Source organism: Festucalex cinctus, chromosome 1, assembly GCF_051991245.1.
Source record: "Festucalex cinctus isolate MCC-2025b chromosome 1, RoL_Fcin_1.0, whole genome shotgun sequence".
NCBI lineage: Eukaryota > Metazoa > Chordata > Actinopteri > Syngnathiformes > Syngnathidae > Festucalex > Festucalex cinctus.
Genome location: NC_135411.1, coordinates 24,935,056 through 25,147,537, shown reverse-complemented (window position 1 = coordinate 25,147,537; position 212,482 = coordinate 24,935,056). Strand labels below are relative to the sequence as shown.

At 40.1% G+C, this 212,482-nt stretch overlaps 10 protein-coding genes and 3 long non-coding RNA genes across 23 annotated transcripts in view; 7 read left to right on the top strand and 6 right to left on the bottom strand.

Annotated features, from left to right (window-relative positions):
- The first annotated feature begins 1,013 nt into the window (after positions 1-1,013).
- Positions 1,014-7,194, top strand: LOC144021238 (protein lifeguard 1). The gene is made up of 6 exons (XM_077525363.1): positions 1,014-1,033; positions 2,226-2,508; positions 2,651-2,851; positions 3,129-3,257; positions 3,321-3,464; positions 5,944-7,194. Exons 2-6 carry the CDS (start codon positions 2,227-2,229, stop codon positions 6,076-6,078), a joined length of 891 nt encoding a protein of 296 aa, XP_077381489.1. The 5' UTR covers positions 1,014-1,033; position 2,226; the 3' UTR covers positions 6,079-7,194.
- Positions 7,180-28,122, bottom strand: parp2 (poly (ADP-ribose) polymerase 2). Of its 3 annotated transcripts, none has more exons than XM_077525314.1 (17): positions 27,969-28,122; positions 26,902-27,114; positions 26,167-26,343; positions 16,670-16,740; positions 16,508-16,558; positions 16,329-16,425; positions 16,188-16,263; positions 16,011-16,113; positions 14,201-14,354; positions 13,480-13,618; positions 13,119-13,182; positions 10,903-11,040; positions 10,649-10,776; positions 10,466-10,565; positions 9,071-9,169; positions 8,874-8,998; positions 7,180-7,555 (listed from the first exon to the last, which is right to left on the bottom strand). In XM_077525314.1, the coding sequence occupies exons 1-17, from the start codon at positions 28,036-28,038 to the stop codon at positions 7,381-7,383; spliced, it is 1,980 nt and encodes a 659-aa protein (XP_077381440.1). In that variant the 5' UTR covers positions 28,039-28,122; the 3' UTR covers positions 7,180-7,380. The 3 variants fall into 3 exon arrangements, with proteins under 3 accessions (XP_077381440.1, XP_077381446.1, XP_077381452.1); XM_077525320.1 differs by having other exon boundaries at positions 26,902-27,111; positions 27,969-28,120; XM_077525326.1 differs by having other exon boundaries at positions 26,902-27,103; positions 27,969-28,117.
- LOC144021230 (uncharacterized) lies at positions 19,343-24,807 on the bottom strand. The gene is made up of 5 exons (XM_077525352.1): positions 23,803-24,807; positions 22,203-22,451; positions 21,215-21,349; positions 19,952-20,023; positions 19,343-19,780 (listed from the first exon to the last, which is right to left on the bottom strand). Exons 1-5 carry the CDS (start codon positions 24,092-24,094, stop codon positions 19,524-19,526), a joined length of 1,005 nt encoding a protein of 334 aa, XP_077381478.1. The 5' UTR covers positions 24,095-24,807; the 3' UTR covers positions 19,343-19,523.
- Positions 28,123-28,416: 294 nt separating the features above from the next.
- mettl17 (methyltransferase like 17) lies at positions 28,417-34,157 on the top strand. The gene is made up of 13 exons (XM_077525339.1): positions 28,417-28,610; positions 28,994-29,135; positions 30,303-30,452; positions 30,531-30,618; positions 30,720-30,801; positions 30,880-30,953; positions 32,057-32,151; positions 32,250-32,320; positions 32,932-33,039; positions 33,106-33,225; positions 33,303-33,389; positions 33,490-33,686; positions 34,011-34,157. Exons 1-13 carry the CDS (start codon positions 28,536-28,538, stop codon positions 34,123-34,125), a joined length of 1,404 nt encoding a protein of 467 aa, XP_077381465.1. The 5' UTR covers positions 28,417-28,535; the 3' UTR covers positions 34,126-34,157.
- A 484-nt stretch (positions 34,158-34,641) lies between these two features.
- Positions 34,642-38,701, bottom strand: sdr39u1 (short chain dehydrogenase/reductase family 39U, member 1). Its single transcript, XM_077525303.1, has 6 exons — positions 38,225-38,701; positions 37,171-37,277; positions 37,010-37,092; positions 36,372-36,493; positions 36,138-36,290; positions 34,642-35,319 (listed from the first exon to the last, which is right to left on the bottom strand). Exons 1-6 carry the CDS (start codon positions 38,238-38,240, stop codon positions 34,856-34,858), a joined length of 945 nt encoding a protein of 314 aa, XP_077381429.1. The 5' UTR covers positions 38,241-38,701; the 3' UTR covers positions 34,642-34,855.
- Positions 38,488-42,637, top strand: LOC144021186 (acyl-coenzyme A thioesterase 3-like). Of its 2 annotated transcripts, XM_077525286.1 has the most exons (6): positions 38,488-39,074; positions 39,237-39,296; positions 39,947-40,424; positions 40,870-41,057; positions 41,455-41,825; positions 41,912-42,637. In XM_077525286.1, the coding sequence occupies exons 3-6, from the start codon at positions 39,953-39,955 to the stop codon at positions 42,147-42,149; spliced, it is 1,269 nt and encodes a 422-aa protein (XP_077381412.1). In that variant the 5' UTR covers positions 38,488-39,074; positions 39,237-39,296; positions 39,947-39,952; the 3' UTR covers positions 42,150-42,637. The 2 variants fall into 2 exon arrangements, with proteins under 2 accessions (XP_077381412.1, XP_077381418.1); XM_077525292.1 differs by lacking the exons at positions 38,488-39,074; positions 39,237-39,296 and having other exon boundaries at positions 39,507-40,424.
- Positions 42,638-43,109: 472 nt separating this feature from the next.
- Positions 43,110-56,165, top strand: LOC144021169 (acyl-coenzyme A thioesterase 2, mitochondrial-like). Of its 5 annotated transcripts, none has more exons than XR_013284067.1 (7): positions 43,110-43,352; positions 43,777-44,213; positions 44,452-44,639; positions 44,884-45,254; positions 46,449-46,605; positions 53,660-53,971; positions 54,058-56,165. XR_013284067.1 is itself a non-coding variant. In XM_077525270.1 (7 exons), the coding sequence occupies exons 1-6, from the start codon at positions 43,282-43,284 to the stop codon at positions 53,669-53,671; spliced, it is 1,236 nt and encodes a 411-aa protein (XP_077381396.1). In that variant the 5' UTR covers positions 43,110-43,281; the 3' UTR covers positions 53,672-53,701; positions 53,900-56,163. The 5 variants fall into 5 exon arrangements, 4 of the variants coding, with proteins under 4 accessions (XP_077381396.1, XP_077381386.1, XP_077381367.1 ...); XM_077525270.1 differs by having other exon boundaries at positions 53,660-53,701; positions 53,900-56,163; XM_077525260.1 differs by having other exon boundaries at positions 53,660-56,164.
- Positions 56,166-57,013: 848 nt separating this feature from the next.
- On the top strand, positions 57,014-83,636 carry LOC144021156 (zinc finger E-box-binding homeobox 1-like). Of its 2 annotated transcripts, none has more exons than XM_077525221.1 (8): positions 57,014-57,110; positions 69,859-70,050; positions 72,368-72,562; positions 72,895-73,094; positions 74,819-74,942; positions 77,536-79,199; positions 80,533-80,701; positions 80,931-83,636. In XM_077525221.1, exons 1-8 carry the CDS (start codon positions 57,053-57,055, stop codon positions 81,629-81,631), a joined length of 3,303 nt encoding a protein of 1,100 aa, XP_077381347.1. In that variant the 5' UTR covers positions 57,014-57,052; the 3' UTR covers positions 81,632-83,636. The 2 variants fall into 2 exon arrangements, with proteins under 2 accessions (XP_077381347.1, XP_077381355.1); XM_077525229.1 differs by lacking the exon at positions 57,014-57,110 and adding an exon at positions 57,775-58,288.
- Positions 83,637-84,653: 1,017 nt separating this feature from the next.
- On the bottom strand, positions 84,654-86,008 carry LOC144019434 (uncharacterized). Its single transcript, XR_013283676.1, has 3 exons — positions 85,878-86,008; positions 85,575-85,622; positions 84,654-85,303 (listed from the first exon to the last, which is right to left on the bottom strand). It is a non-coding gene; the product is annotated as an uncharacterized LOC144019434 (long non-coding RNA).
- A 14,166-nt stretch (positions 86,009-100,174) lies between these two features.
- On the bottom strand, positions 100,175-196,463 carry LOC144021123 (contactin-associated protein-like 4). 3 transcript variants are annotated; one of them, XM_077525167.1, is made up of 25 exons: positions 196,344-196,463; positions 192,142-192,303; positions 175,553-175,663; positions 161,324-161,517; positions 155,596-155,743; positions 154,466-154,678; positions 140,955-141,130; positions 140,745-140,870; positions 137,872-138,139; positions 136,642-136,785; positions 136,406-136,580; positions 134,306-134,412; positions 132,927-133,046; positions 132,654-132,854; positions 130,283-130,445; positions 127,819-127,946; positions 124,680-124,850; positions 119,537-119,755; positions 117,355-117,594; positions 116,877-117,116; positions 112,256-112,389; positions 108,084-108,171; positions 105,481-105,699; positions 104,968-105,030; positions 100,175-103,151 (listed from the first exon to the last, which is right to left on the bottom strand). In XM_077525167.1, the coding sequence occupies exons 2-25, from the start codon at positions 192,221-192,223 to the stop codon at positions 102,955-102,957; spliced, it is 3,927 nt and encodes a 1,308-aa protein (XP_077381293.1). In that variant the 5' UTR covers positions 192,224-192,303; positions 196,344-196,463; the 3' UTR covers positions 100,175-102,954. The 3 variants fall into 3 exon arrangements, with proteins under 3 accessions (XP_077381293.1, XP_077381294.1, XP_077381300.1); XM_077525168.1 differs by lacking the exons at positions 175,553-175,663; positions 192,142-192,303; positions 196,344-196,463 and adding an exon at positions 162,688-162,836; XM_077525174.1 differs by lacking the exons at positions 161,324-161,517; positions 175,553-175,663; positions 192,142-192,303; positions 196,344-196,463 and adding an exon at positions 155,943-156,018.
- On the bottom strand, positions 141,138-144,493 carry LOC144021148 (uncharacterized). The gene is made up of 3 exons (XR_013284058.1): positions 144,191-144,493; positions 143,547-143,777; positions 141,138-143,273 (listed from the first exon to the last, which is right to left on the bottom strand). It is a non-coding gene; the product is annotated as an uncharacterized LOC144021148 (long non-coding RNA).
- On the top strand, positions 156,410-157,875 carry LOC144021151 (uncharacterized). The gene is made up of 3 exons (XR_013284061.1): positions 156,410-156,823; positions 157,191-157,277; positions 157,359-157,875. It is a non-coding gene; the product is annotated as an uncharacterized LOC144021151 (long non-coding RNA).
- Positions 196,464-212,062: 15,599 nt separating the features above from the next.
- Positions 212,063-212,482, top strand: part of pold3 (polymerase (DNA-directed), delta 3, accessory subunit) — a 6,086-nt gene continuing 5,666 nt past the window's right edge. Inside the window, exon 1 of the mRNA XM_077522416.1 lies at positions 212,063-212,253. Coding sequence (XP_077378542.1) covers positions 212,179-212,253 — 75 coding nt within the window. The 5' untranslated portion in view covers positions 212,063-212,178. The remainder of the gene's footprint in view (positions 212,254-212,482) is intronic.

Genomic DNA, 212,482 nt, shown 5'->3' with positions numbered 1-212,482 from the left:
GTTCGGTCCTCGAGAGCCCATATCCAGCCTGTTTCCCATGTTTCGCTCCACTAACACACCTGATTCATGATCGGGATCGTTATCAGGCTTCTGCAAAGCTTGCTGATGAGCTGATGATTGGATTCAGCTGCGCTTAAGGAGGGACATGGAAAACAGGCTGGATAGAGGATCTCGAGGACTGAACTTGGCCACCCCTGCTGTAACGTCACAGCGTCAGTGGCAAAGCAATTACAGTACTGTGATATTACAGTACATTGCTGGGGAAGTACAATATTTTGCGGGACACCATTACAACAAGGCCTTGTACTTTTAGTGTCTCTCCCCCTTTAAAAATTGTATTTTAGAAGCTTTTCTCTCTCAAATAATTTACTGTTGACACTGTTGAAACACATTCTCTTAATATGACCAGTATCACTAAAATTAATTATTTTCTCATTTCCAACTTTCTAATTTATCACCCCATCCCATACTCAGTACTTTTGCCAATAACCACCACCACCACCATCAATCACCATAATGTTCTGAAATGGAATTTTAGTTGTTTCCGATTGTGGCACAAGCTTGTTCTTTTCCGTTTACGCAGTGCACACAATTTGTACGGTACTTTTGGTTCTTTTAAATATTGTATTTCACATTCAAAAGCAATTGTTTCATCAAGTCTTGATGAAAGTAAGCGACACCACAGGATATGTCCCCATATTGCAACACTTCCATAACGTCACATTTCAATTTTGATTTTCTTGTGTACGTGACAGCGACGTTTACATAAACTTTGCAAAACTGTTTTTTTTTTTTATCTCAATAAACAATGTTTACATATCAGTGTCAAAGTTTCACTGTTTGTGCTCTTTAATTTGGCTTACATTTAAAATAAATGTAAAATAATAGTGATTACCATGTGAAACAGCAGTAGTGGAGTTTCCAATTGACCTTTTTTCTTTTTTTTTTGGTTTGGTTGAACTTCCCCTACAAAAGTATCAGGAAGTGGTCTCACACCTTAGAGTTGTCGGTCATACACAAGCAGCAAAAACAGGTAAGAGCCTGACACTTTCTCACCATTAATTATTTCATCAAATAATGTTCGTGTCTTTTTTTTTTTTTAATTAGGGGATGAAAGTACACTAAAGATTATTTTGAAAGTGTTTCGGGTCCAACATGTCTGAACTGTTTTCTTTGTCATATAAATGTAATTTATTTCAGACATTTTTTTTTACATGTGAATAAAGTATATATAAATATATAAAATAATAATAAATGTATTTATTAATATTTGAAAATATATTAAATATAGTACAACAACATAATAGTAAAAACACAATATTAAGTTAGTGATTTTGTTCTAGCTCTAAAGCCTAAAAAGAGAGATATAATATTGGTACATATAAATGTTGGAATACATGTGCAGCAAAATTACTTATTTAGCAAAATTACATTGTGTTTAACTTTGTAAGAATAAAAGCCATTCCAATTTACAACTTGTATTTTTTTTAATTATTTCTCCATGATTTAATATGCTTGTTCTAAATAAAACACTACAAAACAAAAAAACAAAAAAAAACTATAAATGCACCTTTCCTACCAAACTTGGCTACCAGAGACTTTCCATTCAGCAGTTTTTTTTTTGTTTTTTGTTTTTTAAATGTACAGGACATATATATTCTCGACTTTTTAAAATGAAGGATATTTATAAATACAGAATAAATATTGTCAAATTAGAGTATATAGTGACTTAACTGAAGAATAAAGTGCAAGATTTCAGGGGACTTTTGCAACTTTTGTAACCTGGCGACGTGATGCAACGCAGGCTTGACCAACCATGTTTCACATCCTCACTGCCTTTAAGTGTACAAGAAAATCAGCCCGTTATTAACCAAAATTATTATTTTTTATTCTACTCAAATCACTTCAACTTCAAAATAGTCAGTCCATTTCGCCTAATGCTGACATGCAATGGGAAACCTGATTGACATACTAACAATTAGCGCTGTTTCGTGCTTTTGCAACCGTTTAAGCAACCGACATTGCGCACAACCATACCAACTTCGACATTTCAACAGTTCAATTAATTCCACATTTCAGTTCATCGCCAGCTCTTCAACATTCATACGCAAATTCCGCAAACATTTCATTCTATACTTTCGATTTCAAATCTTCACAGTTGTTACAATAATAGCATTAAAAAGGTGCCAATCAACGTTTTTTTTGGGTGCGTTTTTCATAACTAGAATGTCAGACAAAGGGGAAACTATGTTCGAGCCCTCAGCTTCCGATTTGTCCGTTCAACCGCCGCCGCCGCCGTACGAAGAACCTGTCCAGCAAGAGCCGCCGCCCTACTCCCAAGACGTATTGGAGGACGGCGAGCCCAAAGGTGAAGCGGCGGGATGCGACGTGACCGAGGGCGAGCAGTCCTGCCCCGATACCAAAGCGGAGGGTCAGTCGGAGGAGGTCCCGCTGGCCGAGACGTCGGCTTTCGAAGACAAGACGGTCAGGAGGGCGTTTGTTCGCAAGGTTGGTGACGCGCCAGATGTTTAGCCTGGAAAGATTTCGCTCTAAAAAACATGACCATTATGATAGCACGATTTTTTTTTTACTATTGAAAAAAACATTTTGAACTACAACAAAACTGATTGAAATGGCGTCTCCGATGTAGGTGTTCTGCATCCTGACGGTGCAGCTGGTGATCACGTTCAGCGTGGTGTCCGTGTTCACCTTCTCCCCGGTGGTAAAGAGGGTGGTGCAGAAGAACATTTGGGTCTACGTCAGCTCCTTCCTCATCTTCCTCGTGGTCTGCATCGCCCTCAACTGTGCCAAGTCCCTCCGCCGCAAATACCCCTGGAACATCATCGGTCTGGTGTGTGCCAAATGAATGCCTAATTTAAAGTACCCCGGAGATTGGTTGTGGTGTTCCTCAGGGATCAACCCGAGAGCCCCTGTCATTGTCATGGTTCTGTCAAATGAATAGCAACGTCAATATCGACATTTAGCGCTGGTATCCTCCCTAGGTTAATGTTTTTAAAAAGTGTTTCAAATTAGGGTTTGAAGCCTACATTAAGGTTCTTAACGAGAGTTCAGGTGTCAAGCCAGATTCAGGGTTCACGCCAATGTGTTTTTTTTTGTCCTGTCGTCAGACCATCGTGACGCTGAGCCTGTCGTACGTGGTGGGCACCATGGCTTCCTACCACGACACCCGCGCCGTCATCATCACCATGGCGACCACCTTGGCGATCTCCCTCACCATCATCGCCTTCTCGGCGCAGGTCGGGTTTGACCCGCGACATTTGTAAGAAAACCTCATTGTGACGGGACCGGTTTCTCCGCAGACGCGCTACGACTTCTCCTGCTGCTACGGCCTGCTGCTCATCCTAGTGGTGGACTTGGTGATGTTCGGCGTGTTCTGCGGCTTCTATTACACGTACATACCGCAGGTTTGCTACGGCTGCTTGGGAGCCCTGGTGTACTCTCTGGTAAGAACCACGACGACTCCACGCAACATGTATCGAAGTAGGGTTGTAACTTGCAAACCTGGGTTAGCATTTCAAATTAGGATGCATCATGATGCAACATGTTCAGGCAACCGTCAGTGTCTTTGGGTTCCTCGCTCAGTTCCTTCAAATGTCAAATTGGGTTAGGGTTTCAAATTGGCATTAAGGTAGGGTTTCCGACCGGGGCCTCTCCCCACCGGGCTCGGTGTTCTGGTGTTCCGCCTTCTCCCCTGGTGCTTCCTCCTCTGCTTCCCCCCTCCCGCCGCTGTGCAAATCTCGCGCGGCTGGAGGTGAGGTGGGGTGGGGTGGGCACATCTTCCCTCTCTGCGCTGCTGCCCGGTGCCGGTTTCCGGGGGGGGGGGTTCTCGCGGGGGGCCGGGTTCGCGGGGGGGGGGTGGCGGCCGTCGGGGGGGGGCGGCTTGTTTGGGGGGGGGTGGAGGTATGGGTGGGTGGGGGGTTGGGTGCTGGGGGTCGGGGTGTGTTCGGGGGTTTGGGGGTCGGGGGTGGTGGGGCCTGGGTCGTGGTGGATGGCGGGTTTGGGTGGGGTGCGGGGGGTTCGTGGGGGGATGGTGGCTGGGGACCGGTGGGGCGCTGTGGGGGCCCTTGGGCCTCGTTCTGCGGCCTTGGGCTCGGGGGTGTGGGCCGGGGCTGGGGCGGGGGTGTTCCGGGTGTCTGGGTCGGCTCGCCGACCGGTGTCCGCTCGGGTGGCTTGGGGGTGGCCTTGGTGCTGCCGCGGCCTGGGGATTCCGGGGGGGCGGGGGGGGGGGGGGGGGGGGGTGCTCGCTTTGCTGGACCGCGGTTGACGGCTTCTTTCTTTGGTGGTGGTCCTTATGCATGCCAGATCCGTCGCACCAGCATCTACTGAAACTCAACAGAAGTACCCTCTCCCTCCCACAGCCCCTTGAATCAGTTGGTGCTGGTGTCTGTGGTTCTCACTTTGCTTTATCTATCCTTCCCTCCTTCCTCTCTTTAGTTTTTCCTCTGGTCACTTGAGATCTTAATTTATTAGAAGTATGAGGTTTCTGGGGTTGGCATAAGACTCTGGTTTTGTAACCACGCAGGAGGGGTCTTGTTGGTGCTGGACTTCACTTTGATGGATTGGATGTCCTGGCTTCTATTGATCTCACTCTGCCTTATCGATCCTTCCCTCCTTCCTCTCTTTAGTTTTTCCTCTGGGCTCTTGAGATCTCGCTAAATTTGCTGGAATTTAGAGGCTTCCGGGGTTGGCGTAAGACTTTGATTTTGTAATCATGGGGAAGGCAGGAAGTGTTTGGTCGGTGCTGGATGTCACTTTGATTTACCTTTCTTTTCTCTTTATTTCTTTTTTTTTTTCTGACCTTTTCTCTGGTCTCCTGACCATTTAAATCTCACGACTCTGGCAAGATTCTGAAGTACCTGGTTAAGGCGAAGGGTAATGGGATATTTATAAGGTTTTAGGTGAATGAATGAGTATAAATTTATACGTATTTGCACGCACATGCACGCACGCAAACGCACGCAAACGCACACACGCAAACGCACGCACGCACGCACACATACACACAAAAAAAAAAAAAAAAAAAAAAAAAAGAGCAATGATGACAAGACGTTGAATCGGTAAGACTACCGAATGAACAATTCTGAGCTCTTTAGAGAAAAAAAAAAAAAAAAAAAAAAAAAAAAAATAATAATAATAATTTAAAAAAAAAAAAAAAAAAAAAAAGGTAGGGTTTCATGACTGAGTTAAGATTTCAGTTTTTTTCCCCCTTGTAATTAGGATGAGAGTTTCAAATATCAAGGCTGACTTGGGCTTTAAAATGAGGTTTAAAACAAGAGTTGGGGTTTCAAATTATGGTTTTAAGGCTAGGTTTTCTATTAGGCTTCCAAATCAGAATTAGGGTTTCAAAGTCAGCTGTCAAGCCTGGATGGGGGTTTCAAAACCAATTTTCAAGACTAGTTTAGGATTTAAAACTAGGATTAGGGTTTCAAAGACGTTTCAAAGGGGTGTAAAAGAAAGTTAATTTAAGTTTTAAAGTCAGATTTCAAATGAGGCTTTGAAGACAGGGTTCGGTTTTGAATTAAGATCGCTAGGTTTTGGGTCCAAGTAGCATTTGGCTTTCAAAGTAGGGTTTCAAGACAGGGGTGGGATTTAAAGTTAGGGTAAAGACAGTTTTATGGTTTCAGACTTGGTGTAGTATCTCAGATTATGTTTTTAAAACAGAGTTTAGGTTTCAAAGTAGGATTTCAAACCTGGTTTAGGGTTTTAACCTCGGGTTAAGGTTTTAAATTAGTATATGAAATCAAAAGTCTGGGTTTCAAAACAGGGTTTATGATTAGAGTTAGGGTTTCAAGTTAGGTACTCAAGCCTAGATCAGATCTTCAAACTCGGTTTAAATTTTAAAATTATGGTTTGCAACCCTGGATTAGGGTTTGTAGTGCGACCTGACAACTGTTCCGACTTGCCGTTGTCTTCCTGGCTCAGTTTCTGATGTGCGACTGCCAGCTGATGATGGGCGTGCTGAGTTATCGCCTGGACCCCGAGGAGTACGTCAGCGCGGCCCTCATGATCTACCTGGACGTCATGCTTATCTTCATCTACCTGATGGGGAAGCACTGAAACCCTCCCGCATGACTCCGCCTCCTGCCGGTCTTCTGTTCTGCTTCTGTTCCTGTTTCTCAACAGTCATTATTGCATTTGTCAACGCATCACAGGCAGACATTTTGTGGCTCTCAATGAAAAGGGTCCAATTGGTCATCAACAGAAAATGTGCCATTCAAATCTCATTTGTAAACATATCTTTTTTTTTTGTCAATTAATAATCTATTAAAAAAATACATCAAGGTTTAGTGGTTTCAAAGTAGTGTTTCAAGCCTGATTAGGTCTCAAACTATGGTCAGGGTTTAAAAGGAATGTTTCCAGACACGCTTATTATTTCAAAGATATGTAGGTCTCAAGACTAGGATAGGGTTTCAAACTAGAGCTCAGGTTTCCAATTTGGATTTCAAGTCTGGTTAGGGTTTCAAGGTAGGGTTTTAAACCTGGATTAGGGTTTTAGAATAGGTTTAAGAGTTCTTAAATCGGGTTTCCAGTCTGGCTAGGGGTTTCCAATTATCATTAGGGTTCCAAGTGAAGGTTTGAAGCCAGGAATAGGAATTCAAATTTAGGTTTCAAGCCAGAATTCTGGCCGTCATTTCAAATTAGGGTTTCATTGTGAGGTTTCAAGACAAGTATGGTTCCAAGCCTCAGCTAAGATTTCTCGTTAGGGTTTCAAGCCTGGGTAAAATGCCTCCAATTTAGGTTTCAAGACTGGATTAGGATTTCAAGATAGGATTACACTTTCAAGCCTCTGGGTTATGGTTTTAAACTATGGTTTCAAAACAAGTTTAGAATGTCAAAGTCAGGTTTCAAGACTGTAGTGGGATTTAAATACAGGGTTATAGTTTCAAGACAAACTTTTAAGATTTCAAGGAACGGATGTTGGGGTTTGAAATTAAGGTTTCAAGCTACTGTTAGGGTTTCAAATTAGTTATAAGACAAGTTTAGGGCTTCAAAATGAGGTTTCAAGACGGGGTTAGGATTTCAATCAATGCTTGGGGATTCATATGTCCAACTCCATAAATCACAATATACAGAAGATACAAAAAGTCTAAACACCCTTGTTCAAATGTAATGTCATTGTCATATGTATGTATATATAAAAAAAACAGCACAAATAAATAATTTAAAAATGTTTTCCACCTTTAATGTGTACCTACAGTAATAAGACTTCATATGCAGATTTTCACACTGGAGTATTTTGGATGCTAACAGCTAATTTTATTGCGACATTCATTGATGTGAGGCACGTTAGTATGCAGTAAAATGTTCTAAAACGAGATAACACTGTCCCATGAAGACTCGTTTACGTAAGCGTTGAGGTTACCACAGGGAGCTGTAGTTGAAGTTGACCCTCAGCAGGTAGCGCATGCGCGTCTGAGCCGGGTTGTACACGATGAATTCGTTGTACAGGAGCGAGTAAGCTCCGCCCTTAGACAAGCTGGCTGCCTTCTGTGTCGTCTTGACGCCAGGACCCATCGGAACCGTCACACCGTTCCTGAGAAATGCCCAACAATTAATACATGAATGAGACACAAGGACAAACATAACATTATTGCTGTTGGGAACGTTATAGCTGTTACTGCGAAATAAAACGGTTTGATTTAACCAGCAACATCATTGCTGTTGCCCCGGGTCAAACTGACCTATCACTATTGTTCTTGAGGACCAAACTTAAAGGGGCTGTCAGCCGGATTCACTCAAGGAAAATGCACTTTTTAAATACAGGATGTACACACTTTAACTTTCTCTCAGTCTACACATCTGTGTTTATGTTAATCTTTGGTGGTGATTTCGTCTTAAACCCCCACGCCCCCAGCCTGTATTTTGCCATTTTGTGTTTGTTTTGTAAACAGCGGGACGTTTCTATGGAAAGACAGTGTTTACAACCCTTCAGCCAATCGCAGAGCGGGTTGTGGCGTGTCGTGGCAATTTGAAAGCACGCACAGATTATTATTATTTTTTTCACTCACTCACTCACTCACGTGTGTGAATAAGTGAGTGAAGGAAAAAAATAATAATTGCCGCGGGAGTGACGTCACGCAGCTGACACGTTCGCCCGGCCCCATTTGAGACACGCCCCCACTCTGCGATTGGCTGGAGGGGTGTAAACACTGTCTTTCCACAGAAATGTCCCGCTGTTTACAAAACAAACACAAAATGGCAAAATACAGGCTGGGGGGTGGGGGTTTAAGACGAAATCACCACCAAAGATTAACATAAACACAGATGTGTAGACTGAGAGAAAGTTAAAGTGTGTACATCCTGTATTTAAAAAGTGCATTTTCCTGAGTCAATCCGGCAGACTGCGCCTTTAACAGGACTGTTAAATGCGCCCCAGGTTAAAATTTACCTGGAAACATTATTGCGGTTCCTGAGAAACTGAACAGTGCCCTTGGTAAAAAAATGATCAGGGATTATCATTATTATTATTATTATTATTATTATCGCGTTTCCTGAATAAGGTCCCAAAAATAGGGTGAAACACATCCTGGGTCAAATTTACTTGTGTAATATGCTTGCTTTTCATTGGTTAAAGATAGTCTGGGTCAAATTGACCCGAGCAGTATTGCTTATCCTGAATTAAAAACTGTCTTTGTCAATTTGACCCTGGAATAACATTGCTACTCCTGAGAAACAAACCTCAGATGGGTTACACATGCCCTGGGTCAAGAGTATCACTTTCACTGAGTTAAAACACAGTAGTGTGTCAAATTGACCCAAGAGCATTTTATCTGTTCATGAGAAACAAATATAGTAGGGTTTTCCATGTTCCTGGGTCAAATTGACCCAGAGCATTGAGAACAAGCACTTACAAAGTGACAGAATTCTGAGGGTCGGGTCCGGTCCGTCCGATGCCCTTGGTGCTGTGTTTGCCCACCGGCAGGTTATTAGCGTTGTAGTCTGCGTCCAGCAGCTCGTTACTATCTCCCAGAGCGACCTACACATACACGCATCAGCGACCATTCGTACAAATGCAGAAAGCAAACAGTTGCCAATGCGAGTCGGATACCTCACACAGCAGCAGCAGTCCGACTTGGTTGTGGTTCCTGGCAAAACAGTAGTTGGCGCTCTTGGACGACATGTCGGCAAAGTAGATGCCTTTGCCAAACTGAAACAACAACAACAGTTAACACAAAATTGTACACGTTCATAGATACACAAAGTTTATGAATACTAACGATATTGTTTACAAACGACCTCCTCCGTGGCGGTATAACTACGTATTTATCATATACGTTATTATTGTACATGATTAACTTTTTTTTTTTTTTGTAGATTTCAGTGAAACGTCAAGTCAACAGTTTAAAATGTAACATAATATGATATACCGCAAATGGATGTAAATAGACAAAAACAAACTACCAACATAAAATAAACAAACAAGTATATCCAAATATTCATTAAATTAATTAAAATAATAAAAAGGGACATTTCTGAAACAAAAAAAATACATAAAAATAAAATGAATAAAATAAAAACCTATAAGAAGTTAATGAAATAAAAATATGCCATGAAATACAAAAATAAATACATAAAAATCATGCATAACACAAAATCAAAATGTATCCATAAACACCATATGTGTAAAATCTATATATAGCTAAATAACAAAAAAATATATAAATAAAAGTAAAATTATAAGTCATTGAAAATACGTTCAAAAAAATAATAATTTCCCGGAAACCAAACAAATAAAAATAAAAAATAAAAATTTAAGCCAATGTGTAGTACTTAAGTTAAATACAACGTAGCTGTATTTAAGTCATTTGCTCCCAAAAAAGTATTAATACGTTCTATTTTAAATATTACCATGCTCCCAAAGACGTATTTATACGTTTTCTTGTTTTTTTTTATGCTAGAACATACTTCTAGAAGGCCTTGATGCTGCCTCTGAACTGAAGACAATGGTAATGGTAATGGTAGTTATTAAAAAGGCCAGCATGTGGCAGCAGAGTATAAAAGATCAACCAGTGCCATGCTGCAACAAAGCTGTTTTCACGACAGTTTTAACGAGATTTGGCAATAATGATGAAACTTAGCTACATTTTATTGCTAACTGCTGCAAAATGAAAACCGATAGAATTTTTTTTCTGATGAAAGAAGAGACTCTAATATTTCTTTTGGTAGGTTCCATGTTTTTATAGCAACAGAACACAATATTCTGTGGACCTTGCAAAATCAGTCAAAATCCAGTAAAACTGCCGGGAGCGAAGGGGGTTGCTTCAGTGAAAATGAATGGAAGTGAATGTGTTTACAAATGTACTGATTCAGTGATTCATTTGCATGCCACCAGAAGGAGTCCATCTATCACACTGAGAATCACTATCCGAGATGGTGATTGTTCACTCATTAATTTCACAAAAGCCCCATCAGATGTCTGTGCTCACAAGATTATTTTTCCTACCATGTAACCTGTGACGGGAGCTTCAGGGGGCGCCACTCTGAGTCCCTGGCTGAGGATGCCCACCCAGTTAGAGAGACGGGAACCGTGCCACAGCAGCATCCTGGCATTAAAAAACAAACAAACAAAAAATTATCGATGGTGGTGGATGGCCATCTGTTACCCCTCCCGCTCTTCCAGCCAGACCTGTTGTGAATGTGTGACAGGAAGTAGCTGCTCTCGCCATCGCGGTCCACGGCGAAAATGTCCATCACGCTCATTGTGTAGTCGCAATGTGTGGAGGCATGCGTGGATTGCAGGTACTTTTCGATCACCTTTGTGTGAAAAAATGCAAAAGAGAGGGGGGGGAAAAAAAAAAAAAAAAAAAAAAAAAAAAAAAAAAAGAGTCAAGCGCAATGACACACTAGTGGATGAAAGACATCTCAACTCAAAAAGCGAACCTTGTATTCTTCGCCGACAGGGTCCAGGGGCTCAAGCAGGCAGTTGAGGGAGTGGTAGTGGCGGTCCAGAGGATGCTCGTCGCGGCCGTCGCCGGCGCTCTCAACCATTTTAACCGCAATCTGGATGTCGCTAAGGGCCTGAGCAGGCACATTAACTCATTCACTGCCATTGACGGAAAAAGACGTCAAATGATGCATTTTTTGCTGGTCTGGCAATGAATGTGTTAAGAAATAACTTTAAAAAAAAAATCAAAGTGGCCCTTGCAGCTTTCTATTTTTCTGTATGTGGCCCTCAGAGGAAAAAGTTTGGACACCCCTGCTGTACATTATATCAACAATTATATAATTGCTTCATTGATTTTTACCATGTTTAACTCATTCACTGCCATTGACGGAAAAAGACGTCAAATCATGCATTTTTTGCTGGTCTGGCAATGAATGTGTTAAAAGGGGGTTTTAAAACCTTTGTGCTAATTTAAAACCTCACCTTCATTAAATGTGGCCGCGGGAGAGGGCGGGTCACACACTATTTTCAAAAAAAAATTAATATTACAACAGTAAACAATTTGGGACGTCTCTTTCAAAAATGAGCCGACAAGGAATTCAATATGAGATTAACCTTTGCATCACAGTGAGGTAAATTTAAGACTTTTTAGGCCACTTTTAACAAAATTAAAGACCTCTTGTTAACTACATTTCACGACAAAGAGTGAGCGACGTGGGTGAAACATTGTAATCACAATACTTCCAAAAATGTTTACACATTTTTATATACAGTACAATAGTTTCTGCAGATTTCCATCCATCCATCCATCCATCCATCCATCTTCTTGACCGCTTATTCCTCACAAGGGTTTTCTGCAGATTTAATACTACAAAATTAAGAACCTCTGCTTCATTAAATGTGACAAACAGGAGATGGGGACAGATTTATTTCACAGTATTATATATTTTACATATAGATATTTATTCAGAAAAAAAGGTTTAAGAAAGCCACAAGCAAGAGTTTTTAAAACCTCCCTCCCTCCATCCATCCATTTTCTTGACCGCTTATTCCTCACAAGGGTCGTGGGGGGTGCTGGCGCCTATCTCAGCTGGCTCTGGGCAGTAGGCGGGGAACACCCTGGACTGGTTGCCAACCAATCGCAGGTCACACAGAGACGAACAACCATACACACTCACACGCACACCTAGGGACGATTCGGAGCACCCAATCAACCTCCCATGCATGTCTTTGGAATGTGGGAGGAGACCGGAGTACCCGGAGAAGACCCACGCGGGCACGGGGTGAACATGCAAACTCCACCCAGGAAGGCCGGAGGGTCCAAATATTTACATTAGTGATGTCAAATTTAAAGTGTTAACTAATTAATCATAACAAAATGACTGAATTAATCATGAATTAACGGAGATTAATCACACTATTAACTCATTCACTGCGGTGCTAAATGGGGGCTAATTTGACTATGCTCCACTGTAAATGTCAAACTTGGAAACAACTTTACTGATTCCCAACCACCGGTAGATGACATCATTGCTCCATTTTATACCAAATAAACACAGTTTCAGAATCCATGGGAGAAATGGCTGTATTTTGGCAAACCTACATTTTTCTACTGTCGATTATAAAAGAACGGGACGGGACAAAATGTAGGGAGTCTATTCTGTTATTTGGTAGATTTGGTTTATATATAATTATTGAACGTAATATCACATGGGTATTAAAAATTTTGAAATTTTCTCAAATGGCTGGCAGCGAATGATTTGTCCACAGATGATCTTGACGGCAGACGTTAAAGGTAGCACAGATTGTGTTTGAGCAGTAAACCTAACTACATGCATTGAAGTAAAACATTTCATAAATGTTTGTGTATGATATTCAGAATATTTGTTCTAGTAAAAATATTTGGGTAATTTTTTTCCCATTTTAAATTATGCAAGTAATTAACTGATTAGAAAAAGAGGATAAGCGTGTGGAGTGGATCAAAAAATGTTGAAGTGGTGCTCATAACATTAATTGTCAAAAGAATTAACACATAACAGGTGCTCTTTAAATTTGGTGGGCAAAAAATGTTGATTAAAAAGCCTTTTTAATAATTAATCAAAATTCTAAGATGTGATTAATGTGATTAAAAAATGTAATCGTTTGACACCTCTAGTTAACATTCAAGCTACTTTAAGACGTGATTAATTGCACACAAAACTCAAAATGTTACCTCTAACAACGCAATCTTTTTCTTCAGCTCGTCTTCCGTCCGAATGAGAGGCGGCGTTTTTAGCCTTGGGGGAAACAAAGGATAAAAGTTCACAAGTAAATACCGGTAAATGAAGAGCTATTGTCACCTTGTTAAATTAATGACCTAAGTCTTATTTTGATAAAAAGAAAAAAAATTGCATGATGCTTGCCTCCTCTGCTAAAATCGGCTACATCTTTTAATTATTACTATTAATTAAACAGATAATTCAATTCTACCCAGAATGAAATCCTTACTAAATATAAGAAAAAAAATACTGACGTGGGCCATTATTTTAGGAAGGTGACAATTTGTTATTATAATAAAGTAGCATTCTCCACACCCAAAATCATGCGGGATGCGAGTGTAAAACTGATTGCAAGCTTCCACCAGCTCGCGGCCACCATCTTTCTTCTTCAGACACTCCTCGATCCTCTTGAGAGCCGTGTAGCCGGCGCTGATCTGCTCCGTGGTCAGCTTACCTACAGTAGAACACAATAGAATAGAAAAAAGCTTTGATTTTTTTTTTTTTTAATATGTTGAGACTGGGCGGCACGGTAGTCGAGTGGTTAGCACGTCCGCTTCCCAGTTCTGAGGTCTCCGGTTCGAGTCCCGGCTCGGACCTTCCTGGGTGGAGTTTGCATGTTCTCCCCGTGCCCGCGTGGGTCTTCTCCGGGTACTCCGGTCTCCTCCCACATTCCAAAGACATGCATGGCAGGTTAATTGGGTGCTCCGAATTGTCCCTAGGTGTGCGTGTGAGTGTGGATGGTTGTTCGTCTCTGTGTGCCCTGCGATTGGTTGGCAACCAGTCCAGGGTGTCCCCCGCCTACTGCCCAGAGCCAGCTGAGATAGGCGCCAGCAGCCCCCGCGACCCTTGTGAGGAATAAGCGGTCAAGAAAATGGATGGATGGATGTTGAGACTGAGTATAAGTGTAACAGTGTACGTAGACGTGAATAATGAATGCAATATACTGGATGTAGATGTAGGCATGAGCGGCAGCTTCTTGCTCGAGTTAACCATGTAGTGTAACTCAAGAGCGTGCATGCGATTGTTTTAGACTGACCAAGGGGAGCCTTGCGAGTGTCAAACTTCATCTCCAGCACCACCTCCTCCATGGCTTTGACGTCACAGATGAGTTCCAGCAGAGACTGGACCTTCGCGTTCAATTTGGAGGCCTTCTTCGGCGCTTCACTAACCGTGGGGGTCTGCTTCTCCTCCTGCACACAGGAAAACAAATGAACGGAAACAGCACTAATGGGCATGACAAGACAACACTTAGTTATGTTATGTTAAGTTTGTTAAAGCAACACTAAGGAACTTTTTAACCTTCATCAAATATTTTCACAACTCTTCTGATGAGGGGGTCTGTATCACTTTTATTGACATTAAGCAACGTTGAGGACGGTGGCAGCAACCCTGCCACACCATGAAAAAAAAATACGAATGTGCTAACTGCTTTATGGCATACATTACTTCCCCCTTTCATTACAAAGATGGAAATCGATTCGAACGTCTACACATGACTGCGGCTGAATGGCAGAAGCTGAAAAACAACCGAAAAGGTTCGTCTGTGTAGACAAAATAAAAGATAAAGGGAAGCTACCCTGATAAAAGGACAGTCAAAGATTAACATTGACCCAGCTTTTACCCACTGGAGTGAGCTCACAGACGCGTTGATCGTCATGGGAAATGTGGACCACGTTTGTCCATATGGACGAAAACTCAAAAGTTCCTTAGTGTTGCGTTCAATATTTGAAGGAAAAGAGAGGTAGAAAAAGATAATTAAAGAGAGGGAAAAAAATAAAATGGTGTTAAAATGATTTTAAAGATGGAAAACTATCAGATCCATCACAGATCCAGATTCATCACACCAGCATCTACTGAAATTCAAACAGAATTCGCCTCTCCCTCCCACTGCTTGTTGAATCAGTGGGTGCTGCTGTCTGTGGATCTCACTCTGCTTTATCTATCCTTCCCTCCTTCCTCTCTTTAGTTTTTCCTCTGGTCTCTTGAGAGCTTAATTTGTTGGAATTTAGAGGTTTCTGGGGTTGGCGTAGGACTCTGATTTTGTAACCATGTGGATGGCAGGAAGTGTTTAGTTGGTGCTGGATTTTACTTTGATTTATCTTTCTTTGACCTTTCATCTGGTCTCCTGACCTTCTGAACTTCACCACTCTGGCGAGACTCTTAAGTATCCAGTTAAGGTGAAGGGTAATGGAATTTTTATTAGATTTTAGGTGAATTAATGAGTATAAATATACACGTATTTACACGCACGCACACATACGCGCACACACATACGCGCGGACGCACGCACGCACACATACACACACAAAAAAAAAAAAGAGAGCGAGAGCAATGATGATAAGATGTTGAATCGGTAAGACTACCTTGAGAAAAAAATAATGGAAAACTATTTTTTAAGGCAAAAAAGGACAAAATGAAAGCTAAAAAAAAAAAAAAAAAAAAGCGCAAAAGTTGATATTTAAAACGAACAAAAAAGGGAGGAAAGGTGAACAACAAAAAAATGGTTAAGGGCAAACAGAGTGAGAGAAAAAAAATAATTATGAAAAGGAGAAAAAAATGATAAATAAAAGAGAAAAGAGTGAGAACAACTTGAAAAAGACATTTGAATAAATAACGCAAAAAGGGGAAAAATTGATGCAAAGGATAACAGAAAAAGTCAAATAGAAAATGGGAGAAACAAAAGAGTAAAATAAAACTGAAAATGAGAAAAGGCAATAGTTTTAAGTGAAAAAAGGTCGGAACTTAGTGGAGAATGTATAATGGAGGAAACAAATTAAGAACAGTGAAGAAGGAGGAAAAATAGAAAAAATGTTATCTTCACATCTAAATAAAGAGAAAAAAACTACCTTTGAACTTGTGCTGTAGTCCACATAGACCATGTCGTACTTTCCAGCCACCTTCTCAAAGCTTGCCCTGTGCTCCCACTCATTTTTGGTCTTATCCAAGAATCTGAAGCCAAAAAACAACCATAATTAAACATTTTTTTTTAAATCCACCTAGTGACCAGTCAACTGTCATCTCACTTTTTCTTGAAGATATCTTTGGCCTTCAGCAGATCTCCACCGCAGGACGTCAGGCTGGACTGACCCACTTTGCCCACTGGGGGACACCAAAGAGTCCGTTTAAAAAATGTGAAAACATTCCAGGCACCACAAGGCACTCACCTCTGCCCCACCTCATCCACACACTGAAAACCTTGGCCGCGTCATCCTCAAGCAGCTGGATCAGGTAATATTTGTTGTTGTTGAACTGAAGGTTGGTCTGCAGAAAACAAAATCAAACAAAAAGAAAATCAAAGCCTGCTTCGTTGCGCAACTTCAAATAAAGCCACAAAGCAATTTACCTGGTTCATCATCACGTCGTAAACGTCCGCTCCTTCGCTGTAAACGTGGGCCTGCCCGAAAGACACAAACAGTGAAACCAAGCAACTCGCTCACATTAACCCCAACAGAAAACCCTTCTGAGTGTAAAGTGTAGCCACGTTTGTTCAATTTGGGAGCAGTACCTTCCCGAGTTTAGCTTTGCATTCCATGTCCACCGGAGCTTTTCCCTTCATGACAACGGTCTTCACAACTTCTGGAATGAGAAACAAACACACCAGGTATGAGTAGCATCGTGACAGGATTTCTCAAACTGTGTCTCAACTCACCTCAACTTGAGAACAGTGCACCAAGAATTTTCCAAATCAGAAAAAGGGTTACACAATTGTTTTTTTGGAAAAATGTTGTTTCATATTTTTTATAGAAAATCAAAACGGTACAACTTCATTACTCCGGCAACCCCCTTATATATCTGGCTGACGAGTTTAAATTAAAAAAATATCCACATATCAGGCCAAAATTCCAAGATGCCAATGGGTCAAAATGACCATGTTTCCAATGATTGCCCTAAAAACTCAACTTCACTTGCGCAAAAGTAAGATTATTGGTGCCAAGAGCAGTATGCACATTGGGCAGTACAATAGATCATGTACTCCAGCAATCCATTGCTTTTTTTCTCTCCCTCTTGAATTTACTTTTTTATTTACTTGATAGATACATTGAGTGGGTAAGCGTTCATCCATGTTTTTTTTTTTTTTAAGAAATTCCACAAATATGGTCACATTGCTAGTGTGTGTGAGGATCAAACACATCTTTGAAATCACGTGCATATCAGCGGTGAAGAATCAAATGAATCTTTAATTATTATTTTTTTTTTTATGTACACACGAAATGTCAGAATCAAACTCACTGTTGCCTTTTACGTCATGAATAAAGGACCAATTGTACCTTTTTGAGTAGTATTTCCCAACTTTTAATGAGCCAAGGCACATAATGTGCCATGAGCAAAATCATCATGGCATACCAACAAACAAAAACAGAAGCAGCAGTCAAACAGGCCAAAATCCAGATGTAAGGCAGCGCAAGATTAGTTGCATATACACGGAAAAAAATAGGGATTGATATTTACTTGAAAAAAAAAAACTAAACAAAACATAAAATCTAGTCTTTTCACATCAGAAATTCTAGTTAAACATACTTGTAATTTCTGAGTGCATCAACGTTTACTAGTCTTTCTCAAGTAAATATCACTCCCCGTTTTTACAGTGTAGGTATGGGCCGTTATTGAATTCTGACGGCATGGCAACCGTGAGCACAAATATTGTCACCGTATTAAAACAGCTCCAAAATGACTTTTTGGAAATATTTGGGTAAATAAACATTTTTTTCCCCCCCATTGACCACAATCCGTTATATTCACTTATTTTCCGAACTGCTATTTAAACCGAAATACAGAATAGTCGGTACAGAAGAAATGTTAACTTTAACTAAATGAATAATGCTAACCTTCTTCTGTCACTTTGAATCTATCAACCTATCTGTGATCTCCACAACTTCTTGGGGAAAACAGGCCAGGCATCTCAGCATCTAAGTTGAAGAGGTGGAACCAGTCCCAAGTCTGGGAAAACTTGCTGCCAGCAATTCAAGGTTGTGGATGCTTTCACATCCTTCCTTCTTGGCTGAGCGAAATGTCCCATGTAATGAACAAGCACACCCAAACGGCTCTTTTAAAGGTAAATGACTCATTGAGCCATTATCAGCAGTAAAAAGGTCAGATTTTGTCTCTAATTAATTTGATAACTTTATTTTTCATGGAAAATTAATACCTTTTAAAACTATTTTTTCCACTTGCTGTTGACTTAAGATGACATCACCGGTGATGAGGAAGCAGGGAACGACCAATCATGGCACAGTTTTCTGACCAAACCCAGAAAACAGGTGAGCCATGATTGGTCATTAACTACTTCCTCAGCACTGGCGATGTCATCTTCAGTCGACAGCAAGTGGAAAAAATAGCTACAAGAAAAACAATGAAGTTATCAAATTCATTCTGGACAAAATATTAACTTCTTACTGCTGAAAATGGCTGAATGAGTCAAGTATCCCTTTCAGAGCCACCTGCTCATCCTTTCTAGTGAACTTCCTGAACTATTACTTAATGAGCACTAAAATTATTACATCTGTTTGTGCATGAACATTGATTGTTTTTATTTATTTTTTCCATAATATATATTTTTTCTTATGTGTACTTTCTTGGAAGACTACAAAATTGGATATTTACTTGTGAGATGCTGAAACTGAGCATTTGGACAACTGTAAATTAAAAAAAAAAAAAAAAAAAAAGATCAAATGATGAATTTATTATCAAAAAAATAAGTACAGGTTAATTTGTTAGTCAATCATTGCACCTCTAAAATTGATTATGTTACTGTCTTGGTCCACAGAATGTAAGAAAATCAACGATGATGTTGATTATTGTTTTCCAAAATAAACGCAGATGGTCTTAATTTGACTCAACACAAAGATATGATAATCAAGTCTGCTTTCATGGAGGACTTCAGAAATCAGAGAATATTTACTGTTGAGTGGCTGGAATTTGGAGGCTCCGCCACAGCTGCAAATAAATGTGTCTAAAAGGATACCAATAATCAAAATAGCTGGCGATTAATTTATTTGATTAATGGTTGCACCTCCATTATGACGCAATAAAGCTTCACTTTCAGAATAGGTAGCTTGTAAAAACCTATGGACAGCATTTAGCACATAACTTAACACAATGCTGACAAATACTAATATAAACCTGACAGACCTTAACTTTTGATATGACTCAAATATCATGAAATAATTAAGGCACAGGGTTGTTTACACAGGGATTAACTTTATTTTTGTTAACAATTTGTAAAAAGGTCTACAAAGTAAAACAGTGGGTTTGTTGTACTGTAATTTCACATTTTTAACAAAAGAATAGGGAGAAAAAAAGAGAAGAAGATAAAAACACATTCATTACTAACAAAGCCTGTTTACTTTCCAGTATCATTGTCACCCAGACATTCCATTTGTTACCGTTGGTAGTGTCGCTTCGTAAATCAATTTATGAATTTCAAATTTGACCCGTTCCTTGTGCTGGGGTGGCACTTGTTGCAGTGAAGGAACCAGGCTTTTCAGGAACAGTTCATCCTCGGAGGGACGGGGGCGTGGAGCAGAGTTGGTATGCTGTTTCAACAAACTTAAAAGTTGTTCCAGAATTTCACTTTCCTTATCAGACGCGGTCACGCTCCTTTTACCGTTCATCATTTCTGTAGGAAATATTTGGGTACGTTTTTATTCATTATTGAAATTAGTGCACAGCCCAACAAAAATGGAAACAACGATAAATAGTACATAACTTTAAGTGAGTAAGTATGTATCTGCTATAGATTATTTGGACCATAAAAATCCTATCTATATATACACACTACTGTACATACCCACAGACAGTCTTTTGGGAGTAGCTGCACTTTGGGGCTTTTCTTCACCCTCACCTAACAGATCCGATTCATCTGTAAATAAAAATAAATAAATGGAGAATTTGTGTGAGTGTGAGAGAGAGATGGCCAGACAGATGGCCTCATTAAATGTGCAGAAAACACATAAATTTGTACATGAGTTCAAAATCACCGTCAAGTCCATGTTGCGATTTTACGTGAATTAAGGAAAATAGCTTGGTGAGCACCGGCCTATTTTCTTTTCACCTATGTGTGTAGAATTGGGTTTCTATCCCGAGTGTTTCGAAATTTTTATGCAAATTTAGTGAAAATGCGCAAAACGAAATGTGCCCATTACCATTTGTTGTTATTTAGCGAATATTGAGGCGACTACACTATGAGATGACATCATGAGAGCACGTTTAAATCCCCCCCTTTTTTCTAGCATTTTCCTTTTGGGTTTATTTTTGCAATTCTTGACCCCCCCCCCCCCCAAAAGGGGAGAAAAAAAAAAAAAAAAAAAAAGGTGGATGGAAACACACCCTATTATAATTCTACATAAGTTTTACAGAACGCAGAACGATTTAAAATGACAGATCATACCAAAACATTTATCCATCCATTTTCCGAACCGCTTATTCCAAAGCATTCATAATGTTCACAAATTTTAAAATTGGGAATAACTTTCTGAACACAGAACCTGACAACATATGATGATGATGTCAATCATCTTTTATTAGTTTTGAATTTAAATTGGAGAATGCTGGAATACAAAAACAAAAAAATTGTCACAAGTGAGTCAGTGGGAACGTGTGTGTTTTTAATGGTTTTTTTAAATTTGTAGCTCAAATCCATCAATGCGAAGGAATGGATTAATGCGAGAGGTAGATGGGTGTGCGATCAAAACGTGCCCAGGCAGACTATGAGTGTCAGACAGAGTGTGGCGGGTACACTCATCCATTACATATATGCACATACAAGCACTTTACACGTTTCTTTAGGACATTACTCAACTCATGAGCAAAATTCTCAGTTAAGGGTATTAGCCTCAAAACTATTACCAGTATTATCATTATGTTGTGCATCTTAGGTAAAGGATGTGTGACATATTTTCAAAACCTGATTCTTATTTTTGCGTACGCATGGTCTAAAGAAGTTTAAATTTGTTTGCAGAATATGCACAATTTCAAGTACGAAATATATTACTGAATCACAGGTATGTATTTGTGTGTACAAAAGGTTATAGGCTCAGAGCGCGTGACCAACCTTCTGTGTCAATCTCGGATTGCGCTGAAGCCTCTGGAACGTCTTCCTGTGCCATTCCTGTCGTCGTCTCTTTTGCCTTTTGTTCCTTCCTTAAATGCAGGTCACTGAGGCCATCATGCTTTCTGATGCGACTCTCTAATGGAAATAAAAAAAACAAAAACAAAAACAAAAAACATCAACATCGCTAGTCAAAAACATCAATATCGCTAGTCAGAAAATTAAGTCCAAAAAATAATAAATTTGATTTGCTCGGCTGTCTCAAACCGGGTCACGTCGCGGCCAATTAGGGATGTAACGATATGCAAACATCACGATACGATATCGCGATATGAAGGTCACGATACGATATTTGGCGATACGATGGCGATATTTTAAAAAAGATCACAATATTTAAAAAAAAAAAAAAAAAAAAAAGAGCTCGTACTAAAAAAAAAAAAAAAAGCACATTATTATGCTTTTGTACATAACAGCAATGCATATAAACCACCTACAATCTCTAATAACAATATTGAGGCTCTTACTTGCTAATGCAAGCACACATTGATCGCTTCACAAGCAGATTCGGTTCCCCTTCATCTGACAATCAGCATAGATTTTAAACATAGAAGGCCAAAACATCCCTCATGAAAATTAAATTGCACTAATAAAATAGCCACTAGAGGGTGGTAGAACCACACAAATGGAAACCAATCTGACTTTTTTAACAGATGTGTTCCTTTTAAATATTGTGAACGTGACGACGACGATATTGTGGCAGTTTTAATATCGCGATATCACGATATTGCCATTATCGTGACATCCCTACGGCCAATGGGACTTTCCAGATCCACTTTGTCTTTCAAGAAAGTGGGTGCGGCTTGACATGCTAGCATCTTGTTGCGTTTTGAAGGAATTTTAAATCAGCTTTCCATGCGTGTGCAAGATGAATCACATTTGTATTTGTGTGTACACAAGGTTAGTGAAACGAGGCTCAGAGCGAGTGACCAACCTGTGTCAATCTCAGATTGCCCTGAAGCCTCTGGAACGTCTTCCTGGGCCATTCCTGCCCCTCTGGATTCTGAAGTTCCGTCTTCTTTGACCCTCCATTCTATGTCAGAAGTCGTCTCTGTCTGGGTTGACCCCATAGAAAAGTACTTCTTCAGTCTCCGTGTAGCCGAAGTCGTCGTCTCTTGCGCCTTTTGTTCCTCCCTTAAATGCAGGTTGCCGAGGCGCTTGCGCTTTCTAAAGGATTTCTCCTCTAACAGAAATAAAAACAAAAAAACATCAATATCGCTATAGTTTAAAAAAAAAAAATTAAAAAAATCAAATTAGTTGTGCTAAAACTTTGGCTAACATGATTGCTAGCTTAAGGACTGCCAAGATAAATATCAAACTAATTACTATTAAACTCTTCAACCATTACTTTGATAATCAAAAGAAATTTGTAGTGAATTCATCTTTTTGAATAACAGGGACATCACACTTTACGATTTTTTTTTTAACAGAACAACTAGTTTCCTTGCATCGGAATAACAAAAAACAAAACAAAAAAAAAACATCAGAATCGCCCCATATTATACAGAACTCATTTTCAAAGGAGGAGCTGTAATCCTCATTTCCCTCAGTTGAAGATAAATAACAAAACATAGGTACCGTTTTTTCCCCAAAGAGTTTTACTTATTTATAATGGTGTATTTTCACTTATTTCTCTAATGCATCATACATACATGCTCATCGATTTAAAAAAAGACAAGTATAACTTTTTGGGACTGGAACAGATTAATAGCATTTCTGTTCATTTCAATGCGAAACAAGCCGATTAATGATTATGTTCGGTTTGGTTACAATTCTGCCCTAACTTCAGGATCTTTAACTATCAAATATTTTTTCGATCGATTCTGATTATTTCATTTGATAATCAGATAAAAATTTATTTTTCATTTAGTATTGAATTTTTTTCCAAATTCTTGTTTTTTTGTAAGTTTCAGTATAAAAATAATAAAAACAAATCATTTTAGCATTGTCACACGAGGGTACATGTGCAATAATACATATGGGATTGATCTTCTATTTACCAAGCGTTTAGAAACTAATTCAGTCACTGGTTCTGTTTTCCAAAGCAATAGCAAATGTTTGTAAATAATCAGTCTGCTTTCATGAAGGACTACATAAATCAAAAATAATTCATGTCGAGAGGCTGAAATTGGATGATTTGGCAATTTTAAATTAAACAACCGGGGATTGAATCAGAGCAAAAAATAAGAGCAAGAGAGTTGTCGGTCACGGCAAAAATAACTACTGCTTATTGGATTATTGCGAGTTACGTTATAAATCAAAATGGCGGTCAACTCGGTGAAATAACGCTCTCCAGTCATTGAAGAGCATTGGGAGTAATTTGATTTGTGAGGATTATTTGGATTTCAAAATGTTGTGAAAATAATCTGCCTGGTCTGTATATGCTAGTCACACGCAAAAGCAACACAATATGCAGTTTGTTTTACCGTATAAAAGAAGCCTTTGCATTGCGTTCATATCAGAAATGCCCGGATGTTCTGAACTATCCCTATACAAAAGAATTCTTTTCCCCTTCAAAAATCAAAAAGACTCACCAGGCAACTTGTCGAGTAGTTCTCTCTGCCTTTTCCTCTTTACATGTTTGCTTCCACTGCAGTGCTGTTTCAGCGAACACCAACCTCCCCTACTGTAGCTGATCACTTTCCCATCGCAAAGACGGCAAATCGCTTTCCCCGGATCTCGATGTTTAAACATGAACTCCGAGAGAGGGCATCCATCAACCTGCTTGTCCAGCCAGGACCAATTCCATGGTTTCTTGATCCCTGCATCTAAGCCCGACACTGTTCCGCTATCTTTTTTATGGAGGATGTTTTTTTCCCACGACATGTTGAATTAAGTCTAACGTACAAAACAAAAACACGAACGGCAGTCAAACACGTTTTAAAACAAAAACACACGCTTTAGAGCAAGGATGCGGCCATGTTGTAGGAGCGAGACAATGAGCCGACTCCGCCCATATTCGTGACGCCTTTTTAGCGTGACCACGTCACGCCAAGTTACCTTGAGCTTCATCGTGTAATGATAGAGCCAAGAGATATATATGATTTTGAAAATTTAAATTTTGTGCTTACCCATGTGGTAAATCTTAGATTGCTTTTGGGTAAATTCCATATACATTAGGCTAAATTTGGTAATTATTTTCCACGTCTCCTTGTTTTTGTGTTTTTTTTTGATTGATTGCTTATATTAAAGTACCGTCCATTGTTTTGTTTTTTATTTTATTTTTATTTTTTAAATCTGAGCCTTGAGTGAAGCTTTTCATGTGACCCCAGACAGACTTGAAAGTTTGTTTGAATGTTGAGTTGACTGCATGGTTTTGTTTTTTCTTTGTTTAATGATTGTACTTGTTTGTAATTGTTATAAACTTTGTAATTTGATTGCTTGTACAAATTGTGTAACCTTCAACTACAAAAACAAACAAACAAATAAATAAAGAAATAATTTGAGCACATCTCAGAGAACGCTCTGGGTGCTTAATAAACGAAATAAAAACTATAATGAACATTACCAAACTATAATAACTCTGGCTCCAACACACCTGTTCCAATGAACAGGATCATTATCAAGCTTATGCATAGTTCGCTGATGAGTTTCAGGTGTGTAGGAGAAAAAAAACATCCAAAACCTGCAAGACTACGGACCTTGAGGACCACCTATGCCTTAAGCCCTTCGGAGCCATAATTGCAGTGGACATGACATATTTGTGAGTCTAAAGCAATAAAACGCATAATTTGGATGATGTCAACACTTTTGGTTCATGATTGGATCCTAGCTAACCAATCACAAGTTGAATTACTTGATGTTCAGGTTATATATGCTACGTAAAAGCTAGTTTACAAAACCTTACGGCCATATTATGTTATACTATAACAAATAAAAAGATTAGATAACCGCAATTTGTTTTCATGTTATTCAAATGTGGGAAAAAGAGTCAAACTCAGCAACAAGAACAAGAACAACAAAAAATTGCCCAGCAGAAAAAATGCAGGTCTGAAGGGGTTAAACCAGTGGTGTCCAAACTTGGTCCTCCAGGGTCGGATGGTTTTGAATGTTTCTCTTTTCCAACACACCTGAAAATCATCAGCAAGCTCTGCATAAGCCTGATAACGATCCTGTTCATTGGAGCAGGGAAACATCTAAAACCAGCAGGACTCCCGCAGTAATGATAATTTTATATGAGCATGCTGCTTGCAATGAGCTTCCTTTTACACATGATCCGATTAATTGACTAAGCGTAATCGCAAAAATAGGCAGTGATTAGTCGATTATCAAAATAATCATTTGTGGCAGCCCTAGCTAGCTTGGTTCACTGTCAACTATTACCAACAGTTATAAACAAAGAATATAAATATACTTACCAGATACGGTAACTTCTTTGTCCCCCATTTTCCAAGCCAACTCTTTTTTTGTGTTTTCGTACAGTCCTGGTACTGGTAGCAGGAGTTAACAAAAAGCTCCAGGTGTCCACAAACAGCCCAACAACTCCAGGACATTGCATGCGACGCAGTACATTCTTGACATGGAATGACTGTTGTGACGTAGTGGCACCCCAATTTGTGGCTCGCGTTGAAATTTTCCAACTCCAGTGAATTGCCGACGAATTTCGCCTCAATCAAGCACATCTTTCACTATACCTAGCATAAATTGGAGCCAATATGCACCAATACATTACCTTGATTTGTAATCATGTCGCACGGATATATCACTTTGCATCCGGTGTGAACCAGTTTGCGTGTTGAGTGGTAATGTGTATAATAATTAGCTGTGGCCATGCAGGTAGTGTATAAATGCACTTGTTGAGTATTTTATCTTGTTACAGTTAGTAATAAAGTGTTTGAAAGTGCCCCAGTGGCTTTTTCTATCTGTGGAAGCACACCAGGTGCTCAAATCCAACGCACCTTCACTCGGCGTCTCTTCCTTGAGTCTCTTCTCTGTGGCGCTGGCCTGGCTTGTGCTCTTGCCTCGTTTCCTCTTGCCTTTGGTCGGCTGCTCCTCGCTCTCCGACACTTCCTGTTTCACCTCCACCAGACCCCCGTTGGGAGCACTGGGGTCTGCCACTGTGTCATCAGAACTTGCTGGAAATATCATACAAGAAGCAGAGTGAGTATTTTAATTAGCGACAGATATATTACTTTTTTTCAGGGCTAATACAGACATTGATTATAGTCAAGGAGACCGATAATCAATATTTGGAGCCGATATTAATTTGCAGTTTAGTGGACACCTGCATACTCATAGATCTGCACATTGTAAAAAAAAATTCTCAATATTTTTTAATATTTTTTTTTTAATTGAATGTTTATCAAGGTTTGTTTGTTTTTTTGTTTTGTTTTTTAACAGTAATTTGGGGGTTTAACCTTTTTGTCTCCCCCAAATGCATTTCACTGAGTATCAATAATGCACAAACTTTCATTATTTGTGAAAATTTTGAACCCTAACCTTGGTTTCAAATCCTGTTTTCTAAGTACACTAATAAGAAAGCTAAAAGCCTGTTTGAACTCTCACTTGAAACCCTACTTTGAAAAAGTAACCTTGGTTCAAAACACTTAGGGAAAAGTCTTTACATTTCAGGTAGATTTTTATTTTTCATTTTTTATTGTTGTCTAATAAAAATGAATCTTAAACAGCCTCACCTGCTTTTAGAGTCTGCATGCGGATCTTCCTCTTGTACTTGGTGACGGGGTTGACTTGGACCATCTTCTTCAGGTCCACCTGGTAGACTGACCCTAAACCCAAAGTCAGGGACATGGAGGTTTTCCCCGAAGTCATGGCGGAGTCCAGCAGGGCACAGTCGGATGGAGAGTATGCCTCCCACTGGCCATCATCTCCCTGCCACTGCCACACTACTGACATGTCACATGAACTTGAATGAACAAAGACTATTTCATTTTAATAAAATATAATCATAATAATATATTACCTGGTTAACACAACTTTTGCTCATGAACCTCAGCTTTCAGTTCAACACATCAGCAGGGCTGTACATCATGTACCTTCATTTTCACATCCGATTTTAAGTTACCAAATATATGGCATGTTTGTTTTGACTATAGTTCATGTAGGCATAACATTAAAATTCAGTTTTATTTGGGAAATTGTCTATTCTTTGATTGATGCATGGTTTACCAACCGGGAGTAAAGTAACTCAATAAATTGTCGCACATTGGCGTGTGACGCTGCGCTGGCGCATATTTTGATTTGTTTTATTTTAATATGACAAAAGCACCATAATATTCCAATTTAGTTACATTTGCAAAATGAACAAAGTAATTTAAAATTAAACACAGTACTTGTTTGTATTCACGTTCTAAAGTCACAGCGCTGGCATTTAAGACGCAGGGTGAAGACCCTTGAACTAGCCTGACGCATCATATTCTGAATAATACCTACACACGAACGTCATGAATGATTAAAATAAACGCCATTATTATGTCCATGTTGTCCACTCAACCTGGCATTTCGAGATAACTGTGTGAGACATTTTGTGGAGTCTGTGGACAATAAACACGTTTAACACAACACTCAGAGCTCCGCCGACATAATCAGCGATGAAATAAGTTACACAACAGTAGATATTGATCGAAAATATCTCTATGCCACTATAACATAACACAATAAAAATGAAGAGCGATCAAGCGTAGAAGTGTACCACGGCGTTTATGTTCTTCCAGTCTCCTAATGCCATCAAACGAACTCTCACCTGTCTCAGGTGGGCAGGCTTCATTTTCTGGCACAGTTCTGCTTCTGGAACTTCTTGTTGATCGCCTCATAATGCTTAATAAAATGAATTTTTAAGAACGGTAACTCCTCACCGCGCAACGTAAACAAAACTCGTTGAATAAAAAGTGGGCGGGAAACTTTCCACTTCCTGCTAAGTCACCGGCAAAGCCCGAGATCGTAAATTAAAAAGTAGCGATGCTTCGGTTGAACGTTTTGGAAAATGAGGAGGAAAGAAACAGCTGTTTTCAATGCATGAAAGCTAGTCGTGTTACTTTACATCTTCGAATTAATAGCAAAAAATAAAAATATAAACAATTGATTCCGTTTTTATTTTAGTAAAGTATAACAACACAAATGATGTCTCAGAGTGAGACCATAATTTATAAAACATCAGGAACACAAGTGTGATGAACAAATGTTCCGCCTCACTCGCCACACGGAGTTATTTTGCCAACGCATCCAGGAAACGTGCCCTGACAAAGTGTGGCTGAAATTTTCACCCTAATTTAATTTGAAGTAATAAATTAAGTTGGAGAAATAGTAACATATGGCGACACAGAGCTACGTTTCTTGCGTCTTATGCCAGCGGGCGAGTGTTGTGAGGAGGATTGTGGCGAGCAGGGTGAGCTCATTTGGGAGCAGATGTCATTGAATGCCACATTGGACGCAGCATCTTTTTATTTACCAATGGGAACAAACGAGACGCTGCATCGTTACAAGCTAGTTTGCCTACTGTCAAATTTAGTCGTATGATGTATTTTATTCTTAATTATTTGTAGTTACGTGTTAGTTTACGTTTCTTGACGCGTTTGCCTCAAGTAAGTACATTTGACGGCAAAGTTCTACTGAATCGCTGAATTTACTGCAAAGCATTATGGGTAACACCGGGCAGAAGCATTGTTTTAAATCTTGACCTGGCGCACTATTACAGGAATACTAGTCCTAACTCACCACAGTGTTGTAATTTAACTGTTGACTCCTTTGGTTTTTAAATGCTATTCCCAGAGTTTGAGTGCAGCTGCAAACCCTCAGCCCAAAGCGGATTTCCTCAAAGGAGAGCCACACAAGCGACACCCGGGGGTGACCCACCTCAAAACCCTACGCCTGCCGGATGAACTTCTGGTGGCCGCCCGCTCTATTATCCAGAGTAAGTTCCAGAATCATTTTTGCTACTATCACTTATTTGGACAAGGAAATTAGGGCTGGGTATCGATTCTAATTTCCTCAATCGATTCGATTTTTATTCACAAGGGTTCAGATTGATTCGATTTTTATTTTTCCTGATTCGATTCGATACGGTTCAATTCAATCGATATTAATTATCATCAATTATCATCAATTATCATCAATTCTTCTTAAAGATCAAGGTCATGTTTAAAAACTCCAGAAACAAATTCCAAATTAAATTTTGCGGAGTCAGTAATGGCTAAATAATTAAATAATTGTTATTTAATAAAGATTCTGAATGATCTTAAAGTGCAAAAAGTCAGGTCTTTTATTAATGTAAGAACAATAAATTTCAAGAAAACTGTAAGATACAAAAATAGCCTTTAAAATTCTATTTTCTTATGAATTTATGGGGAAAAAGAGATTTTAAAATAATCGATTTATGGTTTTATGAATCGATATCATGCTCAAAAAGGAAAATCAATTATTCATTTTTTTTTTTTTTTAAACCCAGCCCTAGTTGGTGTTCTTACAACTTAGCCAAACGTGGAATAATTGTTCTTGTACTTTAATGATTTTGCTGGATAAGGAATTGTTTTGGGTAACCTCGGTGATTTAGCTGCAGATGGAACCATTTTAGGTACCTTAATGTTAGGTCTGTTAGTTCATTGAGATAGGACTTGGCTAAGAAAGAGAGAACCCCCCCGCCCCTTTTTTTTTTTTAAACCTGAATCACTCGGTTGGATTAGGACACATTTTGGTTTCTTTTGGTTTAGTGGGCAATGATCCTTTTTTTGCTATCTTAATGACTTTGCTGGAGAAGGAACTATTTTACGTTGCTTTGTTACTTATTAGCCAGGCTAGAAAGTTGCAACCATCTTAGGTAGCCTACTTGAATGTCTTAACTGGACAAAAACAAAAAAAACAAAAAACATTTCTGGTACTGAATAGTTTAACTGGACAAGTAACCATCTTAGGTAACTTACTTAGACAAGGAACCAATTTTGTTAACTTAATGACTTAGCTAGATTATCGTAATGATTTTGCTAATTACTTTGATAGGCAAGGAACCATTTTAGGCACTTTATCAGGCTGACACCAGTGTCTTTCATTATTTAGGAAATTATTATACGATATAATTTCTTAGGGTCTCAAGTGACGCATCTTCCCGACCGCATTCGCAAGCTGACCAACTTCCTGTGGAGCAGGAAGCGATCTGTGGAGGATTCGGCAGTGAGGAAGAAGGCTGTGAGTCTGGAGAAGGAACTGTGGAAGAAGGCCATGGAGGAAGCAGGAGGTGGGTAACCATCTATGATATTAATATTTGCAAATATAAGAATATTCTTCATGTTTGTGTCTTGTTTTCGCATTGTAGATTTAGATGAGCAAACAGTGGCTGACCGTATCAAAAAGAAGGTGATGTCGGAGCTCCGGCGGACATTCTATCACTGGACCCCTTTGAAGTACTAAACGCTTCACCATTATATTCCTTTGCAGATACAAACCATGGATTTTTGTAATTTATCATTATTTACACAATTCAGCACGTGTAACATTTTTTAAGGTACGACGAAGAGCTCGGCGTGGTCTATATGGCGGCTAAGATGGCTGGAGGTTACGCCGCCGTGAGGAGGGCTCTCAATGAGGTCCATTAAAAATAGCTGTTGTAAGAAGTCAAAATTAATATTTAATGTTGTTTTTTTTGTTTTTTTTTTCACTTTCAGATAAAGAAACGTGATCCCAGCTTTGCTCCTCAGTCCCTCCTGGATTTTGGGTCAGGGCTGGGAACGGTTGCCTGGTAAGTGGGCTGAAGGGTGTTTTGACATGTCCAAACTGGATTCAGTTCTGTAGCGGATAGAACAATTAAATCAAAAACCCAACTAAGTCGTCTTTAAGTCATTCTTTTTTGGTGAAATTGTGCAGCGTGAACACAAAGTGATCCAAGTTTACTTTTTCAATAGCTCAAATCAAGGCCCCCCCTGATTAGACCTAAAGTGGACCAGAATGAGAAGCGGATCTTCTTTTTATTTAACTTAACTTAATTTCTTTTCAATTTCAGTTTGCTGTATTTTTTTTTTAGTGTTTTTTTTTTTTCAGTTAAAAACTGAATTCTGTTGTTTTAAAGTGAATTAAAAGCAAGCCAACAGAAAACAAGGACTCAATTAATTTAGCTTCCACATTGTGAGGTAACTCTGATCCAGTTCTCTTTCCGGTGTACTTGTAGTCAATGTAATGCAAATACAAGGCCAAGTGAACAGACACCACTTTAATGTAAAAGTTGCAATTAGGTTGGCAAAAACAAAATGTCAAACAGGTTAAATTAAAAAGAAAAAAATGACTCTAATCTTTTTAATTTAATCTTGCCAGTTAATTTGAATGTGGATCCACTTCAGTTCTGATTCAGGGTTTCAGCCAATACTGCAAAGTGAAATTGGACTACTTGATGTTCACATTGCACAAGGGCGCCTAACCACTCCCAAGATGTGTTGTGAACCAAATTGAGACTAACTCCTCGGACACTGCTTAGAAGCGTCGTCGTTAAGTGGGCTTAGTCCTGTGAAAGTGAATTTAAAAGCTAATCAAAACAAACGGGACTAAGTTCTTTTTGTATTCGCATTGCAAGTTCATTTGAAACTGGATCCTGTTCTCTTCTATTTTTCCTTCAGTTCAGTACAATGGCAAAGTAAAAATGTGACCATGTTGTGTCCACATTGCACAAGTTTGCTGAAATGCTCTAGGCTAGCTCTGACTTATTTTCAGGTGCCCCTAGTTCTCTTAAAAGTGGGGTTGAAAGTGAACCAAGAGAAAAGGGACTCAATTCTGGATGTGTTCACATTGTGCGTTCATTTGAAAATGGAACCTAATCATTTTCTGATCCAAATCTGTCATTGAATTCCGCAGGGCGTCCCATGCTTACTGGGCTGACACTCTGAATGAGCTGGTGTGCGTGGACATCTCTGGGCCCATGAACATTTTGGCAGAACGACTTCTTAAAGGTACAAGCTTGCTCACCCCACAAATTAAAATAATTATAATCAAAACTGCCATAAGATTTGGGTTTAGCTAATTGTAATTTTTTCCTGTGGTTGGGAAGCTGACGACGAACACGGTGAAGCGCACATCAAACATGTTTACTTCAGGCAGTTCCTCCCCGTATCCCCCAAGGTGAGTTCCAGTCCAGTTGGACATGGAACCATTTTAGGTACCTTTATGATTTAGCTGGACAAAGAACCATTTGTTGTACTTTCGTTATGTAGCTTAGTTGGGAAGCTTATTGGTAACTTTCATGAAATAGGGGAGAGACTTGTTTTAATACCTTAATTTCTTAAAATAGTAAGAAAACCATTTTGCTAACTTTCACAATGTTGCCAAGCTAGCGTATCATTTTGGTAGCTTCATGACATAGCCAAGTAATGGGAGATTTTAGGGAGATTTAGGTGCATTAGCCAGACAAGGAAGTAAGGAACCAGTTTCGGTACCATTGACTTAGCTGGACAAAGAACCCATTTTAGCCACTTTCATGACTTAGCTGGATGATTTTGGTTTCTAAATGACATAGCCAGTGAAGGAATTATTTTGGTACCTTTGTAACGTATTCATAACGTAGCCAAATGGAAAAATTTTGCACTTTTGTAACTTACATTAGCTAGCTAGCTACCTTTCATGACATAGCCAAGCAGTTAACAACTTTTGGTACCATAAGGGCTAGGCTTGGAAAAGAAAGCATTTTTGGCACCTTTATAACATAGCTGAATGAACTACTTTTGTTCTCTCAGGTGCAATTTGACTTGGTGGCATCTGCCTTCACGTTGTCGGAAATTCCCAGCGCAAAGGAGAGGGAAGAGGCGGTGATCACGCTGTGGAGAAAGACTGCCTCCTACCTGGTGTGTAGCGCTTAATATAGTAGACTAAATTAAAATGAGATACTAATGCCTGTTTTTTTGTTGAAGTTATTGGTGGAACACGGCACCAAAGAAGGCCATCAGATGTTAATGGAGGCCCGAGACACACTACTACAGAACAAAGACAAAATCGTATACGACACCAGGCCTGCTTCGGTGTTTGCGCCGGTATTTATTTTGATATTTTAGATTTATTGCTTAATTATAGATTATGATACATCTTACTTTTTTTAAATTTTTTTTAGTGTCCTCATGAAGCTACGTGTCCCAAACTTGCGCTAGCGTCCATCATCCCTTGTAACTTCCAGCAGATGTACATGCCGTTATATGGGGTATGGTACTTAAATGTTTATGTATAACCCATGCTAAGGTAGTAAGCATTCAACTGCTAACTTACAGCACAGTAGTTTTTACATTTTATACTGATTTCAGCATAACTGTCAGACGGAAAAGTTCAGCTACCTGATTATGACCCGAGAGCGGCGCCGGCCCTCAGAGGCAGACGCAGTGGTGGACTGGTCCAGGCTGATAGCGCCCCTACAGGCCAGGACGAGGCATGTGCACTGCCGTTTGTGTCGCCCTGACGGACACCTGGAACACGTGGTGGTGACCGCCAGCAAACATGGAAGGTGAGCTAGCCCCAGCTAAGGAGGTTGATGGCGAACAAAGTTTGTAGTTGAATTCTAATTTCCTTATCATGAGTCATAACAGCAGCAGCATTTTACCGATCAAGTCAGAGTGTTCCGCTGTTGTAAGAATTGATGTCATGCTAATGCCCTTAGCATAAGTTGTAAGTTAGCACTTGAATGCTAACTTCCTTAGTATGAGTACTATGGCAGTATATTACTGTTAATAAGTTAGCAGTTTTTATGCTAACCTCTGTAGCATTAATAGTGCTGAAATAAACATTCAGAGTCTTTCCTGAATATGCGATTTCATTTTTTCCCATTTAGAGACTTGTACCGCTGCGCCCGGAGCAGCGAATGGGGCGACCGAATTCCTATAGCCCGACACGACGACGACAACCAAAATGAAGAAGACAACAATGGAGAACCTACAACACACTAATATATTAATAAAATGTTGCTACGAGCTTCTAATTCCGTTAGTATTGCCTTATTTCTTCATCATATAACTCATAACTCAGCGAAGGAAGTTAGCCGCCCCCTTCAGCCCATGCTAAGCTAGCACTGAACCGCTAAATTAAAGCCCATATTAAAGACGTTTCCATTGCATATGTCTTTTTCATGATGATGATATGATGCCTCTCACAACTCATGCCAAGGAAGACACTGTGAAATCTGATAACTTACAACTCGTGCTAAGTTAACATTACCTTATATGCCTTCTGGTAGAGGAACAACCCCAACATTTTTTGGTAATATACTGCATATGAAGAAAGATATACGTAATTAAATTGGTAACTTAGCACTTAGGCCTGATTTTTGGTAATTTTCTACACCCCAAAATTCTTCTAATTTCTAACTCATGCTAAGAAAGTTAGCTTTAACTGTCCACTCACCACCATGCTAAATAAATTAGCATCCTATGTTGCTTATGACACAGTGATGAGATGACAAATGATAGAGGTCTTAAGATTTATTTAAAGTTTCCTTTTATACAGTATGAACACATGCAGATGTAAAATGCTGTTGTTGCATCAGTGAAGCTAATCATGCTAAGGAAGTTAGCATCACCATAGTTCTCACAGTAGAGGAGCAATCCCAGTTGTTTTTATGGTATTACGTTGCCACCTAGTGGAAGACTGAGGTTTTTCATGTACAGTAGTGTAGTCTTTTTAACTGGCAACGATTTCTTTGAGGGCCGACGTCAAGTCTGGGTACTTGTATTGGAACCCAGTCTCCAAAGTCCTTTTGGGTACCACCTTCTGGCCCTGAGCCAGTATCACGGCTCTCTCCGAGCCCAACAGGGCATTGAGCACAAAGGAGGGCACAGGGAAGATGGTGGGGCGAATCAGCTGCCGACCCAGCTCCTTGGTGAACTCGTAGTTGGTGTTCAGGGCTGGCGCCACCCCATTGAGGACCTGGCGGGAGCAGGGCAACGCACCAGAGGAGGGCTCGTCGGAGGGTGGGGCGTTTGAGGGGGAGGGCGGCTCCAGGGATTGGGCGATGATGCCAGCCAGGTCCGACACATGGATCCACGGGAATGGCTGCCGGCCAGAACCCAGGGTGCCGCCCAGGCCCAGCCAGAAAGGCAGGAGCATCTGCTTCATTGCTCCACCATCACGACCCAACACTGCCCCTAGTGGATGGAAGACCAAACAACAGGGTATGTCAAAAAGTGGCTATAGAAAATTGATGTTTATCAGGATTTATGATTAGAAACCCCCTCATGATTATTGTTGTAAATATTTGTTACCGGTACATTATAATAATCTTTGAAAACGGATTTATTAGTAGCACCCCTCCGCGACCCTTGTGAGGAATACGCAGTCAAGAAAATGGGTGGGATTTATCAGTGAAAGCAAAATATTACAATAATTGTAATGTATTAAATGTTGCCCCACTAAATGTGCAAATGCCAAATGTATTATTTTTCAGGATGTATTATCAGTAAAACATCACAGTGATTACAGTGCATTCAATTTTACGTTAATTTTTCTACAATAATTTAAAAAATGTATTTCATGGTCAATGCTTTTTACAGCAAAAAAATATATATTTTAATATAATTTTAGAATGTGTTAGTATTATCAGGAAATAAATACTTTTCTAAAATGTAAATTGTTAATGTATTACAATTTATGATCGGACATACAAAAAAACACAATATTCTGGCAAAATGCAATATGATGGCAAAATGCAGTATATATATAAAAGATATAAAATACTATTTATGAATCTGTAAAATGGCAAATAATTACCATGACTATTGTACGCTAAAAACTTTTTCCACAATAAATAAATGATCTATCTTACATAATAATAACCTCTTAACAGAACAATTACTTTAGCGTTTGTAAGCATTTCACAACCGATGTAATTTTTCGCCTTCTGGGTGTATGTGTGAAACTACATCTATAAATAAACATGTATAATGATATATCATTTCCTACATACCAGGTCTGACTACCACTTGCTTGGTGGTCTTTGTCATACTTTCTGGCAGCAGTGCAGCAGCTTCCCACTCTTTCACCAGCCTGGAGAGGAGATCAAAGGGCATCCACTCGCTGTCTTCCGTGTACTCGGCTGTTAGGCTGGGTTTGTAGCATGCTGCAGTCACAAAACAACAGCTGATTGCTCGTATTTCTAAAGAAAACAGGATAAACAATACGTTTACGACTAGTAACAAACCTACGCCCGACACCAGGACCCACGAGTGGGGAGGACTCGGGGAGGCCGCGATAGCATCAGCCAGAGCTTTTGTGCTGTCGATGCGACTGGAAAACAAATCCTTTTTGTAGCTTTCGTTCCACCTAAGAAAACAAAAAAAAAGAGAGAATTGTCACTTGAATAACTGTCAAAAGGAGTAAGATCAAAAATTCTGATGTAGATGTTTTTGAATGTGTGATTTTTCTTTTTACTTTTGTTGATTATTGCTGATTGTGTTTACTTCTGCAAGGAAGCCGTCGTAACATACTGGAGAGGAGCCACCGCACTAACCATATTACATGTACATTGATTAAATGTACATGTGCCGTGGATTTTTTTTTTTTTTTTTTTTTTTTTACTTTGCGGATTAATTCTAGTTGTTGTCTTTATTTCTACTGTGTAAGGTGACAGCTATCATGACGAATTAACAAGCTGGGAAATCGTTTTAATTGACACGCATGTGGCATGTGCCTGTGCATGCAGTGGACATCTTTTTGACTCAGTGGATTTCTAGTCGTTCTGTTCATTTCTATTGTTTAAGGCGACCCCCCCCCCCCCCCCCCCCCCCCCACCCTTCCAGGAAGATAGTTGCATTTTACAACTGTAACAATCATACACACCATCGCAGCGGGTTCAAGACATTCTCTCCTGCCAAGTTGACAGCACCCTCACAAGGTGGGAGGCCGGACGACTCCAACTCACCCTGGCGGAAGCAAAAAGGAAGAGCCAAGTCATGATGCATTATATACAGATAAAATGTGATCTATCTAAATGATTGTACCCATGTTATCCTCCCAGGGCCAGGATGGCGGGAGATCACAGTGACTTCGTGGCCTTTGTCTCGGAGAAGGCGAGTCAACTCACGACCCACAAAGCCAGATCCACCCCCTGCGCCGAAATCAAGACAGTAGGTGGGTTATAATGGGTTGATAATTTAACTAAACATTAGGATGTGAGGAAGCTAGGATGTTAGATTGTCCCTGAATGCAGCAGCTGACTGACATTTGCTAAAAACATGGCTAATTTAACCAAACTTTGTTTATGAAGAAAGCTGTAATTTCAGACTGTTCCTGACCACAAAGGAAGTGAGGTAGCCTAACTACTTTCCAGGATGGTGGGAAGTCGGAGTTTTCCGACTTGCAACCTGGAACATTGCACTGGTATGCAACTCAACCTGGGAAATCATAATTTACAAACTTATGAACATATTTCAATTCAACTTTATTCCGGACTCTTAGTCCAATATAGACATACATAAAACGGATGACACACACAATAAAATAATAAAAACAGGGAAAGATTGTACAGTCATCAGACACACACAATAAAATAAATAAATAAATAAATAAAAACAAGGAAAAAAACAAGGAACGCAGTTATAGTCACACCAGTGTCTCCACATCTTGGACTGATACCATACACAGCACTACACTTAATCTCAGCCAAAGACAAGACAACACAACTTCATTCACAGACCTGCTCAAACGACAAATAAAACTGAACATAAACTTCCGAAGAGTGGCTTGTAATTTAGATTATCCAACACACGATTTAAATGATGAATGCGCATGCGTATAACACATGCTAGTGGTTTACAAAACGCGTACAATTTAACTTTGACGAAACACAGACACTTTTCTTCTTTTCTATAATACAACGTTAGTGGTGTTGATTAGTTCTGCATTTGCATGTTTTGATGACCAGGCATTACAAAAAAACATAAAAATGCTGAAATTCTATATCAGAATGCTACCAACTAGCAAGGTAGTTGTCCTAGTCACATTGACCTATTCTTCATCGAATAAATATTTGACAGTTTCGTGAAGGTTACATACCTATGACGACTCTCATAGTAAGTCAAATACAGTGTTCCAGTGTTACAACCGTCGCGTCAGTTCCCAGCACTCCGAGGACGACCCATCAGATACAATTGGGCTGGTTTGGACTTTTGGCTCTTCCGCAGCCCGTAGTCAAGGTAGTGACGTAAATTTGTAGTCCAAGAAGCGCGAAAGTTGTTTAATTGTTATTGACTGCATTTTCCACACTTATGTATTTGTTTTTAACTAATCAATAAATTACACGGTGTTGAAATGTTAATGCACGCAATACATTGTTTTCGTTTTCTCCCGTCTCCTTATTCGTTTGGTTGTTCTTCTCTTGTTTTTAAATCTACTAGTTCAACAGCGCCAACTATTGGATGGCACGTGCAACTAATCCATAGTCAAGTAGATAAAAAAGAAGTGGATGTTATGCCCTGACCAGCAACTCGCCACTGAGCGCTATTTTGGCGTGAATCATGCGAGAACAAGAAGTACAAATTCTGCGCCAATGAACGTGTACTAGCTCATGGTTACCCAAGCGCGTCGTCATATATATATATATATGTGTTAAATATTACAAGGTTGGAGAGAAATTTAACCACGCCCAATGCATGCCTGGCGATTGACCTATCACAGCCGCTCACGGCAAAATAACGCTGCAAGTTGAGTTGCCGGCCTACGCTGGTGAAACCAAACTTTCCCGTTAAATCGCGTCCAATTGTAATATTACACCGAAAATACACGCAAATACAGCTTGTCAGCTTGACACGTGAGCTTTTAACGTCGTCTTTTCGATAGAAGACAAGACGCCAGGGACACTTAAAACCGAACCGAAGTGACCCAACTTTTCAGTTTGTCCTTCAAGGTAAGTTTGATATCGTCTCGTAAAAACATGTGTTGTTGTACGTTAGTGCAAACATTTTTGTGTGTAAAAAAAAAAAAAAAAAGATGACGATGCATGAGTAAAATTGCCAGAAACGCTGCACAGATTGTCATCTTTGCTCCTGTAACCTTTGCTCCCCAACAGCAACTTCATGTTTACTCAGCGTCTGCTTAACTGCTTAAGCGAAGACTGACAGACTCAAAGGTAGCTTTTCCTCACGTAAAAGTAACATGTTGTTTCAGACCTATTCGACAAAACGCTGATGACTCATTGAATTTACCAAAATAACGATTGTGACAATCAAACCGCCTTAAAGTAAAACTTGAAACAGTACATCTTCTAAATGGGTACGTGTTAGGCTGTCTGTTTTATTATTTTTAAACGCCCCCCCCCCTTTTTTTTTTATTTTTTTTTATTTTTTTTTATTTTTTATTTTTTTTATTTTAACCACGGTAGTGGGGAGCAATGTACAAAAGGTGGTGGGCCGAGGGGTGTGCGGCCCTTGGGTTTGTAATGTATAGAAATTCTTGCAGTCTCGGCTCTATGGCGGTTTAAGGTAGCAATGTTGCCAACTTGGCGACTTTCATGCTAAATCTGGCGACTTTTTTCCAAAGCATTTTGGATGTATGCACATGCATGTACAGTACATAAATGATATAAAGTACCAGTCCCTGTTGGACTCTGCATGTAACACAACAAAACTCAGAAGTTGCATTGCCACATATTACATGTGTCCACTCTGAGAAGTAAGAACGAAACCACAAAAGTGCTGAGCCTGAAATATACTGTAAGGACAACTGGTTATTTTTCTATAGCTGTCCACTGCTGATGCTTTCTCTCTTGCGCCCCTTAAGTTGAGCATGTCATCTCAAGTGCGCCTCCGTCTTCTCCCGAGCGCCCGCTGCCTTTTCGACGAGCCCATCCACGTGAAGGTGGCCGGTCTGGGGTCCGGGCAGGTGGTCACCATGAGGGCCAGGGCCACCGACCAGCATGGGGTGGTATTCCGCTCGGCGGCCATCTACCGGGCGGACGACAGCGGGGAGCTGGACCTCCGCCGGGACGCCGCCCTATGTGGCACCTACGAGGGTGTGGAGCCCATGGGCCTGCTGTGGTCCATGCGAGCCACTGTCCCCTTTAAATATTTCCATTGGAGTAAGGCGCTGAATCCCCATGTTGTCAGGTTCTCAGTACATGACGGCGTAGATGTGGAAGAGGAGGAGCGGGGAGGTGCCCTGGCGGAGGCCACCAATGAGAGGGTCCTGATGGGGGAGGGCCTCGCACGGGAGGTCGTCAACCTCGGGAAGTTTACTGCAGTGTTGTTCACACCGCCAGGTTAGAACAAGGCTTCATTTCAAACCCTACCCATTGTTTGAAACCCTGCTTGGTAACCCGAACCCAGGCTTCCAATTCTTATTTGAAGCACTAACTTGAAACCCTAACCATGTCTTGGATCTGTAATTTCAAGCTTTTGCTCAAAACTATGGACGTGTGAAAAAGGGGCAAGCTTCGAGACAAAATGTCTTGCAGGAACATGACAAGATTGAATTTTTACATGTACATGCTGAAAAGAAGGTCTCATTTTGCTCATATGTGACCGTTTTGGTCGCAGTCATAACCGTGAGATTTGAAAACCTTACCTTGGCTTTATGCCCTAATTTGAAACTCTAACCCATAATTGAAATCCTTCTTTGAGGGCTGAACTTGAAACAATATTTGAAACCCTTAACCTTGACTTGACACCCTGACCAATGCTGACAGTTTGATGCGACTACTCTAGGTGAAGGTCCGTTCCCGGGTGTGCTGGATTTGTCCCCTTTTGCTTCGGAGAAGCGAGCCAGCCTGTTGGCCAACAAAGGTTTCGTGGTCCTGAGCATGCCCGTCTTCTCCGACAAGCCCACAAACGTCAAGTATCTTGAGCTGGACAACTTCCAGGACGCGCTGCGTTTCTTACAGCAGCATCCGAAGGTGACCACACTGTAAACGCTGACATCACCAGGGATCAGGAGACCTACACCTTGTCAGAATTCTAATTTTGAAACCCTAACTCTGTCTTGGGACCCTAATATTGAACCCTAACTTGAAACACTAACCCAGGCTGAAGCCATGTCTACCCAAATTCCAAATCCTAACCTTGGCTTAAAGGTATTATAAAGCAGTCAAATGTTCTTCCTGTAATAAATATGTTAAGGGGACCAAACTTCAATTTATTTTAATCAATATCTGGATATATTTTTTTTAAGTAATTGGCAGATTAATCGGTTATCAGAATTTCATTCTACCAAATATCCGTCGGTCTAAAAACAAAAAAACATCTTCGGGCCATAGCATTAGGTGTCAACTTAATTGTTGTTTGTGCTTCCAGGTGGGCAGCGACGGAGTGGGTGTGATCGGGCGTTGCAAAGGGGGCGACATCGCCCTGTCCTTGGCTTCCTTCGTACCGGGCGTGCGCGCTGTGGTCTGGATCAACGGCTGCAGTGCCAACATCGGACCGCCTCTGCACTACCGGGGTCGAGAGATCCTCTCCGCCTTGACCACGGACCCGACCAAGGTCATACCCACCCTCGACGGCGCCAACATCATCAAGTACTGCGTCGGTGACCCTGACAGCGAAGAGAACTGGGCCAGCCGGGTCCCTGTGGAGAAAGCCACTGCTGACTTCCTGTTTCTGGCTTCTGAGGACGGCCTCAACTTCGATTGCCCGGCTTACATGGAGAGCATGGCAGTGCGACTCAGGCAATTGCTATTTATTATTATATTTAAAAAAATGACTTCGTCCTTGACAAAAAAAACAACTTAGATTTTTCTTTTCGTGGACTCAGGCGGGCCGGGAAGGACAACGTGGAGACGGTGTGCTACGCGCGGGCCGGGCACCAACTGGAGCCACCCTACGGGCCCCACTGCTACTCGGGTGTGCACTCGTTTCTGCGCAGACCTGTCTTGTGGGGTGGCGATCCCCGAGCACACACCGGCGCCGAGGTGCTCGCCTGGAAGAAGGTGGAGGACTTTTTCAGAAGTCGGCTGAGCTGCGCACACACAAGAAGCAAAGCCAAGTTGTAAATTGCAGGACCCTAAATCGTCATCACACATGGTCACAATACATAATGTGTAATCCCAATTTCGATATTCTTGCAATTGTTAAACTTTGCAGTACTTGACGTACCCACAACGTCAATTTAATTCTGGTAAATTGTGATAGTTCTAATGTTGAACAGTTTTAATCCAGATAAGTTTTAATGCCTCTTTATGCCTGTAATAAAGTTTTTAATACTAGTTTTTAAAATCTATTTTCATTGATAAAAATACATTCATAAAGAACTTTACTGGTCTCAATCCAGATCATATTGTTGTGCCACTGCGGTTAAAAAATAATAAACAGAATGAATCAATTATCAAATTCATGAATTGTCAACTGCCAATTAACATTTTTTATGATTATCTTTAAATCATTGCATTGATGTCATTGGATGATTGAAATGCTCAGTTCGTTGTTTGGAGTTGTTCAGAGATTTGTTACCAACTCAATTTCCAAGAATTAAAGAGGGTTTTTTTCCCCCATACTACTTCATTTTAAGTTTTTTGTTTTGTTTTGTTTTTTTGAAAGAACAAGGAAGAAAATGAGGCAAGTGAGACGGATTTAACGTTGATAAAAAATCTTTTTTTCTTTATTTAAACAGTTCATTGTGTTTTCTGTTTTATCAGTTTTATTCTTTTTTTAAATAAAGGGGCAGACATCACAAGTTTTACGTCGTTCTATCCCCTTTCGTTTCTTTTTTCTTTTAAAGAATGATTTTTTTTGTTTGTTTTGTTTTTAATTGAAAGGGGGGGAAAATACCCTCGGGTAATGCTGCCACACTAAGAAAAAAAAACTTCAGTTCCATGTTTAAACGTTAAAACATTTCACATTTTGAAAAATGAAACGTTTGGTGATAAGTTGTTCAAAAGATGAAATCATTCCCAGCCACCGACCGGCAGCTGTCAAGTATGCGTGACGTTAGTAGCGTGAGTGCTGGCAGTGAAGACAGTTTCGGGCTGGCTGAAACTTGTTCGTGTTCATTTGTTGTGCGCATGCGCGTTCGGTGAGCGACAGTTCAGTTCCAGTTCCTTTCTGGCGGTGGAGCAAAATTCAACTTTACCTCTCCGTGAATCTCGCACATAAAATACGCACAAATGAAATCTTCCAGCGACACTAATGAGGTTTAACGACGCCTCGAGAGCACAACACCCCGGGAAACATTCAACGCTGAACATTCGTCCTTCGTGGTAAGTTTACAATACGTGACAGGAAAATCCAATAACTACTTTGCTTTTGGCTCGTAAAATCAGTGTTGTTGCACTTTGTGATAACAGCTGGTGCAGAAACAGAAACGACACGAGCTTCTTGCTTTGTCTATCTTTTTACCTACCTACCTGCCAACTTTTTTTTTCTCCCAACTGGGCCAACCCAATATCAAAAATAAGTAGTCCTTCACATTAATCAGGACCCAAGAAGTAACTCTAAGTAACAAAAAGGTTGGTCAATCAGTCAGTCAATCTGATTCTTCGATTCATTGATAGCATAATCAATAGAATAATATCAAGTCTAAAAATACAGTATTTGAAAGTCCACTGTCGTGACTGATGCTTCCGCTCTTACTCCCCTAAAGTTGAGCATGTCATCTCAAGTGCTCCTCCATCTTCTCCCAAGCGCCCGCTGCCTTTTCGATGACCCCATCCACGTCAAGGTGACCGGTCTGGGGTCCGAGCAGGTGGTCACCCTGAGGGCCCGAGCCACTGATGAGCGGGGGATGGTCTTCCATTCGGCGGCTGTCTACCGAGCGGACAACGGCGGGGAGTTGGACCTCCACCGGGATGCCGCCCTGTGCGGCACCTACGAGGGTGTGGAGCCCATGGGCCTACTGTGGTCCATGCGGGCCACCGCCCCCCACAAATATTTCCACTGGAATAAGGCGATGAATCCCCACATAGTCAGGTTCTCAGTGCACGACGGCGTCGACATGGAGGAGGAGGAGCGAGGAGGCGCCCTGGCAGAGGCCACCAATGAGAGGGTGCTGATGGCGGAGGGCCTCACACGGGAGGTCATCAACCTCGGGAAGTGTACCGGAGTGTTATTCACACCGCCAGGTTAGAGCCAGGCTTCATTCCAACTAGGGTACAATGATTAATCGGAAAAAAATGTGGATGCTTTGTACAAAACAACCCAGAAATTCTGGTCAAATTGACCCAAGTTGTGGATCAGTCCATTTTTTTTTTTTAAATTCAAATGGCCCAACTGTTTTTAATCAATTTGAACTTTAACCCTAACTTCAGACTTGATTTGAAACCCTAACCAAAGTGCTTTGATTTGTTGCAACTACGGCAGGTGGCGGTCCGTACCCGGGCGTGTTGGATTTGTCCACCTTTGCGTCGGAGAAGCGAGCCAGCCTGTTGGCCAACAAAGGCTTTGTGGTCTTGACCGTGCCCGTCTTGTATGACAAGCCCAGCAACATCAAGTTTCTGGAGCTGGACTACTACCAGGAGGCTCTGCGATTCTTGCAACGGCACCCCAAGGTGACTGGGCCAGGAATCAAGTGACCTACACCTTGTCCGAATCTGAATTTGAAACCCTAACCCAGTCTTTAATCCCTAACCTTCGTTTGAAACAATAACCGTGGCTCAAAAGCTTTATTTCAAACTTTGAAAGTGGATGCACCAATACCAGTACCAGGTGGTAGGGCTTGGCAGTTAATCGGTTTATGTATTTACTGTTTGTACTATAAGATGTCACATGCTTAGTTGTTGTTTGCACTTTTAGGTGGGCAGCGACGGGGTGGGCGTGATCGGGCGTTCCAAAGCAGGCGACATCGCCCTGTCCTTGGCGTCCTTCGTGCCGGGCGTGCGTGCGTTGGTCTGGATCAACGCCTGCAGCGCCAACATTGGAACGCCCCTGCACTACCGCGGCCGACGGATCCTCTCTCCCTTGACCAGAGACCTGACCAAGGTCATACCCACCGCCGACAGCGCCAGCATCATAAAGTTCATCTACGGGGATCCGGACAGTGAGGACAACCGGGCCAGTCGGATCCCTGTGGAGCAAGCCGACGCCCACTTCCTCTTCCTGGCTTCCGAGAATGACCTCAACTACAACAGCCGGGCGTACATGGAGAGCATTGCGGCGCGACTCAGGTGGGTAGATCTTGGAACCATAAAAAAATGAAAATGGGAATGTTTCGTGTGGATGTCCCACCACTGGCAAAAAATCATAGTGTTATCTTAAAAAAGGAAAAAAAAAATCTATGCTGATACCCCAAATGATTCAAGAACAGCTTCAAATTTACTTTGGGTTCACCTTTTTGAGGTGTTTTCGGCCAAATTGCCCTAATAATAAGTGATATTCTTTGTGAATAAAATATTTAATGCTAATTATTTACTTCGACCATGATTAGTCAGCCTTCCTATTTAATAAATGTATTAAATTTAATTAAAATTGTTTATATTAATAAAATTACATTTCATGCTAATTTTTAAAATGGTATTGTTCATTTTTTTATCATAATAATCACACCACTATTTAATAAAATACAGTACATCATAGTTGACTAATTTTATTGTTAATGTAAAATATTTTTTCTTGCAAGATACCCACATTAAAAAAAAAAAAAAAAAGATTGTATTAACTAGTTAAGAGTTTAAATTTTTATCTCAGAAGAAAATCCGATTTTATTCTTGAATGAATTTGCTCTAAAATGATTGTGACCTTTTAATTTATAAAAAAATATATAACATTCTTGCAAATAAGACCTTTATTCTAAAAAAAGATGTCTTTATTCATGCAAGATTGTGACTTTTTTTTCTTGTAATAGTATTATTTTATTCTCATAGCATTGTGACAGTATCTTGGTGGAGTAATGCTATTTTCCTTGGGAAAATAATTTTCATGTGTAATATTACAACATTTTATCCCCATAAAAATACTCAATTCGGATTTTGGATTTAATGTGATTTTATTCTTGTAAGAATTCAACATTTTTCAAATAAAATAACTTAATTATCATATTTATTTAAATGTATTTACCTCACAAAAATTCAAAATTTCCTTCTAAATAAATGCAGCAAATTCATAGAAATTCTTTTTTACTAAAATAATTGTAAAATTCCAACCAATATTTCTCTCAATATCATAACTTTATTCTAATGAAATGTTACTTTCCTCTTTTAAGATTTTGACATTTAAAAAAAAAATAAACAACTTGATTTTATTCTCACAAGATTCAAACTTCTCTCCTCAGCAAAAAAAAAAAAAATACAACTTCATTCTTTTAATATTCCGACTTCTTGTCTCGTCAAAAACCGTCTCATTTTTCTTCTGGATGGACTCAGGCGGGCTGGGAAGGAGAATGTGGAGACGGTGTGCTACCGGCGGGCCGGGCACCTGCTCGAGCCGCCCTATGGGCCCCACTGCCGTTCGGGTCTGCATGGGATGCTGCGTGAAGTCGTCCTGTGGGGCGGCGAGCCCCGAGCCCACGCCCGCGCCGAGGTACTCGCCTGGACCAAGGTGGTGGAGTTCTTCAGGACGCAGCTAAGCTGTGGACACGCCAACACTAAAGCCAAATTGTAAACTGAAACTGCTCAATCGTCCAAAAATCGTAATATATTTGAGATTTTATAAGAGAAAAATTATATACTGGAAATTTTCAAAATTGTGAAGTGCAATAGATTCAACTTTCTAAATTCAACTTGTATTTATTGTATATTGTAAATAGGAAATTTTCAAATTATTTTACAGTTTAACATTAATATAGTAATCACAGATGACAAAATAAATCGTATGATGGATTACGACTGTTCTCGAAAAATGACGTTATTCTGACGATTCAGATTTTTTTCCTACATTTCTTTTTTACCTTCTTCTAATAAGACTTTTTTTCTCAAGTAGATACAATTATCATTGTAATATTATAACTTTATTTAAAAAACTTAAAATCTGCTTTTATTTTCATAATATAACTTTATTCTAAGAAGAAATGTGAAATTATTCTTGCTAAATTATGACTTCATTCGGGGAAAAAAATGACTATTCTCGCTAAATTATGACTTTACTATAAAATAAAGCTGCGATTGGCTGGCAACCATTTCAGGGTGTACCCCGCCTCCTACCCAAAGCCGGCTGGGATAGGCTCCAGCAATCCCCGTGACCCTTGTGAGGAATAAGCGGTCAAGAAAATGGATGGATGGATGGATGGATAAAATAAAGGACTCAGGCCATTTACCTAGAGTTCTCATAAAAATAAGATTTTATTCTCATAAAATTCTTGACGAAATGTGATTTTATACTGGCAAAATGAACTATTTTTAAAAGTGAACAAAATTCTAACTTCTCAAAAAAATTATTATATGCAACTTTATTCTTCTGAAATAACCCTGATTATTAGATTTCACACTGATTTGATCAGCTGGATCGGGATTGGACGAAATTTTGCGTTTTATACAAAATCGGTGATCGGCTGTAATGTCTTAACAATAACGTCATTGATCAGCTCTGTGAAATAAGACTTTTTAGATAAGATTTTTTTTTCTCTCATGCATTTCAGTTGTCAGTTTTACATGGATTTTCACTATTCATGAGTCTGGCCGGTCCCGATCCCCCTCGAATAGTGACGGTCGACTGTAGAGTAAATCCAAAAGTTTTTTTAAATACAAATCTTGAATTGGTGATCAATTATTATTTTTTCAAAGTCGCTGATTGGTGATTGGCCGAAAAAACTTGATTGTGTAAAGTCACTTTATTACTATTATTATTATTATTATTATTATTATTATTATTATTATTATTATTATTATTATTTTGATTTTTTTTTTTTTTTTTTTAAGACTACATTCGTAAGATTCCATTTTTTTCTTTCTGTCAAAAGTAATCTGATGTTATTCTGGTAAGGGTCCAGCCCCCAAAAATATTATTTTATATTATTAAGGTTACAACTTATTTTTCTAGATAACAACTTTAGTCCAATAAGATGGTGCCATTTTCCCCCAAAAAATGTAGTTGTTTTTTGATGCTTGAAATACTTCTCACATTGATTTGAATTAAAATTATAAAATAATTTAATTTTTTTTAAAAAACTTGTTGAAAAGTAGAAAGTAGGGGTGTTAAAAAAAAAAATCTATTCTGCGATATATCGCGATACTACATCGCGCGATTCTCGAATCGATTCAATAAAAAAAAATCGATTTTTCGAGAGCTCAGAATTGTTCATTCGGTAGTCTTACCGATTCAGCGTCTTATCATCATTGCCTTTTTTTCTTTTTCTTTTTTTGTGTGTGTGTGAATCGATTTTTAAACTTCCATTTTTAATGGAAAAATATTCAACAAAACGTCTGACTTCGGGTTAGGATTCACACCTTGAGCATGGAAGAATGTTATATGAACGGAACATTAAGCCTTAATATTTTATTTTAATGCTGTTCAAACATGAAACAGATTACAACCTCTATAAGACTGAAATTTCAGATAAATAAATACATTTTCATATAAATCTTACACTCTACAAGCTTACTGATTAGTATTTTCTAAATTTGAATGAAAAAAAATCGCAACAATCGACTTATAAATTCGTATCGGGATTAATCGGTATCGAATCGAATCGTGACCTGTGAATCGTGATACGAATCGAATCGTCAGGTACTAGGCAATTCACACCCCTAGTAGAAAGCATGTAAGCCTATAGAGCAAATCATTTGTAATGTAATGTAACCTAATGTTTTGCAATCGCTGCCTTCTTCAATTGCATCCACGTAATCATGTTAATGTCATTGTGGTATTTTCATTAGCTCATTCAGTGTGCGTGTTGTTTGTGTTGAGTGCGAGTTGAAGTCTGGCAATAATTAAGATAAGAGCACACTGGCATCTCTTGACTATATTTAGCTGGCTGACCAAGTGAGTGAGTGAGTGATGTTCATGTTGCTCACCTGAGAGACGCTCACTTGTTGACATGCAAAACAAGACCAGTTCTTGTACACAAACGGGCTGAAAATAAACCCACACTTGGTGTGCATGCATGTGGCCCTCTTGCTTGCCTTTTCAGAAGTAGCGCATGGTTGTTCTAAAGCAGGGTTGTCAAACTCATAATAGCTCAGGAGCCAGATGGAGGAAAATACAGGTACAAGGGAGTTACGGCGCACTCGACCTAAGGTGTTTTGACTTTACAACGGTTACACCCGGTCCGCCATTTTGGCTCCTCATCCGCCATATAGCCCGCAGTGTTTTCCCCTCGTCCGCTATTTAGCCCTTAGCTAGTGCTAGCGCTTGTGCACTTGTCGGAGTATCTTTGGCTTTTTCGCCTTCTTTTTTCCACATTAAACCACATTATTTGCAGGCCAGCCTTAAATAGCAGGGCTCAACTCTAAATATATTGTTCCAAGAAATAGCACGAATGTAAATGGACTGCTTCACCTCGAATCGATCGGCTAGCAACTTGTTAGTAGCTGGTAGCTGCTAGCGGGCTCACAGACCGTTTGATGTGTCCGATACGCCACAGCCTCAATCCACTTTCCGCGCATAGACCCACACAACAGTGACACTTGGGAAAGTAGATAAATATAACTATGTCAGCACCTTTGTTTAGTGTTGTTGAGTGTTGGTTCCACTCCCTACATAATGAGGACACTTAAGGGAAAGTTAATTGTTTATTTCGTTCACTAGCCCTTGACCGAACGAGTGAGCGAGCTAACAGCGTGGTCATGAGTCAGTGCCTTGCTTGATCTTGTGTCAGTCCTCAGATAACAGTGACACTCTTTAAGGCAAGGTTAACACTTTTTTTTTTATTTTTATTTTTTAAGTTCACTAGCCCACAAGCTAACGAGCTAATAGCCTAACAAGGCTAGCAGTGGGGTCGTTTATGACATCAGCGCCTCGTTCTCTTGTTATCTGTGTGTGTCTCCAAATAGCTAACAGAAAAACTTCAGTGAACGTTAATTTTAATATGTTCGTGTGCTAACGAGCTAGCAACGGATTTATATCAGGGGATGTCACTATTTGTTAACTAAATGGCTTGTGAGGCCCTTTGAGACTCTTGTGTGATTAAGGGCTATTGACAAATCTGAACATTTGGGCTTTTTTTTTCTCTCCATACTTCTTACACACGGTGATAACAAACGACGGATAGTATTGCGTTTGCCTGTGACTAGCATACAAATCTCGCAGATTGTTCTAGTAGTCAACAATTCATCACATTTTGAAATCAAAATAATCCTCACCAATCAAATTACAACGATCCATAGGCCAAGGCTTTTCACTGAGTGGAGAGCTTCCTTTCATCGAGCCGACCGCCATTTTGACTAGCGACAAGCACGGAATTGTCAATACACGTAAATTTGATTAGTGAGCTAACAGCGTGGTCGTTCAATACGTCAGCACCTCACTTGGTGTTGTCGTGTGTGGGTCCCCACATAACAGAGACACTGAAAGGAATATTTAATGTTTATTAAACCCAGCGGCACACATTTTTCAGCCAGTAGCTGACACTCGACACTTGAACACATGGTGTAAGATGGGCTCTGTTTTTCATGATTTTGGTGCCTTGCTTTATTTAATATGTTTGGTGATTATTTTTAATTCCATCAAATTATCTATTTGTTTTTACCGTTATATGTACTGAGGCAATGTAATCCCCCCCAAACCCCTTTGTCAACCAAATAAACGATAGCCATGGGAAAAGAATGGGGAGCCATGGAAAACGTGATTACAGGTCCCCACCGCCAATCATGATCATGCGTGAGGTCAGGGTAGGGCACCAGGTATGCTTGGAAAGAAAAACAAACACCATATGGTTTTAATGCAGAGCAGGCCTCAAATCTCAAGTCACCCGAGGACCTTGAACGCACCTCAGGAGGGGAAACAACTCGCGCATTCCTCACGCCAGCTATGTCAAGTATGCACTGAGCTGAGCTTCCACAGCGGTGCTTACCTGAATGATGTGTGCTCATTCATTTTTCTTTTGTAATTACATAAGTAAATACAGTAATGTATAAAATATACAATAATGACATAAGTAATTTAAATGTAAAGAATTAAGTCGTTTTTGCCACATTTTAAAAGCTTCAATGTGTATTGCGCTGTTGCTTCTGGGGTGTGTGAATTGGCCACATGGGGGCAGTCTAATACAGATACAGTATTGATATATATGGAGATGGTCGCAGCTCACTGAGATGCAGCAATATTTGGTGTTCTTCACAGAGGATAAAGAATATTTGTGGGCATTATGTCTTTATGTGTAGCTCCATTGTTTGAGTTCAAATAACCAAAGGATTGTAAAAGCATGATGCTGATGCTTTGTTAGCCCATCTGTAGCGTTTTACATTGCTTGTTAGAATAAATGTAACAGATTATTATTATTAATGTTATATTATATTATATTATATTATATTATATTATATTATATTATATTATATTATATTATATTATATTATATTATATTATATTATATTATATTATATTATATTATATAGCGTGCTTATGTTATGAGCGTGACTGAGCATGTTTTGGACTTTTTTAATTTTATTTTGTGGATTATTTATATTCAATTAATATCTATTTTTCAAGGATGCAGTTATTAACTGGTGAGAGGAGACATTGCTTTACACATACAGCATGGACATGTCTGTGTGATTGAGTGTGTCGTGGACTTTTTTGACTTTGTGGATTATTTTTTGCCGTGCTGCTACTGTGCAAGTTGGCGGTTATCATAAAATAACTAGTGAGATGAGGCGGTGCATTAATTATGACATGTACACGTGTCCGTGCGACCAAGCTTGTCGTGGCCTTTTTTTGTCCTTGTGGATTATTTCTAGTTCTGTTTATTTCCATTGTGTAGTTGGCTGCCAGCTCGCTAAATTACGTCAGAAGGTGCACTCTGTGTATTTCTGTAATATGAATATGACAGTGTTCTGGACAGCATCTGCTTCACAGCTGGGTGACGTTGCTCTTACGGTAAAACAGGAGGATTTGCTTATAATAATAATAAAAAATAAAATAAAAAGTCCCGGGTTTCCACCTGTTCTCCCTCTGAGAGGACGTCATAAAGACCAGGTCAAGGCGACATAGGTAGCAGGACAAAATGACCTTTTTTTCTGGTGTAGAGGAAGTGGAAAATGGTCCACATTCATCCATCATTTGTTATTTTTATTCAGCAAATGGATTTAAAATGGAGGAACTCCATGACATGTATGATAATGCATCAGACAGAATAATTTCTAGTGCTTAGAGAAGTTCCAAATATTAGTAACAACCCTGCCCTGAAAACTACAACCGTAACTAATGTTAAACAATAAGATTTATTCCCAGAAATGCTTGGGAATAACTATAATCTTTTTAATCCAATCACAGTTAAGTTTCTAGTTGTTAAAAAAATATACATATAAAACAAAATGAAACGAGATAAAAATAAAATATTCAATTAAAAATTTTAAAGCAAAAAAAAACTATTCAAAACAAATTAAGACATTTAAATTAAAATAATTGTTAATTATTAAATTATTTTAAAAATAAAAGTAAAAGGACGTTCAGTTAAAAAAAATTACAAATTTAACATAATTAGAATATATTTCAATAAAACAGCAGCCAATTGATAGGAAATTAAATTGAAAAAAAATTCAATTAACTAGCAAAATTGAGAAGAAGCATAGATCAATAAAAAGCAATTAAATAATAAATAAAAGACAATTTAGTGAAAATATATATGTTTTAAAAAAGCAGATGACAGATAATGATTTTTTAATTAATTGTTAACAATTAATATAATAAGCTTAAGATACAAAAAAAACTATTTTGAAAATGAAAACATGCTAAATATCGACAAAAGATGTCGAAGATGTGTATATTATATATTAAATACGAAATTTTATTTTTGTTTAACTTATTTAAAGGGTCAATTTTTGTTTTCTTTCCAATAATATGTTCTATTTATGTAGCCCTACTAGTCTAAACACAGTACAGTATTCTGATTTATATTACATTTGTGTAATGTGAATTACGCAGAAAAATCAGTTTTTATGCACCTAAGGGGGTAGCCATTTTGCCACTTGCTGTCAAATGAAAATTACATCACAACTGCTCAGTGCTCAGGTAATGACCAATCACGGCTCTCTTGTGTTCTGGGTTTGGTCATGTGACATTTGCAAGCAAATTTAATCGAATACCATGTTCAGACTAGTGAGGATGCATATAACTCATTGTAGAGATTTTTTTTTTTTTTGACTTAACTTCCCTTTTTTAAAAATATACAAAACAAGAAGAAGATGGCAACAGAGCTTACAGTGATGCGAATAAAATCTGTTACATTCCCATTGCAGTCACCATGCACACATGTTCAAGTCAGCGACGCACACACTTGTCGTGCACACAAACACCGCATCCATCTGGAGCCTATTACAGTGGTTCCCACCCACAGGAAGGGGGCCATCATTTGCGAGTGACAGGTACATGCAAGGATCTCAGCTATGCTGTTGTGTGATTCTTTGGATAGTCTGCAAGGGCCTTCACATTTTGTTGAAAATGTTGTCTTTTCATCCCTTCCTTTTCCTTTCGTCTTCTTCAGCATGCCGGGTAATCCACGTTCATGTTGAATAATGTCACGCAGGTGAGTCATCACGATTTCACGTCAATGCTGACTCACCCACTGTCCCCTCACCCCTTGCCCCCATCCTCACCGTTTGTCCCATAATGCACTGGGACTGGTGGATATGGGAGTCATGCATATAACGTATTATTTTATGCTCAATGTGTTTGTGTAACATTCATTCATGTTTGTGTGTTCTTTTTCATATATGGGCGTGAGGGTCATGTGACATGTCTGGAGCGGTGGTCCTTGGACGAAAAAAAAAATAAAAATGAGGTCAGCAGCCTCCAGGTAGATGTGTGAACAGCAGGCAGCACTCAAATGCACATATGCGGTATATGAGGCGATGATGTAGCGATATCAACTATGTGACTCAGCGCACCAGAAAAGAAGACCCAGCCGTTGCTGCTTATCGCTGCCGACCTTTATCAATAAGGTGGTCAAGATGGCAACAGGAAGTGGCCGCTCACCGCCAACAGGAAATGAATGTGGCGTCACGAACCTCATTGTCTCCCTTGTAGAAGCCTCGGTTACAAAAACACAAATAAAAAATGTGGGTTATCGTTCAATAGGAATATCCAATATGATCTAAGTACAAAATCATATTTGGCAAAATGCTAAAATCTCAGGACAACCACAAGTTCTGTGAAAAAGATAAAATAGAAATTTGATTGCAGCCACAAAATTTGAAATCACTCTCCTGCAAAATGAAAAAAATAATAATAATTGAAAAAATTGATTTAGCCCACTCTTGCTCTCAGCAACTAAACCTTGAGTCTTCAATGGAGCCAACAATTGCGTTTTTTGAATGTGGGAGGAAGCTCGAGTACCTGATATTATGGCTTCTGAGTGTACACTATGAGCTCATATTTTCTTCACGGGTTCTTAATTGTGCTTGTCTTAATGCTAATGCAAATAACACATCAAAGACTTCCAAAAACCACAAGAAGCCTGACACATTTAAATCAAGTCATGTTTATTTATATAGCCCTTAATCAGACAAGAGTCCCAAAGGGCTTGCCTACAGTTGACAAATATCAACAACATCCCCTGATTGAACCACAAACGGGCAAGGAAAAACTTAAAAAAACATAATGGGAAAAATGAGAAAACTTGAGATGGCGCCACAGATGTGGTAGTCCCCCTTCCAGGATGATTTACATGCTGTATTAGCATTTTGCATTGACATTAACAATTTAGCAAAAATGATATCCAAGAAATACATGAACATGTTATTTTTCTATGCTGATTCTGATGCTTACCTAATGTGAAGCTAGGTGCTAACACCTCTTAAACCAAGGTACCCTGATAAAAATACCTCAAAACCCACAAGAAATTTACCACACCTTTTCACGCTGTATTAGCATTTAGCATTCACATTAGCAATTCATCAAAAATAATGTCCAAATGTAAACAACAAGCTTGTGGTTATTTATCTATTTATTTAGTTAGTTATTTTAAACACTGGTTCTCATACTTATCTTAATGCTAATCTAAGTGCTAACTCCTCTCAGAGCAGGATCATTTGCTACTATCCTCAAAGGCCATCAAAAACTACAAGAGGCTTGTTTACTTTTTACAGTGCATTAGCATTCACCTTAGCAATTCAGCAAGGTGTTAACACATAAGGTTCAATCACAAACGTCCCCCCACCATCCCCACCTCTGTTGTGTGTGACCTCAGGTAGGAGCCTGAGGGTCTTTAGCAATTAGCATTATTCCCCAATGAACCCAGTGAAGATGAGAAGGCATTTAATTTGCATTTCCTGCTCAGAAGTGTTTAATAAAATCTCAATTTCCTCACGAGATGCATGTGAAGCAGCATGGGGCTCACCTGTGGAGGTGTTGTCATAGACCATTAAAAAAAAAAAAAAAAAAAAAAAAAAATAGCACAAGGAGAACACTCATACTCATTCATATGTGCTTGTTGTATCTTAACATCTATGTGTGGATTAAAATTATTTTACATTAGGACTCTTATTTTGGTTTATATATACCTCCTGAATTGGACTGTGAGTTTACTGTTTTCAATTTTTGTTATTTTTAGTTTTACTGATTTTTGTTTTCTTCAAATGGTATTTTGTGCCAGCGTGAAATAAGATTAAATAAACAATTCAAATATGAATGACTTGATTTATGAAATGATTTATAGATTTTTAAAAAATCTTTCTCTCCTCATTTATTAAATTGTGTGGTGCTAAAAAAAATTAATTCTTTTTTTTATTATTATTATTTCTGTTAATCATTTACACATTCAGTGACTTCATTTCTTTTGACTGGCTTTTAATGCATGATGGAGTTGCCTTCAAGGCCAGTCTGAAATCATAGATTCACAATTGTGGCCAGAAGAAGAATAAGGTTTCATTTCTCAATAAAAGGTCAATTATATATTTTTTTACCCACTTAATCCAAGAAGATGTGTCAGAATAAGAAACATTAAAGTAAATGCTAAGTTTTTATAGCTGAAGTTTATATATGGTTGGAGCATTCATCTTTAACTGTACACCTCTGCAATGATTTGTCTATGCAGTCTTTACATATGTTTAATAATTAAAGTACATAATGACACAAGTTTTGTACCGTATGCGTGCTGTTTCTTTACAGTTATGTAAACAGTACTGTGTAAAGAGCGAGTAGGTGTTTGCCGTACAGCAAGAGATAGCGTCGCAAACCAGGTGTTCTCGTTGGGGAAATACAGCACCTGGAAATTAAAGGTTAAAAACATGGCATTCTATGATACGATAATGTCATATTTGAAGCGCTTATGGTTTCAGGTGCGGTTTTTACATCATAACAGTTTAGGAAATTAGGTGTAGGCGGGGTAAGAGGTGGAAGGTGACGTCGTAAAATGGGAAGCAACGTCGCAAACGAGGTGGGTGAGGGATCCATGGCAACGGATGAGAAGGTGTTTGCCGAAAAGTTGTAGTCAGAGTCGCAAACCAGGTGTTCATCACGAGAAAATCAGAGAGGGGGTGTCAAGGGGAGCACGCTGGGTTCTATGATAACTAACGCGAAGGTGTTACCAAAAAGTAGTAGAACACGTCGCCAACCAGGTGGCGAAAGGTGAAAGGGTTGTGGGAGGGGGGCTATGGTAACGACAAAGGTGTTAGCCGTAAAGCGGGAAGCAGCGTCGCAAACCAGGTGTTCGTCCCCCGGAGGGAGAGGGAGGGGTAAAGTGACGTCGTAAAGCAGGAGGCAACGTCGCAAACCAGGTGTTCGGGAAGGAGGAGGGGGAAGGTGACGTCGTAAAGCAGACATGGGTGGGTGAGGAAGGGGGGGAGGAAGGGAAGAGGTGGGGGTGTGGATGGGGGGGGGGGGGGGGGGGGGGGGTGACTCGCGAGTGGCTGTGTGCTTCACTCGCAGCGAGGCGATCATGGCGGATGGCCCCAGGTGTAAGCGCAGAAAACAGGCCAACCCGAAACGGAGCAGCGGTGAGTGTTAAACTCCGCCCGGGCCGGGCCACCGCCGCCGTGCGGACCGGGACCTGCACCGGACCCCCACCCCACTCCCTCCCGGACTTGTTGCGGTCGACTTTGGTTGACTTTAATGGGGGGCAGTGTGCTTTTTTTTTTTTTTTTTTTTTTTGGTGTACCGTTATACCTGGATGGCGTCTCTCCCTCCGCCTAGCGGTACTCTCGCTGAACCGTTATCCGTTACAATAAGTGAAGGAAGCGCTTGTTTTACGACTTCTCTGATTTATTTGAACAACTTTCTGCACTTTTACAAGTGACTTTTTCCCCTCCACAACAACGTGGCCCCCACTCGCAGGGCGCACTTTGTGAACGACAGGCGGATGAAAGCTCGGGCCGGGGCCGGGGCGAGGCTCGGGAGGACCGCCGAACCGGGCCGTGGGAGTACGACAACTCGGCGGGTGTCGCTTTGATGGTGGATGCTTGGCTCCGGGGGTCGTGGCTAAGTGCGCTGTTTCGCACGAGGTTTAGTGATGGCAGAAAGATGGGATGTTTGTTATTTCGTGGCCACTTCCCCCCCTCCTCCTCCCCCTCTTCTTCCTCTTGCTCCTCCTCCCTGTTGCTGCTCAAATGTTGCCTCGTTTAAGGTAAGCGTGGAAGTGATTATGCAAAAAAGGAAAAAAAAACTACTTTCGTCTTCGCTGTCATCGCTCACACCGGACTCGCTTAACTAATCCGCTAATTCTATGCAACACCGCGTGGAAATGCGTGTCCACGCCACAGAACGTGAACCACATACTTCCTTTTAGTCAGTATTTTACGCACTTGTTAATTCGGCGCGGGTTTTGAGTAGAACAACACACACGGTGTCCTACTTTGCATAATGTGTTTACATTAGCCTGCTAATAATGGGGACCGTTATCCGCGCGTGGATGGGAGGGGGTGGAGAACACCTTTCCTCCCCCCTCTCCTGTCGTGATGACATCACGACGGTGCGTCCGTCCAGGAGCCATCATCATCACCATCCTCCTCCTCATCTTCATCATGTTTACCTGAAGGCGGCTCGCGATGGCTTAGAAATCACAAGAATTAAAAGAATACCTGCAGAAGATCGACCGGAAGCGGATCTCGTGGCGTGTGTGTGGCGAGGACCTCGACACGCACGCACACAGCTGCAAAGCAAATGACAACCTGCGCAGGTATAGCGTTGCTTTTTCTTCTCCCTTCTTATTCTTCTTTTTTTGCTTTTATAGTCTCGCGGGATTTATGTTGTCGTGACCCATTTTTGCGTGATTTTATTTCCTCGTCTCCTTTTATTTTTATTGCGCGTTCCATTGGTGCAAAAATAAATAAATATTAATCCACGCGTGGTGCTTCGGCGTCCATTGTGTTGTGCGGTTCATTCGCACTTTTATCGGTTCAATGGCGGCCGTCACTGCAGTGGAGGAAGGCGGGAGACGGGTTGGGGTGGGGTCGAGTGGTCCTCCACCCTCCCCGGCGCTTGGTTCCGTCGCGCCGCACAGGTGATGCTAAACCTCCGCCAAGGTGCCTTTTTGGATGGTGTTTCCGATGCGTGTGGTGCGTTCATGGTCTTTGGAGGACGTGGTGGATGTTCGGGAGGGGGACTGGGGGCTCAAAGTGCTGTCATGGCCGCAGGTGTTGTCCTTCCCCCGCCCCCTTTTTATCTTTCTGCACGAGGCGAGGTTATTTGATGGGATGATGTGGGTGATGATGATGATGATGACCTGGTTTGTAGACCATAGTGGAAACCACGTAAATCACATGACGTCATAGACGAGAGTGACGCTTGCATGGCATGATTGACAGTTGGTTATTATATGCTTATTAAATATGCCAACTATTCAAATAGAGGTGGGCTGTATAATATTAATGCAAAATAGCAGTAAAAGGGACAAAACAGTAATGCAAGAGAATGAATAATAATTTAAAAAAAAATCACCATAAAAATTATTTTTTTTAAATTAACGTGTTAGGTTGATATAGGATTCAAATGCTACTAGGAAACACTATTGGCGTAAAACAGTAAAATTACTAAAACCGTAATTACAGTATGACATTATCTAAAAAAAAAGAGAGACAAAAAATTATTATTATTATTATTATTATTATTATTATTATTATTATTATTATTATTATTATTATTATTATTATTTCTTTCTTTTTACTACCGGTAATTGTATTTTCATGAGTACAATTTAAAATAAGGTTGAAATGTCATGGTAAAAATATAAAAGTATTATTATTTTTTCAATAAGGTGGAATGACAAGAATAAAGTGGTAAACAGAGAATAAAGTGTGATCTTAAGGAGAAAAAAAAAATCTTAAAATGAACTAATATTTATAATAATACATTTTATAAATAATTATGTATGGATATAAGAGCTCAGACTCGTATCCAAAATCGCCATTCATTCGCCATTGTTGATTTGCATCCTACCTAAGCTTAAAAAAACAAACAAAACAAAAAAAACGTCATAGTCAAACAAATGAAAAACAAATCTTAGTAAAATGTTAAACGGTAAATGGAGTGCACTTATATAGCGCTTTATCTTTATTATATATTTACAAAACCAACCTTGTTGTGTTGTACTAGCTTCGTCCTAGCTAGCGCTAGCTAATATAGTTTTTCACAAGTCTGATGTCTTAAGTTTGCAAACTCTGTTTTATTTTGTTGTAGGACAGCATAAGAGTCTAACAGCAGTTCAATTTAATGCTAATTAACCGGCCAAATATTTGCATCACACACATGCTTCTGCTCGAACGCAGCACATACACGCGTTTTGTGCTCCCATCGTAGATACGTCACACATGCGGAGACAAGTGACATTCAAACATTAATCTGATGACATCATGACAGTATGCTGTGATGACCCATTCTGACTCAAATGTGCTGTTTCCATCGGCCAATTCGCAACTCAATTCGAGTAATCACCGATTCGTGCACAGCCCTAATAAATATTTAGAATATGAAGTATATAATGATGAAAAAAGTCCTAATTTCATTCACTCCCAGCCATTTTCACAGAAGCAATCCCGTTCGCTCCCGGCTGTTTTACTGGATTTTGACTGATTTTGCAAGGCCCACAGAATATTGTGTTCTATTGCTATAAAAACATGGAACCTACCAAAAGAAAGATTAAACTCTCTTCTTTCATCCGGGAAAAAAAAGTATATTTCTACGTGTTTCTGTTTTGCAGCAATAGCATTAGCATATAGCCAAGTTTCATCATTATTCACAAATCTATTTAGAACCATGAGTAATAGACCTTTTTTTCAACAGCGCCCTGGTTGATCTCCTTTGCTCTGCTGCCACCCGCTGGCCGTTTGTGTAATTACAACTATTTCTTCAACTGTCCTTTGCAGTTCAGAGGCTGCATCAAAGCCGTCTGTATATTCCAGCATAAAAAAAAAAAGATTAGAAAAAAAACAATAAAAAAACGTGTAAATACGTCTTTGGGACACTTGAGCTATTTAAAATAGAACGTATTTATATGTTTTTGGGAGCAAATGAGTTATGTAACAAGAATACTTATTTTTATTATTGAAACGTGGTGAAATGTCAAAAACAGTCATAATTGTAAGATTAAAATCATGAGATTACAAGATAAAGATGAAAACAGTCACAAAGTATAGTAACATATTAACTTGTAACTGTAACACATTGTAGCTGCATTTTCATCAAATTGGGTTACTTTTACCCAAGGTTGGGTTAATTATTTAGAAACCAGCAGATTGGGTTGAAGATGCTAAAGAAAGTGTAACGTAACATTCTTAGAAAATGTTGGTGGCGGCTGGATGGCTCACCAACAGCACTCACTTCAGAACACAAGATTGGGGTTTAAATCCCGGTCGGTGTAAGAGAGCAAAAATAAATATCAATCAACAACTGCCAAACATATGCGAGTGACTTGCTCAGTCTTGTTTATCTTTATATGCCTGTCCTTGACATTGACTGGAGACTCTTTTATTTGTCGAAATGGGCTCTGATGTTGACTAGTGAGTGGCGACCAGTCCATTGTTTGTATATTTGTTCCCTAAATTTGGCTTGCGACCAGTCCAGGGTGTACACTCCCTCTAGCCCAGTCAGCTTAGATAGGCTACAGCTGGCCTGTGCCCTAGAGTAATAGCAACGATGTCCTGTCCTCGTGTTGTGCAGTACTTCCTTCTTTGGTGTCATGTGACTTATTTTTTGGCCAATCAGCAGCGTCTTCCTGCTCCTTAGATCAGCTTGATTGGGGTTCAGGTTTTACTGTGTTGTGTATCTTCATGTATTTTCATTTCATGTATGACACTAGTATGTTTATACATGTGTGGGGTTCAAAGGTCACCAGGCTGTTATTGGCTGTTGATTGCTCCCATGCGATGCTGACATGTTACTTTCTCTTTGCCCGTGTTTGTGCGCGTGTGCATGCGTGTGTAACAAATAGAATGACAAAGCACAACAGGACGTCTTTAGCAACTAGTTAGCATCAAGTCCTCCGCCCCTTTTTTTTGCCTTTTATGGCTTGTAGGGGGGGCTTACTGGACCACTGATGCTACTGCTACTGCTGCTGCCTCTAGTGTTGGCTCTGTGACTAATTGAGCCATGAGCGTGTGTGTGTGTCTTTTTTTGTTTTTGATACATGGTCGGGCCCATATTCCAGGATTTTACAGACTTGGTGGCCCACTTGTCCTTGTGGGGCCATTTTGGAGGGCCCCACAACTTTAGACCTCTTTTTGAGGGTCAAGACTTGGTTTTCGAGTTTAGGTTTGAATTGGGTTATGGTTGAGGTTAGGGTAAGGGGCTAGGAAATGGATGTCCTCACAAAGATACAAGTAGTACCACACACAAACTTGCGTGTGTGTTCGTATTTTTATTTGTTTGTTGAAAGTAAAGAATAACTGGAATGTGAAAACTATAATCTTTTCTATTCTTTTCTAAGACAGACTTAATTAAGCGTGGGTGTCACATGACTGCACACGCTCCTTATGAGTCATATTTTGATCGAAAGAGGAAGTTACGAGACTAAAGCTAAAACCACCAGTGTGAGCATTAAGCTAGCGTGTTAGCATGTTGCCGTAGCGTTGCTGTGGTCTCCCAGGAGCGGGGCGTGGCCCTAGCATCTGGACAATGAAGTGTTTGCTTGGGAGCCGTAAGGCCCCCAGAACCCCCTTTAAGAGGTCAGAGTTCACTCCCGTTGCCCCCCCCCCCCGCCCCCAAAATCCCAACGCTTTGTGTTAGCCATTCAGAGCATATGTGCAAGTCGGCACAATGTGGATGCTTGAGTAATCTCATTACATCATCACACGCTAAAATGCTGTGATGTCATCAGTATGCTTCATGATGCTTTTAACAAAAATACACAAATACTGGTTAACATGACAGTTTTTACCTTTGTTGAAGGGGAAGTGAAAGTCTTAGCTACAGGATGACAACAGAAACAAGAGAGTGAAGAGGACAACAAAAGCAACAAATTGTGGTGTTCGGTTTGAGCGTGGTCAGGCAGCGAGAAGCGACCACAAAATCAAAAACACCTTCTGGTACCTGGTTTGAGACGAGGCAAGCAGAGAGATGACAGAACAAACAGCAAAAGCAAAAGACAATAGTAACATATGTTCAGAGGGGACTATACAAAAGGCAAAAGGGGGAACAAAACACCATTAACCAGACAATAACAACACCTGCTAATATGTAGCTTGAGAAGGTACAGATAGGGAAAAAAAAACATAACAACACTTTCTGGTTCTTTCTTTGTGAGAGGAGAGAGGATTAAAAAAAAATAAGAAGAAAAGACAATACCTGCAAGTAATTAGCTAATGCGGAGACAGACAGAAGAAAAAACAAACAGCAAAAAACTAATATTTTTTGTTTTGTTTTGTCGTACCTGAAATACACGCTCACTTGGATTTAGGTCAGGTGATTGACCTGACTACAGCCTAACAGCTCCTCGCAGTATGCTTTTTTTTTTTTTTTTTTTTTTTGGGTCATTGTCTATCTGCGCTGTGACTCGCGACCAAAAGCTTCAGAACTCATGCTGCTGCTTTTGACAGTGAAGTTCCTTTGGCAATCGTACCAAAACAACTCCCACTGATTCCCTTGTAGTCAATTTCAGGGGCAGACAGAGAAGGCAGCAAAACAAGCCAACACATTTGGAAACACCTGCTTGCTGTCTTTCAGTTTCTTTCTTTTTGCGCCTTTTTTTGTCACCGCTGTTCATCTTCGCCATTTTTTTTTTAAATTTTGCTGTTTGTCTCCTTTCTTTCTCCCAGACATATACAAGATATACAGTGCCATATATCCTATATAAGCCATGCGAGTTTTAATCCTTTCCTCACTTTTAATGACAATTTTTTTTAAGCGACCAGATTACAGTTGAGCCAAATCCTTCTGTTTAAGTCGTACAGTGCTATAATTTTGCAACGGATGAATGATACGTCATCACTTCTTCTTCATGTGATCCTATTCATCACAACACTTTTTTAAGATGAAGGAATTCCATGAGTACTTGTGTGTTGCCAAAAAGAGACAGCAATTCAAGCTGCGTGTGTGCGTGTGCGTGTGTTTGTGCGTGCTCGTGTATGTGTATAAGACAAATCCTCCTCCCCCCTCCAGTGTGGGCGGTGGGAAAGTCCTGTGTCTCTCTTGTGGCAGTGTTGAATTTGCATATCTCTCCGTCCTACTTTCTCTTTCTTTCTTTGGTTGGGGCCTGAGAGGCTCAAAAGAAGCAGCTGGTTGCACTAAAGGAGGGGAAAAAATAGTGTGAAGCACACCGCAGCGAGCACTTAATGTAGGTAGACTCACTTATATAACGGGAGTACTGCAGCTCTTCTTAAAATACGGAGAATAAATAACTATTATTTCAGTTATTAATGTGGGGTTTGCAAGGACCACTTGTTGCTAGGCAGAGTTCGTCAGGCCTCAATCCCACACAAGAAAATCAACAGAAAGGATATATTTAAAAAAAATGAAATGTACCACAATAAATGTACTGTATTATCATATATGTTTTTAAAAAATATACAATTTTAGTAACTGAAATCAACAACAGGACCATGTTCTCCCTGGTCACATATTTGTAAGGACCACTTGTAACTAGGCAGACTTTGTCAGGCTTAAGCTATACAAAAAACAAGCAAAAGTAAAGTCGGCAGAATTTGTCTTTTTTTTTTTTTTTTTTTTTTTTTAATAAACTAAAGGTACAAATTTGTATGAATGATAGTTATTTTTAAATTATTTTCATTTATTTTATTTATTTATTATTTATTTCTTATTATTTTTATTTTGTAATATATCAACGGAATATATATATATATATATATATATATATATATATATATATATATATATATTTTAGCGGAATTCCACACAAGAGCACAGGTTTTCAAGGTTGCAAACTTGTTACTTGGCAGAGTTTGTGATGTTTGGGTTTATTTTATTTTATCACCAAAAAGTCTTCCAAAGTCATCAAAATGAATGTTATTTTCTAGATTTATTTACATATAATATACATAATTATAATAATATTTTTTTCTCTTTTTTTTTTTCAAACCTACCAAAAGAAAAAAAAAGACAGAATGAAGGATATTTTTTATTTGAATTAAATGTTATCATTATATTTGTACAGTTTTAATACTATAAATTTCAGGGGTGGGCAAACTCAGTCCTCAAGGGTCGGAGTTCTGCAGGTTTTGGATGTTTCCCTTCTCCAATACACCTGATTCATGTGATCAGATCATCAGCAAGCTCTGCATAAGCCTGTGATCCTGTTCATTGGAATCAGATGTGTTGGAGGAGGGAAAGCACTAAAACCTGCAGGACTCCGACCCTCAAGGACCAGACTTGCCCACCCCTTAAACTGAATGTACTCTTCCTGAGGTTTCAAGTTATCAAATATTTATTAATAATATTCTTACTTGATTACGGTATATTAATTTGTTATGTAAAATTGAAAAAATAAAGTGCCACAATGTATTGATTTAGATATATTGTTTTTTTCATATATGTTTTATTTATTTTGTAATTTAGCAATTTTGTACATTGATCACATGTCTGCGAGGACCATGACTCACAAAGCATTGGCCAGATTCATCCATCTGTTACGGTGGGCGTGAGACGTTTAGGGATGGTGGACCCAAATGCAGAGAAGAAAGGCAGAGAGACAGGAATGAAGGGCAAAGTAAAAAACTTTGAGACATAGAGAGAAAGGTGAGTAGACAATGACTGGATGGGACGTGACTGGACTGGTCGCCATTACTGGACGAGATGAGAGTAGATTGGTCGCCATGACTGGACAAGACGAGAGTAGGCTGGTCGCCACGACTTGACTGTGACGTGGACGACTTGACTGTGATGTGGACAACTTAACCGAGACGTGGACAACTTGACCGAGACGTGGATGACTTCAAGACGTGGACGACTTGACTGTGACGAGGGCTTAGCTTGGACGAGACGCAAAGCACGAACTCCCACGCAAAACGTGGACACACCGGCTGGACAAACCCAACAGACTATGGCCCTGTTTACACGGAAGCAAAGCCAGCTTCGTTCCTCAAACAAATCTTGTACAGACAGAACCGTCTCAAGACATGATGTGAGTGTCCAAAAGATAGGACGTTTAACGGCTGTAATATATATGCCAAGTCTGGAGTGGCGCTGTCGCGCTGCCATAGGGAGTTAACGGAAAGCGTAGAAGAATCAGCGAACAAGATGAACCACTGATCTGAATAGCGGATAGGCCAAGACTTTTGAAGCCGCAAGGCTGCCATATTACTCCTCCCAAGAAATGTTTCTTGGCATACAATCCTGTCATCCTATACGTTTACACTACAGTATCGAAATTAGAGAACATTTGAGACAATACTTAGTAGAAACAGCCTGATTTATGATGTTTTAAATGTGTTCAACATAAACAAGAGGACTTTTAGAGGATATTTTACAACTTGCCTTAAATACATGTATGAACTACATGCTTAATTATGTTTACAGGAAGAAACTTATATATTTTTTTTATTAAAGAATTATAACTATAATTCAGCAAAAGATGCCTCTGCCAAATCTAATACTGGGGTCTAGGAACCGAGTGATGAAAGAAAAGGGGGTCTTCAAAGTACTTTAAACAGTAATCTGCTCGTTAGATGGGAGGAGTAAGATGGCTGCCCTGTGGCTTCAACGGCTTGCACAGTATGGGCTATTGGCTAGCCAGTAATTAGTAATATATACAGATCAGTGAGGCGAACACAACACACAAAACGTTTTGCTGTAAAAGAATAAACAAGCTAAGGAGGTTGCACAAAATGATGACGACGCAGCTCTCTGCCATTGTTGTTGACAGACTGGCAGTTCGTGCGCAGTCACAGGAGAATTACGTTATTACCGAAGGAGTAGCTTTCCTGCATATGGTGTCCAGTGGATGTAAATAAAGAAAATGATTGCTACCACAGTAGTTGCGTGGAAGGTACTTAATTGAAATACAGGTGTGTGTGTGCGTCCCAGGGGTCTATGTTGATGAATCTGTTAGCGTAAAGTTGCGGTGCCTCGGAGGCCGACAAGTCCCCACGGAGGAGTGCTAATGGAGGCCACCTGGGGGCCTGGTTGATGGTGTTGTAATGGAAGCGGCTAATGCACTATATGCTAACTGCGCTACCTGCTTTCTAGCCTGAGACATGAGTGTGCTTCTTGTTCGGTAGCGCCTTGTCAAATTAAAAGCAATGTTTGAAAAAAGTACAAGTTAGAATATTCACGGTGACTTTTAGCTTAGCTGCCCTATATTGTGTGTGAACACACTGTACACACACCTCTGCACCTACAGTAGATACAAAAACTCTACACAGTACACCACGATTCAAAATGCCCGCTTAATTCGTTATAACCAAAAGTAAGATAAGAGATTTCAAATTTAAGCTACCTACCTACCTACAGCATTATATTACTATTTCTAAAAAATTCCTGACTCATTTCAGCTCATCTCTCACCCATTTCTCCTCACCCTTCACCCTCTCTCTCTCCCAACACTTTCCATACCCCGCAAATAGTGGACACATACGTTCCATATTATGTATTATGCTAAATGCCATGTTGTATAAACACAATAATTAGGGGGTATTTTTAGAATAAGAACACATCCTGCTGGGCCTTGGAGAGGCGGTACCACTCTAGTGTAGAAACGCAAGCGTGTGCATACACACGCGCGCACTCTCCCTGTGTTCAAGTGTTGGCCTCTACAGTATAATGAGCAGGTGACTGGAATCATTGGTTACAACACACTTGACCTCCAGTACACCGAAAGTTGTCAAAAAGTCTAGCTAAAGCTAAAGTGATGATGTCAAACCTGACTAGGGACATCCTGTTTCCCCCCCAACATGGATGTTGTGTCACAAAACACTTACTGTGTGTGTGTGTGTGTGTGTTTGTTTTAAATTGGTCCACCTCAATTGCAACAATTTGAGATTTATCAACGTGAGCGCGTCACCTGAGCGGGAAGCAGGAAGTGACCGACTTGAACCCCGCTTCCTCACGTCACTTCCTGCGTGGGCACCTGACTTCCACATGTCACGTCCTGTCGCGCCTTATGATGATGCATGTGTTGATGTAGGCCAAAGGTGTGACTACATTGCTTACCACTGTTCCTATGAGTAGTATGTATCCTTAGTAGCTGTACACATTAAGTGTTACATAGGATAAAGCACTACAGGAGTAAAGTACTATTTACTATTTAAAACAGAGGATTGTAGGTCTATGAGTACTTAGGATACTAAATAGGACACACAGTACTGTATTACTTATCAAAATTTATAATATTACTTCACTACACATAGGGTACATTGCTACATAGGATACAGTACTACAGAGGGTATTAGACTACACATTAGGAACCACAACTATGTAGGACTAAATGACTAAATAGGATTAAGTACCACCTATACAACATGTGTCTTTTGTAGTAATGTGTATCATATGTAGCATTGTATCCTACCCAGTTGTGTTACTCCATTACTACATACAGTATAGCAGGGGTAGAGAACACTGGTCCTCGAGAGCCGCTGTCCTGCCTGTCTTCCATGTTTCCCTCCACCAATACAGCTGATTTGATGAACAGGATCGTTATCTGGCTTCTACATAGCTTGCTGATGATGATAATGATGATAACGAGTCAGCTGTGTTGGAGGGAGACATGAAAAACAGGCAGGAAAGCGGCTCTCGAGGACCAGGGTTCCCTATCCCTGCAGTATAGCTACAGAACTACAAAGGATACACTTCCATCTGGTACGGTAGCTCTAAAGGGACAAAAGACATTTTGGCTTTGATCAGGTAGTTGCATTTGTCATGAAAAAAGACTTTTTCCATCCATCCATCAATTGATTACATTTGGCCTTTTAAATACTAATTATTTCACATTGTATGAGTGGTCTAAAATGATGTGTCCTTGTCAAGAGCTGAAAAGTGAAATAAAGGAAAAATAATGACTGTCCCTTTAAGGGTGCCTGCAGCTGCTCTCTGTGTTGAAGTCTGGTCACATCTAGCTGCAGACAGAAAGACACACACATGAACACGCACACACGCACACACACTGGGGTAATTGTCTGTTGGGGGTTTGGCGGGCTTCCCATGCCGCACAGCTGCACTGGGTCAACACGCACACACATTAGTTGTGGTCTGGTGATGCGCTTGACATCAATGTTGCTCACCTGTGGCAACTTGCAACCACTCATAGACTTCCTCCTTCCTCATTGCGTTTGTGTGATACTTATTTGTACCAACCCTGCAGTCGAGTAGTCGACCTCAGTGTTTTGCTTGTTATTTCTTGTTTGGGGTCACCAGCGTTGGCGTAGGGCCCGCTCATTCGTGAGGGTGACATCTGTTCTGAACAGGAAGTGCTGGCAGGCCCTTCACAATAAGCTGCTGATGCTACATTAAGTTATGGCTAATTATTAAATATACATTTATCTAAATACGTACTTAATTACAGACACATTTACATCATTACTTACTTAGTCATGTCTATATGCTATTTTTGCATAATTCTATACTTTAATAGACACATACTTAAATACTTAATTGCATACTTCATTTCATTACATATTTAACTGTATACTTTTTTTACACATGTTATGACATAGCTAAATAGACACTTTTTTATAATTACATAAAGTATTTCATATTTATGTAGACACATTTACATTATTGCCTGTGAGATACACACATTTTCATACTTCAACACAATTACAGACACATGCGTACAAACCTAATTACAGACTTACATTATCATACAGTACATCATCTATACAGTACTTAATTGCATGTTCATGGAGACAGCTATATAATTACATATTGACATACTTAGGCGTGCTTACTTACTTACTTAATTAAATAGGAATTTACTAATATACATATTTACATACATAGATGTATACCAGCGATTGGCTGGCAACCAGTCCAGGGTGTACCTCGCCTACTGCCCAAAGCCATCTGAGATAGGCTCCAGCAACCCCGCGACCCTTGTGACGAATAAGCGGTCAAGAAAATGGATGGATGGATGGATGGATGGATGGATGGATGGATGGATACTTACATAAATAATGACTCAATATACATGCAGTACACAATACACATACATAAATTATGAGATGCTTAATCACATAGGCGCATACTGAAAAAGATGATTACAAGTATGTATGTAATTACATGCATAGTCATATGTCATCATAATCACAATGTGGTTTTTGTCATGACTTTGCAACTTTGTCTTTTCCTATTCCTGTTGTCTCGCAGTGACAAACTTGAACGGCGGCTTGGAGGCCAGCAGCTCCGACTCGGACGATGACGACAAGCTACACATCGTGGAGGACGAAATCCCGCTGGAGGCCGACGGGACCGCTGTGGCAAGGAGGGCCCGCCGCAATGCCAAAGATGCAACAGACACCAACAACGCAGTATTAGCACACAACGGAGCCTGGAATGGAGGTAAGAACATGTTGGACTCAAGTATTTGAACACCCACAAGATGAGTCAAAACATGAAGAAAATGTAAACAAATGTTTTGTGATAAGTACAAAACGTGAAAATTATTTGCACAAAAGTGTTGGGACACATACAGGAAGTTTAAATAGGCAGAAAATGAAGAATAGAAGGAAGGATTGGTGACGATAGAAGGAAAGAAACAAAGTTATATGAAAGGAAGGTAGGAAGGAAATTGGAATGTATGGAAACAAGTAAATGAGAGAGGAAGGAAGGAAGTATGGAAGGAAGGAATTTATGGCAGTGAGGAAGGGAAGTAATAAGGAAAGGAAGGTAGGAATGAAATGAGGGAGAAAGGAAGAAAGATAGGAAAGAACATTGGAAGGAAAGAAGTGAGGGTGGAAGAAAGGAAGAATAGAAAAAGACAGGAGAGAGGAAAGAGGGATGTTAGAAGGATGACGGAAGGTGGGCTAGAAGAAAAGTAGAGTGGAAGGAAGGAAGAAAAGAAGGAGGGTGAAGGAATAAGGAAGGAGAAGAAGGAAAGGAGGGATGGAGGAAGGATGGGAAGAATATGTGAAAGATGGATGGGAAGTTGGGAGGGAGTAAGAGAGAAGGAAGGAAGGATGCTAGGAAGAAGGAGGAATGAAGAAACTAGAAGGAAAGAAGGATAATGTGAGGGTTTGGAAGGAAGGTGTGAAGGAAGGAAGGCAGCAAAGATGAATGAATAGGGATGTCAGGATTAAAGATACCAAGGAACGGTGGACGTAATAAAAGAATCAAGAATGTATTAATGGAAGGAAGGAAGGAAGGAAGGGAAAATGGTGGTCAAAAGTTTTAGATAAATAGGTAGCCATTTATTGTCATACAAACAGATGCCCAACAAAATAACACATACAGGAAGTAAAAAGCGGGGTGGGGGGGTGGGGTCTGTTGTCATTTGGACCAAACTATCAGAACAGAAAGAAAAAAAGATAAGAAAGTACTTGAAAGAAAGAATAAAGAACAAATGAAGCATGGGTAATCGGCAGGTGGAGGTGAAGACAAAGGGAGGGAAGCAGATGTGGAAAAATAGGAATGATGAGGTCATGGGAAGCCCAGATCATGTGGCTAAAAGCAGACACACACACACCCAGCTGGCTTCACCTGTCTCTGACCGAGCTTTGCAGGAAGTGGCACAGCTTTTGGTGCTCGTCTAGTCTCCATTATAATCCTCTGTCTCCATGGTGATGTGGGGAAACCTCCTGACAGGGAAAAAAGTTCAACAACACACATACACACGCAGACACACTTGATGTTCCTAAAACACGACACCAGTGACGCAACGCACGTCTGGACCAACAGGTGGCGGTATTATGTCAGACGTCATACACGACGAGTGGGGGGGGAATCCAGATTAAAATAACAATTCCTTGACTCAGGATGCGGTGATGCTTGTAAATAAGGCCAGGAGCGCCATACTTTTTAAGATTAGCTTAGCCTAGCCTAGCCTGCTAACCCGGCTGAAAGATGGAGTTCATGCAATGGAGGCTAAAATGCTGAGCATTGCTCATATGGGACTACGCTTTTCAAATTATACTCGTTAAGAAAGGAAGGAAGGGAGGGTGACAGGATGAAAAACAAGGTTGTCTGAAAGGAAAGATAGGAGGAAGGGAGGAATGAAGGAAGCATTAAGAAAGAAAAGATGGAAGAGAGTTAAAACGCAAAGAAGGAAGGAAGGGAGGCTGTTTATGAAAGGAAGGTCGTAAAGAAGGATGAAGGTGGAAGCTAACGATGTATGGAAGGAATTGGTGGAAGAAAGGAACAGAGGAAGGAAATGTAAATGAAGGAAAATAAACAAGGAGGAAGGGGCCATGAAACTATAGTTTAAAATCTTAACCCTGGCTTGTGGTGCCCTCTAGCGGTGTCTTTGTGAAACAACAGCGCAAGCTCCTGTCAGATGCATCATTCAAAGCATCCATCCATCCATTTTCTTGACCGCTTATTCCTCACAAGGGTCGCGGTGGGTGCTGGCGCCTATCTCAGCTGGCTCTGGGCAGTTGGCAGGGGACACCCTGGACTGGTCGCCAGCCAATCGCAGGGCACACGGAGACAAACAACCATCCACACTCACAAGCACACCTAGGGATGATTCGGAGCACCCAATTAACCTGCCGTGCATGTCTTTGGAATGTGGGAGGAGACCGGAGTACCCGGAGAAGACCCACGCGGGCACGGGGAGAACATGCAAACTCCACCCAGGAAGGCCGGAGCCTGGACTCGAACCAGAGTCCTCAGAACTGGGAGGCGGACGTGCTTCATTCAAAGCATGTTTGTGTGTTTTCAGTGAAAGAGGAGTGTGTGTCCGGAGAAGAAGATGAAGATGGAGGAGGAGGAAAGAAGGAGGCGCAGGTTGTAGTGAAGAAAGAAGTGGAGGAGGAGGAGGAGGAGAACCTTCAGAATGGAGACACGGCCGTCCTCTACCCGGAAGCACCCGACGATGAGCAGAGTCCTACGGAGGCGGGGGGTGCGGACGAAAACGGTAATACAAGCAAATATTGTGAATTAATTGTGACATATACTGCATGCACTTCAATTAACTGATTTCAATTCACCTAACGTGTGTTTTTGTATAACTATTTTTCAATGAAGTTGATGTACCTAGCATGTTATCGCTTTGACCTTCTATTTGCTGTCTCTCTATCTTACTATTCTAATGAACCAAATATTGTAAACATTGAGGACAAATGAGTTTTAGACATGCATTATTTCTAAATACTTTTCACTATTTTTGAGTCACTCTTGTCATAAACGCCAGTCCTCCACGAACACGCCATAAGTTTTCATTTCTCCCACTGTTTGCTTTGCCACCAGGCACACCGGACACGCTTCAACTGCACACGTGTCCGTACTGCTCGCGGGGCTACAAGCGCAACGCTTCGCTGAAGGAGCACATCAAGTACCGGCACGAGACCAGCGAAGACAACTACAGATGCTCGCACTGCAGCTACACCTTCACGTATCGCTCGCAACTCGAGAGGCACATGAGCCACCACCGGGGCAACAAGGAGCAGGTACAGACATAAATGGATTTTTATTTTTTTTTTACAAATTAGGGACCTGGTGTGCAACCAAAACCTACACCGATTCCATCTTTCTTTTACAGAACCATGAAATTTGTGTCGTTTGTGGTTGCGAATACAGAGACCACACCTTGCAACTTTTTTTTTTTGTGGGTCTACTCATGATAGAGATGCCAACCAAATTTCATGCCGCTCAGAGAAGCTTTCTTCAGGGGACGTATTTAAAGGGATAGTATGTAGAATTTTTTGCCATCTAGTGGTAAACTAATAATTCATTCGGAAAGAAAAACACTAAATTTCAATAATATGAAAAAAAATACATGTTTGTAGTTCTAGTAGTCACTTATATCACATAGGTTGCACCACGCCTTACAGAAGGCTGACATGTTTAACCGCCATTTTCTGCTACGGATACCCGAAGGAAAAGAACTTTGCAAATGTAGTTAGCCTCCTCTGGTGGTGCTTGCATCTCGTGTTGGACCCAATGGGTCGACTTGTCCACCGCTTACCTTCTACAGCTGGGGCCTACAGGTGGTCGCCGCTGAGTCCCGTGATTCGGGCTCCCACTAGCCACTCCAGCGAGTTATTGCTAGCTACTCTTCTTGCTCGCCGGGCTGCTTGCTCGCCCACTCACTCCAAATAATAATTGGTAGGCTTTCCAAGTGCAGTCTCTTTGAGGCACTGTAGTGCTCGTGCTTCAAAAATCATTGCATTCTAATAGTTCAGCACTAGATGTCACTAAATGCTACACACTGTCTCTTTAAAAATATTTTTTTTAGTTGAATTTCATGTTTTATGGTTGCTACTCTCTTCTGCTCACAAGCAATGATTAAAAACTCAAATCTTTAACAGTTTTGCATCATTCACCTGTCTAGTGTACTCGCTTTTATTTTTGGTTCGGCCAAAAAAAAATTTTGTTTGTTTATTTATTTATTTAATTTTTATGAACCCTTAGAAATAGCCAAGATTACCACCAAAATTTCTATTTTTAAACACTTGGACTTTGACACTTGGGAATGGCCAAAATGAATCCTAAAATGGCCGTTTTCAAAGCATAATGGCAGACTTCCTGTGTGTTTTGGGAGCATGGCTTCTTCTGGCTTTTTCAAAGGTGATCACGATCAACTTTCACTGAACTGGCTTCAGAGCTGGATTACAAAAACTAGTTGAAAGAGAGCTTTTTTATTTTTAAACTTGATTTTGTGTTTGTCAGGGTGTAACTAATACCGTAGCCAATTTGACCAGGTCAGGTAGACTTATGTAGCTCAGGTTATCCCCACTATTGACAGTTACAAAGTCAAACAGAGCAGAGGAAGCACAAAGGACCGAAAGATAATAAATGATTAACTGGAGTAAGCTGCAGGTGCAACCCAAAACACCTCTCTCCACCTTATTATGCAAATATTTTTTTCTTAAACAGAACCTTTATGTCCCAGTAGAATCATTGACATTTATTTTTTAAATAATTAACATTTTGTAACGGATTACTTAAACCTAGTAGTCCAGCCACACCTGCTCTTTTCTGGAAACCACCCCATCTATTCGTCCCAGTGGAGCAGTCCACCTCAGGCCCCTCCTCCTTACTGACACGTGCTGGAACCTGCCTTTCTTCCCTTTAGCGTTCGCGAGGCTGTTAGTTCTGTTTGTTTTAGCTAAATCCTTTTTATTTTGGTTGCATTGGTGTCTGACGGCATCTGTTTTATTTCCCACCTCAGCGTCACGTGCAGACGTCCAGTAGCGGTGGAAGTGGAGGAGGCGCTCGTAAATTCAAGTGCACAGAGTGCTTCAAGGCCTTTAAGTACAAACACCACCTGAAGGAGCACCTGCGCATACACAGCGGTGAGTGGCAAAATCAATAGGCTGCTTACTTAGGAGTGGAAAAATCTGGTAGACTGGTGGTAGGACCTGTAGTAAATGCTTGACAATTGCGTCAAATTCTGACTTGTAAAATAAACAAATTTCTGTAATTATTCTATACGGACTTAATTGAGATGGAAGATTTTTCTGGTTGATGTGGGTCTTGAGGTTTGTCTTGGCTAAAAACATTTGGCTACCCATTGAATTTTTTTTTTTTTTTTTTTTTTTGCTGCTATATTGTTTTTGTACCTGTATATCTGTATGCTTCTTTTATACTGCCCCAGGTGGCCAATGCAAGTACACCAGAAGGTGCAGCACATTATCAAATGAAATGATGCAAACGTGTCAATAACTGGCAAAAACTGTTTTGTTTTGAAACTCTTTATTTGACCATCTTTAATGTAGAAACTTGGAACGCTCACATGTAACAAACAAGCCCTTAAGAGAAAATACCAAATAAAAAATAACAATGAAGTGGACCAAAACAAGTTTAATTATTTACATTCTGTTTCTGTCATTCTTGTATGTTTTTATAACATAGAATATTACAGAGTGCTTTTTTTTATATATTGGGGAAAACAAAGCCTATCAATAGCATTTCCATTCATTTAAATGGGAAACCATAATTTGAAGTATGAGAGCGTGATCAAAAAACTCATATATAAAATGGCAGGACGTGACTGTGAAGGCTTGATGATTATAAATTTTGACTGGTAGAAACGTGAAAAGGAACCGATTTGACTCCAGCTAGCAAGTGATTTTCGACTTTCTCAAGGTAAAGAAGTCAGGCTTTGGTGTGGAACAATTTGGTCGACTGGTAGACAACTTGAAAAGAAACTGATTTGACTCTCTAGTATCTACATCAAGTATTTGGGACCGAATGCCTCCCAAAATTAATACTGTCCTTCTTTTGCCAACTTAATAAAAGATATTCAAGTTCAGTCATTGATTTAATGTTTGACGAGCAGAAGAATGACACACAACAATGAATTTAGTAGGGGTGTTAAAAAAAAAAATCGATTCGGCGATATATCGCGATACTACATCGCGCGATTCTCGAATCGATTCAATAATCGGCAGAATCGATTTTTTTTTTTTTTTTTTTTTTTTTTTTTTTAGGATTCACACCTTGAGCATGGAAGAATGTTATATGAACGGCACATTAAGCCTTAATATTATATATATATATATATATATATTTTAATGCTGTTCAAACATGAAACAGATTACAACCTCTATAAGACTGAAATTTCAGATAAATAAATAATACATTTTCATATAAATCTTACACTCTACAAGCTTACTGATTAGTATTTTCTAAATATGAATGAAAAAAAATCGCAACAATCGACTTATAAATTCGTATCGGGATTAATCGGTATCGAATCGTGACCATTCGTATCGGGATTAATCGGTATCGAATCGAATCGTGACCTGTGAATCGTGAATCGAATCGAATCGTCAGGTACTAGGCAATTCACACCCCTAGAATTTAGCTTGTATTTTGAGACTGAAGACCAACTGCTTTGAGAGGTCAGGACTCAACTCAAGTTTTCCATATCTCAGATTGGTTAAAAATTTTGTTATGTGAGACATCACAAGCACCACAGATTTTTACCATTGTCCCCAATTTTTGGACTGCCGTTTTTACATAGGCAAATCTTCTCAGGGTCAGAAAGATATTACGTTGGATCCCACCTATGTCAAGTAGTGATTAGTGATTAGTAGTGATTATCGGATCGGTATTGGCCTTTTTAAGAAAATTGGACGACCGATAAAAGGTCTTTTTAAAACTGTGTTAACCTCAAGGGAGCTACATTTTCAATTACTTTATAAGAGATGCTGTTGACCAAGGGAACCCTGTGTACCTTTTTGTGATTGTTTGTTTGAAATTATAACGAAGATAAGTAAAAAACAATAAATAAATAACATTTATGATATTTTAAAATTTTGAAAAATAATCCTGAGCTATTTACTTAAATTTGTAAGTATTTAAAGATGCTGATGACCCTAGAAACTCCCTCAACTTTTTGCTTGAATTTTATAACAAATATGTCTATTGTCTAATTAAAGAAAAAAAAACTTGAACATTTTGCAAATCTGACAAGTTATTCAATAAGTTCAAGTTAAGAACTGGCATTTGCCTTTAAAAAAAAAAAAATTCACACCAATATTTGTTTCCCTTTTACTGAAAATGAATATCGGCTCCAAATATCGGCTATCAGGCTCCTTTGCTACTACAAATCTGTATTGGCCTTGAAAAAAATACATTGGTCTATTTTTAATGTCAAGTACGTTTCTTGTGAAGATCTCTCAAAATCAATAGGATTCTTATTCTGGCATCATCTGTAAAGGTTTGATGATGGGTTGAAAATGTTGTCACGGGAGAGAGAGAGCAACACTTTTTTGACTTTAAAATACTAACCTCTGAATAGGTTGGTAGAAACAGTAGGGTTCTTGCTCTGATGGACAGATTCCCAACTTCAATTAGATCATCACATGACATGAACTTCTGTGTCGTCCTGCCACTTTACATGGAGTTCTTTTGTAACAGTATTTGTTTGTTGTTTTCCAGGCGAGAAGCCATACGAGTGCTCCAACTGCAAGAAGCGATTCTCCCACTCAGGCTCGTACAGCTCGCACATCAGCAGCAAGAAGTGCGTGAGCGCGGCCAGCGCCCCCAACGGCCTGGCCCGCAAGCCTGTCAAGTTGCCGCCGGCTGCCGCTGACGTGCCGCGGGTCGCCATCACCGCAGCCCGCGTGGAAAGCAAACCCCTCCAAGAGCAGCTCCCCGTCACGCAAATCAAATCGGAGGCGACCGAGCACTCCGGCAAGCCGGCCGTGGTGGCGGCGCCGCCGCCCAATGGGGCGGCGCCCCAGGCCCAACCCCTGTCTCAGGGCGTAGCTATGGTGCTCCCTACTGTGGGTCTGGTGCCGCCCATCAACTTCAACCTGGGCGAGTTGCAGAATGTCTTAAAGGTGGCTCTGGATGGGAACATTTTGAGGCAGGTTCTGGGGACGACCAATGGGGCCACGGTGCAGGGCAAGCCAGGGATTGTGGTGCAGCAACCTCAACAGCAGATTATCAGCTTGCCCGCTTTCGTGGACCACGACGGGACCACCAAGATCATCATCAACTACAGCATCGGGCCCGCGCCTGCCACTACCGCCACTACCGCCACCTCTGCCCAACCCATGCCACTTATTGTCAAAAACAACGTCGTACCGGCTGCACCCATCCCGACCAAAACAGACAAGCCGCCGATTCCCAAGGTGGACCTCAGCCTGGTTAAGGATGAGCCCGAAGAGTCTGTGCTCATCACGGAAACAAAATCTGACCAAGCGATGCCCATCAAGACGGAAGAAGCTGAGGGGCTTCCACCCGACGCCGGATCCAGCACTTGTTCACTCTGCGATGAGTGCCCCGAGCACCTGGAGGCGCTGCACTTGCTCCAGCACCACAAGGCAGCCAACGGGGAGGCGGTAGACTCAGCCGCCTTGGACCCGTCCTTCGCTGCCTTGCTGAATGACGCCGGGGTGACGCTGCAGCAGGAGCCGGCCGTGGATGATCTCCTGAACCTCCTCAAAACCTACTTCGCCTCCAATGCCAACCCCAACCAAGCGGAGCTGGAAAAGATCTCGGACTCGGTTCGTATTCCCGTGAGCGTGGTGCAGAAGTGGTTTGCCAAGATGAACTCTGGGAGAAACAGCTGCCAAGACAAGACGGAGTCCAAACAGACTGAATCCCAAAACTGTGAGTCGGAGGACACCAAGCAAGTCGCATGTCGACCCCAGTCTGAGTCCCCCTCGTTAAACGCCAGCGACTTGGTCATCGTCAAAAGGGAGCCAGAGGACCCAAAAGTGCCAGAGTCCCAGGCAGAACCTTTGGACCTGTCCCTTCCAAAGCAACTCCCTGCTCCCACTTCTGCTGCACCCTCAGAGGATGCGCCGCCTGCCATAAAACCACCGCAACCAATGAACCTGACTTGCCTGAGGAAGGAGCAAGTGGGCGGTCGGACTGTCTACATGGTCACACCTCAGAAACGCAGAACTGCCGTCAGCATTGTGCCCAACACGCAGCTGCCCACACTGGTGGCCTTCACGGGTCAGGGCACGGTGGGCTGCCTTGGTGCCCTGGGGGGCTCGGGCAAGCGGACCATCCTCATCCCACAGCTCACCTATACCTACGCCAACACAACTGGAGACGCCACCAAAACGGTCGTGCTCAATGGACACAAGGTATGAATGCCTTTATGTACAGCAGTGATTCTAGTTCAGAACCTTGTGGCACTCCGCATGCCGATTGCTTTGACGGTGGTTCCTTGAAGCTCGTAAATCAATTTACTTGTCAATGATCTGATCAATGTTGCCCCCTTGAAATGAATAGAAATTTCATTCATCTATTCTAGCCCGAGCCAAAAAAATCACGTTACATGTTTTAGTAACGAACAATAGCAAACAGCAAAAACATAAATGTAAAGAATTAATGGATTCATGTGTTGGATGTGTGCCATTAAAGTGACAGTGTGTAATAGTTGACAACTAGATGTTGCTATAGCAAAGAATGCAGCCAACGCTCATGCGTTTCGAAGCATGCACACTATGGTGGCTAATAGAAACCACACTTTGCAAGCCAACCACCAATTCTTATTTTGCATGAGCGAACGAGCACCTCGGTGAGTGACGGCGACTTGGCAGCTGGTGTGAAGCCCGGCAAGCGACGCCGAAGGTCCGAGCGAGCCGGGTTTAGCCGGAGCGGCTAGCAGGAGTTAATCAGAGCCGTAGGCAGGAGTGGCTAAGAGGAGCAGCTAGCGTGAGAAGGTAGTTTAAAAAAACAAAACAAAACAGAAAAACTCGTGAGAGCAAAGCAGAAGGTGACAAGTGACGGGAGCCAAATCATGGGACTCAGCGATGCCCACCTGCAGGCCCCAGTTGTGGAAGGTAAGCGGCGGTTGACTCATTGGGTCCAACACTCAATGCAAACACCACCAGGGCTAACTATGTTCACAAAGTTATCCTTTGGGCATCTGTAGCAGGAAGATGGCGGTGGGGAGGCGGTCGGTCGTGGCGACGGAGCGGCGGCACGGCAAGCGGGGTGCCGCTGGTTCCCGGCGGCGGCGACTCGACCGTAGCGCCCCACGGGGCCTCCGCCTCGCCTCGCTCTCTCCCCATGCAATGCAACACCAGGATCTGGATTGCTTTGTCCATAGCAAAACTTATGTGCCGGCGCAGTCTTGCGTCTTGATTGGTTTACTAGGTCATGCGGGCGTGGTTTATGGTAAGGTCAATTGCTGCACACCTAGTCAGGAATACGTTAAGAACTAAAGATCCAGTCAACAAATACGCAAGAACCAATCTAATTGTGTGTGTTGTCAAGAACCAACTTAACAAGAACCGTGTCAAGAACCAGTTCCCAAATAAAGAACCACATCGAACCAAATCAAGAACCAGCTAAGGAACCAAGTCGAAAAGCATGGCACAAACCAAGTCAAGTGACCTGTTTACAAAGCTCCATGTCGGGTATTTAAAGCCAATGCAACTTGAACTTTTCTTTCTTGGTTTTTCCGCTCAGACGCCGGACCCGAGCGCCGACGCTGTGGCTGACGCGGTGGCAGACGAGCAGAAGGAGATGTCACCCATGAAGAAGCAACGTCTGGAAAACGGCGCCTATGCCTGCGACCTGTGCAACAAGGTCTTCCAGAAGGGGAGCTCTTTGCTCAGGCACAAATACGAACACACGGGTATGTTGACCCAAAAGTGCGCAAGTTGAGTCAGATTAAGTCTGTATTATTTTCTCTAGTAGTCTTGGGGCTTGCTTGGCTGAGAAAAGACTCAAAATTTGTATTTTGCCATTTGTTTAGTTTAAAACCTAAAAGGTAAGACTTGAGACTTAGTTCCAATTCTGGTCTGAGCCCCTGCGCCCCAAATAGGCATTACGGCCCTTGTGTGACACTTTGTTTGTGTTTGCAGGAAAGCGGCCTCACGAGTGCCCGGTGTGCAAGAAGGCCTTCAAGCACAAGCACCATCTGATCGAGCACTCGCGCCTCCACTCGGGCGAGAAGCCCTACCAGTGCAACAAGTGCGGAAAGCGCTTCTCGCACTCTGGCTCCTACTCGCAGCACATGAATCACCGCTACTCCTACTGCAAGCGAGACGGCTCCGATTGCGGCCTCAGCCCGGACGGCGATGTCGCCGCCGTCGTCATGGGCAGCCCGGATGCGACGCTGGACTCGGAAGTCGGCGAGAGCGAGGACGACGACGACGACGACGACGACGACGAAGCCATGTGCGTTGACGACATCCGGGTCGTCCAGATAGACGACGGCGAGTGTGAAATTTATGAGGGCAACTTCGATGACGAAGAAGAAGATGAAGACAATGAGGAAGATGAAGAAAAAGAACATGATGAAGAAGAGGAGAAGAAAAACCTGGATGTAGATGAGTTTGCATGCCAGGTGGTGGAGGTGGAGCTGAAGCACGACCAGACGCAGGAGCCCGCCGTGGAGGACAAAGTGGACAAGGCGGAGGCTGCCGGCGTCCGCCTGGAGCAGATGGCGGACTGCGCGTACAAACGCATCAGGGACTGGTCGGACAGCGAGGAATCCTCCGATGACCAAGCTGTGACGGACGCCAATAAGCCAAGCCTACCAGTTCCAGATCAAGTTCAGTAGGGAGTATAGACCCTTTTGAAAATGGACCCCTTTCTAGAATATGGACCCACCCCTTCTCTAAAATGATACAGAAACCTTGACAGCCTTGAAATCTGTCAATTTATTGTAAGCCAGTACTTTTAGTCACACAAGTAATGACATTACGGTGTTCAGCAGCGTCCCTCAAAATGTTTACAATTGCCTTCAGATGCCAAGATGTTGAAACAAAACTCAACTCCGTTACAGCTCCTTGGCACCAAAATGCCACAAGATGGCAGCAAAACACTACTATTGTTTATATGAAGCAAAATTTTGAGTTTGTGAATACTGAACCACAAATATGCGGAGGCTCACGGCACATACAAATGTGTATGGCGGTCCATATTTTAGTTGGGGTGGATGTGTGGGTTCTTGAAGTCAGGTTCTGTGGGGTCCATTTGCAATCTTAGACCATTTCTGACTCCGACTCTGGTTGCGCTTCTGGCTCCAACTACAGATCCGGCTCCGATTCTGGCTCTGACTCTGACTCCGGTTGGCTGCTTTTAACGGTCCACTACTGTGTCCAAACACCCAGGTGTGCCTGATTTTTTTTTTTTCTTTTCAGTGCAAATATCAGTGTTACAAGTGTTTATAGATGCTTTGCTTCGTGTTACTAACTCAATTATTATGATTATTTTTTTGTTGCCAACGTTTCCGACGTCATCAGTATTTTCCTCGAGTTCTACGAACAAAAGTCGCTGCACTACGGTTTCGTCATCCGTCACCCTTTCAGTGTTATTAGCTGACGTTTGTTTTCATTCATGACTGTTAGCCTTAAGGAAAACAAAAAAGTATTCCCCCCACCCACCCACGAGCAAAATGGGCGGCGCCCCCCCCCCCCCCCCCCCCCCGCCTTATGCAAGACCTGTGTGCTGTTAAAGTGCCATTGAACAGTGTTGTCGTCGTCTCCTCACTCGCGTGGAGGGTGTTAACAAACATCTGTTAGTTTGTGTTACTTTGCTTAATTTCACGCGATGGTTTCTTTACGTTTGTTACAAGCGCCCGACGCCACGTTCGCATCTGTTTGGCCGCCTGTTAATCGCAGCCGCCACACGTCACTGCCATCAATCATTTACACAATTTTAAAGTCCCTTTAGTGATTTTCCCATTTTAACATTTTTTTTTTTTTTAATAGCGATGTGTAAAATCAGTAAATTGTCAGCCCAATTAAAACAAAACCAACACTTGCATTGACTTTCACAATTAAAAAGAAAATTGTTTTACTTTAAAAAATTAATAAAATGTTAAAATATATACCAATTTGTAAACAGTGAAGTGTACAATTTTAGTAATGATAGTGATTTTTATAATAATGGGAAGAAAAAAAACCTTAACTGCAATTCGTGAAGCCTTGATTGCTTGCATCTTATTTTCCCTTTAACGAAAAAAATTATTTTGAAATTATCCTGTACAAATTTTTAGTTTAAAATAGTTTAAAACTTACAAAGATACTGTTTTTTACATTCAAAAATCTGATGTTTTAGCACTCGTTTTTCTAAATTGTGTTCTAATTCTTAGAACAGAATCAGCTCATTAATTTTTAAATATCAGCTACACGATCTGCACATTCTACATTCATTCATTCATCCATACATTCAGAGTAATTTACAAATCACTACACGTCAACGATTTCCGTAGTTCAAAATTTTGTGGGTGGCATGGCTCAGTGGTAGAGTGGTCATCTCACAACCTAGAGGTTGTTGCTTCAATCCCAGGCCATTGTGACCATGTCCAAGTAAGCTTGAGCAAGATAGTGAACCCCCACAGTTGCTCCTGATGCTGCGACATCAGTAAGTAAATGTAAAGCGCTTTGAGGGCCTTGTCAGGTGGAAAAGCGAGTATATACTAAAAGTAGATATATGAAGTACAATCTACCAAAAAAATATATATATTCATTGTATTTTGTAAAGCAGTTCAAGTAAATCAGAAAAGTGATTTTTTTTAAAATCATTTTCACCATTTTGTTTAGACACAATATTTAATTAGCTCCACAATGTCTTTTTTTTTTTTTTTTTTTTTAATTTATTTTTTTTTTTTGTGTTTTTTTTTTTTTTTAAGAAAGTTGTTTATTCCAAAGAAGTAAAAGCTCAAGTTTACAAGATTACTCCCTTCCAAAAAGAAGTCACTGACAGTTTTTGGGATCTTATTTATTTTTCCTAATTACGTTGTGTAATTCTGCTCCAGTTTAACCTTTGAAAACAGCAGCATAAAAAATTTATTTTTGTGACTGTTTAAAAAGCCTTTTTCCTTTTCTTTTTTTTAAACAGATTTATTTAACACAACTTTATTCTTCCATGTAAAATGACTTGACAATAATGACTTAACACTTATGTCCCTCCCACTTGCCTACTTCAATGATTTTAGAAATGTTTAAACAATTGGAAACAGTTTAGATATTTTTCTAATCTTATATCCATAGCAAAACCGTAAAAGGTCAAGTTTACATTTAAAAAATAATAAAAAAATACCAACATAATTTGACAATTTTCTTTTGTGAGAACTTTTTTTTTTTTTTAAACGAAACGTTTACACACCTAAAATGCTAACACTTAATTTTGTCGCACTTGTTCAGGTTGAAAATGGCGGCGTGCTGTCCCGCACTTTGGGCGACAAACGTTAGCCAACGTGGCACTCGCGCAATATTTCTTAGTTTGTTTTACCAGAAAAGTATTTGTTTTTGTTTTTGTTGTTGTTGGATTTGAGTGTCCGTTTTTAACAAAGCCAGTATTACAAAGTCTTTACACAATTTTTTTTTTAAATATTTGTCTTATTTTTTTGGTATTTCCCTTATGTCAGTTATTTATTACACATTATTATTGGTAGTGTACATGACTGTAGGATGAATTGATAATATATTTTAGTATGAAAAACAACAAATCAAACAAGGTAAGCCCAGCATGTGGTTCTGGGACTTTTGGGGTTTTGTTTTACAGAAAAAAAAAATATAGAAAAAAACCAAAACAAAATAAAAAGCAAAAACATTCATCTTGTATTCTATTAAAGTGTTAAAAAATGAAGAAAAGCCGAATGAAAGTGTTACATGTCGTTTATGAAGCTACTGATTGAAAACGCATGAGATGAAGCTCCACGCCCTGTTTTGTTGTTGTTTATTTTTATCTTTTTTCTTTTCTTCTTTGGTCTGGTTTGGTCATGCCATTGTAGCATCACGTTTGTCTTTTTTTTTTTTTTTGGGTAATGTTTGTCCCCTTCACAATAAACATGTGACTGCATCCCTGACATCTGATTGTCTCCGCCTTGATGTGTTCTAAATCATGCCATCTTTGACTTTTGAAGATGTGCACCCCCTTTAAAAAAAAAAAAGAAGAAAAAAAAGTGCACCTCCGTATCCCCCCACACACTGCCTTAACAAACATCAAAGCTTACAAGTTAAATGCAAAAAGCAAAAATTAAAAGCATTACATTAAGCATTACATTAAAAGCGAAAAGCATTACTGACTTTCCCTTAGCCATCCATCCTCTTCACCATTCCCACAGAGTTGGCGCACCCCTTCACGTCCGCACTCGCCCTTGAAAGCTTCAACGAAAACTGATTTCTGAAAGTTGCAGACAAGCGCAAGTGGAAATTTATGACCATTTTGTCATGGATGGGTCTTTCCGAAACAAGTTGGCGCTCCCCCTCTTCTTAGAAAACACCTGAAATATAGGCAAAAAAAAAAAAAAAGCCTATTTATGGCAAATTAAATGGATTGAAAGAAATTAGTAGAGTTGACTATATCATAGAATGTGTTTCACTGTCACACATTTTCAGCCATGCACCCCCTTCAGTAATCTGACAGTGTTTTACGCACCTCCTCACTCCCACACTCACTTTTGGGAAAAAGCATCAATGAAAGCTGATTTCTAAACATCCATTGCATAAGTGGTAAGTTTTGGCATGTTTGTTATTGTTGAGTCTTTCCCAAACCTTTTTGGCTTTTATCAGGTTGGTGCACCCACGTTCCCTTGGACACAACTGGAAAAAAGGGAAAACTAATTCAGTTTATAGCCAACAAAGGCATGTTACAAGTTAAATGGTATAAACTAAATGCATTTCCCAGCTTTATAAGCCATCCACCGTTAAATATTCTGACAAGAGTTGGTGCATCCCTCCTCCCATGTACACACTCGTACCCCCTTCAGACCCACATTTTTTTCTGCTGGGCAAAATGTATTTTTTTTGCAGATTTTGCGTTCTCGCAATCTTTGCGAGAGAACGCAAAATTGTCACCTTCGCTGCGCCGTAAACACTTCCGGGTCATCTTCCATGTGAACAAAAGCAGTGGAAAAATACATGCTCCATCCTCGTCGCTTTGGGAAAGCTTTCCCACTGTTTTGTTTCATGTTTACAAACGTTCCATCCTCGTCGCTTTTGTTCACATGGAAGATGACCCGGAAGTGTTTACGGCGCAGCTAAGGTACGGAGCCCCTAAGGCAGGGATGGGCAATCTCGGTCCTCGAGGGCCGGTGTCCCTGCAGGTTTTTGAGGCTTCCGTTTTCCAACACAGCTGATATATGATCAGCTCATCAGCAAGCTCTGCATAAGAGGGATAACGATCTCGTTGATTGGAATCAGCTTGTGTTGGAAAACGGAAACCTCAAAAACCTGCAGGGACACCGGCCCTCGAGGACCGAGATTGCCCATCCCTGCCCTAAGGTGACGCGGTGGTAGGGAAAAAAAAAAAAAAACTTTGCGAGGGAACTCAAAGTTGTTTTTTTCGCCTACCATGTCACCTTCGCTGCGCCGTAAACACTTCCGGGTCATCTTCCATGTGAACAAAAGCGACGTGTAAACAAAGCAGTGGAAAAATACATGCTCCATCCTAGTCGCTTTGGGAAAGCTTTCCCACTGTTTTGTTTCATGCTTACAAACGTTCCATCCTCGTCGCTTTTGTTCACATGGAAGATGACCCGGAAGTGTTTACGGCGCAGCTAAGGTGACATGGTAGGCGAAAAAAAACAACTTTGCGTTCGCAATCTTTGCGAGAGAACGCAAAGTTTTTTGCGAGGGCACACAATCTTTGGGTAAGGGGGTAGCGGTGGCATTGGTCTCAAGACATGTGAGTGTCCAAAAGAAGACGCCTAGGACGTTTAACGGCTGTAATATATAGGCCAAGTCTGGAGTGGCGCTGTAGCACTGACACAGTGAGTTAACGGAAAGCGTAGAAGAAGAATCAGCGAGGCCGCCCTATTACTCCTCCCAAGAAACGTTTCTCGGCATACGATTCTATTAGGGGTGTGAATTGCCTAGTACCTGACGATTCGATTCGTATCACGATTCACAGGTCACGATTCGATTCGATACCGATTAATCCCGATACGAATGGTCACGATTCGATACCGATTAATCCCGATACGAATTTTTTTTTTAAGTCGATTGTTGCGATTTTTTTCCATTCAAATTTAGAAAATACTATCAGTAAATTTGTACATGTACACTGTAAGATTTGTATGAATATATTTATCTAAAACTTGAGGCTTATAACCGTGAGCCACTGTACACAAACAGTTTGCAATCTGTTTCACATTTGAACAGCATTAAAATAAAAATATTAAGGCTTAATGTGCCGTTCATATAACATTCTTCCATGCTCAAGGTGTGAATCCTAAAAAAAAAAAAAAAAAAAAAAAAAAAAAATCGATTCTGCCGATTATTGAATCGATTCGAGAATCGCGCGATGTAGTATCGCGATATATCGCCGAATCGATTTTTTTTAACACCCCTAGATTCTATACATTAACAGTAACAAAATGAGAGAACATTTGAGACAGTCGAAACAGGGGTCTAGCAACTGAGCAATAAACGAAAAGGGGTCTTCAAAATAGATTAAACATCAGTCTGTTCGGGAGAGGGAGGACTAAGATGGCTGCCCAGTCGCGGTGGAGAAGCATCATTGACTTAAGATATTAAGATAAAATGTAAAAAAAACAAAAATAAAAAAAATAAAAACTTCAGATAAAATATAGAAACATTATTCAAACGGGCCTGCGGTTGGCTGGCAACCAGTCCAGGGTGTCCCTTGGCAACTGCCCAGAGTCAGCTGAGATAGGCACCAGCACCCCCCGCGACCCTTGTGAGGAATAAGAGAAGAAAATGGATGGATGGATGGATTCAAACGGGTATATGAAAAAATGGAGCGCAACACAACATGCTGGGTTGACTACGGCCGGTAATGTTGCAAATGTAAGGACGGCTTAAGTTGTTTATGGAGATTGATGTGAAACGGCACCGTTCAAAAAGATAACTGTCTGGAAATGCTAGAACATGTATGTCCGGCCCAATTTAAGATTACAAATTGAATTGTTGACCAACTTAACAAAGTTACTTCAACTGGTGGTAACACACATCAAACTATGTTACGTCAAAACTTGCCAGTTGACTGAGTGAATGAGGAAATGAAATGTCGTGTGTGCCTGAAAGGAGGCGGAGACAGAGAGAACCTCAAGGTTCATTATGATAAAGCTGATTTGTGAAATGGACCTCCTGAAGAAAGGGCAAAGCAAGCCTGTTTATATCCCAAAAGGCGACATATAGACATTCACATTTAGTAGTTCATTATACCCAAAAGTTGGTGCACCGTGTCTCTTCCGCTTGATGCCCCAACAGGAGAAACACCCCCCCTACCCTAAAAAAAAAAAAAAAAAAAAAAGATTAAAGCAACATCACGAAAGATCTGGAGCACGCCCTCAAACCAAAGCCAGTTTATAGACAATAAAGGCTCAATGTAGAAAAATAAAGTGATTAAATTGCAGACGGCGATGCTGAGATGATGTCACAGATCAGTCTTTCCCAACTTTTGAAGATGCGACCCGCAAGCCCCCTTTCAACCATCAAAGAAAAGCTGCAAATGGCTAATAAAGGCTTCATGTTTCTTCATGGAACGGAATGGAAAAAAAAGAAAGAAAAAAAGGCTGTAATTAACAGGTGTCCACTAGATGGCGGAAGAAGACAAGCCAATGTACTCACTGTTATGGAGCCCTTAGTTTCACTTATTTAATTTTTTGGGGGAAAAGCAGGTTTAATCTATCTGAAAAATGAGAACAAAGTGCAGCAGACACAAAAATAGTAAGTAAATATAATGAAAAGAATAAAAAGCGTGCGTGTGTGTGTGTGTGATAAAGTAATTGAGTGCAACTTTTAAGTGTGCTGAATGTAAATGTGCGGCGGCAGCAGCAGCGGTGGCATAAAAAAAGGGCACCTGAGTGCTTTGCTAAAAGGCTGTGATGAATATTCACGCGGCGCACCTGATGATGTGTTTTTCCCTCCAACAATTGCCGCTGAAAGGCGTAAAATGTCTTTTTCAAAAGTACAAACGCACGCTCGGACGATAATGATGTTGTTATGACTGCCAGTCACACAAAGAGAAGACAGAAGTTTGGACTTTAAAAAAAAAAAGAAAAGAAAAAAAAAAGAGGAGGCAAGAACGAGCTTAGAGCAAAACTCAACAAGGGCACATGAAAGTAGTGTTTATGGCTTAAATAAATAAATACAGTAATAAGCAACAAATATAAACATAAAGTAAAACTAAAAATCCCAAGAAAACAAAAGTAAAAAATGTACATAAATAATGAAATGACAATTTTATGAATAAACCTAACATGTAAAAATGTAAATAAAGTAAATAAATAAATAAAAAACAATAAAAAAATTAATAAAATAAAAACAGTGTTACAAGTACAAATAAAAGTAAAAAACCAAAGATAAAAATAGAAATGAAATAAACAATAAACAGACAACTAAATGCTATAATAAATAAATAATAAAATAATAAATATGATTAAAACAGAAATAAAAGTAAACAGAAACATCAGAAATATAACACTTCAGTAAATAAAAAATATAAAAACATTAAAAAAAGCAAAAACAAACAATTGAGAGGACATTTTGTCTTTCCGACCTACCTGTCTCCTCATCCCCGTTGCCCGGCAACCACAGCAACTCCCTGATGTTACGTCAGCTCACCTCTATGAGGATTTGCGCTCGATTCAAGTTGTGAAAATCATCTAGTTTGCCCCAAATCTGGCTTGGCAGCTTCCCTGGCAGCGCAGATTTGATTGCCCGCGTTGGCACTTTTCACTTGAAAGGATGCCATTAAGAGCTTCTTTTATGAAGATATTTTGGAAAAAGGTGCACCCCCCAAAAGTGCTATCCCCCAAATCCTCTTTTCAGTCGCTTGAGTGAAAGTGTCGCTGTCAGCAGCACCTGAACACAGGCACACACACACACACACACACACACACCTGGCTTTAAATACATCCATTTGCAAATGCATTATTCATGTGGGCCCGGTAAGCACTAATGTATTTTTACCTGATGTTTAATGCATTGCAGCACAGCAACATGCTGAGACATGTTGTGTAATAATAGCTCGCCAACATGTCATCAAACCTCTTGGACGCTGCAAAAATTCACAGAAAACGCCAGCATCCAAAGCCCAATAACAATGTAAGAACAGTCGAGGCTAATAGTTCAAGTTGAAATGATAAAACGTCAATCAAACAAACATGTTCAAAGCTTGCTTACTTTATCCAGAAATCTACATTTAAAAAAAGCACCAGTAAAAATTAAAAATAATTTAAAACAAACACAAACAAAAACAAAAAAAACAAGAAAAATTAAACAAGAAAAAATCCTTAATCTCAAGCTTTCATATTGTAGTCTTTTGCAGTCCCGCACAACATTCTACATTCATTTTCAAGGCAGATTTCAGGAAAAATAATTAGACAAACATAAAATTCACTTGTTTTTATTTTTATTTATTTTTTATTGAAACTTCAATTACTCAGTGCCAGTTGCACTTAAACAGATTCTGACTCCTGGGGAGAAAAATTCAAAGTGTAATCTTTAAAAAGAGACCAAAATTATGCTGATAGTCCAAATGGTTGAAGAACAGCTTCAAGTTTGCTTTAGGTGCACCTTTTTTTTAGGCGTTTTTGGCAAAAATGGCAGGAGTGATAAAAGGCTTAACCGCTTACTCCTCACAAGGGTCACGGGGGTGCTGGAGCCTATCCCAGCTGGCTTCGGGCAGTAGGCGTGGTACACCCTGAATTGGTTGCTAGCGAATTACAGGGCACACAGTTACGAACAATCACACCTAATGACGATTCAGAGCGCCTAATTAACCTGCCATGCATGTCTTTGGAATGTGGGAGGAGACCGGAGTGCCCGGAGAACACCCACGCGGGCACGGGGAGAACATGCAAACTCCACCCAGGAAGGCTGGAGCCTGAACTCGATCCTCAGCACTGGGAGGCGAACGTGCTAACCAGTCAGCCACCGTGCCTGCTACTACTACTATCACTACTACTGCTACTGATAATAATGAATGATAATAACAAATGATAATTGATAAAAATACATAATAATAAATGATCATAAATAATATGTAGTAGTAGTGGAAGAAGGACAAAGAAGAATAGTATTACATTTATTATTTTTATTTGCCAAATTTGCATAATTTTTTTATGTTCAATTTTATTAGTTTAAGAAAATGGATGGATTATTATTATTGGTAGTAGTAGTTCCATGTACGGATCTTCTTGACCGCTTACCCCGGGTTTTCACTGGATGCGGTTGCGGTGCGGTTGCGGTGCGGTCCGGCGACGCAAGCAATTAGATTCCATTCATTCGAATGGTGCAGTTTACACCGCTTGCGGGTGCGTTGCGTGTCGACTGCGGAAGGCCTGCGGCGTGCCGCAAGCCTTCCGCAAGGATAGCCTATTTTCTATTTTTGCCGGACGCCGCAGCGGTAGGCCTCCGGCAAATGGCAAGCTAGCACAAAACACATCGAGCGGGACAGGAAGACCGAGGCAGTTTCAAAATAAATTTCCGGTTACCTTTCAGAATAAAATACTCGCCCGCTCCTATTTCGCAAGTTTTTCAGCAAAACGTGACGTGGGCGTCGCCGGGCCATGTGCTCATTCACGGTTTAGACACCAGCGAACATGGACGAGGAGAGGTTTATATTGGAGGTGGAAAACCACAAAATAATATATGACACGGCACATCCTTTTTATAAGGACTGTAATGTATTGTGAGTTTGATGTTCGCGATTGCTTGTTGTGCCCGTCTCGCTTGCCGTACTGAGCGGCAGCCGGACGCGGAAGACAGAAATAAAGAGTGGACCCGCACTGACCCGACTCTCGTTATTAATATACTTTACAAGGACAACCAAAAAAAGGATGCTGCATGGAATCTCATATCTTTCTGCTTCTCTGTTGAGCAGACTTTCTGTATGTTTGTCGTTGTGAAATGCCACATGATCGCGCGCGCGCGGTCCCGCGAGACACGTTGGGAAGTGGGCGGCGACGGAGCTGCCGGACCGCAGCTGTGCGGAGCCGGTGTGGATTGACAAAAAAATTGACCCGTCCGGAGCACGCAGTCAAGACGCACCGCACCGCAACCGCACCGCAACCGCATCCAGTGAAAACCCGGGGTTAGTCGTCACAGGGGTCACTGGGGTGCTGGAGCCTATCCCAGCTGGCTTTGGGCAGTAGGCAGGGGACACCCTGAACTGGTTGCCAGCCAATCACAGGGCACACAGAGACGAACAACCATCCACACTCACAAGCACACTTAGGGACAATTCGGAGCACCCAATTAACCTGCCACGCATGTTTTTGGAATGTGGGAGGAGACCGGAGTACCCGGAGAAGACCCACGCGGGCACAGGGAGAACCTGCAAACTCTACCCAGGAATGCCGGAGCCTGGACTTGATCTTGCGTCCTCAGTACTGGGAGGCGGATGTGCTAACCACTCAACCGCCTGTATGGATTTTGTGTGATGATTTTTTTAAAGAATGATTTCTTCTTTGTTTCTGCTTTAAAAAACAAAAAACAAAAAAAACATTTCTATATCTATCTATCTATCTATCTGTCCGTCCGTCCGTCCGTCCGTCCGTCCGTCCGTGTCTTTCTGTCTGTCTATCGATCTATGATTTGTCACCTGATTTTTACTTTTTTCACACTTTTATAGAGTTATGGAACGTAAACCATAACAGCATTGTTGTTTTCAACATATTTCAAAGTCTGCAGATGAAAAACAATAATATACACCAATTTTACCAAGCACAATTATATTTTTGAATTGGTTTTCTGAATTTAAGTTAAAAACAAACAAACAACTGTAATATAGGTAATTATGATATCAGGTTAACACATTGTACAGTTGTTGACTTGGATCACATCATACAAAAATGACCTCATTGGGCAATGAGCCATATGCTGCTTCACCAAAACATCTATATCTAATCACATTTCAGCTTATGTGGAAAAAGCACGAGTATGTTGGAAAGTGATTTTTGTCAGTGCAGCTTATTATCTTCACACCTCTGTGTGCACGTGGATGCCAAAATGAAGGATTTTAGAATCCTTTTTTTTTTTTTTTTTTTTTAAACAAAAGACAAAGGGTCCTTAGGGCTGTCGTGATGGAGTCGTCGAGGCGTGACGTTCGGAACGTTGGGATTAGAGCGGTGGCGTCTGGCACAGCGTGTGGCTCTGCTTGAGCTTCCATTGAATGTGAATGTGTTCCTGTTTTTGCCGCGATAAAACAATAGCGGCGCCGATGTTGATTGCTCGCGGGGAGCGGGTGAATGACAAAGCCAGGACGCACCTATTTCAAAACAAATATTTAATTTTGACCTTTATGTCTAGACTGGAAAATTGATTGCGATTATTCTTTTCGCTTGTTGACATGTGCGATGTTATTTCCTTACTGGAAGCCATTTTGTTCAAAAGAGTTCGGGTAAGGGTAGGGGATGCATAGAGAATAGGGATTGGTTTCGGGTTAGGTTTAGGAGGTTAGAAGGTCAGAGGTCGGGTTAATGTGAGACATAAGGGTTTAGGGTCGAGGTTTAGGGTTGATCTCTGACAACTAAAGTTAGTGTTTAGATTAATGTTTGGGTTCGGTAGAGCTCCAGACTGCCCCTTACTGCTGACATTTTATCCTAGAATGAAGGAAAATCTCTGCTTGCACGTGCGATCAATAAATGTGCTCGTTTTTAAATTTTTCTTACCAAATTTTTTTCTTGCTAACTTCTGCTCTACAACTTGGCCCAGTTTTTGTTGATATTGCGCAAATGAGTTTATTTGCCAACTCCAAAAGAAGAAGAAAGCATTTCACAGCAAGGACTCTGATTGGCCGTTAAAACTGTATAACTAATTGCGTTTCCAACTAGGATTAGGTTTTCAAAATTGGGTTCCTGGGTTTCAAACTACCATTATGTTTTCAAATTAGGTTTGCAAACTAGGTTTAGCTTTTTACATGAGGGTTTGAAGTTATGTTTTTAAAAAAGTGTTAGGGTTTTAAACTAGGATTAGGTTTCAAACTAGGTTAAGGCTTTCAAATTAGGGTTTCAAACTAGGGTGAGGGTTTCAAATCAGGTTTTTCAACTAGGGCTAGGGTTTCAAATTTTGGTTTTAAACTAGGTTTAGGTTTGTAAATTAAGGTTTCAAACTAGTTAATGTTTCAAATTTTGGTTTTACATTGAAGAGATAATTCACTCATTGAGCCACTTTCAGCAGTTAAAAGTTTATATTTTGTCCGGAATGAATATGATAACTTCATTATTTTTCATGAACAATTAATACCTTTAAAAACGAATTTTTCCACTTGCTGTTGTCTGAAGGTGACATCACCTGTGCCAAGGAAGTAGGTAACGACCAATCATGGCTCGATTTCCTGACCAAACCCCAAAAAACAGGTGAACCTTGATTGGCCGTTACGTACTTCCTCAGCACAGCTGATGTCATCTTCAGTCGACAGCAGGTGTGAAATTTGTTTTTTAAAGCTATAAATTGTTCATGAAAAATAATGAAGTTATCACATTAATTCTGGACAAAATATTAACTTGTAACTGCTGAAAGTGGCTCAATGAGTCAAGTATCTCTTTAAGGTTTTAAACTAGGGTTAGGCTTTCAAAGTAGAGTAATTTTCAAATTGGGGTTTTAATAGATGTCAAACAGGTAACCCTGACACTCAGTCTCAGTGACTTTTTCCGGTACGTTATTTTTAACCAGCCCTGTTAGTTACTACCGTATTGCTGCTGTGTTACTGCCGCATCACAGGCACTGTTAGGAAAGAAAAGCTAAGGTATATTATTAAACCTTTGAAAACTCTTTCTGTGTACCGTCTTTCTTTGTAAATATCTCATGTTTCAATGTGGGCACATGCGGCTTATGTATGTATAAAAGGCTTTTTCCTTTACAAATATACTGGGCGCGGTTTATAATCAGGTCCAGAGATTACGGGAAATCCAGCCTTCAAAATAAAAGCATGCCAGTTGGTACTGCAAACTGCTCGGCATCCTCCTCAAGCCAAAACTATTTCATGCCCAAATAGTTAACGTCACGCCCTAAAACAGTAACAAAGTAGCTCAGCTAGAGCGCTTAATGAAATGTTCAAACTATATTACTGTGGCTTAAACTTTTATTTTGTGATGCAGTACAGTGCATGTGTACAGTACAGTTCAGTTGTATTTACCTTTCAAGAAAAAAACAGATGCACTCCAATTGTTTGTTTTTCTGTATTTATTTTACAACTCTCAGTCCTTGCAGGTTTTCAGCAATTATCGTCAAACATGTATCATGGAAAATCTCAGAATTCACCTTACAGTTGCTTTAAAATCTCGTCATCATCAACAATGGCAATCCGCAGCTTCACTTCGTATACAAACGGTTGTTGCTCTCATTTGTTAGCATGCTATTTGATGAGCACCGTTGTCATCGAGCGACTCGCGTCGGCGCGCCCTGCAGGAGGTAAAGAAAATACATCTCCTCTCATAGAAGGCCTCCTCTAATGACAAAGCCCGCCGCCCACCGTTTGTAATCTGAGCGTCTGCTGAGACGATTGGAGTAATTACGACAATTTGTCCTGCGCACGACGGGCCGGCCCTGCAGGAGGCCATAGAGAAGTATCTCTGCTTCATTCACGACTGAACTTGAGCGTTTTGGCTATTTGGGGGATGGCACTAATGTTTTTATTTTTTTTACATCACCCTGCGTGAGCTTGTTTGCAGCTCGGGATGTCGTGAAACTCATATACAGATTTGTGCGTTTGTCTGCCACGTGAACAGTGTTTAGTGACGTTTTGAAATAGGCAACATTACAACAATAGAGTTTGTTGATTTTTTTTTCAAGATGGCGTCTGCTGAACAAGAAATATCCAAGCTCAGTAATGAGTGAAATAGGGGTGAGGGTCTGTAATGATGTTACAATGACAATATTGTGATATTGCAATACAGTGCAGTTCACTTTTCGCGGCCTCGCTGTTTCACTGATTTTTTTTGTGTGTGCAATTTTGCATGCATTTTTTTTTTTAAGTAATGTACCTATTTTATCAAATGTAATGAAGGTTTGAACATTGAGAATATTTAAATGAGAGAAATGTGAGAAAATGTAAAACCCTCAATGAGAAAAGTGTAACTGCGTGGTGAGGGGTTTTAGAGCCTTAAAACATTTATAGTAGCTAAATGTAAAACATAAAGCTAACTTCTTTGCGGATTTCACTTGTTGTAGGTATGTTTTGGAACCTAACCCCAGCGGAAAACGAGGGCACTGTACTGTATTGAAATTGCCACAATTTCGTCGTCGTCATGTCATGATTTTAGAAGCAGCACATTTGTTTAAAAGATGAGGTTGTCTTCCATTTGTGCAGTTCCAGCACCCTCTGGTGGTTAGTTTATTAGTGCAGTTTAATTTAAATTAGGCATGTTTTGGCGATCCACGTTTAATGTGCTGTTGAGCCAATAGGAGCACATGACAATAAAATGACAGGCCAAGTCTATTTGTCACTGCCATTATGTACAAAAACAGAATACTGTAGTGTGCTCTTTTTTTAAACAATATTGTGAGTTTTTATACAGTACTGATTTTTTTTTCTTAATATTTCCACCCTCCCCACAATATTGTGATAAATATCATATGATGAGTTTCATATTGTGATAATTTTCATATTGTAACATCCCTAGTTGGGTTTAAAACAAGAGTTGAGATGACTTCAATAATGCTTTTTTAAAGAATTCTAAGATGAGACCTAACCCTTACGTAATCCCTGACCCTAATTAAACCCTAAACTAGGGGTGGGCGATGTGATATGGTACAAATGTCATATTATCATTCTTTAAAAATAAATTCACAATCTCGATTTTATCACGATTCTTTTTTTCTTTTCTTTTTTTTTTTTTTTTTTTTTTTACATATTTTTAGATTAATCTTCACATTTCTGTACATTTTTGTAAAATTTAAAACATTTACAATGTATATAAAACTCTAAAAGAAAAAAAACAGACATATTAAGCCAACTAAGCTTTCTAAACAGGTTTCAATTGAAATAGTGCATTTTTTTTTATCAAACAGTGCAATGAATGTAAACATAAATGGTAATAAACAGCCTCAATTACTTCTTTCCACCGCTTGCTTGTTTTTTCATATGGAGTGTGCTTGGTAAATGACTGTGTTACCGTGGCTTGTGTTAGCTTGGATGTGCTAGCGGCTGGTCTCGGTTTCCGTTTGTTATGGCTGTCGGCGTACAGTTTCGGACGCTTCTCCGCATGTGATTAAACAGGTTCGTTGTGTCGCCATCTGACGTCCGAACGGAGTCTCCGCAAACTTTGCAAATTACTTCTCTCTGCGCTTTGTCCTCTGGGGAAAAGCCATGGAGGTGGACTTTCTTTTCGGGACCAAATCGGTATCACTTTGGCTTTCCGCCATGGCTTCCCGCTATACTTTTTTTTTTTTTTTTTTTTTTAATTATAATGCTTTATTAACAGTTCAACACAGCTTTGCACTTAATAATGCGACTTGCATACATAGATACAGAAATCGATATACAGTTTCAAGATAGTAAAATACACACACATAAAAAAAAAAAAATAATAATAATAATAATAAGCTTTGACATGAAAACAGGTCAACCATCCCTGGATATTACACAAATGAAGCATCATACGAGAAAAACGTCTAACAGATTCGACAATTTACTGCTTTTCTTATTGTTGACTAATTTCACAGTTTTGAAAACAGTTTGTTTGGCAAAAAATTACATTGAAGAAGAAAATGTAGTCCACCAATTTTGTTGAAAATCGAATTGGGAATAAAAAACCTAATTGAGTCTGGATTCAAGAGACATTTTTTTAACCAAGTAATCTTAAATGTATTAACAACGTCACAAAAATTCAAAATTTCAAAACCCCCCTCTGCTTTGCTATTGGATAGCACCCGCTTCTTGAGCTTGTGAGACTTATTCTTCAAAATGAAGTCAAAAAATATCTTACCTATTTCAGTGACTGTTGACTCCTTCACAAAAAGAGATAGCGATGGGTAAACAAAACGAGATAAAGCCGGCTTCCCGCTATACAAACAAGCAGGGAGGCCGGAGTGTGACGTACAGTGCACTGTCCGTGCTGTGATTGGTTGGTCGGGTACACATCAGCAGCTGTGGTCGATATTCTCCCAGACTACAGGAGGCAGTAAAGAGTGCCAACAGTGTATGAACAGCGCTAGTTAACACCACAATAGAAGTTGAACATGTTTTTTCCTCAATAAACTATTGACAAAAACAGTTTGAGATGAGTTAGCAAAGTAAATAAAACACAGAATGGTAAAGTAGAAAACACTGTTTACGACGGCGTTCGCTCGTCCGCGACTCCGCGTAGTTTACAAATTCTCGTAGGTGCGCGTGTGGGCAACGTGGACGTGTCGCGGCGCGGGGAGAGTTGCGTACCCGTCGGATAAGGTTCCGAGGCGGCTGGGCTGCGCTGGCACCGGCGGGGGGGCGTCTCCGCGCCGGCCGCGGCCCCAAGGTTGAGTGGACGTGGGGAAGGGGGGCAGCCTGGCCGCCTCCCCGCGACCCCACGGCTCCGGGCCACCATGGCCGGGCGGTCAGGGCGTCCGCGAGCGTCCGACTCAACCGCGGCCGCGGGCGTCTTCGGCCCCTCGTTCGAACGTCATTTCGCTTTGTGGAGTCGTGTGGACACCACGGATGCGTTGGGCTCCTTGTGGAGGAGTGGAACTGTCACTTGCCTTCGGTGCCGGGAGACCATGTAAGTTTGTGTGGGTGTTTGTGTGAGTGGAGGGAGGAAAGAAAAAAAAAAAGACCTCACGGATGCATCAAGCATAAACCAAGCTTGAGCCCGCATAAAGTTGAACTGTATAGAATGTGCCACGGACGATCTTGCCGATCTGTCAGCTTTATGAGATCGTCAACACATTAAAGTTCTTAACGATCTAATATCGTCATATCGCCCACCCCTACCTTAAACCTAACCCCATAACCATCATATTGTAGCATTCCAATCAAAACGAGCCGACGTTAGCTTTCTAGTAGTCACGACTCAGACCATTAGTCATGCATCATTTCAGGACAATCAATTAATATTTACCAAAATGTCTCTCCTGCGGAAATGGCAGATGCTATCTCTCTCTCTCACTCTCTGTACCGCCACCTCCTCATCCTACCCGACCCCCCTGTGCGAATGGCAGCGTGGGATTAAAGGCGACACGCTAGATGGGAGCGGCACTCAGCAGGCCTGCGGGGCCATCTCGCTCTGTTCATGGCAACGCTGCTTCTGTTCCATTGCATCCACGCACTAACTGTTTATGTTGCAGGGGGGAAAAAAACCAGGAGTTCATATGGGAATGCTGAGAGATGATCGCCCTGAGATACAATGCCAATTGTCCCCTGGTGGCTTTTTGCACTCTTAAGTGATGCTATCAGAGCAGATTGGATTTAGGACATCATCAGCTATTTTTTAAATTTGTATTCTTGATAACAAAAAAAAGTGCTCTTAAGTGTTGAAGTGAAATCATATAACATTTTCAATGTGTTGCAATCTTTTGACGGTAGCTTAGCCTACATTGGCATGAATGTAAATAGTAAACAATCTGGTTTCTTTGAACATATTTTTTAATCTTGGGTGGATGGGGGTGTTTAAAAAAGTTATTAATAGCACATCGCCAGTACAAGCCGACACATTTTGTTCTTTGATTGTTAATTGTGATAACTCGTGAAGGCTTTTATACATCAAGAATGTGCTGGTTGTTCTGTTTGATTTTTTTTCTTGGTGATGCCAGTTTCTAATAAAAAAAATAAAAATATATATAAAATTTGTTCAAGAGAAATAATAGCAGGCACGCTGAGATCCAGTCGGACATTTTGTATTCGATTGCATTTCAATAGTGCCGCTATTAATTTCTCGTTAACGAGTGCAGGTGTTCATATCAGCAGAACAACAAACATTTTGTTGAATTCATCGACACTGTGCTTTGTTATCAATCACAATAACAAGCAAAGGTGTTCTCAATTCTGTTTCATCATTTGATGCCAAAATAGTGTTTAATTTAATAACGTCCACACGTTTCATCAAATAGCACACACGGCCAGAATCAAATGCACATTTTATCTTTTGACTACATCCCTTGAGCAGTAACGTCACTATTAAAAGTGATAAGGTTTATATCAGCGCCAACACCAACGTTGTGGTAATAAAAGAAAAGAAGGGTTGTGGTCATTTTATTTATAAAACAAATTTTAATATTGTGTGTCAACAAACAAGAAAATGTGCATCAAATAATTATATCATAATTATAGCAGCTCACTCAAACTCAATGACATCATTAAAATAGCTTCACATATTATCATCACTAAGATGATGTAGATCACAAAAGTATTGAGACAGCGCCAGGATGTGAAAAGAAAATGTGGGCAAAAGTGTTCGGACACCGACAGGCATTTGACAAAATACAGGAAGTGAAAATAATATGTGGTCAAAAGTAATGGGACACCTAGAGAAAGAAAATGTGGACAAAAGTAGGCTGTTGAAAAAAGTGTAGTTCGGACAAAAGTATTGGGACAGCTTCGATCAGTTGGACAAACGGTCAAAAGTAATGGGACATCTTTGTAAAGTGAAAATGTGAAGGAAACATTGGTTGTATTGGGTCACTTATAGAAACTAAAAAGCAAAGTTGCTGCCTTTTGAGCAGCATGGTGAATGACTGGTTAGCACGTCCGCCTCCCAGTTCTGAGGACTCAGGTTCGAGTCCAGGCTCCATTTGCATGTTCTCCCCGTGCCCGTGTGGGTCTTCTCCGGGTACTCCGGTCTCCTCCCACATTCCAAAGACATGCATGGCAGGTTAATTGGGCGCTCCGGATTGTCCCGAGGTGTGCTTGTGAGTGTGAATGGTTGTTCGTCTCTGTGTGCCCTGCGATTGGCTGGCAACCAGTCCAGGGTGTCCCCCGCCTACTGCCCAGAGCCAGCTGAGATAGGCGCCAGCTTCCCCCGCGACCCTTGTGAGGAATAAGCGGTCAAGAAAATGGATGAAGTTGCTGCCTTTTAAAACAAATAGCCTACAGCATATTAGACAAGTAGATGGTATGTCCCCTCTTTTTCTTTCAATAAATTCTTGTTTTTCTTTCATATTTCAATTTCTTTCCATTTCAATCATACTTATAGGTGAAATGTAATGTGAAATGCAGTTTACACATACGGTATTTTGCAGCCAAACGCTGAGTTACATTTTTTGGGAGTACCAAGATGGCGGCGTCGCGGGAGCTCCCGGCCCAGTCGCGGCCTGGAGCCCCGGGGTCGGGGGGGTAGCCGGCGGTCGGTTGGTGGCGAGCCGCTGGTTCCCGGTGGCGACGACTCGGTCCGAGGCCCGGCCGTCGCGCCCCGCGGGGCCTCCGCCTCGCTCGCCACCGACGCCTCGGAACTCAGCCGTTGGGTACGTACGCAACTCTCCCCGCGTGTTCAAAGCTGAGGCCAGTGTTGTGTGCACGAAATGGACTGTGTGGAAACAGAAGAACTGTTGTAACCGGTGTTGTTGAACGGCTGCGGTTGGATAATCCTGACGTTTATAAACCACGGTTATTTATAAAACCGTTAATTGCCACACCCCTAATTGACGATTAATCAAATTAATACCATTTATTTATTTTACTTCATAGCTGACAAAATTGATTCACATCCTGACAAGAGCTATGCTCTCTTTTAGTTCATTTCCTTTGCCGGAACCGACCTCCTGCCAGCCAAGTGCTTTTAATGCTTTCCTACCTTTTTGCTTGAGGAGCATCAGGAAGAAAGAAAAATCACAACAGCAGAAAAGGGAAAAAGTTCCACAGATGAAATGTGGAGATGCACCTTGAAGTTGTTGAAAGTTTCCCTCATTAAAACGCCTGCCGAACAGCTGCCGCGCGCCATCTATCAGGTTGGCTTCGCTCCATCGCAACGCGTCTTCATTACGTCCATGAGCGCCCGGTACGTCGCTCTCGTCGCCGTCAAAAGGAGCTCTTCCGAAAACAAGCGACGCCGCTGCGGCGACAGACGCCGGCGGCCTCCTTTGGAGACGCTTCAAAGCTTCAAAAGCTCTCTGAGGACTTTTAGCGAGCTGCCGCAAGCTCGCAGCAGGCGGGAGATACATGAAATAAAAATGACAAAGAACCATAAAGTCAGCTTTTGAGGAAATAAAGACGTTTCACGGACGTGTTTTGGATTTCGTGTCTCACGTCGGCAACCTTGATAGGATTAATAATTCAGTAGAAGAGCAAGAACAAAGTCATCAACCGTTTTCCGTCCACAAATGGATGTCTTTCACAAGTATCACTAGACCTCCGCCAAGGCAACAAAAGAGGTGGGGGGGATGTCATATTTATGTTTTTTCATGGATGAGATCAGATAAGAATTATAATCGTTTTCTTGGAGTAAAGTAATAGCACACACACACAGAATGAAACACTTTTTTTTTTTTTCTTTGATTGCATTGGAATCCACTGAGCGCTATCGCTGCTATTCATCGCAATCAAATTCATTTGTCTTTGTGCACTTTTTATCGAGATTGTGTCTTTTCCACATGATATAACATTTAATCGCAATCAAAAAATGCTTGAAAAAAAATAATAGTACACATGCCCTTTTGTTCTTTGTGTTGAAATGTGTAGACCGGTATCACAATAATCCAAAAACATTTCCGTATGCACACCTTTTATGTCTTTTTCACACATGACTTTCTTCAGGTTTTGATTGGCTCAAATGCCCTTGTGGTTCTTGTTGCTTTGGCATGTACACTTCTACATCGTGGAATACCAGCGATGTACTTGAGGACATGCTGGAATCATCCGGAGTATGTGATGTTTCCTCACTGCTCCGCTTGAAAAATTGAAGAATCATTTCAAAATCGTCCCAAGATTCATACAAAGACACAAAGTCACCGTTGACACTGTTGAATATTTACACGTGTGTACAACTATTTACACGTGTGCCCCTGCATGTCCGATCGCGACGTCAAGTTCTGCCGTATGCACTCCTTCCCCGCTTTTTTAAATGAAGTATTCCTTTGGGTTCTGCCCCGAGGCATCCTGGGAGTCCGTCTGGTGTTCAAAGGGTAAATCCTGGCTTTCCTCCCGATGGCTGTTTTTCACTTCCTGGTTCCGGTATGTCTCCTTCCGCCGGTACAGGAACTTGGCGGCCACGGCTAGGCCGGCCACCATCACGAAGATGATCACCGCGATCATGCCTGTCAGGAAAAGTCACAAATAAGCTTCTTGACTAAGCGGAATCACCAGAAAACAATCTCGAAATCCGTTTAAAGATTTGTTAAATTCCAAGTTTTTGCATCAGCCTATGGGTCAGTTGAATTCTGCCTAGCAACAGGAAGGGGAAAAGAGAGGGGGGTGCAGCAAAGAAAAAAGTATTCAAGATGGAATGATAAAAGAATGTTAGGAAATTATGATAAAAGGTTGACAATGTGCATTATATAAGAACAAAGTATTCATTTGTGGAATTAAGTCATGTCATGACTTGTTGAGATATAATAGGACTAGACTTGGGGCAGATGAGGCAATGTCCCACCAGCTTCATCACATGGTGGTGGTTTACAAAATAATGTATTTTATATTTAATACGAAGAAGCAAAAAAAAAAAAAAAAAAGAACGCTATGGCTACATTTGGGGCAGACGAGAAAGTGCCCCACCAAACCCAGCTAGAATTTTTTTATTTTTTTTTAATACACCATACAGTGTGTGTGTGTGTGTATATATATATATATATATATATATATATATATATATATATATATAGTATATATATTAATTTATCACAAAAAAAGTTGCATTAATCATGTGTTAATGCAGATTAATAACACTATTCATTTTGACCACAGATTATCCTTTATTTCGACAGCGGAAGGTTACGTTAAAGGTTGTGTTTGAGCAGTAAACATGCATTAAAGGAAAGCATTTAATAAATGTTTGCGTATGACATTCAGAATATTTGTTCATGTCAAACTACTGGGGTCATTTTTTTATTTTTTATTATGAAAGTAATTAACTGATTAGAAAAAGAGGAGGATGAGCATGTGCACTGGATCAAAAAATTAAATGTCAAAAGACTTAAACTATAACAGGTGCTATTCAAATTTGGTGGGGGAAAAAAAAATGTTGATAAAAGACTTTTAATGAAGCTATTAATCATGATTAACCAAAATTCTGTGATTCGTCTGATTAAAAAATTTAATCGTTTGACAGCTCTAATTTTATTATTAAAACACAGTAATGAGTGAAAATTGCAACATTATCCGTTTTGATTGCGCCTAGCAAAAAGTGGCTATGCTACGAATGTGTATTAGGATGACACTGAAGTGGAAAAAGTATGAAAAGTTGTAGCGCACGAAATATGTTTAGAAAAAATAGTTGTATAATTACGAGACAAAGATTATAGGTGCAACTGTGCAAGGTGCTACTTATTTTATATTTCATATAGAGCAGCAATTGAACTATGAAATGCCAGCATTTTATAGGCTAAGGGGCAATTATGATCAAGCCCCATTAATTCTGCATAGCAACAAGTTGACATACTATGAAGGAGTATTAGGGGCACTAGGGGTGTGAATTGCCTAGTACCTGACGATTCGATCCGTATCACGATTCATAGGTCACGATTCGATTCGATACCGATTAATCCCGATATGAATTTACAAGTCGATTGTTACGATTTTTTTTTACTCAAAATCGATTCGGCTGCCTATTGAATTGATTCGAGAATTGTGTGCTGTAGTATCGCGATATATTGCCGAATCGATTTTTTTTAACACCCCTAAGGGGCACTATGAAAAAAAAAACATTTAAAAATTTGATGTCATTATATTACCAGAATAAAGTCATAATACTACAAGAAATACATGATTAAAAAAAAAAGTGGTTAAAAAAAGTGGTTTCCAGTTTTTGGGGCAAACAAGGTAGTGCCCCACCAGATGAGATTTTTTTTTTTCCCCCCCAATTATTTTTTTTTTTTGCAATCCAGTATAAGCAGCGCCGAAAATGTTATTAAGTACCTCCAATGAGCGCTGAGTCTGTCCGCATGGCATTGACTAAGGGCTGGCCAGAACCTGACGGGTCTACAGCAAGAGGAAGGACGACAGAAGAGGAGGAAGAGAAAGAAGAAAAGGAGAACAAGAGGAAAAGTTAGGGCAAAGCAGAATGTGACATAACGCAGATGTCTGATGCGGCACAAAGCGACCAGGCGGAAAATAAACAGATTAATTAGACAGATCACAGTGACGCAGGCGGAACACTCAGCGCAGCGGAAATACTTAAGTGATATCTTATCATCTGTCCATCCATTCAAACCTTCTTCTACTCTATTTGCATCCCTCTAAAGCCAAGCAAAATCTGTCAGATCCATGTCATGGACAGACAATACAAAAAATAAGAAAACAAACAAAACCAAATAATAACTAACTTACTAACTCACTCACAAATTGTGCTATGGTCTAAACATCTTGATGGAAAAACAATGAATCGAAAATGTTGTTAGCATTAGCATGATTAGCTGAAAAGTTGCTCACCTGACAGGTGCGGTGTGTTGTGCGCAGCGAACGGATTGGACGCGGCCGGCGAACCGCAGCTGGAGCGGCCCAGCGGCCCGCTGACGTCCACGTTTCCGCCATGTGGCCGCAGCAGCGCCTCCTTGAGGGGGCTGACGGAATTAAAGCGAACCACCGACAGACAGCCACTGAAGCCCAGCGAAGACAAGCGGACCAGATCCGGATCCACCTCGTTGGCCTCTGTGGGGAAGTTTTTCTTTATTTTTGACTTTTTTCTTGTATTCATATGACATACTTTTACTCCTATCCTTACAATTTCCCCCCCAAATTCTCATAACTTTTTCTCTTTTTTTTTTTCTTGTATTTTTCTTGAGCTTTTCGTATTTTATGGCAATTTCACTCCTGTATTATTAACACTTTCCACGTTTTCCAGAATTCTTGTGCCTTTTTTCCTCACATCTTCTGACTTATTCTCGTACTATTGCAACTTTTTTTTTCTCAACTATTACAATGTTTCTTATATTCTTGTGACTTTTTCCTCATGTTGTGAGTTCATATTCATATCGTATGACTTTTATGTCATAATATTGCAACTACTTCTTGCATTTTTGTGACTTTTCTCGCATTAATGAATTGGTTCTCATTCTTTTTAGTAATAAAAAAATATTGCAGTCTTACAATTTTTTTCTTCTACTCGTATGACTCTTCCCCTCATTCGTATTCTTGTGACTGTTCATATATTACTATGAAAATTATTGAGTTTTTTTTTTTTCACATTATGACTTTCCCCATAATATTTTTTTTGCATGATTGAAACTATTTCTTGCGTATTTATACTGTAAATATTTTCTTGAAAATTGACAACAGTTTCTTGTACTCATGAGTTTTTTCCTCCTATTCATATAACTTTTTAATGCTCTCATGATTTTTCTTCTGCTTGTTTAAAAGCTCTTATTGAGAGAAAAAGTGTATAGGCCCGTTTTACTCATTCTCGACAGAATATTTTGCGAGTGGTTGTCAGCGAGGGGTTCACTGTTCATCATCATGACTGTGCATGACTGACACATGTGGCCTAAAAGCTCCTCTCGGTCCAAACCCTCCATCATGTCGCCACCACCCACCGCGTTTGCGCCTCCATTTGTGGCGCTGACGGATGACGGGGTTGGCGGCAAGCGACAGAAAATCCACTTTCTCACGGCTTTTCCTCCAAGATGATTTGACGCCATCGCTGTTGGAAAGCACGCGTCGTGACGCCCTCTAACTTGTACGTGTTAGCATTCGACCTTAACAGGCCACTTTTTGACTGACGGGCTTTTTCTCCGGCTTGTTGCATATCCGAAGTGCACATCTGCACAGCCGCTGCATATTCTCACATTAAAATAATTGCATGCATTAGTGTTGCAATTTGGCAATTGAGTCTTTCCCATCTGTCTCGTGTACGTGATTCAGATTTGTAGCAATTGTACAAAATATTTAGGCTATGTCTTTCAAGGGCCCCTCAAAATGGCTGAAATTTGTCGAAATGAACAGGCACATTTTTTTGAGACTTTTTTTGTGGATCTGCTGCTATGGGAGTAGGACTGAATTAAAAAAAAAAATAGAATAGAAATTCAATAAAATAGAATTCCTTTTCAAGCCCCATATCGATTCATAAAACCATGAATCGATATAAATCCTTTTCCCGAAAATTTTTAAGAAATAGAATTTTAAAGGCAATTTTTTTTGCATCTTACTCCTTTCTTGAAATTTAATGTTCACATGAATTTAAAAGTATTTTCTTACATTTATGAAAGACCTGACTTATTGCACTTTAAGACAATTTAGAATATTTTATTTTTATTTATTTATTTTTTTATTTATTGTAATTATTTAATTTGAATTATGTAAATATTTTCATCTCATCCTTGCTGATGTCATGTTTGTAACACTTACTTAACTCATTCACTCCCAGCCATTTTCAGTGGAGCTCCAATCTGTTTTACTGGATTTTTGACTGATTTTGCAAGGCCCACAGAATATTGTGTTCTGTTGCTATAAAAACATGGATTGGAGAGATTGGAATCTCTTCTTTCATCAGGAAACAAAAGTAAATTTGTATCTGTTTCCCTTTTCAGATACAAGTCTGTTTCCGTTTTGCAGCATTTATCATTAGAATATAGCTAAAGTTTCATTATTCACAAACCTGTTTGAAAACGATGGGGAAAAGAGCTTGTTGCAACATAGCCTTGGTTGATCGCTTACGTGTACTCTGATGCCACCTGCTGGCCATTTTTTGTAATAACTACCATTGCTTTAAGCTACCTCTTCATGCCAGAAGCTGTATCAAAGCCTTCCGTTTGCTCTATCATAAAAACAAAAAACAAAAAAACAACACATGTTCAAATTTTAATTTGGATTTGAATATTTGTGGAGTCTTTATCTTGTCCTTGACATTTAACAAGAATTGATGTTCCATAATTAATCAATATCGGATTGAAGTGAAGTGAACAGAATCAAATCGTGAAAAATCGACATCAAATCAAACTGAACTCTTGTGAATCGAAATCAAATCGATTGAGGAAATTAGAGTCGATACCCAGCCCTATTTCGGGGCTGAATTTCCAACTCTGTTTTCTTGCGCTCACCTTGTACTTTGCCTAGCAACAGTGACCTGATGCCATTGAATTCGCCGTCAGACGTCAAGTTGAAGTCTTCTCTGGTACTTTGGTCAATCTGAATAAGAAAAACACAATGTGGCATGATGTTAACAGCATGGAGAGTGATTTTTTTTTTTTTTTAACAGTTAGCGACACAAGAACGACTTGTACCCTTCGCTATGTCCTTTAAGAGGTTGGTAATACCTCGCTCTCAGCAGTTGACCGTGGGAGTTGGAGAACGCGCCTCGGCAGGATTAGAAACATGAAAAGCATTCAATCAAGTGCGGCAAAGTTCTCCACTGGAGGTGATTTTAATGAGGGCCGAGGAAAAAAAAGGCAATTTTTCCCATCAAAACGTTAAACGTTTTAGCCATGTGACAGCAACGATTGTAAGAAACTTCACTGACGTTTGACGTTTTGCTCACATACAATTTCTGCCAGCAGGGGGGCGTTTACATTTCAATGAGTTCTGGCCATGTGGATTTGACTTCCTCTCTTATGGCTGGTAATCAAACTTAGCTGTCATTCTTCGCCAGCATGCTTAGTCAAATCCTTGACAATTTAACATTGGTCAGCTGTCTGTCATCTGTCATACGTGGCTCAAATTTGGCAGCAATCGGACACAATCCTTGACCGGTTTGCCTTTGAAAGACCGCTGTAAAAATGGCCACTCCAAACCTAAATGGCTTTGTTTTGTTTTTTAAGACATGCCTTTTGCTTAAATGATCCCTAAAATGGCCACTTGAAATAACAAAAATTGCTGACTTCCTGCTGTGACTTTCTTGTCATGGCTACTTTAGACGTTTATGTGGGTCTATCTTGACAAATATGCCTACCAAATATGTTACCTAATGTACACATCGCTCCGCAACTCTATTTAGCATTCTTCTTTAACATGATAGCGTTTGTCAAGTAAAAAAACGAACATCTCCAGCTCATCTTTTCTGGAATCCCAGGCTAAACCGTTGCCAAGTGAACCGTGTCTGCAGTATATCTCGTCAGACAGACGGTGAACCTTTAACTCGGGGCGACCCTGGGCAGCCCGGAACAGACTCCCCCTGCTCGGAAGACCGACGTCGTTTGTCGGGCTAAAGCCTTAAATCCTGTCAGAAATCTTTTAAGTTCTTTCTTCAAACAGATGAGCCAGCCAGACGGCTCGTCAGTTGGTCGGCCCCTGGAGCTCCTTTCATGTCAAGCAAGCGATTCAAGTGATTCCTAGAAAAAAGATGCACTGAACGGAAGAAATAACCGACATAAATTGCAAGCTTTAGCCAATCTTTTGCTCTTACTCATATCATCACGTCTTGTGATAAGCACTGTCTGATCGTTTTAAAGTTTGCATAAGCATTTGGAGCAATTATGTTCGGAACGATGCTAATGCTAACGCAAACTTCTGGGCTGGGGCTGGTACAACTACATACACACCACTATATAGAGATACAGGGTTGTCGTATAATAATAATAATAATAATAATAATAATAATAATAATAATAACTCCGGTCTCCTCCCACATTCCAAAGACATGCATGGCAGGTTAATTGGCCGCTCCGAATTGTCCCTTGGTGTGAGTGTGGATGGTTGTTCGTCTCTGTGTGCCCTGCGATTGGTTGGCAACCAGTCCAGGGTGTCCCCCGCCTACTGCCCAGAGCTAGCTGAGATAGGCGCCAGCAGCCCCCGCGACCCTTGTGAGGAATAAGCGGTCAAGAAAATGGATGGATGGATGGATGGATAATAATAATAATAATAATAATAAATTCAATTTGTAACGCACTTTTCATCAGCATAATCTCAAAGTGTTACAGAAAATAAAATAAAATAACATAAAAAGAAAATGTCGTATAAGCTTTGTCTTATCATTTTAAAGTTGGAACATTGATTTACAGTTTTAGCGACAAGGCTAACCCCGGGTTTTCACTGGATGCGGTTGCGGTGCGGTTGCGGTGCGGTGCGTCTTGACTGCGTGCTCCGGACGGGTCAATTTTTTTGTCAATCCACACCGGCTCCGCACAGCTGCGGTCCGGCAGCTCCGTCGCCGCCCACTTCCCAACGTGTCTCGCGGGACCGCGCGCGCGCGATCATGTGGCATTTCACAACGACAAACATACAGAAAGTCTGTGCTCAACAGAGAAGCAGAAAGAGAGGTGGACTTCTTTTGATTTAACCTTTTCTTCTTCTTCTGCTATGAGATTCCATGCAGCATCCTTTTTTTGGTTGTCCTTGTAAAGTATATTAATAACGAGAGTCGGGTCAGTGCGGGTCCACTCTTTATTTCTGTCTTCCGCGTCCGGCTGCCGCTCAGTACGGCAAGCGAGACGGGCACAACAAGCAATCGCGAACATCAAACTCACAATACATTACAGTCCTTATAAAAATGATGTGCCGTCTCATATATTATTTTGTGGTTTTCCACCTCCAATATAAACCTCTCCTCGTCCATGTTCGCTGGTGTCTAAACCGTGAATGAGCACATGGCCCGGCGACGCCCACGTCACGTTTTGCTGAAAAACTTGCGAAATAGGAGCTGGCGAGTGTTTTATTCTGAAAGGTAACCGGAAATTTATTTTGAAACTGCGTCGGTCTTCCTGTCCCGCTCGATGTGTTTTGTGCTAGCTTGCCATTTGCCGGAGGCCTACCGCTGCGGCGTCCGGCAAAAATAGAAAATAGGCTATCCTTGCGGAAGGCTTGCGGCACGCCGCAGGCCTTCCGCAGTCGACACGCAACGCACCCGCAAGCGGTGTAAACTGCACCATTCAAATGAATGGAATCTAATTGCTTGCGTCGCCGGACCGCACCGCAACCGCACCGCAACCGCATCCGGTGAAAACCCGGGGTAATGCTAACTCAACATGAGAGGTGTGCAGGCTGGCCCACTGGAATGTTCATATTATCAGGAGTCGTGAGATATTTGTTAAATTAATTTGGATCCCCCCCCCCCCCCACCCCCCCACCCCCCCCCACTATAATTGGTGTAAAATACAGTTATTGGATTAAAAATAATAATAATAATAATAATAATAATAATAATAAAAGACTCAAATTAACAATTTTACCTATACATTTAAAGTAATAAAAAAAAAATGTAAATACAAATTACAATAAATAGAAACATAACTATAATCACATAATTATAAGTAAGACTGTCAAAAATTAGATGAAATTATTTCATTAAAATGAAAAAATTACATACTGTAAATTTAAATATTATTTTTTTTACAACTAATAAAATACAAATCTTAATAAAAATAGTAAACTAAACGAGCTATACATTTCTTACTTTGGTAAATCAAATTTGAATAAAATTACATTATTAATTTTCATTATTAAAATAATAATTTAAATATTTTAAATTTACATTTTATTTTTTTCAAATCTAGCGTCGAAAAAAAACGGTTCATCTCTCTGTTTTAATTTTGCAACAACACTACTGCTAATACAACAAGAGAGGTGTCTAGGCTGGTGCACTAATGGCAACGACTCTTTTGTCCTGAAACAATCTAGCATAGCATCCGCCCAATAGTGGCAGCTGTTTTTTATTTATTGCTGCTTTAAATACATATGATTGATGTCGCAGGAGACATGATTGGAAAGACGTTAATGTAGCGAGAGAAGGTCACCTTGATTTTCATCTTCTGACAATTAGGCGGCGAGATGACTTTATACATCATCGAGTGCCAAGAAGATGATGAATATTTCATCAGATGCTCTTCACATGTTCCTGATGCAACTTTGTCATCTCCATGAGGGCTGGTCGTCATTTCTGTATGTCGTAACTCTACAAAAATGGTATCGACTAAGCGAATTACGATGAAATGAGACTTGGATGTTCATAAAGCTAAGTTTGCCAACTTGGCAGTAAAGCAGCGAGATGTTTGCATCTTCAAAGGATGTTCAGGTAAACTGTGTTTTTTGTGTTTTTTTATTTTTTATTTACACAGTTGCTTTGATGTGAGAGCAAAATGGCTGTTTCAAACTCAAATGGCTGGATTCCATTTTAGTTTCAGGCAAAGATTCTTGAGACTTTCTCTTTGATGATACCCCACCAGGTTTTATATCAATCAGTGAAACTGCTGTCCGTGGCTAATTGTTTTTAAACTAATGGACTACTGAGTGAATTTTGGGGAGTCGAATAATGTTTGTATGCTGTTTTGTTTTGCGTTACCTGCAGAGAGACGGCGTCCATCAATCTGCTGACGAGCACAGAATGCAGACGACCGTCGGCCAAACCCTTGAGTTGGCTCCTCAGCACTTCGGCTTCCTTGCTGCCGTGGAGCCTGTAGCGCACTTCCAGCTTATCTGCACGCACACACATAATTTCAACCTTTTCTCATTTCTTATCTTGCCCGAGAAATCCCTTATTATTATGACAAAAGTTGCATCTTTCGTCCGAGTGCGGAATCTCAATGAGGAGCTTTGCGTATTAAAGAGGATTAGAGCTCATTGCCTATCAATAACAGTAATTAATTTAGCTAATATTACACCGGCATTAAGAGGAGACGTTCGGAGGTCTTTGAGGCAGCGCAGGGATAAAACACATTGTCCTTCACATGGACTATTTAGAGCCGCTTTCAAATGTGCTAATTAATCCCGTAAAGAACAGCGCTGGGCTGGGAGGTTATTTTTATAACGGCAAATGGATGAAACAATACACCACCCAAAGAACCCCGCCAAGATTTTAATAGCCTATTTAGTATGCGACGTTAGCATTTAGAGCTATTTTAGTAGCACTTGATTGGACTCCGCTCTAAAAAAGACAGACTGGAATAGCACCCGGTTGAGTGAAGACCTCCGCCAAGGTTGAAACGTGAGCAATTTGTTTGGGATCATCAAACGAGTCGTTGCTTCAAAACAAAATTGCAGACCTGCTGTATGTTTTCAGGGAAGGATTCTTGAGACTTCTTTGTGGGTCTATTTATGATAGATACCGTATGTCTACCAAATTTCAAGTATAAGCAGAACTGGCTTCAGGCGCTGATTTCCTTATTTTGGGGAGCCTCTAAAATAAAACCGATCCTGTCCACCAATCTCATCTCCTGCCGCAGAGGTCTGAAGAAGTCCGCCATTGTCCTCTTCTGCTGTGAGATGACTAATACGATTTCCATTTTAATCTGCGAGAACTGCTTCATGCGCAGTTAAAACAACCCGTGCGCTTTGTTTCACTTGCATTGTTCAACGTTTTACAATAGAACAAGATAAGAACATTGAAGGTGTTGGTTAATGGAAAAAAAATCTGGAATTCAAAACTGGGATCACAGGTCAGGCGTTTTAAGAATGGAGATCAGTGACTGGCCAGAAAATTGTGATCAGTGCACGCTTATAAATGACTCATAATTTAACTCAACTTTCTAGGATATATGTGACAAAAAGCTAGGATTTAGACAAAATCCCGAACATTTTGCTGCTTCAAACAAACATGGCAGACTTCCGTTTCATTTTCTGGCTTGGCTTCTTCACACGTTTTTTTTTTTTTTTTTTTTTTTTTTTGGGGGGGGGGTCTACTCTCCAAAAACCTTTTTGTATGACTGAAAATTTGTTCTGAATCTCCCCAAAATTTTTGGATCTCTAAAAATATTTTTTAAATGACTGAAAAATCTCTGAAAAAGCTTTAAAATAAAAATAACTGATAAGAAAAGACACAAAAATTAAAAGTATAACTTTACAGTGTTTCACCCACAAATTTTCAGAGGTTCAAAACGGTCACAAGCCGAATTTCAAAAAAGGCATTTTGGCATTGTTCTCCCTGGGCATTGATTTGTTTCCCATTTTATGTAAATTTTTAAAACTTGTAACTTGAAGGTTGAAAGACCGAAAATGTTTTCCAATGTTATTTTGAAACTGCAATTCAAAGTCCCATTGAATTACACAACAGCGACACTCACAGGACCATGGAAGAACACGGCCAATACTCGTAACTTCGTACTTGAAACTTGAAGGCACGTGGTGGTGGTGGTGTGGTGGCAGGGGGTGGGGCCACAGGGCGGCCAGCTTGCTCCTCCCAACTCACGGGCAGACTACTTCATCAACTATACGATATACGTACAGATGAGACAATATACAGCTTGTCGGCAGGAAGTATAAAGCCGGGCTGGGCTGGAGTGGGGAGGTTTGTGCCGTCAGTCATTGGCCACAAAGTGCAGCTCAGCAAACAGAAAAGATGATTGGACTGAAGTACACTTACGAGGATTCGCGGAGTTTTGGCAGTGTTCTTCCGCCCCCCACACCATCAGGTAGTTCTTCCATGGTCCTGTGAGTGTCGCTGTTGTGTCATTGAATGGTAAAATCCATCAATCCATTTTCTTGACCGCTTATTCCTCACAAGGGTCGCGGGGGGTGCTGGCGCCTATCTCAGCTGGCTCTGGGCAGTAGGCGGGGGACACCCTGGACTGGTTGCCAACCAATCGCAGGGCACACAGAGACAAACAACCATCCACACTCACAAGCACACCTAGGGACGATTCGGAGCACCCAATTAACCTGCCATGCATGTCTTTGGCATGTGGGAGGAGACCGGAGTACCCGGAGAAGACCCACGCGGGCACGGGGTGAACATGCAAACTCCACCCAGGAAGGTCCGAGCCTGGACTCGAACCGGAGACCTCAGAACTGGGAAGCGGACGTGCTAACCACTCGACTACTGTGCCGCCCTGAATGGTGAAATTTGTGGGTGAAACACTGTAATATTAAATTAGAAACAAATTGTTGACTTTTTGAATGATTTAATATGCTTTTTGGAGATTAGAACCCATATTTTTCAAAATTTTGAGAATGGTCAGAGTTTACAGGTTTCAAAAATGGGAAACAAATCAATGCCCAGGGAGAACAATGCCAAAATGCATTTTTTGAAACTTGGCTTGTGACCGTTTTGAACCTCTGAAAATTTGTGGGTGAAACACTGTAAAGTCATACTTTTAAATATGTGTCTCTTTTCTTATCAGTTATTTTTATTTTAAAGCTTTTTTCAGTCATTCTTTTTGGGAATTCAAAACAAATTTTCAGTCATACAAAAATGTTTTCGTAGATTCAAACCCTTATTACGAGTTTTTTTCGCGTATTGGCAGGATTCTGATTCCATAATACTCCACCCACAGACAATGCCGAAAACTAATACTTATTTTTACAGTTCGGCAAAAGTCATCTCTCTAGTAAACCAGCTTATAATCATCAATAATGGAAGCCCCACGTTATCCTGTTAGCTTCTGTTGCTAATGGCGCTACTGTGCTCAGTACCACAGAATACAAAAGAGGAGGCGTTTAGCGTCAATCTTGATGTGGCCATACAACACAGATGACAAAAGTTACGTGAGAGTTTGATTGTGACCTTCCGTTGCAAAGCGCTGGTCATGTCTCACTAATGACACCAGTGGACTTTCCCTCCTCCCAGCCCGAGCTAAAAAGCTAATAACGGGCGCAGCTGGAGCGATTAAAAAGGCAACGGAGGCTGACAGGATGACTGCGGCCGGAGGAGGAAGCGACTGACAGAGCTTGATAGGATTGCCAAAGAGTGGAGGAAGAAACGGGAAGGGGGTCAACATCAGGTGAAGACGATGCGCTTGGTCAACAAGATAAGGCAGGATGCGGTGAAGATGAGCGGCTGAGAGGAAAATGGGGAAAGATGAGGATTTGAGGTGTATTTTTATTTCGTTTTTGAAAATCATCAAGCTTTGATGCCATGCTCAACCACATTACACAGCAAAGGCAAACAAAGCTTTGAAATTCAGCATCACCCATTTGTCTAGCTAACTTCCTAGTCGTTAGTCTGTTTAAATACAAGCACTGGAATGTGCCCAAAATGGCTGTTTCAAACAATATTGGCTTTCTTCCCATTCAATTTGAAGCATGAGACTTTTTTTTTTTTGCTTCCTGTTATGATAGACATATGCACCCAATTATGTGCTGATCGGAGAAACAGGTGTCAGGGGATGTTTTTTTTTTTTTCCCTAGCTTTCCAGGTGGTGCAGCTGAGTGTGAAATGGCTGCTTTAAACCAAAATGGATGTCATCTTCACTTTCATGCATGGGTTCTTAAGATTTTTCCATGCATGCTGTCATGAAAAATTCTACCAAGTTTTGTGTTTATCTGTGAAACTGTGACGGAGGCCCTTTTTTTTTTTTTTTTTTAAACTTTACACAGGGTGCTATATAATACAAAATGGTTTGAACAAAAATGGCAAAATTCCTGTTCAATTTCAGGCATGGCGTGCTTGAACCTTGAACAGTTTTTATGACCACCAAATTTTGTTATTATCGGTGACATTTCTAACTGGATCTGATTTTTTCTTATTACCTTCTAGGGCAGTGGTTTCTAACCTTTTTTTCAGTGATGTACCCCTTGTGAATTTTTTTTTTTCCACCCAAGTACCCCTAAATCAGCGCAAATCATTACTGATTGAAGGGGGGAAAAAACTAAAAAAAAATGTCTGATTTATTATTAAACTTTGGAACTCTATTTGTATTTATGTGATCCCTTTAACTATTTGTAAATAAAAAGATATTACAAAAAAAAAAAGAATAAATAAATGATTTAATTATAAATAAAGATTTGTGCACTTACAGATTATAACCATAAATTGACATCTTTGGGATCCTAGTAAAACTCTGTTCTCAAAAAGAAACAATTAACTGAATTTTAAATAAAGTTTTCATAGTGATTGACAGGTGATTGTAGTGTGGCATATGACAAGTTGGGTCAAACCATTCTGGTATCGGGGGAAATGCTGGGTTTATAGGGCACTGAAATTCAATTGCCTACTGAATATAAATAATAACTAAACAAATGTTCCTCACCATACTTGTTGATGAGCAGCGCCAGGTACTCGCGCTGGTACGACGACACGTAGAGCAGCAGCGCAGGACTCTGGTTGGTTCGGAAGCTCAGCGACACGTTCTCCGCTCTCAGGCTCACGTCAGACAAGATGGAGGATGGCGATGGTAGCTTTGCACTGATGTTGCCGCCGCTCCGCTCAGAGGCGTCCATGTAGAAAGCGTAGCGGACGGATGTTGTCGGCTTGAAGACTGCCGACATATCTGGAGAGAGCATGCAGGTTTGGTGTCGCCCGTCTGAGTAGTATCGATGGTTTCAAAACAAAATGGCTGACTAGCTGTACTATCTGACTAGCTTTTTTGTGGGTCTACTTATGATAGACGTTCCCACCGAATTTCAGCTTGCTAAGTGAAAGTAAATTCAGTGTCAGAATAAAAAAAAATTAAAAAAATAAAAATCCCAATCTGACATAATACAACCCACTACGACTCGGACGCTCACCAGCATGACAGAAGACGCCGTCATAAGCCGACTGGTTGCAGTCGCAGCGGAAGCCGTTGTTCCTCTCCACGCAGCGGCCGTGGTTGCGGCACAGCGCTCCGTAGCTGTCGCAATGTCCCGGACAGCCGGGCCGGACGCCGGGCGTGATGCGCGCCCTTTCCTCCAGGTCCAGGGTGGCGCCGTTGAGCTGCAAAGAGCGGATGCAACCACGGAAACCCTTCTGGCGGGATGCCGTCCCCCCTACATGTGCATATTATCATTATTATTAGATCATTTTGACAAATGTTTATAATTTCTCTCTTTTGGGATTTCTGTAGGATTTATGCTCGTATTTCATCCTACTTTATTGTCTTATTTTAACCTTTGCAATTTTGGGAGTATTTACGTCAGCCTTGCTATAATATCTGCAACTTTTGTGAGATTTACTGTATTGTATGTATATATTTTTAATGTACCCAGGTTTGGGTATTTCAAAATTTCGAATTTCAAAATTTGACTTTCAAAATTTTGAGGGAGATTTACAGCATGCTTATTTTATCCTGTGCAAATTCGTATATATATATATATATATATATATATATATATATATATATATATATATATATATATATACACACACAACGATTAATCCTGATATGAATTTATAAATCGATTTTTGTAATTTTTTTAACTTAAATTTAGAAAAGTAAACTTGTACACTATAAGATTTGTATGAAGATGTATTATTTATTTAAGTGAAACGTCAGTCTTATAACTTATTTAACAAACAGGTTGTAATTGGTTTCAAGTTTGAACAGCACTGAAATAAAAATATTAAGGCTTAATGTTCCATTAATATAACATTCTTCCATGCTTAAGGTATGAATCCCAACCCTAAGTAAGATGTTGTGTTTAAAAATCGATTTAATCGAATTTTAATCGATCTGTTGAATCGATTCGAGAATTGCGTGCTGTAATATCGCGATATATTGCCGAATCTATTTTTAAACATCCCTAATATATATATATATATATATATATATATATATATATATATATATATATATATTTTTTTTTTTTACGGTAGTTTTACTCCAACCTGCACAGCTGTACTGTTGGGAGATTTACGGTAGTCTTATGTCAACCTGTGCAAGTTTTAGAATATTTACAATCGTCTTATTCGAACCATTTACTTTTAACTCTTTAACTGGTGCAACTTGAGGATGAGTCATTTCATTTTATTCTAGCCTGCGTAACATTAGGGGAATATACGATAGGAAATACATCAATCCTATTGCACCAAAACGGTTCCCACTCTCTCATATAATCTTTGGGATCAAGGGTGACGGTGAATAACGATGCTTCATATCCTCTCCGGAAAACAAATCCACCGGAGTGCTCAGGTAAACACGTTTAGCACATTACTGGCTAAAATCAATATTTCCTGCCGCTTCCTGATGCAATCTGCTCACTTGTTGTTTGTTGGCTTGTTGACGGACATGAAGTGACGTCCGTGCTGAGATTTGCACAACAATAAAACCCTCACCGATGGATTTAGCTCTCTGAAGATGGACAAACAGCGTCAGCGTTGAAGCGGTGATAAACAGACCGGTCGGTGGCTGTATTGATGAAGTTTTGTCGTTGCTCGTTAATGGCTAATTACATGACGGACTGATTAATGACCTCCACCCCCTGTGGTTCAGGTGGTTCAATTAACGATTATTTTAAGAGCCTCACAAGAATAAATCACATTGGGAAGTTTATTAGCGAGTCGTGCTGACTGGAGCATTTTTCTTATTTGTTCTGTGGTTAGGGAGATAATGAAGCTAAGCTAACCAACTCAGGGGCTCAAATTTAATGCCCGGTTTCCACTTCGGAGTTCAGTTCTGTACAGCACAGTACACATATTCAGGCGTTTCCAGTGCAAAGGGTATATTAATATTTTACAGTCGCACAAAGACGTGGTCAGGAGCTAATAAAGCTAAGATAATGAACATACACATTAAACATTAACGACTCACTTCCACCTCGGGGTTCGGCTTTGGATGAGACATATCTTCATGGCAAAGGATTACACAAATACTTGAGTTACACGCAACTGAGTGTTTGATCGAGCCTACATTTGTTCAGACAGAAAGAAGCTAACAAACATTCGCACACAAAACTGTTTTCGCCTAAGTTTTCAGCAATTTGATAGGCTCACCGATGAAGAGCTGGCTGTTGAGCTGCAGGTGAACGTGTCCGTCGGCGGGCGCCTGGCGGGTGGCGGCGGGCATGGCGTCCAATCGCAGAGACGCCTCCTTCACGTTACGTTCCACGCGAATCCGATGCCAGCGCTCGTCATTCAGTGGGGTGTTCGAATCCACGCCAACTTCCAGAGGACCGTTGCCCACGTCGAAGGAGAACAGAACCCGGGTGGGAGCTGGCGGGGGGCACAACATAGAGATCATTATGTTTATTTTGGAAACAAATCACAATTTGGGTCTTCAATAAAAAAGTTTTTTTTTTTTTTTTTTTTTTTGTTAAACTTATTAAGAGTCACATAATTTGACTTGTCTTTGGTGAAAATAATGTGTTTTCGGAAACGTTGAAAACTTACTGCCTTCAATGTTTATCAAGAAGTCTGTTAGCTTAGTCATTAAGAAAAAAAAAATCAAAGTGCATCAGGTTAATCAAAGATGCTAAAATGTATTTCACGTTTATGAAAAAATATGTTCGTAAAAGAACCCAAAACTATTCGTGAAAATATGTACATTGAGTTCACCTAAGACTAAATGCTATGTCAAGTCTGACAAAGTGATAAAAAAAAAAAAACGGTTAATAGGAATAGAATACTTCAAACTGTCTTTTATAACCATAACATACTTGTTTTCATAAGTATCGAAGACAATTTCATGATTAACTCATTCACGACCAGCCATTTTAGAAATTTTCAAAATGTTCAGTACCCATGCAATATCACGTTCAATAATTATATATAAACCGAATCTACCAAATAACAGAATAGACTCCCTACTTTTTGCCTCGTCCCGTTCTTTTGTAATTGACAGTAGAAAAATGTAGGTTTGCCAAAATACAGCCATTTCTCCCATGGACTCTGAAACTGTTTATTTCATATAAAATGGGGCAATGATGTCATCTACTGGTGGTTGGGAATCAGTAAAGTTGTTTCCAAGTTTGACATTTACAGTGCAGTATAATCAAATTCTCCCCATCTATCCCCGCTCTAAAAAATACAATTGACAAGTGTACTTGTCAAAGGCAGTGAATGAGTTAACAACCTTAACATACTGTACGCATTGTAAACTCATTTCTGCTACTGTCATGTTTCGCTTTTGGGGGGTTGAGTTTTGGTTTAGTTTTGAGTGTTTATGTTGTCTGTTGTCCAGTTTTATCTCCCCTAGTCTCGTCATAGTGAACCTTGTCCACCCCTCCCCCGTATGTGTTGCTAATTAGTGCCCTCTGCCTGCTGTGTTTCCCAGGTGTGTCTTGTTAGTGTCTCGTTAGTGTTGTATTTAGTGAGTGGTGTTTGTTCACGCGTCGTGGTGGCATTGTCTTGTCTTGTTCTGTTGAGGTGTGCTGTGCTAGTAGTGTTTACGTGTAGTCAAGTTTCTCTGTTTAGTCAAGTTCCTCCACGTTCAACGCAAGTCTCCACGTTCAACTCAAGTCTGTCCACGTCAACTCGTCTGTCCACGTCAACTCGTCTGTCCACGTCAACCCAAGTCTGTCCACGTCAACCCAAGTCTTTCCACGTCAACCCAAGTCTGTCCACGTCAACTCAAGTCTGTCCACGTCAACTCAAGTCTGTCCTGCCAAGTCTCTCCATGTCACGCCAAGTCTGTCCACATTCAGTCCAGTCATGGCAACCAGTCCGCTCACATCCGATCCGGTCTTCTACTTGGTGTTAGTCAATAAAGTTATTCTCATTCCTGTTTGTCTCCCGGCCATGTTGCTCCGCCTTTGGGTCCATCTCCCCTCATCCACTCGCTCCACACACCTTCTTCATGACAGCTACATTAACGAAAACTGATTTTTTAAAAATAATTTCATCTTTACTGCGATTGGCTGGCAACCAGTTCAGAGTGTACCCCGCCTACTGCCCGAAGCCAGCTGGGATAGGCTCCAGCACCCCCGCGATCCTTGTGAGGAGTAAGCGGCCAAGAAAATGGATGGATGGAATTTCACCTTTATTCCACCTTATGTACATGGCTTTGCAAACTTTACCAGCACCTTGAGCAGTGGTGTCCAAACTACGGCCTGGGGGCCATTTGTGGCCCGCCATCCATTTTTTAGTGGCCCGCAACATGTGCTAAAAATGGCATTTGACCCAGTTCAAATAAAAAAAACAAAACTGTTTGGAGATGGTCAAAGTAATAAGGGAGGGTTTTGAAAAACAGGTGCTATTAAAGTGTATTTTAGTTAACTAAAACTAATGGAAAAACTAAAATTCAAAGCAACAATTTTGTTAACAAAATACAATAAAAACGAAGATGCTCTTTAAGAATGGAAAACTAACTGAAACTACATTTTAAGTTTACAAAACTAATTAAAATAAAACTAACTATAATTATAGGAAAAATGTCCTTCGTTTTAGTCTTTGGTAATTAATTTAATATATGAACCTTTGGGGATTATTTTAAATGTGATTTTTTTAGTACATTTATTTTGATATAAACCAAAATAATGATGTTGAGCCCATAGTGTTTTTTAAATATTGCACACAAGTAATACAGATTACAAAAAACCTAAAACTAATACTGAAACTAACTAAACTAAAACTAAGCATTTATTAAGTAACTAAAACTAATAAAAACTAACAACCACCCTAAAAACTAATTATAACAAACTAAATAAAATAAAAAAACAGAACTCAAAACAAAAAAAACAAAAATGAAAAAATCCAAAACTTTAATATCCCTACTGCCATATTACAAATAAATTGGTTTATATACTGTAGCATTTTTCTAAATATGCAAAAGCACAAACAAATTATTTGTACAATTTTTAGGACTAAACACAATTTCTCTTCATAACATTATGTGGCCCTTGCGTCCTCCTGATTTTCTGTATGTGGCCCTCAAATGAAAAAGTTTAGACAACCCTGACCTAGACTCGACTACGAACACAAAGCGTCTGAGCCAAAAAAAGCTAATCTCTCTCCGGTGTTTGTGTCTCCTATTACTACGGAGTCCCTCAGGGCTCACTCCTAGGGCTACTTCAATTTTGTTGCTGACACTCGACTCCATTTCTGCGAGCGTCGAGGCTGGTATCTGTGCAGCAGTCCGAGCCTCGGGGGCTTGAGAAGAAGAAGAAGAAGCTATTCCGTATTGTGTGACCACTTTCATTTACGCTGTTGATATAATTGCCTCAGGCCCGTTATGGATCGCCGCGTGCCGGAGTGCCGCCGGAGCGTGTCGGCCTCCTGAAAGATTTAGCAGAGTGCTGGCCAAGCAGAACGCCGGCGGCAGGCGGGAGGAGGAGATGAAACAATATTCCGACTCCCTCCGTTTCTCGGGAGCCTGGCGACAGAGTTACCCCGCGATGGGAGCAGAGCGGCAGTATTCCGAGCTGGAACCTGGTGATTTCCCCAGAGCGTCCCTGCATTAGCTGCTGTTTTTGTCCCCTTCGATTCCCACGCCGACCGTGGCGGAACCACAAACCAAAGTGGGCCGACTCGTCAAAGTTTCACGTCGTAAACAACCGGCTCATTCTCATGCAAACTAAATCACATCGGAATGACACCCAGAAGTCCCTTTCACAAGGCTCGTCACTGTCTTTTTCCCGTCTTGTCGTTCTGTACATGGTATGGTGGACTAAAGCAGATTTGGAGGTATAGTACACTGTAAAAATGAATGAGGAGAATAGTACTTCAGTTCCAAAAAATCGTCAATCGTCAATCGTGGTGTATTGAGGTACAAGCTTGAGTTGTTCCGTGACCACACATGTAACTCAAATCACTCTTAAATCATCCCTTTGACATGAATGGTAATGACAATACAGTCATTAGAATTATTATAACTGCATTGACAAAAAAAAAACATTTTTTTTTTTTTTTTTTACAAGGGCTGGGTCGATTCGATTTTGATTCACAAGAGTTCAGTTCGATTTCACAATGTTTTTCACCAATTCAATTCAATATTGATTAATTATGGAATCCAATCAATTCTTCTTAAATATCAAGGACATGATAAAAACTCCACAAACATTAAATTCCAAATTCAATTTTGCAGAGGCAGTAAATGATTTAATTTAGGTAACACGTGTTATAATTATTTAAGTGTTACAGTCACTGACATCAGCAAGGATGAGATGAAAATATTTTCATAATTCTAATTCCATAATACTTTTAAATTCACGTTAATAGTAAATTTCAACAAAAGAGTAAGATTAAAAAAAAAAAAAAAAAGGCTTTTAAAATGATATTTTCTTATGAATTTATGTGAAAAAGAGATAGTAAGGCTCGCAAAGAAAAATCGATTCAAAATCAATTATTTATTTTTTTTAAACCCAGTCCAAATTTCTTGAATAAGCAAGGGGATATACTGCCATTCGGCATTTTTCACCCAAAAAATATAAAAAAAAAAAAATATTTTTCTTTAAAAAAAAAAAAAAAAAAAAAAAAAAATCACAAATATGCAGGAGTCCGCTGTAATCAATTCCAAACCCCCCGCCCCCGCCCACACACGATAAATTCATGCAGTGAGGTTTGTATAATACAGTTTTGTAGACACAAATGAATAAAGCGTTTCACAGCTAAAAGAAGTGACTCAACAAATGCTGTATTATTAGTCATTTTTCGCAGGGGACATTATGTGTTATCATTACACTCGCAATTTGAAGCCAAAGTTGTGTTGTTATTCTAAAAAGACAACATGCATTTCACTTTGTTTGATGTTTAGCTGAACTGTAAACTTTGATTGGAAGTGGCATTAAACGGCTTGAAGAATCTTTTCTGAACAATCTGCCATACTGCTTGTTGGAAAGTGGTGGAAAATTTATATGAAGTATTTTTCCTGTCTCGATATTCTGCGTGAAAGGTACAGGTAAACAGGAGTAAAGCAGTTTTGGGTGCTATATCGAGGCGTAACCCAGGCGGGTCAGTGAATGTGAAAGGCAGGCGCAGAAGACAGAAAGTGGTTTTGAAGTGTAACACCTGACACTCAATTATCCCATAATGGGATTCTGTATCAGCTGTGTGAACGACACAGGTAAATCCTGCCACGGGCCTAATGAGGCACTTTTGCAGGATCACAGCCTGAAACAAGCTAAAAACAACAGTCGGCTAATTGAATAGTCTATTAATACATATCACGGCATACTAAGCAACCTCCGGGGCGCAAACTCACAGCTCAGCTCGATGCGAATGAAGTCCCTGATGCCCAGATTTTCCAGGAAGACGCCGGAGGGAGCGCCGGTCTTGAACAGGAAGGAGATGTCGGCGCTCAGCTCGCCGTGGAACGTCGGGAAGTGGAGGTAGGACGTCTCTGTGGCGAAGAAGGCAGCGTTCCAGAAATTCTCTGAGGACACAAAATGATTTCAATCATGAATTGATGCATTTTTAATGATTCGAGGCTGGATTTGTACACTGATTGAAGTGGCACAATTGGGAAAAAGAAAAAATATATATACATGGACTTATTTTCTGACGCTTTGATTGAGAGTACTTTCTTGATTCTACAATTCAGACTCTTTGATCCGGTCTCTTCAATATGGATTTTTGCATTCAGACGTTTGCATAAACGATCTTGTTTGTCTGACTTGTCTATGGCAATTCTCCAATTTTGACTCTTCTTTCCCCGACTATTCTTTTCCAGACTGTTCTTCTTTGACACTTCGGTTCAAACTTCTTGTTAGACTTTGACTCTGATGCTTTTTTTTAATTGTCTTCCCCCATCCGACTCTTTGAATCAGACTCTTTGATGCAAGTCTTCTTTGTTGACTCTTTGATTCAGACCTTTCTTTGCTCACTTATCTTCTACGACACTTTGATACTTATTTTTGCTTTCAGGACTCTTCTTGACTCTTTCTGTCTGACACTTGAATTAGGATTTTTTTTTTTCAGCCAACGAGTTTTCAGACTAATTTCTTATGTAACTCTTCTTCTCTGACTTTTTGATGAAGATGAATCTTTGCAGACTCTTTGACTCTGACCCTTCTTTTCAGATTCCTTATCAATTTGGACTCTTCAATTCTGACTCTTTGATTCTCTTGGTTCCATTATTATTATTATTTCAAATTTTCAGACTTTTCAACTCTTTCATTCAGAATCTTGAATCAGGACTCTTCTTTAGAGACTCCCTTCATAATTAATCTTTTCCTACTCCTCTTCTGACTCTCCTCATCCAGACACTTCATCTCTGACTAATTTTGGACACTTTTGAACCGGACTGTTCTTTCCAGACTATTTTTTCAGGCTCCTTTCCTGATTCAGCTTTTCCACATGTTCTTTTCCGACTCTTCTTATTCAGAATCTTTTCCCAGTTCATCTCTTCTGACTCATCTCTCTAAACTCCAAACATTAAATAAGATATATTAGTGATGTTTTAGACATCAACTGTGGTCTAACTGTGCACTTAAAGCTGCTCTATGTAGGAAATTGAATTTCGACTCGCTACTGCCATGTGTGGCCAAAAAAAGAAATCGCACACTCCCGCCTTCACACGCACACTCGTACAAGCACAGATTTATTTCTGAGGACTCAACACAGTGGCTGCAATGTCATAACCAATTAGCTATGTTTACAGAAGTCAGAAAAGTTTTATACAATTATTGTTTGAGAAACTGTAGGTCTGCAATATACTTGACATGGGACAATTCATTGTAGTGGTATGCCGTAGCTACAAGAGTCTGTCATCACCGAGCAAAAAAAGGCAACATTTAGCCTGAATGGAATGTCTTTTCTTCATAACATCATACTTTTCAATTTCATCCATTTTTGGCTTTTCTGTCACGCTAAATGTCGCCGTCCACTTCACTTTCATCCTCGGTTACGACTGAAAAGTGGGCAAGCTTGAGGCAACTGCTATTTGAAAACAACACAACACATTTCTTTCTAAATGCCACTATCATCACTTCTTACCTTTGGAGTAGAAAGAAAGACATTTGTGCATCACTTTTCAAGCCTAAGTTAGATCTCATCTCTCTCCACCGCTCAAATGTGAAATCAATCTTTACTCTAGTTCTTACCCGGTGTCGGTCACTTTCAAGTTTCAATATTTTTGTGGCACTTGTCATGGTTTTTCTTTTTCTTTTTTAAGCCTTCTGTGGAGTAACTGTGGATGTCTTGGACATGCTAGATGTCGATCTTTTCTGAGCAAATGTAGAATCCATTACAGCAAAATACTCACTCCTGATCGCGACTCTGTGAGATAATCAGCTAGCATGAGAACGTTAGCGTGACGTCACAACCGCAGAAAGAGGGCGGGAAAATTGAACCTAAATCTAGTCTGAAAACTATTGGCCGGAGCAGGCCCAAACTTTGCTTCCGAGATCCACATACAAAAAATTAGAAAGATGCAAGGGCCATTGTTGTTTTTACTGTAAATTATTTATTAAACACGGTAAAATCAATGAAACAATTATACATTGTTGATATAATGTAGTTAATTATTTATTATTTTTAACGGTCATACGTCAAGTTCAGGATTTATTTTGTTTAGGTTTTGGGGTGATCTCAGTTGCCACTATATTGCACAACAGCTGAATCCTAACTCAACATTCTAAACCACAACAAGGACAATCTGTAGTAAACTGACTATACACATTAATGTCAGAACCATTAATGTGATATTTTCACAAATCAGTCCTTGACACTAAGCAGCAAGTGGATGAAACCATTGCTTGTTTCTGAAACTGAATTATCTTGCTCTCCACCGTCGTACAAACAGAAATCCAGTTACGATTTTAGCTGCAAATTTATGTCTTGTCTTTGCATAGCTAGAAAAGTTAAATCCACCCTCTTAAAAAAAATAGCATTGTGGCCATGTCAAAAATTATTTTTAATATATATGCTGCCCAAAAATGTATGGTGGGCTGCAAATGGCCCCCGGGTCGTACTTTGGGAGACCACTGGGCCAGATGCTTGCAGATGCGAGCACCCGTTGTGAATAGTTGCGGTGTTAATCTGCTAATTAGAAGATGTATGAGTCATAATGGTCAAATTTAAAAAGGCTCTTGAGAATGTGTTCTTGGACAAAATCCTACATAGAGCAGCTTTAAAATGTAAAATAAATAAATCTAAATTGGGCATGAAATCAGAAATGGATTGATTATTGGACTTGCACTATAAATCCAGCCTAAAATATCAGATTCATATGCATAATGTATGTGGGATTCAAACCCGTGGCCTTTTTGTCACAGTCCAACTGCTCAACCACTTATGCGCAATCATCCCCATGTGACTCTATTTAACTAGTGTATGAATATTTCTGCACGGTTTTCCATTGTATGCATGACTTATTAATTTCCATAGGCAACTGGACTTACTGTCGCCATGGCAACGCAGTGGCCCCACCCTGTAAGCGGCCTCCGACGCAGGCCGCCACACATCGCCCAGTACCAGGGACCGCACAGGGAGGCTCTCCTTGTGGATCAGCAAACCCGAGTCCACAGCCCTGCAGGAAGGAAAATACAGTATGATTATTACATTTGCTGCTTTATTATTTATAGTTATCATGTCATGCATGTCTGTGCAAATTCAATCCAGGACCAAAAGGTAGCACCTTGTATAAAATATAGAAACATTGAGCCACTAGAAATCGACATTTGAGCTGAGAAATGACAGGAAAATATAAAGCGCAAGTACTAACAGTGTGAATAAAAAATAGGAGGTTGCAAAGAGCAAATGCATAAAACGCAACATGTACGGCCTCATCATAAAACATTTATGTTCGGTTAGCTGAAGACTGTAAAATGTCTTACATTGTCGAGGAAAACCCTGAAAACGGAATCTTGGGTTTGTGCAAAATATTTGCAAAAACAGTCTTCAATGTTTATGGAAAAGCTTTTGTTAGGATTTTGAAGGTTCTTCATGTGTTGTTATTTACAAAAACAAAAAAATCTGAATAGCTCAGTTAAAGATCCAAAAAGTGTTCAATGTGTTTACATTTATGGCTATGTTATATACATTTCTAATATAGCACATTTACACATGATCACACTAGTTACCATAATGTCTAATAGGGGTGTGAATTGCCTAGTACCTGATGATTCGATTCGTATCACGATTCACAGGTCACGATTCGATTCGATACCGATTAATCCCGATACGAATTTATAAGTCGATTGTTGCGATTTTTTTCATTCAAATTTAGAAAATACTAATCAGTAAGCTTGTAGAGTGTAAGATTTATATGAAAATGTATTATTTATTTATCTGAAATTTCAGTCTTATAGAGGTTGTAATCTGTTTCATGTTTGAACAGCATTAAAATAAAATATTAAGGCTTAATGTTCCGTTCATATAACATTCTTCCATGCCCAAGGTGTGAATCCTAACCCGAAGTCAGACGTTTTGTTGAATATTTTTCCATTAAAAATGGAAGTTTCACAACACACAAAAAATAAAAAATAAATAAATAAAAAAGGCAATGATGATAAGACGTTGAATCGGTAAGACTACCGAATGAACAATTCTGAGCTCTTTAAAAAAAAAAAAAAAAAAAAAAAAAAAAAAAAAAAAAAAAAAAAATCGATTTTTTTTATTGAATCGATTCGAGAATCGCGCGATGTAGTATCGCGATATATCGCCGAATCGATTTTTTTTTTTTACACCCCTAATGTCTAATAACTGATGTTATACAACTAACATTTTATTGACTATTCACCTCTCATGTAGCAATCGCCACTGTTATTAAGCAGAAACCTGTCCAAATATGGCCAATTTGATGTTTTTCACAAATCAATACCATCGGTCTGTCCCCATGTCATTTGTTATTTTCACAGATTATTAACCAATTTAAAGTGTTGAAATTGGCTTGAGAACAAATTGATTATCTATCTTGGACAATTGAGTAGTGTTGTAAAAACCCGCCTCTTCCCTCACTCTGCGGGAGCCATGCATCATTTTGTTGCCTCAAGATTGAAAGTCTTGTTTTTTGTTGTTGTTTTTAGACAAAACTGAGTTAATTTAGATGAGATAGACTAAGTCTGTTTTTGTTTTGTTTTTTAAATGTATTGTTGTACTGCTTCAATGCAGAAGGAACAAATCAGCCATGAAGGTGCAGTAAGTGAGAGCAGATTAATTTCCACCAAACATACTGCTTATAGTCAGCTCATCCATTTATCACTCAAGGTCCGAATTTGAATTTGATTTCAATACAACTCTAATTAATCACATTACATGTATATGCTCCTCTAATAAAAAATATATTTGCAGGTGGATTTTTTTTTATGCTGATCTCCAGTTTATCTGAATAAATTGAGATGTAATGTTTGACAAGTTAAAGAATTTTATTTTGAAATGTATCATAAGCACAGCTAAAAGAAAGCTCTGAACATATATTTCATTGAAAGAGCATTTTGGTGCTGAATTTTACAGTATGTCACATTGAGCCTGACCAGAACCAGAGATAGTCTCTGTTGAGGTCTGGTACTCTGCCTATGGAAACTGCACACATCCAATCTATCCCAGAAGAGGAGCAGACATGTTGTTTGTGTCACTTACTGAAAATGAATAGCATTTTTTTTTAATTGCCCTTGGCAACATGATTTGAAGAGGCAATTATTTTGTAAATAGTCTGATGTAGCTGTATATTTATTTGCAGAGAAGAAAAACTCAAGTATTGGTTCAAGTATCTGCTTACTGTTCGTTTTTGTGTTTGTGAGGCCCATGTGGGATGGACAGACACTTTTAATGATACACCAAATAAGTACTAATAATGCAGCATCTTTAACACTTTTTATCATTAACTACACATGTTTTTAGTGCTGACTATTTATGTGTATTTACCATTCTGCGCTGTCAGCGTCACAGTTGCAGTAACGTTTGGGGTCCAAGCAGTCTCCCTGCAGGCCACATGCGCACTGCTGGCTGCCCGGCTGAGCTCCGGCCCAATAATTCTGACGGCCACCTGGAGCGGCGCCGCCGAGCCACCAGCTCAAGGGCGAGCCATCTGGAATTCACCACAAACATGAACATGTCAAACAACGGCTACTTTTCTGACTCTTCTTTTACAACTCGATTCTTTTCTGACTCTTCATTTACAACTCGACTCTTTTCTGACTCTTGTTTTACAACTCGACTCTTTTCTGACTCTTCATTTACAACTCGACTCTTTTCTGACTCTTGTTTTACAACTCGACTCTTTTCTGACTCTTGTTTTACAACTCGACTCTTTTCTGACTCTTGTTTTACAACTCGACTCTTTTCTGACTCTTGTTTTACAACTCGACTCTTTTCTGACTCTTGTTTTACAACTCGACTTCTTTTTTTTTTTTTTACCCCGGCTCTCAAGACGCTTTAGTTCTTTCCTGATTTTTCTTTGTTGACTCTTCTTCTCAAACTTTTTGAGTCGGGCTCTTCTTTTTAGACTTTTTGAAGGTAGGGTGGTTGTTATGTTGCTTTTCTTTCTGATTCATTCTTGAGCCCTTTTCTTCTGACTCCTCTTTGATTTATCCTCTTCAGTTAAAGCTCTTCCTCTTAAGCGACTGTCTGTACATTTCGGGAAACTTTTTCGAGATCCATTTTTGTTTGGTCTTTTCTTTTTCCTTAGGTTTACTTTCAGACTCTACTCTCCTGACTCTACTTTTCTGACTATTCTGACTACTTGGCTCTTCTTTTCTGGACTCTTCTGACTCATCAATTCAGAATTTACTTTCCAGACTCCTGTTTTCTGACTCTTTTCTTTCTTAAGTTTACGTTTTTGACTCTTAGCAATCTAGAACATGCATGTGTACTCGACATTAAAAATTGGCACATCTTGATTTACGTGCCATGGCAAGTCTAGTTTTGTTTGGAAATTTGTCAGATCATATTGTGCCATGCTGGTTGTTCGGGTGGATTGAGGGCATTTTCTTTTACATGTCCCCTCCGGCGCACCTGACACTGTGGTGACTAAATGTAGACCAGACTTTAGACCAGCTCAGAGCAGGTCTAAGTTGTGGCACAGGTGGCATTAATATGATTTTAGTGAATTTGGTCAAGGTGCAGGCAGATCAATTCTGCACTCCATAGATATGTGTGGTGGATTCATCGTATTTCATTCATATATACAGTATGACGAGAGCGTGCATGGAAACCTCTGAATCATTGTAGAAATCAATTCATTGAATGCATTATTATTACTATCACCATCAGCTATGTGCATGGTGGTGGGAATGACTGTTCTTTTGGACTCTTCTTTCTAGTGTTAATTTCGTCAACAAAAACTAAACAAAAATAATTTCGACAACACACATTTTTCACCGGACAAAAACTAGACTAGACTAAAACCCTCATTAATAAACAATAACTGGGCCAAAATCAGTATACATTTTTGTCGACTAATGAAGACGAGATGAAAATGTACTTGACTGAAATCTGGACATTTTACTTCATGAACAAAAACGAGACAAAAATGTTGTGATTTTGTAAAATCATGTCTCTGCTAATCTGTCACTGACACTGTCATGTGATACATACTGACACACCCCCTTTCAAATCTGCAGCTAATGAGTGCAACATGTACAAACATGGGACAGACAGGAAGTGGATTCACTGATAAAGGTTAAAAAAAAAAAAAAGTAAATTATAGTTGTAACGTAACATTAATCCGGCGGCTATAACGTTCCAACAATAATATTAATCCAACGGCTAATTTGCTGGCTAATTTACTAGTTTGTAGCATGGAGCCATTGTTGATATACTGTAATTGTGTGTTGTTATTTTTATTTATTTATTTTTTTAATCAAAAAGATGAGAGAACATTTTCTGTGAAATAATGTTGAGCAGATCAACTATCTGCTGACAAAAAATACACAGGGCTTAAAATGATTGTCCTGACTAAAACGTTGACTAAAACCAGACTAACAAAATTATGCTTTCTTGGACTAAATAATGAATAAAGGCTAAAATGTTAGATTTATAGTCCACTAAAAATGGACTAAATAAAACCAGGATGAGGCTGACTCTGTTAAAAACTAACAAGCGTGACTGAAACTGGACTAAAACTGAGATTAAATTTAAAAATGGCTGACAAAATTGACACTACTTCTTTTCAGATTACTTTACTTTCTTTACTCATCTTTTCAGAATCATCTTTCAGGCCTCTTCCAACTTTTCTTTTCCAGACTGTTCTTTTACTTTGCTGACTCATCTTCATCAATGAAAAAAATATCTTTGCCTGGAGTGTTGAGAAGGCGGGACTTCCTGCAGTGGTAGGCCATTTCCTGTTGGCAGTGGTCTGACTGGCCGATTACAGCCACCAGCTGCTCCTCACTGGCAGAGTAGTGCAGTCGCACAATGTGTTGATGTTCACCACTAGAGGGCCTCACTGGGGTCAGTTCGGTGTAGTTGTGCCCGATCTCCATCCAAATGTTGTCCTCTGGTGGACAAAATGGAAGATAAAATAAAACAACCAGATGGATGTTAATCATACAAACAATGAGCGTGTCACCTGTAATGTTGCAGTAAACCAACTGCGGTTTGATGGGGCCGCTGCCGTCCACGTCAATGTAGAAATATCCCGACGTGTTGCCATTGTGTTTGTACGCCTCGCAGGATTGTTCGTACACCGCTAGCAGAGAAACAAGTAGAAAAGTTTCCAGAAGGCAGCTGAGCGGATTGAGTCAACAAAGTTCAGTTCAACAACCTCCGGAATTTCATTAGCCAGTTTTCTTCCTATTTTATAGCTACATAACAGGAACATTTACAGCATTTAGTGAAACACCCTTGAGGTTATACAAGGAATGTTTCCAGAATTGTCTAGAAAAATACTCTGCTAATTATAAATTAGATTAGATTTTTTTTCCCTGATACATGAAAGGGTGTCAAAATTAATGCGTTAATCTTGAGTTAATTTATAGTTTCTTTCACGCCACTAATATTTTTAAATATTTTTTTCCCGTGATAAATGACCGCCCCTTCCTTGGAAAGTCTGTACTGGGCGAATTCCGGTTGCAATGCAGCAGGCATGTACACATCAGAATTTTGCAGTAATGAATTTAATAATAATGCATACAATTGTGGAGACTAGAGTCAAGTTGTATTTTACAATTTAAAAAATGTGCAGAATTTCACAAGTTACTTCATGTTAAAGATTAGATGGCTTTTAATATGAAAAGAAAAATGCACTGAGCTGTCACCAACGTCTTACAAATGCAATTATGCCATCTGGTGGCAGAAAAATGACCTCAACACAAATCAATATCAAACTTTTTTTTTTTCACAGTACAGTACATCTTTTTAATTTTAACTCAATTTTAAGTGACTAAAAGATGCAGCCATATTTCTTGTGTTTTGTGTTAACAAGAGTATGAAAAGTTAGAAAAATTAAATATCATACATTTAGAACAGATCATGAGTTAACTATTGAAGTCATGAGATTAATTACGATTAAAATTTTAAACGCCTGACACCCCTACATGAAAGACATTTTAGAGTCCATAACGAAACTAACATATTTTCGTTTAAAAAAAAAAAAAAAAAAAATGTGGGGGCTGAGCGGTTTGTCTTCTGGAATATACACTTGATTTTTTTTTCGCAAACTTGAAAAACATTATACAATCTCTAGTGTAGCTAACAAGTATTTTTGTAAATGTTTTCCGTTTTGGGGTCACTTAACTTTTTGGGTCTTTTTTCCCCCCTCCAAAACCATTTAAGACATTTAATAGCTGGTGGTCAATCTATTTTTTTGGCTGTGCAAAGCGACTTCAAAAGAAATACAGCAGCTGATCCAAATGAAATGTTGCAGCGTGCTGACTCCGGCTGAGCTTCTCTTTTATTTATTTATTTTCCGATATTTTTATTTAGGAGACCGAGGCCGCAGTGGCTCACAGCTGTGGCAGGTGGCGCCGCCATAGCCGCTGTCGCTGCAGTTGCAGTGGAAGTGCGTCCAGGATTGAGTGCAGCGCCCGCCGTGCTCGCAGCGACTCGGAGAACACCTGAAAACGCAGAAAAGTAAATAACGCACATTTTGTGTGTGTTTATGGTCAAAGTAAAGTTGGAAAAGTTTCGAAGGCGAGGATGTACAAAAGAAAACATCCATTACTGTACAGCCTACTGAACTTTCCAAAATTCAGATATAATTTTAATCTAATCTATTAAGACCCCCCCCCACACACACACACACACACTTTTTAGTTGTTGTTTTTTTTATATTAATTTAGTCACTGATGAACGATAAAATACGCACAGTATTGAAGTCCCCACCCCCAATTGTAGTTTCTTGTTTTTAGCCCTTTTTTAGCCCATTGAAAAAAAAATGTATATATTTAACTCATTCACTGCCATTGACGGAAAAAGACGTCAAATGATGCATTTTTTTTGCTGGTATGGCAATGAATGTGTTAATAAATAACTTTAAAAAAAAATCAAAGTGGCCCTTGCAGCTTTCAATTTTTCTGTCTGTGGCCCTCAGAGGAGAAAGTTTGGACACCCCTGCTGTACATTATATCAACAATTTAGAATTGCTTCATTGATTTTTACCACGTTTAACTCATTCACTGCCATTGACGGAAAAAGATGTCAAATTATGCATTTTTTTTGCTGGTCTGGCAATGAATGTGTTAAAACAAAAAAACAAAAATGCATTTGTGAATATGTAGCCTTGCTGCTCACCCTTAAAATTAATTTGACTTTTTGATTCATTTGACCCGAATGGTGACGTTTAGTTCCTGATCTGCTACAGTTACTGGAGAGTTGTTGGGCGCAATAATAAGCTCCCGTGGAGTATGACTACCGCGCTGACCCTCTGTTGAAAAACGACATTTTCCACCTGACTTGCGTTCAATTCAATCAGCGCGATCACCAAGCGTATGGCTGCAATGCGCTAACCGCTAACAACACCGCGGATGCAAAATGAAGGAGTCGTGACCTAGGCAAGGACGCCAGCTCGCTTCGTTAAGCGTTGGCTCGTTTTATTCCCAACACGTTTATAGCCTCGTGTTTTTTTTTACGCCCTACAGGCTTGATAATTGTTGTGAACGTCACGTTAATTGAGCGACGATTCGGCAGCCAGACCAAACTAAACGATTAGTTCTGCTTCGGCAGCATCACTCCGTGTGACGTTAGCGCTCTGATTGAGAGGCTGAGGCTGGATTAAAGTCACGTGATTCAAGTGATACACGTGATTTTTTTTTTTTTTATTACTCCATGAGTCTATTGTGATGTTGCCAAATGACTTATACAAACCTATGAGGAAATGTAACTTTAAACATTACATATACATTAAGCATGTACTGTAAATATTAAGAGAGCTGCGTAGACATTCAAAACGTAAACATGCTACATTAGAGGTGGATAGAAAATGAAATAAAATGTAATCATGTAGAATGCAGTTTTATAGAGAGCATTAAATACATATTGGGTTTGTATGAACCTTCATTGTTATGTAAATTAATACACAAGAGCTGTAAAAGGGGACTGTCTATAATCTTAAAGGCTTATAGAATATTTGTTATGATTTAAATATACAGTAAATTGAGGTTGTGTATAACATTTAATATGCTGTACAGTACTGTACATCTGGTACATCAGAATTGTAAGAAACATTGCTACATTATTATGTTATTTGTTTAGATATTAAAAATGTGAATACAGTAAATGTGAGTTGTATCAGACATTACATATACAGTAATGTACAATAAAATATGCTACTTTAGAACTGTACAGAACATTAAATATGTCATTTGTATAGCTATTAAACATAATGCAAATACAGTAGATTAGAATTGTATTGAACATTAAATATTATCTAAATATGTTATGTCAGAGTTGTAAAGAACACTAAACATGATGTAAGGCTACATAAGGGGTGAAGAGAACATTGAAGGTTTAAAATCATTAAACTATTATAGAACATTAAATTTGATGTTGCTTAGCCAGCAATCTAATTCCTTAGCATAGCATGGACTGAATTCCATGTTCGAAACCGACCTGTCCGTGATGCCGCACATGTCGATCAGGAGGTCGCTGTAGTTTCCCAGCATCCTCTGCTGCACCAGGATTAGGTCCACATGTTGTTGGTCGAGGGTCAGCTGGCGAAGGCAACCTTGGAAGGAGGCAAAAGGGTTCGTGCAGTCCTCCCGCCTCTCGTCCTCCGCAGGACAACCTTAAACAACAATTTCAAGTGTAACTGCGTAGAAGTACGATAACGTCGTATATTTGCCTACCTCCGAAGAAGAGCTCCCTCTCGATGGCGACGGTAAAGGAAGGACTGGAGTGAGCCATGTCGTCTTTGTCCACGCTGATGCTCAGGTGCCCTCGTCTAGACTTCAGATCCACCGAATGCCACTGACCATCATCCAGACCGGATGCTAACGACCAGACCACACAGACTCACAATTAAGTAATGCATGGATTTTGATTTTGATTTTTTTTACATATCCGTTAAAAAGCTCCAAACCTAACAACCCTAACATAGACCTTATCCCCAATTGAACCTTAACCTAATCTGTTCCTAAACCTATGACAGGGGCTTCAATCTAGGTGTGAAAATGGGAAGACTTTTCAGGTGCCCGAAGCATGTTGGGGGCCACTGTGAAGACTCCTCCCCGATCAACACGTTAGTTACATTTTTTTCGATAGGATAAATATCCCGTCGACCAAGGTGTTATGGAGCCTTCCTGGACTAGTTTCTAAAATATTGTCATTCTCCAGAGCACATGTGTCGAGATCCGGTCCTCGAGGGCCGGAGCACTGCATGTTTTCTAGGCTTCTCTACTCCAACGCACCTGATTCAAGGATCAGAATAATTATCAGGCTCCTGCAGAGCTTGCTAATGAGCTTAAATATGAATCAGCTGTGTTGAAAAGGGGAGGCCTCGAAAACCTGTAGGGCTGCGGCCCTCGAGGGATTCAGTTTGACACCACTGCTTAGAGCATTGGTGTCAAACATACGGCCTGGGGGCGGGGCTGGACTGGCCATCCGGCATACAGGGCAGATGCCCAGTGGGCCGGTGTCTTTTGGGGCCGATGTGGTGCTATTCAATTATTATTTTCTTCCATTTTACTCCGAGAGATCTGCCCACAAAGGAGCAGACCATTAATCAATTTACAATATAGAGAGCAAACTGAACCAAAAAATATCAGTGGTAGAGCTATGTGGTTGCCAAGGGTGGTCAGGAATCAAAATGCCAGGGCCGATTATTTGTGCAATTCCAGACCTGCCTGTGCGCCAGAAATTAAAAATTTGTATGTTTTCATTTTTTTATTTTTTACTTTATAAAATTATCTCGCGGGACGGATTAAACCCCTTTGCGGGCCTGATCCGGCCTGCGGGCCGTATGTTTGACACCCCTGGCTTATATCATAGACATACTGGTCAGGCCCACTTAAGATCAAATTAGGTGAAAGTGGAAATGAGTTACATACTTTTCATTTTACTTCATGCTCTGTACTGACCTGCCTTGAGCTCCAGCAGCACCCTGTCAGCCTTCTGTACCCGCAGCCGGAGCCGGGCGTCGCTCAGGTACACCCAGACAACGCCGCCCTGCCGGGGGAGCTGAAAGGTGAACAGGAGACCCTCTTGGTTCCACGTCCTGAAATGGAGCCCCACGGACACTCCCCCTACGGGCACGGTAGTCGCTGGCAACTGGAGAAAGCCTCGGGGCCCGGGGAAGGTGGCGGCCACGACCAGTTTCTGGTGGGAGCACGCGAAGGTGACATTGCCCTGGCAGACATAAAAACATAAAAAAAAAAAAAAAAAAAGCAAAAACATGAATATTAATCAAGTGCACGGTGGGGGCGTGTCCGTGTGACTTCGGGTCACCGTGATCCTCATCAGCAAGTCTCCTTAAACGCGACATTAGCAAGATTAACATAACCATGAGCAGCCAATAGCATTAGAAAGCAAAGTCAAATGAAAGACAGATTGTTTATGGTGGGATTCAATGTGACCTCATGCCAATACTGACCAGATTTACATTTTTGTTGCTTTTTGTTGTCAATTTTCATGTTCAGTCCCTCAACCAAATGACTAACATTGTTGTCTTCTTGCTTTTTGTTGTCTCTCCTCTCTCTGTCCCCTCTCAGTCCAGGTGTTGTTATTGATTTATTTGTGTTCTTTCTCTCTGTATGTCCCCTCTCAAAACGAAGCACCAGCAAATGTTATTGCTATCGTTGTCTTTCGTTATTGTTTTTTGTTGACTCCCATTCCAGGAGTTAAGTTATTGCTGTTGTTTTCTTTTGACATTGTATTTTTATTTTTTATTTTTATTTTTTTATTTTATTTTTTTTATTGTCTCTTCAATCTGCCTACAGTCACACAGATGACATGGAAAGAATGTTTGTGGGGCAGTTCGAGTGCAATCAGGTTCATGAGGGGCATGGAAAGTCACCTTAGAGGGGAAAAAAGAAAAAAAATAACATGCCGCTGCAGTCACCACGCCACACGCACGCGCACATGCACGCACACACACACAAACAGATTGTCTCCGTCCTTTAGAGAAATCATCACTTGAAGAGCCTCCATTGGAGCGTTAACCAAGCAAGCGAATAGCTCCACTTTCTTCCTCCAGTATTCATCATTTTTGTGAGAACTTCTTTAATAGAAATGCTCCCCAGTGAGTATGAATTTTGAAAATCAAGGGAGGTCCACATGGCCAATATGGAGGCATTATGCTGAGAGACTACTTTGCCCTTACGCCTCATTTATCATAAAAAGCCAATAGGGGACAAACATAACCTATATATCAATGCAGTCAGACGGCAAGATGCCATTTATTGAACAGCACTGAGATGACAAAAAATATATATATATTTGAAATGCAAACATTTAATGACCCATTGAATGCTCTTACGTCTGTAAGACTTATGGATGATGTTTTCATTGCATTGTTAAGCAGATCAAATAAATTAGCATCATAGCTAACGAGCTACAAAGTCGAGATGTTTAATTTAATGCTTGGCATCTTGTGAACGATCTTAAAGTAATGGCTTTTAACCATTTTAAAAATGTATTTCATAGCTAGAAAAACACTGAAAACATCCATTCATCCATCCATTTTCTTAACCGTTGCGGGGGTGCTGGAGCCTATCCCAGCTAGCTTCAGGCAGTAGGTGGGGGACACCCTGGACTGGTTGCCAGCCAATCGCAGGGCACACAGAGACGAACAACCATCCACACGCACAAACACACCTAGGGACAATTCGGGGCGCCCAATTAACCTGCCATGCATGTCTTTGGAATGTGGGAGGAGACCGGAGTACCCGGAGAAGACCCACGCGGGCACAGGGAGAACATGCAAACTCTACCGAGGAAGGCTGGAGCCTGGACTCGAACCCGAGTCCTCAGTACTGGGAGGCAGAGGTGCTCACCACTCATTCACCATGCCGCCCACACTGAAAACATTCTTAATGTAAAAGTTTTGTATATATACTAGCTTACATTCATAGCTAAATATTCAAATTCTAGCGATGTACTTAGCCAAACTAGCCAAATTTTATTGCTCACTAGCTGTAGTATTTTAATTCATTTTATACTTGGCATCTGGTGAACTCTTAATTTTATTGTTTGTAATCAGTTTTAAAAATGCATTTTTCATACTCATATAGGCCTACTTAAACTTGCTTAGTATCATAGCTAAGTAGCTATACACTAATTTTATTGCTCACTGGTTGTAAAGTGTTTCATTTGATACTTGGGTACTAGTAGCTATAACTAGGGGTGTTCCATATCATATCGCCTACGATATTACCAGTGTATTTTTTTGGGTGATGAAAATTTGAAATATCGCGAAATTGACGTGATGCGTAACATTATACGTCTTCGTGTCAATTTGGATGTACACGCGTCGTTCACTGCTGCATAGTAAACAATGTCGGAGCGTGTGAGGCTGCAAGAGCTGCAGCCAGTTCTGTCGCGTCTACGGCAAAGTGGGAGTGAGCTTCGTCGTGTGGAGGCTGTTTTGCTACAAGAGCTCAGATATAATGCTTAAAAAAAATACAAAATCGTTTGCAAATTGTGCAGGAAACTGTTGCCGTAAAGTTACGAGTATGCGGAGGCTAAAGACGCGAGGAGGACATAGAAGCAGTTCGTGTTGTTGTGTTCTTGGGGGGTGAAAAGTGCCCCACTAAAACCCCCATCTACACAGCAAAGGCTAACAACAAAAGTAAAACAATGTAGCTTGGATTATTAGACTTTCTACATTTAAGGAAATCTGTCATTTATTCAAATGTTGCTGGCTAAATGTGAAGCCAATTAGCGCAAATGTGAAGGACATCACTAGCCGTCCGTCTGACGTTTGACCTTATTAAGAAAGCCGTCACTGACTGACCGTCACGGAAGCTCGCCGGTCGCCCCGTCTGGCCATTGCGATCAGGTTATGCTGGTTGTACATCAAGTTCTCGAGGCAGCCTTGGAATCTTTCGTCAGGAATGTCGGGAAATCCCCCCACGCTCAGCTGGAAGACACCAGGATGGAAAACGTGAAGCACAATGTAGACAGGACAAAAAATGCAGATGGTGGGGACGAGTTTTCGGAAGACCTGATGGACGCGCCAATGGTGGAAATGTGGCGGTAGGTCCACGGTCTCTGTGTGTTGATCCACGGTGAGGTTGCACCGGCCAGCGTGACATTCCATGGCCACCAAGTGCCACTGTTGATCATCCAACAGGCTGCCTAACGAGGCCAGATGACGACGACTGGGACTTGAAGTCCACCCTAGGGGGAAAAACAAAACAAAACAAAAAACATATGGTGTCAAGTAGGGATGTAATGATAATGGCGATAATATATCGTGATATTAAAATTACCACAATATTGTCGTCGTCATTTCACAATATCAAACGCAAGCACATTTGTTAAAAGGCAAGGTTGTATTCCACTTGTGCAATTCTAGCACCCTCTGGTGGTTAATTTAATAGTGCAGTTTAATTTTTGTTAGGAATGTTTTAGCCACTGTGGCAGTTATTTCTTTAAATCAGTCATACTAGTAAATATTAAGGGTGTCACGATTTCGATTTTTTATCGAAATCGATCGAAATTACGTCACGATTTCGAGCATCGAAATAGGTCGCTTGCACATCGTAATGCATCATGGGAGTTTTTCCTTCGGGCGCCATATTGGGTGTCCACCGGTTCACAAGGTACACTCGCGAGTTACACGGTAGAGCTTATCAACCTGATGTAATTTTCGCAGTATTTTCACGATTTACCGGAAGATCAAAAACAACGATACAGGCAGAAGGTGTCTCTGTGTGGCGGGATTGATCCTAATTACGTCCTGACCAAGGGTGATTTTTTTTTTTTGACGGAGAAAGCTTGCTGGCCAAATGTGACTTCTCTGGACATTTTTCACTACCTCGTGTTGACAACATGCTCCATAACACGCCAACAAATCCCTGGAGGCTTACAATTATTTTGTAAGCGGGTGGATACAGAGTGTAAACTTTAACATCGCATCAGAAGAAACTGTTGCTGTTGCACGTAAGTAAACCACATGGTGTTGGTAATTCTGCACACAAAAATGTTGATTTGTTCTCAGGCTTCCTGTTATCATTGTGTTTACATGCACAGCTGGCTTTACCTGATGTGGTTTTTCTAACAATTTTATAACAGGCAAATATGGCAGAGCGTATAAGAATAAAAAGTAACTATGCACAGCCTCCCCGTGGCTTAATTAAATTTAATGCTACCCTTTCACTAGTTACATGTTACTTAATCAACTTATTCTAAATGGTTAAGGTTAACCACTCTCAGAGGACGTATTTTTAGTTTCAGTTTCCAGTACAATAAAACGTGTTCATGGTAACTACTGAGCATACTGACAGCTTTTCTTATGATCTCACGGTTAAGGAGGCTGTCACAACACCCAATTTCTGTCTGGTGCCAGATGGCAACAATTCCCATCACTTGTCACGACAACACCAATATTATTACCAGGTATGTATGGCTTTACTTTTTGTAGTTTCTTATTTAATTCTATGTTTCATATTTTCATTACAATGTTTGTAATATTTTCAGATTCAGGCACAGATGAGTTTAACTGGACGGACTTCTGCGACTTTGTGGTGTGGACAAAGTGTGATTGAGCGAGTCCACCAAGATCGCTCGTTTTGGCCAGCTGGAAAAGCCAGAGTTTTTTTTTTCCCCCAAAGTCCCCTCCTTACCTGAACTGCTCGGGAGAGCATTTACTAGATCAGCAGTGGACTTCCAGTGTTCCTGCTCAGCCGCTGTCACCTACCACTTGCTCATGTACTTCAAAGATGCGGAATAAAGTAGTTTTTTGTGCTGCAGCAGATTGTAAAATCAAATGATATCACTTGAAGTGTGCCAATCTAGACTGCCAAAAGGACAGTGGTTTTGTGACAAGTGTGAAACAAGGATTATTGGGAAAACTGAAACACAGTACTGGTACTTGTCTTTCATTAAACAAATTTAAAAGAGAGCAACTTTTTCCTCTGTACATAGCATAATGAAAGTCATTGCGTACCCCATCAACATTACATCATACCGTCATCTCAGGATGGTAGGCACCTGTGCTAAAATAAACTACATTAATTAACAGTTCAATTTTTAACCCTGAAATTACTACATCTAATCATTATTCACTTCATTTTTTGTGCTTTTAGAAATAATAGAGATTTATGCCATTACTTTAAGAGGGACCATATTGCACATTGAGTCAAATCCTGTCATTTGTATTATGTATAGCTTTGTAAACAAACCCAACAATAGAATTTGTATAAACGCTGCCTTTATTAGCGCCAAACAAACAGTCGCATGTTGTCCTCCTCCAATGCTTTGATGCTCGCCTTCGTTTCCATCATGTCATTGGCAATCAAGTCGGTGTGGCATGAGATCCCTAAAGAAAAAAATAAAGAAAAAAATCACAAAAAAATACGGTACCAGTAATAGGTTTAATATAGTAAAGTAGTATAGTTTTTTTGTCAGTGTAAAAGAAATGTACACATTTTGTTGCATTTTTTTCATGTATGAACATTGCTACAGGCAAATACTTATTTCTATAAACACTTCCAAATGTCTCTAAAATATAAGGTGCGTGTACACACACAAACAAACACATACATTCACTCATGCATACAATATATCATGTAATGAATTCTGAGTGGCATACCAGAGTCAATGATGTCAGCAGTACTTGAGGGTACAGGTTACTGGAGCCATCTGGCTGCATAACTGCAACAATCTCTGCCACTTCGAGTCGTCTTTTCTTTGCTTGTCTCTCCTGTGCACGTTCATATCTTGGCACCGACTGGGCTGAGACATAGATGTTGTAACTTGGGACCCAACTTTAATGTTGGAGCCCAGTCGGGATGATTGGACAGAAAAACGGGCGCAGGGCGACCTGTTAAAATAAACAAATATATAAACAAATAAAATATGGAAAGACTGGTTATTTTACCGCAGTAGGGTGGCCGTGAATAAGTTCTTTAGCATGATGTGTAGGCTACCGGGGCTCTGTTTTCTTGCATCAGCCCCTTCTGTCTCTTTTTTTTCCAAGTTTACATTTTGCCACCAAAAAACATGTTATCGGCATTAAAAGCCCAAGACTAATCAATCCAATTTCAGCAGTAAACACTTTGCACTGGCACTACTTGGGTGAAAATGTTCGATGTTAGCTTTCGGCTAACGTCCGCTAGCCAGCTTGTACTACCGAACTTGCTTGCTCATGAATCCAAAACATAAGCAACTTGCCCATATATGGGCGGTCGAAACGTTATTAATCCTCATGCATTAAATAAAGGTAAACAAGCTTACCGCTCACAAAGTGATCGCTGCACACACGAGCCCAAAGTAACGACTTCCCTCCGGAGTCCGCACTCCTCTGTCTCCAGGCCCTGGTTCCTAATTATTTTCGGAATTCGGAAAAAAGACCGACCATTTTCCCCCTTGGCTTTGTTCGAACAGCCAACGATACAGCAACAATGTACCATTTTAAACGCAGAAAACAAACGTGATAGATACGTGTTAGACCGAATCGCTACGTAAATGGAGGCCACCCAGCATGGCGACTACGAGAAATCCGAGGCGGAAGTGACGACATGTGCAAGCGACCTATAGAAGAGAGGACACACGATTCGATGCCCCCCCCCCCGCGCCCGCCGCCACCGCCGCCACCGCCACCTCCCAGGAAAGCAAATGAGACGCAGCCATTCAGCTACTAGCTAACGGCACTTGTTAGCTGACTTCTCCTGCAGTCATGATGGCAAGCGCGGACAGACACAGCAATGGTGCTTCAAGCCGCTCCCGCTTCTCTCGTCACCAGTTTGGAAACATTTTGCGTTCCCGGTGAGTTATGTCGACAACGTTCACGTTGTCGATAAAAAGACCACAGTTGCAAGATATGCTATGTGCGCGTACTGTACTCGGCCACGGTGTTACGCCCGGCTCGTCAAGGGGAAGGGAAGTAACACAATAACAGAAAATATAGAGTAGATAAACACGGGTCGACTTTAACATCTGAGTAGTTTTAATTGAAATTTCAGGCAGGGGTTTGACAAGGGAGTGAAAGTGGAAGGTGAACAAATAATAACCGCATTTGACAGAACTGACAGAACGGAGGAGAAACAATAACTAATAGGGGTATAATACACGGATACACAATAGCGTCGCGCTGGCACAGTCGTCCAATCGGAGTGTCGCGCTGGCACAGTCGTCCAATCGGAGTGTCGCGCTGGCACAGTCCTCCAATCAGAGTGTCGCGCTGGCGCATTCAAACTGAATGGCCCGAGCCGCCAGCCGTAACAACGGGAAACACGACAAACATGACGGGACATTTACGCAGGCATCACAAAGATTTAGATTTATCAAATTCAACTAGAAGTGGGAAAACAACGGTCCAACCAACTATTTCATCCTCATTTACAGTGAAACTTCCACACACTTCAGCTCGCGCGAAACGCCAGATCCATAGGTCTATTTATAGCAGCAGACCTGCAGCCTTGGAAAACGCTGGATTCAAACATTTAATTAGTGTACTTGAACCACGCTACAGTATGCCCAGCAACTGTAAATGTTGGGATATAGTTTGTTCAGGCTGTATTTGTTCCATGACTTTGGATACAATATATTTTTTGTTGTTGTTGCACATTGCACATTATTTTAAGAGGAACGCACAGCACACTGTTGTAACCAAAAACAGTCAATAGATGGCAGGCACCCACTGTGACTTTTTGTTTTTGTTTTTTTATTTTTTATTTTACACTTCAGTAAGAACAAGACGGTTAACTTTATATTGTAAATAAATTCTTTGAATTTGATCATTCCTGCCTAATGTCAATTATCATATATTACATAAATTTACACAAAAATAATATGGAAATTGCATCACCTATGTGATGGTTCTGTTGTCTCTCTAGCAGTTCCAGAGTGTGGCAGGAGGCGGCGCCAACCTCGCAGGCAGAGGCCTGCTCCCACACCTGAGGCTCATCAGCCTGATGAGCCAACAACCTATTTAACCAGCCCCTCCTTTGGTTCTGTGCCGGAACATTCCCTTGCTATACCTGCTACGTTTGCTTGTCTCCTCCTGCCACACCCGTGTTGTGTTCTAGTCCCTGGTCTCCGGCTTGTAGTGGTTTTTGTTTCTCGTTCTACCGGTCTATTAAGACGGCTCTTTATGTTGCTACTTTGGTCCCTAGTGTTTTATGTTGCTACTTTGCGCTTTAGTGTTTCTTCATCCCTGAACAAGGTGATTTTTGGTTGCTACTTTGTTTTCTAGAACTTTTTCCCTGAGCAAGGTGATTTTCTGTTGATACTTTTGTGAACAATAAACTGTGGACTTTGTCTCTCACTCTGCATCCTGGGTCCTGGCCTTGCTTTGCCTCACGGCACATAACAGAATGTTCCGGCCATAATGGACCCAGCAGAGTCAGAGCGCTTAAGGAGTGCGCTTTCGGCACAAGGAGCACTTGTTGGACAACACCAATCAACCCTGCAACAAGTGATGGACCATCTACAGCAACTCACCACCAGTGTGGACCAGCTGAACAAGCAGATGGCAGCCATGAGTCACCAACTGCCGTCGTCCAGCTCCTCTGGTTGCTCGCCCTCTCAATCGGCGGCAACCCCTCCAGCCTCCCAGCCGTCTTCTTCCAGAGAGCCATTTATTCCGATTCCTGCTAGGTATTCTGGAGACTTAGGCACATGTGCTCAGTTTTTGCTACAATGTAGATTAGTGTTTAACCAGCAACCCAGTACTTATGCTACTGCCCAGTCAAAAATCGCTTTCATTATGAGTCTGTTATCAGGACAAGCGGCCGCTTGGGCCTTGGCAATCACAGAACAAGGATCGGCAGTGCTAAATGATTATGAACAGTTTACCGGAGAAATGAAACGCATTTTTGATCACCCGGTGCGAGGCAAGGAAGCAGTTGGCCAGTTGCTGGATCTGCGTCAAGGTAGCCACTCGGTCTCTCAATATGCATTAACTTTCCAGGTTCTGGCAGCCAGTAGCGGATGGGGGGACTCTGAGCTACAAACAATTTTTCAAAAGGGGCTCGCTGGGGAGATAAAGGATGAGTTGGCTTTAAGGGATGAATGTAACTCACTAAATGACCTTATTACATTAGCAACACGGATGGACAATCGGCTCAGGGAGAGACGGCGGGAGAGGAAGATGGACATGGCTCGTCGCTCGTCAACTTTCTCACCGTCCAGCTCAACCGTCATGGGGAACTCCACCGCCTCATCTCCGAGCACCGCTCCTGAACTGCATTCCAGCACGACACCTCGCGACGAGCCCATGGAGTTGGGCAGGGCTCGACTCACCCCTGTCGAACGACAGCGACGCATGAGGAGCCGACTGTGCCTGTACTGCGGACAGGGTGGCCACTTCTTGGCAAGCTGCCCCGAGTTGCCAAAAGCCGGGGCTCACCAGTAGGAAGGGAGGCACTGGTGAGCCGAATATCTTCCCCCTCGTCCTCCCAAATACAGGTACCAGGTATGATTCACACGACACTTTGCTCGTTACCTGTCCAGGTGCTGATAGACTCCGGAGCCGATGACAACTTCATAGACATTGACTATGTTAAAAACAACAATCTTTCCCTGACTCCACTGACCTCCCCCAAGAAAGTTCTTGCAGTCGACGGGAGGCTTCTAGAAAGGGTTACACACAGAACCACACCCATTAAACTGACACTCTCTAGTAACCATCATGAAGTAATTGAGTTCTATGTGATTTCCTCCCCCCTCAACACCGCAATTCTAGGGATTCCCTGGTTGAAGCTGCATAACCCCCACATAGACTGGTCCACAGGCACAATTCGGAACTGGAGCAACTATTGCCATGCCCACTGTCTAAAGTCAGCCCTACCTGCCAGGGGTCCTAACTCTCCCCACTACTCAAAAGATATTGACCTAAGTAACGTCCCCAGTGAATACCACGATTTAAAGGCAGTTTTCAGAAAGGACTTGGCGTGCTCCCTTCCCCCACATAGACCCTATGACTGTGTTATAGAACTGCTCCCTGGGGCTCCACTCCCAACACACAGACTATACAACTTAACCAAACCCGAACGGGAAGCAATGGAAAAATACATCACCGACTCATTAGCTGCAGGACTTATAAGACCGTCTTCATCTCCATTAGGCGCAGGGTTTTTCTTTGTGGAAAAGAAGGATAAAACTCTGCGTCCTTGCATTGACTACACTGGCTTAAACACCATCACAGTTAAAAACAAGTACCCTCTGCCGCTCCTGGACGCTGCATTCAGCCCTCTCCACAATGCAATGGTGTTCACCAAATTGGACCTCCGAAACGCCTACCACCTGGTAAGGATACGCGACGGCGACGAGTGGAAAACTGCCTTCAATACCCATTTGGGACATTTTGAGTATTTGGTCATGCCCTTTGGGCTCACAAACGCTCCAGCAACATTCCAGTCATTTGTGAATGATGTACTCAGAGACCTGCTCGATAAGAATGTTTTTGCATATCTAGACGATATTCTCATCTTTTCTCGATCACATGAAGAGCATGTGGGGCACGTAAGAGATGTCCTGCGGAGGTTACTAGAAAACAAACTGTATGTTAAAGTTGAGAAATGTGAATTTCATGTTTCCACTGTTAATTTCCTGGGCTATGTGATAGAAAAGGGGCGGCTCAGGGCCGATCCCTCTAAAATCGAAGCGGTTAAAAATTGGCCTCTGCCTACCAATCGGAAGCAGCTGCAACGTTTCCTTGGGTTCGCTAACTTCTATAGGAGATTTATCCGAAACTATAGTAGTATAGCTGCTCCTCTCACGTGTTTGACCTCAAACAAGCTTCGCTTCGTGTGGTCTGGTGATGCTCAATGTGCTTTTAACCATCTGAAAGAACTCTTTGTTAATGCCCCTGTTCTCGCCCACCCAGATCCCGAGCAGCAGTTTGTGGTAGAGGTGGATGCGTCAGATTCAGGAGTGGGGGCCGTCCTCTCTCAGCGCCTGCCTGCGGACCAAAAACTACACCCCTGTGCTTACTTCTCCCGCCGGCTTTCCCCGGCGGAGCGCAACTATGATGTGGGCAACCGCGAACTCCTGGCAGTGGTCCTAGCCCTCCAAGAATGGCGGCATTGGCTGGAGGGTGCAACTCATCCCTTCATTGTTTGGACGGACCACAAGAACTTGTCCTATCTTCGCACCGCCAAACGACTGAACTCTCGTCAAGCTCGTTGGGCTCTCTTCCTCGGACGCTTCAACTTCACCCTCACCTACCGCCCCGGCTCCCGAAACCTGAAACCTGACGCCCTCTCCCGGCAGTTCGCCTCTGGAGAGGAAGAGAGGGACTCAAGCACGATCCTCTCCCCTGAGTGTGTGGTCGGGGCGATGCGGTGGCGAGTGGAGAAGAAAGTTCAGGAGGCACTTGACAACCAACCAGTTCCAAATGAATGTCCTCCAGGGAAACTGTTCGTGCCACCTGCCGCCAAGACTCCTGTGCTCCTCTGGGGGCATACCTCAAGAATCGCTTGCCACCCTGGGATCCACCGGACACTCTCCCTGATCCAACAGCGCTTCTGGTGGCCAACCATGGCTGCCGATGTTCGGGCTTTTGTTGCGTCATGCTCAGTTTGCGCCCGCAATAAACCTTCTCATCAAGCCCCGGCAGGCCTATTACGCCCCTTGCCCATCCCCTCTCGGCCATGGTCGCATATCGCGGTGGATTTCGTCACGGGACTTCCCCCATCCGAGGGCAATGACACAATCCTTACCATCGTCGACAGATTCTCCAAGTCAGTTCATTATGTCCCCCTCCCAAAACTCCCCACCGCCTTGGAGACTGCTAACCTATTGGTCCAACATGTATTCAGGCTCCACGGAATCCCCACAGACATCGTGTCGGACAGGGGTCCACAATTCACCTCTCAAGTCTGGAAGGCTTTCTGTCGGGCACTAGGGATCTCTCCCAGTCTCTCCTCCGGCTACCACCCCCAAACCAACGGTCAGACGGAGCGTGCAAATCAAGACCTGGAAACAGCTCTGCGCTGCGTAGCCTCACGCCTTCCTGCCTCCTGGTCCGCGCACCTCCCATGGGTGGAATACGCGCATAACACACTGATCAGCACTGCCACAGGCATGTCCCCATTTAAGGTGACCTCGGGCTACCAACCCCCTCTGTTTCCCAGCCAGGAGTCCGAGGTTGCCGTCCCGTCCATCCATGCCCACTTCCGCCGTGCCAGACGAGTCTGGAGGGAGGCTCGAGCAGCGCTGTCCAGGACAGCGGAGCGCAACCGACGCCTGGCTGACCGGAGGAGAACCCCAGCCCCCGACTACCAAGTGGGACAGCGTGTCTGGCTTTCCGCACGTGACCTGCCCCTTCAAGTGGACTCCCGCAAAATGGCTCCACGCTTCATTGGCCCTTTTCCCATTGACAAGATCATCAACCCGAATGCTGTCCGACTCCGGCTCCCGTCATCCCTCAGGATCCACCCCGTTTTCCACGTGTCTCTTCTGAAACCGGTCGTGGATAGCCCCCTCCAGCCACCCGCCCCACCGCCACCTCCTCCCCGGATCGTTGATGGACACCCTGCATACACCGTGAATCGCATCCTTGATGTCCGCAGGCGGGGCAGGGGGTTCCAGTATCTCGTCGACTGGGAGGGGTACGGCCCGGAGGACCGCTCCTGGATCTCACGTGCCCTCATTTTGGACCCGCAACTGCTGCGTGAGTTCTATGCCCGTAACCCTGATAAGCCTGGTCGAACGCCGGGTGGCGTTCGTTAGGGGGGGGGTACTGTGATGGTTCTGTTGTCTCTCTAGCAGTTCCAGAGTGTGGCAGGAGGCGGCGCCAACCTCGCAGGCAGAGGCCTGCTCCCACACCTGAGGCTCATCAGCCTGATGAGCCAACAACCTATTTAACCAGCCCCTCCTTTGGTTCTGTGCCGGAACATTCCCTTGCTATACCTGCTACGTTTGCTTGTCTCCTCCTGCCACACCCGTGTTGTGTTCTAGTCCCTGGTCTCCGGCTTGTAGTGGTTTTTGTTTCTCGTTCTACCGGTCTATTAAGACGGCTCTTTATGTTGCTACTTTGGTCCCTAGTGTTTTATGTTGCTACTTTGCGCTTTAGTGTTTCTTCATCCCTGAACAAGGTGATTTTTGGTTGCTACTTTGTTTTCTAGAACTTTTTCCCTGAGCAAGGTGATTTTCTGTTGATACTTTTGTGAACAATAAACTGTGGACTTTGTCTCTCACTCTGCATCCTGGGTCCTGGCCTTGCTTTGCCTCACGGCACATAACAACCTATATGTAGCCGATCTTTTGAAATAAGATTTACTGTACAATGAATAGAACCAATGATCATAGACTAGCCTTAGCCTACAGAAGCATATGCCTCTGTGTTATAAAGTGGGGGAGCGGAGAAAAAAAAAAAAAAAAAAATCGAATCGTGACCCCAAAATCGAAATTTAAATCGAATCGTGGAGTTGGCGAATCGTGACACCCCTAGTAAATATGTTATAACATCATTATAATATCAAAAACATTACTTTTCATCCGCTTCAGCCGAACACAGCATTGTGAATTATATAGACAATGATACTTTGCGCTGCTAAGCCAATATGAGCACGGCAATAACCTGACATCTTTCTTTGTCACTGCTGTTATTATATATAACAAAAACACAATATTGTCCTTTTTCCCAATATGAGCTTTTTTTTAACAGTATGAGGAGATTTTATAGAGTATCGTTAGCTATTTTTTACATCGCCAACCTCCCCACAATATCGCAATAATTATTGTATCATGAGGGTCATATCGCGATATTTTTCGTATCGTGATGTTTGGATAGCGTTAAATCCCTAGTGTCAAGATGATTTGTCATCAGTACTGGAACAGATTCAAAACAATAATAATAAAAATTCCTGTGTGCCAGTTTTGAAATGGTGCGGTTTTACGATGAGTCTAGTCAACTATTTGTGATCTGTGTGGTTAGAGTGCTAAAACAGACAAAACACAAGAACAACTTTCTGACAAGACATCAAAAAGGTTGCAAGAAAAGTTTTGTGTATTCTGAAGACATTGTTGTCTCCCAGCAGGGGGTTCAAAGCCGGGTTGTCTTATCTCATCTTCATCATCATCATCACAAGAGGAAAAAAAGTTGAGATGCAAAGCCAAATTTTCCGCCGTTCACGCCAAACGTGAGACGTTATAAATCTTAGATGAGCGTTGGCGGCTCCAAATTAGCGGGGCCAAGCTCCCCGCGGTCCAGCTCTGCGGGGAGAACGAAGGAAGGAAAAGTTCCAGGAGAAACCCAACGCACTCGTTAAAAATGCATCCGGTGGTGTCGCGGGAGGGCGAGGAGGAAGATGATGGACAAAAACATCTTCATCCCAAAATGAGGAGGCGGGAGTTTGTCTTCCTGTCAACAACTTATTTACAATCCGGGGAATAAATATCTTATTTAGTCAGTGAAGCGTGATAACAAGATTCGCTTTTGAGTGACACCAACTGCATAAATTGAAAAAACGTATTACAAACAGATGACAATATGAGGCGGCCATAAATTTTCATACAGCTTTTGTATTGGGATGAATTTCATTGTATTATTATTAATTATTATTATTATTATTATTATCATCATCATCATGTCTTAGTATTAGTAATAGGAAAAATAGAAGTAATAATAGTAATACAAAAATACAGTATGTACTACTTTTAATATGATTAAAACTCATTTAAACCTATAACACTAGTACCCGTATTTGTGGTCCCTAGTATTGCATTATATAATAATAATAATAATAATAATAAAAATTTCATTGAATACTTTTCAGAAGGTTCAGACAAGAATAAAACAGATAAAAACAACTCAATAATAATGCAACAACTATTTTTACTACTCATCATACTTCCAGGAAATAAACAACTAAGATACTGTTTTCTATTATTATTATTATTATTATTACTATTATTATTTTTATTAATAGTAGTAGCAGTAGTATAGTATAATAATGACGTTCAATATCATCTTTCTTCAGACCATACAGATACTCAACTCTTGAGTAGTCACCAAATCGATACCAAATACTGATACCACTAGTACATAAAATCCACCCCCCCCAACCCCAAAAATGACAAATCATTTTAAAGAAAGACCTATATATTTCAATATAGTATTTTTCCTTAAAACTGCACGATATTCCTATTTCTATTCCTTTCATTTCTGATTTCTAGTTCCTGATCGTAAAATAACCAAAAGAGGGCGGCCAGTACAGATATTGGCCACCGTCACGAGAACCGATTCCGTAAAATAAGGCCGGTATCATCTGATACCGATACCTGGAATCGATACTTGCCCATCCCTAAAAAATAGCATTTCAGAAGCAGAATGCCTTTTCATTTATTTATTTATTTATTTGCATGTTCTCCCCGTGCCTGCGTGGGTTTTCTCCGGGCACTCCAGTCTCCTCCCACATTCCAAAGACATGCACGGCAGGTTCATTGGGCGCTCTGAATGTGTGATTGTGAGTGTGGATAGTAGGAGGAAGGGGAGGAAGAGTTGTAATAGTACTAGAAGTGTTGGTAGTGCAAGTATAGGGTATTAGCATTAATAATAACGTACAATTTATTTTATTTTTAAGTATTAGTAATATTATTAGTAGTAGCTTTAGTAGTGTAAGTAGAGAAGTATTAGTAGTATGGTGGTGGTGGTAGTCGTAGTACTATTACTAGTAGGATTAGTAGTATTTGGCTATAGAAGCATTGGCAAGCGTTGTAATAGTATAGTAGTTAATTATTAGTCCTAGAAGGATTAATATTAGCAGTGGTATTAGTAAATGTAGTACCAGGAGACGGAGTGTTACTAGAATGTGTAGTAGGAGAAATAGTATTAGTAGTTGTGGTAGTCATATAAGTAGTATTAGTAGGAGTACAATTAGTAGTTGTAATAGCTAGTAGTAGTAGTAGTAATAGCTGTAGTATTAGTACTGGTAGTGATAGATGTAGTGTTGTCATTATTGTGATTGTAGGAGTAGTTGACGTAGTAATAGTTTAGTTGTTGTGATTAGTAGTTGTGTTGCATAATTGGTTCCTGTTCTTAATCATATGTTGAGTACATATTTCCAATTTTGTGTCTTTCTATTGAAATGATTGTAAATATTTTGATTTGTTGCTATAGAGCGAAAGACGAGACACGTGAAGATAGAGTTCATTAGGAAAATCAAAAGAGAAGAAAAACTATCAAGTCAAAAAGGAAGGATGCACCCATGAAAGTCAAAGGAGAAGTTTATCAGCAGAGGAAATGTGAAGTTTCAGCCAAAAGCAGACAAAGAGAAGATTATTGCTTCTGAGTGAATAATGCACATGAGGAGTGAATATGAAATATTCTTCTCAAGTTTCACTTGAGCGCTCCAAGCTAATGACAAAAGTAGGAAATGAAAGTGTGTAAATGTATCTTTTATCATCATCTTATGACTTTCAACAATTACAGCTGAACACACACAGAGGATATTAAAGCTTCGTCCGTTCGTAACTTTCCAAAACTCATACAACCCTACCTTGAAATGTGTAACCTAACACTTCAAAGCCCCGTGAAGGTTTTGGTAGTAAGCATGTTGTTACCTTGTTGGTGTCCCGTGACGGCCATGAGCACTTTTCCCGCCTTGAGCTCCACACTGAGTCCGAGTCCTGAGACTCCTCGAGCGTGAAGCAGCATCCCGCAATTCTTCAGACTCTTGAACTTGAACGACACCTCCTGCTCCTCATCCTCCTTCTCCTGACTCCACGAGTACGCCACCGCGTCGCTCTCTCCGTCCAGCGACATCACGTCGGAGGCTGACGAGCGCAAGGCAGGAAGAAGGCCGTCAATTACGAGTGGAAGTTCTGTCATCATCAAAGAGCACTGACAGCAGTTTGCTCTTATGAAAAACAAGACGCTCTACAACTAAAACTAGGCTTGATACCCTAATTTGAAACCCTAACCCTGACTTGAAACCCTAATCCTTTCTTGAAACCCTACTTTTAAACTCCAGTCATTATTGAAACCCTAATTACAACCCATAAACATGTCTTGAAACCATAGCTCTGTCTAGAAACCCTAATTAAAACCCTAAACCTGCCTTGAAACCTTACTTTGAAAATCTAACCATGGTCTAAAACTTGAATTTCTAACCTGTCTAACCTTTGCTTGAAACACTCGGGATTGAAACGCTCATTTGAAACCCAAATACTCATTTGAAATCCTAATACTGTCTTGAAACCTGTGATTAGCCATGACTTGAAACCTTGATCCTGTTCCAACCCTGCTTTGAAACCTTAGCCCTGTTTTGAAAGCCTAATTTTGAAACCCAAATCCTGTTTTGAAGCCTTACTTTAACCCTCCTGTTGTCCTCAAAAATTCTAAAAATTCTACCACGTTTGACCCTTTGGATCAAATTGACCCCAAGAATATTAGGAAGGTTAATTTAAAATGCTAACTCTTGTTTGAAACGCTAACCTGGCCTGAAACCCTAAATTGTTTGCCTTATGGCTTTCCCTTCAATAAAATATGTCGTTGGTGCTGTATCTTGGTAAGAGAGCGAGGTGAGAATGAAAAGCCCGACTGTGCGTCTGCCACTGCAAAACAGCCAGGAAAATAAAACAAACACTCAAATGAGAGGAGGATGAGGTGCGATGTGATGTTTTTATCTTCCCACATGAAAGCCTGATGGTCCTCTGGCGTCTCTCCTAACGAGCGGAGGCGGACGACTCACTGTAAGGACAGCCGTAGACCTCCAGCCGCAGTCCAATGCGCCCGCCGGGGTTCCAGCCCACGGGAAGCAGACGCAGAAAGCGAGCGATGGCCGACTGCTGCAACTTGTGCTGAACCACGCTGTCTGCGTTGATGTTGCCTGAAAAAGACTGAGGATGATAAAAGACTTTGTTTACACTTTTGTCCACATTTTGTTTCACTTTTTCACTTCATGTGGGTGTCCTAAAACGTTTGTCCAAGCTCCACAGTTCCTTCAATTTGGTGTTCCGATACTTTTGCCCGCATATTCTCCAGTGTACAATTTACTGTTCCACAAAATAACCAATCTCGCTACCCGCAGCATAATACCTCGGCTGCCTTCTTTTTTATCATCATCATCTGGTGCATCTGTCTTGCTGCATTTTTAATCAGGCAGCACGCCGGACGTTTTAATTTAGACTACGGCTGCGCTGCGGTCCGCTCGGGCATGTTAGCGGACAGCTAAATGGTGCATATGTATTCGGCCTGCCAGATCCATTCGGGGTCCTTCGCCTACAGATGACGTTACGCTACAGGATTGGCTGAGACGTTTTACGCTACAGGATTGGCTGAGATGTCGACGATTGTGATTGGTGAGGCAACTTTCCAGTCGTTGGAGGGAAAACATTGACGCTTTTTACGAAGAAATTTATTATTATTTATCTAATGGGACTTATCACAGCCGCACTACTGGATCAAACTGTTCGGCGACCCAAAAGGCAAGGATTCGTAACGCGTCAAAATCATTCATCAATCATCATCAATCAATTACATCTCACCGTGGCTATTCTAATGTATAGGTCGCTTGCACATCGTAATGCATCATGGGAGTTTTTCCTTCGGGCGCCATATTGGGTGTCCGCCGGTTCACAAGGTACACTCGCGAGTTACACGGTAGAGCTTATCAACCTGATGTAATTTTCGCAGTATTTTCACGATTTACCGGAAGATCAAAAACAACGATACAGGCAGAAGGTGTCTCTGTGTGGCGGGATTGATCCTAATTACGTCCTGACCAAGGGTGATTTTTTTTTGACGGAGAAAGCTTGCTGGCCAAATGTGACATCTCTGGACATCTTTCCCTACCTCGTGTTGACAACATGCTCCATAACACGCCAACAAATCCCTGGAGGCTTACAATTATTTTGTAAGCGGGTGGATACAGAGTGTAAACTTTAACATCGCATCAGAAGAAACGGTTGCTGTTGCACGTAAGTAAACCACATGGTGTTGGTAATTCTGCACACAAAAATGTTGATTTGTTCTCAGGCTTCCTGTTATCATTGTGTTTACATGCACAGCTGGGTTTACCTGATGTGTTTTTTCTAACAATTTTATAACAGGCAAATATGGCAGAGCGTATAAGAATAAAAAGTAACTGCACAGCCTCCCCGTGGCTTAATTAAATTTAATGCTACCCTTTCACTAGTTACATGTTACTTAATCAACTTATTCTAAATGGTTAAGGTTAACCACTCTCAGAGGACGTATTTTTAGTTTCAGTTTCCAGTACAATAAAACGTGTTCATGGTAACTACTGAGCATACTGACAGCTTTTCTTATGATCTCACGGTTAAGGAGGCTGTCACAACACCCAATTTCTGTCTGGTGCCAGATGGCAACAATTCCCATCACTTGTCACGACAACTCCAATAGTATTACCAGGTATGTATGGCTTTACTTTTTGTAGTTTCTTATTTAATTCTATGTTTCATATTTTCATTACAATGTTTGTAATATTTTCAGATTCAGGCACAGATGAGTTTAACTGGACGGACTTCTGCGACTTTGTGGCGTGGACAAAGTGTGATTGAGCGAGTCCACCCAGATCGCTCGTTTTGGCCAGTTGGAAAAGCCAGAGTTTTTTTTTCCCAAAATCCCCTCCTTACCTGAACTGCTCGGGAGAGCATTTACTAGATCAGCAGTGGACTTCCAGTGTTCCTGCTCAGCCGCTGTCACCTACCACTTGCTCATGTACTTCAAAGATGCGGAATAAAGTAGTTTTTTGTGCTGCAGCAGATTGTAAAATCAAATGATATCACTTGAAGTGTGCCAATCTAGACTGCCAAAAGGACAGTGGTTTTGTGACAAGTGTGAAACAAGGATTATTGGGAAAACTGTAACACAGTACTGGTACTTGTCTTACATTAAACAAATTTAAAAGAGAGCAACTTTTTCCTCTGTACATAGTATAATGAAAGTCATTGCGTACCCCATCAACATTACATCATACCGTCATCTCAGGATGGTAGGCACCTGTGCTAAAATAAACTACGTTAATTAACAGTTCAATTTTTAACCCTGAAATTACTACATCTAATCATTATTCACTTCATTTTTTGTGCTTTTAGAAATAATAGAGATTTATGCCATTACTTTAAGAGGGACCATATTGCACATTGAGTCAAATCCTGTCATTTGTATTATGTATAGCTTTGTAAACAAACCCAACAATAGAATTTGTATAAACGCTGCCTTTATTAGCGCCAAACAAACAGTCGCATGTTGTCCTCCTCCAATGCTTTGATGCTCGCCTTCGTTTCCATCATGTCATTGGCGATCAAGTCGGTGTGGCATGAGATCCCTAAAGAAAAAAATAAAGAAAAAATCACAAAAAAATACGGTACCAGTAATAGGTTTAATATAGTAAAGTAGTATAGTTTTTTTGTCAGTGTAAAAGAAATGTACACATTTTGTTGCATTTTTTAATGTATGAAAATTGCTACAGGCAAATACTTATTTCTATAAACACTTCCAAATGTCTCTAAAATATAAGGTGCGTGTACACACACAAACAAACACATACATTCACTCATGCATACAATATATCATGTAATGAATGCTGAGTGGCATACCAGAGTCAATGATGTCAGCAGTACTTGAGGGTACAGGTTACTGGAGCCATCTGGCTGCATAACTGCAACAATCTGCCACTTCGAGTCGTCTTTTCTTTGCTTGTCTCTCCTGTGCACGTTCATATCTTGGCACCGACTGGGCTGAGACATAGATGTTGTAACTTGGGACCCAACTTTAATGTTGGAGCCCAGTCGGGATGATTGGACAGAAAAACGGGCGCAGGGCGACCTGTTAAAATAAACAAATATATAAACAAATAAAATATGGAAAGACTGGTTATTTTACCGCAGTAGGGTGGCCGTGAATAAGTTCTTTAGCATGATGTGTAGGCTACCGGGGGTCTGTTTTCTTGCATCAGCCCCTTCTGTCTCTTTTTTTTCCAAGTTTACATTTTGCCACCAAAAAACATGTTATCGGCATTAAAAGCCCAAGACTAATCAATCCAATTTCAGCAGTAAACACTTTGCACTGGCACTACTTGGGTGAAAATGTTCGATGTTAGCTTTCGGCTAACGTCCGCTAGCCAGCTTGTACAACCGAACTTGCTTGCTCATGAATCCAAAACATAAGCAACTTGCCCATATATGGGCGGTCGAAACGTTATTAATCCTCATGCATTAAATAAAGGTAAACAAGCTTACCGCTCACAAAGTGATCGCTGCACACACGAGCCCAAAATAACGACTTCCCTCCGGAGTCCGCACTCCTCTGTCTCCAGGCCCTGGTTCCTAATTATTTTCGGAATTCGGAAAAAAGACCGACCATTTTCCCCCTTGGCTTTGTTCGAACAGCCAACGATGCAGCAACAATGTACCATTTAAACGCAGAAAACAAACGTGATAGATACGTGTTAGACCGAATCGCTACGTAAATGGAGGCCACCCAGCATGGCGACTACGAGAAATCCGAGGCGGAAGTGACGACATGTGCAAGCGACCTATTGATCTCTCGTCTTCCCTTGTCTAGGATTAAAGGTTTGCCGTGAAACCCTTTCAGACTTGTTTGTTGTTGTTGTTTTGTGGAAGAAAAAAAATACTGAACATATAAAGAAAAGTTGTGCATTCATTCATTCATTCATGTGTCATTCATTGATTTGTTAATGCATTTGACATCTTTAAAGAAAAAGTAAAATGTGCTACTGTAGTTGATGAAGTTAACTTATGAGTTTCGACTTTACGGTAGTAGGCCATTACCTTTGATTAATATTTATATCAATAGTCCATGAGACACACATGCACACACATGAAGGTTACAAATAAATTCGTAGTTACCTAATAACCTGAGGCTGAGTACAGAACATATTGGTGAGGAAATGTCACATCTCAGGCAATAATTCCATCATTTTATTATCACCATCATGGTAATTATTTTCTGCAATACGCACGACCCTCCGCAACTCATAGTGCAGTGTCACCTCTGAGGTGACATTGGCAAGAAAATATTAAAGATGTCATTTAAATAACAAAATGTATGGGCTGAGATTGCAAAACGTAAATAAACGTAAGTATAAAAGCATGATACTTTAAGATTGACTAAATAATGAAATAGATTGAAAAAATACATTAGATAAAATAAATATAAAAAATGGAGGTAAAATAGCACATAAATGCAAAAAAGTAAAACTGCGATGGGACGAAATATTGTCAGTTGACGTGCTAATGTGTTCCTATAATCATTACGACTGTTTTTGTGATGTATTGTGATACGTGAACCGCAAAATTCGGACACCAAACCAACGTGAACACATTTGACACTGCTCGCTTGCTGTACTGACGTCATCAGCAAGCGCCGACCAGACGCGAAGGCCCCCGAATGGATCTGGCAGGCCGAACACATATGGTACCGACACCGGGTGGCTCAGAAACGGCAACAAGTTTTCCACGTCAGCAGCAGCAGCAGCAGCAGCAGAAGCTCATACTCCGCTCTGCATGCAATATTAACGAGCAGTCAAAACACTCGTGATAAATGCGATTATCTCGGCAAGATGGACTGATCGAATTGCTGCTGGTTTTATAGCTCAAGGATGACTACGATTTATTACCTCAGGTACATTTTTGCCTCTACATTTTGATCTGGCTAGCCTTGTTGCCTCAGATGGCTAACGTCACGAGCTATATTTTTAATATTTTTTAAGAGCTGGATCTTGGTGGTCTGCACTCCACTGAGTGACATCAAACAAGAAGTTAGGTTTGAGAAGTTGGGTTCCAGAATTTTGCCGGACGTCCGCACTCTATTAAGTGACTTTCTACTTTTATATGCAAGCGTGTTTTATATGCAACTAGACCATTTTCCAATAAACTTTGTGAAGAAGGCAAAGCATTTTGGTGTAAGAAGTTGGGGATCCAAGATTGTTTTTAAACATTTGTCATCTGCAAAATTAGGTTTTGTTTTTAAAACTAATAAATCAATTTTAGATAATCTCGATGATGAAATATGCATTTTGCTATGAGAAGTTGGATATAAAGCATTTAAAAAAAAAAAAAATTGATAACAATTTGGCCTTGGCGGAGGTCGACGTTGCCACAAAAAAAAAAAATAACAATATTAAATTGATTTCAAAGAAACCTCGTGGAGAAGGAGAATTAATTTTGGTGTGAGAAGTAGGGTATCAAACTTTTTATTTTTTACATTTGTAAGCCAATTGGTTTTGGCTATTGAAATTATTTTTAAAAAATTATTAACTGACTTCCAATAAACACAAAGAAGACATAATTTTGATGTAAGACATTGGACTGCAATATATATATATTTCTTCTGCCCTGGCAGAGGTCACACTCGTTTGACATACATGTGTATACCGTTTGTGTGAAATAATTTTGGTGTGAGAAGTTGGGCTCCAGAATTCGTACACATACCCCGATGCTGTCCTCCAACCGGTGCTGCTTCCAGTTGTGACCGGTATCGCTGAACATGAGCAGGTAGGATGTCAGCCAATCAGAGCTACCGTAGCGTCCCTGCGTGGACACCGCCGTGATGGTTGTCCGTTCCCCGAGGTCCACCTCCAACCACTGAGACGAGTCGGATGCCAGTGGAGACCAACCTCCTGCTCCTGAAGACAAAACAAAAAGCATTTCACACCGCCTGTGTGTAAGGTACTGATGGAAAGGAGAGGGGTAGACGTCAACTCATGAGTTTGGAGGTGTAACAGAGGAGGAATGTGTGTAAGGCACCAAGACTTGATTGGGGGCTTGAAGTCAACCCATAAATTTGGAGTGGACCGAAGTTGGCACTTGGCATGCCACCTATGTAAGGTACTGATTGTGGGATGGATGTTTTAAGTAGATGTGTATATTTTCTGGCTAACAATGTAGCATCGGAGTAATATTTGTCTCAGTGTGTAAGGTACCAATGACGGTTGGGGGGGCGGTTACAGTTGATCCATTAATTACGCTGGTTTTACCATAGTATCAGAGGCGGAACACATTTGTGTGTAAGGTACTGATGGGGATGCTCGGGTAAGAACCGACACCCATTAAGAGTAGAATGCTACTTGTGTGTAAGGTACCCTAAAAAAAATGGGTGGTTTGAAGTCAATCCATGAATTTGGAGGTGTACCAGAGGTGGCACACTGCCCGTGTGTAAGGTACCAAATGTGGGATGGGAGTTCTGTGAATTTTCTGGCTTTTGATGTAACATCAAAAGCAGAATGAAGTGGAAGGTATGACGTCAACTAGCAAATTTGCCAGCTTCAGAAAACTTCCACCTGTGTGCAAGGTACCAAGATGGGGGTTGAAGTTGACATGTAAGGAGTCTGATGCAGTATCAGAGGCTGAATTCCACATATGGGTACAAGTGAATTTGGAAGTGTGACAAAGGAGGAACGCCATCTGTGTGCAAGGCATCAAAACAAAAAGGGGCGTGAAGAAATTCTATCAATTTGGAGATGTGGCATGACACCTGTGTGTAAGGTACCGATTGATTAAAGTCCAAAAATGTTCTGGCTTCTGATTTAGCAACTCAGGCAAAACATTGGTTGTATATAAAATACCAATAAGGAATGGAGGGATTGAAGACTACACATGAATTTGCCAGCATTCAAATTCGCCGCCTGCGTGTAAGGGGCTTCGACCAGAGAGTAAAATTTACAGTAACATCTGACTCTCACTGACTACACCCCTTTGTGGTGAAAACAACTGACCCTAACCCTTTTGAAAATGAAAATACACCATTACGCCTCCGATAGGCCAACTTGCCGCGTGAAAGGGGCCCAAAAAGTCACCTTCATGCTTCTTCACAGCTTTCAATTCAGACGGCTGCTGGCGGTGCTTTCAATGCAGCACGTCACATTTCCATTCGTCTTCATAACGTCGACAGACGGCGCAACTCTGCCAAATCCCCAACGAGGGTCCCGCGTGAACGGTGCCACGACGCACCTTTTAATTCTCATTCATCACCTGCGCTTGACAATCTCGTTTGATCACTCGTCCGACCAGACGTTGACGTTTGGATTTCAAAGCGACGGCATCACGGACGGCTCGCGAGATTCTCTTTAAAGCACGTGACCTTTTGTTTTTCTATCGCCAGACTAATTTTTCCACTCACAAACGTCCTCACGGAGAAAAGAAAAGTGATTGTTCTCAGCAGAAGTCGACCACCACTAAATGACCTCCCCCAAGTACAAAATTTGGATTGGCAGCAGCATTATACAAAAAACTAGGAAAGGCGGGATTTTGGTGTGAGAAGTTGGACATTCAGGATTATTTCTGTTAGAATTTGTTGGCGGAGATCTGCTCTCTACTGAGTGACTTTCAAGTCAAGTGTGTAGTGCGGCAGTATGTACAGAGAGCAACAACTATGCACTAAACTGTTTTTGTTGTTGTTGTTGTTGTTGTTGGTGTGAGAAATTGGGTATTTAGAAATTTTAATAATTTGGGGCTTTGAGTTACATTCTTGTTTTCTAGGTTTTTTCCAGTTTTATTACATAAACAACTACTGAACCAATTTCCGAGAAAATGAATTTTGTTGGGATCCCTGAGTTACATTCTATTTTTTGCATGCCCCTACAGAATTACACATATATAAAAACAGCTACTGCACCAATTACTGAAAAATGGAATTAGGTTCTCAGAAGTTGGGTTGCACAATTCAAAAAACAAAACATTTACAAATCTTGGGGCTACAGGTCAGGTTTGCGATCAACTGAGCTTCTAGCTAGAAAATAACTACTAAGGTTGCTGAGAAAAACGGGATGTAATTTTGGAGTGAGAAGTTGGGCTCAGGGAAGTTTGTTTACCTTTGCTAACAGCTTGGCTTTAGCAGAGGTCTGTTACATTCTAGTTTTATGTGTATGTTCTGGCAGGGGCGGAAAAGCAACCACTAAAGTGATTTTTGAAAAAGGAATCTTGGTGTCAGAAATTGGGATCAATGATTCTTTTTTTAAACAAAACAATTTGCAAATATTATGTTTGGCACAGGTCTGGGCTCTACTGAGCGCTGTGCTTTTAGATAACTACTAATGTTCTGGAGGGAAGAAGAAGAAGAAGAAGCTATGGTGTGAGAAGTTGGGATCCATGATTATTTATACAATAGATTTTTGAACATTTTGAGTTTAGCATCAGCACAGGTTTGTGCTCTTCTGCTGAGGTTGTGGAGAGGAAGAAGAAATGTTGGTGTGAAAAGTTGGGATTGTGAACAGTTGAGCCTTGATGGAGGTCTACAAAATAGTGATAGATTAGCACAAACTACTACAGTTGTGGAGAAGATGTCATCTTGGTGTGAGAAGTTGGGAGCCATTTTTTTCTCCATTGCTAACAGATGAGCCTTGGTGGAGGCCTCCACATTACTTTGTGATACATTAGCACAAACTACTACATTTGTGGAGAAAAAGTAATCTTGGTGTGAGAAGTTGGATCCCGATTTTTTCCCCCAAATTTTGAACTCAAATGTCACTTCTTTCCTCTTGTTAACAGAGCTCTTGTTGGTTAATTGAGCTGATTCTGAGCGGACGGAAGAATTATTACGATGCGCAGAGTGACATTGTGTCAGATGCTAAAGGCTCTCTCTATTAATTAAGCCCGGAAAATGTAAACGTTGACATGTGAACTTTGAAGGGGCTAAAAGGTCAAACGCTAATAAGCTGCGGACGACAAGCGGACGCTTTGACCTTTTCCGCAAAACGCAAAGAATAAAGGAAAACGGGGGAAGGAAATGGACGTATACCCTGTGGGACACCTTGGAAAACTTGAATGCTGCCTTTTCATTGCAATCAGGTGGAGGCAGGTGCAGTAATATTAACCCTTTATATTAACCATTTTAGCATTTAGCTCGAACTAAGACTTATTGTTATTAGAGAATGCTTTCAGTAAACGTATTATTTGTACTTTATTCGTATGTTGTATGTTGCTTTTTTTTTGTATCCCCGAGTGTACTATTAAAACAGTATCTCTATTAATAAGCTGATTTATTAATGATATTTTACAGATTTCTTTCATTATATCAAAATATGACTAATTCGTTACCATTATCTTTAATCAGGAATCTAATTTATTTATTAAATTAATTATCACAGATTAATTACTTTTGTGAGTTATCATTTACATTTTTTCTTTAACTGTTTTTATACTGTGTATTTTTTTTATTGAACTGTATTTGTTATGCTGTATTTATTTAAAATATATTTCTTAATTTAGCTAATTCAGCATTTTAATTTCATTTAAAGTGTTTGACTTTGCCATTTAAAGCCCTTTTACACAAGTGTAATATACATACCGCTAGTTCAGTTATATTTAAATATAACTTATTTTTTAATTACTAATACTTTTTAATTATCATAGTTTTTAGTTTAATGTAAGATGTCAGATTATAATTTACTGTCAATGTTTTGATTTAGATTTTATTTACTGTAATTGTGTTTATTGTAATTCACTGCAATTCTACTTATTTTAATTTGATTTAATATAATTGTAATTATCTTTAATTTACTGTGAAAGTAGTTTTTAATCTTAATTTAAAGCAATTTCATGTATGAATTCAGTTGAATGTAAATGTGTTTTTTACTTCATATAATGTAATTTTGCTACCCAAATCGAATTTATATGTATTTATTTTTGATTGAATTTCATGTAATTGTGTATATTCTAAATAATTCAATGTTATTGCTTTTATTGTGATGAATTGTATTCATCAATCATTTATTTTAATGTGATTTATTTAGTACAATTCAATGTCACATCATTTGATTAATTTGAATTTCCTTTCTTTCGTTTAAATGACTTTTTCTATTCCCTATATGAGCCAACATGCTTGTCAGGCTTCTTTGAATTCCAAACAAATCCAAAGTGGACAAACCCTCGTGGAACAGATGGCGGCGGACCTTTTGGCCGTCTGCTGTTTGTCAAGCGTGAATTCCGAGTGTATTAGGCTGTCACTTCGCTCCCGCCGTCAGCTGACACCTGACACCTCTCAATTTGTCTGTCTCGGACTACGAAGCCCTCGTAACAAGGAACAAGGACGCCGGCGCCAATACGATGATGACGACGGAGACAACCAATAAAGACAACCGCCAAACTCAGCGTGCACCTCGCGTGGACGTCCGGCTAACAAGATGCTTAATAATGCAAAGACATTCCAGCTGCCTACCTTTTGGTGACCAGTAGAGTGAACAGAAAACCTGAGTGGCTGTCAGATCTCATTTAGACTCCTAGTCTGACTTAGTCACTAACTTCAACCTGGTTTATACTTCTGCGTTTGCTCTTGCGTCAATTGTACGCGGTAGTTAGATGGCGTAGATAGTTCGATAGCGTACTCAGATTTCTAAGTTTTTTTTCTCCCTCCCGAGATAGTTTCCATGAAGGTAACTGTAGTCACTGACTTAGTCACTGCAACTTTAGCCACTGTGACAGTGACTTCACAGTGAATCAACTGTGACTAAGTCACTGTGACTTAGTCAACTGCGACTTAGCCACTGCAACTTAGTGACTTAAGCCTGGTTCACACATAAAAAGAATCGGGCTGTTTTTGTCCCGAAATTGCCTCTTTCCGACCAAGGACCTCAAACGCCCAACAATCTTTTGTCTTATAAGATTATCTTTATATGTGAGATGTGTTAAGAGTGGATTTTTCCCGATAATTGGGTCCAAGACCAGTCGGGGTCGACAAGCAAAAAAATGAACATGTTCAATATTTACGACAAAAATCTTAACATGGCCTGTGCCACCAACTGTGACGTCAAACGGAATGTAGCCAATCAAGAGGCGCCCTAACTGAAAAAGACGGAAGTGCGCGTATACAAAAACAACAAGCATCTCTGTCAAGTCTGCTTTCATGCCGTCGCCATGACTTTTTTCCACGGTCTTCTTTTTTGGTTGTTTTGGGATTTTTTTTTAGTGAGAAGTAATCCACAAACCACCATCATTATTTCCAGTTTGTCGCATTTGTTATCTTCCACGGTGTGTCTCGCCATTTCCAAGTTGTTTCAGTTGTTTTTTTGTTTTTTTTCCCCCTTCCGGTTTTGATTAGATCACGCACAATCACGCGAGAGGTCTCTCATGGTGGACTGGCATCTTGACCAATGTTGAGATGATAATCTTTATGTTTATGAGGGAGCTGTGATGAGATTATCTGCGCACCTCACAAACAATACGACCAAAGCTGTTAAATGCCCGATTTTTTTAATCTTTATGTGTGGCATCTGACAAAGATAAAAAATCTTTTAAGATTTGAAAAGTCCTTAAAAGTCCTTAAGCTTTAGTCACTGCAACTAAGTCATTGACTTAATCACTGACTAGTCAACTTCAAACGACAAGGCAAGATAACGCTGTACGAGGCGAGACGAGAATCGAGGTCGAGGATCAGTCAAGGCGATGCTTGGGCAACCCAAGACACGCTTAGGGCCGCCCCCTCATTTGAATAACATTTCATCCTGACAGAGTGCCTGCAGCATGAAATAAATAAATGTGAGAGCAGAGCATTTTTATGTATTGATTGATATTTAATTCTATTTATATATTTATTGTTGTATTTATTCCATAATTTAAGCAGTAATTCAATAGTTAGTTAGTTAGTTACAGTAGTTGGTTTGTCTGGTACTGTATGCAATTAGTTACTATTGCTAGTTCTTTAGGAACAGATTTTGTTTGTTAGTTACTGTCATTATATTGTTAGTTCTTGTATTTTTTTTTATTTTTTAACTTAGTTGCATAGTTACTTTATTTAGCTTCCTATTGCATTTCTTTCAGTAGTTGTTATTGTATTTACTGTATCTAGTTCATTACTGTAATGAGTTACTGTAGTTAAGTTCTATAGTTACTGCAGTTTTTAGTTAGGTTATTTAACTGGTTACTTCGTGAAATACATAGTTGGTTCATTGTAATTAGTTTGTTACCTAGTTACACAGTTACAATCGCTATCGTCTTACTGCAGTTAGCTAAGTAGCTAACTGGAGTTGGTTGCATAGTTTGTTACTTTATTTTGCTTGGCGCTTGTAGTAAGTTAATGCATAGTTACCAACTGCAGTTATATCTGTCATAGTCATACTTTTAGTTAATTATTGTATTCAGTTCAGTCATATAGTCAGTAGCACAGAGTGAGTCCTTTGCTACTTGATTCGCCGTCTCTCAACCGCTGCCACATACTGTAGCAGCTTGTAATTAAACTTTAATTATACTTTTAAATCCAAGTTCTTTGGGAAAAAAAAAAAGTGATTACAGCAGCACAATTATTTTCTTGAAGTCGGTGTAATTGCGTCGGCACGGCGTGGGAGCCTCAGGAAGCGCTCAGACATAAAGGGCGCTATTAACATTTGGCACGCGGCACTGGAGCCGCATTGCTACGTTAGCGATGCGCTAACCGTTAACAGTGGCGAGCAATTACGGCAAGATAATTCAAAAAGAGAGTCGGCGGAAAGGAAAAAGATCTTTTATTCCAGTTGGAAAAGAGATTCTTGTTCAAGATGAGGAAACGCTGCCAAACAAAGACTATGCCTCGTTAAGAATTCTAACTTTACACAGAGGATAAAAATAACACAATAGGCCTAACAGTTTTGATTGGCACTCAGAGATATTCATCCGACTTAACGCTTAATTACTGACCTTCTTTGCACTGCTGTACAACTGCAGGGAGATCGTTAGTTGGTTAGCTACTTTGTTTCTTACTGTTCAGTAGTTAGTGACTATATAGGCACAGTGTTACCAGATTTACTTACTGTAATTAAATAGTTCCTCTCTTACTTAATTCATAACTGTAGGTAATTAGTTTTTTTATTTTATTAACATTTTTCCTTTATTTAAACAGATAAGAAACTCTTTGAGATTAATAATTTCTTTACCAATTACAAGTTAGATAATTACTGTAGTTAGTCAATTTGTTATGCAGTTAGTCAATCCGTCAGTTAAAACTACTAGTTGTCTTGTTGATGTTGATTCATTAGTTAGTTATTAGTTACTCTGTCATGTGCTGGGGTTGGATCCCAAAAGCGCAGACACAAAATAAGATAGAAGAACTCTTTATTCACACAACTTGCCTAAACGAAAAACAACGAGAATGCATCGAGAATCACAAGACGTCAAGCCCCCTTGGGCTGCCGAGATACACAGAGGAACAGTGGTAATAATCCGACAAACACACACACACTTCTCAGACAGCTACTACAGACAGTGAATCGATCTGATTGGTTGTGACCAAGTAAAGGATTAAAGATTGACATCACAAAGCTCCTGACAACACATAGCTGTCACATAACTTAAAACCAGTTGAAACTAGATGTCGTTACATCAATTCCAAACAGACACTTGACCTGACGGTCATGAATCCAAACTTAACAGGTCATGAACTCAAACTTAACCCTGGCGTGACCTCATACACTGATAAAAATGACTTTTTGCCCTTGTTTATATTACCTTGGTTTCATAATTATGTTTTCTCATTCACATTATTATTCACATTTAATTAAAAACATTAGGTATACTTCAATGTGCTACTTGTTTTTTCAGTGTTCAGTGTTGATTTTTCCACTCAGAAATTCAAAATAAATTTTACAAGGAGAGTTTTGAAATATATATTTTTTAAAGTTACCGGTACTCAAGCATTAGGTGGTATAGTGGCTGTCTCCCAACCTGAAGGTTGTGTTTCTTTCCTCAAGCCTTGAGTTTCTTTACTTTTTTTTTTTTTAATAAACTGATAAAATGTACTCTAAACTCTCCTTGTAAATTCTTTTTTTCAAGTAAATATTAGTCAATTTTTTTACAGTGCAAAATAAGTACACATTCTTCTCATTCATTTCATAAACCGTCGTCAATAAAATGGTAAATGTGTGGTGTGCTTTACAACTTGTTTCCCTAGGGAGACAACATTTTGGTCCTAAAGATGCATGTTCAAAGGGGATTTATTCAAAAATCTTCAGTTTTTGCAGGTTTATGATTTATACTGATTTCGTATTTCTTCCCCCTTTTATACTGCATATTTATTTTCAAGGCAAAATATTTACTTTTATGTTTAATTTGAATTAAAAAGGAAGAATTAAATGTTCAAATTAAGGAGACGAAATACAATTGATTTTCTGTTGCGTTACGTTCTACTTTTGAAGAATCATCAAAAAGAGGCATGAGTGAGCGGGTACTCATATGGTATGATAAAAGGGTTCGGGGTACAAAAGACAAAAACAGCCGGGAACCAAAACCCTACGCTCTCCCGAGTCAGCTCCTGTTTGTTTGTTTGTTGTTGTTGTTGTTGTTGTTGTTGTTGGATGTGATTAAAAGTGAGGCTGACAAACGAGAGCATTTGTGCTCGGCTGGGAGTGAAATATTGCTGAAAGGAAACAAAGCTCATTTTGCATCCTGGCAATGGGAGTGAGAATCTTTGTTGATAAAATGCACATTTAAGAGCAACGCAATCACCAGGGCGTCACTCACACAATCCATGTTCATTTACGCCGAGGCTGGGATCCTCCTCACCGCACACACAGGAACACTTCATCTATTGATTCCTGCACTCGCTGAACAAACACACTTTGTGTGTGTGTGTCCCCGCAGTAGGGTGCTCAACACTGAGATCACACGAGATTTCAGGTTCCACAAGAAAAACTGTGAAGAAGGTGGGATGGAAACTATACAGTAGATTTAAGTCGTTAGTGTAGTTCATAATGTAGCTTGTAACTGTAGTAAGTTCATTACTTAGTTAATGAATTATATAGTTCTTTATTGCAGTTAACTTGTTACTGAAATTTGTTTGTTGCTGTAGTGAATTAGTTGCAGAGTTGTAGTTCTGTTGTTGCTGTAGTTTTACTACTTAGGTAATTACATTGTTACTATAGTTGGGGCTGCAATTAATGATTCTTTTAATAATTGATTCATCTGTGGATTAGTTTGGGGATTAATGAATGAATTGAAAAAAAGCATATATATATATATATATATATATATATATATATATATATATATATATAATTACCTTTCATCCCTTTATTCAAAAACATGACATTATTACAAATAGACATAGTGCACAAAATACACAAATATAAATTGGTTAAGATTCGGTTGCTGGTTTGGGCTGTAACAGACAGAGAAAGAAAGTCAAAAATGTTGATTATTGGTTTGCAAAGTTAAAGCAAATGTCGTTTGCAAATGTTTCATTTTGAAAATACACAGGTACTGTAATTTGTTTGTTTTCATGGACAACTACAGAAATCAGAGCGAGTTGAGGGTTGAGAGATGGAAAGTCCAAGTAGACTATTTTAAGTTAAAGCATAAAAGATAAAATTGATTGTCAAACTTCTGATTCTGACTGGAAAATAATGATCCCTTAATCTGATCGTCGATTAGTTGTTCATTAATAATTGCACATCTTGTTGTTTAGTGCAGTGTTTCTAAACCTTTTTAGAGCCATGGCACATTTTTTTCATTGACAAAATCTCGAGGCACACCACCCATAGGGAAAAAAACAAAACAAAACAAACCCTAACTAAACTAAAACGGCTAGAGCGTTTCATTTTTTTCCACACTTATATCTATTGTATATCATTGAGCAACAAGTTCACATAACTTAAAATCAAAAGTACAAATATTCTTACAGGTGCATTATGCACGTTATAATCAAAATATTACTAATTCTATGCAGTGCTTAATTCTATCATGGCCAACATTGCTATAACTACAACTCCATTTCCTCCTCAAAATCATCAATTTCCACTTAATCGCTCTGAAAAACATTTGTACACTTTCAATTAAGAGAGTATGGTGATATATCTTCAGTTTATAATTCTACACATTAAAAGACATGTTTAATGATTGATTTACGTCAGAAAACTGTTTTATTTTATTTTTTATTTTTTTTTATTTTACTCTCTTCCTAGTGTCAATCTTAGTTTACTCTAAAATGGAGTCTATTTGGTCCCTATCTAAATAGAGTAAAATTTACACTACACAATTTACTGTGTAGGCACAGTAGGCGAGTGTGTCGCAACCGACGGAGCTGCCGGACCGCAGCTTTTTTTTTTATTTATTTTTTTATTTTTTATGGTATTTATTTATTTTTTTTCCTTTATTAAACCAAAGAACAAGTACAAATCAGAATAATGATTTGAACAAAATGGAACATATATCAATATACTTAAGTACAACACAAAACAAAGACAACACTACTAAACAAAAAACAAAACAATAATGCCAGGGGTTTCATGTACAGTCAAACAATCTATATTTTTTACAAATAGTGATAGTTTTCATAGCCTTCCTGTTATGAGAGCCATTTATAAGTCTAATATAGGTGAGCATGTCAATGTGAAAGTGTGTGAAGTTGGGTTTTTGATTTCCATACTTGCATTTATGAATAAAGAATTTCGCCATAAGTATTAACAGATTAATAATAAAAAATATATCTTCATTAACATACTTCCTAAAGAAACAAAACACTATATTTTCCCATTTCAACAAAAAGTCTCTATATAGATGCCTAATAACAAAATTACTAAACTCTTTCCAAAAAGTCCGAGTGTGTCCACAGATCCAGAAGAGGTGTTGAACTGTCTCTGGGTGGGTGCCGGACCGCAGCTGTGCGGAGCCGGTGTGGATTGACAAAAAAATTGACCCGTCCGGAGCACGCAGTCAAGACGCACCGCACCGCAACCGCACCGCAACCGCATCCGGTGAAAACCCGGGGTTACTGGTCAGTATCTTTTCTTTATCGCTGTTATGGTGTTTGTGGAGTCGCGATGTTAATGGTTCTTGGTGGAATAGAATTGTCAACAAATCGCTCCTAATGGCGGCCATTTTTGTCATGTTTTGGTTCCATGTGGTTGGGTTCTTATTTACTTTTGGTGTTATTGTAGTATTTTGTCCTGAGCTCTCCCCTTGTCTCGTCATGGTTAACCTCGTCCACCTGCGTGTGTCTTCCCTTCCCAGTATGTGTAGCCAATCAGTGCCATCAGCCTACTATTGTGTTTCCCAGGTGTGTCTCGTTAGTGTTGGTGTATTTAGTCAGTGGTGTTTGTTCAGTCCGTGTGGGATTATTGTCAGTGTCTGTGTCAAAGTCAAGTTTAGTGTTGGAAGAATTGCGTTGTTGGTCTCCAGGCAAGTTACCACTCGTCTTCATCACGTCCAGTCGTCCACGTCACCAAGTCTTCCTCGCCTCGCTTCGTCCAGTCATCCACATCACCCTCTAGTTTTCCTAGTCTCGGTCCAGCAGTTCCCCCTAGTCTTCTTCACGTCATCGTTGTCACGGTCTAGTCGCTCCCATTCTGTCAAGTGCTCCACGTTCTGCCAAGTTGCTCAAGTTCCGTCCCTCTCTCGTTCAGTCTAGTCATGTCGACCAGTCCTCTTGCATCTTGTCCCAGTCATGTCGACCTGCTTCTCCTTGTCCGGTCAGGTTTTGGCTACCAGTCCTTTCACTTCCCATCCTGTCTTTTACTCGCACTGTCAATAAAGTTCCTCACTTTTCTCTCCCTGCCATGTGTCCGCCATTGGGTCCAACTATCACATCCACCACGTTCACTCCCCACCATCCGTGACAATTTTTTGGCAAATGTTTCTCTTATTTTGATTAATGTCACTCTTGCCAAAGGCGAGGGATGTGGACTTATTGCTAAAATGCTAATGAAAGAAGACAAGTCCGTCACGCCGTGACTCGCTTCCCACAGTACCTCCAAAATAAAAGTCACTACACATTTCAGCTGTCAAGACACTTTTATTGTGACGAGGTCCGACAACAACAGTGCTAACTGCGGTACAATGGTGGAGAAACACTGGCTTAGTGTAATCAGTTTGTTACTTAGCTAAATTCACTGGTGTCGTAGTGTGTTACGATGTTAGCTGTATTCTATAATTAGTTATTATTAAGGCCATTACATCGTCTGTTACTGTAGTTCGTTACTGTAGTTAGTTCATTGCATAGTTCATTGCTATAGTTACCTTGTTACTGTAGTTTGTTAGTTACTGTAGTTTGGTACAGTTGTTTGATTATGACTGTAGTTAGTTATTTCATTATTATTATTATTATTATTATTATTATTATTATTATTATTATTATTATTATCATATTCATGCAATATTGCATGACTTGTTTATACACTTGTGTAACAGCAAAGACTGTTAACAGTAGAATGTAAAACCGGCCTTTTCGTGTTTTAGTGTTCTTATATTTTACTGTTCACAGTAGTTTATTAATTTTTACATATGTATGAGATTGCAGAGAGTTAAAAGGCCAGCAGATGACTCTGTAACACTATGTGACAAACTACACAGAATTACAACCTGCCTGCACTTTCCACTGGGCTACATGTGCACTATTTGGCTCTCGCAGTCTAATGGACCGTGCCGCATCTGGAGCACATTAACGGCCTGCTGAGGGGAAACTTTTCACAGGTAAAGAGACAGAGATATTTTTACAAGAGAGCTTTTATCGGCTGCGGGAGGCCACAAACGTCAAATCAATGAGACCGCGAACGTCGCTCTGCCAGCACATTCGCTCCATCAGGCAACGGCAGGCTTGATTTCGCCCCCCACCCCCCACTCCCCCCTTTTTTTGTGCTTGTTTAGCTAGCCTCACTTTGACAAAAATCAATGCCCCCCTCCGGATCCAGCAGTTCCCCCTAATTTCCTTTATCACTCCGACAACAACTCCACCACTTTTGTGTGCCAAGACACACTGGAAAGTTTGCGTTGCGCATCCCCGGGCGGCCTTATATTGATGCCAATTGTCATGGAGTCTTTACTTTGAATGTAACTTGGGGAAATTTAGATGATTATGCTTAAAGAACACTTATTAAGCAAGTGTTTCACAATTTAAAACCATTCCCTGGTGTCTTAAAAACATGATGGTGGCTTTCTTTGCTAAAAAAAAAAAAAAAAAAATACCAAAAGCATCAAAAATTAATTTACATTTGTTTGATGATCTTAATCATGAAAGTGGGGAAACTGTGCAGAGTAAGAATTTGACAATATGTTAATACTTTTTCACAGCACTGTGTCCAGAGTGTTCCCAAGGCTGTATTAACTCTTTGACCGCCAAAAACGTTTAATAACGATCAGTAAAATCACGACGTATGCCGCCATAAACGTTAAATGACGTCAACTAAGTTTTTCATTTGATTTTTTTTCTCAGTGCAACGTCTAAGGGCAGTGCTGCCTGGTCAATGGGTTGTGGAATCAAAAACACCCACTAACTATGGCCAGCAGCATTGTATCTCCTTCCGTGGATGATCAAAGCCTTTGACATATCAAAGTTTTTTGATAACGTGTGGCAGTAAAAGAGTTAAGGGCCTTGTCAGTGTACCCTGGGGTACACCAAAAATCAACAATTCCATAGGCTGTCCTGTGAGCTGTCAGATGCTTACCAATACACAACATATTCTATAATATATGAACTACATTACAATTCAGAACCTTTCCCAATGGATAAAGGCTTCTAGTAAACTATGGAGTTCACTTATAAGTCACTGATTCTTGGTGTATTTGATCCAAAAAGCTCAACTTAAGTGGCATCAGATGCTTTCCAACATATCTATTTTCTATTGAGACATGATAGGTGGAACAATGATAAATGAAAGACAATGCTTCAGGGCCTGAGTGGAGATCAATGGGATAATTGTGTTTCCATACCGCAGCAGAAAGACAATGTGTCGCTATAACCTTGTCAAGGTGGTAATTTCTACTCACCATCTCGTCTGTTCAGCTTGGCGAAGACGGGAGCGTGACTAGCAGACAGCTGGGAGGAGCTTCGGAAGGCCGACGGCGGCAGGTTGGACACCAGAGCGCTGTCGCATGCGTCTGTGGGATGAAAAACAGTCAAAGTCTGCATTCAGACATTTGTTCAGTCACAGGTTTCACCAGAGGCTTCAGTTGTTAACGATCATATTTGGTTATCTTTAGGCATTTGGGACAATATTCATGCCGAACTGTCACCATATTTTTGTTCAATTATTCTTTTTGTGCTTACCGTGTTTTCTTTACCTTTTGACTTCCTGCACTTTTGTCTCATTTCTTTGTGGACATTTTGTTCTATTTTGCACGTGTTTTGGTGTTCCAATACTTCGGTACAACATCAATTTTCACTTCCTTTCACGGCCCCAATACTTTTGTCCACATTTCCTTCACTTATACTTTCTTTGTAGAACTTCCATTTTCCTTTAGCTGTCCTAATACTTTGTCCACGGAGATCCAGATTTTTCCATGTTTTGTTCTTTTTTTCCCTTTTTTTTTTTTGTTGGTGTCCCTATGCTTACATTGTGTCCAAATTCCTTATTTATATTTCCTGTAGGTGCCCCAATACATTTGTGAACACTCTCAAATCTCTACTTTTCAAATTGCTGTTGGTGTCCCAAAACATTTGTCCAACTGCAATTTTCACTTAATTTAGGTGCCCAAATGTTTGTCAACATTTTTTTTATTTTTTTTATTTTATTTTTTTACACTTTTCATGTTGTGTTGGTGTCTCAATTGTTACGCTCAAACCCCACCATTTTCACTTTCTGTCCCAATACTTTTATCTATGTTTGACATCATTTTTATCCAGACTGATACCGAGATTCAACTCTTGAGTAGTGACAGATACGATAGATACCAAATACCCATACCAAGAAAAACAACCTATATATTTCATATTTTTCCATTAAAAAAAGGCAATTAATGCCAATTTTCTATTCCTCTAATTTTTAATTTCTTGCTCCTGATGATAAAACGGCCACAAGAGAGCAGTAAATACTGGTATCATCACCGATACCGAAGCCTGGTATCGGTTCATGCCCATCCCTACTTTTATCATTTTTTTTGTTTCCTGGAGGGGTCTCAATACTTCAAACCATATTTTCTTTAAAGTGATTAAATCACGTTATTTTAAAGGGACGGAAACATGAAAAATAATTTTTTGGGAGGTTTTCGCCATGTTAAAATGCTAATACGTCACCAAAGACATGACGGAAGTAGTGTTGTCCTCCATTTGCACCTCTCTGAGAAATTTGAGGTCATCCTGCTCTCCAAGCACCAGCCCCTCCCAACCTGAGAAAACGAGCTGTTGGCACTCTATGAAGTCATAAGGTGCGGACCCACCCCCATAACGCCTCTGCGGACTAAACGCATGCCCACTCTGAGGTCTCCATGGGATAGTGACAAAAGTAGCCTTTATCAAGAAACATCAATTATCCTTCACATTTGCAATGCCAAAATACAATGACAATTAGCTGTCTTAAAATCCAAGAAAGGTTCTGCCTGACAATTGTGTAAACTACAAGTAAAACTTTTGCATTATTGAACCTAACTGAAAGAATAGTATAGTGGTTAGTGTGCTCCGTAAGCAGCAAGTCCCCGGTTTGAGACCACCTCAGGATTTTTTTCTCCCTTCTTCCCTCTCCTACCCTCCTCCTCCACGATTTTTTTGCGGCACGGAGCCGTTTTGTTTCAAATGTTTATTGAAGAATTGATGGCTTGCATTCAGAGGAGTGCTCAAACGCAGAGTTCCAACAGCAGACTGTGGTATGCTCGCCGGGGGCACAGCAATCACACGGGGAGAGGCAGGGTTTTACTGAACCGGCCGTTTTACTTCCGCGTTAGAAAACTAACCAGCAAAACATATATTATATTTCATTAAAAAAAAAAAAATACATTGCCCTGGTGTCAAAGGTAAGATTTAATCATTATGTGCCTATAGTTTAACTATTGGAAGGGCTTTAAAATACCGTTCAGTAAATATTTGAAACAAAATGGCTCCTTGCTGCAAGAAATTGTGGAGTAGGAGGTGAGGAGAGGGAAGAAGAGAGAGGAAAGAAGAAGAAGGGAAAAAAACAAAACAAAACAAACCTAAGCAGGTCACGAACCGGATACCTGCTTACCACTACACTACTCATTCAGTTAGGTTCAGCAGCGCAAAGGTTCAGCAAACAATCTGGGATTTTAAGACAGCCAATTGTCATTGCACTTTTGGCATTGCAATATAGAAAAGCTCCAAAAAGTTGATTTTTCCACATTGCTATCCCTTTAACTTGTTCGCCTCCTATAGTTGTCCCATAACTTTTGTGTAAAGGCCATTTTCTCCATTCACTTCCTTTAGGTGTCCTAATACCTTTTTGCAACTTCCTGTACATGTCCCACAACTTTTATCCAAGCTCCACATTTTCTTTATTTTGGTGCCCTAATACTTTTGTCCACATTTTCTTCACTTTTTCTACTTCCCGTAAGTGTCCCAATACTTTTGTCAAAACTCCCCTAGGAGGTTGTGAAGGAGAGGAAGAAGAAGAGGAAATGGAGTAAAAGTTTTTTTTTTTCTTTTTTTTTTTTTTTTGTCCTTTTAAGGGTCTCTGGAGAGTATCCATAGCGCTGGAGGAAAAACGAATCTAAATACTTGCCGGAGTGTTCAAACGGCCAACACGGACGTGACCCCGACTACTTAGTGGAATGTTAAGCGAGTGCACCTTGCTGCCCGTCACAGCACTTGTACTTTTTTCGATGTGTCTGCTGCACTTGGACAAGACGCTGAAGAAACTCATCTCTTTTCCTCATGTTTAACATTCAGGACATGTACACAACAACACCGCCAGGAAATAGAACTTTCAATTTTTTTGAAGACTCAGTCAGGGGGAAGATTTGGAGAAATTAAGGTTTCCAGATAGGGCTAGGAGTTCATAGTAGGGTTACACGTTTAGGGTTTGAGGGTTTAAAGGGACACTCATTTAATCATTTTCAACTCTCAGAAGTTCATATTTTCTCTAGAATTAATTTGATAACTTCATTACTTTTCATGTACCTTTAATACATTTTAAAAACACATTTTGCCACTTGCCTGAAAATGACATCATGTGTGCTCAGGGCTCAGGTAACGAGCAATCATGGCTCAGTTTGAGAACCAAACCCACAAAACAAGTGAGCCATGATTGGTCGATTTCTGAGCCCCGACTATCTGTGATGTGTGATGTCATTTTCATCCATCCATCCATCCATTTTCTTGACAGCTTATTCCTCACAAGAGTCGTGGGGGGTGCTGGCGCCTATCTCAGCTGGCTCTGGACACCCTGGACCGGTTGCCAACCAATCGCAGGGCACACAGAGACAAACAACCATCCACATTCACAAGCACACCTAGGGACAATTCAGAGCATCCAATTAACCTGCCATGCGTGTCTTTGGAATGTGGGAGGAGACCGGAGTACCCGGAGTACCTCGGTGTTTGACAAACCTACCTGCAGTAATTAAATCCCCAATTACTTGATACAAAAATTAGGAAAGGTAATGATCATTCAGCTCAAATATTTTCTCCATTCTAGGATTATGGAAATACATATCCCATAATAAAAAACAATATCCCTGTTCACAAGCACCACACTTATACATTATATTCTGTCGAGTAAATTTGACTCTATTTACAGTGCAACCAAATAGACAATTTCAGAGTAATATTTGCACTTGGAAGAGCGTAAAATAAATAATTCAAAATGATGATAATAATAGAGTCAAAATTCGAACTCACGACCTTCAGTTTGAGAGACAGCTGCGCTACATGATCGGCCACGGAGCTCCTGACGTCAGTGATGTGTATTAGTATATCGCTGGTCGGCCGGACTCTTCCTGCAAACGGCAGTCTCGAAGCTGCAGATCGTGAGGTCTTTCCTCAACCCATGAGAGATAGGCTTTTTTCGTTTCTTTGTTTTTTTTTTCCAATTCTTTATTTTATTCTCTTCCAAGTGTAAATAAATAATAGCCTACTCTAAAAATACTGTTGCAAAAACCAGACAAAAACAATACACAAACTTGAAAGTTCAACTTTACTTGTGTAAGTCTAAGTCTAAAGTTTCAAATTGGGATTAGGCTGCTCAATCTTGGCGGCATGATGTTGTTTGTTAACTTTATTGTTCAATACTTCACTCACGGGGCCTTTCCTCAAAGTGACTTTTTCAGGTTTGTGATTGGCTGAAAAGAAGCCCACGCTGTGTAACTCTCTCATCTCTAACCAAAACCAGAGATGCTCACCACCGACACAGTCATGACATTTAAAAAAGATATCAAAGATAAATAGATTGAAACTTTATTCCTCTAATAATAATAATACATGCATTTTTATAAAGGTCAGCCATTTTAATTGTGTGCAATCGAAATGAAGGATGTAGAAATTAATCTTGGTTCTGCACCAATTGTTGCCGCAGGATACATTATTCTTTGTAAAGGCCAAACAGGAGATACAACTCATCTACTGGAACGTTTTTGTCTCCAATAGCAACAAAAAAAAAAAAAAAAAAACATTCATCTATTCTATCATATATAATACACAGCAGCCTGTACTGTAGCTATAGTATTGTATGAATTCAAGTGAAGTTTATTTATATAGCCCTTAATCACTCAGTGTCTCAAAAGAGTCTCAAAGGTCTTCACACACCGACATTTGACACATACAGGACTGTCTCAGAAAATTAGAATATTGTAATAAAGTCCATTATTTTCTGTAATGCAATTAAATAAGCAAAAATATCATACATTCTGGCTTCATTACAAATCAACTGAAATATTGCAAGCCTTTTATTATTTTAATATTGCTGATTATGGCTTAGTGCTTAAGAAAACTCAAATATCCCATCTCAAAATATTAGAATATTTCCTCAGACCAAGTAATTTTTTATTTATTTATTTTTTGCCATAATCAGCAATTTTAAAACAATAAAAGGCTTGCAATATTTCAGTTGATTTGTAATGAATCCAGGATGTATGGTATTTTTGCTTATTTATTCCAGAAAAAAAATGGATTTTATCACAATATTCTAATTTTCTGAGACAGTCCTGTATTAACGTCATAGCTTGCTACTGTGTATCAATCATATCAATTGTAAAATACTGTTTTTATCAGAAGTATCAAGTCAAAATGTATGCAAGTATTGTGATTTATCTTACAAGATCTATCTTGTATCTACTTGTAATGTATCGCAACATCAATGTGTCACATCTTGCATTGTATTGCAATAAGTCACGAGTCTTGAGCCCAGCTGTCTGGAATGCAGCATTTTTGTTCACATTTCCATTTTTTCCCCATTGGCTTAGCACTTAAAAGTTGTCAAAAGTCCCGAAAGAGTTGCAGTCAAGTTGAGTGGGGAAAAAAAAAAATCAGCATTTCAGCGTGTCCATCCCAAGATTCAAAATTAATCTGCCCAGCATTTGAGACTTCTCCAGGCACAATTAACCCACCCCACCCCCCTCCGCAACTCGTCAAGGCAGGCGAGAGGGAATGAGAACCCACAGCTCATTGTCCACTTTTTCTTTTTTGAATAACAAAGAGCCCGGAGGGTCCAGGATGGAGGCGGGGACACTGAATACAGATGAGCTCCATCCATCAGCCCCAACAAACACACACATACACACAAGGTCTTGCACTTTGGCGCTCTTTTACGCCTAAAAAAAAAAAAGTCCCACAGCGCTTTGCTGCGTTTTTGGTGTTCATTCCAATCACGTCGGAATGTTGTTTTGGTGATCGCACTCAGGCAGAAAACATCAATGCACAGCTTCTACCTCAGATACTGCTACCATTACACACTTTCAGCTTGCGTAAATAAAAATAACTACAATATATTACGTATTGTAAACTTATGAGGATAAAGTTGTCATTTTACAAACAAAAGTTTTTCAAGAAAGAACAGACATATTTTCATGATGAAAATCATGATGTAAAATATTACCAAAAAAAAATGTCATCTGAAATCATAGTCAAGAAAAAAGTCAATCTTGTGACCATAACATCGTAATTTTTTTTTTGCTGAATTGTACAAGAATAGGGACAAAAAAAAATTTCTTCTCAAGAATCATTCTCAGTAGATGTGTTCCTGTGCCCAGTTTCCAGTGAGTACACGTAAGAAGGGTTAATGCATCAACAGAGGCCGCGTGAAACAACTCCGATCGCCTTTAGTGCTGAGAGCTAATCTAGCTCTTAGCGTCGGGTACTTCCTCACATCATTTACATTCCCTGAGTGTGGATGGAACAAGCTGATTAAGACTGTTGCATTATTCAACAGGAGCCGCCGTGCATTGGTGTGTGTGCATGCGTGCGTGCGCGTGCATGTGTGTGTGTGTGGCCAAGGCGTTAATTGATTAATTGAAATGCAGAGGCGCTAACAAACAGCCCGAAGGTGAAGACACGACGGTGGAGTGCTCGCCTCCTCGTTTCATTAGCATCGCGTTAGCGCAAAATTAGCGAGCAGAGAGGCAGGGAGAGAAAGAGAGCGGGAGAAAAAAAATGTGCAATTACTGCAACAAGCTACTCACGCTACACACTTACCTACTTACGATACTTCAACAAGCTGCTTACTTTTATTGACTAGTCACTTCATATAGTTACTCTCGTGAATGAGTTTACTTCAATGAGCTACCGCATTTATTTAACTTCAACTCACTTCACTTCAAGATACTTAATAAAACTAGTTAACTACACTTTACCAGATGTAATCTAGATGCTCATATTATACTCACTTCAAATTGTTACATTCTTTCATGTCTTCTTCCTTCTACAAGTCATTTTCTTTAACTTTTCATTTTCATCTTGTCATTTTTTTTTCTACATTTTTCTTCAACTACTGTTATTTACTTCAACAATCTAATTTACTGTTTGCCAACAAGCTAGTAGGGTCATCAAGCTACTTACATCATTTAATTATTTTAACCATCTTATTTTGACAAGCTACTCACTTCAACAAGACTCTTGCTTTACTAGTTAATCTTAATCTACTTACAGTATTTACTTAAAGTAGTTGTTCCATAACTGGTTACTTACTTACTGCTTACTCACTTCATTTGGTCATTTTAATTAGTTACTACTTTTATCATGCCATCAGTGACCTTTTTACAAGCTTCTGACTGACTAACTGACTGACTTGCTATCAAGTTACTACCTTAAAAGTGGGAATTACTTTCACAAGCACCGGTAACTCAATTATTTCCTTTAATTAATTACTCTACTTTCAATAAGCTTCATATTTCAACTAGTTACTTTCGATTACTCATTACAGCTAAAAGAGTGAAGTTATGTTAATGTAAACTACTTCAACTAGTTAGTCTCATTTACAAGCAACTTCTGAAGTAATTTATCTACAAAGTAGTTCTAACAAATTACTTTTCAGTGGTTCTATTAGCAAATAAATTCCTTCACCTACTAACTTGAAGGAATCAGCTACTTCAAGTAGTTACTTTCAGTTACTTATTATAACAAGTAATTTATGTTAAGAAGATACTTTCTTCAGTTAGTTACTTCGTTCTTTACGATCCACTTTAGGTTCCGGTAGTTAGTTAGTTATTTCAAGTAGTTACCTGTACACGTTATATCACTCAAGGAGCTATACATACACTTCAACTAGCTTGTCATCATTACACAGAACAACATAAAAACAAATAGTTTGGATTGAATAATGTGATGAAAACCCATTAAAAAGTGCAATTACTCACTGTCAGCCTTTTGGCTGTTTACTTTTTCGGTGTCCTCCTGCTGTATGTAATTCATGTGAAGAGGACATCCAGTGAGGATTGATTATCTCACACATGCTTCAAATGAACATCATTAGAAAAAAATGGTTCCCGCATTATTTCTCTATTAGTAATCCATTTATTTACCTATTAGCATTCCTTTTATTTCCCTATTAGTCTTCCATTTGTTGTGTTTTTCAGATGTAATTCATCCTTCGCCTTAATGTCTCAGTTACGCGTGGCCCACCATGTTTAAAAATGATCTTCAGGAGAAAAACAACATTTAGAATTTGTCAGCATCACGCCAATGCACTAGCACCAAATGCAAACTGAGAGTGATGAGATTCATCAGCACAACAAAAATCATCATTTTACTGCAGAACGCAGTAAAGGGTTTATCGCATCAATTACGAAAGATGGAATTATGAAAGATGGAAGGGAAAAGCTCACTAGATCATTAGCTAACAAACTAACTAACTGCAATAGTATTGCAGGTTGCCGTTTTTGTCACTATATTTTAACATGTTAAAAAATAAATAAATAAATAAATAAATAAATAAATTACAAGTATGTCGGTATGTGCTGCTTTGAAAACCCCCTTTTTCTTTTATCGCTTAGTTCCTTAGACCTCAATATTAGATTTGGAAAAAGCATATTATGTTGTTTTAATTCTTTACTTAAATTAATGTAATTAATTATTTAATTAAAAATATATATGCAAATTTCCTCCTGTGAACATCATTAAGCGTATAATTTATACATGTATTTAAGGCAAGTTATAAAATAAATTTAATTTAATAAATCATGCTGTTTCGACCAAGTACTGTCAAATGTTGTCCAATTTCTATGCTGTAAATGTATAGGATCGTATGCCGAGAAACATTTCTTGGGAGGAGCAATATGGCGGCCTCACGACTTCAAAAGTCTTGGCCCATCGCCTATCCAGTCATATATTCAGATCAGTAGCACTATCTGAGGTGCCATCTTTGATCGTTAACTACAGCAACAACTTGAGGACAAAACACGTATTGAAGTCCACACAATCTGCGTTTTCACATAATATGTAAAACACATATAATATGCAATTTCCGTTTCCGTCGCCTTCTTGCTCCAGGAAGGAAAGGAAGGAAGAAAGGATGGACGGATGGGCAGAATAAGAATTTATTACACGTTTATTTTGAAATACAACTCATGACTTTGTATTCAATATAAAAATACAGGGGCATGGTGTATGCTGCTGCATTACATCCATGTAATATGCCAGTCGCTACCTTCCTCTTCTTCTGCTTCAAGACAATGAATCCAGAGAGCAGATGGCAGCCCACACACAAAAACACACGCGCACGCACGCCCACACCCGCCACCCACACACCCACGCACGCACGCACATGCACACACATCGTAGTAAGTCAGTGAGGGATAAAATGGGAAAAATAATAGAAGCTGTCACTCGGGTTGTGAGGAACAACTGTTGGAATGCCACTGGGCACAAAATAATAAATACATGAAAAAACGTATTGGGGCACATGCAACTTAAGTCAATAAATGAACATCCACCAAGGCAAAAAAAAAAAAAAAAAGTAACTTTTTCAGGATGATAGTTGTCTGTTGTTGCTAGGAATAATTCATAGACCTGAAGCATAGTTGACCCATAATACCCTACTTGAGCCTGGCGGCACATAATAGCACATAATAACCCAAAAACACTTATATAATTTTGGAAATGTGTAATAAATATAAAAAGCCAGAGTTTTCCAAAATATTGTTTTTAATGTGACAAAATGCCAAATCCCAATGACAACTCACAAGCCAAAAATATGCTTTTAGTCAGTTATTGCTAGGCAGTTAAAACCCCTTAAAATTCGGATGGTCTCTGGCGGGCAAACATTCTTAAATTTTTTTTATAAACTATGCCGATACTCTAAATGGTTCAGGAACAGCTTCAAACTTACTTTGAATGCAACTTTTTTTTAAAGCATTTTCGGCAAAATTGCTCGTATGATAAGGGGTTAATAGGGGTCAGGTGGCTCCATTCTTTACTAGTCTGTATTAAATATAGAATTAATATTGGCCACAGTTTTCCAAAAAGCAGTTTTTCGAACCAAAGTGGGACATTTTTCTTGAACAAAATAAATTACATTAAGTGATATAGTTGGTGTTCAGCAGAATTCAAAGTCTCACCCAGAGTTGCACTAAAAGAATTTAAAAAAATAAAATAAAAATAAATTTAAACTACAACTCAATCAGATCTCGATGCACGTTTGTAGTTACAAATGGTTATGTGACGTTCAAATGCCCCTGTGGGCCAATGAAAACAGATTTCACAAAGAGAAAGACAATAGACATGTTTTTCCCGATGAAAACATGATGAATAGCCGGCGGCAAAGTCTTGGAGGTCGTTCCTCTTATCTGGATCATGCCCCTGTCCGGTGGAAACGTTTCCACCACCGTCACTACCCGACTGATAATAAAATCTCAGCCTTAATAAATCCCCATTCATCCCTCTCGACCTTGACTTTCGCCTTTCATGGCCGTGCTTATTTCCATAAGTGAATCGGAAGAGGAAATATGAGCACAAAGCAAACAGGCTCCAGTGCCACTATGTTGTTTTGTTCAGTTGAAGGACGCTTGATGATGAGCTGCGAAGTTTAATGGAGGGGAGCTAATGTTCCCCTCAAGCTTCCTCGGTTTAAACAAGCAACTCCTTTAAGAGGAGCTTGACTTTCTGCCTTGAGCGTGCCGGTAATTACTCTCGAGTGCAGGGGGAAAAAACATGGCTCCAGGACGCCGTCATTCTTCCACCGTTCCAAAAGAGGTGCTAACGCTAACAGTAGAGGTTACTTCGGAGCTACAACATCATGGGTCTTTAAGACTTAAGCTTTCAAGGGTTTACCCATACATTTAAGTGACTTCCAAAATTAGCTGGGTGGTGCCCCCTAGGACGTTATTAAAATTCATGACCCTGAGGCTGGATGATGCAACAGAGTGTTGATTAACTCCGCCTTGCACCTGCAAGTCTCCAGTTTGACAGACAAGTCAGCGGCATTTTCCTCCTAATTCTTTCCTCCTTGTTTATCACTGGGACCGAAAGACAAAAGGAATTTGGGTCCATGAAGTTGTTTTCAGTTCAAGTTGAAGCCTCTAAAAAGCCTCCGTCCATCCGAGTCACTACAGATGGCCCTTCTCAGTCCGTGTATTTTTTCTTGGCTTTGCGTCATAAAGCACTCGCCAAGGCAACGACGGTTTTGCCCACCTCTGCAAATGTGGACCTGTTCCAGTTGAACTGAAGTACGTTTGATCACGTTAAACACAATTACGTCTAACATATCTTGTGCCTGGATAGCTCAGTGGTATGGTCACCAACTTTGGTTAGCTGGTATTGTGGATTGAATCCCAGCCAGGGTTAATCTTTTGGGACTCAACTTTAAAGGAACCGCAACATGAAAAATCAACTTTTTTGAGCTTTTAGCCATGTTAAAATGCTAATTCCTCACCAAATATATGACGGAAATGGTGTTTTCCTCTATTTGCTCCTCTATGAGAAATTCTTGGTCATTCTGTTCTCCAAGCACCATCTCCTCCCAACCTGAGAAAACGAGCTGTTGTACATTTTGACGTCTCTTTGACCGAAACCCAGACTAAACTCTTGAGTAGTCACAGATACGATACCATATACCAAGAAAAATAGATAATTTTAAAGAAAGACCTAAATATTCCAATATAGTATTTTTCCTTGGAAAAAAAATGAAATTAATGCCAATTTTCTATTCCTCAAATTTCCAATCTCTAGCTCCTGATCATAAAACGACCACAAGAGGGTGGCCGATACTGATACTGAAACCTGGTATCTGTTCTTGCCCATCCCTACTTTTATGCATTTTCTTTTTGGAACTTTTATCTATGTTAAAATTAATTCCTAATTCCTCACCAAACACATGACGGAAGTGGTGTTTACCTCCATTGGCCCCTCTCTGAGAAATTCTAGGTCATTCTGCTCTCCAAGCACCAGCCCCTCCCAACCTGAGAAAACGAGCGAGTGCTCACTTTATGACATCTTCAAGTGCGGACCCACCCCCGCACTGCCTCTGCGGGCTAAAAACATGCCCACTTTCTCTGAGACCTCCATGGGATAGTGAAAAAAGTAGCCTTTATCAGTGAACATTCTGTTCAAATGAATTCAAAGCAATCAATTATCCTTCATATTTGCAATGTCAAAGTGCAATGACAATTGGCTTAAAATGTGGTCTGGCTGACACTTGCGTAAACTACAAGTAAAACGTTTGCAGTGTTGAACCTAATTGAATGAATAGTGTAGTGGTTAGTGTGCTTACTCTGTAAGCAGCAAGTCCCTGGTTTGAAACCAGCCCAGTCCCCCCCCCCCCCCTCCTTCTTTCCTTTCTCTTCATCTCTCTCCTCCCCTCCTCCGCCATGATTTCTTGCGGCAAGGAGCCGTTTAGTTTCAAATGTTTATTGAAGAATTGGTTTGAGTCAAGTTGTCTGGTGTACCCAGAGGAGTGCTCAAACGCAGAGTTCCAACAGCAGACTGCAGTCGGCTCACTGTGGGCGCGGCAGTCACTCAGGGAGAGGCGGGGTTTTACTGAACCGGACGTTTTACTTCCACGTTACAAAATTAACCAGCAAAACACCTAATATTTCATTTAAAAAATTACATTGCTGTGGTGTCAAAGGTAAGATTTTATATACCTATAGTTAACTTTTGGAGGGGCTCAAAATACCATGGTGTAATCCCTTTAAGAGTGTCTGGGAAGAATTCACTGTCTTACTCCTGTAGCGTTAATTTAACTCTGCATAGGGAGTTAAAAAAATGTAGTCTCTCCCAGTGTGAAATATTTAACTATTTCAAAAGAGTTGGATACCTCTGAAAGGTGTGGAGCTATATAAAGACATTTTGGTAGACATGTTTATCACAAGTAGATCCCCAACAAAGTAAAAATGCAAAGGTAGTCTTCTAAATTGGTTCGAAGCAGGCCCAGTTTGAAGACCTAAAAATGAAATTCTAGAGATAACTCAGACCACTAATATTATTTGAAAGTTTAGCTCTTGAAGCCAGGTTCACTTAGCAACATGAAATTTGGTAGATATTTCTTATTTATCATGAGTAGAACTGCAGAAAAGTCTCAAAAACTCACATAAAAAATATAAAAAAAGAGGCTTCCAAAGCAAGCAAGGTTTGAAGATTTGAACACGAATATTCTAGTGATAACTCAAATCATTAGTATTCAGTGAAAATGCAGTCCTTGAAGCAAGTTTAACTTAGCAACATAACATTTGTTTGACATGTCTATCATGAGTACAGTAGACACACAAAAAGCCTCAAGAAGCTACGCCTGAAAAGTCTGCCATTTTTGTTTGAAGCGACAGAAGTTGTGTTTCACCAGCTTCTGCCTTTTAAACAGTCGCAGTGGCTCAACAGCTCCCCACTATCAGATAAAGATTGTGTGTTTCGGTTTTCAGTGCATTACTTTGTTGTTATTAGCATTACGATTCCCAGTCTTCTTGATTTGTTTTGACAGTTGGCACCTATTTGAAACCTAATCATAGAGGACTTAGCTCTCATTTAGCGTTAGCGTTCCATCATTAGCTTGACGTCTTTGCGTCGTAGAGGATTATCACTTTGAATTTCACACCAACAAGCAAACAGCTTTTAACCTTAACAGCAGGCGGCGGTCATTCGCCATCGTTCGTCACCTCAGGCGGTGAAGGAACGCCGCCGCTTGAGTTCTGCCATTAAAATCCCAAATGGAAATAAGAGGGGAACTCCGGAGGAAGCAGTGAGCACGCTAGCGGGTGAGCTTGTGACCGTCGGCATGCAAATGAGCGCAGCGTGCGGTGCCATTATCTGTCATTAGGCTGCGATTAAAGTCGTTTGCTCTTGTCGGGGAGATCTGTGGCATGGAGATGAAATGCAGACAGAAAGGGAGATCATACGTGATGTTGATAATACACGGCAGAGGGAGTGTGTGCGAGTGCGTGTATGTGCCTGTGTGCGAATGACCTAACCGATCAAAAGCTTTTGGTTCCAACCTGGGCACACGTACAAATAATCCTTCACAAGCACTCAGCTGTGAGATGTGATCACGTCATGATTTCTCTCACACGTTATCTGTTTTGTCCAGAGCAACAAATCTGCTAATTTTCAAATCAAAGTTTCCCATAAAATATCAGTTGACCGAAATATCGACCAACCCGATACTGAACTCGGTTTCTAGGTGAAAATATAAATTATTTAAATATTCACTCAGAACTGTTGATTGTCTTCACTTTTCACTGCTTTGTATGCATCCTGACACTGTTATCAAATTAGCCCATTAGCGTCACATAAAGCGATACTTAAACATCAATACTCTGATACCAGCCTTGCCTTTACCGTAATCAATTCCCAGGACAAAATACCAATATTGAAATAGCTTTACTGAGATAGTACCCTTCCCGATAATAGAATCAATTCCCAGCAGAAAATATGGCTACTACTATACCAGCTCTTCCAATACTGGAATGCAAAATTAGCAACACATAGCGTTACGGTATATCAGTGGTAAAAAGCACTTCACCTTGTCGTTACTGTAACCTGATTATATTGATGTTAGCATTTTAACATGAGCATTTCCAGACTGCTTCTGACTTATTTATCATCATGAGGCCTGAGGTCACAATTTTGTGCATTAGCTTCCCACCTCCGTGTTGGGTTATTTTAGAAGCTCCCCGATAGCATTGCAGTACTAAGGAAAGGCCAATAGAGACATGAGCTGTGACAACATCATCATCACCTTCATCACTATATCCATAATCCTTGTGTTCATATATGGATCACAATGTGTTATAATCACAGGAATTACACAACTTTGTGTGGAATTCCATCAACATCATCTGCTGTCTGAAAGCCAAACAAATGCTACATGGACAAAGTGTGGGCAAACAATCAATCAGTTCATCAGTCAATCAGAGCCTGGTGCTCGCTTTCTCCTCGTCCCTCTCATGCAACAGTAAAATTCCAGTTCTTGGATTCAACAAGTCTGAATCCCAAACTGGAATCGACTTCCAGGAAGGAGAAAAAAAACAAACAAACATTGATACTGAAGCATTGATGCTCAGACGGATGGATTAAACCTTCCAAATACTGGAATTTATTCCCAGGTGAAAATATTGAGACTGAAGTACCCGATCGGTACCAATAACAGCCCTTCTAATGTTGGAATTAATTTCCAGGACAAAATATCAACATTTGAAACTCATGTTTTCGCACGTTTTTTTTTTTTGTTGTAAGTTTTTTTTTCCATAATAAAGAATAAAGTGTAATTACACATCTACTACAGTAGGTGGCAGTGGTGCTCCCATTGTCGGAGAGTGTGCAAGGTGCATTAAGTCCTCGGCAGAGGTGTCGGAACTTGTAGTGGAGGGTTTCAGTCTCGCTGGAAGGGTTGGAGGCTGGGAATGGTGGGAAGAACATTTTGATTCACTGAAACCAAATTTCTTCATCCCCAGGAGAGCATATCAGTGCTCTGACCAAGCTTCTCAATACTGGAATTGATCCCCAGGAGAACATATCAATACTCCAAAAAATAAAAAAGAAAGAAATCAACAAAGCTCGCTTTACCAAACAGATTTCCCAGTAGAAAATGACAATACTCTGATTCCAGACTTCCCAAATTAAAACATGTATTCGCAGGGGAAAATATTAATACTAGAATAATGATAATACTCTAATACTGGTCTTAATACTTGACCTGAGCCTTCCTAATACCAGAATCCATTCTCAGATAAAATATAAATACTGGCATATCCATACTCCGATACCAGTGGTTCCCAGACTGGAATCAATGGCAAGATATTGATAATCAAACTGTGGTCTTGCGGAACCTGGCATCCAGAAGTAAGATCGACTTCGAACTTGACAAAAACATCTTCTGCTTGACAGAAGAATGTGTTATTCATCACGTATTGTTCTAAATGTGTCATTTTGGTTCATTTATCAGCCTGGAGGCAGACAGAAAATCATAACTTTTTGCTGCATTTTTGTCAAATGAAGCACGCGCTCTGTGAAGAAAAGTTTTTGCTGTCTTTGTCGCCCCCTAGCGGCCGCGGAAGTGGCACGTGCCCTCAAAAACAGCCTTTATGTGTTTTGTCTTCCTCCAGAGCGCACACACATAGAAATGATGAACAAGAAGATGAAACAGATGGAGAAGGAGGAAGAGGAGGAGGAGGAGGCTGACGACACATTTTCACACTCAGGATGAAGAAGAGGAGACATCAAATGTACCCCCAGGGGAAAAGAAGAAAAGGAAGAGAGAACAAATGACGTCCTAGATGCCTTCAACTTTTTTTTGCATCTTGACGAGCTACCTTCTGACCCTCTTGAGGATGACTCACTGCATGCACGAAGAGTAAAGATGAGTAGATAAAATGTATCCTCATCATCGTCGCACTTTATAGATGAAAAGATTAAAAAGCATCTATTTTCTCTCTATTAAAGATCCAAGACATGAGCTTCAAGGTTCTTATTTGCATATCAAACATCAAAGAAAGGAGCAAGTCTAACATTTTAATTGCAACTTTTCCCACTCGCGTTCCATTTTTAACACGCTTTCATGCTTATTTGCGCATACAAAATGGACCAAAAAAAGCACGCAGGCACAAGTTTGCCACACTGAAGGAGCACCGCGAAGTGGACCGAGCCTCGCAGCTGGCGCACACCGGCCCAGAGAGCTCCGCAGCCGGCCGCGCTCCGCTGCGTCTCTCCCGTCCTCCACCGGAGGGCAAGAAAGAGAAAGAAAAAGTGCAGAGATGAAAGCAATGAGCACGCTCACCTTGCGCTCGAGTCCCGGCACACAACAGCAGCCAGAGCGCAAACAAACAAATCCAAACGCATCTGCTTCGAGGTGAATCCATCGTGATGACAGGATGAGGAGGATGGTGCCTTCTCCTCTTTGCCTTTTCTTCTTCTTCTCTTCTGGTGGTGCAAGTGTGCTCTGAAGGAGGAGATGTGAGGGACAGCCAGAGAGAGAGGGGGATGAGGGAGGGAGGGGTAGAAGAGAGCAGAGAGAGAGAGAGAGAGAGAGAGAGCAAGCAGTGAGTTAACGAGAGGAGAGAGAAAGAGACCCAAGGCATAAAGAGAAGATATGGGAAGATGGGGAAAGAGGAAATGAAAGGGGGAATGAGAATAAAGGTGGGAGAGGCAGTCGGGGGAATGAAGGGTGGAAGGGGTAAGAAAGTCGGGGAGAGAGAAGATGAGACAGGAGAGATGGAAGGAAGGAAGGAGGGGGATGATATGAAGGTAGGGGAGAAGGATGAGAGGGACAGAAAGAAGAAGAGAGAGAGAGAGAGAGAGAGAGAGAGAGAGAGAGAGAGAGAGAGAGAGAGAGAGAGAGAGAGAGAGAGAGAGAGAGAGAGAGAGAAGAGAGAGAGAGGACACCAAATATGAACCTCATACTGGACAGATGGACAAAGCTGAATTGCTGAATTGAGTTTTAGTTTTGGTCAGGGCAGAGCATGGCAGCAAACACGAACCCTGAAGCCAACTGGCCTCAGGAGCAACATGTAATTTGCTAGCCACGTCTATCAAAAGTAGACCCACAAAAAAAGCCAACCTCGAAAAGATACAAGAGTCTGCCATCTTGGTTCCAAGTGGCTGTTTAAATTTAGAAATTTTGTTTCATGTTTTGGCTTGTTTCCACTTGTTTGCTTTTCGTCTCCACCCGTTCTCATGAGCCCTGTTCCTTGTTAACCTGTCAACCAATCAGCTCCCTTCACCTCTCGTGTTTTGTCCAGGTGTGCCTCATTGTCTTGTTAATTTGTCTTTGTCTTTGTAATTTGTTCAAGGAAGGTTGGAAATCGGAATTATCCCACTTGGATTTTCCCATATCTGACCTGAAAGCGTTTGAGGTGAAAATAAACAACCAAAATGGCGGATAGTGATAAATTGTTTTATTTGGGTCCTCAAAACACGTTTTGAACTCCAGCAAACTTGCCTTCTCGCAATAAATCAAATAGAATAGGAACAATGATGAATGAGGTAAATATTATGTATTTATTTATCTTATTTCATAAGCATTCAATACATTTCAGGAGTTCACTGTATAAATTTCATGCAGGGACATAGCAGCATACTGTCACGTACATTGTGTTACCTGAAGTTGTGTCGAATATTTATGAATGAAGCGATCTAATTTTATACTCAAGTAAATTGTGTTTTACCATTCACTATCTGTGTTTACACAGTGGTCACCATTGTAGAGTGACGTCACATTGAAGTCAGTCCCTTTTCTCCCAGACTTGTGTTCCTGGTATGAAGTCGGAAACGTCCGACTTCCCACTTTCCTCGAATGCAGCATTAGTCCTCACGGTTTGTTCAGTCTTTCTCCGCAAATGTGTTTCTAATGTGGCGGCTTCTACTAACTGGCCATTTCCAGGGATCCTTTAAAGATGTTACTTCTTGAAATTTTGTCTGATTGCTACCAAATTGGCACCACGTATACGATACAGATGGACCACACTCAATTACTACATTTAGATGCCCCTGATAATTAACTAAAAAAAGATTCAATCTACCAACCCTTTTAAACATGCTTCACAGACATTTAACAGCCAGCAAACAGGAATACATTTGATGGTGAGCTTTTCATGCTTCATGCAATTTACTTTAGCATCTGCTTGGTCAAATTAAGGGTTTAGAGTCCCCTTCTGCTTTTAAAATCACTGCTTTAGAAGAATAAACAGCTGAAAGTCAATCCAAAGACTTTTGTTTGTTTGTGTGGTGGGGAGGGGAGGGGAAAAAAACAAATGATTATTTTTCTTCCTTCCACAGCTGAGGAATGTTTGTGCACTGGCTGTCTGATTGCAAAAAGGAATCGTTTCGATCTTAACAGTCAGTCAGAGTGCAAATGTGTCCGAGGGGCTCGATGAAGATGCTCGGCTTTATCTGAGCTGACGCGTCAGCAGCCTCCAAAGTGGACCGAACGTCTGCGCCGCGATAAGCTGTCGATGTTTTATCCGCGCTGCACTCTTAGCATTTTATCTGGGATCAGACGCCGCTAAGACTGTTTTTTGTCCGTCCAAAAATCCCTCAGTGTGCAGATTCTTCCTTTTATGTGAATGGAAGTACCACTGCGGATACTTGCTGCGTGTGATAATGATTCAGATGATGAGTGTTAGTCAATTTAACAAGGGACTTGCTTTGTTTTGGTGGGGAATCGGGGATCAAACTTCTTATTCACTTACCAAACTTTTTAACATGCTGCACGTATAACTTGAACTGAAATGTTTCATAAATTAGCATCAACAATCTGTATACTTTATAAGTTTCAAATATAAAATCAATCAACCTCAATGTCAAGTTTGTCTTTAAGTATCCCCAGAAATGGTCAAAATTACCGTAAAGGTAGCGTCTCACCGAGCCTGCAAGTGTTTGCGAACGTAGCAAATGTTGGTGTTTCGTCAGGGCTCGTTAAAGGTTGAAAACGTACGCAAAGGCATTGGCAAACAGTTTTAGTGTTCGTAAACAGTTCTTATTTTCGGCAAGAAATTTTAAACATGTTCTGTTTGGTACGTTCGCAAACAGCCTTCGCCGTTCAGTGAGATTCTACCTTAAAATGAATGGTCGCTTCAAACCAGAATGGCAGACCTGCGTCTTTTTGGACATGGATTCTTGAGAATTTTTTGTGGGTCTATTCATGATAAACATGTCGACCAAATTTCATATTGTTGAATGAAACTAGCTTAAGGGCTGAATTTTCTAAAATGTGTTCAACCATTGAGCTTGGTGTTTTATGGCACGTCAAAATGGCAGACTTTCTGTGTTTTATCCAGCATGATTTCTTGAGACTTTTTGTGGGTCACCTCATTATAGGCATGCCTTCCAAATTTCAGGTTATTACTGCAGGGGCTGAATTTTTTGAAAAACTCATGAGCTTAGCTATTAGATTAATGTTTTATGACATGTCATCAAATGACCACATTTCACCTACATATGACAAAACTGAAACATTTCACTTTTTTTTTTTGCCATTAATCAGTCTACTTTAAGTGCCATTTTTCAAATTTGGTAGCAATAATGGTCCAAAAATAAATGTAATTTAAAAATCTTCAAAGTGCGAATAAATCAGACTTCTCTCAACTGAGGTTCTGGATCATGTTTTGCTGTCATTTGTTTGTCTTCCTATAGAACTCTGCCTAGCAACAAGTGACCACATTGTGTAGATCAACATTGCTGTTAAATTGCTTGCAAACTGCAACTATTTTTTTAAAATAATTTTGTCCTTTTTTTATTTATTTTTTTATTTTTTCTATTTTTATTTTTTCCTTTTTGGAAAGGGGGTCAGAATTTTTTTAAAACGTGATTTATCCCAAGACTGGTACATTTGTATTTTATTTTTTTCCCCACATTGCTATTAACAACAAAGTAAAAATAACATTAGATAAATACTAAAATAAATACATTCTGCTTTAACATAGTAAACATTATTTTTGGGATTTTATTCTTTTAGATTTTTGGGTGGATTTCGTTTTGTTTGTTTTTTAATTTAATTGTCAATATTTCAGTGTATGGTTTACGCCAAGAATGGTATGTTTTAATTTTAGTTGTATTTTTGATGCCTCTATACCATTTTTTCCCCCTTCATATAAGTATTCATGGTAGTACATTTGGTAGCAATTGAATAAAAAAAAATTTGGAGTTGTATGCGTTGGGAAATTACGGACAAACCAAAATGGATTATAGAAACAGTATGTTCTGTGTGTGTGTGTGTGTGGGGGGGGGGATTCAATTTTCCAAATCGCATCTAATTAGACTTCCTCTTTCTGTACAACTCTGCCTGCCTGGCAACAAGTTACCAAAAATTACCAGTTTTGTATTGTTCCACTTTACTTAAATAGCTTTAAATCTGATTAACTTTTAACTTTTCTTTTTTAATCATTATTTGTCTATTTGCTTTTCTGTCTTTCTTTTTTAATCCGGATGAGTACAAATGTTTACTGGTAAATTATTTTATTTTTTTCCTTTTGGATGCCCTACCTCCCTATGTGACCCATCACAGCTGTCAGTCAGTCTATCCATTTGCTTGTCAGTGTGTCCATCTCCCGTCAGCCTCTCGCTTCTCGCATGTCCCTTCGCTGCCATCAGTTTCCTCCCGGCTGGGTTACTTCCCGTCACAGCTGACAAGCGCCTCATCCCCTTTGCCATCTACAAACATCCATCAGCAAGGAAGAGGAGGAGTAGGAGGACGAGGTGTTGATGTCTTTCAGACGACGGCAACAAAGCCCGATGGTCTGACCTCAATCTGGCACCATACCCGCAACATTCTGCTTCCATTACAAACACAACGGGAGGTGGGGAAAGGTATCACCATGAGCCAGGAAATCATTCCATTTGTGTGCAGACCAACCCCATTCTTCTATGTAGGTTTTCAGATTATTATTATTATTTTTTTATTACAGCATTTTATAATGTTTCAGTGTTAGCAGGATTATGTTAAAGCTGGTGAGGCAAATTTTCACAAACTCTCGTAAAACCAAACAAAACGTCATTTTGGTAAGACTCAGGACAAGGTGCAGATCCAGTCCAAGTGCCAAAAGTGCCAAGTGATGGTTGTCTTTTGTTGTAGTTCAATGCTGTTTTGGGGGCGTAGGATATTTTGTGGACCCGTAGAGGAGCTACAATACATAATTTACATAAAAAAATAAAATAATAATAATAAAGCTTTCCTGGCTACTCAAACAGCTTGGATTTCCGTATAATAATCATTTTAAGTAGGGATGGGCGAGTACCGATACCAGCCTTTTTTTCAAGTACTCGAGTACTCGTGACGCAGACGAGTACAAGCGACCGATGGGGAAGACGTTAAGTGAGTCCTCCTTGCCTGTAACTGGCGCTAGCTTGCAGCAGTTTTTCACCAAAACTTCACCGGTTTGGTAATACTTCAAAATTGTGAATCTTAAACTAAAAGAGCATTTTTGTGTTTTATTTTGAACGTTAAGACTATTGAAGAGTGACTGTGCTGTTTTTGTTTTTGTTTTTTGTAAAAATTAAAGGAAATATATTTGTTTAAAAATATATTTTAGTGATTTGTTTTATTTGTCAAAATGTACTACTGGTATCGGCAGTTGGTATCGCTTTCGGTGAGTACTGAGGGTCCGAGTATCGGTATCGAACATCCCTAATTTTAAGCAATTACGTCATTACCAGAGCAGCCTCAAACTGTCCAAATTACGGCTCTGGGAGATTTAATTAGTAGTTTTAAAATTCTGATAGACTAGTGTTATAGCAAGGAGCGGCCCGTGTTCTTTTTGAGTGGGTTAAGGATTTAGGATTAGAGTTTTACATCACATTAACAGTGCGTTCTGCTGAAGTCTGCCGGAAGGTTGGGTGCGCTCATCCGACAAATGCGGAAGTCATTTGTGCATATAGTCCATTGTGCTCAAACATGGATGGAAAAACGTTGGGAAATTTGGTGAGAATCTTGGAAAAAGGTACAGATCCAGGCGAGTCTTTTAATGGGTTTCAATGTTACTCAGTTAGTTACGTTACGTTACGTTACGTTACGTTAGGTAGTTAGTTGCGCTAAAACTGCTCAACCAAATTTCCACAAATTTGGCAAAAATTTAATGAAAAGTAATTTTGGTGAAAATATGAATAAATGTGCAGCTCCTGCTGAACTACTAAAAAAGAGACAGGAGTTAGTTAAGCTAGCTAGCTAGCTAGCTACCTATCCAGCTTGCTCCCTAGTTCATTTCATGAAACGCTTGTTCTTTCTATGTTAGTTTGTACCTTTTTGTTTGTTTAATTACGTAAAAGCAGCTACACTTCAAACCCGTAACAGAGTCTTGGTAACGGTGAAGATAAATTTTTAGTGCCAAAAGTGAGTTAGTCAGCTAGTTCATTCGTCAGTCAACTCTTGTCAGTTTGCTGAGAATCTGGATAAAGCTGGAGATCCTGCCCAAGTGCTAAGAGTGTGAGATGTGGATATTTTTTGTGAGATGTCATTTCATCCATCCATCCACCAACCAAAATATGACAAGAAAATATAGAATGTATTTTCCCACTTTTTTTGGCGCAAACATAAACAGCCAAATTTGAGCAGACTTCTGTCTTGATGCCATGTTGGTAAATGTCAGAACCGAAATCTTGTGTCATCACCCATTTGCGACACAAGAGGAATCCCTACAGACAAGGTAGGCTATCAAATGATTCCCAGGAATCACATTTCTGGGCGCCGCTTTTCCAAAAGAATTACTTTTCAATTCCCATCCTACTACTTAAACAAAAATGCTAGGTTAACCTCTACGGCCATATGTGTGGATGCCATTCACACAACATAAAAAAAAAAAAAAAAAAAAAAGAGTGTTGCCTTTTCCAGGCCGTGTGAAAAAGGCCGAAGAGCAGAGCACAGGTGAGTGCTGATGTGGAAAACGAGGCCCCTGTGGGAGATTTCCTTTTGCCAGCTCTCCCACGTTTATCAGCTCACATTCACACGGCCGCCCCCCTGAGATGTCGTGCCTTTATTCCGCCATGAAAGACGGAGGAAAATGTTAGGACAAAAGCTCTGCGGTGACACGTTTAAATGTGCAACATGTGTTCTCTTGTGTGTAATTTTGAAAAGCCGCAAAAGAGAAAATGAGGTCTTTTCTGCAGATTAGTGAGGAAGCATGGTATCACATTGAAAACGACCTCTGACACTTAAGTTAATTGCTTCTCGTCTTTTTGTGAACACCTGAAAGACCCTCTGACACACAACACTTCGTAAATAATCTTTTTCTTCAAAGAATATGACTTTAAGAAATAGGATTTTTTATTCATATATATATATATATATATATATATATATATATATATATATGTATGTATAAAATTGTATTTTGTTCTCTAAAATAAGTTTTTGGTCCCAAGAAGGTCATTTTTTTGTTTTTAAGTTTTTCTAAATAAAAAAATAGGCCGCCGCGTCCAAAAAACTGACTGATTTTGTCTTCAAGACTTGTACAAAAAAAAACATGTTCTACAAAAAATTCACAAGTTAACAATAATTATCTTTTGCCTTGAAAAATGAAACTTTTTCTATCAAAAAAAATTTGTTTAATGAGTGAAATCGTCACTTTTCCCTTTTAAAAATATTTTTTCTTCAAAAACATTTTTCCCAAAAAATTTAATTTAAAATATGTGAATAAAAAGTCACTTCTAAAGGAATAGGAATTGTTTTTTGTTTTTTAGATTAACTGATTTTTTATGTTTTATTTTTATGATTTCTTTTTTTTCTTGTGTCAGTTGAACAGCAATTAACAGAAGGTCTGTGCGAACGTGTCGCAGACCTGCTGCTTGCCTCAAGGAAGCTGCAGGCTTCATCATTCACACTCACACACCCCTACGCGCACACACAAAAAGACTATTCCTCATAATTGGAGCATCAATAAAAATATGCGTAAATGTGATTCAAGCAGCACTTTTCTATGTGGGCCAGTCATCGGTTGGTTGGTTGGTTTATTGAACATATATATAAACACATAAACATAAACAGTAACAAAAGAAAGTTAAAAGTCAAATAAAAAGAAACATACAATCAATGACAAGTTACATGTTCAAAGGGAGTAGGAAGAAGTTGAAAACTTATCCAGTCCTACCCCTTATTCTTTGTATCTTATCACTCATTTCGTTATTAATATAATAGGTTACATTTTACATAAAAGAAAATGTGTAATGCTACTCATATAGCGCATGTACATAAAATTAATAGAAATCCACGATAATAATACATTAACATACTCACATATACAATTTTCATTACACTCATATTGGTACATCAAAGAAAAAATTTCATTTCTACAATTGTACTAACTCATGTCTGATTTCAATAATGGTCTTGAACTTTGCTTTTAAACATTTTTTTTTTTGCAAGTGACTTACATCTTTTCAGCTCAATACCAAAATTATTCCACAAAGTAACACCTTTTACAGAAACACACCTTTGCTTAATATTTGTTCTTTTTTTTAGGGTTTTTATAGACACTTGTACCCCTTAGCTCATAAGGACTGTGTCTAATTTCAAACAACTTCCGAGTACTGTGGCAGAGTAGATTGTTGTGTACTTTGTACATTATTTGTGCTATTTTAAACTCAACCAAGTCATAAAATTTCATTGTATTTAATTTAATAAATGTGTTGATTCTGTATATTTTAATCGATTAATAATTCTTATGGCTCTTTTTTGCAGTTTGAAAACAGGATCGGTATTTTTTTTTATGCGTTTCCCCAGATTTCCACACAATAGGTCAGATATGGTAATAATGATGAGCTGTATAATATATATAATGATTTCATGTTCAGGATCTCCTTAGTTTTGTGGAGTATCCCTATGATTTTTGACATTTTCCTTTTAACATTATATGTGGCTTCCAACATAATTTATCATCAATAACTACTCCAAGGAATTTGTTTTCATACACCCTTTCTATTTCAATTGAATTCACCATAATTTTGACTTGATGAGTGATTTGTCCAGTGCCAAAAACTATGAACTTGGTTTTATTTAAATTTAGTGATCATTTGTTCATGTCAAACCAATTTTTTATTGTATTTAATTCGTACTCCACAATAGTCAGAAGCTGCTTCAGGTTTTCTCCAGAACAGTAGACAGTTGTGCCGTCAGTAAATAAGACACTTTTCAATATTTTTGAGACACAACAGATATCATTTATGTACAATATAAATAATTTACGGCCTATCACAGACCCTTGAGGAACTCCATGAGTAATCTTCAAGTGTCTTGATTGTACATCATTAAACTGCAAATACTGATATCTGTTATCCAAATAACTTTTCATCCATTTATATGCTAAACCTCTTATACCGTATCGCTCTAATTTATTCATTAATATAGAATGATCTATGGTGTCAAAAGCTTTTTTTTTTATAAATCCATAAAAATCCCAACAGTAATTTTTTCATTATCTATGTTAGTAGATATTGCTTCTACGACTTCCATGATTGCCATTGAGGTGGTCCGATTTTCTCTAAACCCATATTGAGTTTCACTTAAGAGCTTATGTTTCTCAATAAAATTGTCCAGTCTGTATGAAAATAATTTTTCTAGAATTTTTGAGAAATAATAATAAAAAAGAAACTAGCAGACATGCAAGAAAGAAGAATAGAAGAAGAAGCTTATTATTTATCGGTCAACTTTCTGCAGGACAGCATCATGACTCGCCTACTAATTCACAATTTCACTTTGGTGACAGATGACGTTTAGATGTTTACCACCCATGGAAGGATTGGTCGCCCGTTGTGGTGGGCTGTTCCCTGGTTGCCATAGCAACAAAGAAGCTGGCCTGAAGGGATATGACCTCGACTTTCTTCTTTTTATTCTTACACACAAACACATCAGCAAACAAAAATACGGCTACATGCTGGCATGCCTGTTTTAAGGGCGCCTAATAAGTGCATGCACGTCATGGAGAAAAGGCGAAAGAGTGAGAAGGGGCTCATCAGCAAGCGTTGCAGAAGCCTAATAATGATCCTAATCATCAGGTGTGTTGGAGGAGGTGCCCTTGCTTTAACTAAGAGGCTATGTTTACAAATAGAATAATAGAAACACTGATAATGGCAAGTGGTGGCAAAGGAGTAATAATACGGCAACTTCCTTCCACTTCCGATTTGACACGGTCATTGGATGTGTGCAGGAGGCTCCACCCATCAACACTCACCCAGGCCATGAGAGAAAAAAATAAAATAAAATAAGAGTAACACAACATGAGCAAGAAGTAAGGCTTTCATTAACCCACATTTGAAATATTATTTGAAGGCATTGAGTCTTTTCCTTTTTTTGTTGAAGTATGTTTTGTTCCATGTGTCATTAATTAGCAGCCAATCAAAGGCAGCTAAATCTGGAAGCGGGATAATTGCTTTAGACAAGTGACTGACAGCTACATGGTTTTAGATCATTGATTGATGGTTCCAGGGCATCCTAAATGTCACCCACACGGATGCTGGGCGGGTTTTTCATATGTGTGAATCTTTGACAGCATAAAACAAGCTGCTTCCAAAGTGTAAAACATGACATGACATATAGTACGGTACAAACATGTATTGCAATATTAATGTACTCAATTATACACAGTAATAGATTTTTAATTTTGGTTCGTTGATATTATATATTATTGTAAGGTAGTATTACAGCAAAAACAATCTACAAAAAGTCTGGTCTTTTTGTCAAAAAAAAAATTGAATAATAAAATCTAAAACTATTCTTATTAATTGACCAAATAAGTCTGATTTTTATTTTACATCAGCCTGGCCATTCATACATAAAATGTGAACAATTGTCTTTCCATTTACACAAACATCTGCATATGTTACGGATTGTCTGAGGTTGGGCAAAAATCAACAAGTAGTTAGATTCATGAGCGAGTGCAGGAGCAAGTACAGATGCTTCCTTGAATGTCGATTAGCGCTAGGTTAGCGATGTTTTGAACACGATGCATGTTTATATTTAAATACAAAATGTATGTAATTCTCCTAATTGTTTGTTAGTTAGTTAATTCCAACTCACTCACTCACTCACTCACTCACTCACTCACTCACTCACTCACTCACTCACTCACTCACTCACTCACTCACTCACTCACTCACTCACTCACTCACTCACTCACTCACACATTCCACATATTCTGAAAACATCCGTTTGTCCATTCACATACATATCTGGTTTAAAAAACGAACGGAGCTATCAATCCATCTATCTCAGGGCCATCCAAAAACTCAAATTTGAATGCCGCAGATGTATCAGTCTGACCGCATTACCTGCTTGCAAACATACAAAAGGACTCTAAGGTCACGTCTCACAATGCTTTGCAGTCCCGATGCAACGCGAGCGTGACCACAAGAGTCCTTCGTAACCACGGTGAAGCATCTAATTGAGCCAACTGTTGTTGATTTGCATCTTGCACTGCGAGGACACTTCATCATCATGCATGTGGTGTCCGTGCGTGTGTGTCTGTGTTTAAAAGTGTGTTTTAACGATGCAGAAGAGCCTGCTTAACGACATGTGAACGCTCGTGAGAGCAAGCGTATCTCGGGCCGGCGTGTAGCCACTTTTATTTGAGAACAGGCTGCTAACGTCGAGATGGCATCAGCAGCCGCTCAGTATTGCTCACCAAACAAAAGGACATTGTTTCCTGCCTCCTCGCTTCTTCATAAATTTGCATTTGTGAGCCACGCGAGGTGTTGGTTGGCTGTTGTGGCCTCAAAGTTTCTACAAAGGAACAAGTTTTGTGTGAATCCCAGGCTTTCGTGAGAACTTTTATGAAAGTCACAGATGAGACAGATGCATAGGCGGTTTTACAAGATGGCAAGGGGTGCCAGCTGTTACCTCCACCACACGCATTGCCACCCAATGAATCTAGCAATAGTAAATTCAAAATTGTATTATCTCCATAGTGTACTTACAGTTTTAATTACGAGCATCATATTCACTCCCAATTGGACCCCCCAGCCCCAACACGCCTTTGAAGAAGAAAATGGTTGCATTGTACCGCCCCACACAATTAAATAAAGAAATTAAGTGTTGGCATATTTTACCTTGACCATCCCAGACTGGCCACAGAGAGTCCATCCATTTTCTTAACCGCTTACTCCTCACAAGGGTCGCGGGGATGCTGGAGCCTATCCCAGGTATCTTCGGGTTGTACACCCTGAACTGGTTGCCACAGAGTCAGGTAAGTTATAATTCATTTAAAGGGACAGTAACGTGAAAAATCAACTTTTTGGAGCTTTTAGCCATGTTAAAATGCTAATGCACCCAAATAATAACTGAAGTGGTGTTTTTCTCCATTCGCCCCTTTATGAGAAATTCTTGGTTATTCTGCTCTCCACGCACCAGCCCCTCCCAATCTGCGAAAATGAGCGGGTGTTCACTTTATGACGTCATTAGGTGCAGACCACCCCCGTAATACCTATGTGGACTAAATGCACACCCACTTTCTCTGAGACCTCCATGCTCGCAGGATAGTGACAAAAGTAGCCTTCATCAGTTTTCATTCTGTCCAAATGAATTCAAGGCAATAACACATCGTCAAATCAAATCTTGAATGCCGTAGATGGCGCGTTTGGTCCGTTCGATGGCATATTCATCTCTCTCTCTCTCTCTCTCTCTCTCTCTCAACCACATGTGGAGAGGTGGGGTTTTACTGAACTGGGTGTTTTACTTCCGTGTTGGAAAAATAGCCAGCAAAATGCCAAATATTTTTTTAAAAAATTACCTCGCCATGGTGTCAAAGGTAAGATTTAAGCATTATATGCCTACAGTTAACTGTGGAAGGGATTAGAACCAAGATATAATATCTTTAATAAAATAATGGCTGGCCGCGATTGGCTGGCAACAAGTTCAGGGTGTACCCCGCCTACTGCCCGAAGCCAGATGGGATGGGCTCCAGCACACCCTTGTGAGGAATAAGCGGTTAAGAAAATGGATGAATGGATGAAAATAACCTTTAAACTTGGATGGATGGATGGATGGATGGATGGATGGATGGATGGATGGATGGATGGATGGATGGATGGATGGATGGATGGATGGATGGATGGATGTTCCAATGGTCTGCTGTTTCGCTGATTTTTTTACAGCATGCTTTTTTGGGGCTCTTTGGTTTCTCCATTTTTTTTTTTTTTTTTGCATCCACGGATTCGTCTCGAGGAGACCTTTCCAAAAGTGTGTCTCCCGTCGCTCCATGACATTGCATTCCGGAAATAGAAAATATATACTGTGCTGTATAACAAGTAAACTAAAAAACTTACTTTTAATGGAAAAAAAATGACTGTAAATGAAAAAACATAAATGGTGAATGAAAAAGCATTCATAATAAACTAAAAATCATACCAATATGAAAAAACATATATAAACTGAAAAAATAAATACTGTGCTGTATACTGTAATAAGTAAACTTTCATTTCATTTAATGCAAAGTCATAAGGTGTATATATTTTGTTCAGAAAATGGACATACATGGACAGGAAACATTAATTCTATGGGAAAACTGATTAAAAAAAAAAAACAGATTGTGTTAAACCTTAGAAGTTGCACTTTAGTGTGGTTTGAATGTTCTATTTGTATAAAATATGTAACAGTAAAAGGTTTATTTCTTGCTCCAGTAATTGTAGATACATGTTTTTCCATCAGACGGCGATACATTCTGATTGCCTCTAACGTTTAAAATCTTATTTGATGGATTCTTTCACGAGAGATGTGTTGGCGTTTGGCAGTAAAAAGCGAATAAATAACATTTGTGTTATGCTGCACATTTAAATGCTGGTGTCAACATTTACAATCTCCCTGCCTGCGATGATAACACGTTTGTCAGCGCAGCACAGGTATCTGCCTCCCAGACAAGCATAATGAATATGTTAAATGTGGTTCATTCCACCCGCAGATGCCATTGCGGAGCGTATTTTCCCTGCACTTCAGCTGCTGGAATCCTTCAAATCAACATCCTGAGGAGTTTGAGGATTGGAGCTCTTCAAACGGCTCCAAGGACAAAATATCCTCCTTAAATCCATATTTCACACACAAATTCAACGCATGTGAGAGTGGAAGGGCACAGCCGAGGCCAGTCGCCCCGTTCGCAAATTAATCTTGGCCGGGATCAAATCATATTGTTGTGAATATGAGCATGTTGAGGGTGAGGTTATACGGAATTAAATGAAAAATCCGCCAAAAAATAAATTGGTACAAACACAGAAGAAACAGCAATTATTTCAGTTTCTTAACTTTTGAGGATTTTTTTTATGAGATAGTGATGATCATAAAGAGGACAGACCTGGTTTTAAAAGGGGAGTCAAACCCCCGCCCAAATTGCTTTGGACAATAATTTGTTCTATGCAGCCCCCATAATCTAAATATGGTATTCTGGTTAATATTGTGTTAGCAGAATATGAGTTAAGCAGCAAAAACCAGCCCTTTTTTGACATCTCAGGGGCGGCCATTTTGCCACTTGCTGTTGACTAAAGATGACTTCAAGGAAACAGGTAAGCTGTGATTGGTCATTGCCTGAGCCTTGAGCAATGTTGTCATCTTCAGTCGACAGTAAGTGGCAAAATGGCCGCCCCTGAGATGTCAAAAAAGGGCTGGTTTTTTCTTCATAACTCATATTCCACAAATATAATATTAATAAGAATGTCATGTTTAGAGTAGTGAGGTCACATATAACATATTGTCAAGAAATGTTTGAGGTTGACTTCCTCTTTATTGGACATGTTCATGAAATGGATATTATGTTGTTTTAATTTGACAGTGCATTGTTATACTTTGTACAAAGGACATACATAGTTTCCAGGGGACATGTGTGGTCATAGAGTAGATATAGCCTACCTGATATTCATGACATAAAGTCGATATAAATTGCATTTTTCATGTCACAGTCCATTGAACATGGTTATCATAATGGGGATGGTTTTGCTTACACCTGAACAGAATGTTGAATTCATTTTTCAACTTCAATAGAATCAACCCCAAAATGTCTAGCTCTTTTTCTTTCAACCCACCTCATTTTAAAAAAGGTCATAATTGTGATTGTGTGTATGGTGGTGGGTTATTATGGCCCCTTGGTATTGATTTGTTGGCGCTCCAGAGAGCTGAGTGAGTGGAGGTTGTGTTATTACTCAGGCCACAAATGACACCAAAAAGCTGTTGTGAGACCTGAAGGCCGCTTCAAAGCGATCGATGACGTCGCCCCTGATTGGTTGCAAGTTAAAGTTCATTTCACTGTGAAAAGAACATCAAGTAATGGGGCCCGCAGAGAGACGGCGACCAGTTTTTTCCACGCATGGATCAAACGAACCGGACAGTCAACCTGCTGCACTCTGGAGACTTCACTTGACGTTTTTGCTTAAGTCACTTCCTCGAATCGCAAGCCACCCAATCACAGTGTGGAGTAACCCAGAAAAAAAAGCAGGCTGGGATAAAGCTATGTGGTCATCTTTATAGGTCAATTTGACCCGCTACATAACATGATAGCTAGCTATTATTGGATAATTGATTATATTCTTATTTTTCTCTCTCGCTCTCTCTCTCTTGTCTTACACTATAAAACGGGTAAGTTTGATGTGCTACATTATCCTTAAAATTGTTGTTTTTTTTGTTTTTTTTAATGCAGATTTTATCTTGAGTTTTAAACTTTAATGTGGATCAGTTTGATCCACTACATAACAAGAGAATTCACTTCAATAAATGTATTTTTCCCTGCAAGCTTTAAACTTGTGGATCAATTTGACCCACTTTATTATCCATTAAAATGATTCAACATAATTTTTCTCATGTTTTCAAAACCGGGCCAATTTGACACAATGTACAGCATACCAGGAGGGATCAACATCAACAAATATTTATCCTAATGGAAAATTTTTATTAACATTGGGTCTTACTGTGTCATTTTGACCCAATATAACAGGCTAGCTCTTGCTGATCAAAATTTGCCCTAAAAACTTGAATATTGATAAACTTGATTCATAACCAATGGGTTATAAAGGTAGATTTAAAATGATACATCATTCTAAAAAAAAAAAAAAAAAGAAGACAAAGAAGAAGAATTCTAATTGTTTTTCGAGAGTTTATGCTTTTTGAAAAGGAGTCATTCTGACCTGTCATACAACCAGATGGTCAATATCAGTCAAATTGTAAAACGATCGAGTATTTGTGTTCATATTCCTGGTGAGTAATTTTTTTTTTTTTTTTTTGCTCATAATGACTCTCATCTGATGCAGAAAAACACGGCGGTGACCATTTATAAGCAAAAGAAAAAAGAAAAAAAGATTGCAATTGATGATGAATAAATGGGCGTGGGTGGATGATTAAATTGCAACTCTTCTAATATGGTCATTAATAACTGCGATAATCATCTTCGCTTTTGAGATTTTCTGGACTTTATTACCACCACATCAGCTTCTCATTTCCTGGCCCACGCAGTCAAATCATCTCATCATCTTTCTTTGGTGCCGTTTTCCTCCTCGCCACCAATAATACTGTTGAAAAAGTGCGGCGGCGATTCCGAGTGAATAAGTCATGAACGTTAACAAGCGGCCGTGGAAATTGCAATAAAAACACCCCCCAAGTCCTCCCTCTCGCCTCTTTTTTTTTTTTTTTTTCCAACGGAATCATTTCAAGGTTCACGCACCTTGTTAATTTGCCGCCGTCGTGTTTTTTTGCTCGGCTGACTGCAGTGACGCGGAAGTAATTGCTGGCGTATGCAATTTACAACAACGTGGAATGGAATTAGCTCTTTCAAAGCCTCTATTAAATAAAAAAAAAAAAAAAGGAGTAAATTGTCTCACAGTAATTTTGCAGTAAGCCGATGGTGGGATTCAGAACTTTTATGACAAATTGACTTTTTTTGTGGGGTTAGGAGTGCAGTGTTGCATGAGGTGGTGGAGAATTCCATCCCTGGAACATTACAAAGTGCCAAATACCAAAGTTCCTGGACCACTGAAAAGTACTCCGAGCTCTTTTTTTTTTAAGCCCCAAAATTACCCAGGACCTAAAATATAGTACTACTATTATTTACTATAGTAAATGCAGTCCAAACACATACAATGATCATAGTTTTGTGATAAAGCCAAATTGGCAGTCATTCTCAAATAGGGGGGCAGCCATCCGTGGGGGGGAGCATTGCAAATTAATTTTTTCGCCTTACTAGAATAAAGTGTAATCGCACATCCACTACAGTAGATGGCAATGGTGCTCACATTATCAGAGGAGGTTCAGGGCTGGTGGTGGATTCAGGTCCAGAAAGTAAAAACCTTGAAACAATTTGGCTTCAGCCACAGATGCTTTTACTCAACAGGTGGAGGCGAGCTCATTTACCTTCCTGTTCAGTAAAAGCACCTGGGGCTAAAGCCAATCTGTGGCAGGGTTTTTACTTTTTGAACATGGATTTCCCAGCCCTGGAAAGGAGTATTACCATTTACCTCCTCTACAAAGGTGTACTTATTATTCAAAAGTTCTCACGTCAAAGGCAAGATCATAAACAAAAGAGCAACGTTGTCATGGCTGGAAAATTATAGCAGACTCATTTCTACCTGAAATTCTTTCTTGGACCAAATCTTCCACTTAGATATATTCGAGGCAGTAGTCTCAAACCACAATGTTTCTGGGCCTCTGGCAAGTACTACCCCTCCTAGCACAGTCTTCTGGCCCCAACATTACCATTCACTAACATTAATGAATTAAAGACAGAAAAGCGATGATGTCATTCATGACATGGCTGGAAAACAATAGCGCTGACTTAAAGGTGGATTCAATGATGTTCTCAAAAAGTGGATGCCAAACATCTGTTTGTCACATTTAAAAAACTGCGCATGCGGAAGACCATCCTACCAGCTCTCCTGCTCGTCTGGGGGAAACGCCTCTCAAATGTCGCTAACGTCCGAGCTCATCTTCATCATCATCATCATCATCTTCTTCATCAGTCTCTGCAGCCGGCCTCGATTCATACGGATGTCCTCTTGCGGCTCTCATCTATTTTCAAAGTACGTGGTCAGCTCGATGGAGCTACAACGATGAATGGCCGAATCCGAAGCGCACAACACAACGCTAGCTACATGCTACAAACGCTAGAAGTGCGCATGTGCAGCTAGGAACGAGCACGCACGACGTTGTTACGCAGATTGATTGACAAGATCGAGAAACAATCATTAAGATGATCCACCCGGAAGACGCAGCTACAAAAATATCCTTGAACCCCCCTTTAACATTCATTTTTACCTCAAATTGCCACAAAGGTTCCTGGACCAAGTACAAAAGCTTTGGTCCCCCAACGAGTGTGAATAGGTGAATGTGATGTATTGTAAAGCACTTTGAGCACAATATGATGTAGATAGCGCTGTACAGTATAAGCTTCATCCATTTATAACATTGACTCGAGTTAACCAGGAACTGAATTTTGACAATAGATCCTTGGTCCAAAGACTCAAATAAAAGTTCCTAGTTCAAAGGAAAGATCCTACGCATATAAGCATCGATACTATGGCATGATTGAAAGACCAAAATGCACTGGTTTAAAAGTTCCTAGTGGTTGTAGTTTTCTGAAAACTTGCAAACTATTACATAGCTTCCCACCTCTTGCTTAGTTAGTGGTATGTTAAGTTATATTGAGAGCCTTACGCTCACAACATGTTGGTCTTTTGGTGAGTCTGACAACGAAAATGACGTTCTAAATTCTCCAGCACTCTGGAATCCCCTACCTGTGAAAATTTGAGTGGCTATCGCTATATAATTTTTTGTTCTCGATATAAGACTTATTTCTATAGTTTTGCAATTGGCTAAAATATCTAGCATTCTACTAATCTCTTACCCTGCCTCATCTCCTTACAGATGGGTTTTGGCCTGATTTACTGCCGCTTCTCCTCTCTCCTGCTCTGAAATGAGACATGGTGGCAGCGAGCAATTTAAGGCTGTTGCTGTAAGGATTCTGCATCGGATGTTTGGACAGGTCCTGAGGAGAATCAGTTTCCCGGGCGCCTATACCAGCAGCGGGAAGCGAGACAATGAATTTCGCCCTGTCCAAAGGCACAATGGTTCTCCAAAAGGTTAGTTAGGTCCAGTGGAAATGCCAAATACTCAAACTTTCAAACAGTGCATTCTCAGTTTAGCTAGTTTAAATTGCTGGAGTGTTATTCTGCAGTAAGTTGATGATAGGACTGAAACATTTTATGACAAATGGCCTTTTTTTCGGAAGCAGCAGTGTGGAAAGAGCAAATGGCCCAGGAAACGTTTGGCTTCTTGTTAAACGCGTGTGCGTGAGACACATTCAGAAAATGATGAACAAGCAGAGTTGATCTTGTAAATGATGCCAGCAGCTGCTCTGTGAGCTTTTAAAATCGGGGAAACGATGACAATTTATCATCTTTTTTACTAGCCGAGTGCATTAGCTTCATTTGCAGTGTGGACATTTTCAGCAAATTAAGCAATGCTGAAAAAGGATTGTTAGATGCCTTGTGAATTTTTAATACCATACGCGAAACAACTAGAATGACATTTATTTTGTTTCTTTTATTTTTTTAAAGGTTTCTTTTAGTATAGTTTTAAAACAACTGGCTCTAGCTGTTTTATTTTATATATTTTTATTTGTTTGCATTTTACTCTAATTATGTTTGTTTTATTTATGTTCTTTCTGATTTTTTTTTACTCTTATTGTTTTTTCGCTTCTATTAATTATTTTAAGATTGAGTGTCTAGCAGTGATGAAAAAGAAATATACAGTATAAGTAGATGTAATCAATTGTTTAGTCGGCTAAATAAATATAAGAAATGAAATCTAAAAAAAAAAAAATCACAAGTAGGCTATACTATACATTTGTATTGATTAATCAAAATATTTTCAAATTTAATATGCAATCATTTGTATTTATTTTTTAAGCAATTGCTCTCCTTTTCTAAGACACTGAATGATGGCATTTCACCTCATTGTTACCCTTCCATGTTTTAGTTATTAATGTAATAGTAATAATAATCGAACAAAAAATGTGTCTCTTGGTAAACTAGTATTTGATTAAATATATGCTTACAAGTCACAAACTATCATCTGGACTGTGTTTATGAGCTCTTTACAATTTCTATTCTTATTTTGTCACATTATCATCATTATTGGTATGGTATTGGTATGATTTTGTATAGTTATTACAATACTGTACAGTACAATACGCACTGTATTTCAGGAGACTGGTGCGTGGGCAAGAGTCAGGACACATCACTGATCGAGGAACACACGAAGTGATGCAGCCAAAGTGGAAAGAGCGCATGCGCGCTCACGTGGTCTGTTGTATAGGAAGTAAATAAAGCCTCTTCCCGCGCAGTCTCGCGTTCTCAAAACGATTCCTCAATGCAGTTATTGAACAAAATGGACGAGCTTTATCTGGATAACATCGACGAGTACGTCAACGACCACGACAAGATCGTAAGTACGATTTTGTGTAGTTTATTGTCGCGTTCCCAGTTGGTTTCCACCACGTTAGCGCCGGGGTGTGTGGAGCTGCTGAATGTCTGTTGACAAAACTGACAAATTAAAGTAAATCTGGATAAACTGCCGCTAATATGGCAAGTAAACCACAATGTTCAATATCATATTGGTTTGCAGGCTATTTAGATTCATTCGGCTTCGATTATATATCTAAAAAGACGTTGAA

Excerpts from the sequence above, each read along its gene's own strand:
- LOC144021238 (XM_077525363.1), top strand. The coding sequence starts at position 2,227 with ATGTCAGACAAAGGGGAAACTATGTTCGAGCCCTCAGCTTCCGATTTG. Across the intron at positions 3,258-3,320 it reads TCATCGCCTTCTCGGCGCAG|ACGCGCTACGACTTCTCCTG; the intron begins GTCGGGTTTGAC and ends GTTTCTCCGCAG. Across the intron at positions 3,465-5,943 it reads GAGCCCTGGTGTACTCTCTG|TTTCTGATGTGCGACTGCCA; the intron begins GTAAGAACCACG and ends TTCCTGGCTCAG.
- LOC144021230 (XM_077525352.1), bottom strand. The coding sequence starts at position 24,094 with ATGTCGTGGGAAAAAAACATCCTCCATAAAAAAGATAGCGGAACAGTG. Across the intron at positions 21,350-22,202 it reads GCAATCTGAGATTGACACAG|AGAGTCGCATCAGAAAGCAT; the intron begins GTTGGTCACTCG and ends TATTTCCATTAG. Across the intron at positions 20,024-21,214 it reads ATCCGAGATTGACACAGAAG|ATGAATCGGATCTGTTAGGT; the intron begins GTTGGTCACGCG and ends TTTTATTTACAG.
- parp2 (XM_077525314.1), bottom strand. The coding sequence starts at position 28,038 with ATGAGGCGATCAACAAGAAGTTCCAGAAGCAGAACTGTGCCAGAAAAT. Across the intron at positions 16,559-16,669 it reads GCAAAGCTAAACTCGGGAAG|GCCCACGTTTACAGCGAAGG; the intron begins GTACTGCTCCCA and ends TCTTTCGGGCAG. Across the intron at positions 14,355-16,010 it reads ACTACAGCACAAGTTCAAAG|GAGGAGAAGCAGACCCCCAC; the intron begins GTAGTTTTTTTC and ends TCCTGTGTGCAG.
- mettl17 (XM_077525339.1), top strand. The coding sequence starts at position 28,536 with ATGGCGACACAGAGCTACGTTTCTTGCGTCTTATGCCAGCGGGCGAGT. Across the intron at positions 30,954-32,056 it reads GGGCTGGGAACGGTTGCCTG|GGCGTCCCATGCTTACTGGG; the intron begins GTAAGTGGGCTG and ends TGAATTCCGCAG. Across the intron at positions 32,321-32,931 it reads TCCTCCCCGTATCCCCCAAG|GTGCAATTTGACTTGGTGGC; the intron begins GTGAGTTCCAGT and ends TTGTTCTCTCAG.
- sdr39u1 (XM_077525303.1), bottom strand. Across the intron at positions 37,093-37,170 it reads GCCCTGGGAGGATAACATGG|GGTGAGTTGGAGTCGTCCGG; the intron begins GTACAATCATTT and ends TGCTTCCGCCAG. Across the intron at positions 36,291-36,371 it reads GGTCCTGGTGTCGGGCGTAG|CATGCTACAAACCCAGCCTA; the intron begins GTTTGTTACTAG and ends TTGTGACTGCAG.
- LOC144021186 (XM_077525286.1), top strand. The coding sequence starts at position 39,953 with ATGTCATCTCAAGTGCGCCTCCGTCTTCTCCCGAGCGCCCGCTGCCTT. Across the intron at positions 40,425-40,869 it reads AGTGTTGTTCACACCGCCAG|GTGAAGGTCCGTTCCCGGGT; the intron begins GTTAGAACAAGG and ends CGACTACTCTAG. Across the intron at positions 41,058-41,454 it reads TCTTACAGCAGCATCCGAAG|GTGGGCAGCGACGGAGTGGG; the intron begins GTGACCACACTG and ends TTGTGCTTCCAG.
- LOC144021169 (XM_077525241.1), top strand. The coding sequence starts at position 43,282 with ATGAGGTTTAACGACGCCTCGAGAGCACAACACCCCGGGAAACATTCA. Across the intron at positions 44,214-44,451 it reads AGTGTTATTCACACCGCCAG|GTGGCGGTCCGTACCCGGGC; the intron begins GTTAGAGCCAGG and ends CAACTACGGCAG. Across the intron at positions 45,255-46,448 it reads AGCATTGCGGCGCGACTCAG|GCGGGCTGGGAAGGAGAATG; the intron begins GTGGGTAGATCT and ends GGATGGACTCAG.
- LOC144021156 (XM_077525221.1), top strand. The coding sequence starts at position 57,053 with ATGGCGGATGGCCCCAGGTGTAAGCGCAGAAAACAGGCCAACCCGAAA. Across the intron at positions 57,111-69,858 it reads CAACCCGAAACGGAGCAGCG|TGACAAACTTGAACGGCGGC; the intron begins GTGAGTGTTAAA and ends GTTGTCTCGCAG. Across the intron at positions 80,702-80,930 it reads GCACAAATACGAACACACGG|GAAAGCGGCCTCACGAGTGC; the intron begins GTATGTTGACCC and ends TTGTGTTTGCAG.
- LOC144021123 (XM_077525167.1), bottom strand. The coding sequence starts at position 192,223 with ATGGATTCACCTCGAAGCAGATGCGTTTGGATTTGTTTGTTTGCGCTC. Across the intron at positions 154,679-155,595 it reads GGTCTACGGCTGTCCTTACA|CCTCCGACGTGATGTCGCTG; the intron begins GTGAGTCGTCCG and ends TGCGCTCGTCAG. Across the intron at positions 112,390-116,876 it reads GCTGCTCATCAACAAGTATG|ATAAGCTGGAAGTGCGCTAC; the intron begins GTGAGGAACATT and ends GTGTGCGTGCAG.